We start from the raw sequence: 243,793 nt of genomic DNA on the forward strand, positions 1-243,793 counted from the left end.
TGGTAAATCTTCCTGGCGCTTGTCCATGTACTGGAAGCAATAGCAACAACTAATGTACAGCTCAAATAGAAGCACACGCTGTAGTTCGTTAACGTCATTAGTACTCTGAACAATCGTTCAGACACAGGATGTCCGAGAGCGTTTTACTATACAATGTTAACTTTGCACTGTGTTGAGTATTGAGTATGCAGAAGACTTATGTATTTAGTTCCTGTCCCACGCTGGTCGGATACCCTGTACGGTCGGAAACCTTAACCTCAACAGATGTCATATATGTTTCACTGACCGTTGTACGTACACGTTCCTTGCTTTTTTATTGTTTATTATTATTTTTTTTTTATTTAATAATATATTAGTTAAACTTTTTCAACGTCATAAATTTATATACTTTTTTAATAAACATTTGTCGAATGTGATCAATATTTTAATGTTCGGATTATTTCATAAAAGGATTTCGATTTTTTCGTATTACTACTTTGTTTGATGAATGCAAAGTATTTATTTTTTCAGTTTTAATGGATTAAAATAATTTTTTATCCTCCTGTTTTATTCAGTAAAAAACATCGTCAGATTATGTAATTTAACCGAATACATCCCTGCCAAACGACATTTGTATGTGTGTCTGTTGTGTATGCAACCCCCTATCATAGCACCGGAATGTAGCGATCCTATCGGAAAATCCCGATTCGTTAATACATGACTCGTGGTGGTCAGGTTGTTATATTATATATATATCGATATATGCGAAATATATATTAATAATATATTTTTTTTTATTTATTTGCTTATTTTCCTTCATAAAATCGATTATTTATGTTAAGACACAGGTTTCATTTTTTCCTTTTTTATTTGTAAAAAATTTTTTTTTACTTTTTTCTTACTCTTTATAAATTTTGACTCTTTCTTTTACTCTTTATAAATTCTCACTTTTTTTTGTTACTCTTATTAAATGGATTTGTCTAATCCTTTATTGTTAGTCAGTTTTGTAATAATTATAAAATAAATTAATAGATTCTACTACCGTAATTCATTATTTCAGTATCGTAGCAGATCTTAAAACACAACTATTTTCGATACAAATAAATCGATACTGAAAATACCATTGATTATCCATTTAGAATCGTATATATGATTTTGTTTTGGCCTTGTAGTTACAATTAAGCATACATATAGGAAAAAAACACGATGGTCAAATCAAATGGTAAACAATAAAGGTCGAAGTTAGAAGAAACAATAATGGTCAAAATTAGAAGAATTTTAAATCCTATATTTCCTCCATAGTGACTTATTGTTTTTGAAGCCAACTTCTCTTCTGTTATTGTGTTAAGGAAGGTTAGTTTTGTATTACGATAATTTGTTTCGTAAATTGAATTTAATTTATAAATAATAAATTAATTAATTTAATTTATATTTAAGCTTACAGCTCTCGTATTGAATGAATTTGCATATGGATATTATGAATCTTGATGAAAATGTTGAGTGTGCAATCTTTAAAATATGCCTAATCCAATCGAAACCAAATTTACTTGGGAAGATTTGCTGATATTTTTTCTCTTTTCCTTGATCAGTTTTCATCATCTAAAAAAAAAACATTTTTACACAAGAGATAATCAATTTTGGACACCTAATAATAGTATTCCGAGACACCGCCCACCAGAGTAACCGGTCCGGAGGGCCTAGCTGCGGAGGCGTGCCGTGGGCACGCCCTGCAGCCAGTTTATATATATATATTTATATATATATATATTGTCGCCGAATGACATCGACGGCACGTGGCACTTACTAACCTTATGATGGCCCTGAAAAGGGCCGTTTTTGTCGTCGATTGACTTCTACAGTTCGAATTTCATAACCTTCTAGTGGCCCTGAAGAGAGCCGTTTTTTGTGTTAGCTCTGAGAAGAGCTGTTGGATCCGGAAGAGCTGTTGCTCTCCGGCGAGGTCGAGGAGTTGCAACTCGTCCATTTAAGTCCGACCGGGCTTTCCCTCAGCGGCAGTTGGGTCCCCACTACAGCGTGGCAGTGGTGGCCCCCAGAGCCCCGGGTCAGGCCGGCGTCGGTCATCCTTCGCCAGCGCGCCCGAGGTGGTCTTTCCCGAAACGATCTCACGCTGGGCCGGCTCCTGCGGCTGAGTCCGCCGGCCAGGGCGATTGAAGCCCGGCGAACTGGAGCTGGAAGGTAGCGTCCGTATTCAGCGACTCCCTCGGCGAGCCGGTCAGGCCTGCTGCTCCGGCGGGGATGTTGGCATCCGTCGGGAGGTCCCACGTTGAGCCGGCCAGGGAACTTCTGTCTTCTTCCATCTTCTTCTTATTTTTGGTCTTCTCCAGGTGGTGGTCGACCATGAATTGCAAATTCACTCTCGTGTACGCTCTTTTATTGGAGCCTGAGAGTAGTGGAGCTGCAGCGTCGCTATGATGGAAGAACTGCGCGGTGGGAGTGATGCTTGTATCAGCGCGTCCGTATACTGTGCGTCCCGCTCACATCGTTGTTACCGTTATCGCCCGCCGATATTAAATTAGGCATATATGTGTTAACAATATATATATATATATATATATATATATATACACATACAGATGTCCCACGAAGAAACGGAGAAACTTTCAGAGTATGTTCTACTGGTAAAAATAATGAAATGTTCATATAAACATAGATCTGGATACGTTTAGGTCAACAAACCTTTTTTTTAGGTTTGTTGTACAATAGCTTTGTTAAATGACTAATAAATGCGTAAGATTTAATAGCAAAACTTGTAAAATATTTAATTCTGAGAAAATGAATGTAAATACAGCCAATAAAAATTAAATAAAAACTTTTAAAAATCGATTTTTTTATTGATGTAAAACAGACGAAAAATACACAGAAAGTCGTATTATTTTTTTCGGTGCCTAATAAATATTCTTTTTAAAAACAAAGACGCTCATTACTGAAAATAATTTTTAAAAAAACACGAAATTTATAAAACAATATTTTTGCTGTGCATATTCAATAATTTACACAGGTATAACGAAATAATTACGTAAATAACTAAATTAAAATTTATGTTACTTGAGAAATATTTTACAAATATTTATTGTTTAGTTTGGTAATACTAACAGCTGATCAACAATGAAAACTGTACACTTCGTTAGATCTGTTGTCAAAAATTACGATACGGATAAAGAAGTGTAGTGTTATCATATTGTAGTAAAAAAGAAAAAAAAATGCCGTTTTAATTTCGCTAACGAGGAATATGCCGTTATAATTTTTGTTTATGGATTTTGTAACGGACATTCCGAAGCTACACGACGTGAATATCAGGAGAGATTTCCTGAAAGGCGGATTCCAAATATGAAAACTTTTTCTTCGGTATATCAGCATTTACGAACTAAAGGGTCATTTCCAGCGTTTTCGTTATCTGCTGAACGCCAAGTAAATCATCGTTGAAAGTTTCTCCGTTTCTTCGTGTGACACTCTGTATATAATAGCCGGTTAGAGCTCGCTTCGATCGCCCTTTCTGTTTACCCAGGTGACTCTGCCCCTGGAACTCCCTATGTTAAATGCTCATGCTTGTAAGAATAATAATGATAAATAAAAATTAAAGTCTGTTCAATTTATAAAAAATTATCTGTGTATTGTAATTTATTCAGAGCAACAGTTTGGTCAGTATAGAACCCGAAGCTTTGAATGATCTGAAGAATGCGGGTTTCAATGTAGTCGGCCTCCATTTTAAAAGTAGTAATTATAGCTGGTTATCCTCCTTCATACGGGTAAAAATGTATTATTTTACCCGGTTCTTAGCGTTACCCGACAAACAACACTAAGAGGTGGCTGTTTTTCGTTCCCCATATTTTCATTTTCTTTATTTTATATTTTTTAGTCAAATAACTAGGCAGGTGCAGCCAGCCGCGTCGCACATACAGAAACAGTAACAGTGACTTTGTTGGTTGTCGTCACGCCGTGCAGTGTCTCACCCCTTAAAAAATCAACAAAAAGAACGAAAATAGTTTTCAGATATTTATCTGAAGAGTATTCGCAAGCCCAAATCGAATGAATATCTGGTTTAGTAAAATCGGAAATTGGGAAGAATTGGAATAATTTTCAAAATTTTTTTATCTTTTTTCACCCCTTTCCAGGTCAAATTTCGAAAAATCTATAAATTGGTTTTTATATATTCACATGAAAATTATACACACAAAAATCAAGTTGGTATCTTCATTTATTACTGAGAAATTAAAAAATAGTAAAATTTAATGTCACCTCATTTTAACTTTAAATTAGGAATTTAAAAAAATGCATTCTTAATATTCAATTTATCCTGCAAGATGAACGAGTGTATAAATTTTCATTAATTTATCTTCAATAGTTTTTGCTGGTTGTTGATTATGAATCAGTCAGGACATGTTTTATAGGTACAGATACGAATTGTAGCTATTAAATAACTAGACTAATGCTGATACAGAAGAACTGCGCATGCGCCAAATTCGTATGACCAACAGCTGTGTAGAACGAAGCCTTCTCTTTCGATTGTTGCCACTCCAGTTTTTGTAGACATATTAGTCTGGCTGTAGCCTTTATTTGGATAACATCTGATTTTTTTGTTTTGCTTAAAAAATTATAAGCGTTTTATTAGAGCAAAGGATTGTCGTGAAATTCCGTATGAAACTTGGAAAAACCGTTACTGAAACTTATCTTTTATTAAAAAAAAGTATATGGCAACGAATTTTTATCACGTACACGGGTTTTTGAGTGGTTTAAGTGTTTCCAAAATGGGCGAGAAGACGTTGAAGATGATGTTCGCCCGGGTCGCCCTTCCACGTCAAAAACAGAAAAAATATTGAAAAAATTGGTAATCTGATCATCGGTTAACTATTCTTGTCTTTATTCAAGGTCCTTGCACAACTTTATGAAATAATAAGAAAAAGCGACCCGAATTATGGAAGAAAAAGTAAAGGGTTCTTCATCCTGATGAAGAACCCATGACTTGTTCTTCCACAATGCAGGTCGTTGTCCTGACAACGCACCGGCTCAAACTGCATTGTCTGTCAAAACGTTTCCAGTCAAGTATAACATCCCAGTGTTAGATCATCCGCCTTATTCGCCTGACCTGGCACCATGTGACTTTTATCTGTTCGCCAAGGTCAAATCTGCATTAAAAGGAACAAGATTTCAGACCCGTTAAAGCTGTGAAAGTAAAAGCAGTATGCGTCATGAAAGAGCTCACAGAAGAAGACTTCCAGCAATGTTTTGTACAATGGAAAATTCGCATGGAGCATTGTAGGGATAGAGAGGGATATATTGAAGAGGATAATAACTAAATATGTATAAATTTAAAATAAAATATTTTACAGCATTAGTCTTGTTATTTAATAGCCACACCTCATATGTATGTGTATGTATATATATATATATATATGTAGAAACTTAAAAATTCTTGGTCAGATTAATCTTTCTGTAGAATTTTATAAATTTCAGTTTTTAAAAGAGCCTATTCTTGAATCCAGAAAGAAAACTGCACAAAAGTTTTTTCTGCTCGGAAAAAAAAATTGACTGGTTTTTTGTCAAATAACTCATGTTGTTCATGGTGACTGAATTTCTAAGCTCAGAAGAGAACTTTGATAAAAATCAAACAGTTATATGTACTTATTGTTTTCATGTACAACTGTGTACTATGGAATTTACTTACTCAAAAAGATAGGAAACTACACTATTATCATAAAATAATTATCTGCCCCCATGACTGCACTTGCGCCATGTCTATTCCCGTTTGTATTTTACTTCTAGCTTATTTTTTTTGGAATTCTAATAGCTCCAATTATATTTTAAATCATCTGTAATTATTACATTAATTTTTACTCTTTTTAATTAGTTCTTTGATTCTTCTAGATCTGTTTTAAGGACATTTCTCCTCACGTAATGTATACAAACTAATCATCTTAATTGACTGTCCTAATCTGAATAACTCTAATTAAGTTTCTTTTTATTCATTCTCCTCAAAAAAAATAATTCTTCATTTCTCATATTGTCTACCCACCTAATTTAATCAAACATTTTCATGTTCATATTTCAAATGAATTCAGTCTTTCCTTGTAGGAGCAATATGAATCTCTGTTGATGATGAATTAAGGAAAAGGTTTTTTAAGCGAGTATCAAAAGATGTGTGCTCATTGGAAGCCTAGTTTATTATTAGTTCAAACAAACGGTAACATTTATAGACATTTTATCACTAAAGGAAGGACATGCATTTTTAGACCAGAGATGAAAACTGAGCTAACAGTGTGACCCTCTTAGAAATGTACATTTTTATTAAAACTGAATATTGATTGCTCTTTCTTAGTAGCATACATAAGCATTTCTGAAGTAAACAAGTAATGTGTAAATCAGTAAAATTATTTCCATTAATTTAAATTTGGCTCGCATTGTGAATCTTTCTTTAATCTTAATATCTGGCAACAGCACTTGTTCATTCCTATCAAGGACAAATTATCATTTGCCATGTGGATGATATAGTCAGTATGCTATGAGTCATGAACAATTATATATGTTCATTGCAAGGAGAACATACAAATTGAAATTCAGCTCAGTGACTTGTTGTTTTATGGGTAAAAATCTGTAATTGTGAATTACTTGTAATTTGTGTTGGCAACACAATTATGCATCAAACAAAACATAAGATGGTGCATGATACTCAAGAATAAGTGGACAGATATCCAACAACAATCACCATTAAGGAAGGCCATCAACATTATCCATATTTAATTAAAATTATATATTGTATATTATTATTATTACTGTGTATTAATGCTTTGAGTTCAATGCATTGGTTAAAGTTATTGGTTTGGTTTATAAACATCTATTTTTAAATTCTTAAAAGTAATTGCTGCAACTGTCTAATTATTGCCTAACAATGATTGTCTAACTATTATAGATGAAAAAAGTTTTCTCTGTGTCCACATTTCAACTGCATACAGAAGTAGAAACATAACAGTTTATAATATAAGAACTACTAACCGAAGAAAGAACAAACAGATGTAGAAACAAAATATGGAAATACTAACATAATACGTCACAAAATATTTTAACACTACTTTCTTAAAATTAGGAATGAGTAGATACTAGAAAATTTGATTTTCATGAAATTTCCCTTTCTTTTAAAAAGCAACTGGTCTAGATTTCACACCAGGTTAATGGTTTTTATATTACGCCAAAAAAAAACTAAATTTATTAAGATTTCAAAATGATGTGTACATTTAAAACAAGGTACTTGTAGAAAAGATATTTATACGAAATTTGTTTTTAAACTAGAACGGAAGTACTTAGGAAAATTTAATTAAAAATAGTGAAATGACATTTTAATTAGTGTACTGATGACAAATATACAAATTATTGTCAAAGAAATAACTTTGGAGATTAAATTCAAACAAAAATAAAATAATTAAAAAAAAGTTCAAAAAATAAAAAAATATTAAAATTCTCTGTAATTTGTTATGAAGCAGACCCAATATAAAGAACACATTCTCTTTCACTTTCTTACATGCTAAAAGTAATTTTAACAAATATTTATCTGCTTTAATTATATGATAATTTTGTTTTATCATATTCTTTAAAACTTAATTTTTTACCTACTCAAAAGAGCAGACTTGTTTCTTCCATAATCACCAGTTAAAAAGTTAATTTATTTTTTCTTATTGTTGAGAAACACTGTACTTAATAGTACAATATGAAATTTGTCCAGACTCTGAAAGCATTTAAAATTAAACATTTTTTTTTTTTTTTTTTATTCCATTTTAATACAGCTGTCACATAATTTCAGTGTTGGTTTACTTCAAACATGTGCTGTTATAGTTATTTCACAAGTTAGCCCATAAGACTACCTATTAATAAAAAAAACCATAATCCATAATAGATCTATAATCTATTAAATTCATCCATATCCCTCCCTACTTTCTGTCTGCCCTCCATAGGTTACATAAAGAAACCATCCAAAATTATGTAAGCATAAGATTATGGTTTCTTAAACCCTTACCTCACATGAAATTTTATTAGACTTTAGAAGATCTCTTTTCCAGTTATTACAAAAATTTTAAGAAAAAAGTTAGAAAAGCAAAGATTATTTTTTACAAAAAGTTTTAATTTTTTTATGATTAATTCACCACCATAATAAGCTCTAAAAGCTCTAAGCCTGTGTATGGGAATATGAAATGAAAATTTTTTAGCGTATGAAAAATAATGCCATTCCTGACCAGGATTTGAACCCAGGACCCTCTAGATGAAAGGCCGAGACGTTACCACTTCACTACAGAAATCAGTATTAATTAAGATTTATAATTATAATTATATTAAGTTAGTTCCTTCCATTTATTGTATAAAATTGTATTCTTTAGATTTTTAATTTATTAGTTTAATCTATAAATATTTTCAAAAAGTTATATTTTGTACTATAGTTCTAAAAATAAATAATACAATCGGTAAATTTAATTTTTTTATTTTTTGCTTATTTTTACCTGATTAATAGAATAGAAAAAATAAAGGAAACTGTACATCAGTATATCTGTAGCAGGTTTTTTCTTTTTTATATGATGAGTATACTTTTTAAATAAACAATGTATCTGATCCATAATATTAATATGCTACTAACTAAATGAAGAATACGCCACACTAAATATCAGAAATATTTTGTTAACAAAAATGCATTAAATTTTTTTTTTTTTTAATATTGTAAATTTGGTTTATATTTTTTTCAAGGGTATATATACTTTGCAGAAATTTTTTCGTGAAAACATATTTTTTCATGATTTTTTTTTTTTAACAAAAAAATTGCTCCTATAAAACTATTTAAGAAGTTTAGATTTGTTATTCTATTTTTACCCCAAAAGGAGATAATTAAAAAATTTATACTAGGATACTTCTTTAATAAGATTAAATTAAACCTCTCTTTACATGTAACATGAAACTTTTCCTAATTAGTAGGATAATAGGAATAGGATAATTAATAGGACTGCAAAAGTATTAAAAGAAAGATGTTAATAAAACTCTGTGATAACAAATGGTTTAAAAATTATTAATTTTTTATGTGCTTTATAAAAATACTAGAATTAGTTATAAATTGCAATTATCATTTAATAATAATATTAACATGTTTATAAAAATGTATGTTTATAAAATGTATGTTTATAAAAGTATGTTTATAAAAGTATAAACATACTTTTAAGTTTGATTGTGAATTAGTAATATAAAATTCTAAATTTTAGAATTTTATGTTTTAGCAATAATTAAAATATTTTTACTAATGTTATTATATCCTTGGGTCAGTTGGTTCTAGTTTAACCAAGCGTTCACATATTTCCCAGTATTTCTTTGCTACCGCTGGATCTTGTACACCCTGAGAAAGACCATGTTCCTAAAAAAAAAAATTCAAGATAATATTAAAATTTGTGAACAGTTTTTATCTTACTGATTTTTCAAAAATTAGTTTGGTTTAACAATCTATTTTCCATCTATATTTTATCCTATAAGGATAAAAGTAATAAAATTACGAACAATTTTGATTTTTCTCATCATATTAGTTACACGTTCTAGTAGTAACAGCTAAATAATTGTACCATAGAAAACCATCAGTACCCAATTTTCTTTGTATATTTTGGCATTCTTGAATCCATTTTAAATAATTTAAGAAGAGATTTACATAATGTTGTTATTTATATTATTATATGAATGTAAATTAATGTCTTTGTGTCTCTCATTTTGTGTTTACAGCAATTAATTTGAAAAAATGTAATTTTTATGAACATTTATTATACCTAAAAGTAATACACGAGTATAATAACCTTAATTAAATCCTTCTATCAATGTAATTCTTCAGAAATATGTATTCTTTCATTAACTTTAAAAAAATTGTTACTGTTACATTAATTTTGAACATTTTTATATCTCTGTTCCTTTTATTATTAAAATGCAAAATGAAAGTGCATTGAATTTAACATTAAATTTTTATATTAGTACAATGTTATATTACTTACAACTAACCATGAAACATGTATATAATTGGAACAGTGATTAATACCTATAAGAGATGTGTTTAAACATATATATTTACACTAACATCTCCATTGCAGCTTTGTCTGTGTAATGTGGTTACTTGTGTTTCCTGCCACAGTCAGGTGATGTTTAGCCAGACAGGGCTGTGCTCTCTGGACCTCTTTGTGTTCATTATATTCATGATGGTGAGAGTAATAATGATAAATAAAAATTAAAGCCTGTTCAATTTATAAAAACCATCATTGTAATTTCTTCACAGTAACAGTTTGGTCAGTACACCTAAAACTTAGAATGAACTGAAGAATGCAAGTTCCAAGATAGTCAGCCTCCATCTTAAAAGTAGTAGTTATAGTTGGTTACCCATCCTTCATACAGGTAAAAATGTATTTTGGCCGATTCTTAGTGTCACCTGAAAAACACCCCTAGGAGGTGATCACACTTCGTTTCTCATGTTTTTACCTTTCTTCATACATTTCAAGGTAGAATTTCAAAAATCTAAAATTTGGTTTTTAATATTTAGTTTATAATATCTATTTCTGAATCTAGTTTTTCTTTAAACATGTTAAATGGAGCAATACATTACAATAATGTGTGTAATGTATTGCTCCATTTAACATGTTTGTAAATTTATTAATTTTATGTGCTGAAGGATGACTATTCTTACCTTAAGATGTCTTAAGGAAGATTATTATGCAGTCATATAATAAAACATTTAAAAATCTATAATAATGATAAAGATCCTAATAATTTGTGTGGTATCTATAAAATAACATGCAATGATTGTAAGAAAATTTATATTGGGAAAACTAATAGATAATTTTGGGCAAGGTTTGCAGAAGGCATTTTAGATCTTATAAAAGCAAGTTAAGTTTCTCCAATCTTGTAGACCACTTAATAATCAATAAACAATCAAACACCAATTTGGATACAAATTTAAATATAACAGAAATTGTAAAAGGATATGATAATAATAAATTAAATATTTTGGAAAAATATTATATATACAAGTACAGGCAAAAGTTTAATTTTATTAATATACAGACAGAATTTGATACTGACTTTCTTATCAAAACCGCCTTAGATAACAGAACATTTATATAATTTAAATAAATTCAAATAATATCAGTACAGTACTGTATGTGTGACTAGCCACATAACAATTTTTTTTTACTTTTATGATTACATATTTTTATATGTTTACAATTTTAATGGTTTAAGTTTAATGTGTGATTTTTTAAAAAGAAAAAGTTTTATTAACTAATGATGAGGGAAACCCTCAAAAGTTCTTTTATGAAATAACAATAAGCATAAGTTAAGAAGCATTACTGAATTCTGTACTCTTGGTGGTAAACTGTTTTATATTTTTCTCTTTGATATATATATATATTGTCGCCAAATGGCTTTGACGGTACATGGCGCTTTATAACCTGCTGCTGGTTCCTGCTGCTGAGTCCACCGGCCAGGACAACTGAAGCCCAGTGAGCTGGAGTAGGAAGGTAGCATCCACATCCAACAGCTCCCTCGGCGGGCCGGCCAGGCCTGCACTCCGGCGGGGATGTTGGTATCCGCCAGTAGGTCCCACGTTGAGTCGGCCAGGGAATTTATTATGTCTTCTTCCACCTTCTTCTTCTTCTTAATGGTCTTCTCCAGGCGGTGGTCGACGATGAATTAAAAATTCACTCTCGCACACTCTTTTATTGGAGCTTGAAAGTGTTGGAGCCACAGAGCCGCTATGGTGGGAGAACTGCGCGGCAGAAGTGACGTGTACCAGCGTGTACGTATACTGTGCTTCCGCTGACATCTGAGCTGCTGTTGTTGTTGTCCGCTGATATTAAATTAGGCATATGTGTGATAACAATATATATATATATATCCACAGGACTAAAAATGGAAAGGAAGAAATAAAGGACTAGGTGATGAGAAAGGATGTCTATCCTTTGAAGGAATGACATGAAACAATTCCAATAAAGAAAAACTTTAGTCTTTCTTCATACAGTAGATGTCCAATGCATCCACATTCCCTTGTATATTGAGGCATCTTTACACAGATAAAAGCATTAAGTTACTGATAATGATTTTTTTTGTTGATGAAAAAAATGTATGCGACAAAAAATTTGTTTTCCTCCAAAAATTAAATGTTTCGTGAAGACAGGTACAGAGTTTATAAAGTAACAACTTAGATTATCCTCAGAGAAAAAGTGGTATGTGTAAGTATCCAATTCGATTATTAACTATTCACCTAGAACCCACTGAAGTTTTTATCAACAGGTTAAAATAGAAATAATGTAGTTTCATAAAATCTAAATGTATATTTTCTTAAAGTGATTTTATTATTGAACCAACAACACTGAAAATTTATTCTTATGTTACGTTTAATAGAAAATACATTATATCCTAATTAATATGTTTTCAAATTGTTATTATTGTTCTAAGATCAAATATAACCCATTATTAGAAGTTTACTTTATATTTTTGGCAAACATTTTTGTAATTTAATCCCTGAAGATATAAAAAGATGTGAAAACTATGATACGTTTAATAAATATGTATAAAAACTGTTTATAGACTTAGAAGATATTGATATCTTCTTTAATACTACTGAAGTGTGAGGCATTTATGTTGTATACCACACCTGTTTGTGCAGATAGGCTAAAATTAAAAATTTATAAAGATATTTTGTTGAGGGGCCTTTTCTTGTTAATGGTGACAAGCGGTTACCGTACAATTTCTTGAGAGGCTGTCCTGGTGATTGCTGGATTAAAGCCTGTTGATGTTCTTGCTCTTGAACATCAACAACGATATTTTGCAAAGAAGTTGGGGCAACTTCTACAAGAATTAGGAAATTGAAAATGATGGATTTCAATTGTGACAGACTAGGTGGGATCAGACGGTTGATGGGCGTTACAAGCATGGTCTTTTCCCTGACGTGAGGAATCTGCGGACCACCTCCTGGGTGTTGCCTAATAAGTATATAACTCAGTTTCTTTTGGGCCATCGTGCTTTTAGAGATAGGATGGCTGGTTTCAGCCTGGCTGATTCGGGTCTGTGTCCGTGGTGTGCCATATTAGTTGATGTCTTTCATGTTTAATATGTCTGTCATCGGTATAATGAAAGACGATTAGTGGTAGTGAGGCAGCTTAAGAATATTGGGTCTGTTTTAGATTTAAATCTTAACTGGAAAAGCCGGGCCAAATGGTCAATTGTGTAGAACTTCATGAAATATTTGGTTCTTCAGTGAGTTGCAGAGGGTGTGTAGGATGGGGAGTTCAAGTTACCTGGGTGGTTAAGGACTGCTTGGGTGTACCGTTGTTGCCAAGAGAGACGCTCCCAGTTTTGTTTTTGTTCTGTTACTTCGTGATGTTCATTTTATTTCGTTGGTAGGTCTATAGCTCAAAATTTAAAAATTTATTTCTACTCAGTTCTGTCCATTTGAGTAGTCTGTTTTTGTTTTTCTTTTGTGTTTATGGATAGTACATTCTACACCGATGGAAATGTTATTTGTGGCATTTGCATTGGTGGCATTCTGACGGAGGCCAAGATGTTAACTGACAGATGTTATTCTGTCTGTCGATTCAGAAAATGACCTCCAGTATAGCCCATCAGGGCTAGGTTCAGAGGGGGTGGTGTGGTGACCAGAACTATCACATGGCAAGATCTTCCTCTTTGAGTCAATTGATATGAAGACATAATGGACTTATGCAAGTCATATTATTTAAGATATGTAGACAAAATATAAGTGGTCATTAGAACTGCAGTTACTGTTAAATAGTGAAACATGTGAATGGCTTGTGAATTACCACTGAACATTAACAAAATTAAATTTGTGGTATTAAGTAGACATAGAATCCATGATAATGGATTTCAGTGGTACAAGAATCAAGTTTTACATTTCTGAGATGACAAATTGGGGTTATTCCCAAGAAATAAAAAATAGAAGAACCTAGATCAACTTTCCTGCTAAACAAGAATTTTCTGTACAACTATAATTTAAGTTTTATGTTTGAGATATATAGTATATCTCCTCTGTGCTGCTATATGATGTTGAGTCTTGAGCCTTATCGAGAGCATCAATAAAGAAAATCGAACCTTTGAGATGTGAAGGATTTTAATGATGCACTCAAAAGGCTAGATAATAGCACAAAAATAGCAAAGATTGTTAAGAAGGAAGCTGCACACATGGTGGATCATTCACAGATGTATCAGCTTTCATGTCTCATGGTTGAAGAATTAAAGATGTGGTTTTCTCTTTACTCCAGTCAACTGTAGGCAGTTGTAACTCCTCAGATGGTTGCCAATGCTTGATAACAGACATTATACATAGAGAAGAAAAAGAAAAACTCAACTTCAACATCTTCATTATAATTTTGTTTATGGAAACAGGCTTTACCATCATTTTATTAGGTATCGTCATTTTTATTAAGGCTCACCATTTACACTTGAACTCATATTACCCCACACGTATGTTGTTAGGGTGTGTTTGTTCTACAGTAACCTCCAACAGTATGTCTTCATTGTTATTATTAAAAAAAATAAACACTAATCAGTTATTATTTGAATAAGAATTACATATCTTCTATGCTAGGTGAATCTGAATGTTGATATTTAAACTTACATAAATAAAAATAAGTCTTTTACTGATTTTTTATTTATTTTGATTGATGGATCAAACAAGGTATTTCAAATTGGTGTACATTTGTAATCAGTTGAGCCTCTTATCTATTCAGTCGGACTTGCCCAAGCAGCATATTTACTGCCGAAACCATGATAGAGGCCTTACCACAGATATGAGGATCCACATATTTTTTTTCAGTTCAGTCAATAACTTTAATTTACTTCAGTCAATAACACCTACACACTCTACAGTTTCAGATATAAATCCTTCTACCTCTGTTACTACAACCGCAGTTCACGTGTCAGTTTCCCTAATGATGTCATAGTATTCCCAGAAAATGAGAGACCCATCTATCCACCAAGGAAGCTGTCATTATTGAGTACATAACCCAGTCCAATCATACATGTTTTGTGAAAAGTCGATTGAAAGCAATGTGGAAGAATGAGTTTCTTGGTTATTGCTACATAAAATGTCAGCGCAACTCATCTGCTATGAAGTTGTTGTTAATACTTAAAACACATTTTGTTAACTTATGGATTTCTCATATCATCTGGAAATACTCCAATTTGCCAACAGTTAATTTCTGTTCAATGGTTTACCACATTCTCATTGATTTCATACAAGATATCATTAATTGTTTCTTAGAAAAAAAAACACAAACAGATATTTCATTTCAGTAAACTGTTTTTTTTCTGCCCAGTAGTAATATTCCATAGCAGACACTGAATCACCAAACAAAAAGGAACATAAAACTGTCAATCTTGTTATAATTGTATGTGGTATTTGCTGGTGTAAACTAAAACATCTTGTAGCCTGCAGCCAATTCGTTGAGAAAAATATTAAAATGAAACAGAATTTTTAAACTCAAAAACAAACAGTTTAGTAATGAAATGGAAAAATGAGTCTTGAGCATTAACAGATTAATAAATTCAACCTGTTTTTTCCAAATAGTTTTTACATACAGTTGTTTTATTTTTCACTAAACAGTTCATTCTCATTTGCAAATTTAGGACGGTTAAAAATACTGCAATTACAGATGAATTAGAAGAATAAATTGTGTACGATGTAATTACATATGTTAGGTGTAACCACCAGAAGATGTGTTACAGCCAGATGACCTGATGTGAGGCACTAGCAAAATCCAAATTTCACTCACTACAGTCCATAGAATAACAAGCATTGTAATTATTACAGACACAGGTAAATAAGGGTACAAATTATTTGAATAAAAATGAGACTGAATAATAAAAATAAATAATGGAAAATTGGCTTAAGAAAATTATAATTAAAAAGAGGTTGTTAAGCTCAGTACCCAAAAAAAAAGAATACCTATCATTAAAAGAAATTAATCAATAAAATATATGTTTAATTTGATTAGTTTTAGTTTCAAAAAAATTTACTCTGATGTTTATGTTTCAAAAATGGAATTCCAGTTTTATAAAATTTATTTATTTAAGTTATACATTACCTTACAATCTAGAAAATATTTTCCTGACACTCCATCAAGTTCATCAGATACTGCACAGTGAATCGTAGTCTGAGCTCCTTGAGCTGGACTCTGTAATTGATAGAAAAGTTAATATATTTTTAATTATTTCTGTAGAAATATAGAAAAAACTCTTATATTAACATAACTGTAGTTTTGTTTTAATTTAGGGTACATCTGATTAAGTACATAATTTATTTATTTATTTATACAGAGTCCGGCATATAAATCTGATGATTGTAGTAATTGTTATGTTGGCATCACTGTCAATCAGAAAGTGGGAGTGTTGTACATCGACAGGTCTATTCATGCTATTTCAGTAGCCAGTATGTCGTGGTCGAACGACGAGCGTTTGTGATTGAAGCCTATTTTAAAAATAATGACTGTTATTGAAACACACCGTTTATTTCGCAGACATTTCAATTTAAAACGACATGCGTCTGTTCCTAGTAGGAATACGATATTGTTGTGGGTGAAGAATTTTAGGAACACATTGTCTGCTCTAAAAATGAAACCAACAGGACGAAAATGGACTGTGAGAACGCCTGAAAACATTAACGCTGTAAGGTTAGCTGTTACGCGGTCTACACGACGTTCAGCAGCGAGACATGCTGCTGCGCTTGCCATTTCTGATCGAAGTGTACGACGAATTCTTCATGCCGACCTGAAATTCCATCCGTATAAAATGATGTTAATGCAGCATCTTAATGCAAATGATTGGGCCTCTCGCAAAGCAGCTTGCGAGATCATCCTCGAAAATGTCCACTAGGATGCCATTATTCTTTTAAGTGACGAAGCACATTTTCATCTGTCAGGATTTGTGAATAAACAAAATTACCTTTATTGGGCTTCGCATAACCCATGGCAAATTCTTGAAAAACCACTTCACAGTCAATATGTTACAGTGTGGTGTGCGGTTTCAAAGTTCGGCATAATTGGCCCATATTTTTTTGGGGAGTTAAATCGCAGAGTAACAGTAACATCTCATCGATATGTTAACATGTTGAATGAATTTCTGCGACCGAAACTGAATGACTTTCAAGGACATGAAATTTGGTTTCAACAGGATGGTGCCACCGCCCATACGGCGAGAATTGCAATGGATGTTCTGCGAGAAACCTTTCCTGGACGTTTGATTTCCCGATTTAGCGACATTCCTTGGCCACCGCGTTCACCTGATCTGGCTGTTTGTGCCTTTTTGCTGTTGGGCTATCTACTTTTTTTTCTGTTTTTTTCTATCCACTTTTTTCTTTTTTTCTGTTTTTTTTTTTTTTTTTGAGACTATCTCAAACAAAAAGTCTTCAGTAGTAGATCACAGTCAATTGCAGAACTCAAGGAGAGACCACTCAACGAGAAATTGAAGCAGTTGCACAAGTGATGATTGAGCGAGCAATGTCAAATGAGTGTGTGAGGAGAAATGGAAAACATTTGGACGACATAAAAATCGCATTAAAAAAAATGTCATCAAAATGACATTTAGACGAAAAAATCTATGTAAGTAATTCACTATAAATTGCAAAAATTGATCTTAATTTGATATATTAAATGTTTTAATAGTACGAAACACAGTTTAATTATTATCCCTCAAAAATCGTCAGGTTGATATGCCGGACCCTGTATAAGCATTATACCTTGCATAAAATAACTGAAAACGTTCATACAAACAATTTTTTTTAATTAATTGTTTTTATTTTCATTTTTCAGAAGAAAAAGAAATGCTGTGATACTACATAATTAATGTAAGCTAAACATGTATATGTATGGTTCTACTTGCAAGATAAGCACTACCACTACTTCGTAAATTTTCAATACTGAGTTTTTAAAAATGGTTAGTTTGATTTTGATAGAATTTTATTAAACATTTTATAATGTTTAATCTTTTTTCTGTTTCTCAAGTTGTGACTGTTAAATATGTTGTATCAATCAGTTGTCAAGGGAGTCAAATGGACCTAAAATTTTATACTAAAAATTTTGATATTTGTTTTGTATTATTTTGATGTTAAAAATTTCATTTGGTCAATAATATGCTTCTTAAAAATCTTATAAGAAGTAAGAGTATGATGTTCCTTTCTTGTTTTTGATGATTTGTTGATGATGATAATCTAGAAGTAGTTGTATTAGTCATTTACAAATTTTAGAGTTTATTTAACATTATTATTGATATTGTTTTATTCAAGATTACTGAACTCATGACTTTTACTTACTAATAGTAGAATTTTGTATGTTGTGTTTAATACCATTTTGTGTATGTACAAGTCGTGTGTGATAATTTGTAAAGGCTAATTCTGTTTTGTAGTGCCACTTATTTGACTGTGGCTATATGTTTGTTCAGGTTGCCCAGTCACATATTTAAAGCAGTCGCTGCAATTTAATCTGTAAAAGTGCCTGGGTTGCTCTGTTGATTAATGTGTACTTATTACAGAACCGAATAGAGAAGTTCCTAATTGCAATATCTCCTTCCGTGTCCGTAATCCAACCATCCGTTTCTACTGCCTTGCTGTTGGATTCCGTTATCAATAAGAAGTCTGTAACCGACCTCAACGCTTTCTGCCATATGAGGTCGTGTGCGGCCCTCCACCGTCTACAATTCAGTAGCAGACACCTCATGTCCGGTGTGAAGGGCAGCCCCGGCCTCCGGTCCGGTGTCCTTCGCCATCTTGCAAGTGAGGCAAGTCGCTCTCCTCGCGCATCTTTCTGCTCGGTGACCGCTGTCACCACAGTTAAAAAATAGGCCTCTCCTGCCTGGGGCCGTACACCGGTCCGCGACATGTCCGGTCCCCCAACACCGGAAGCATCTAATACTTTTGCCGCGGCCTTCCACTCGGCAGGAATGCCATCCAAATTGTATGCGGCCGAGGTCTAATAACTTTGCAGCATCTCCGGCGGGAGCAATATCGTTGCCCGCTTCGTTTCGCCGAACGAGGGCCACATGGGCACCACGCGGGGATGGGTGTCTCCTCCTGGCGTTTGCCTTATCGCTTCTTCCACGTCCGCTTCCGTAGTGTCCACGTCTAGGTCTTTAACCAAGCAAACGGTCTGCCTTCCGCTGTATGGGCGCTCTTTCACTGTGGCGTTTCCTAGGCTCGTTCCCAGGCGCCGTACGATGTCCTCTCATCTACTGCCATTGTCTCCTGCCATTGAGACCCAAATCTCTAGGCTGCCCGTCTTCCCTTTCCGTACTGACAGTATGTCTTCTGCCATGTTCGTACATAGGCTAGACTTCACATCTCGTAGAAGACATGCGTATGTGGCGTGGTCCTGCTCACAGCTACCATAGAAGAGGGGGACCGCGAGCGGGTGTTCCTTTCCTCTTCTTTCCAACTAGGTGGAGATCTTGGTTTTCCACGGGGTGTTCCTTCTGCCTTGTCCAAAATTCCAATGTCTTTCCCAGCGTTTCCCTAAATTCTCCGTTGGGGGCACAAAACTGGACCGAACCGGCGGTGCTGGGTTGCAGCCGGTCCAAAACCGTCTTCATCTGCTTACTCATTGCATGTGGGTCTGTGTCCAGCAACGCTACTATCATGGCACTTTGATCTATGTCCCCGTCTTCTGGGTAAACTACCTCAATCGTCCGGGAGTCTTTATATATTGATCCTCCCGGGGCCTCTAAGTCACCGCTTAGTCTCCTCCCTATCGTCGGCGATGCCTCCTGTAACATATCAGTGAACAAGGACTTCTCCCATCTCTCCCTTTGGTCAACGTATACTGTTGTCCCCGTTGTTGGTGGCGGGGGGGCCATCCCGAATAGTAAAGTGTTTGAAAAGGTCTTTCTTTCACGCCTTTGTAATAAGCTGATGTAGCCCCTCTTCGTCACCGTCTTCCAGTAACTGTTGTCTCTCCTCTCCGTGTTCTGGGCGGTTTCACTTTCTGGTGTCTCTTGGTAGTCGGTTTAGGTCGACTTCTCTATTATGTCCTTCTCTTTGCTTCCCGGCTCATTAGTGTCGTGTGCCGCCTTTTTGCCGCGGTCGCGGCAGTGGAACATAGCAGGAGGAGTTCTTCTATTTCCATCATTCGTTCCGTGCTTCTGTTCAGTGGTGACTGAACCGGAGACTGACCCCCCTCCCGTACCTTTCCGTTTTTTAGCTGTCAATCGGGGCATAGTCACCATTCTCCTATTATCAGGGCTGCGTCTCTCCTGGCGGCTCCGTTCCTCCGGTTCAGGGGAGGAAGTCATAGCCCGCTTGTTCGAGGATTCCTGAACGTCCATCCGTGTTTTCCCTTTTATCTGTTCGTCTGGTCTACCTATTGGTCTGTTGTTCGTCTGGCGTCTGCTATGGTGTATGGGTAGTAGGCTGGGCTTTGTCTCGTTTTTGCCTCTCAGGTTTATTATTTGTGGTCCTCAGGGCTTGGTCTAGATCTTGTCTTCTTTCTGTTTGGGTCGCGGTTATTTGTTGTGGTCCGCCAACCACCGTATCTTTAGTGTTAAGGTTCCATTCTTCGTCCCACGAGCATCGACGAAATAACAAACCACCCCGGCAGAGCGCCGCTTACCTGGGCTAGGGCTTCATACAACCGGGTGCGCCCTTGTTCCCGGAGAACACCATTCGTGGCTCACTTTGCAGAGCCATTCACTCCTCCACACGGTTGCTCACACCTTGAGTTCCGTCTGCAAATCATAATGTGTTACGGCATCACAGTGGTGTTGTGCGAGAGGTGTGTATCGTGTTGACATTCATAGAGTTGGTGTAGGTGGTTCTGTTGTGTATGATCTCAGTGAAGTACATGGGTATGGTGTGTCTCTTGACCAAGCACGTGTCATGTGGGGTGTTCGTGGGTGGTGTGCGAAGTTACCTGCACCCTAGTGTATGACAAGGCCGCAGGGGCTCGAGACCATGGGGACGCCACTCCCCAAGGCCTCAACTGAGACCCCCCCTCCAGGGAAAAACTTAAACCTGGAAACACCCAGCCTACACTAGAGGAGAATGGAAATTAGACCACGTCTTTATGGACAAACACCACCACAAGGAGATCTGCAACGTAGAAGTCCTCCAAGGAATAGACACAGTTTCAGATCACTATGTAGTCAAGATTAAAATTAAATTTACTCCCCAAAGAAAGCAACAAAACAAAGCCCCTAAAACTAAAAGAAAAATAGACTCTACCCAACTAATCAAGAATGAAAATTACCAAAAAGCAAGCGAAAAAATAACAGTTACAGATAAACTCAAAAAAACTAGTCAACAACCTTAAACAAATCACAGAAGAATTATCCCCAATAACATCCCACAAAAAACCTCAATGCAGGAACAGTGAATCTGACGAAACAATGGAGAAAAGACATCAAGCATGGCTATTTCACCAAACCCAAAAATCAGAAACATCCTTCCAAAATCTAGTAAAACAAAGAAAAGAAATCACCTGAACCATAAGGAGAATAAAAAGACACACTGAAGTTCATAGAAAAATTCAGTAAAAAACAGTCAATAGACTACTACAAAACCTTCAAAAATCAGCTCCAAAAATACAAACCCCCAACCATACTAATATAGAATGAAAAGGTAAACTGGCCCATAAGAATAAAGAAAGTGAAAATCCTAGCTAAATATTTCAACAAACTCCCATATTGCAAAGAACCAACAGAAATGCTAAACTTCAACACCAACACGCCAATAACAACACCACCAGAAAACATCAACCCTCCCACAGTAAAAGAAGTCTACCAAACATTGGGAGAGATGAAGAATTACAAAGCAGCAGAAGAAGATCATACTTTTGTAGAGGTCTGGAAACATGCAGGAAGATCAGCAAAAATTGCCTTTCACCAACAGCTTGTCAACATCTGGATTAAAGAAGAACTGCCAGAACACTGGACGACAGCCCTCATCCATCCGCTGCACAAAAAAAGGGACAAAACAAATTTTAACAATTACAGGGGAATCTCACTCCTAGACACAACATACAAAATTCTTTGAAGAATTATCCTTAACAGGATCTGTTCAAAACTTGAGAAAGAACTAGCAGAATACCAGGGAGCTTTCAGACCCTGGAGGAGCGAGCTGTCCAGATCAGATCATGAGTCTCAAGCTACAGGAAAAGAAACAGAGACATGGTGATAACATTTGTAGATTTCAAGAAAGCTTATGACTATATTCACAGAATAATCCTTACTAAGAATTCTAAGACATCTCAGACTACATACCAAATTAATAAACATGATAAAACTGACCCTCACAAACACTAAGTCAAAGGTAAAATTCAGAGGCACGCTATCAGAAAAATTTAAGATCAAAACAGGATTATGCCAAGGCGATGGGCTCTCATTTACTAATTCTACAGCGCAGTTGAATAATAATTCAACTGCGCTGTAGTATTAGTAATGAGGGAATAGCTCAAAAAATGCCTCCCAAAGGGAAAGTAAGCAAAAAAGCAAATCAAACTATCTTGGTTTCACTGACGATTTGGCACTGCTAGCAAACGACATCAAGAAAGCTAAATCACAGGTATTATAACTTCAAAACATTGCAATAAAATTGACCTCAAAATATCATTCGAAAAGACACAACATGAACATTTTCAACACTAGAAAGGACACAAAGATCAGGACGTATGAAAAAGTACTGGGAGGACAGCAAGGCCCAAACAGTCCCATTGAATAGACTTGGATAATGGACTGACTAAAGTGATCCTGTGCGGTTATAAAAGATAATAATAATAATTATTATTTTTATGTTTCTTTTCTGTATTTTATATAGCAAGTGTGAGTATTGTAATTAATGTGTGCTAGGTATTTTACTGTGCTTAATTATTCAGTATAATTGTCAACTAAATTATGTATGTGAATAAAACAAGTGATGTAATAAATAAGATAAGACTGCAATTGTGCTGTCTGGAGTGATTGTGGATAAGTTTGTCAGTTATAGTGTGTTTTCTATTTACCATAAAAATGTGATTTTCCCCTCTGTGTACACTGAAGTCTGTTGAGTGCTTTGTCTGTACATTCTACAGTGAACTGTAATGACTTGTAGATAAATATTTACGATGTCTTTTGTTGTCTTTATATAGGAGAATGACATAATCAGAAGAGTGGTGCTAACATAAAATTTTTCAGCGTGTTTTTTTTTTATCACTTTATTAGAATTAAAGTTATTTTAAATATTTCAGTTCAGAGGCTACAAATGGTATAAATCCATTGGTTTATATAAAGCCTATAAGTTTGAGTTTAGTATTTATTGTTTTATCTGATATTGTTTTCTTCATTTTTACCGGAATTATAATTTCATTAGGTAACCTAATTGTACACTGTTTTTCATTGTTTCTTTTATTGTATTGATAATTTCTTGTACAGGTATGTTACAGTATTTACATCTTATAGGTAGTTACAAGATTTTATTTAAGAATAAATTTGAATGGAATTTTTGTAACTTAAGTTTTTCTTTTCATAATTTTAATCCGTGTTTTTTTCTTTACATTATTCTTTCGTCAAAATGGGGAAATTGTATTAACTTCATTTTTGTAACAATTGTTACTCATAGATCTTAGTAATTACATTTTCTTGTTTCTTTTCTTTTAGTCATCTTTGTGAAATGTAATTATTTTTTAGATCTATTTCTAATATCTTTGCTGAGTTTTCTTTATAATTTTCTTTTCTTTTATCTTGCTTAATCAAGTTCTCTCTAATTTTTAAAAAACGTTTTTATTCCACGTTTCCTATAGCTGCATTTTTGTAATAGTTTGGCTTTCATTTTTTTATGAGTAGATAATTAAATACATAATTAGTCATGTTGAAATTCTTGAGATAAAAGTATTTCAGTTTTAAACAACTTAATCAATCTTTCAAAATCATATTAAAAATGTATAATTCAACCAATATTTTATCATATGATATCTAATAAGTGTGAGTAGTTATTTCAGGCAAATGTTATTTTCCTGAAATAACTATTTTCTCGTGACAAATATACTTATTACACAAACATCTTTGCTTGGTATCCATTGTTTGCTTTAAAAAAATGTTCTTTGATACTTTAAAGATAGTAGATTAAATTTTAAAAAAAATTTTTTTATTAAAATAAAATTTTACCTTAAAGAAACCTTTAACAATCACTTTAAGTGGTAGATTAAGTGGGAAAGGTACATTACGCCAGATTCCTGAATCAATCATTCCTGGATGTAAACAGTTAGCTGTAACACCTGAAGAAAATAACATTTTAAATAAAATTCTACCCAGTAAAATTTATATAAATGTAAACAAAGATGAAAATACAAAATCTATTAAGTTTCAGGGCTGGGTGTGTAACACTAATTACATTCATTTTATCAAATGATGGATTTATTTCTTATATATGTATCATGTAATAATTCTTTTAACATGCTAACTGAGGTACTGAATTTCTCCCAAAGTACTGAATTTTGCCAAACTATACTTTCATCCAATTCAGTGATTCAAATCTGCCTAATTAAAAAGTTAAACAACAGATCAATCTAAAAAATTTTTGTCAAACCTAAGAAATTTCCAGAGGAATGTTAAAAGAAATGCTAATCTCCTTGATGGAATTGTAACATTTTAGGCTTCACTCTGAAGATCCAGAGTTTGAATCCTATTTAATCACAGCAGTTTTAAACATCAATAAAATTTTAATTCCATACCTTCATGCTTTAAAGCTTATGTAGTGAATTAATTAATTATCTATAAAAAAAAATTAAAGCAATGATTACCTATCATGTTCTCTTATTCTGAATGGCATAAAATGTTTTGTGAGGGCTAAGAAGAGATAAAAAACAACTTCTGCATCAGAGAGTAAATTTTTTCAAAGATGGATAAAAATATCTAAATCATTTTCATCATCTGTGACCAAGACGGATACCACACTGAAGAGAATAATATAAAGAAATTAAATTTTCTTTTTGTAATTTATACTTTTTAAGATGGTTGATACTCAAGAATAGTATTTATATTTTTTATATTGAGGTAAATAATGAATTTTGTAGCAAATGAAAGATTCTACATTTGTTAGTGATTCAAACTCAGAAGCTTCTAAACACAGAAATGCTACTACTGCAGTATAAAAGATTAGTGTAGGGTGATCATAGTAATATACAAAATAATACCAATGTGATATAGAAATTACATTTACTATAACACTTATATAAAATATGATGTACATATCACATAAATCATATCATCAATTATATAATATATATTTAATATTATATAAAATATAAACCATCAAAACACAGTAAGTAGATAAGTTAAAGTTACTTATTAATTTCCAGTTACTGGTTTCCGCGGTATCCCAGATCTGTACCAGTACTGGCCAGTACTTGTATGTTTACAACACTATTTAAAAATTTGATAATGGAAAATATAATTTTCACAAAAAAAATTTACAAATTTTTAAAAAAGATAAGTTTTAATGTAAAAAAATAAAATTTAATTTAATTTAACTTACCTAATTACTGTGTTTTGGTGGTTTTCATTTTATATAATATTAAATTTTATTAGCATAGTGATCAAAATGAATATTCAAAGAATTATTTATATATAAGTAGAAAAAAAACAAAAAAATATATAATATAATAATATATATTATAATATATATATATATTTTTAAATATAATTATAATAATAATTATATATATAATTTATTTAGGTTAAACTTTTTATAGTTCATTTTTTAATTTTTCTATATTGTATATATATATATATTTATCAAGAAGTACAGTACTGTATGTGTGGCTGACCACAAAATAAAAGATTTTTAATTTTTAAATTACATTTTCAATATTTTGACTACATATTTTTATAGGTTGTAATTTTAATATTTGAATTTAATGTTAGATTTGAGAAAAAAAAAGAAGATTAATTGATGATGAGAGAAATCCTCAAAAGAACTATTAAAAAATAATAAGCATAAGGTAAGAATCTATAAAAATTTTATTATAAAATTCTGTATTCTAAAAATTCTGGTAAACAATTTTTATACTTTTGTCTTTGAGATATTAGTACAGAGAGGAATATGGACAAATAAAATAACAAAAGAATCGTTTTTTCTAAGTTAATTAATATATATATATTTAATATTTGAATTTAATGTGTGATTTGAGAGAAATAAATGAAAGTTTAACTGATGATGATGAGGGAAAACCTCGAAAGCGCTATTAAAAAATAATAAGCATAAGGTAAGAAGCATTATCAAATACTTTTATTCTATTTTATTTTATTAGCTAAGTTAATAAACATATATATATATATATATATATATATATATATAAAAATACCTTTTTATCTTTTTCTACAAAATATTTTAATTGAAGGCATATTTTACACAAATTACAAATTTGTTACTGTAAATTGTAGTTCTTGTATACTTACCAGTTCCTTGTAATTTTTTTGCTAGTTCTAAAGCAAATAATATGTTTGCATATTTTGATACATAGTATAAGTAAGCAGGTAATGTATTTACTGGATTTGGATTATCCAAATTGATGCTAGCAAATCTGTATAACTCTGATGCAACTACTACTATACGGCTTGGAGCTGATCTTTTAAGCAAATCTGGAAAAAAAATCTAATTAATGATGGAAAAATTGTAACTTAAGATTTACCTTCTAATTTTTACATATTTCCTATAAAATCTTAAAAAAGTAAGTTACTGAGGCTTTGTATGTGAAAGACATCATATTTTTAATTAAGCCAACTGCAAAATTTTTTATGGTATTGCTAGCATCTTGCTTAAATTTTAAATGTTTCTTTGAGTTAATTTAAAAAGTGATTTTTATTTCAAGAGATGGAACAAATTTAGGTTATTACTTAAAGCTCGAATCAAGATGGATCTCATTTTTTTTAAGCAAACTATTTACTTTTTGCATGTTTCAGTATTTATTGAAAGTATCTTTATTTATAAAATTTACTTTTTCACTCATTCTTTCATAACATATTTTGTTTGATTATATGTTTAGATTTAAATTAAAGTATTATTTTTAACATAAAACAAAAAACAGTAGACAATTATGTCATCTTTCCACACCTCTTTAGTAAAGAGTATAAATTTGCAGTTTTATTCACTTCATAATGATTTCTTTAAATTAATCATGTTGAGAATGATCTCAGCTTGGAAATTTGACCAAGGCTATACTGAGAAAAAAACAGTTGGGAATGTGCAGGATAATATTTTACCCAGGATTAGATGGAAATCAAGAATGATTTTTGGGAAATCAAGGCTGATGGTTATAGGGAAAATGATTTTTTACACTTTAAAGAATCAGAAGCATATAAAGATCCCTTGTTTTTTCTGCTCTTTTCTAAATTTTTATTTTCTATTAAATCCTTCTAAAATACGTTCCTATTCAAGTACCTAATTATAATTGACAATCCTTTGTTCCTTTCTTAACTAATCTAATATATGTATAGGTAGACAACAATCAACATAAAATGAAAAACATAAACCAAAGTAATAGTTCAAGGATAACAAAACAAAATAAATGTAAATGTAAATAAAATAATAAAGTTGAAATAAAATAATTATTGATGACATTGTCCTTTTGCCAGAAAAAAAGACTCAATTAGAAGTAATGTAGTATGGAATTATTACTTGAAGATATTATGAAAATGTATATATTACACTTAATATTGTTAATATTTATTGTTGAATTTAAATGATTTATTTGTTGGTTTTTGTTACAATAACTGTTGTTTTAATAATAACTGTTTTAGTTAATGTATTATTATAATGGATTGTTTGGTAATTGGCTCATTCATTCTTTAATTTTCATCACTTCATTAGCCTATTTTTGTTTCATTTAATTTTTTGTGTCCATACATTATTTCATTATTGTATCACTTCCTTGTTAAAAAATTATATGTGAATATGCATTTCCAAAATTGTGCAATAAGTAAATAAAAGAAAAGAAATCTGCTCGTACCAAACATAACTTTGAAAGAAGGAAATTCTGTAAAATATTTAAGATAGTGTTTTATTGCAGTGAAACATGTGAAATAAGAAATAGAGATCAAATTTTAAAAATACAGTATTTTCAAATGCGATTTTCAGAAAAATTATGAAAAATAAATGGGTTGATATACTAAACATGAAGAAAGTTAAGATAAACTGGAGAAAACAAAGTTTGAGACAGGATATGATCCAAATGTAAGCAACCATATATAAAATTAAGAAATTTATTTTATCATTTTTTCTGAAGTTAATATTTTATTGTTCATAATTTATTTTAAATATTTGTTAACATTTCCTTTTCTCCTTCATTTTAACTTTGCTGTATACTGATTACTTGAAACATTAAACCAATTAATTTTTTTTCTGATGTAATCTTTGATCTTCATTATTAAAATATACTTTATTTATTAAAATATACAGAATGTTTCATTTTGTCCTAAATGATTATTATTTACTGTTTTAGCGACATTAGGATTAAATAAAAATTTTACATGTGCACGTATTTGTTCTTTATAGGTTAATATTCAGAAGAAAAAAAAATTCAAAAAACAGTTATCGTAATACTGACAAAAATAGTTAAATATTTGAAATTTTTACAGTCATCCAGAAATATTTGACTAAAAAAATGATAAATAAATAAATTATTAGATTAAGAAAAATAAGTATATATTAAATATTGAAGAACTTAAATGAAATCTATATACCTATAAAGAACCAAAAATTATTTGCAATTTTTTTTTTTACTATTTTTCAAATTTAAAAAATTCTACATTTGAATGCAAAATTTTAAATGCTACAAGAATTTATGAGAAACATAAAATAATAATAAAATAATTATTTCTCTTTTTTTTGTAATTACTTTCATTGAATTACTCTAATTATTTTCAAACAGTTTTGACTAATTTCCATGGTGTTACTCTAAAACTCATACTAAGTTTACTTATAGATAATTCAAAGGACTGACTACTTAAAAAACAATTCAAACCTCAGATGACGGTAGTACAAAACAAAAAGGTTTTATTTTTAAAAGTTTTGATGATAATTTTACCTTTTTATATGTTTATTTTGTAAACCCCTTTTTTATCAAAGAAAATGTTTGATTAAGTAAAATAAACTTATTTATTTATGATCGTACAATCTCTTTGAAAAAAAAATATATATATATATTTTTTTTTTTTATTTTGCATAAACCATAATGAAAAATAATTTTGATATTCACTTACCTATCAGTAAGTGAGTTAATAAAAATGGACCAAATTGGTTTGTAGCCATAGTTACTTCAAGGCCATCAGAAGTAGTATTTTTTGAGAATGTATTTGCCACTCCAGCATTGTGAATAAGTACATCTAAACGAGACTCTGCTCTATTAACTTCTTGTGCAAAATTTCTGATCGATGTTAATGAACTTAAATCAAGCTTCATTAATACAACATTCTTATTTTTTGTTTCTTCAATTATTTGTGCTGAAAAAAAGAAAAACTATTGCAGTATAGTAAATTATTATTAGTCACTATAAATAGATATTTCTTATAGTGCAACCTAATTTTAAAGTTATTAATGAATTTTTCATGTTAGTTTTCCTTTCTTTATTTAAACAAATTGAAAATATTTCTTTCATATACTGAATATAACTTGCACTTATAATAGTTAAATATTTAAACCAAATTAAGCTAGTTATTTACTTGTTTGCAGTTTAGTTTTTATATTTATTTATGCAATTTGGGTACCTCAAAGAGATCACCCAGGATTTTGTACCATTTCTTCTTTAACTACAGATAGAGTTGTGTCTGTCTAATTCTGTTTTTTTATTACTTCATAATAATAAGTTGTAATGATGTTATGTTGCATTTTTCAGTATATATACAATATTCAAAATGAGAAATTACATTCAAAATCACTTTATTTTTACAATGATACAAATTCTAACAAAATGATAATAGGCTTACTATCCTAAAGTGCTAAAAAAATTTCTCTATCAACAAATCCAAAGATCAAGTTCCTTAGGAAATTATTGAATATCCTTTTATGTGCATAGTAATCTGCATTGCCTTTGAAGCAAAATAGACATGCAGTCTTTTAAATATCTTGCATAGATAACAACAGTTATTTGCATAACAAAAATTTGTTCTATTTACACTAATATTACCATTAATATCATTTCCATTCCAAATGTAAAATATTTTCAATAACTTATAAACAAATAAATTTCTAACTAATATGAAATTGGACTAAATAAACAAGGAAAATGTATTCTTCAGATGTGGAATTTTAAAAATACTTAAATGATTCTTATTTAAACAGTAATTAAAGGTTTATTATTTGTGTATCAAGAGTTATCTTCTACTTCTCATTTATTTTGTTGAACTATCATGGCTCATGTTTTTAAAATCTGATCAAGTCTGTTTAATTATCTAAAACTATATATTTCTGAACATATATACATATATATATATATATATATATTCAATAATAAATTTATAAAGTAGTTTAATGAGTATAATCAGCATTCTCTTTTATTTTTCTGTGCATTAAAGCTAAATTCATTGATAGTTTAAAAAATTGATAATACTTTTTTTCACTGAATATAGTGATCATAAATTATTCAGTGCATTTTTAGTGTTAAAAATAACAAAGCAATATACTTACATGTATGTTTTATTGTTGAACAGTACATTTCAAACAGTTTTGTTAACAACACTTTCAAACAAGTTCCACATGAGCACCTTTTGTAGCGTGTAAAATATGTAAACGATACTCAATTCATGCCACATATTATGAAGAATATCTGGAGTTATTCCATTGAATGCACCTTCAATTGTTCTCTTTAGTTCATTAATGTTAACAACCTTTGTGTCCATACACCCTGTCTTCAACAAACCCCCAAAGAAAAAAAGTCAAGTGCCATTGCTTCAGGGGATCGAGGTGGTCAGGGAATAGGTATATTATGACCCGTCCAACATTGAGGAGATTGTTCATGTAGGTAGTCCCTAACATGTAAACCCCAGTATAGTGGTTCGCCATCTTGTAGGAAGAAAATGTTGGGTTGCTGATGTTCAATTTGTGATATTGTATACTCCTGTAACATGTGTAGATAACTAGTGCTAGTAACCACTCACTAAAGAAAAATAGTCCAATTACTTCATAAGCAGTCAACACAATCCAAACATTAATTTTCAGGCTATCGTGTTGTGTTTGTCAAATGTTATAAGGGTTCTCAGTACTCAAATCCAATAATAATGACGTTAACATGACCAGAAACATGGAATGTAGCTTCATCGGAAAAGATTTCTTTTTCTTAAAACTCATTGTCTTTGCTCACCTTATCAAAAATGTCCATGGGAAAATTATAACAGCATGATTTATCATCGTATTCAGTTGCATGCACCAACTGAATTTTGTATGCATGAAGTTTTAGACACTTGTGTAGAATGTTCACAATTGTCAATTGCAGTATTCCTAGTTCTAAACTTGTATGATGAGTCGATTTACCCGGGCTTCTTTAAAAAGTTTCTCTTACTCAATTCACAACTTCTTTGGGACAAATTTTGGGTGAAGGGTGGGTGGAAGCCCTGAACAAATCTAAGATAATATTTATTGTATGCATTGTTTATGAAGAGAATTAAAAGCTTCGTTATCAAGCTCATAAAATAATTACAGTTATTATGGTTTTTTGAAGAAAGAAGATATAAAATTAGGAAAATTAGAGCATGACAAGCATTTAATACGCATGCAAAATGTGAAGAAAGAACCACTGCAGCTACCGCTTGTGGAGTTTCAAGACCACATGTTCAAAAATTCCAAAAAGAAAAGCAGGATCTTCTTAAATCTAAATCAGTCATACTCATTCAATACACCAGAAGCGTATAAACAACATTTAAAACCAGTTAGTGGATTAGACAGTTTTTATCAAGACATTGTAAGAACAGTTAACGAGTTTCATGCAAAACATAATGTCCTGCCTAAATTAAATAAATTATGTGAAAAACTTCAAAATAGTATTCAGTTTAAAGGTTCTAGAACTATACTAGCAGCTATCCTGAAAGAGTTAGGGTTTAAACAGTATAAATCTGGTAATAATCAAAGTTTATGAGAATTTAGAATACATAGAATCAAATAAATAATAATTCCTAGTTAAATTTCCTTGATTTTGTATGTTTTATCAACAGAAAAGAGAAATAGAGATTCTAAATTAAACTCAGTTCCAGTGAAGAAAAATTTGTAAAACAGTAAGATGAGAATGTTACAATCAGATACATAACTTGAATAGATCTACCATTTATAATCTAATATTTTGATAAATTATATACCTGAAATGATAAACTACCAAGTGATCAGTTGTTCTTTTGATATCTCTAAAAATTAAAATGGTAATGAGTTATATAAACTTCCCTTATTTAAAAAAAAACTGAATAAAAAGAATTTAATGACTTTTTTGCATAATTTTAAATTATTTTATGGTTGTACTTTTAAAAAACTAAATATATTTTCCATACTTCAGGGAGAATATAAAAAGTAAACTATAAAATATTTCATCTATAATGAATTTTATGTTTTATACAATACAATTAAGTCATTAACTGACTGCATAATATAAACTACACATTTGCTGTAGTCAAAATTAAATGTTGAAATAACAATTAAATACACTGTAACATTAAAAGAATTATCTCATATAATTTAAAATATATAATATAGTATATCTTAAATTATATATAACCAAACAAAAAAGTATATTAAAGATTATTTTTAAAAGAAACATTTTGAACTATATTAACCAACTATAAACAGTATTCTGTTCTAATATTTATTAATATAAAGAAGAAGAAGAAGAGTAATAATTTTTTTATATCTTTACAATATTAAAAAATAATTTAAAGGATTATAAATTACAAATTCTGTGTGGAATAATTATATGCAACAAAGAAAAATAATATAACTGTACCTCAATAAATCATAAAAATAACAAACTAATAATATTCTGACGCTTATTATACCTTTAATTTATCCACTGAAAACTAAGAATTGAATGTAAAAGATTGTTTTAAATTTAATTTTAAACATGGAATATTCCCACAGATTTTATACACAGTTGTAAAGTATAATAATAATGGCATGAAGTACATAAATTCATAATACTAATGATTCTTATTCTTAAGAATACACAGATATTATCTTTCACTCTTAAAAGTTAAATTTTTACTCAGAGGAAATCTGAACAAATCTGAACAATCTAATAAATATACAGGGAGGGCAAAGAAATTACTATGAAAGTCTATCAACAGGAATCTTAAACTTCAGATAGAACTCTGATGAGTTATGTTTTAATATTTTGAATACATAATCACACCATGATTTGAGTCATTTCATAAAATAATGACAATTAGTAAGGCGTTGAAAATTTATTATAAAAAATAATAATAATAATTTTAATGTAGTAAATCAAAAGTTTTTTTTGCACAGTTTACTTACTTTCATGGATTTTATCATAGTTTTCTCAAGCTCTACAGCACAATTACTAGTAGTATTTTCTTTATGGCACCAACATGAGGTGGTTAAATAATCTCTTTAATATGTAACTGAATAATATATATGATCTATATTGTGTTTGTTTATTTAATTTATTGTTTTCATCTAACTCTGTAAATTTTATATGCTCATATGCACTGAGATTTTGTTTTTTTATAAGCTATGTGAAAAATTCCATGTTATTATTGATGTCTACATTAATATCTTGTTTCTATGAGATGATTTGCAAGGCTTGATGTAAAAAAAATTTTTAGCATGTATTTTTTACATGCGGTACCTGTATGTATGTGTTCTTTATAGCTGTGGGTGAATGTGCATCCAGTGTCAAATGTGGTATTTGAGTCACTCCAGTTTAATTTTTCTAAGGTATTTCTGTGGCTCATCATGCTGATCAATAAATTTAACAGTGATGTCTATAAATTTGGTCGAACCAATAAATTCTCAATTCAAAGAGTTACTTTATTGGAGTTTTCTTTATCAAAGCCACTTTTTCTGTGATGTCATTTTATTGTGTATTTTTTATAGCAAAAAAGTGCCATCATTTTGAAAAAATAAGTGAAAAAGTGATTTATCCATATTTTTTTAAGTAATTGTTTCTTCACTTAACTTATTGAACCCAAACATGAAGATGCATAATTATTTTACAATTAAATAAAAAAATTGTCACTTTTGGTGATAACATCAGTGAAATTATCTTTAGACAGGTATCTTTATCTGTAAAATGAAAACAACTAGTATTGTGATATACTTACTTACTTAACATGCACTAACAATGGCTAAAATTATCTTTCTAACCTCTTACTTTGCTGGCTGTTTCTAAGTTTCTACAAGCCATAATCACACGAGCTCCTCTTCTAGCTAGATCCATCACTGTCTCTTTACCAATTCCTGGAAAGAGAGATTAAAACAATTTTTTAACTTATTTACATGATAAGTTCCTTTAATAATTATAAATCAATTAGCTAAATTACTTACTACTTCTCTGGAATTCTAGTTATAATCTGTTACTTAGAAGAAAATGTTGAGTAAAAACCTGATAAGTTTTTCTTACAACCTCAACCTTTGTTTTGATGTTTATCTTCTGTTGTTTTGATGGTTATCATCTTTTTTTCTTTAATAGATTTCCAATAGTTTAATCACAAAAAACTATTTCTATCAGAAGGGATGAACCCCTGTTTGAAAATTTAAAAAAATGTTTCCGTGAAAGTATTTTAACATTCTTTTTGTTTAATTTTTATCCCTTGGAATTTCATTCGTTCTTAATAAATGAATTAACTCTTTTTTTCTAACTGAAACCAAATTGGTGTTCTCTTGTGGATCTCATAGTCTATTAATATGTAAACTACCCTAGTTAAATTATCAAAATTAAATGGGAAAGACTCTGACTGAACAGAAATCTATATAAACAGAAGTTTTGGTGCAGATTATGTTTTTTACATGAAATAAAAATAACAATGGGAGCTCTTAATATCATGTTAGCTGTTAACCTTAACAGGTTATAGTGACAAGCTTATATTTTTACCCTTCTTTTAGCTACAGTGAAATTAGAAAACAGTACTACGTTGGGAGGTAGAAAGTATACACATCTTTATATATATACTATACATATCTTTATGGTTTTCAAGTATGATATTAAAATGATTTTACATTGTGCATACATAAAATTCATAGATCCATAGCAATAACAGGCAGAAATTTATCTTCTTCAATTTAGTTCATCGACCCATTAAAATTAGACATTGACATTATAAAAAAAGTAAATAAAATTTTAACTCAGGTATGTTGAATGTGCTTCTATGAACCCTTTTTTATAATTCATTAGTTATTTGTAATGATTATAATTTATTACGCTTACCCACTGCATAAACGTCACTACTAGTGTACCTTTATTTTTATTTATATTACATATATTGGGAATTTTGCAGACTCATCTGTATTAATGAATTGTAATCATGTTTAATTATAACAATAAATTTAGTTATATTTCACTGTCATCTAACCATGATATTTTACTTGGAATTTTAGCTAATGTGGGATACAAATGCATATTTTTTAATAATTATGGATTTTTTACACTGTGATATTCAGAGTGTTTTCCTTTGTGTACATACATGTGTGTGGAACACACACACATACATTGGCACATGTGCCAGCATATTAAAACAATATTTCTTATAGTCTTGCTCATTTATTGTATTCCCAATGACGTCAATCCTTACCATATAAAATCTCCTCAGACTCATTTCTTTTAATGATTGTTGATACAGAGTACTTAATCATTCTTGTCTTTTTTAGTCATCCTCACTTCCTCTTTTGATAAAAACCCACATTAACACCTTAAGAAATAATGACAGTCATTCATTTGCATTAAGAGACAATGAGATGATTATTTCCTACCTCTTCCCACCAATTTCTTCATCTTTTATTTCCTTCTTTCTCAGGAAAGTAGTAAAAGAGTTGTCCACCATTCTGGTTCTGTCTGGCACTATGCTGATACCCATAGGTAGTATGTAAGGTAACAATTTCTTTACTGGAGTTTAGTAGGGGTACCAACCCTGTTAAACTGTACAAGGGCTCTTTTGTGAGGTTACAAAACAATCAGATTAATAGTTCAGGCGCCTACTAGACAAAGTTTAATCAATCTCATTCCTGTTCCTATTCTATCTACCAATGTTTAACATTGTTAAACAAATCTACAAACAGGATTTGTGAGGTAACTAGAATAGAACTGAAATGAAATAATTGAGCTTTTGATAATAATTATAAGCATGCAATGAAATCAGAGAAAATCAATTTTTTTTGGGGGGGGGATTACTTCATAAATTATTTGCTTTTGCATAAATAATAAAGTAAATCGTAAGAGACAAAAAATAAATTCCAAACCCAAACCTTTTGTGTCATATTCAAATGTATTGCTGAATTTTGTATGCTATCAATTTATAATGATGACAAAATTAAATTTCTACTTCACTTGTGTTTTTTAGTTATATCAAATGCTTTCAATTGCTGTTATGATATAATATATGTAATATAATTATAATATAATATAATAATTATTATATAATATAATATAATATATATATATATATATATATATATATATATATATATATATATATATATATATATATATATATATATATATATATATATATATATATATAATTGGTGAAACTAGCATTGCTGTTTTTCATGACACATTTCAAGATCCAGTTGACATTTTATTTATTTTTTTTTAAATGGGATTGTTTACAAGGAAGTATTTGCATAGGAAGAGATGAAATTACAAACTGTATTTAATTTAAAATGTTAAGTAGATTATAGTATTACTTTATTATAATTAAGTACCAGAATAAAATTATTAAAAATATTAAAACTGCTTTAGTAAGATCCACATTTTACTGGTATCTATTACGTGCAAACCTTATCCAGTAGATACTTAAAAAAATTTCAAAACTAAGCTTTAGATTCATTAAAAAAAAATGCCTTAAAACGGAGGATAAAAAGGATAACTGGTAACTGTAAAGAATATAATAATAAAACCAGTTTATTAATTTGTGTATGAAATCTTAATTATTTTTATACATAAAAGAACGTGTCCTGACTGAATGATTCACCAATACCCAGCAAAAACTATAGAAGATAAATTGATGAAAATTTGAATACATGTTCTTTTTACAGTGTAAATGGACATTAATAAGGATTTTTTGACATTTTGAATCTAAAGGGTTAAAATGAAGTAGCAATGAAATTTACTACTTTTTTTAATTTCTCTGTGACAAATGAAGATAGCAACTTGCTTTTTGTGTGTGTAATCTTCATATGAATATCTAAAAACTAATTTCTAGATTTTTTAAATTCAGAGTTTAAAGGGTTGAAATGGATTTTGACATTTTTTGAAATTCAGTTATCTTTCTGAATTTCTCAGTAACAAATGAAGATATCAGCTTGATTTTTGATGTGTGTAATTTTCATGTAAACATCTAAAATCCAGTTTCAAAATTTTTCAAAATTTGACATTGAAAGGAATGAAGAAAGTTAAAAATATTTGAACAATAATTGCAAATTTTCCTATACTTTTCTGACTACACTAAACAAGATATTCACTAGACTGGTGCTTGCAAATACTTTTAAGATAAATATCTAAAAACCATTTTTGGATTTTATTGAATTTGGTTTTTTAAGGGCTGCGACGGTGTATGGCATGGTGGCTCAACCAGCACAGCCACTAACACTGTTCCTGTAAGTGTGATGCAATTGGCTTTAGTTACTTGACTAAAAACATAAAATTAAAAAATTTTTAAAAAATGAGAAATAAGTATGGTCACCTCCTACTTGTGTTTGTCGGTAATCCTAATAACCGCAACAGAGGATCCTAGCACTCATATGTGAAATAAATAAGTTTGCTATTAAAAAAATATTGCAGATGAAGCCCCATTGATAACACAGGCAAAGCCACGACAGGGGCTAGTATATATATATATATATTAAACATCATTGATATTATTTTTCATATTCAAAAACTTTTATTTGTGATTTAATTTTTGTAGTCATTTTGGTATAGATAAAATAATTATATTTTTTCAGGAAATTATATGAACAAAGAAACATTAAAATATTTTCCTTTGCATGCGAAGAGTTTAGCTTTAAGAAAATTTTATTCAGAACAGCATCAGAGAGATGCATTCATATTTCTCTTTTTTATAATAGATAAATATGCATGAGTTTTGATTCATTTTAAATAAAGTACTAAGGTTTTAAAAGTGTTTATTACTGAAATGTTAGTGTAGTTTGTTTAGAACTGTAAAGATGATTTTGTTCCACCATCACTATAAATTCCATTTGATTCTAAAATTGGCTGGTTATGGATTTATCTTAATTATTTTATTTATTTTCACTAGGCTCTAAATCTTTTTTTGAGTCATCAAGTATGTGATATCATCAGTTTAATATTAGTCTCCATTCCATTCTGAGTTGTACAAACTCAGACTAATTATTACAACCTTCATTCTCGCTACATTTTATATTTATAATCTTTGATTACCTGTACAGTTTTTACTGCCTACATGTCACTTTCTTACCAAATTAGTTAAACCTTTATAACTAGGTTATACAGCCATAATTATGTTATAATATATGGTTAACCAAATTATTTCATCACTTTTAAAAATTTCATCAAAAGTTTCTCTCTTTGCCTATTCATCTTAAGATTTTTTATGCCATACTTTATCAACCTACTTGTACTTCCTAATTTTCCATATCCTCCTGTAACACCATATTTTAAAAGCCTTTCCTTTTTGTTTTTCCTGTTGGCCATTTTTTTTTTTTACCGTAAAACGCTACTCTCCACCAATTGTTTTCAAGAATTTCTATCTTAGATCCATATTTGATACTAGCAGACTTCTGTTCATCATGAAAACTTTCTATCTTGTGCCTGTCTGCCTTTCATCTCTGCTTTATTTCATCCATTCTTTGTAACTTTACCACTTAGACAACAAATTTCTGCAACTTCTGGTATACTGCTATCCCCTTTTAGTGAATAATTTCTTATAAGCTTTTTGTAATATTTCATTATTTTTGTTTTACTCTTATTTAATTTCTCTTTTAGTAATGAAACCATTAAGAATTACTTGACTCATTTCTGGTTTATACCAATAGGATAATATCATCCCCACCATGCTAAAGCAATGAATGTGAAAACTCAACTTTTCAGGAGAGCTAAACAACAGTTTCAATGATAAATTTTAAATAGGAATGCATATTCGTTAAAGTGAAAAGGTTTAAACTAGCTTTCCTAAAAAAGATACACATTGGATAACTTATCATAAGATGCGCAGGACGTTCAGATTGGTCATAAACTGTCAAATCTGCAAAATGTGATTTTTCACATTCGTTACTTTAGCATGTTATGTTGGTATCATCACTTAATCTTAACATTTTTATTGTTTTTCTTTCAACAGTTACTCCCCTCTTAGATTTCTCTCTTGAATTCCTGAATTTTTTCTATGTACAAATTGAAAAGCATGACCAGCAATCAATTTCAGATATATATAAATACATTTCAACTAAACTAATTTTTTCTGAATCTAAAATTTAATAAATTTATATAGAATCTCCTTAATAGTGGCATTAAGTAATTTTATAAATATTTAATGTTATAAATACAAAAATAGCATTAAATTAATTCTTAGAATTTACCTCACTACATGATTACTTACAAATAATAATGAAAATTATTCATGGATACTTATTGAAATATATGTACATTATATACAAACAAGTATGTAATAATGCATGTTTCCAATAAGTTATTTAGCTAATAAAGTTTGCATTAGTCTAAATTCTCATTCAGTATACATTTAAGTACATGTTTAGTTTTTAAATTACGATGTTTATGTTTGTATATAGTAGTTAATGTTTTTTATTTACTGTTAATTATACACTATTTGTAACTAATGTTTTATTTTTCTAATAATTTTAACACAATTAAATCTTTAAAAATACATTTTTGTGCAGTTAAAGCAGAATATTTATGTTTTATTAAACAAACTTCAAAATTGATTGTTTCTTTCATTCGATATGATACAAAAAAACATTTTTTCTAAAAAATATTTTTACTGAAAGATAGATTCTTCTGTATGTATCTTAATGGAGCATTTTTCATAACACTTAGTATTTTGTAGAAAAATTTAATGAAGTATCTATATTGGACTACCTGAAGAGTCTGTAGTGGACTACCTGTTCTTATAGTCAAATTAATCATTTTTATCTTGTTTAATGCATGCTGCATGTAATTTATTATCCCTTGATTTACTGTCTACTCTATTATCTTGCACAATTAATTATGTTTCCACTGTGATAAGTATTATTCATACAAAACAGTAATACTACCTCATGATTACATTTATATAACACATTATATATAATGCATTTAATTAGTATAGAAACCTCAGGTTCAAACACACCCCCAGCATGAGCAACTGTGCTTGAACCTAAGGTTTTTTTTTCACGAGAGCCATCCCCTCTTTCTAGTTAAATTTTCCCCATGAAAGAGTGTATCTACTACAAAAAGCACAGCAAAACATGACTCTGTTTTCTCCAATAACTCAATACATTAAAGATGACTTTGCTTGAACCTAAGGTTTTTTTTCATGAGAGCGACTCCCTCTTTCTAGTTAAATTTTCACCACAAAAGAGTCTAACAATCACAATTCTGTATTACAAAAAAATAAAAATAGATATATAAAAAATAATCAAATAATTTAAAATTTCATGAAATAAACTAATTATGAAGATTGTTTTATTACTTTGCTAGTTAATGGTGAGTAAGCCACCATATTTTCATATATTAATAAACAATAACGGGATTGTATTGGGTTTAAAATTCTCTTCAACTTCAATATTAATTTTTAAATCAATAACACCCATTTTTATAGATTCATCTTGTCGTGAACAATCAATCACATATAATGGATATTTGTTTTTATAATCTGAATATGTGTGTGGTAAATCAGTCAATTTATAATATGATTGTTTAAAATTCACAAACATCTTGTACATCAACATTTGATCCCCCTCTAAATCCTAATAACGTATCGAGGTTTGTCTAATTGTGATGATATTTTTACATTCCAAGTCATCGATTTTGTTTGTGGAACTGTTGGTTTCTGATGAAGTTCCCAGCTTCTAAATTGTATATGCAACTCTTCATTTTTTCTCTCAATTTAGCCAATTCCAATTGATATTGACCCGACACCTTTAAATATGGTACAAGCCATGCAATATTTGTTATTTCTAGTTTAGATTTATGATCTGAAACTGCGACCAGTATTGCGTTCACATCATCACTAGTACGTTTTAATAATAACTCTTGTCTGTTGTTTATAATTATTTTTTTATAGTCTTCAGCGAAACCTAATAACATTGATAATGGTATGTATAAAGTAAAGCCCACGTCATCATCCATATTAATTTTATTTGTCCCATTAACCCAGCTGGCTTGTTCCAACAATAGAATTGAATTATTTGTTATTGAAATCACATTTTTCATAGAGGTCACACCTACGTTTCTCGTGCTGACCACCTCTTGGCCATTTATTTTATAAATTATCTCATCAAATAGAAAGGCACCAGCAAAATTAACTAATTCTGATGTTGTTGATTTTTTATTGTTTTTACCTGCGAGTTCCCACGAATATGTAGACAGCTATCACCCAGAACTGTATACTCACTGGTTGATTTATTCTTATTATAATCTTATCACCTGTTTTAAAGCTATTTTCAAATGGGGTGTGTTTGTGTACTTGTTTATATGTTAATGATTCCTCTGTAGACTTAACTTTTTTAACATTTAAATAATTCATCTTTCAATCTATATAAAAAAATTATTTTTTATTTCAATAATTTATTGGTACTTTTTAATTTCCCCCCCAACAATTTCAAATCCTAGAGATTTTAATTTTTTAATGCTTTCCTCTGTCAATTTATAAGTTTTTTTATCAACCAAAAACTCATCATCATCACTTATATATGGCATTTCTAATAAAAAGAAAAAAATCAAATTGTAATAATTTATTTATTTATTTACATTCTCTCAATACCAATGACATGCTTACTCGTTTGCCACGTAAATTTAATAACTGATCTTTTTCATCGGTCAATTTTATTATTAAATTGTTAATTTCTTTTTCATCTACTGGTACAAATGTAATATAAAATAGATATTCTTCAATCATATCACCAGGATCGATACTTAGTGGGAAATCATACAAAATGCTATCTTATTTCTCGTTTTTATATCCACCCGAAATAATATTACATTTTACACGTATTACATTTACAAGAGCGATATTTATTATTCAATCTGAATGATGTGTTAGATATGGTTTGAAAATTCTTAACCCATAACCCAAGAGACTACCAATACTTGAATCTTATCTGAAAAATCTATCCACACAGTGCTTTTAATTTCACATTGTAACATATTGGTGTTTGCTCGCAAAGTGATAAAGGGGCAATATTCACATTTTCTAGGACTTTTATTATTACCATTCAACATCCTTGATAAACCATTATGTTTGTTTGTCATATTTATTAGAGTATAATGGGAGCGAATTAATTTAACATTAGTTAATAATAACAACCAAACAACACTTTTTCAATTATTATTTACACGTTTTATATATACATTATTAGGATTATTCTTTATTATCTTTGATATAACACAACACATTTACACCAATATTTGGGTTTTGAGCTTCAAATTTATCAATGTCTTTAATACAAACAGGATATTTATTCTATTCCTTTCTTGTTTAAATAATTTTCAAATTGTTTATAGAATGAAACACGATACTTATTTTTATTATTAGGAAACAGATGTGCTAGAATAGACCATAAAAAACATTTTTGTTCATCATTTTGTATATTTATTATAGCGTGTTTATTTAATAAAGTTTTTAGTGTTTATAAATATGTACTATTACCCCCATAAAGTGGATCGAATTCTGATATTGAGAGATCCAATCTTAATATTTTATTCATAACCCAACCGCTGCCAATTTGAATAAATCTTTCAAAAGATTCGTTAACTTTTTCATAGGCTTCTAAATACTGTTCATTCAAGATGCTTGAATTTTCACATTCATTTAAGGCAAATCGAGTGCTACTATCTAAATTAACTTCACAAAAATCACATTTATCAACCACGCATTTTTGTAACTCGACAACAATGACGATATAATATTTAATATTGCCTCTTATATTTTTCAACTTGTAATCTTATAGCGTTAAATACCCTATCTTTCATACCCATTAAAAATTCATAAATATCAAAAAAAATTTATCACTAACATAACACGAGTGTTTTATTAAAGAACCACCTAATGCTTGTTTTGTATTTGATATTTGAATATGTAACATCAATTCAGAAATAGATATTTTTTTATTTAGTTTGTGTTTCAATTCAAAATAATATTCAATTAAATCATCAAAAGCGCTTTCAATAGACAATTTATTTTCCACAAAAAGTTTTATTTTTTCTAATTTGTTTGATTTATAAAGATTTTCTCCATAAGAAATAAATAAATCTTTATTATATTCACAAATTAATTGCATAGTAAATGGATTAGAAGTGTATCTTTTATATAATTGTTTAATATCATCATTTATATTATCTAAAAATGTAATTAAATCATACTTGTCGGACAGATTTTTATAACAAAATACTATTTTACTAGCATTATCAATTCATTCAAAGGTCATGGTTTTTTGCATTCTTATTATATTTAAATAATTTTAATAATCATGTATTATTGATGTCAACATTCACTCTATATATATAGACATGTAAAACATTGGGATTCCCCGCATTAACGTCATTTACTAATCATGTGTTAACATTCACTATATAAATGTAAACATTGAAGATTCCTCAGTTATTTTTATTCTTTTGTAGTTAATGAGTATTGTTTTATGAAGGAAACAGAATTGTGGTTAATACACTCTTTTGTGGTGAAAATTTAACTAGAAAGAGGGAGTCGCTCTCATGAAAAAAACCTTAGGTTCAAGCAAAGTCATCTTTAATGACTTTGATCTTTATTGAATCGATTCAAGCACAATCTTTAATGTATTAATTTATTGAAGAAAAGAGTCGTGTTTTGCTGTGCTTTTTGTAATCGATACACTCTTTCATGGGGAAAATTTAAATAAAAAGAGGAGCTATTTCATGGGGCTCTCGTGAAAAAAAACCTTAGGTTCAAGCACAGTTGCTCATGCTGGGGGTGTTTTTGAACCTGAGGTTTCTATACTACTCATTCATATAACCACCAATTAAAAGTTTGAAGTAAAAAGAAAATATTTTTCATATTAAGTTCATATTTGAACTATTCAAATACAGCAGAGAGTTTGTGGAGGCAATCATATCCTTCCCTACCTGGATTTCCCACTCTAAATAATTTTTTTTAATATCAACAATGGCTGAGAGTGAGTAAAAAAAATTGACATAATACTTATTATCGGGAAAAGAAAGAAGTTCTTGAAAACAGAATAAACAATTTTTAATTAACAACTGCATTACTCTTTTTTCTGTAAATCTTTTTCTCTCATCAAAGACAGCAATATCATTTGGTAATTTATTCATAATTGTGACTACAAAAGATTGCTTACATTCACATTATATTGTTTATGGACCTCTACAAGTCTACTTATTTCATTTTTTGTGTCGTAATTATGAGCAATTACATAATTTTTTAATAAAATCTCTCTCCTCACAATTAATAATGTTTCATAAATAAATAATTAACAAACTGTCACTAATTAAAAGATAGCTTAGATTTCCTATTTTATTATTATCTTACATCTAATGAATTTATTTTATAGCCAAAAAATATCCTAAATTTTTTAGGTGATGATCCCCAAAACAGTATTGGGTATTGTATATGCAAGATTACCAATCTATTACAAACAAATAAGAGCAAACAGAAAAGAACAAATTAGGGCAAAAATATTTGAGCTTATTTTGTTAATTTAATTGAAATGGTCATTTTAGGTGATGTTAAAATCTTTATACCCAAGAGCTTCACTAGTAATAATCTTTTTATAGAATTGTTATCTATCATGACAATATAATTTTCATGTTTACAAAGTTAACTTTTATTATTCTCATTTATTATTAAATTACTCTGAACGAAACGTTTAATTGCTATTCATTTATTTAACATAAACATATGCTATATCCATACACATTCATGTACATGCATATAAAATGGCACAACTGTAATGATTATAGGAAAAAATGTTTTTGTACTCCAAAAATGTTAGCCGTACTCAAGAACAGCAAGTTCCTTATGCTATGCTTACTAAAGAAAGGTTATCTGTTGCCTTCTTCCTTGAATCAAATGTGTGACCGAATATCAGCATCCCATGTTTACCAAAATTCAGGTGATACCTTACTCTCTTCATCACAAGAACTGGTTGAAGAGTGAACACCATTATTCTCAGAAAAAGTAATTCTGATTGGTACCTTTAATTCCCTCAGGTGCTTTATATGTGTCATAACCATAAGAAAGATAGTTTAAAAGAAAATTACTGACCCCTTTCTGTTGTGAAACAGTGATATTATACACTGCTTCATTTCGGAAGGGGAACCGAGTTGAATGTATATTTGTAGAATATATCAGTCTCTAATATATTTACATTAGCAATGGGACTTAGCAGTATTATATCAACTGAATAAAATTTTATTTACCTCTTTTTGATAATTAAATGACACAAACCCATTAAAAATAAACTATCAAAGATGGATTTATCTCACAAGGTTAGATAAATTCATAAATCAGAAAGGAATAAATTTATTGGGAAAGTGGATTATAAAACTACGAAACTGTTTAAAAAATTATGTAGAAGATGTACAAAGAAAACATGTGGAAGAAAATAATTTTGGTAGCTGATAACAGACTTCCTTGGGATAACAGGTAGCTAATGAGACAAATCAAGGTTGAAACCTTTCCCCCTAAAATTAAGTTCAAAGAGATGTTGTGGAACCTTAATTTAAAAAGCAAAAGATATTTTGAAATATGTCGTGAAATTCCTTTGACTATTGGAATAAATATTTAAATTGGTGATTTTGAATGACTGGTTGAAATATATGAAAATACCAAATGTATTTTAACAAGGACAAAATAATTATAGTATTACAATTCCCAAGACAAAAACAATTAATTCTTTTGTAAAAAAGAAAAAACTTGCAATAGGTTGAAAGGACATTTTGCTTAATTTTTTGTCAATTACTGTAATTTATATTTAAAATTGTTGAGAGGCTAGTACTATATACTTAATTTCTAATTAAGTACTATATACTTAATTTGTAATCATGAATGATTATAACTATCTTCAGATTGCATTAGGAGATTGTGTTGCAATACTTAATTGAATCATTTTTCTTTTAATTATTTTTATAATTAACTCCTATAATAAAGAAAGAATAGAGTTCGAAAATAGTTCAGAAACTTTTTCCATTTAATTTACTGTTTTTTAATATTATTAATTTTTTTTTATTAATTTAAATTAAAAATGATTAACAGAAAATTATTATTTTTCTTAAACAGTTTTAATTAATTATTATATTTGAATTGCACTTCTTTTAACATGATCATTTCATTAATGTATAATTTTAACCTATTTTTTCTCACCAAAATATATAAATATTTATTTATTATAATTAATATTTTTTTTTTTTTTTTGTACAAAATAACACTTTTCATACACCAAGTATTTATACTAATATAATGTAATATTTTTTATTTATAATATGTATTCTGTTGGATAATATATTTTTTACGTAATGATCAAATTGATTGCATTTGCCACAAGATCAAGGCATATTGTTTTGCTTTGGAGCATCTAAATCAAATGCATACAATGTAATATTAATGAAACCTTTTATATTCCCATTTAAAATAACTATATAATATTACACCTTAAGTTAATTAAAAAATTAAGATTGAATTTTCAAGATACAAAAATTTTTCATATCTTTTTTTTGTGTTAGTAAGTATGAATTATGTTGACCAACATCAAAAAAATGTTTAATTCTAACATTTCTCTAAACTTATAAGTGCTACCTTTGTTAAGAGAAAGATAATAAGAAAGATAATCTTTATTTTTCTTTATTCCTACTCAATAACAAAATATTCACTTCTATCAGACCAGACAACAGAACTACATGATTATAATCTATTATTTAGGCCTGCTAGAAAGGTTTAAATAATAAATTATTCTTATTTTGAATTGTTTTCTCTCCCACTACAAATTCTTTCAGTATATGTCTAACAATATTAAGTCTGTGGTAAGGATGCCATGACCTATATAGCCAGTGCATCTGTGACATGATCTAGTGAGAGAACTGCTCTGAACTAATCCTGAGATAGGGCTCTTTTATAGGGGCTGTACAGTAAGCAACATAGTGAAAGTGACTGTTGGTTAAAGCTTGGTCTTCTAAATACTCTTAAAACTTTTTATATTGTAATGAGTACATCTAAATAACTCTTAAAAAAAAGTTAATTTTGAAAATGATATTGTAAACTCATAATAAATTTGTTGCATTAGAAAATTTTATTTTTCTTTAAAAAAGAAAATAATTTGTATGAGTAATGTGTGTTTTTTCCTTTCTTTAATATGCAGTTCATTTGAATAAAAAAAATTGTATTTGAGTTTTATTTTTGTGAAGGACAGTGTAAACATAGCTCTGTTAGATTCTATGTTTGCCAGGACAGTATCTGTTGGTAATTACAATTTGACATTGACAAATGTACATGAGACAAACCAAGGAAGTAACAGCATTATAATTTAAACATTACACTTGAGCCTTGGTCTATCTACTGTTTATACCAAAATACAGGAGACATTTAACCAGTATGCCAATTACACCATTAATTTAATGCTATAATTTTTATAATTCTAATTTATTCTCATTTAATTTATGTCAGGTTTACTTAAATTTTCAATTAGATTTATTCTACTGTCTGAATTGATTTTTCGAAGTGTTATACATAATCTCATTTGCAGTAATAATCATTTAATAAAAAGAAATTATTAAAATAAAAATTTTATAATATTGTAATTTATATTTTGAAAGATAATTATTAAATAAGAATTTTGTAATTATTATACATTCACATTAAATCTTAACATATAACTTCTGAACTTTCTTATAAACTAATAACAGTTGATCGACTGATGTCTCACAATATAATAATGATCATGAAAATTACTTAAGGAAATTAATTAAAAGAATTTAAAAGGAAATTTAAAAAAATATCTTGAAAATAATATCATAATGTACATAATTACTTTTCATAAATGCATTCTTACTAACTATAAAACAAAATCATATTTTTTTTTGCAAATTATATCTTTGTACATACAATTTATGTACTACATGTGTTTTGTTCTTAGCCTGAGCTAATTATCACTTTTGATTAAAAAGTTTGATCAAAAACAATATTATTTTATTATAATTACTTTTAAAATTAGTAATTGAAGATAGAATGATCTGTTGTTTTTTTTTTTTTTTTTTTTTTTTTTTTTTTTTTTTTTTTTTTTTATTAACTTTTGAGTAAAAATAATTTTGATTTTTTTTTTTGTTAAGTATTACTAGATTAAATTTAAAAAAAACTTACCAGAATTAGCTCCTGTAACAATAACAGTTTTTCCATTCATTTGTTTTTTAGATTTACAAACACCCAACGTTAAAAATGTAAATATACGTACAATAGTACATATAACAATTATTACTGCTACTAATGCTACTGCTGCTTGACCGTACACTTTTACACCTATCTCAGGACTCCACCACGACATGCCTGAAGCAGTTGATGTATTTAACAATGATGATTAAGCAGCACCTGAAGCATAGAAGATAATAAACATGTAGCTATTTATTTGATAGCTTGCCAACTAAAACTAAACAATGTAACATAATACTTCAACTATCCTTCAACTTAGAATTCCACCTCTAATGTGAAAAGATTCTCCCACCATGGATTCTATGTCTTTCAACCATTCTTTATATTACAGCACTGATAATCACTACATTACATAAGATACTTAGTAAGAACATTACTACATTACTTAGTAAGAACATAATAATTGTAAATATGTTAAAAATTCTGTTAGTGTTAATAATCTGATTTATTTTTTTATTCCTTTCATTAAAATTATCTGTGTAATATTTTTTCTTCTTTCTTATGCTCATTTTTCCTATTTTTTTTCTGAGGTAGGAGGAAGAAATTTGGTAAGATTTTTATTGCTCTTCAAAAATACCAACCTACTAGAAGTAATGTACTTTGGAAATTCATAATTTTATATCTATTCTTATCCTTTTTTTAATCATTAATTAAATAAATTAAATTGATATTTTATTAATTACAAATTGAAAGTTATGAAATAACTAAAATGTAACAAATTAATAAAAACCCCCAACTATGAAAACACATTACTTTTTTTTCTTCAGTCATTTGACTGGTTTGATGCAGCTCTCCAAGATTCTCTGTTTAGTGCTAGTCATTTCATTTCAGTATACCCCCTACATCTATATCCATAACAATCTGTTTTACATATTCCAAATGTTGCCTGCCTGCACAATTTTTTCCTTTTACATGTCCTTCCAATATTAAAGTGACTATTCCAGGATGCCTTAACATCTGGCCTATAAGTATGTCTCTTCTTTTAATTATATTTTTCCAAATACTTCTTTCTTCATCAATTTGCCGCAACAACTCTTCATTTGTCACTTTATCCACCCATCTGATTTTTAACATTCTCCTGAAGCACCACATTTCAAAAGCTTCTAATCTTTTCTTCTCAGGTACTCTGATCGTCCAAGTTTGACTTCCATATAAAGCTACACTCCAATCTTTTCCTGATGTTTAAATTAATTTTTGATGTAAACAAATTATATTTCTGACTGAAGGCTCGTTTCGCTTGTGCTATTCGACATTTTATATCGCTCCTGCTTCGTCCATCTTTAGTAATTCTACTTCCCAAATAACAAAATTCTTCTACCTCCATAATTTTTTCTCCTCCTATTTTCACATTCATTTGTCCATCTTTGTTATTTCTAATACATTTCATTACTTTTGTTTTCTATTTGTTTATTCTCATGCGGTAGTTCTTGTGTAGGACTTCATCTTGCCACTCATTGTTACTTCTAAATCTTTTTTACTCCCAGCTAGAATTACTATATCATCAGCAAATCGTAGCATCTTTATCTTTTCACCTTCTACTATTACTCCAGATCTAAATTGTTCTTTAACATCATTAATTGCTAGTTCTATGAAACAATTAAAAAGTAACAGGGATAGGGAACATCCTTCTCAGACTCCCTTTCTTATTACGGCTTCTTTCTTATGTTCTTCAATTATTACTGTTGCTGTTTGGTTCCTGTAAATGTTAGCAATTGTTCTTCTACCTTTCTACCTCTGTATTTGACCCTAACTTTTTTTTTAATTCTGAACATTTTATTACAATCTACATTATCAAATGTTTTTCTAGGACTATAAATGCCAAGTATATTGGTTTTTTTCTTTAATCTTCCTTCTACTATTAATTTGACCGCTCAAATTGCTTCCCTTGTCCCTATACTTTTCCTGAAACCAAATTGGTCTTCTCCTAACACTTCTTCCACTCGTTTCTCAATTCTTCTGTACAGAATTCTAGTTAAGATTTTTGATGCATGACTACTTAGGCCAATTATTCTATATTCTTCACATTTATCTGCTCCTGCTTTCTTTGATGTCATTACTATAACACTCTTTTTGAAGTCTGACAGAACTTCCCCTTTTTTGTAAATATTACACACCAGTTTGTATAATCTATCAATTGCTTCCTCGCCTGCACTGCACAGTAATTCTACAGGTACTCCGCCTATTCCAGGAGCCTTTCTTTCTTTCTTTTTCCTGTTTAGCCTCCGGTAACTACCATTTAGATAATACTTCAGAGGATGAATGTGGATGATATGTATGAGTGTAAATGAAGTGTAGTCTTGTACATTCTCAGTTCGACCATTCCTGAGATATGTGGTTAATTAAAACCCAACCACCAAAGAACACTGGTATCCACGATCTAGTATTCAAATCCGTGTAAAAATAGCTGTCTTTACTAGGACTTGAACGCTGGAACTCTCGACTTCGAAATCAGCTGATTTGGGAAGACGCGTTCACCACTAGACCAACCCGGTGGGTTTCCAGGAGCCTTTCTGCCATTCAAATCTTTTAATGCTCTCTTAAATTCAGATCTCAGTATTGCTTCTCCCCTTTCATCCTCTTCGACTTCCTCTTTTTTCCCTATAACACCATTTTCTAATTCATTTCCTCCATATAATTCTTCAATATATTCCACCCAACTATTGACTTCTCCTTTCTTATTATAAATCGGTTTACCATCTTTGTTTAACACATTATTAGATTTTAATTTATGTACCCCAAAATTTTCCATAACTTTCCTGTATGCTCTGTCTTTTACCAATGTTCATTTCTCTTTCCACTTCTGAACACTTTTCTTTAATCCACTCTTCTTTCGCTAGTTTTCACTTGCTGTTTATAGTATTTCTTAATTGTCGATAGTTTTTTTTACTTTCTTCATCACTAGCATTCTTATATTTTCTATGGTCATCCATCAGCTGCAATATATCCTCTGAAATCCAAGGTTTTCTACCAGTTCTCTTTGTTCTGCCTAAGTTTGCTTCTGCTGATTTAAGGATATCCTTTTTAACATTCTCCCATTCTTCTTCTACATTTTTTACATTATCTTTTTACTCAGACCTCTTGCAATGTCCTTCTCAAAAGTTTTCTTTACCTCCTCTTCCTCAAGCTTCTCTAAATTCCACTGATTCATTTGACACCTTTTCTTCAGGATTTTATACCCCAATCTACACTTCATTATCACTAAATTATGGTCGCTATCAAAGTCTGCCTGTCTGCTCCAAGGTAAGCTTTGCAGTCGACAAGTTGATTTCTAAATCTGCTTAACCATGATATAATTTATTACCTTATACCTTGCAGTATCACCTGCCTTTTTCCACGTGTATATTCTTCTATTATGATTTTTAAACTGGGTTTTTAATTACTAAATTATACTTAGTGCAAAACTCTGTAAGTCGGTCCCCTCTTTCATTCCTTTTGCCCAGCCTGTATTCACCCACTACATTTCCTGCCTTGCCTTCTCCAATGCTTGTATTCTAATCTCTAACTATTATTAAATTTTCATCCCTTTTATGTGTTTTAATTGTTTCATCAATTTCTTCATATACACACTCTACCTCATCATCATGGGCACTTGTAGGCATATAGATGTTAACAGTTGTCAGTTTAGGTTTTGATTTTATCCTTATTACAATGATTCTTCACTATGGATTTTGAAATACTCTACTCTCTTCCCTATCTTCTTGTTCATTGCAAAACCTACTCCTGCCTGCCCATTATTTGAAACTGAGCCACATTACTATCAATCTTTAAATTAATTATTTCAGTTCATCCACAGAGAGCATTTTATAATAATCAATTTTATTTATTTATTTATTAAGAGTACAATCATTTTCATTATTATGAAAGAAGAGGAGGAGAAAAATTAATTTTCAAGTTACTACAGGGAGTTCACAATTATTAATTAGTTTTTTAAGATGTAATGCTTCACTCATAGGAAATAGATGAGCAGCAGTTTGATTTTTTTTTTTTTTTTTAGTATAGGATTTAGTATATCATATTTATTTACTATAACCCCTTTTTACTTTTTGATTTTTTCAATAACAATTTTTGTAAAATCTTTCTTTGAAAATTTCCCAACAAATCAGTTTAAATTTATTTTAAATTACAAAATGATTTTTAAATTTATAATTTTCTGTTAAAAGTTTTCTGTAATAATTAATTTTTTATTTTAACTTTTATAATTATTTGTCTTTCATAATGCTGTCACATAAAACAAAGTACTAATTTTAATTGTGCAACATTAAAATCTTTGAAAACATAAAACAATAAAATAAAAAGACTTTGATAGTTGAACTGTACTTATTTTTGCCATTAAAAATATGGCATTGGTATATTCTAATTGTTTAATTTTATATTAATTTACCATATTCCATTTTACTTAATAAACAACTTTAAATGTTATTCTACTAATAAATAAATAAAAATCAGCAACCAATATAAAAATCAGTTGCCAGTATTGGTAACTAAAAAATATTAGCTTTTGAGTTGTTTTATTGCAGGTTGGGTATTGCTAGCTATTAATAGTAAGAAATGCAAGAATAGAGTACTTATAAATACTTATAAAATCATAAAGCATTAATAAAATAATTTCAGTTAACAGCTTATGTTTTTATAAATTGAAATAAAACAATAATTTTTCAATATTGTTTTTTTAATTTATTTATTTATTAGCAAAATAATATTGAGATAGCAGATTTAAAGTGTATAAAACTGTGAAAAGAAAAAATCTACATTTTATAAAAGTTATCAAAATAAATAATAAATAAGTTACAAATAAAAAAGTTCACTGAAACATTAATAAAAAATAAATTTACAGTGCAATAGACTTAAATTCAGTGTATATATAATTTTAACTTGAGATCAATCATAGCTCCAGAATGACTGCATTTTAAGGAAAAATTACCTAGAATAAAAAAATCTTAAAATTATACTTCTGAAAATAAATATAACGATGAATAGACAATAAAAATACACACAATTTTTTAGTGGAATTATCGAGTAAAGGATAAAAAATCCTTTGATTCAGATCTCTGCAACTTTTTATCTGGGGAGCATGAGAAGGGGGATTCATCCAAAATCTTTTCAAAGTATTTTATTTGATCCTCAAGAAACAAATTAAAAACAATATTGTAGTTTAGTTTGAGAATATAGTATCTACCACCTGTATTCTGTTTTCTTCAATTATCATATATGCTACTAAGGCATACACTGATTATTGATACCTTCATGAAATCATTAGTCATTTTTCATTTACATGACTGCAAATTTACCTAAATATATTACCGTTTTCTTAGTGTTGTCAAAAAATAACTTAAAACTGACTGATATAAATGAAATCAGTATAATATAATGCAAATATTATTGTTAGGATTAAATTTAATACTGAAAAAATCTTATTTTTTGACTGTGTTTGTTTTTACCCACATGATGGCAGCACTATATAAATAATATTTTGATATTTTCAGCCATATTAAACACAAAATTCAATCTAGCAGCTGAGTAATTTGAAGATATTTTATTGTGAGATTAATTTTGATTGAAAATGACAGAACAAAGGATTTGCATTAAAAATTGAATTAAGTACAATGAAGATGTTAGAGAAGGCTTTTGGCAAGGATATTATGTTGATACCAACCGTTTATGAGGGATACAAATTGTTTCAAGAAGGCTCTGAAGAGGTTGAAGGTGTCAAAATGGTTGGATATCCTAACTCATAGACAACTGATGAAAATATCCAGAAAATAAAGGACACTGTAACCCATTGATCACTATTAAGAGAAATTCCTGAACAGGTAAGAAAAAAAACCTTACTGATGCGGCAGCCTCTTATTCTGTTTAGACACAACACCCTCTAACTTTTTTTCCCACTGTTAAGCAAGAAGAACAGTAATTTGACAGATGAAATAAAGAAAAGTATCTCTAAGTGAACTTACTATACTAAAAAATGCTTTCCACAAATGTTTTGAGGATTGGAGGAAATGCTGGCACAAATATCTCTGAGAAAATGTTTTGAAAAGAAGAATATCAGTATAGAAGAATAAATAAATTCTTTTGAATAAAAATTTTAATTCTTTTTATTTTTTATTATCACACCTCATAGAGCTCAATTTTAATGTTTACTAATCTGCTGCCTTATTTTTAATAATGTACGTATACTGTGTTATTCATTCTTCATTTTAATACTAATGATTTATATTTATTAATTGTGTTTTCAGTTTATTAACAGTTTTTCAACTACTGATAGTAAGTATTAAAAATTAATATAAAATTGCATAAATAAAGTTCCACATACCAACAATTTTAAAATATATTTCCAAGTACTTTCAGAGTTGCTACTCCATCATCAGGGATTTCTTATAAGATGTTAATTCAAAACTATATGTCATATGTATAATTATATTTAAATTAAAATTGTTATGTTCATAATACTCGGTCATCAAGAAATAAAAAATAATTTGTACGTCAATAAGACTGTAACAACATGTCCGTAAGATGTTTACAACTATTATCTTTTACTACTACGACTATTATCTTCTGTTCATAATAGTTGTAAACATCTTACAGACATGACATTACAGTCTTATTGACATACAGATTATTTTTATTCCTTGATGACCAACTATTATGAACATAACAATTTTAATTTAAATATAATTATACATATGACATGAATTTTAAGTTAACACCATATAAGAAATCCCTGATGATGGAGTAGCAACTCTGAAAGTACTTGGAAATACAATTTAAAATTGTTGGTAAGTGGAACTTTAGTTAATACCAATGGTGTCAAAAACTTAGAAAATTAATATAAAATTATTTTTTTTTTTTAATTTTTATTATGTCCTTAGAAATTTTTTTTACATGCATATTTTAACACAAAAGATAAAAAGGATGAAATGATTTGTGGAAAGAATGATAGACCTTCCTTGAATCAAACACATTACAAGCTGATCTAGAATCCAGCAACTAGTCAACTTATTAACCAGTTACCATTATTAGTTGTTATAAGAAACCTAGACAATACTGAAAAGATATAATATGTTAAGAGTTAATTGCTTGTTCCTTTAAACATTGAAACATACAGTATCAGACGATGGTTGATGTATTATCCAAAAAAGTCTGCATGAAATAAATTTTATTCTACAGTAAAAAGCTTTTAATGGTACTGTTGTGATTTGAGCTGAAAATTTGTTTTTTCTTTTATTTTTATTATATTATTATGAATAGTATTTTATCTTTATTCAGATACTTATGTTTAGTCAAATAAAAAAAGTAAACATATTTTATTCAGACCATAACACAATTAATTACTACTTTGTAAATTTTAGGAATTATAAATGTCAAAAAACAAAGAGCTGCTCCAACAACTGCTTTGACATATCAAGGGAAATTATAGAATATCCTTGATTACAGCAGATTTACAAAGTATAAAATATAAATAAAAAAGAGAAGTATTTTACAAATATGTTAATTATTAATATATAAGTATTTATATTAATTTACAATTATATAAATAATATTAAGATATAAATCCTATATTAATATATGAATAAAAATATAACTTTATGAAACAATAGTAATGCAATCATTCATAGGTAATTAAATGTAAAACATTTTAATTGATAAATATTTGAAAAAGTCATATCAAATAGAGTAATATTGTTATGTAAAAAGGAAATCTTTTAATTTTATTTTAAAATCTTTTAGCTCATAAGGTAATTTATAAAAAATGAGTAGAAATTGAAGCACATAAGGCCATTTCTCATAGAAAAAAAATTATGCTTTGTAATGTAAAAGTAATTTTTTTATTAAGTTTGATAAAAATTAATATTTTTATTTTTTTAAAAGTAAATTAACTATGCTTTTCTTTTTTTGACAAACATTGCACATTCATAATAAGTATAAGCACATCAAGATATCAACAAATCAATAAGTTACTTATCAAATCTTATTGAATGATTACAAAAAACTTAATGTAGCTGGATTTCTTTCTGTCAATCTCGATTTTAAATAAATGGAAAGTGAAAGTAAAAAGAATATGTTTCATAAAATGCATAATATTTTAAAGTTTATCTTATTGTATTATTCATATATTGTTAAAGTGGAATGAAAAAAGTTATTTGTTCTTTTCAGAACATTTATTTTTCTAAAATATCATAAAAAGAAAAACATTTAACAGAATTACCTAACTTTCTTCACTAAAAAGTAGACAGCCTAAAATATTAAGGAAAGTGTTTAGGTAGAACATGACATGAGAAATAATCGATCCTCATAAAAAATTATCATATTTATGTTAGAAAATGTGTTCTCAGGATTTCAAGAGACACAAGTCCCTTTTAACTACTTCATCTGGTCTCACCCTTAAATGTGAATAAAATAATATTTAATTCTTCAACAAAGCTAATCTTATATTCATAATCTTTTCATAACATGGTCATTAATATTTATGGGATGTGTCAGGATAATGCAAAGGGTTAGTCTTTTCATGTAGAAAATTGAAGTTTGTTGATAACCAGACCAGTTATATCACTTCTAACTACTGATGTGATCATCATTCTGTTGCTTTTTGTTCTAATTAATCTAACACATCCTGGTCAGGTGATCCAAGGATATTACAAGCTGCTGGTATTCTTACTACACAAAAGAAGGATTAAACAAGGGTTAAACAATGATATTCAGAGATTTTCATCTGGCATGATTTAATAAAATTATTTATCATAGATATTTGTAATCTGATTAATCTTGAACATCATATAATTTCTGTATCCTGAATTTTAAGACCATGTAAAAGCTGTAGGATTTATTGGACGCATTCTTAAAATATTTTATGTTCCATTAACAAAATTTCAAACAAATTTATTATATTTGTTTGTATATATATATATATATATATATATATATATATATATATACATTTGTTTTTTATTAATTATATATCTTGTTATAAGAATAGACACAAAGTGACTTAAATTTCAAAAGCCTACAAAGATTATTTAATTGATATGGATGTCAGTTAATGCTGACCTTTGTGAGAAATAGTCTATGCCTTTTGTTACAAATATTCATATGTCATTAAGAAGCTGTAATTGGGTATAAGCCTGTTATTCCTGGAGTAATAAATAAATACTGTTTCTGAATTTATAAATTAGTACTTTGTATAATTGCAAAGAATATTTCACAAAATTAACTCTGCTTCTAATGAAACAGTTTATGATTGTATTTGATATTGAACATATCATACAATCTCACTGAAGGAAAAGATGGCTCTTTAAGAAGCCTGAAGCTGATCTTAAGAAACACAATTTTTGTTGCGAGATATACCACAGGCACATTAAAAAAAAATCATTCATTAGTAATATGCTTCTGTCTGGGGAAATGTGCCAATCTCTTGAGAGATTGTAGAAAAATGGCACTTGCTTTTTGGAAGGTGCTTTGAAAGGTGCTGAGTTATCTTCTGGATTAGGCTTTTGTTTAGTACTATGTCCCTTTATAAATATATATATAAAATATATATATATATATCTTAATATTATATATATCAAATATATATATCTGAATAGATATATATCAAAATATATAATTCAAAATGTTCATAACCAGTTAGTGAATAAGACAGTTTTGAACAAGACATTCCATAAGCCGAACAGTTAACGAGTTTCACAAGAAAATAATGAATTGCCTTTATTCAATAAATTACACGATGAACTTCAAAAGAATGTTCAATTTAAAGGTTCTAGAATCACACTAGCAGCTATCCTGAAAGAGTTAGGCTTTGTGGTGTAAATCTGATAATAATAGAAAACTTTGCATTGAGAAAAAAGAAATCCGGTGTAAGAGGAAGAGTTAAGCTTTATGGTGTAAAATTGATAATAATAGAAAACTTTTGTCTGAGAAAGAAGACATCCGGTGAAAGAGGATGGATATTTAAGAAAGATTACCGATGGCTGAAAAAAAAATTTTTCGATTGTTTATTTAGACAAATCGTATGTTTTAACATCCTATTTGACTACAAAATTGTGGTCGGATGATAGTGGTGCAGGAGCAAAGTGCCGATAAAGGTGTTTGGTTAATCACAATCTATACTGGAGAATAAATAGGGTTTATTCCGATCGCGTTGTTAAATTGCAAAATTAATTCAAATGCGAGTTCACATATTAGTTATAGACTTACTATCTTGCCCATTAGCTAATTAGTCAAATTTATCTATCACTAGGCTGTTGTGTAATGTTATTCATATCTGATATAAATTAAAGTTTGCCAACTATAACCAGAAAAATTTTTTTTTTTCTTAACTACAGGTATCTCCAAATAATGCTTACTCAAGTTCACACTCTTTCGTACTTTATTGAAATAAGAATTAAACGTTATGTTATTGTAGAAAATAATATAAAGTAAACAATTTTAAAAATATAGATTAAAATTTTTAACATAAGATCTATTTAAATAAAAATGTAAGTGTTCGTTTTTCAAAATCTTAAATCTCCAAAAGTTCTTCACAGATTGCTTTGAAATTTTTATACAACGTTGCATTCGAATACACGCGTGTTTTTATATACCTACTATTTATATCCTTTTTTTCTAACCTCCGGGGCCACCGTTAAGTATTGCTTCAGAGGATGAGATGAATGACAAATAGCGTGTGAAAATGACATGCCTGACCGGGATTCCAACCCGGGACTTCCCGACGGATGAGACGCTACCAGTCGGGCCGCGAAGGCCGGCTACTATTTTTACACCTAAGATGTCACATTTGTGACAGGTAAAAATATGTTTTTTTTAAACAGAGCTATCTGTTGGACGTAAAAGCAACACACGCTATGCTAAATATTTTACCATTTCATTTCAGTGTTTCCGATATGTTTGTCTGCTATAGACTAAAAAACTACAGGACCGATTTACGCGCGGGGAAAAAGGGAAAAGTTAAATTTTGTGAAATTCCGTAATGTTCAGTTTGTTACTGTTTTATCAAACTTTCAATTGTATTCATTTAATCTATATATATGTATATATATATACTCAAATCTAGCAATAGCAAAGCATTGCCGGATCTGCTAGTTACATATAAAATTACATTTATTACTTAATCTAATACCATAAAAATTATGACTAAATTCAAATCGTACACGTATGACCAATGAATTAATTACTTAAATTAATTCATATTATTTAAATCACAAAAATTGATTTATTAAAGTAAAAAACTAAAATAGTAGTATGCAATAAATTTATATAAATATATTATTCATTAATTGACGTAGATCATATTGTACAAATTAATCTATATCAAAATTAAAGTGAATTTATTTCTAAATTTCTTAATTACCATTGTTTTATTTAAAAATATGAGTATTATCTATTCATCAAATATATCTTAATGTAAATTAATTAAAGTTATTAATTAAAATTTTTTTTTTTCAGTATGAAGATTATGTTAATGAATAAAGAACAACTTATGGCACGAGAAATACGTTTGATTTATTCACAGTGTCCATATTTAGAGAACTGAGTTGGTAAGAAATATGTTGCAAAATATTGGTTTTATTTTAATATATTACTAAAAGGAAAGATTGTATTTTATGTACTGGAAGCAATATAAAAAAGAAAGCTATATCAAGTCATTTATGCATTTAGAAAGTTTGATCAGTTAGAATGTAAGCTGTGTGAGACAGGTAAAACAAAATTTATGGATATATATGAGGATTTTTTTACTTACCTATGGGTAAGTGAAAAGAACTTTCACATAGCTAAAAGTATAGTTGATGACAAGAAGGATCCTGTTGAAGAACTAATTAAATATTTTGTGGGACAGTATTATCATATGAATTTGTATCAACTACTCAAAATGGGAAAGAAACTATAAGATAGTTTTGAAGTATGATTATGGAGAACAATAAAAAAAAAAAAAAAAAAAAAAAGAAACAGAAAACGAGATAAATTAATGATAAAAATAGGAGACAGAAGAGTTTGATGAAGAATATAAGGAAGAAGAACACATCTTTGTTGAGACTTAAGCTATGTAGAAACTCTCATCATAGAGGGAAAAGTGAAAGGAAGAGGAGAAAGAAACACAAGGATGCTAACACAGTACAATAGGAAGAAAATAAGCTATCGGGTAGTAAAAGAAGATATTCAGGACTAAAAAAAAGGACATTCAACTGAAATCCACCAAGGATGTATAAAATTCTCAAAACTATTCTGCCAAACTTATTCCTTTCAGTGAATAAAAAGAATAAGTATATATATTCAATGAATGTAAATTAATAAAAAGTGAAATTAATAGAATGTAACATTATCTACAGTAAACATATTTCATTCATTCATTGTATTCTGCCAATGGGAAATGAATTGTATTCTTGCCATGGCTGATCTCCACTTGTTCCTGTCCTGTGCAAGTGTTTTTGTTTCCATATATTTTCCTCTTTTCACAACCCCATCAATCAACTGAAATCTTCTTCTTCCCCTTCCTCTCTTTCCATTCAGCTGCATCTATTAGTAAGCACTTTATTCTCATACAGTGTCCTAGGCAGTTCCTTTTCCTGCTTAAAATGGTATTTAACATATTCCTTTCCTCTTCTACTCTTCTCAACAGCTCCTTATTTGTTACTCTATCCTGCCAACAGATGTTTACCGTTTTACGCCACACCCACATCTCAAATGCCTCAATTCGCCATTTGTCTTCCTTTCTTAAAGTTCATGTTTCTGCACCATGTTTCCTTTTTATTAATTTTCACCCCTAGATTCTCAAAAGCCTTATTTAGGTTGTTAAGCATTTCATTTAAGTTTGTTACACTTTCTACCAGCACCACCATGTCATCAGCAAATCGCATGCATTCTATTCTTCTACCACCTATTACCACCCCTCTTTTACCCTTCAAATCATTGTTGATGATTTCTTCTAGATAAATATTGAATAGTGTAGGTGACATGCAGCATCCTTGTCACACTCCCTTCCTGTTTCTATCTTTTGCATCGTCTCATTTCCTATTCTTACTTTTATTTTGTGGTTCATATACAATTCCTTCATAAGACTACCTTTCCAATCAATTCCTTTCTTTTTCAAAATTATCATTAATTTATCCTATCTTACTTTATCAAAAGCTTTCCCAAGATCTACAAACGCAACATACTCTTCTCTTTTATATACATCTTTCACCAATAATTCGAAGCAGTCGTATGGCATCCCTACTTCTAACTCCCTTCTAAAGCCATATTGTTTTTCTGTAATATTTTCATCCAATTTATTATACAACCTCCTGTTCAGAATTCTTAGTAAGAATTTTGCTGCATGCGAAATTAGACTAATAGTCCGGTGTTCTTCACACTTTCTAACATTGAATTTCTTTGATAATGGCACCATTATTGTATCCAGAAAGTCTGTAGGCTATCAACCCTCATCACATTTTTTATTGCACAGATGTATCAATATCATTACCTCCTCCAGCTTTTCCATCAGCCATCACTTTCATGGCCATAATTACTTAATATTCATGAACTTGTGATCTTCATGAACTTTGTTCTCTTCTTCTATTCCTAGATCTACTCCCTCTGGCTTATCATTCAGTACGTATAAATCCATGATGTACTCTTCCCATATCTTTTTCACTTCATTCAGTTACTATGTCCTTGTTCTTTGACTTCATCTGATGCACTGTACAACTTTTTCCATTTTTCTTGAATACAATTTCTGCAGCTTCTTTGTACATTAGCTCATACCTTCTTTTTCTTGTTTTTCTATCGCAGCACACTTTTCCTGTAACCACTTTTCTCTTACCATCTCAATTTTTGTTCTTAGTTTATTTTTCTTAGTTCTCAATTTTTCTTTCTATAGTTCCTTTTACCTTCCTCTGTCTGAATATTTTTCCATTTTCTCTTTTCATTCATTTTCTCTATCATTTCTTCACTGACACACTCCTTCCGTATTCTTTCTTTGTTCTTAATTTCTACAGTTTCCTCAGCTGCTTCCTTTATACTGTTTTTCATGTTTAACCAATGATCATTCACACTCTCTGGCTCCCCTCCTGTTCTCGTTTTTTCCAGTTCGCTATTTTGCATCTCTTTGTTTCTTAGTTTTTCCAAACCATAAGCACTTAGTTTCTGACCAACTCTTATTTTCTTGAGCTTCGAGTTGATTTCTGCTACTACTAAGTTGTGACCAGAGTTTATATCTGCACCTGGACTAGCTTTTGCATTTTTCATAGTTCTTACAACTTCTTGTATGAGCTTGTAATCAGTTTGATACTTTTCTCCATCCAATCTCGACACCCATGTATATCTCCTTCTTTTATGATTTGCAAACATTGTGTTTCCCACTACCATATCATTTTCCATACAGAATTCAACTAATCTGTTTTCTCTTTTGTTTCTATTACCTAAACCATATCTTTCTATTATCTTGCCTTCTTGTCCTTCACCAACCACAGCATTTTTCCTTTCATTTTCTAGTATATTTTCCAGCTTTCCATAATACTCCTCAACTTCTCCAGTAATTGTGGTGTTGACATATATACTTGAATTATTACAAGATCTTTATCTCTACCTTCTATCCTTATCATCATTAGGTAATCATCAACATATTCCACCTTAATTACTTTTCCTACTGCTTTCTTATTAATACACAAACTCCATTGCTACCACTTCTTTACCACCTGTACAAGTGGAAGTCCCTACTCGACATTTCTCCATTTCCTCCCCATCTCACCTTACTCATTCCAAGTACATATAATTTATTTCTAATCATTTCCTGTTTTTATTTTCAAGCTTACCCTTTTGCATTAGTGTCAATACATTCCATGTTTCTACTCTTATCACATTTCCTGTTTTCTTTTTCATTTTTCCAGCCTTCCCTGCACAATTACCCTTTCCGTGTCCATACCTTATTCTTACTTCTTCATAAGCATGAAACCTTGTTGTATTCCCCTCCTGGAGATCCGAACAAGGGAAACGTATGCCTCCAAAATCTTTTACAAAAAGGTCCATACCATGCCACAGTCAACTAAGGATATAGTTAAGGATCTTTAATGTAGTGGTTTTCCATTGCCTTCTGCATTCCAGTGCCATTTATCTGGTGATTCATCTACCTGAATTAACATATACATTTATCAAAAAAACTAATCTAATAATTTTTATAATACACCAGAAGCTACTTTGCCACTTTATTTTTTACAAATAAAACTATCATACTAATATGTCTACAAGACAATTATTTCATATATTATATTTAATAAAAGGAGACGTTTGAATATAAATCTGATAAATTAAGAAAAGAATAGTGTGTACATATGAAAGAATATTGGTGATCTAACAAACTAAAATTATTGTATTATTCAGTGACTGAATTATCAATTTATATAGATTATAATACAGAAATAGGTAACGTTTTGCTCTAGCTGAATTTGAAAGCATTAAACTTGAGGTAGAGGTTCTGAAATATCTAATACAGAGCATTCAGAAAGTTACTGTGCACTAGAATTATGGAAGTGTAAAGATGAAGTTTTCTTAATTATTACTTTATAGAAACGGATATTACAATAACTGGAATGTCTCGTAAGTATGCTGATGTTGCAGTTTTTAGTTCGTCAATCATGCATGGTTTGTTGTGATACACTGCAGGCCACAAACCTCTCGAGATGATTTGTTCACCAAAGAAATTTTGTAAAAAACTCATTGACCTGTTAGCTATGTGCGCTGTGGCGCCATGTTGTTGGATCAACCATGATTGATTTCCACTTCTGTTAACTGACTAATGAGGTTTGTTAAATCAGAACAGTAATGGCCACTATTAACTGTATTTTAAAAAAAGATTGGACCCATAATACGTATTCTACTTGTACCAACCTAGACTCCAATTTTCCCTTTGTATAATTCATGGGGGTTAGTTGTTGACCACAGTCGTGTCTTTTGTGAATTAATAAACCCTCCCAGATGAAACCGCACTTCTTGTGTAAAAAAGGTAATGTTGAGGATACCTACAGAGTTTTGGTCAATAAAATGTTTAAACCATTGACAATAATTTAGTCTTTTGGCATGATCTGTAGGTTTCAGTACTTGTATAAACATTACTTTGTAGGGTAAAAGTTTCAGTTCTTTTCTTACAGTTTTATCATAACAAGTTTGATATCTTAATGCTATGCTAATGTACACATTGACTTTTATGGACTTTTAGCCATAACATTCGAAATATCAAGCAGCTTCTGTTTGTTTAGTTTAGGTGGTCTTCCACATCGATCAGCGTCTTCAACAGAGCCTGTTACCCGAAATGTTTTGATAAGAGTTTGAACTACATTGCAATGAGGAACAGGAGTTTTTCAAAACTTTTCAGAAAACTTATGCCTCAGTAAGTTCGTATACTTGTCACGTTCACGAAAGATGTGATCAATGAGAAAAATGCGTTCATCTACCGAAAGAACCATTATGTTATTTGCAACTATTGATTCCGAACAACGAAGTGAAATAAAGCACATTCAATCACAATTCAACAATTGATGTCTTAGTTCATCAGTGAACAACGCCCAATGAACCCACAGGGCAACCAACCTAATGCCAAAAACACAGAATGTACCACACGATTCTAAAGCATACTGCACAGCGACTTTCCAAACGCATTGTATGTTGGATGTATTTTATATTACAACAATTTTACGTAACTAATGTGAAAAACTTGACTTATCAAAAAATTTAAACAGTATATTAATGAGATAACTCTGTGAAACCGTAGTGATTAAACAAAATGTAACACTAGATTATGATTGTCAAAAATAATTTTAAATTTCTCACCCAATCGATTAGAGTAGTTACAAAAGTGGCATTGTATATTTCAATCATGTACAATGCGTACAAAAAAAATAAAAGCTTGCTTGCACGAGGCAGACAGTTACTGTGTGTGCAGGACATTATATTACTCTTTTCTCATAGCATTGGGCTCATTCAATTCTGCAATACAGTGTGTATAACTATTTTCATAAATAGCAAAAATTCTTTCCACATTTAGAATTTATTATCATTTTAGCGTACTTATATATATTTCTTACTGTATACAGTACAAAATCAAATAGTTTTATTCTTGTGTTAATAAATAAATTACAGTGTCCAACAATGAAAATGTTTTGAATTCAAAAATAGCTTATTCTTCTTATGTATTTTTATCTCCTGAATTCAAACATCACCATAAAGATGACTGATTAGCTCTTGGTTTGGAGATACAATGACACATATTTACCTGACAATGACATATTTTTACCTGATCTAATTTTTAGTTTGGGAGTAAGTTTGTTTTTGGAGTTGTCACATCTGTTAAATGAAAAAACACAACGTTATCCAGCTATTTGTACATTACAAACATTATTACTGTTGCTGTGACTGAGTTTCATATTGTTTGTGTTGTAATTAGAGCAGAATTTCTGGTTTTCGAGTGCTTTTGAAGTGAAAAATTTGTTAAATCAAAATGCCACAAAAATTTGTAAATTCAGTGAATAAGTTTTCTTACATTTGTGGTAAAATAACATTTTCATCAGAGAAACCCAATCTGACACCTCTAGTGAAGACTGCCTATCAGCATTATTTTGGTATGAAGATAGTGGACCAGGATAAGTCATGGGCTCCACATTTATGTTCCAACTCTTGATCAGTTATACTACGAGAATGGCTAAAAAATAAAAAACGATCTATGGCTTTTACTATGCCTGCTATACATAACTGTATACTGTATACTGTATATATAACTGTATATATTTACATAACTGCTATTTCTGCTTGACTCTACCTATAAAGGCAGTACTGTCAATGAAGAAGAGAACAGTTCAATACCCTAATCTTCCATCTGCTATTCGACCTAGTACACATTCAGATAGTTTATCAGTTCTTATTCCACCCCAAAATTAGAAGCTTGAAGTAGAAAATGAAGACAGTGTGGAAGAAGAAGAACTCATCAAGCCTTCCCATCCCATGACTCTGATTTTGACAAAAAAGATGATAAACCGCACAAACTGAGTCAAGCGGAATTGAGTGATCTCATTCCAAACCTTCATTTGTCAAAGGAGAAGGCAGAACTTCTAGGGTCAAGACTACAGCAATGGAATGCCAAAAGACAATGATCTCATGAAGCCACCACATGATTCTCTTCAGACCCAACCAACTGCCAGGTATTCTTTCATCAATTAAGAACTCTTAGAATGTAACTGTCATTAAAAAAAATGTCAAATGAACTTTCTATGTTGGTATATGTAATTAAAATGTATCGTTTTCTCTTAATCTGTTAAAATAAAATACTTTCACCTATTGTATATCACATAAACTAGATCTAATAAAAATTTTCTTTGTCATATTCATTTTTCTCAACCCAAAATTAGTAGATTTGACTCATGAAGTGAAGGAAACATTAAAATAAAGTTATTTGTTGGGCAGTGTTATCATTAATGATCAGAGATTTAAAATGAAATATGTGTTTGTGACATAATTATAAAAACTTTTATTTTTAATAAATCATTCTGAAGACTTAAAAGATATATAATTATTCTACTTTCTCTTGGCAGAAATCTTTTAAAATAATACATTTCAACATCTATAATGAAGCCTATGTTATTATTTATGTATCAACACAATAGAATATTTTTATTCCCATAATTTTAAATAATACAATTTAATAATACATATTAAAATCAAATTTATTTATTATTTTATAGAGTTATTTAAATTTAGACTATAGTGTACATCACAAAAGAAAAAACGTATCTTTGATGAGTTATATCATAGAAAATCACTTTCTGTGAAAATTAAATTTTATATCATATTAACTTTATCCTTTTCTGAGTTATTTCATAAAGAGATATAATTAAATCATTTACATTTCATAATGTTGTTAAAATACATTCAGTGAAAAATTTCTACCTTCATCAAGATCCCAATTTTTTCCCGAATGTGTACATTTCAATCTGTTCAACTACTGAACAATAAATAAGCAATCCCCGCCCTGAGGCCAGTGAAATTAAGATCATATGTATGACATGTAAATGAGGTTTAGTCTTGTGCAGACTCAGGCCGACCATTCCTAAGGCGTGTTGTTAATTGAATCCCAACTACCAATGATTACCACTAAGCGTTTCGGGAGCAATGTTAGATTACCTGAGAAACACATTGCAATGGTTTTATCCAAATTTAAATTTAGATGGTTACAATCTATTCAGTGAATAATTTTCTGAATTCTATATATACATATATATAAAGAGTAAGTATTTACATTTTTATATATAATTCGTTAACAAATTTATGTGTTGAAGCTGCACTATCGAAAAAATGAGGTGTTTTTTACTTCCTTGTACGAAGCAAAGGAAGTATTGTCGCGAAAAATTTCGGTTTTCATATTTCAACGGAAATAACCATTTTAACCATCCTGAATCCATTTTGACTAGTTTCATCATGACGTCTCTATGTACATCTATTGGTCAGTTGGAGCAGAATAAAAAAAGATCACTGCAATCCATCCATGTATTTTAATTATATATTTAATAATATATATATTTTTGAAATTACAGAATTATGTACACCAATAGTCTGGAAATTGGTATTCAGCCCAATTTTTACTTCCTTATATGAAGTAAAGGAAGTATTGTGATTGTGAAAAATTTCAGTTTTCATATTTCAATGGAAATATACATTTTGACCATCCCTGAATCCATTTTGACTTGTTTTGGGGTGACGTCTGTACGTACATATATATGTATCTCGCATAACTCAAAAACGATTAGCCGTAGGATGTTGACATTTTGGATTTAGGACTGCTGTAACATCTAGTTGTGCACCTCCCTTTTTGATTGCAATAGACTGGACCAAAATCCAAAACAAATTTGATTTTTGACTTTTCCTTAACTACAGTAATAAGCCCTCATTGAGAGCTTTTTAACAATATATAAGTAGTATTTATTTTCAATAGTTCCAGAGTTATAGCCAAATAAGATTTTAATTAATGAAATATTTGGATCAAGGAAAAGCACATCGGTTCGATTTATTAATAATTATTAATCTCGGATTGTAAAAAAATGTTCACGATAAATAATAACAATAAAAATATATATATGAAAAAATATCAGAAGTTATTAATTAAATAAAATTTTATGTACTTTTCATTTTAAAAAAAAATGTGTATATGTAATTTAATAGGAGTACAAGGAAGTCATGTGATGTCTACATCAGATTTTTTGTAATTACGACCTAATTTCTATAGGCTTTTTTTAATAAATTAAAATACTGAAGAGTAATTTTTTAAAAATAACAAAGTTTATTATGATACAGCCCTAAAATGTTTAATTTAAAAGTTCACTTTTTTTTTAATTAAAAAATAAATATTTTTTGTTACCACAGATCGTTGGAGTGGGATGGGTAAATAATTTATATAATAGTTTGAACCCCTATATATGTGTGGAAAATATAGTTGCGAAAAACTCCTATTAACTACTTTTTTGAAGTAAGATACGAGTATAGCTAAACAAAAAAGAGTATATAGTCATTTTTTGGGGAGGGGGTGAATATAAAGTAAAAATGTTTAGCAATTTGTGATCTTGATAAAAAAAAACTTCAACCTTTGTAAGAAAACGTTTTTGCTTAAGTGTCTCAGTTAAGATTTAAATTTTATGTCGGCCAAAACAACCACCTTTTCCAGATTTTGCAAAAGTTTAATACATTTTTTTCCCTGCTAAGACATTATCTGTCTACCAGATTTGAAGAAAATCGGTAAACAGAATCCATAGTTATAAGACAGGCCAACATAGTACATACCCACAATCATCCGTCTGACAAAAATAAATTTTTTGACTTTAGCACTGGAGTAAAGCGTTTTTTTCGCAGATTATTTACAATTTATTTAATTTTTTTTTTATTTGTTAAAAATATATTTTTTTAAATGTCTTCTTAAGGCACAAAAAGTTAAAAAAGACCAATTTTTTAGATTTTTTTTTAATCGATCTACACCTATACTATACGTACTTTCCGATTTATCTGCTCGTATGCTACTTTCCCGTTATAGCTGTAACAGCATATATCGCTACAGCCAGGAAAATAATACATCCTATTAACTGCATGAAAACCAATTTGTTCTCATTGTTCCCAACTAATTTAGATATACTTGAACCAGGGGTTTTCCGGTTCGTGCATTTTTCAATTAATTAGTTACAAATGGCTATTTTTTATAAAATTAAGACATGATGCATTAATTAATTCCGTCCAATGATGCATTTATATGTTTACTAATTTTGACATATTCTCCACATAACTGACTTTTTCAGCCTTGAATTCCTGTATTCGGAACTGAAAAATTTTAATTTACTTCTCCATCTTCTTCAATTTTTTTTTACCGATCTTTGGAAGACATGTTAGGGTATTACTTTCGGTCGCACGGTGGGAGTGTGAGATGAAAATGAGTTTTCTTTACGTTTTGAGGTATGAAGAATACGAAAATACCATTCACTTAAATTGGCGTTTCCTTTTATATTTATAAATTTATATATATTTATTTAGGCCAGAGTACAAAATATGTGGCTCGAAAATCTTCAAAACTACTTCATCAATTTCATATAAATTTAGATATGCTATAATAGTGTATCTGAAGTTGTGCATGTGAAAATTTAATGAAAATTGATTGAATCTCTTGAGTTTACGCTCAGTTTAAGGTCAGAAATATTTGAGCGGGGCAATTTAGAAGAGTGATTCGTTATTTTGAATTGAGAAGTGTATTTTGCGTTGCGTACGCTGACATTTTAGTGAACTTATTGATTTAGTCCTTCAGCTGATTGTTGGTTGATACCTTTGTATAGATACTTATCAAAGGGCTTCCTATAGATGCGCATTACCCACCCAGTGACCTGATTGAAGCTTCCAAATCTTTAATTACCGTAAATGAAGAGCACAACAGAGTTCTCCAGCTTTTTTTGCTTGAAAAAACAAAAAACTGGAACTTTGTTGGTTTTTTTTAGAACAAAACTTTTTTTGTTTGAAAAAAACATTATTTTTGTTTTATTATAATTGTCTTTGAAGCTTAAAAAGTAATCTTTTATAGCACCTTATTTTACTTTTTGATTTATCGTTAATTATATTTTATTCATTATGATTACTAGCTATTCCTTACATTTAGAACTTAATGGTATTTCATTAAAAGGTGGGTACTTTACTTGAATAATTTCACATTACTTTTGAGGTAAAAATAGATAAAGTAGTATTATTATACTTTCGAATTAAGTACTTCTGAAGAGGCCTAAAATCGCAAAATATGTAAAAAAATCTCAGAAAATAGACAAAAGAACTTTTTAGTTATCTATTTGGTAAATTACAATGTTGTAATTTTTATTTTAGTTTTTTTTTGTTTTTTTAATTTTTTTAGCCTCTGGGGCCATCGTTAAATACTGTAACAAGACCGGTATAGCGGACCTGAGTAATGGATTCCTACCAATTACTATGAAAGTAAAAATTAATATAACTGAGAGAATCCAAAAAGGGACAAAAAGGAGAACCCTTTTTGTAAAGAACAGGCCCGTTTTACAATTGTCTTTTGTTATACTGCCCGCTAACACACAACGCACACCTGTTGTACGGTAAGAAGAGACCAGGCTTGGAATGCATGGGAAAAAGCCTCAGTCGATTCTTCTCACGCTTCGAGTCCGCTTCGTTGAGTCCGGTCCTACAGATAAAGAGGCTAACAGTATAAATAGCCTAGTAAGACCAGCTAAAAATGAGTTCGGCGAAGTTCCGCTAACCAGTCTACGAGGCGTTACGACGTCGACCCCGCAATGGCAGTTCTGCGAGGAGTTCAGCGAGGAGAGGCTGCGAGTTGTGTGGAGTCGTGTAAGTTCGGCAGAGAGTTCTGCGAGCCAGTCTAGCGAGACGTACGACAACGGTCCAACATCGAGAGTCACAGGTGTGTGAGTCTGCGAGATGAGTATGCGAGGCGTTAGTCCAGCGAGGAGAGTATCCAGTTCGATACGATTAAGGTAACGCTACGAGTAATTTAGTAATCAAGAAAATACTATCGGTGAGTTACAGTAAAACTATAAATGTATAACCAAAAGAAATAATGCAATAGACTTCATTTATAAACTGTTAAGATAAACAACAAAAGGGATTTGCAAGTGAATTTTATAAGATGTTTGTTAGTGTAAGACAATTGGTTAAAACTAGCGTTTCTTTTGTAAATGGGTCTGAATATTAGTTTTCTATTTATATATCTGGGATAAAATCCGAACGATTATTTATTTTGAACTCTGTCTTATGTGTAATCTGTATTTACTTATTTACTAATGACATTTATCACTATTTGATGTGTAATATCTTAATTATTCTTTGTTGATTACGCTCTGTATTTTTCTGTTTTTATGTCATGCTTACTGTTTTGATTATCTTATGTTTTATGTCATGTAATTATCGTTTACTGCTATTATCCTGACTATTATTGTGGTTGTAATTACTATATTAATATTTGTGTTCATTAAATGTTTTATTATTATCATTATTTTTTTTTTTATGATTATGAACAGATTCATAATTTGCATGTATTATTATATATATGTAAAATTTGCTATTCATTTGTAAGATGGTGGTCTGATTTTCATGCCGCAAGTTCGTTTCTTGAATTATGTATTTTTTTTATTTTTTGTGAATTGTGACTTGAAATTCTAATTATTATTTCCATTGTTGTGAATTTATAATTTATTATTAGTATTGTATTCCGAGTTTTATGTATTTTAAATATTGTTTTTATTTTAATTTATATGTAATTGTTGACTTTAACTACTGTAATGATTTTGTGTAATATTGTGCAACATTCGAAGGTTTCATATAGCTGTTCTGTTGCACGAACAAAGCAAACAAATTATTATTATTATTATTATTATCACCATTGTTATTATTATTAATTTGCCTGGTTGTAATTTGAACATTTTATACCAATAAACTATAATTATATAAATATTATGAATTGTTAACCTCTCAATATCCTGATCGAGCCGTGCGGAACCCACATGCGACAATATATTTCTTTAGAAGATGATATGGAATGACAATTTTGTAGCGTGTGAAAATTCCATGCCTGATCGGGATTCCAACCCGGGACCTCTGGATGTAAGGCCGAGACGCTAGTGTTGTAATACATCATTAGTAAAGTAATTTTATTTTCTTATTAATAAATGACAAACCGAGTGCAAAAATCTATCCCCAAAGTGCGCTTATCCCCTGAATTTAAACAGTGCGCTTAATCAACATAACCGTCCAGTTAATAGTCTAGTTGATAAAACTAATCTTCTTCGGCTCTGGATTTACGATTTTATTTTACGGTACATTAGATGTATTGTGTTCATCGTTCGATGTATGTTAATTGCACTTAATTATGTCATATTTTGTTAACAAAAGTAATTTTTAATTTCTATTTGTAAAAACTATTGAATCCTGTAATACAATCTGAATTTCATTAATTTAACTCTGATTAATTTTTAAAGTTTGAATCCATAAAGTTAATTTTGATCATTTTTAATTCCTTTCATTTTTAACAATCTATTTAGTTAATATTTTCGTATTTATAATCTTATCTGATGTCTTTTAAATAAAAATTAATCGATTAATTTATTAATATTGATGAGAATAATGAAAATTATTATTATTATTACTATTAGTGAGTTAATAAGTAGTTTAAAGCTATATTTATTATTCTCTTATGCTGCTTGACTTCCTTGATAATTAATAAAAATTGTCCTCGAAAAATATAACTACTTTATACAAATAAAGGTTAAATTATGATGTCCTTATAAGACCGTCATTCAAATAAATCAGCGTATTTTTTTTCTATGTACTTTTATTAGCTTAAATTCATTTATTAAAGAGTTGACATATTGATTTGTACTTTTTTTACGTTTTGTCACTGAACAAGGATAATCCTTTACAATCAACTTTTAAAAACATTTTCATGTTTTCAGTGCGCACGCGCGTGATTTTAATTGAAATAAATTCTAAAATGTATACTTAATTGAAGGTAATATAGGTAAAAATAAATTAATATAATTTGATTTTAATATATTGGCTAATTAATACCGTAAGTATCAGATTATTATCCCATTTAGATTCATCTTCATTAAAAAATTATTTTGTCCTTAACATAAGTATATAAACCATTTACTAATAATAATAATAAGTAAGTATATCCGTTTCAAAAACTTCAGAATTAGTGTTAAAATATTTGCTTTCTGGAATCATTCAGAAACATTTCTCACATAAAAAGTGAAAATACGCGTGAATCACGCATCACTAGCGTGAAGTGCCTTCCGCTCTGATATAAATTCATTTTTATCTCAATCTTGAGTATCTTTTTTTTAAATAAAATTGTATGTAATGCAGTACAACGGGGCACATACCAACAAATTATTCATTTCTATCTGGTTTAATTTGTGTGAATGATGATACTGATCTACTTTCACACGTTAAGTAATGCACAATATTGTGCATTAAGTAATGCACAATATTGTTTATTAAGTAATGCACAATATTACTTAACGTGTATTAATTAATACACAATATTAATTAACGTTTTAATTAATCCTTTAATTAAAACGTTAAAATAAATGAGATATAAATAAATTAAAAAGTTAATGAATAAAATTAAAAAAATAATAATGAATTTATTTTAATTTAAAAAAAAAATAAATTACATTAGAAAAAAAACAAGTAAACTTAAATTAGTTACGTGAGATGGTGGTAATTGCATGAATAAACGTATATGCGAAAAGGTTGTAAATAACTAGATATGAGTCATACATCATACCCAAGAACGGTATTTCTGTTCTCTGGATTAACAATTCCTATGCCACAAACAACATACTTGGCTTACTGGGAACGTTAAGAGTAAAGTGTTTTCTCTTTGCCGTCTTCACTTAGCAAGATGTATTGTTCATGTCGGCATGCCAAGTCCAACTCAATATTTACAATTAATAATATATGCAGCTCAGAATATATACACTATAGCTATGCACTATAGCTATGAGTAATAGAGTGGCAAGTAGATGAAATTTTAGAAGCAAAGGCACAGTGGCGCTAGAAACGTCCAAAACATTGATAATTGGCGTATATATATCTCCCAATGTGGCACTTAGTGAATTCACTAGCACCCTTGATACGATACAAGAGCTAATTAGTAACACGGATAAGAAGATCATCATGGTAGGAGATTTCAACAGCAGGCTGGTGGCGGCTGGCGGTCGATGTACGAATAAGAGAGGTAAATTATTAACAGGCTTGATGGAGACCGTTGGCTGCCATTGCGTTAATGATGAGACGCCTACATTCGAGGCCAGGGTACATACCTCTATCCTGGACCTCACCATACTTGACAATAGATGGAGGAGTCAGCAGTGGTATTGGGAGGTGATACCACATGATATAGCTAGCGACCATTACACCACGATGATATCATTGAACGATGTCAGTTTTAAGACGAATGAACAACCCTCGTTGATTAGATTTTCGACGTACCAAATAGAAGTAATTACCAATAGAGTGGCTACAAGACTAGAGGCGGCTGAACATCTTACGCCAGATACTTTGACCAATATTGTTATGCAAGAGATGGATAGAGATCAGGAAACACACGGTCTATTGGTGGACAGGTGAAATAGCGCTCCTTAGACAGACGCTACAAACCAGGAGAAGTGTAATGCAAAGGCTCAGACCCGCGGGTGACTCGAGATATCAGGAGGCAGTTAGCAACTATAAAGAGGCTAGAAGAGCTCTCAATAAAGCTATAAAGAAAGAGAAGAGAATACACTGGTCGAGGTTGTGTGCTGAACTAGACAGTGACCCATGGGGCATGGCTTTTAAAATAGTTACAAAGAGGTTTGGCAGAAGGCTTCCGATACTCTCTAAGGATTGGGTTGAAACACAAGTATCTAGTCTTTCCCGCATATAACTGTTGAGGACCGCAACCCCACTGAATGCGATAGCAGAAGATTTGCCTTATGCGAGTTGCAATGTGCTGGCAGCATGCTTGCGACTAAGAATAGCCCCGGACCGGACCAAATACCAGCTGCATTAATTAAGAATCTCATCAAGAAAGCACCTTGGGAGATACTCGAGGTGGCCAGCTACGGTCTGATTCACAAGACTTTCCCGGAGTGTTGGAAGGAGGCAAAAGTTGTGTTTTTGCCTAAATGCACAAATGATACAGGACAATTGACATATAGACCGTTGAGCCTCCTCAACACGATGGGAAAAGTGGTTGAAAAAATGTTGGCTGGCCGCATAGTGCAGGAGGTGGAAGATGGTGCGAAAATAAGTGCTAATCAGTTTGGTTTTTGGAAAGGCAGGTCAACAGTTCAGGCAATTAGTAAGGTGATTAGTTGGGCTAACGAAACTAGAAGAGGTACTTGGCGGACAAGAAACATTCCTTTGCTTGTCTCTTTAGACGTGAAGAATGCTTTCGGGTCGATTCCGTGGAAACATATTAATGCGGCCATGGTTGAAAAGGGATTTAGCCCGTACTTGAGAAGGCAAGTAGAGGAATACCTCAAAAGTCGCAGCTGTAAAGTCAAGGCGCAAGAGCAAGAGATATCCTTTAGTATGAACGCCGGAGTACCGCAGGGCTCAGTCCTTGGACCACTTTTATGGGTCATTGCCTTTGATGGTGTGCTTCGGCTAACATTTCCTGAGGGTGTACAAATTATTGCATACGCAGATGATCTGGCAATCCTTGTGCAGGCCAGAACGATCGATGAAGTTAAAAACAAGGCAAACGCTGCATTAGAGACAGTTGGTAGATGGCTCATTGATAGGGGATTGCAGCTTTCGACTGAAAAATGTAAATACATTAAATTCACTGGAAAACATGTATTGCAGCCAGTAGATATACGAATTGGAGACTATAATATTGAGGAAGTAACAGTATTAAAATATCTTGGAGTCATCTTACAGAAAAACTGCAGATTTACTGAGCAGGTACTAAGTGTCTGTCAGAGTGCGGAGAAACTGACTAAATGCCTAAATATAATTTTGTCAAAGCAGAGCGCTCCTCGGGCATCAAAAAGAAGAGTTTTAGCGACAACCGTAGTGTCAACAATGATGTATGCCGTGCCGGCATGGAGTTGTGCTCTCACTATTAGCAGAAATAGAGACAGGTTGAAGAGAGCACACAGGGGGATACTACTGGGAGTAGTATCTGCCTATAGAACTGTTTCTTACGAGGCCTTCTGTGTGCTCTCGGAAATGTTGCCGATTGACCTTATCGCCAGATATAAAACTGACAGGTTTTTAGGGAGAGCAGAAAATGAAGTCAGGGAGAACATACATAGAATCTGGCAGGAGAGATTGGCGGAGGCTGGAGTGGCTGGATGGACAAGAACCTTAATTCCAGAATTAACAGGATGGATAAACAGGCGGCATGGAGAAACTGACTATTGGATCACCCAGTTCCTGACGGGACATGGGTGTTTCAATGGTTATCTCCATAAGGTGGGAAGAAGGAATGAACCCACGTGCATGTACTGCGAACAGGACGATGATTCTAAGCATACGTTTTTAGTATGTAATAAATGGATAAGACTAAGACACGACGCGGGTATTCATGGAAAAACGCCGAAGGAAACCATGGATTTCATGCTCAGCAGTAAGGAGAACTGGAGGAAGGTCGCTGATTATATAAAGACAGTACTAAAACAGAAGAATGAAGATGAAAGAAGTATGGGTTTCTAGTATGTTAGGTTGGATGGACAGCCTCAGCGGTGAGAGCCAGCATGCTTAGGTGTGCTGGTTTCAATGATCCGCTGAGGACTCCTTGGGGTGTACTGTACGGACAAGAGAGTATTATGAAAGATCCGGGGGTCGCATCACGACTTGTAGGTATGATGTGGTTCCATAGAGGACATAATAGAGAATAAAAAATCTCAAAAGAGCCACCGGTAGGCCTGACCTGCCATGCCGGTAGGCGGGGAGGGCCTATTAGATTAACGGACACTCCCTGGGTGGCGTAATACCATCAAGTCGGTCCGGCCCAGGGGAGTAGAGAAAAAAAAAAAAAAAAAAGCTCAAGGGGGAGTCATGCGGTTGATGTTCTCTCCCGGTGAGAAATGGACTGCGTGTGCCTAGTATTTTATAAGGCTGGTACAGCAGAAACTAATAGAGGAGGACCGTGAGGAGAACAAGGAAAGGTCGGTTGAGAACGGCAATGGGTGCTAGCCTCATGGGCGAGTGCGGGGGTGTCTTGGCATTGTCGTCACCAATGGCTCCCGCGGGACGCGTTCCTGTTGTCTGAGGCCGGCATAGCTATAGTGTATATATTCTGAGCTGCATATATTATTAATTGTAAATATTGAGTGTAAATAATGTCGGATGTGTTATGTAAATATTGATGTGAATGAGAAGTGTGCCTGTGACGCGGGTGGTGCTGATGTGATGCCTTTACCTCAATTCCAGCACCACCCTGGGTGAGGGAGTGGGTTTTTTGTGGGTCCCACCGCATAGGCGGTGAACCCCACACACCCAGTATGTGCGGACTGCTTGGTGATTGGTTCAGGAAAGTTTTCCCACTTCCTACGGAAAAAAAAAGTTACGTTTTCCAAAATTTATATTCATTGTTGATTTTATAAGTTGCTAACAGATGTTGAAGTGTAACTACATTAGCCTTATTTTTGGATGAAGTTTAGTGGGTTTTTTTTTTTTATTAGTAAGCTTAAAAGCGTTTAAATTACAAAGGTCAAATGTAAAAAAAAAGGTAAAAAAGATTAAAGAAATTAAAATTTAAAAAAAATTAGTTTAGTTTAAAGAAGTTTAATCTAACTTATAAACCCGGTTTTTCTTTTTATCCATTAAGTAGTATTAAAAAAAAACTATCGAAATCAATCCTTTTATTTAAAGGAAGCCTTGAACACCCAAAAAATACGAATAAAATTGACGATTTCAAGACACTACTTAAAAAATATACAAATATCCGCTGCTAAAAATTTAAAGTAAGTAAATAAAATGAATAGTTTAAATTATTAAATTAATTATAATTGTATGTTTTAATTAATATATTTCAAATCTTTAATATTTATTTTTATATTAATCAACAGTTAAAAATAAAAATGAAAAAAATAGTAACTTTCTTTATTTATCAAGGAAATGTCTTTTGTAATGATTATTACAGATTGATTAATGAACGATAAGTCAAACGCAGAACTATTATACATATTTTTAAAAGGTGAAGGTTTATATATGTATACATATTACAAATATATGTCCATAGTTAATTAAATAAGCTAAACTTACAATTTGTATTAAGGTCATGTATTTACAAAAGTTACATTGTTTAATGTAAGTGAATTACTGGATTATGTAATTAATGTTAACTTATTATTTTATTCACCTACATTTTTAATTAATTATGTCTATTTTTTATTTATATATTTGTTATTAATAGTTTACCAGGTGGACCTTAACCTATTTAATTTTAAATTATTCAGTTTATTATTTAATTCTGGGTTAATTAATTAAAAAGTTTACGAAATGTTAATACAAACTTGTGTTGACATATTCTTTAATTTCATATATATTAGAACAAAATATATCTCTGATAAGACGGGTACCTACATTAAAATTACAGTTTTAAATAAGATGTTATAAGTTTATTTTTATAATAAACCTTTGAAACTATATATATATATATATATATATATTTAAAGACTTCAAAATATTAGAATTTAAAATAGTAATAATAAATCAGCAAAAATTATTTGTATTTATGATATTTAAAGTGTTTTCAAGTAAACATTCAAGAAAGTGAATGTGAAAAAACAGAGGTGGTTCGCGTATAGTTACTGTGGAACTGCAGCACCCCCTATTTCCACTTGATATTGATAATATTTAATATAATGAGTCCTTTTTCTTTAATTCTTTCTTTATACTTGTACAATATATAATCCTTAACCTTAATGTCAGTAGTCATCCCCCAGTTTATGAAAAAGGTACAAAAATCTTTGTCTGGAACTGCGTGCTTCACAGTTCCAGCGGCGTGGTGTTTGGCTGTTGTACGCATGCACACATAGGAAGCTGCACGTAAGGCTGCGAGGTAGAGATAGCACTGTCGCTCCCGCAGTGCCGACCCTGGCATGCTGGTAGAAGGTCGTTTTTTTTACTCCGCGTGTGTTATCTAGTTTAGTCGGTGGAAGGAATATGAAAGTGGTTTAATTGTTTTTTCAGTAGTGATCAGAAGATGGCGGAAAGCAAGGACTCTTTGATTGCCAAATTTGTCCAAAAACACGCTGGAAGGGAAAAAGAAAAGGTAATTAGTAAAAACTAATTGTGTATTTGTTTCTGCGTGCATAGAAATTTAAATTAAGCACCACTGGACTATAGTGTTTTTAAACGGACATTTTATTAAGTTTTTGTCTAATAATACTAAAAAATATGATCTGTATTGGCATTTTATTACTTATTCGGTTAAACCGAATATGGTTTTTAAGCAAATTATGCTTAAAAATCGTGTGTTTAAACCGTGTACCATACTCTTGAATATTATAAAGTGTAGAATTAGATTATCCTGCTTCCAGCTAATTCATTTTTATTATTCTTCTTATAATTTATTTATTTTTCTTTCAGTTCTTTTATTTTACAGAAAACCTTAACCGTAGCCTTGAAAAGGCCCAGAAAAAATTTTCTGGAGCAGCACCCCACCAATTTTAGCTACGACCCGCAACTGTAGAAGAAATGAAATAATAAAATATAATGCATATTCTTGCAGTGAATCTTAACACACGGTCGGTTGTATTCCGCTTTCTCGTGCATCGTTTCTTTTTATTTTTTCTGCCGACTTTTCGAAGAAAAATACGACATTTTGAGGTATTAGTAGTACGAAAATACCATTTACTTAAATTGTTAACTTCTATATTTATTTATAAGCCTATGTATAAAATTTTCTGTCTCGAAAATCTTTAAAACACTTGCAATTTCATTGAAATTTAGATAACCTGTAGTAGTGTATATGAAGTTGTGCGTGTGAAAATTTAATGAAAATTGGTTGACCATCCATATTTAATGAAAATTGGTTTTTTAGGCCCATCCATATTTTATTTAGAAAAATAAAACTTAAACATCTAAAAGAGAATATTGTTTTTTTTTTTAAGGAACAAGAATAACCTTCAAAACATTTCTTTCTTAAAATTAAAAAAATAAAAACATTCTTGCACAGTTCTGCCAAAAAGATTCAGTTTTCGTTATTTTATATTGTTTCCTTTTGCCTCGTTCGAACACGTATCCAGTTATCATGACCCTCAAAGCAAATAACGGTACCTGAATACCCCGAACAATACTGCTAATAATAGTTACCACAGATAAAGAAATATCATTGTTCCAACTTGCAGCATCGTAACGAACCACACTTCCAACTTGCCCGGTTCAAATTTTTTCGACCTTAATTTGAGCTTAACCCAAGATCGAATACCACAGTATATCACAGTATACCACAGTATATCTAAATTTTAATGAATCCGATCTAGTAGTTTTGAAGATTTTCGATCCAAAAAATTTTATTAAAAGGTCTGTACATATACATTTTTTAGGAAACTCCCAATTTAAGTGAATGGTATTTTCGTACTTCTCATACTTCAAAACGTAAAGAAAATTCATATTCACCCCCTCACTCCCACCATGCGACCGAAGTAATAGTTTTCTTCAAAAAGTCTTTAAAAAAATAATATTTTTCAATTATTTATTTCTTTACTTTCTTAACTTTTGAAATCGATATCAAATTAGTAAACTGTTGTTTTTAATTTATCACAAACTTCTAAAATCAAAATTTGAAGAAATATTTAAAAAGGGTTTTTTTTCAGTTTTGACAATTTGGTAGATCAGTTTAATTCTCTCTACATTTGTAACAGGATACGAGTATCTCACTTAGATTTCATTGTTAATTAATTTTTTTTTTTTTTTTTAAGTACTGTTCCATGTTTTGCACAAGTTGTAATAAATTTCTTAATTACACTGCACAAGGTAAAGGAGTAAGGAAGAGAAAAAATAAATAAATAAAGCGATGTCTAGTAAGTTTCTTCAAACAGCCTGTACATCATTTACTTAGAAGGTCATTGATATTATGGTACAGTCTCTTCTTTATTTTTATAATTAATTGACTTTTTTAATGGGTGCTTGTCTTATAACGTTTATTATTATAACAAAATAATAATAAACTAATATTAACTAGTACATTAAAAGTTATACATTATAATAATTTAGATTTCACTCTAAATATGACTTCATTATCATAAAATATAACTTTTCAAATTCACATAAATAGTAATGAAAATAAAAGTCTGATTTTTCATAATAATAATAATAAACAAATTTATACCTTGTAGAATTTAAAATGAAATTTATTTTAATAGTATATTTTATACATATTAGATATTTTTATTATTATTATTATTATTATTATTACTACTACAGCACTCAACTATTACTAATAGCCTTAAAAATTTCTAATTTTTGAAAGTAAATAATTGCATTCATATGTTTTCTCATATTCTCTTTTCTTTTTCACATAAAAATATAATTTAATTACTTACATTTTACACACATGCTACAATACCGTGAATTTTAAACGTATTTATTCTACGTTCAGTGTAAGACCAATCTTGTAAAAAAAGCCCAATGGTTTGGTTCATGAATTTTATAATATTCATGAGTATTTATGTGATAGATAATACACATACATGCGATCAATTACTACCAGCTATTATACGAAGCCTACGTAACATTGAGGATGTGTAAAAATCATTACAGTTTATAAAATGTGAGGGTCAATTTTTTCCTCTGAGAAGCTTACATTATACTCGTATAAATGTAAACTTCGGTACTCGTTAATACGGTTCTCATTAGCCAGACAATATACGAAATTTATCAATCAGTGCCCATCTATAACTCATTCGGTTTACAGCATTGTTTCAAGAATAGTTTTTCCATATTCTCTTTTTTGTATATTAAAGATTTCCTTCGTTTTGTTTTTGAAGAAAATCGAAGGTGATCTTTCATTACTGAAATTTATCTTTAAAAAATTAATAAAAACTAAAAAAAAAAACGTTTCTTTGAATAATTAATTTTTAATGCATCTTATATCTATTACACTACTTTAAAATGTTAAAAAAAAATCTTTATTATCAACGCCCAATTCCAGCGGTTTATCAAACAATTTTCAAGCAAACATAATGTGATATCTTTTATCCCTTTCTAGATAACTTTTTAATCAGGATCATGAAAAATAGATTAATTTGCAAAAATTGTCACTGTTTTAGCTTAATCACTATAATCTATTGCCAACTTCCGCGTTGGAAAGGTAGAGTCTCAAACTTTGATCCGGAAAGTTCTGGGATCAAATTTCGGCTTGAAGTGGGATTTTTCATACGCTACAAACTCTCCTTTCAAAATTCACACTTTTCGTTTATTTCAATCAGGACTGGTTGATTTAGAAGTTATTATTTATAATTATTTCGTTTTATAACTCCAAAAAATGTTTAATTTTAAAAAGTATCCATTAAACGATGAATACGAAGTGGAATTTGATTTCTTTTTAATATATAATTTGTGTGTGTGTGTGTGTGTGTGTGTGTGTGTGTGTGTGTGTGTGTGTGTGTGTGTGTGTGTGTGTGTGTGTGTGTGTGTATAGAAAGAATAAATATATAACTCTCTCTTTTTCTGTTTAGCCTCCGGAACCACCGGAAGGTATTACTTCAGAGGATGATATGAATGAATATAAATGAAGTGCAGTCTTGTACAGTCTCAGGTCGACTACTTCTGAGATGTGTGGTTAATTGAAACTCAACCTTCAAAGAACACCAGTATCCACGATCTAGTATTCAAATTCGTATAAAAGTAACTGCCTTTAGTAGGATTTGAACCTTAGAACTCTCGACTTCGAAATCACTTGATTTGCGATAACGAGTTAACCACTAGACCACCCCGGTAGGCTTAATAAAAATATAATTGAGCGTAACAAAGTACACACAATTCGACAATTAACTATAAAGAACAATAAAATTAAATGGTTAAAAAAACAGAGCAAGCAATTGAGTGTTACAAATATCTTGGGAGGTATCACTGGATGCCTCCATTTTACGTCATTACTACTCTGTAAAATTTACTTTTAGTTTCATTGTTCAGGAAACCGATCGTAAATAAAGAAGTATAAAAAAAAAAATTAAAAAAAAAAAATATATATATATATATATACTGACAACGAAGATTGGCAATATAAATGAACTACAAAGAAGAATCTAAGGTGGTGTAATTAATGGAATAACTTCAAATATTCTTCGTAACTTATGGCGTAAAATTGGATTTTACGCGCCACAAACATTGCTCATGTGGAAGTTGTTAATAAAGTGTGTAAGCAAAACTATTTGAAATGCCCTGTTTAACAATAAAACATACTTGCTTTTATATTGCTTTTTACAGCTTTACATATTGCTTATTTTATTTCTTTCATTAACTACTATAATGCGCTAAATAATTTATGATTATCTGTAATATATATATATATATATATATATATATATTGCGAGAAATGTTTCCCTGACTTCTACTCCAAGAGTATCATGGACAATACTGAAAGTCTTCGAACTTAAAGAGTAAATTTGATGGTTTCATCTGGTTTTTGACCTGAAAAGTTGAATAAAACAGGTTCCAGGAAAATGTATACTAATGTTTAAGAAAATTATGTAAAACACAAAACATTGGTCACAAAATATAATTTTTTAGGTTTGATGTGCAATTATTTCATTAAATTACCAGTAAACAAATAAAATGTAACATCAAAATTTGTAGAGAATTTAATTCTGAGAAAATCTATATAAATAACCAACTAAATATGGGGAAGACTTTATGAGATTTGACTCTTATTAAAAACAAAAACAGATCGAAATATATCAGAAAAGTATTGTATTATAATTTTAATCCAAAACAAGAATAATTTCCTTATTTTGGAAGATATCTGAAAACAGATATTTTTATTTATTTATTAATGATAAATAAATAAAAACATATTACAATAATTATTTTAAATGTCCTCCTTCATTTTTTACACAATATTCCGCTCGATTTAAAATTCGCGAAATTTTTCGCAACTCGAGAATGAAGCGTTTCCGGACACATGTTGATACGAACTTTTAACTCAATTTCTACATGTAGAAATTGAGTTAAATGTCCTAAATTATTATATGTCCTAAAATTCTTTCCATTTTTTTTATTATTTTTATTTTTTTAAATAATTTGTACGTTAACATTACTGAAAAGTAAAGTACTGTAAATATCACGTATTAAATAACATTATAGTTGCCCTAGCGAATCTACGAGTTTGTGACGTCACGTGCTGAAATCTCATTATGTAATTATTTTCCAAAACATTATTTTTGCGCATTTATTGTGCAATTATTATTTTTATTTCATTTTTCGACATACAAAAAATACGGACGCCCAAACAATACATTTATGTTGTTGTGTGTTCAATTCTTTCCACTTGAGTTGATTACATGTATAAAAATGCTTAATGACTCAATCTTGTAAACAATAACAATTCCTTAACCAATGACTAATGCTCTAATTGGTGTTATGTACAGGCCTATAAAAATTTATACATGCATTTAGAAATGATGTCTTTCGTCACGATTATATTTAGATCCGTCATTTGTAGTACAGAATGTATATATAAAGAAACAAGCTTTAGTCCAGTTTATATCGTGTTCAATGAAGGTATTCGGATAGCGTTTGTGATGCGGTCATATTAAATTATAATTAATCATTGTTTTTCGCAAATTTGTTGTAATATAATATTTTTTGTTTTATTTTTGTTCATGTGTTATTAGTGCGGTTTGCTAAGGCAGAATTTAAATCGGTAATTAAGAAAAAACTTAGGAGTCAAGCACGTGAAATTATCAATAATATTATAATAATATTTTCATAAAATAAATTCTAAAAGTAGGTAAATTAACTGACGACAAACATATAATTGGTATTCAAAAATGCGAAGAAAGAACTGCTGCTGCTTGTGGGATATCAAGAACACAGGTTCAAAAATTCAGAAGAGAAAAAAAGACATGATTCTTCAATCAACATCCGAATCGTGTTCTTTCAGCACGCTGAAAAAGTATAAACGACGTTCGAAACCTGTTAGTGGACTGGATAGTTTTGATTTAGGTGTAGTTAAAAGAACAGTTAATGAATTTTATTCAAAGAAGAATGAATTACCTACTTAAAAAAAATAAGGCAAGAACTTCAGTCATATATTGATTTTAAAGGCAGTCAATCAATTTTAGCTGTTATTTTGAGAGTTAGGTTTCAAATGGTGTAAAACTGAAAACAACAAAAAACTTTTAATTGAGAAATCCGATATCAAGTGGAAAGAGAAATGAATAATTGCAGGCAACGGCTAAGTACAAACAAAGCAATGCTACAATTGTTTATTTGGATGAAACGTACGTTTTATGTTCGCACTGTTCGACAAAGTCGTGGTCTGATGGTATTGATGAGGGATTACATGTGCTGATTAATAAAGTGACCGTTTAACAGTAATTCATGCTGGAGAAGAAATCGGTTTTATTACGAACGCATTACTAACTTAGAAAGCCAGTTCGAAAAGTGGCGACTACCATGACAATATGAATACAGACAATTTCATAAAATGGACGCGTGAAGAATTGATTCCAAATCTTCCACCAATGTCAGTAATAGTTGCTGATAACGCCTCTTACCACAATACAGCTACTGATAAAGCGCCAAATTCTAACTCCAGAAGAAAATATGTAATCGGCCCAGGAGAAAACTATATTCCGTATAGCTCAAAAATGCTGAAACTACAGTTATATATATGAATTAATAAAGTTACATAAAACTAAAGTACAAAAATATCACTTGGAAGAACTTTTAAAAAAACATGGGCATCGTGTTCTTAGACTCCCACCGTACCATTCTGATTTAAATCCGATCGAGATGGTATGGTCAGCCGTAAAAAGACATGTGGCGAATCATAACAACATTTTCTTTCACAAATGTTGAAAAATTAGCTACGGAGAAAATTAATTCCATGAATGAAGATGACTGGAAACCCTTTTGTGAAAAAATAAAAAATATTGAAAAAGAGTATGAAAAACTGGAACCACTGATATATGAAATGGCAAAAAGTTATATTATACGTGTAGACTCTGATAGTGAAAGTGGAAATAAAAGTGACAGTGATAGTGATTCGTTTAGCGAGGATGGTGAACTTGCTAGAAGTTTGAATTAGATGCATGCAGAAAATTCAAGTAAGCTTCTGTATTATTAAAAATTAATAATTTAGTACGAATAAAGGTTATAATAGAATTAATTACACATTGCTTAAAATTAGTCATTGTAAATATGTTAGTTATTACCGCGTACAATATGATAATAAGTAATACTTCGATTTGATACGCGGAGTTGATGTTTTCAGGCCGAGTAGTAATATGCAGTCTGCTCGTAACGTCACAAGCTTGTACATTGTCTGGGCCAAGTATACACAGCTATTATTAAGTTGTGAATCCTTTTGTGACGTAACACAAGGCGTCAAATGATCAAGTTTTTTTTAATATAGTTAAACCGTGCTGACGTAAAATATTTAATAACATTATTGTCAAAAATCACTTTATCATTATTATTTGAAATAATCATTTTTCTTTTCTATACACAATTTTTATGAGCTTATCAAAACTGTTATAATAAACTGTTCGGTAATTCGTTACGAATTTAATAACCTATACTTATAATAACTAAATATTATAATATTTAATAATAAAATATTATTTTATAATCCTCTGAAAAATGGTTGATAAAAGTAAAATTTTTAAGGCAAGATCAAGAAAAATGATAAATTATTTACTTATAGCTATTATAGAATGTATTTTTACTTTTTTTCATAGTGGGCGTAATGTTGAATAATATTTTTAAAAAAAAGATCTGATGTGACACCATATGACTTCCTTGTACGCCGATTAAATTACATATACACATTTTTTTAAAATGAAAAGTACATAAAATTTTATTTCACTAATAACTTCTGTTTATTCATTTTTTTCTTTTTTTTTTTTTGTTATTGAATTATATTTATTGTAAAAATTTTTACAGTCAGAGGTAAATAATTATTGATAAATCCATACATTTTAATTAAAAAAGTCCAAAATCCAAAAATTTGGATTTTGGACTTTTTCTTAATTGCTTGCAGTAGTAAGCCCTCAATGAGAGCTTTTCAACGATATATCATAAGTGGTACTTATTTTCATTGGTTTCAGAGTTATAGCCAAATAAAATTTTAGTTAATGAAATAATTTATCTTACAAGAGGAAGAGCACATCGATTCGAATCCGACTTCATTTCCTTTTTTTTAAATTTATATATTGATTTATTAATAATCGGCATACAAGGAAGTCTTGTGGTGTCCACATCAGATTTTTTAAGTCAAATTTTGAGTAATGAAATGGAATTTCATAAGTCATTAGAAAAATTATTAAAAAATAAGAAAAAGAAGTTTCTTTGATTTTACTGTTATTATGAAGCGAATTTTTAAGCTTTAAATTTATCGGTAAAGATAATTTTAAGATCATAATGTTTATTTTAAAGAATTTTAAAGACTATAATTTTTATTATATCTTTTAAGGTTTTTCTTGTATGTATACGAACTGTTTAAAATTCAGTTTGGTTGAATATAGATTGATTTCACTATGCACATTGTGTTTTTTTTCTTTAAAAATATAATATTTATTACTACTTAAAATGAAAGTTCTAATTGCCAGTATAAGTTTTAAATGTATAGCGAACGATTTTTTTTTATAACTTCCCATAAAACGTTGTTCTTTTTTTAAGTATATCCTCGTTTTTATTTTGTTCGTTATTTATCTTAAAATAATTTAGAACTTTCTCTATTTTAGAAAAGTAAACTAATACGTAAGAATTATGCAAATAATTATTTATGCGTAATAATAAATAATAAAAAAAAAAAGACGGAAAGAATTTCAGGACACATTCTACAAGTAAAAATAAAGTTAAACGTTCATATGAACATGTTCCTGCGTAATTTTCGAGTTGCAAAAAATTTCAGAAAAAATTAAATCGAGCTGAATATTGTGTAAAAAGTGAAGGAGAACATTTAGAACTCCTTTCTCCAAAAAATATAAAATATTTTCATAATTATTATAAAATTAATATAAAAATTAAAAAATATTCTTAATAAAAGTTTTGATAGTAATATTCTACTCAGACAAAGTACACAAAAGCAATCAATATAAACATATGTAACAGTAATGAAAAAATACTTATAAGAGGGATAAACATCTTCTCTATGAACAAGAACAGCCAAGTTGGAGTCGCGAGGACATTTTTACATTATTCATTATTTAGAAATAATAAAATTATTTATTGCCGAAGTACATGTAGCAAAAATTTAAACAAATTATTATAATGTCAGCTAATCTGGTATAGCGTTGATTTTTTTTCCATAGGTAGTAAAAAAATTATTTTTTAATGCATATATTTATATTTTTTATTAGTTGATTGAGGTTGTCTTTTTAAAAAAGGGTGAACGGAATTATAATGTTTTGTTCTTAAATAAACAGATCCTTTTGGAAAAAACCTATTACTAGGTTTTGGAATATCTCACATTTAGCGTTATCTGATTTATTACGGTAAGAAGGTTCGCCATCAACATTTATAAAATTCTTCATATGACCAATCTCTTATGTAAAAGAAAATATCCTGACTGATTCACTGACTCATAATCAACGTACAACCAAAACTATTATAGGTAGAGACTTTTCAGGGTACCTTCGTATCTTTAAGTAGGTATGCACTAAGAAAGGATTTTGCGAAATTTTGATTTTGATTTTGGTTCAAATCGATAAAAAATTTAATTTTCTGTTAACAGCACTATCTGTTGGACGTAAATGCAACATGCGCTATACTAAATATTTTACGATTCCATTGCAATGTTTCCGATATGTGTGTCCGCTATAGACTAAAAAACTACTGGACCGATTTACGCGCGGTGAAGAAGGGAGAAAGGGAAAAATCGGAAAAGTGAAATAGGGAAAATCGAAAAAGGTAAAAGGAAAGAAGGGGAAAATGTAAAAAATAAAAGGGGAAAATGGGGGAAAGGAAATGGAAAGGGAAAAGATAAAAGAGGAAAGATGAACGGTGAAAGGGAAATGGGGGAAGAGGAAGGGGATTAAATAAATTTAATTAGAATTAAAATTAAATTAAATTTAAAATAAATAAATAATTAAATTAAAATGGAATTCAAAAATGAGAATATGTAAAGCAAATAACTGAAAAAGTCAGATGCAAAAAAATTGGTTGAGATTAAAAGCGTAGGTAAAGCATGGAAATGAAGTAATTCATTATATCTGTCAAATAAATAATATTAATACATAATATTATTCTGTGCGCGCGCAGAGCGACAGAATGAGTGTGTGAGTGCTCCAGAAGAATGCCGTTAAATTTTACAGCTTATTTCTCTGTTTAAAATAATGAAAAAGTTCATAATAAACATGTGTCCGGAGATGGCTTTGTTTTTAAATTAGAAATAACAAAGAATATTACCATGATTTCTGCTTAGCAACAAAATGAACCTATACCGAAATTCATCGAAAACCAACTGGAATCGAAAACCGGAGAAGAATGGTGGAAGGGAAAAATCGAAAAAGGGAAAATGGAAAACAGGGGAAGGGAAAACGGGAAAAGGAAATGGAAAAGAGAAAATAGGAATGGAAAGGGGAAAGGGGAGCAAGGGAATGATAAACGAGAGAATAAGAGGGGAACGGGAGAAAACGGGAAGGGAGAGCGAAGCGAGTCATAACCCTCTGATCGTGACGGGAAGCGCAAGTAACCATAGAGCACGGGCGAAGCCGTGATGGGGATGCTAGATTTGGGATTGTAATAAATTTTTTGTTTATCTTTATTGGACTTTTATATTGAACTATTTTAATTCATTCATATAATGGATTGGTCTATGAAATATTGTTCAATTTTCTTATCTTCCTTTTTTTGTTTTCCTTTGTTTAAGTTTTGGGCAACAATTCATTGTTTTTCTATATTCAAACAATTCATTGTTTGTTTATATTCCTTCAGTATTTTTCATAAAATTTTTGTTTACAGTTTTATCAGGATTTAATGAAAATCTAAATATAATATTGTTGATTTAATATTTTTTTATTTATAAAAATATAAGTTTGCTATTAAAAAAGCATTGCGAGTGAGGCTACATCTATATTGTGGGCGAAGTCGCGACGGGGTACGCTAGTAGATATATAAAATATTGCCAAAATCTTGTAACCTGTATGTAGGTACCAACATCGAACTGTTGTAAGCGACTGACATGAGTTGTAAGTCATTTCTAAAAATGAGGTAGCCATCCTTAAAAATAACAAAACTCCCATGCCTGACTTACTAGGGAAAGTAAGGAGTGAAGTGGTTTCTTGTTGTTTTTTTTCACGGAGTCAAATACACGGTTGTTTATCAGCAGACCAAATTTACGAAAACGTATGAGATATTCAGTCCTAAAAATAACACCTTTATTGACTTCAGGGAATAACACGCCGGGGTGGTCTAGTGGTAAAACTCGTCGTCGTAAATCAGTTGATTTCGAAGTCGAGAGTTCTCAGGTTCGAATCCTAATAAAAGTAGTTGCTTTTATTCAGATTTGAACACTACATCGTGGGTACTGGTGTTATTTGGTGATGGTAGGATTTCAGTTAACTAACCACACGTCTCAGATTGGACTGCACAAGACCAAATTTTGAGAAACAATGAAAATGTTTTTATTGATACTTCCACGTTCGGTAAACACTTCTGTCTGGGACAAAATATTCTTTTAAATATTTTTTTATGTATTTCCATCTTTTACGGGCACTCATTTTTCGAACACAAATACAAAAATTCGAGCAATTTTGTAAATCTAAGCTCTCTTGACTAGACAGTAAAATAAATGGGCAGTTTTTGTGGTTAATTAAATTTTAATCGAAAAGTACTAAAATTCGGATTATTTCAATTGAAATAAACGCGAGTTGAGTAATAATACATCACTAACCTTTATTTTACAAATAAAGGAAAAAAATAATATATTAAGGTTACTTTGATTCCACATATTAATTGCTAAGGGTATTTACAGTTTATAAAAAATTTGTTTTAAAGCGTGTTAAATTCAAAAGAGAAGTTTTTTGAATTAATTTTCACTTTTCTCGTTCAGCATCAGAAAAGACAAAGAAAAAATTGTATTAAAAGCATGTCCCATATTATAAGATCGTTTCACATTATGAAACGTAATTAAGTACGAGTACTATACGTAGTTAAATAAATAATTCTCCGTGCCCTATCCAGTAAAAATTACTTCCTGTACCCCATATCTGAATTTTTCAGTTTTGGCAGTATTTGTATATATGGTGACTAGCACAATATTTATCTCTCTACGAGATAGTTGTACCCAAAAACTATTTTTCTCATTTTTTTAACAATAAAAAACATACTGCGGCTAAAAGAAGTATCTGCTTTTCAGATGCCATAATACTGAGCTTTGGAAATGGAACATTTAAAAACTTTCAGAAAATTTTTAAGTTTTAAAATATTTAAAAAAAAAAAAGTTGTAGAAAAAACTGTTTTACAACCTGTCTTATTTTCTAGTATAAAGGACCGTTTAGAGATATCGATGCTAACTTTTACTATCGATTCTACTGATACCAGTATCAATGGGCTGGCTGAATTTATTTTTTTCTCTTCTCTATAATCTATGATCATCGATCACCATTTTTATTTGTTGCGGACCAATAGGAAGGCTTATAAAACGAAAGTAAAGATCTAAAAATTGTTTAGTAGCAGGTATTTCTATATGTTAGAAGTATGAAAGATTTCATACTTCTTGTTGACCCTCGAAATTATATATTTTTTTTTTTTCATATAGCATTTGAAGGTCAATTTTTATAATGAAATAATCCCTAAAGAATTTTCTTTTATTTTACAGTATTATTACTACTATATGTCTTTATTATTGTTACTTAAAGCAGGTACGGTTCTCAACTTGATAGATGGGCAAGAGGATTTGGATGTCCCAGTTCTCAGTGGGGAAGATAATTTGAAAGAGAGGGGTTTTTATAAAGATTTTCTGAGTTTATTAAAAGTGTTCGAAGAATGACATCTGTCAATTAGGCCTTTCTTTATTTCTAAAAACATGAGGCCGTACAATGTATACTTACAATTAATATTTCCATTTATAAAAAAATTCATGCATTAGTTGCGCTATTAACACGTCACTATTAAGTAAGGTTCATTGTAAATCACATTTTTGTACTTGTAATGGTAGAGTGCATATACAATATACGTTGATCACTCAACGTAACTAATTTGGGAATTCCATGAGTTATGTTTGCCATGAATTTTTAATTCTTTTTTCTTCAATTTTTTAAGAATAAATTACTATAGAATTCTATTCTGTTTAAATTGTTTTTTGTTAAAGCTGTAAATTCGATTTTCAACCGTAGTAGTTATTTTAATTAAAATAAACAGGAATAATCATCGTTACCCAGCCATATTCATAAAAGGAGAGTTGTCTTCCCATCCCTTTTTCGCGACAACGAAAAAAAAGATAAACGAGGCTCCACTGTATTATTTAAAAGTTTTTTATCAATTTCATTTTTTTATTTAATCTTGTTTTTTATTTTTTTAAAATCAAAAATATTAGTTTTTAATGCATCATCAATATTTAAAATGCTAATTCTTTATTTTTTTTAAAAATTACTTCTGGTTTGCTAACGAGTTGATTTTTAAAATACATGCGAAACAAAGAAATTTTTTATGATGTTGATTATTTCAGTCAAGAAATTCTTTAAAACCATTAAATAGATAAAAAATTGCATGCCAGCAAATATCTACCATTAGTTTTTTTTTTTTAAATTTAATTAAGTTTTTAATTACTGTATTTCAATAAAAAAATTCCATTCTGAAGAAACACAGATCTCTACCAAAGTACGCAACGGAAAAACAAAAAAAAATAAAAATAAGTGAAAAAATGTTTTAGTAATATAAATATATATTATAAGAAAAAATTTCACATAAAAGTGGGTCCAGAAACGAACCGTTAGCGAGTTACGGCTAGTGAAAGATTTCGCCTTGTTTTCTAGATAAAAGATGAAATAAAACTATAATGAAATTCTAGGAACCCAAATTAAGGGGGTAAACTTGACTTAAAGTTTTTGACCTGACAAACTGAATGGTTTCAGAACCATATTTCTAATAGTTTTCTTAACATCCGACATAAAACAGAAAAATGTGTTATCTAAAAATACGTTTTTTACGTTTGTAATATAAAAAGCTTTGTTAGATGTGTAATAAATGCGTAAAATTTATTATCAAAACTTGTAGAGAATTTAATTCTGAGAAAATTGATATTTTCATGTCCTCCACTTTACGTCCAATTCAATTAAATATTAATTGTTTTTATATACTGTTCATTCTAGTATTGTATATTAGAATCAAATTAAGTAATAATTTTCTCACAATAATAGACCTAATAATTATGCACAAAATTACAATATCAATTTTCTGCCATAACTCGGCTATTTGTCAACAGACTTTAAAACATAAAATATCATTTTGTACAAAATAAAAGGCTTAATATTTTAGCAAATAACATAAATTTTGATAAAACTAATATTTAGGGAGATATAACGGATTGAAAAATAAAAATGGCCGCCATTTTGTAATTTTCCAAGTTATTTAAGTCCTGACTTTTTACTAATTTTAAAGCTTTATTACCAAGAGGCTTACCAAATTAATGTAATTCGTCTTCCGAACTTGAAATATAAAGTTTTATATAAAAAAAACAAAATGGTGGACAGGGGCAGAACGAAGGAGAAATTGCTATTTTTCCTAGGATACTTATTGTTTTGTTTTACAAGTAGAATCTGAAAAAGTATAGCCAGCTCAACATTTTAGAAATACTGTGTATATAAAAAAAATTTATTTACTAAAGTTTTTTTCTAATTTTTAAAATAAAAATAGCAAGGCACACGAACAGAAACACATTTATTTTAATTAATCAGACAAAACAGTTCGAAAATAACAAAATGTACGGTTTTTTTACATTTTTTAAATATTTTTATTGAAAAATATTTATTAAACGATTAAATAATAATATTTTATGTTAGTTTAAGTCTTATTATATTAAAACTAATCTTAACTTAGAAATTAATGAATTAACCTGAAAATACTTTATAATCTAATTTTTTAACTTTTATTTTCATTTCAACATTTTCTGAAGATGATGGCTTGCCGTTGAAAGTAGAAAACGAAAATAAATAAATATATATATTCATCAGTTTTTTTGCTTAATTATTTTTTGATATCCTGAGTACTTGCATAATCATCGGACCATATTTGTAAACATATTTGTAACTTAATTTTTTTATTCAGTTAAAAACATTGTTCGATTTGAAAATTATATAATTTTTAATAATAATAATAATTGGACTGTGTTTCAATAGGTGTACAAAACTAAAATAACTGGATGGTACACTTTAGCAAACTCATTTCATATACACTTTCACTTTGAACCTACGAAAACAGCTACTTAAAATGGTTGTACTGTTTACCTTTGGAAATTCCAGTAAATTCCCACCCATCAAATTTTTCAAAGTAGACAGAAAATTTAACCGATTTCCTGGTAGTATAAATATTATCGGTAGAAAATGTATTTGAGTTATCCTCATACCTGATCCGACTATCGAAAACTAATTTTCTCACAATTAAAGTTTTATTATCTGAACCACCGTTAAGTATCATGTTGCATCTCATTTACGGGTTTGAAAACCAGTTATAGTATTGAATGAATCATGTAATAATTTATTGTTACCGACGATTTACCAAAACTAACGATACAGCGAAATGGTAAATCACATTTAATTAAACAGTAATGATTACTATATATTTATAAAAATATTCTTTTTTTGTCTCGTTATTAATACAAATTCTTAAATACCCTACTATTTCTTTTATATTTTTCCACAGAACTAATTGTTAGGAAATAACTGATCGCTGACATTAAGATACTAAAGTACTAAGATGTACTTTATTTAACACACAGTTGACAAGCGTTTGAAATCGTACTTTCGAGTGAGACCAGTCAACGTATAAGGACACTCATGGTTCAGTCCGTGTGTATAATAAGAGTGGACTTCAAATCCGCTCATTTAACAATTTTTTACGTCGATTTTATAGGTTTTTTTTTTAAATTAATTTTTATATAAAAATTTCAAAAAATATTTCTTTAAAAATTCCTTTAAAAGTAAAAAAAAAAGATTTTTTCGATATTTCTTTTTTTGAAGTTAGCACTAAGCTGAATATTATTAAGACGATGTCGAAGAATGAAAAGTATTACTTCCAGATTTTTTAAATCTATACTAATTTTTTTTAGTTTTATTTCTTGTTTTATACTGGAGCCGACAAAACTGCTACTTGTACGGAAAAAAGCCGTTCGAAAAAAACGCAAAGGTGACAAGAAATTTGTTTCTTGATTAAAATAAAAAGAACAAAAAAGACGTAAAGAAATCTCGGTCTAGCGTGAACTAAAATTCTCTAGAATACCGAAATATTTTTTACTTTTTACTCAAATTATATGAAACATTTTCTTAATTTCATACGAAAATAACTTAAATGTCACAATAACATTAAGTTACATATATCTTTTCGAAATAATCCAGTAATTATGACAAAAAAAGAAACTATCTTCTAATTGTTTATATAAACAATGTCGATTTTTCCCTTTCAAAAACGTTTTACAATGAGAACACCGCTGAATTTTCTCAACAAAATAAAAAAATATCCAAAATAACAGCCCATTTAACGTAGAAGAGTATATATAGCTTGAACATACAATCAAAAATAAAAAACCGATTCGAATCGAGAACTTCCTCATTTTTTTTAAGCCTGTAAAAGAGTAATTTTTAAAAAATAAATGTATGAACATTTTTTATAAATACTTAAAATTCGAACAGAAACTTATTATTCTACACACCTATAAACATATTAACATTTTATAAAAATCTAATTAACTTTCTTTTTTTTATTTATTTTAAAATTTAAGCTTAAGTAATTTTTTTTAATAATTATGTAAAATAATTGCTGAAAAGTGCTAGAAAAAAAATTATTCTACATAATGAAATGTTATACAATTTATTTAGCCGATTTGAAGTTTAAGAGTATTTTATAATTTTCTAGTTTAATAAAAGGGTGTAATTATACAATAGTTTTTATTTTTTATAACACATTTTTTACTTACAGTTTTATCAGTGTAGGAGATGAAGTTGATTGATATATAAATAACCAATAATGTTTTAAACGATTATTATCGAGATATATTTCGTATTCACTACGATTAACAGGAGATAAAACTACTGATTTACGCCAACGTTGGATCGGTAGCTCAAATGGCTGGTTAGTAATGTTGCTTTGTGATCACCACTAGGAGCAGCGTAGTATTAGACTGACAAGACAGTTTTCTTTCACTTGGAATCGTTCTTTCATATTTTGATGTAAGTGAAAGTTGGTTTGTAAGAAGTGGAATAGAAAGTGAAAGTACTTAGGCAATACTTGTATCGTACTATATTTTTTACTTTGTTTTCATAAGTGTATATGAAATACTCATCAAAATAAGTGCCTATCATTCGTCTGAGAGTACACGTGTTAAGGTCAATTGTTACCTGTTTTTTTTTTATTATTTATCTTAATATATAAAATATATCTGATTACTGTCTATTTTATATAATATTCATATGAGTTAAAAATCCAAACAAACAGAAGAATAAAATTAGTAATTAAATCACTTATTTACAAAAAAAGCGTTTTTACTACCGAAACAAATTAATAAAATTTAACCGAAACAAATTGATAAATACTGTCCTCTCGGTCCTACATCTTATTTATTTCCTGAAAGGGAACCCTCAATTTAAGAAAATAAAAGAAAAAATGCATTTTGTACTCAAGTCTTTCAAATTTCGTTTACTTTAATTCTTGTTCCTCTGAAATCTTTCACTACAATTCATTCAAAGCGATAAAATCACAAAAACTAGTGTAATATTAAAAAGAAGAACCCCGTATTTGAAATCAAGGAGCTTAAAATTAAAATAAAACTTCCTAGAAATGCTGATAGAAATTCTACTTTCATTCGCTGATATGTTTTGATTAAGTTCAAATAAAAAAAAAACACAAAGAAAAGCGGTTTGATATTTTTCTCCCTTTTATTCTAAAATACATCAAGAGCAAGTAGTACAAAAAAAAACTTTTTCATCAAGAACAAACAGCCCAATGACGTTTTTTTATGTGAATATCAGATTTAAATTGTGTAAATAGCTTGGCTTTTTAATATTAGGTTCGTTCTGAGAGATTGGTTAAAATAGATTATTTCGTTCATGCGTACCTCCGTACAAACAGAAAACTAGCAGAAATCGAGATAATGGACTCTAATTGTGATAAACAGAAGCTTTGAAGAAAAAACCTTTCGCTTTAGTTTTACATAAAACATAGAACTAAAATAAGAAAACGAATTTTAGTAACTTATACAGGTAAATTGTAATTATTTATTCAATGCGTAGACAGTGCATTTTTCCTACGAAAAATTATTTTACTTGTCTATCTAACGAAAATGGTAAACCAATAAAATGTTCTATTAAATTCCTAATATCGAAAATAGTTTACCAAATTTTTACAAATGGACTAAAAAGAGAAAATTCAGTATATTTTCTAGATTTCACTTTGAACGAATCGTTTAGCTAACTCGTAAAAATTATGATTTAGTTAGGATATTCAAAATATTACTGCACGAAAATTAAGTAGTAGAATATGATAGTCTACACTTTGCTGCTCTCCCAATAAATGTAGTTATCTAGCTAAAACAATGCCTAAAACCATTCTCAAAATTCAATAAATATAGTGTTAAAATAATTGGACCAGCGAGTCCTGAATTCTGAGAAAACATGATGCATACATACATACATACATACATACATGTATAAAACCATTTTCTGCTTTGCGAATGAAGACTAATTGAGATACCCGTTCTTTGAAAAAAATTAAATAATCTTTTAAGGTTGTGATCATGTTTTTCTTTGCCCTTTTTGAGTATATGAAATCCACTGTAAATCTGTTAATCAATTTGCAATTTTTAGAGTCAAAATAATTAAAAATTCAATCTCTGTACAGATTGTATAAATATGTATCTAATATTAAATTTTTATTCTTCACTAAAAATAATATTTTTTTAATATTTCCAATTCTTTGGGAATATAAACTAAATTGGAAATACAAAACCGCTTATTCCAGTTTAATAATTTTAAAGATAGAAAATCCCATATTTTCATGTAATTTTGCGATAAGCACCTGTTCTGAAGTTTTATTTTCTGTTCAATATTTTTAAAATATCCAGTAGAAATGAGGAAAAAATTGTTTTCCTAACTTTGTTTAAATGTCTCTTGCTTCTCATTTTCCTGTTTCGAATTGTATTCTAAATAATCTCACACGGATACCTAACTCCTACTTCATTTGTCAATCCTCTTCTACTTCCTTTCCTACACTGGCTCCGTCTACCACACATTCATTCTTTGTTGCTGTTGAGTTTAGGAAGCTTACAAATTAACTTCACGTAAGCTACTATTGTAAAAATCATTATAATATGTTTCTATAATGTATTTCTTGTTCAACTTCGCTCATTATTGTGATATTCTCTACGCTTATTGCATGCAAATGTTTATTTTACCTTTTTTCTCATCTTACACTCAGGGATGGATAAGCAAAAAATTCCTTCTTAGCAGTAGCTTTTAATAAAAAAGGATTATCAGTACTAGCTTCAAGTTTTCTAGCTCTTTCTACCTCAGAACCCCATTTTTAATTTAACCTTTTTGGGCTTATTAATAAAAATAATTGTGTCTTACTTTATATTAGAACTCTTCAAATCAAATATGCCAAATTTCAACTTTATTATATTTAGAAAAGGGGAAAATTGCTTTATGGTAATAACGTCATTCTTGTTTAACTATAACAGATAAGTTTGTACAAATTTTCATCAATTTGTAGCGAGTAGGAGAAAAAGCACTTAGAAACAGTTCCAGCATCTAAAATACCAGCAAGGTTTCAAGTTTCAAGTTATCAATTCTTCTCGTCTCAGAAAAAGATTTAATTTAACTCCTTACACGTTACTAATCAAAATACTATCTTCTCCCCTTTCCAAATAATAGATTCCGCTTTGGGAATTTCTTTGCCAAAGTAAGGGTATTTCATAATCATTTTCAGCCTTAAAAGTGTCTAAAAAAAATTGCTTTATAGCTGTAATTATTTCCTAACATACCTGTAAGGTTTTAATTTTCTAGCTTATCAGTGTCTGTAATTATTAAGGTGTTAGGAACTGTTAATCAGAATAATTTTTCATTACCTTTTCTAAATACTCTTTCAGAAACAATTGGGCCAAATTTCATTAGTAACTAGTTAAAATTCTACTGATCCATTAAACATTTATTATAGCCTTCTAATTATTTCTTTTTCTCTTTAATGGTTTTCTTTTTGCACTTGGGATAAAAAATAACAGTATTCAAAGATAGACAAGATTTAATATTTCATCTTATTTTTATTATTTTTTGGTATTGTTTTTTGTATTATTTTTAAAAAATGAAACATTTTTTTATTTTCTTTTTAACAAAATTTTTTTTTTAATAATAATAAATTAATTATATTGATAATTTTATACATTTTACCTTTTTGTATAAAGATAATATTTTTATGACTATTTTGACATGTAAATTAAACATAAAGAAAAGAAACTTAAAACCACATAATACTCATATGTAGTTATATCTCATTTCTGAATGCTGAAGTGTAATTCTGAACTACTTCAAAGTTGTAGTAATTACTTAAAATCTCTTGGACCATTAATTTTTATCACAACCTATATTTTCTATAATCTTTTAAATACTTTTTTTTATTTTTGGAAGAGGATTAAAATAGCATGCAAAGGTTATAACAGAACTGACATGCTAGATATTTTGAGAGTTTATATTTCTGAATGTAATTAGTAAACCAATATTAAAAACTGTTTCTAATTTGGATTTTATAATTTTTTTATAATTTTTGGAACAAATTGATGTTTTCTGGCCAATTTAATGTTGAAATTGATTCCTTACCCATATGCAATGGAATAAAAATTAAAAAAAATAAAACTAAATCAAATTTGTTTTCCTTCAATAAGTAACCACAACTGAGTGGTTAAACATAGTGTTATTCCAAGTCCCCATCACTAAACATATTTATTTAGAAGAAATTAATGTGTTTCTTTAAAAACATATTTTAGAGCCACTTTCAAGGAGGTTCCAGGCTTTTAATATTGAAGCCAGTAATTTTGACTGCATTTTGAACAGTTTAAGATCAAGAACTAGATCATTAAGTTCTACTTAAGTAATTTTGTGAGAAATTCAGTGCTCTCACCTTGGAAATCTGGGTCCTCTTCTACTTCATTACTTTCTTAATAACCATAGCTTTCTTCATCATCAATATTTTCTTCTAAACTCTGTGTTCCTGTTGAACTGGAACATGTAACTCTTTACAGGAAAGCTGAAAAAAGACTAGAATATGTAATATGTAAGGCATCACAGATTTCTTGTGATGCCTTTGATTTTTGCAAAATAAAAATAGTAGTTTTGACCAGTGGTCCTAGAGCTCTATTCATACCACAGAAACAACAAAATACATATGCTGAAGCTTCCCACTTAGTCAGCTGCTTAGTAAAGTTATAAAAGAATTATAGCAGATATGAAAAGCCTGTCCTTATCTAAAAACTGTCCTTATCTAAATTACACCCAAATTAGAGTTCATGTGATTTTTTACTGATGGAGTAATATTTCTTTTTTGAGATTTAAAAGTTCACCACACCAATAGCAAAAATTGTTAGTATGATTTATACAACTATGAAACATTTTTAAATAAACTACTAAAATGCAAAAAAAAATGTATGAAGCACAACAAAAACAATAACTTTCTGCCATCACAAAAAGTAGGACTAGAACAAACGACCAAACTGATGTTATTCATATGAAACCCAAACCAAAACTGATCTTTTGGTCTGGGTTACTCCATAGTTAAAAATATTAATTGAGATGTTTGTATCAATTATATCATTAATAAAGGCTATTAATTAAATCATATTTGTGGTAAACTTATTTTTCCTAGAAGGAATGAGTCACAGTAAGTTGACGTCATTTATGATGTAATATATTGCTTAATGATGTAAGGTACTGCTTCCAATTTATTCCACTCAGCCATTTATAAATATCTTCAGATATTCATATTTCATTACTGATAAAAAAAAAACACTGGTCATAATAAATCTTAAGTCTTAATAGAAAAAATAAGTCATTTTAACAATTTTAATTTTTTATGAGTGCTAATTACAAAAAAAATGAAGCCAGTAAGATTTGATGTCATATTTGGACTTGGCATCAAAAATTATATTAAAACAAGTCTAAATTATCTTCGTAACAAAACACTTGTACACCAGTGTAACTTTTTTGAAAAACATTTTCTATATTTTACATTGAATAAAGATAAATTTCACACTTTTCATTTATCTTTTATAGTAACTATTATATTTAACATTTTTGCAATTTAATCTCAGTGAGAGAATCCTGTTCCTAGTTCTAACAATACAAACTACAAGGAGTGTCCAGAAAGTAACTTATGTTTTGAAATAAAAAGCCAACCAAATAAAAAAAGAAATTTTATTATATAAATTTTAAATGGACAATTTTAAACTATTTTTCTATGTAGTTGTCATTTAAATTGAGGCACTTATCATAACGATGCACAAGCTTTTCAATTCCTTCTCTGTAGAAATCTGCTGCCTTAGATTTTTGGCACTTATCTTGTACAAAACTTGTGATAACCAAGCTTCACCAATACAATTTCATGCATTAAAGTTTTTGAAATTTGGGGGAAGTGAAGTGAGAGTTATGTAATCATAATGCGGCGATTTTCACAAATTTTATCGTTGATTTTTATCATCAGTTAGTCACAAGGCTAGGCAAACCACTGGGATCCTGATCATGAACATTGGTACGGCCATTTTTAAACTGAATGCACCACTGTCTCACTCCACAATCACTCAATATTCCATCTCCATACACCTCACAAAGTTGCCAATGAATTTCAATTGGTTTTTGCTAGTAAAAACCTAATCACTGAATGCACCTCACAACTCGTGGAATTTTCTATTAAAGCATACATTTCAATAATTCACAATGAACAAAGTAGAAAAATCATAGACGGCTCTATCCCTACCCATCTCCGCACTCATATTATAAAGAAAACAAAGAATACATCACACTGACATATATAAATAAGTACTTTGAAAAAATAATATATAAACTTAATAAAATTAGATACAACCTTTGGAGTTTTTTGAACAAAAATAAAAAACAAAGGTAATCACTAATAGAAAACAATTATCAATAAATAACAATTCCCCTAGACTAAATAAAACTGCACTGCACAGTGTTCTACTTCAGACAAACAGGACACAATTTAAAGAAAAATACAAAGAACACATAAAAGCAGTCCATAATAGCATGCAGTCAGCTGTTTACTAACCACCTCATACAAACAAATCATAGAGCCACAAACATTAACACCAACAAAAACCTACATTTTCAACATACATGCACAAAAAAAAAATTGAAAACAATGAAAATTATGAAAAGCCAAATAAACAAGAACAAATAGATTATACAATTTAAATCTAATACATTTTTCAACCACATCTTAATACAGTCATCTTTCTAACTCATGATGTTATTACTCAGCAATAACATCAGTTGATTCCAAAGATACAAGGGTTATTTTTTTTCAAGGTCCAATCGATCAAGAAATTAAAACAACAGTGAAAATAAAAAATTTTTTATTTGTAACAAGTACTTACATAGTTACGCTATTTCTCTACATAGTCGCCACTCCAATTTAGACATTTGTTGTAGCATGGTACCAACTTTCCAATACCCTCATCATAGAATGGAGCTGCCTGTGTTTTCAGCAATTTTTCTACGCTGGTCTGCAGCTTGATGTCTGTGCCAAAATGTTGTCCTCCTAGCCAGCGTTTCATGTGAGCAAAGAGGTGAAAATCAGATGGAGCCAAGTCTGGACTGTATGATGGGTAACCAAACACTTCCCAACAAAAACGCTGCAAGAGCTTCTTTGTTACAGCTTCAGTGTGTGGCCGAGCATTGTCATGGAGAAAGACAATGCCTGATGACAACATTCTTCTCCACTTATTCTGAATTGCCCTTCGTAGACATTGAAGAGTCACGCAGTATGAGGCTGCAGTGATGGTCGTGCCAAGTTCCATGAATTCCACCAACAGAACTCCATTCCGGTCCCAGAACACAGTACCCATACACTTTCTGTTGGAGAAAGTGTACTTGAACTTCTTTGGTTTACTGGGAGAATGAGAATGCATCCACTGTTTGGATTGTTTTTTTGTTTCTTCAGTTTCGAAATGGACCCATGTCTTGTCCCCTGTGATAATTTTGTTCAAAAAATCTTCTCCTTCATTGTGGTAGCGCTGGAGAAACGTTAGGGAGGCGTCCATTCTCATTGTTTTGTGAAGGTCGGACAGTATCTTGGGAATCCATCTCACACACAGTTTGCAGTACTGAAGTCTCTCACTCACAATGGTGTAGAGAGCTGACCTTGAAACTTCAGGAAACGAATTACTCAATACAGAAATTGTGAACCGATGATTTTCTCGAATTGTCTCATCCACTCGCTCAATGAGATCATCGGTTGACACTCACTTCCTTCCATGACCACCTGCATCATGAACATCTGTACGTCCTGCTTTAAAGTTCCTGCACCATTTTCGCACTTTGCTGTCATTCATTGAAGTTTCACCGTACATTTACTTATTCGTCTATGAAATTCAGCTGCATTAGACCCCTCAGCCTAAAGAAATCGAATTACCGTACGCACTTCACACTTGGCAGGAGATGCTATTGTTGTAGACATGTTTAAATGTTAGCTGTGTGTTCAGAACTAAACGAAGTGATGCGGTGTGATTGAAGGCCATACTAGAGATGATGCTGCGAAACACATATGCACAAAGGTTCATCCGATTTTTGCCCAGGTTTTTATTTCGCAACCGATTGGACCTTGAAAAAAAACTCTTGTAACAAACAGCAGTATCAACATCATAAAACAAGAAACTGAATGCATGTTTCTTTCTACTTGTCATTAAATATTAGTTTAATTTTCACTATCAACTATCATATGGATTAAAAAAAAACTACTTTGTTTTTATCAACTAAATTTATTTACCAATACAAAATTGTTTAAATACTACATCTAATACATCTTCTGCTGAAATACTTCCAGTAACTTTGCCTAATTCATTAGCACCTTTTCTTATATGTTGTGCCATAATATCTATTTGATACAATTTTTCATTCTCAGATGTTTTTAAGTACCTTTCTAATGATGATAAACATGCTAATAAATGATATCTATGTCTTTCTTGACTTAAAGCTGGATTTTCCTTTGTTGCACTTCCACATCTGAAATTAACCAGTTTAAAATTATGATTAGATAGTTATGAAGTAATAATATAATACACCTAAATTACATATTTCGAAGCAGTAGTTAATTATGTCTATCTGCCTTTAATATTACATTTTTTTTCTTTTTGAAGCATAATTTTATTTGATAGGATTTGCTTACTAGTAATTTTACAACCATTCAATAGGAAGGAGAGTTGCCACAGGTCATATACTGCTACCTTCCACCAGATTACACCAAACAGCTTATGTATTTATGGTGAAATCTCACAATCTTAACATAAAACTTTCAGGGGTCTGACCTACACAAAAAAGAAAGGGTTCAATGATTAAGAAACTTGTGAAAGGAGAGAAATAATGGTCTACTTAGGAAATAATAATACCACACAAGAAAAACAATCTCACCCAGAAGATAACTTCAAGCCCATCAGGCTGCAGATGCCTATCCCACTCACATTACAAATTTTCAGATATTTTTATTGACAATTAAATGTATGCTATAGCAAAATTTCTTTCTTCCAGAAATTACTATAGAGAGAGTGAATGATCACCACTGCACATTCCTGTATTCTCAATATGAAACTTTTTAGAATTACCCAAAGAAACTCTACAAGATATGCTTTAGTTGGAAGTTTGCATACTAACCTTTTATATTTTATAACTTTCACTATATATTGAGTATAAACATAAAATTTATTCATGGTATTAAAATTACATTTATTTTACAAAAAAAAAAAAAAAAAAAAAAATTCTTTTCATTCAGTTGTGATTATTTCATGTCAGTTTAAATGAATAAAAAAAAGAATTTTTCTCAAATTTTAATAAATTTCAAGTGATTAAATTGTTATTCTGACAAAAACCACAAATAGATATCAACATGCAGTAAAATTGTGCTAAACATGATTAAACTTCATTGATTTGCAGAAAACATATTAAATTAAATAAAATTTTACTACTCTCCAACTTTTATGTTGAGTGTTAATATTTTAGCCTTTCAATTGAAAGATTTCATTTGATATGAACCATGGTCTCAGGCCTGGCAATTTTCATACTCTATAAAATTTCACATCATTTAAGCACATCATCATTTAAAAATTTCACAATACACATAAGCTTTGAGCTTTTATATAATTAATTAATCATATAAAAAAAGACAAAAAACTATTTATTTGCTAATCTACCTTTAATACTAGTAAAATTTGTAAAATTATAAATTTTACATTAAATACATTTGCTATTGTCATCAGAATTCAATCAATACAAATTAATAAAACATAAATAATAATAACATAAAATAATAAGCAATTCACCTATATAAAATAAACTAAATATTATTAATTATAAAAAAAAATAAATACAAAACTGAATATAGACATATAAAACATTCATATCTCATTCAGTATTAAAAACTTACACAAATAAAATACAGTAAATTACGATCTATTCATAGATCATAATCAATACTTTTGGTGTTTCTCTTTTCTCCTGTTTTCACCAAATTTCTTGCTTATTCATCTTTTTTCCTCTTAAAGATATTTTATTTTAGTGTTTTGTTAATACATTTTTAACCTCTAATAAAAATTGCATTATATTTCTACTCAAAACTTGCATTTAAAACAGTTTATTTTCTCTTCTGCTCTCCCCACATCTCATTTTTCTTTCTCTTGCATTATGTTCTATTTTAGGATGGACACACATGTAATCAAATTCCCTGTATTTTCTAATCCTCTGTTCCCTAGTATTACCATCCCTTACGATTCTGTCAATCTTCAGCAAGATTTTCTTTTTAACCTTATTTATAAAACTTTAACTAAATTTATTAAAAAAAACCTGAGTTACGTTTAGCTTCAGCCATTTTGTTTTTACTTCACTCATTAATTTTTTTGGATGATATTCTACTCTCCAAAATATTCCAAGTATTATGCAACCATCAGATTGTAAGGGACATAGTTCACCATCTTTACCAGGACCCCTTAAAATAATAAATAATTAACCTTATGTTCATACAATGGTTTAATGCTGATTTCTCGATCATCTGGTATCAGGTTTGATTCTGAGCAAGGGTTTGACATGCTTTTATTTATAATTTTTTTTTTATTTATTAAAAATTAATATTTATCATGTCAGGGTTAAGAGTAAAAATAAGATTATTAAAAAATATTTATTGGATAATCATCTCATAATTATTTTTTTTTTTTTTATGTACCCCCAAGTGGGGGTGTTGGACTCACACGGGTTTGACTAGATGTTTTCATAAGAGCCTATGTGTGCTCATACCCTACTGACTAAAACTATTTCACCATTCCTCCCCACCCAGGGTCGGATCAGCAGTTAAGCTCAACCCCGAGGTTGCCTTTGAACTCAGGGGATCAAGAGTCCCCGTGCTTCATCACCATCACCCATCTGCTCAAGTGCAGATGAACGATGACACCACAAAGGGCTGTCTTTTCCTCTTTGCTCTCCGGTCAATTCTTCACCAATTGTCTCAGGTCTTTTGTTACATCAATTTGTGTCTTCTAGTAGTGCCTGTCTTGGGTCTCAAAGTGTTTTACTTTATCACCGTTATCTTCTTTTATTTGAACTTAACCTGGTCTACTTTATTATCACCTTTCTCTATTATCTCTAATAATACATGTCTCGATTCACAATCTTCAATCTTCTATTTTGACGTGTTATATATCCAACCTAATGGACCCCTGGAGTCCCCAGCTCCTTATTGAAACCGACACACCTAAGCATGCTGGCCCTCACGACTGGGGCTATCCACCCTTCACTACTCTATTCCTTTTGTTTTAATACCCCGGTAATGAATTTGTACACAGCCAAAAATTTATATGCATCAGTTAACATCATCTGGACTACATTATCTGGATCAATCGAACCTGTGTCACCACAGTGAATGAACGAATTCATTTCATTTCATATATAACATTCAAAGAAAATGTGTTGCGCTGCTTCCCGTTGGTAGCAATAGAGACAAATTGGGCTATCTGCCCTATTCCTTCTAAACAAATATGCCCTGAATGAACCATGACCGATCAGGAACTGGGTGAGCCAGAAACTGAGCTCACCAAATCCCCTCCCAAGCCACGGTCTGATCTCGCCTATAAGCTGACGAGTCCAGTCCCCTTTCTTGGAGGTCCTCCACCTGTTTTACCATTCTATAAGCTCTCGATTAACGTCTTCTCTATTTATCCCCTCAGAAACTTTTATTCTTGCTCTTGCCATCTGTTGTACTGGGGGACCCCAGCAACCACCAATAGAGCCTTGGTGGACACGAAGGAGTATGCTGATGCTACCTTCAAGGCAATTTTCCATTGGACCCCTTCCATATGCCGCCGATTTCTATCAATTTCAGCACCTTATGCCATACTGTTATACCATATAGTAATACCAAGTTTATCACATGTTAGTATAATCGACTAATTGATGCTCTTGGTCCAGTCATTTAATAACACACTCAGGCTTTTGGTAATTTTTTCTGCCTTCGTGCAGGTCTCCGTAACATGGTGAGTAAATGATCTTCGGTGGTCTAACCACATTCCAAGATACTTAACATTTTTTACAAATTGAATGAGGCCTTCTTCACTTCTAATAGAAATATCTCCGATTCTTCTCCTTCCTGTCATCGGTATCATTACTGTTTTGTTATAAGATATACTAAGACCATTCATTTTCATCCATTTGCATACCATATTCAATGCCACATTTGTGGCTGATGTCACATCCTCTTCTTTCCTCGCAGTAACCACTAATGCCAGGTCATCCACAAAAGCCATGGGTTTTACCCCACCTGGATAAGCCAACCTAGAACCTCGTCAAAGATGAGGTTCCAGAGAGTCGGGCCCAAAACCAAGCCCTGAGGGACACTACTCAAGATTGTGAACTTCAGATCACCACGGCCCATATGGTAAACCAATTTCTTCCCTTGGAGGTACCTCTGAATCATTCTTCATATATAATCAGGTATTTTTCTCTCTTTCAATACTCAAAAATAGCTTCCCAACCAAGGGAATTAAATGCGTTATTAACATCTATTAATATAACCACAGGAATGTTGTGCGTCCTCCAAGTTCCTGCTGCAGCAGTATCTACGATAACCATCACCTCTTTCACTGTGTCTGTCAGACTTCCCAGGTGGAAAGCTGTATTGGCTAGGGCTAAAGCCCCCTGTGTCTTCGATATATCCTCATAACCTCGCCTCAAGTAACCTTTCCAACAACTTGCACAGATTGTTTGTCAAACAAATCAGCCTGTAAGAAACAGCACCTTCACAAACTGCTGGTTTTTTTATTAAAATTAACCACAACAGTTTCTACGACTTCGGAATATGTTCACCTGTCAACATGTTATTCATAACTCCGAGGAGGGTAACTGGAGCCTTCTCCATCAACATTCTGACTATCTCTACAGGTATGACATCTGGCCCTGGGCTCTTTTTTAGCTTCAATTTTTACCCGCCGCAATTAATTCGAGCATTGTAAACAGGGATATATCCTAAGCAATAATCTCTTCTCTGATCAGATCTTCATGCTTGGGGAATAGTGTCTTCATAGAGTCTCGTACTTGTTCTTCAGCAGTCACTGGTAGCCGTCGTCCCAATTTGCCCATTACCAATTGATAACCTCGACCCCATAGATCCTTGTCAATATCCTGACACAGATCTTTCCAACACTTACGTTTGGCTAGCTTTATCGTGGCATTATAACCAACACCTGTACTACATTTCCCAACTGGAGTCCCCATTGTCGGGAAGCCTTGTCTGATTTTGGGAATCTTCCCTCTCCATAATAGTCGCTTCGTTCTTAACTTACCAGGTGATCACCTGGTATTACGCCCACGACACCTCACGCTGAATGGTCACATGAGTCCATCTGACTAGAGAGGTCACAAAAATAGACTGTATCTCCCTCCTCAGGAGGATCGTTAACTTCAGTGATTTTCAATATTATTCCTCCAGGCTATCTTCTTTCTAATAGCACATTCAGTTCTTCATCAGACAACTCATTCTTCAACTGATCTTGTATCATGTGTTCCCTAGACAATCCCTCAGTCTGGATAGCCTGTGTTACCATATATAACGGTGGTGACTTCTGGGTAAGCAGATGAATAACCCTTGTATATCCTTGTCAGCTCTTTTCATGGTGAGTTATGTACTTCGTTAACCCAGCCCCCGTGTTCAGTTTCAAGCTGAAGACAAGAAGTCCCAGATGAAACGTTAATTCCACCACAGTACCCACCTACAGGTCTTCTTCCTCTGAAGATAATTGCCTCAGTCTTTTACCCGGACCTTTCTTAGGTTTTGCAGTCGTTTGTTGCTTAGAACCTCCAGCCTCCAATGTCCCTGCAAGTGGCAGTGATCTTCGTCTCTCCATGGTCAAACAGCTAGTCCAATCTTCTTGAAAATGCAAAAAATGGATTCAGGGCCAATTTCCGCATCCACAAAGTACCCACACAATAAAATTAGGAGGGGTCAGGGGGTCGGTAAAATGTATAACCACAAAAATGAGGTCAAAAAGTTTGATGGGAGGGGGGTCCAGATCAATAAAGATCCCAAGGGGTTTGGTTGAAAATGAAATGGGTAGGAAGTTATATTGGGATAAAGGTTTCCCCTTACTACCATGTGACTTAGAATAATATACTCACCAGAAAAACTTCAGAAATTTTCAAACTCCTCTTCTGCAGTAAACAACTGTCCGTCCTGTTGAAAATAGTATGGCTCGAGAATGAGCAACTATAGACCTTATTGCTATTAGCAATAGGTCTATCACAGAAAAACTCAAATAAAATATTTGCCCATTAACCAAAATCACTGAAACTTTTATAACACATCCAATACACTTTTACCAACAGTTCCCCCAATTCACATACCAAAAAAATAACTATAAAATCCCAGTCAGAAAAGCAAAAATAGCGGAGCAGCCAACATCACATCTACCTTACACAAAGTCTCTACTCAATTCAATATTGTAATCTGTTTTAAAGTAATATTACCCAAGTATGAGATAAAATCTATTTCTATTAATAAAAAGATTATGATTTTGGTTATTATTAAATATTGTTATGAATAAAAGTATACTTACATTATCTTCAGTTTGTATGACAGAAGACTTAGAAGTTTTTCAAATCCACTTTCTGTTTTGCAAGATATATTAACTACACTGTTTTTGTATTTTTCACAAATTTCAATAATCTCATCAGTGTTATCTAAAGTATCAGTTTTATTAAATATAATTACACAATGACGATTATCTTCATTGTCTGTTATTTGTCTATCCTTACCATTATTTAAAATAAAAGATAACTCGGATTTTACATTTTGGCAAGATTCTAATAGACTACTCAAATTTAATGTATTTATATAACTTATTATAAATTCCTTAAAATCATCTAGGAAATCATCATTATCATATTTCCACCATTTATTTGATTTGTACCATATATATTGATATGCATCTATTATAATTAATATGAGATCTGCATCTACAGCAGTTGTGCGTGCTCTTGTTATACCTTCTTGTTCAATAATATCTTCAGTTTTATTTCTGAGACCTGCTGTATCAAACAGAGTAATTGGATAGCCACCAATATCTAATGACATTCTGACAATATCTCGGGTTGTGCCTGGTATAGAACTTACTATAGCTGCTTGCTGCTGACCTAATAAAAAAAAAACACAATTACTTCTTTTTGTTAATATTTAAATCTATACAATACATATCATTTGTTCTAAAACATTTTTTTTCATTTTAGTGTCTATTAAAGCAAGATGCAGTCATCATAAAAATATTTTTTTTTAAACAGTTAACTAATAAAATAAAAATGTCCCATTGATTCAATTATTTTTGAGGGATCAGGAGACCTAGCTCTACCTAAAAGGTGCTTCACCATCAGGATTATTATACTATGAAGCAGAAATTAGTCTCATTAGTTGCTCCACAGGCAGCCCCCTTACCAGACAATTCAAATGGTGCACAGGAGGACACATAAGCTATTTTCAAGGTTTCAGTATCCTCAGCATATGGAGGAGGTCAAACCTGTATCCTCAAAATCAATAATGGAGAGTAAAGGATCTATGAAAAGAAGAAAGAGTTGATGATATAAAAGGGTAATCTACCCATCAGTATAGATTGGAATACTCTACCATCTTGCACTTCCCTGATAATTATAAGATCTTTTGTAACTAATTTCATGACTTGAAACTTAAAGTTAATTCTAACCACGCAGTAAAAAAGTCTACAAGACTCCTGAGTTTGAACATCAGGTAATAATATCAGTTTTCTTACAGCTACTAAGGTAAATGTAAGACAGAAGTAGTGGAATTATCCACAGTTGAGAAGTACTTTGATGGAGAAAAAGTATGACTTACACAGCATATTAAATAGACTGCTTTTGCCTACATTTGGTGCACCAACAATTGCTGTCTTGACTCCATTTCTTGTTTTCTCACCCCTCCTTCCGTCATTTAAATGTTTCTAGAACATAAATTTTTTAAGAGACTATAATAATTTTAAAATTAAAACTAAAATAAATTAGATTTCCTATGTCAGATGAAAACTTTGTAGCAAACGTTTAAACCTATCTTCACATAAGTTAATATATTGTCTATTCAGAAGCCTTTACAATGGAATATTAATTACTTAAACCATAAATTAATTCACAAGTAAAGAAAAATCCACAAACAAACAAAAAACACCTTTATGAAGTAATAACATCATACTTCAGTCTAAATGATCATGCATAATGACCAAACACTATTGGATTCTGAGTAATACCAACAAAATATTTATGATTGAAAACCTTTGAAAGTATTGAATGTAAAAATAGGAAGAGAAAAAATTATGGAGATAGAAGAATTTTGTTATTTGGGAAGTAGAATTACTAAAGATGGATGAAGTAGAAGCAATATAAAATGCCAAAGAGCAGTTTCAACTGAAGACAAACCTGCTAGGTTTGCTAAAGATGAATCTGCTAGGTTTCTGAAGTTGAAGGAGTACCTGAGAAGAAAACCTTAGAAGTTTTTGAAATGTGGTGCTATAGGAGAATGTTAAAAATTCAGATGAGTGGATAAAGTGACAAATGAAGAGGTGTTGCAGAAAATTGATGAAGAAAGAAGCATTTGTGAAAATATACTTAAAAGAAGAGACAGACTTATAGGCCACATATTAAGGCATCCTGAAATAGTCGCTTTAATATTGGAGGGCCAGGTAGAAGGGAAAACTTGTGCAGGCAGGCAACATTTGGAATATGTTAAACAAATTGTTAGGGATGTAGAGTGTAGGGGGTATTCCGAAATGAAACAACTGGCACTATATGGGGAATCTTGGAGAGCTGCATCAAACCAGTCAAATTACTGAAGAAAAAAACCTTTGAAGGACACTTTTTTAATTAACTGTTTTGCGTGATGTGGCAGAAATCTCTCTGTATCTAGTCCAATTTTGTTGATCTGAAGCTCAAAGGTATCAAATCCCTTATTCATGTTGCTTATTATATTTCTGAATCACTAGACCAAAATTAATTAGAACCAACAACAGTGTGACCAGGAGGTAGTAACAAGGGACATTTGCACTAAAATACTACTAGTATGACCAGGTATCACCAACTGGAAGGCAAGCATCTACGACACTCTGACATTCATTTATGTAGAAATTCTAACCACAAAGTGATTTTAGTAAAAATAAATCTACACTGTGGCAGTACTACTCTACTCCGAGGAGTAGAGACAGGCTCAGACCACTATGTACTCAAAATTAAAATTAAATCTACTCCCCAAAGAAAGCAATAAAACCAAGCTCCTAAAACTAAAAGCAAAATGGACTCTACCCAACTAATCAAGAATAAAAATTACCAAAAAGCAACCAAAAAAATAACAATCACGGATAAACTTTAAGATCTAGTCAACAACCTTAAACAAACTGCAAAAGAATTAACCCCAACAAAATCCCAAAAAAACATCAATGGTGGAACAATGAATGTGACAAAATAGTGAGGAAAAAACATCAAAGCATGGCAGCTATTTTATCATTTCCAAAAATCAGAAACATCCTTTCAAAATCTAGTAAAACAAAGAAAATAAACCACCCGAACCCTAAGGAGAATAAAAGACAACACCATAAAGACATACTGAAGTCAACAGAAGAAGAAATCAATAAAAAATAGTCAAGAGATCACTACAAAAACCTTAAAAATTCAGCTCCAAAAATACAAACCTCCAAACCTACTAATAAGGAATGAAAATGGTAAACTGGCAAATGGTAAACCATAACAATAAAGACAATGCAGAAATCCTAGCTAAGTATTTCAACAAACTCCTAAATAGCGAAGAACCAACAGACTCCTAAACTTCAATTGCAACACCCAATAACAGCATCATCAGAAAACATCAACCCTCCCGTAATAAAAAAAGTCTACCAAGCACTGGATGAGAAAAATTACAAAGCAGCGAGAGAAGATCAGACTTTTGTACAGATCTGGAAACATGCAGGAAGATCAGCAAAAATTGTCCATCAACAGCTTGTCAACATGTGGATTAAAGAAGAACTATCAGAACACTGGACGACAGCCTGCATTCATCCACTACACAAAAAAAAGGAACAAAGCAGACACTAACAATTACAGGGGAATCTCACTCCTAGACACAACATACAAAATTCTTTCAAGAATCATCCTCAACAGGATCCATCCAACACTTGAGAAAGAACTAGGAGAATACCAGGGAGGTTTCAGACCCCGGAGGAGCTGTCCAGACTAGATTGTGAGTCTCAGCTAATAATGGATTACTACAGGAAAAGAAACACAGACAAGGTGATAACATTTGTAGATTTCAAGAAAGCTTATCACTGCATCCACAGAGAACCCCTACTAAAAATTCTAAGACATCTCAGACTACATACCAAATTAATAAACATGATAAAACTGACCCCACAAACACTAAGTCAAAGGTAAAATTCAGAGACAAGCTCTCGGAACCATTTGAGATCAAAACAGGATTGTACCAAGGTGATGGGCTATCACCGCTATTATTCAACTGTGCTCTAGAAATGGTAAAGAGGGAATGGCTCAAAAAATCCCCCCCAAAAGTAAAAATAGGCTGAAAACTCAAAACAAACAGTCCGGGTCTTGCAGACTTGACATTGCTAGCAAATGACATTGATGAACCTATATCACATATATTAGAACTTCAAAACATTGCAAATAAAACTGGCCTCAGAATATAAGTTGAAAAGACAGAAATTATGACCCAAAAACCAACAAAATTAAAAGAAGTAAACATAAATGGTAATAAAATCAAAATAGTAACCCAATTTAATACTTCGGAGAAATAATAATTACCTAAATGAAAATACCTCGATCCAAATAACAAGAAACAAACTAGCTAAAGCTCAAAAATTAACCTGATACAATACAAAAATGCCTATCAACAACAGTCGCAAAAATAAGACACTACAACACAGTTATAAAATCTGAATCCACTTATGCAGCAGAAACACTATTCTACCTAAATGAACAATCAACTGACAGACAGACAGAATCCAGAAAATCAAAAAAGACGAATCGGAAGAACCTGTATCAATAAAAAGTACCAGAAAGATGGGCAGTGGTGAATTGTACCCAACAAAGTCATGTACAAAGAGTTAGAACCTGTCACTGATACCATGCATAAGAGGAAACTAAGATTCTTTGGACATATAATGAGTATGCAAGATTCAAGACTTTTGAAACAGCTAGTACAGTACAATCTTAACTCATAAAACACAAAGACAGGATGCAGATGGATCAGAGAAACAAGAGAGGATGTGAAAGAAATTGACCTTACAAGACACTACTAGAAGTACACTACAGATAAGATAAAATTAAACAAGAAAATCAAGAACAAAAACATTCACTTCACACTCGCAAGAAAAAACTCACAACATGAACAGCTTCAACACTAGAAAGGGCACAAAGATCAGAAAGTATGAAAAAGTACTGGGAGAACCATAAGGCCCAAACAGTCCCATCGAAGAGACTTGGATAATGGACTGACTAAAGTGATCCTATGCAGTCATAAAAGATAATAATAATAATATTATAATTTAATAAATATAACTTTTACACATTGACATTAATGAGAATGAAACAGGATTGTAAAATAGGGTGACAATGTTAGTTTATTTAAAACTATACATTTTGAAACATTGAACTAAACCAAATTTAATTAATATGATTTATCTAATAATTTTACATGAAAAATAATTTTTTAAACAAAAAACTAAATTAGATTTAATTAATACATTTCTAATCTCTTAAATCTAAACTGTTCTGAGTCTTCAGTGATTTCATTTAACAAAAAGAGACAACAAACATTTTATGTAAATTATTAAATAATTGTATTTCTTAATTTTTTTATTTTCAGTGATAGCGAGTCATTGAAGATAGCCACTAGAGTGACAAAAAATATTTTAGAATATGTTATTAAAAAATATTAAGTTTTGTTCAGTTAGTCATTTGAAAAGTTTTTGTTTTAAATAATTTCCATTATCAACTGCCATGGGCAAATATAAATTGTAACTGAATAATCATTACATTGCTCTTAACAATACTACATTCTATAATTTTCTACTGACAATTAAGGCTGAATCTTAATTTTAATTAAGGCTTAATCTGAAAGTTATCTTTATAGAGTGCATTAAAAATTATCCCATTCAAGTGTTTCAGATTAAAGAAGTATTTATACATACAATTACAATCATATATTTATAAACACAATAACCAGAGATATTTTAAAGAAATAAGTTCTTATTTCAATTAAAAGCATAACTGGTAGATTTATTACCAAGAACCAATATAATTGTAAAAAATAATGCACCCTGTTTAGATTACAAACCCTGGTTAAGTTGAGATTCTAATATCATTGTTATTAGAAATTCTGTTGGTGAAAGTTTATTTTGTAAACAATACAAAAACAATCAATTCTGTAAACAAGCAGATTTAAAATTTATTATTATTCAATCATCTATTGAATTAAATTTCATTTTATTATTCATCAGTTAATAAATATAACCACAGTCTGAATAAATAGAAATTCATAAACACATTAAACATAATTTCAAGATTTTTTTTTTTACCTTTTTTAGATGTATAATTTATTAAACATCTACACATAGAAGAAATTACACACCATATTTTAAAACAATTATCTAGTTTTTTTATTATTTCCAACTGAATCTATGAACAAACAAGACACAATATTTAAACAAAGAGTAAAAAATATTTAAATTTAATTAAATTAATGTTAATCAATACGTTGCATAACAGTACCTTGATTAAAAGAGTTAAATCTGTAAGTATTGTGTTCACTTGATCTAATACATTATCCTCTATGTTTTCTTCTTCACTGAAATCTATAAATGCTTCAATGTGTGCAAGACACTGAAATAAGAAATTAATGTTATTCTTTTTATTTTTTTAAATTTACATATATATTTAATGCCTTTGATTGTTATAGTCATTAGTTACTGTTAATAGCACAACATGTAAATAACTACACCAAACATCATTTAATCTTGGTATTTTATGGAAGCCAATTTATTAAATTTTGCTTAGACCACTGGTATTTAATGCTTAACTTTCACCATTAAATTTCCAGGATACTACCCTCAGAAACATTCCAGTGGAATTTGGAACAATCAAGAATAAGATACACAGTAAACTACCTTACTCAATACCCATTAAAATTAGTATTATTTAATATTAAATATTACAATGCATTCCAGTTAATTACCATAACTACATGGTTTCAAAGAATTATTTAGTTGCCCATACATATAGTACATATCCTGAAGTAATTTTTTTTTTGTTATTTTAAACGTAAATTGTTAAGAGCAATTTTCTTAAATGTTCCTTCTTTCTTGCTTTCTATTTCTTTCCTTACATATTTGATGTTTCCTTACCAGTTTAACATTCTAATAAAAATAAAAGAAAGGAATCTAAATCAGATGTGGTATTTGATAAGGAACCTTTGGCTGGTTGACAGAATGTTATTAAAAGCCCATGTTAGTAAACACTTCTTTAATAGACTATAGATAATGTTAAATTTAATACAGGCTACCATTTCTAAAATATTTTTTTCTAAAAATATTTCTCTTTTGTACATAAAAATCAAATTTTGTATGTCATAAAGTTTTTTTTTTTCAACAACACTGATGAAATAATGTTTTAAAATGTTTTTAATGCTATCATTTTATATCCCAAATTGAGATTTTATTTCAATTTGGTTGGTGTTTTGGCTGACTTAACAATGAGAAAATAATTTATGGAAAGAAGTTTAAATCAACAAAGGATAGTGTTTTGTGTACATTTTGCCATAAAAAATTATAAGCGCTGCATCATGCTATGTCATATTTATGAAAGATACTTTTTTATATATATATTTTTTTTTGTCAAATATAGTATTATTTTATATAATACCTTTTATATAAAAAAATCTGATGTGGTCACCACATGACTTCTTTGTACACCTATTAAATTACATATATACATTTTTTGCTGCACTTCACTTAAACGCATTTAATTTGAAAGTGAGATACGATCCTCCAATTCTTTAATAAAGTAGACAGTTACACAATTGCTAAAATATTAGAATAGAGTAAAAGTCCCTTTATTACTCTTTAAATAAATATATCTTATAGCTATCTAATACTATATTTTTTTAAATTATGATGTAATCATAAACAAAATGAAAACAAAATTGAATAATCAGATGTTTCACCAAATCAAATGTGAACACTTCATGGCTTACTTGTACACCTATTAAAATACATATACACATTTTTATAAAATGAAAAGTGCATAAAATTTGATTTCATTAATATTTCTGATATTTTTTCATTTTTTTTTTTTTTTTATTGTTATTATTGAATATTATTTATTTTAGAATTTTTTTTTTTTACAATCAGAGGTTAATAATTATTAATAAATCAATATATTTAAATTAAAAAAAAAAAAGGTAAAAAAAAGGAGATGAAGTCTGATTTGAACCAATGTGCCTTCCCCTTATAAGAAACAAATATTTCATTAATTAAAATTTTATTTGGCTATAACTCTGAAACCAATGAAAATAAGTACCACTTATGATACATAGTTGAAAAGTTCTCAATGAGGGCTTATTATTGCAGTTAAGAAAAATTACAAAATTCAATTTTTTTTTAATTTTGGGCTTTTTTGGACACTTTTGGTTCAAACGGGAATCAAAATGCAATCAAAAGGGAAGGTCCACAACTAGATATTACAACAGTCCTAAATCCAAAATTTCAACATCCTATGGCTAATCGTTTTTGAGTTATGTGAGATACATATATATGTACGTACAGACGTCACTCCAAAACAAGTCAAAATGTATATTTCCATTGAAATATGAAAATTGAAATTTTTCACAATCACAATACTTCCTTTAGTTCATATAAGGAAGTAAACAGTGGGCTGAATACCAATTTCCAGACTATTGGTGTTCTATTGGATGGATTGCAGTGATCTTTTTTTATTCTGCTCGAACTGACCAATAGATATATATGTCATCAAGTGTCATCAGACTCCAATCTTGAGTCTCCCCTGAGAATTCCTAAAAATATTCTCATTTATTACTTAACTGGAAAACTTTCAGAGGTTATTACTCACAAAAAAAATCACTTTGAAGATCTGTCGATGCTTGATGACATATCTGCAGGCCATTCCGAGCAGAATAAAGAAAAATCAGCTTGATCCATCCTGTAGAATGGCTGGACAGACTAGAAATAGGTTTTAAGCACATATTTTACCTGCTGTAGGAAAGTAAAGAGAAAAACAAGGAGGTTGGGAGTGAGAAGAACTGTAAATGGAATAGGTTTTCAGCCAATTATTTTAAGTATATAATATGAACTGTAATAACTTTGGAGCAAGAAGAGGCCACCATATATTATTTTAAATAATATTATTTTATCATAGTCATCATTTTCAACAAATTTTTCTACAGAATGTTTTGATTAGCAAACTACAATTATATAAAATATCTATTTTTTATAGTTGAAATATATATATTTTTTATTTTTCAACTAAATAATAAACTAATTTTCTAGTGTTTTTTATAATTTTTTTGCATTCAATCACTTCTTAAAGAATTTGTTTTCCTGTTCAATTTACGTGGCCCATATATACAGAGCTGCATGCAAACACACACACACACACACACAAACCGGTATTCATTTATACCATGGCATAAAAAATATACATCAGAAAATTAAGAAATAATCCATTTCTTAAAAATGAATTTACCCAGTCACAACAAAAACATTAATAGTGTGGTATTGGTTAATATCAGGTTTTAAACTACCACCAGCAATAATATTAGTTTGTGCTTCAGTGAAAAGCAGAAATCCCAATATTACTGAAAATGGCCATAACAACTGAACGCATAATGACATAATTCTGTAATTTCAAAAATATATATATTATTAAATATATAATTAAAATACATTTTAAAATATAATTAAATTTAATATATTAAAATATATATATATTTCAAAAATATAAATCTGTTCATCAATTTATCTCTGAACATCACTCCATACAATGAATGAAAAAAATAAACAATTTTCAAATTTATGGTAACAATAAATTATTTACTTGTAATAACATATTCCTCCAACTAGTATATTGATAATGAAGTACTCCTTCCATTTGTAATAAAGCCTGCCGTCTCTGTGCTTCAGTCTCAGCACTAATTAAATCAGCAAGACCCTCAACTTCTGTTAAATCAAACTTGCCAGCATAAAATGCTCTCTTTGTAAATTCACCTGTAAGTTATAATTATTATTTAAAGAAATAATCTCATGTATCATTAAAAATTTTACTGTAGTTTTTTTTTGTAAAAACTATATTAATATAATTTTGAACTACTTTATTTAACAAAGAGCTGAATAACATAAAACAAAATCTTTTTTTTCAGTTAAAGATAAATTACCTTTAAATAGATATTATTCTGAATGAATATCCTGCAAAATCACTTTGTGGTACAATATAAAAGACAATATTATACTGACAGCATTCATTTAAGAAGTATCAAACTCCATTACTAATTGTACAACCAGAAACACTAATAACATAAGAAATAAGATTATTGAATTAACAAACACTATAAGCTGGGACAGTGTGATGTTTGTACCTTTTAGAACTATTCACAGTTTGAGAAAATATATCTTTAAATTTATATTTAAAAAAAATTATTTATTTATCTTTTAAAAAAAAAATATATATATATACATATCAGTTAGCCCTTGCTGATTATGATGAAAGCACTGTTCCAAAACAGTATAAAGAGCAAAACCACAAATGAAGCAGCAATATGGTTGAAATACACAATTTTTTAAATTATTAAACTTAATAGTAAAACAATTCTTTAAACTTAAAGAAAACTATGTGTTCAGAGTAGTATACTGATAAAAGTTTCAGTTTTATATTATTTTGTATGCTATTATTAATAAATAAATTCTATAACAGAATTGTAAGATAAAACTCATCAGTGGTAGAACACATCTTTCAATCCTTAACATCTTCATTAGCCAAAATATTAATATCTAATGAAAAAAAGAAGAAATGGGGTAACCCAATCTCATCAAACAGTTTTTCTTTTATTTACATTAGTTATTAAGACATTACTTTTTTTATATATAAATTAATATCAGAAATCAAAAAGAAGATGGTCTATAGACCAAACAAATTCCTCCATCAAAAAACAATACATTTTTAATTTATTAAAACTAATCTTAAAATCAATAAAATAGAGTGTGTATTATTTAAAAATTGTTTACTATATGCATAGTTATTGTGTAAATTAATAATCTTTCTACTTTGCTGTATTCATGAGTGGTTTTTATTGATTATTATAATACATTTGGTTTTTTTTTAATATCATTATCTAAGTATGAACTGATAAGATCATGCTTAAAAGGCCTTTTCACTTTTTCTGAGTTAAGTGTAGACTTTGCATAGTTTGTAATCTAATCACATAATTTCAGTTACACTTTTTTAATCAAGAGAGATAATATTTTATTTCCCAATCAATTTTCTGTGGATTTGTCCAATTTTGTTTAATTTATAAATTTTAATCCTTTATGAACGACTTAACTTTACACACATGTAGAATCCAATAAAAAATGTTAAAGTGTATTTCCTAATAAAATTTCTTACAAATTCTTTCTTTCTCATAATACTTGTTTAACTGAAATGTCTGGACCAACAGATTTTCAATTACTAACCATTTTCCTAGCATAGTCAAAAAAGATTATTTTTAAAACTTTAAAAATCCAGCTATCAGATCTTTTTTGATTTTTTAAAAATCAAACCATAAAATAAGTTATTAAGTTTTAAATCATCACCTAATAAATTTATTTCTAATACAGAAAGTGGAGGGGCAAGCACCATTATTTACAATCTTAGTTATACATTTATTCTAATGAATACATTTTTCATTTGATTCACACTAGAATATACTACTCTTGACAGTAATGCTGACCAGTGCATGCTACAGTTGAAAGTAAATTTATCAGAGATTGGATAGGCTGATTGAAAAAATAGATACAATTAATTTTTCTTTCACTTTTCAGGTTTATAGTAGATGAAAAGAAATTTTACTCCTGTAATTAAAACACTCCCAGCTACTGTATAATAAAAATCTAAAAGCAGACAAATACTAAAGTAAAATAAACATTTGGCATAAGTGTATATAGGTTTTTATACCTGGTTCTGCTGGTCTACAACCAGGCACCTTGCCAAGTGCTGATAATATGGCTGACACAACTGCTGATCCACCATGTACTTGTAATTCACAACAATCTTCCCCAGTGAAACTTTGTGGTCCTATTAAATCAGTAAAATTGAGATTACAAAACATTATGAGGTATATCATTTTCAAAAACTGTCTCCTTATTCAACTATTGAATAAAGATGGTATATTTACTTTTATTTCATTTAGTCTTTACAACTATATGCTGACTGCCTAATTACAGTTGCTCTTTCTAAAATAGATGAGAAAATTTTGTAGCATGTGAAAAATGCTAGACCACACTGGAATTTAAATGCAGAACCTTCCAGATGAAAGGCAATAAACAGCAATTCTTTGTAATGAATAGAGTGAAGGTGTCATCTTAAAAGTGAATAACTACTTTTACAAATGACTTTTGTACTATTTCAGGGGCCTGTTTTTTTACCTACTTTTCAACTTTTTCCTTCTCATTTCACTTTTTTGGCTATTTTTTTTTTTTTTTTTTAAAGGTTTCAAAAAGAAAGTAGGGAGTAAAATATTGTTTGTTTTATGGAAAACATTTCATCTTTTCACTTTTGATTTACAAAAAGTGAAGCTGCTCTGTTTTTTAAACATTCTTCTGACCTTTCAGAATGTAATTTTCAAATTACATGAAGAGTATGAGAAGCCTATGAGAATTACTGGTGGAATAACTTTGTATTCAATTCTGTTGGTTGTTTTGGTTGAATGTAAACATAGCAAACAAAGTTAAAACAGCTTCTTCAAAAAACAAGATGAACACTAAATTATGGATTTCTAGCAATCATTTGTAAGCTTACGTAACCATTTCCAGTGAAATTTTTAGAAAATTACTATACAACAGGGTCAACAGAAAGTACAAAATAGACTTTGTCAAATAATGAGCATAGTTGAAGACTAAAGATGAAAAGTATTTTCATAGTTAATATTACAAAATAGAATGGAAAAATAATGAACAGATGTCTCCAACTATTCACTTTTAACTGTGCTAATTTTCATAATTACTATTATAAAAAACAGCACAGAAATAAATAATGCAAACTGAAAAGTTAGAATGTTCTTCATATAACTTAAATTTACAAATACATTTAATAAAAAACCAACACATTTTCAAACTTTGCGGAATCAAAAATTAAAAATTGAAAAATACTTTTAAAAAACAGGACCTAAGCCACTTACAATCATTCATGGTTATGACACCTAAAATTAATCTTACAGTGAGAATACATCTTGTAATTCAGTTAGTATTTCAATCTCAAAGGAAACAGAATTCATTAAAGAATTGTCTTAAACTGTAACCTTTTGTTATAAATACACTGATACCTTTTCTCTCATAAGGATTAACTTAATTTATTATTTTGTTAAGCTTAGAAGAAGAAGAGTTAACCTCAATAAATTTCTACAAAATCTATTTCTCATTTTTTATTGCAGAAAACTGATACCAATTACAACAATTTCATAGATAAAATCTTACCTTGAATTTAAACAATTCATAAAATTTACCAGCAAAATATAGAAACAATCCATGGTCAAGAGTTTCTTTTGTATCAGGATCTCTGAATCGTCGTAAAAGAACTTTTCTTGGTTCTGGAGGTTCTTTTAATCCTGCTATTTTTATAGCAACATCATTAGTTTTTGATCCTGATACTCTTATCACTGCAACACCACATTTACCAAATCCTAGAACAAAATACATTTTAGGTCATTTTAAATATTTTACGTTAAAAACAATTAAAATTTTTTATATTTAAATAATACAAAAATAATAATTAAAATTAATATTTTATTCCAATCACCACTAGCAAAAAAAAAAACAAGCAACTTTACTGACAATGAAGTAAAGAATAACTCTGAACAGAATATGGAACTAAATTTTCATGTAGTATTTACGAGCAAGTTGTTATATTGTTTTAAAAACCATATGTTGTCTTGCAGGTTTAATAGACTCACAGTAAATTTAATTAATTTTATAACAAAATATCGGTCAGGCAAGAAAAGACTTACAAAATACAATTACAGGTAGAATCCCTCTGTAATTGAATGGATGGTCCCTTCTACAAACCTTTTTTATTTCATTATCCTTCACAGAACAAAATTTATGGTACTAATCTCAAAAACAATAGATAGAAGTCAAATACTTACATGACAGAGCATTGATTTTTCTTTAAAATAGCAAGATACAAAATCCAGTGATTTCAGTATTTGGGGTATTTCAAACACTACTTATAAATTATTCAATACTGTCTGCTCTAAATAAGATAATAATATATAAAAACATATTATTACATAAAGCCGAGAATGAATACATCATTTTTAATTAACTCTTTTTAATAAGCGACAGCGGTTTCCAGAAAACTAAAGATAATATTGGGGGTATCTTATTTACATTTTTGTCAAATAAGGTGTTTCATTATAATTACTATTACCGTTGGTCATATTTTTGGAGGGGGAATATTCATGAACTACAAATTTGGAATTAAACAACAATAACGAATACAAATTAAATTATTTCAGAATGTTTAAGATATTTACAGCATCCTTTTTGTCAAAACTAATGAAGTTATAGTAAACAAATATCGTACAATACCTCAAGAAAGAATGAAAATTCTTAAAATAGTTCGAACGTTGAACAACAGAGGCGCTACTACATCTGTCAAAGTTTTAGTGAGCTGTATGTAAATTTATAGCAAGTATGATGTTTAACTTACAGGTTAGGAATCTCTGGAGAGCATTTTCCTCTTGGTTATGTTTATCATTTTTCCCAAAAATAAATAATTGCATTCCAATACCATGTTTGACAATTTTAGTTAAGAATACATTACCTGAAGAAAGTGCGAAAATCGTACTGTATTGATGTAATAGTCGAAATGTGGTTGGTACAAAACGTTTAAGTCTTGAACAAACATTATTAAAGTAAACAAGTTTATTATAACGGAAAAGTATCATTTTTTGTTATACTAGTAGCAAAACATGTCTATATTCGAACTTATGAAGTACACGTAGAACTACAGACAGCGCTACGTCTCGGCCTATAAACATGCGTATTCAGGTAATGAGACATGCTATTAAGAAAATTTTTGTTCGATAGTACATAACACCGACTTATGACATAAAGCAAAAAAATTAACATTTACCTCCTTTTTTTATTCTGAGAATTTTTGGTTAATTTAGTGCTGGTTTATTATACATATAAAACCTTGCCATCGTGTCCATACCTACTATTCTAGATCCCACTTTTCCAGATTGGAAAAGAATTATTTTTCTATAATTGGAAATCCAAATTCATTTGCCGTAGTTTCTCTATCCTTAATTGAAAGGGATAGAAGTTCTTGCTTATTTTCCTATCTCTCCGAACGCAGTACATTATGAAAATATGAGCTCATTTTAATCCTTCAAACGTTAAGAATGATTTCTATGTACTTAGAATTTCAGTATACATAGCATTTGTTTGTATATTTGAATGCTTACAAACAGTATCTAAGACCTAAAATAACTACTCAGATGCTGTTAGATGATAATATCTATACTATATTTTATAATTAACGATATTGTAATGAATGTTATTATACCTATAATATAATATTGGCATAATATTATGTTACAATGTTTATATTGAATAATAAATAATATTTTTTTTGTTATTTTTTATTTTATAACGCATTCTGCTGATAAGGAAGAATTGTTATTTGTTTAATGATACAACTTTAGTTGCTTAACATGTTGCTTTCCCTGGCTGCCATTCAGTTCCGGTACGGCATCCCCGTAGTTCATGTTTAATTCTCGCTTGCTACGTTTGTACGTAGTTTGCTAGGTTACAATAATGAAAAGTTATTTTTTCTCTTTAAATAATTATTTAATAATTAAAATATCTACTATTCCATAATTATAATTAGAGTTAGATTTGATCTGGTGTTTATTATTGAAACGGAGGAAACGAAGTAAGTATGAATTCTCTTTCTTTCCATATGACCATGTGTATTCAGTTCATACTTTTACATCTGTGTAAAATTTCAGCGTTATGTTGATTGTGCCTGTTATGATTCGTCCATATCAATTTCAACCCAGTTGTTTTTTAATAACAACAATGAAATTTTCTTCTATTACCGAGTATAACTGTCAGTCCGTAAGAAATCTATCTCTATTGAATTGACATATAAATACTTTTGTTATGAAATAAAGTTTAATATAATAGAAACTGCTTGCTGCCAGTGTGTTGGGTTTATAGTGATTTTATTTGCAGATTGACACAATTTAGACTTTCCATCTTGAATGATCAAAATGGCGATGTTTTGATTTAAATTTACCGGTGATCCTTTGAATTTTTTTATTTCTTGTTAACATTGTGTAACTTTACATTAAAATGTAATTTTGAAATAATCCCAATATTTTGTATATAGATATTTATATATAATGGACTAATTTGGCGCAATATGTGACCTCGTGATTTCTTCCGTATTTGCGTTAGCACGAGTTATTTTCAATCTATTCGAAATGAAAGTAATTTTCCTTTACATCCTATTTAAGTTGTCGAGAATTTTTAGTATTATTTCAGATTGTTTCAGTGCTAAATAACTATTTTTGTATTTACTGTTTTTATCAGCAAATTATGTTTTATGCGGTTGTACTTTATAGTGAATAACTAATAAATTTAAATTAAATGTCATCTCGGATACAACTTTTTGTTGTACCTTATTGTCTTCCCCCAGTTTATCATGAAAAAATTTATTTTCAATCTTGTAGGCTAATTTTACCTTGTTAACTTTTATTTCTATTTTTTACACCATTTTATGAAATTATTTTTTTTAAATGAAACTGACAAGTTGTGTAATGTGATGTTACATTTTTAATATAACTTAAGGTATTTCATCACTTAATGTTATGAATGTAAATTATATTTCTGAACTAGGTAGCACACAATTAAATTTGTTTATTTGTCAGAATTTTAAACCATATTTCTTGGTAAACTTTCTTTGTAACAGATTTTACATTTAAGACTTGCTTTCATGATAAAGTAGCAAACAAATTAGCCTTGCCATAAACTTTATGTTTAGCAATGAATCCATTTCCACCTGTATGGAGTAAAGAGCAAAACTTGTTTATGTGAAAGATGTTTATTCATTAAGAAATTTTCTTCTTTGAAATCAAATTACTGAGCATTTACCCTACATTTTTCACTACCCTGTATTGGTTTCACTATGGTTAGAAAATCTTTGAAGATAGCTTACTCAAAATACATTAAAATAAAAACTAATTCAGAAATCACATTTATTACATTAATTGTATAGATTTTGGTTAAGGAACATTAGGTGCAATATTACTTTGGGATGCTGACTACATGCAGTTTGCTTAGTCTTATAAAATTAATAAAAGTGGATCTTTCAAGATGTACTATATTAACATTCTGATGGTTTTTTAAGTGTAGTTTGTAGTGCAGCACCATTTATAATAATTTCAAGTAATCTTTTATATAATTTCTATCTAAATATTACATATATGTATATATTTTTGCTGCTCGACTTCACAATTGCTGCTCTAGGCATTCCATATGATGATCATATTACTTGAAGATGGTGGTGCTTTCTTGTTGAATGGAATCGATATTGCTAAACTGCCCTAGAGTTTTTAACATAAAAACTTTATGGAACAAGTTAGGATGTAGGTTGAAGACTTAATTTTGGAAAGAGGGAACTGATTATTCAGCTTGTTTCGTGGTAATACAGGTCATATTTGGTGAGTTGTTTTTATAAAATAATTATCTGCATAGGATGTATGTTTCTCTTTGATTTTGAAAACTGGTATTTAATTACCCAATTTACAATGGAGATTTTCATTCTCAATATTAGTTTTATAGATTCTTGATAAATTTTATGTATTATAGTTTATAACTTATAAAGTAATAAAGTAAGTCATTTTCAGAGCTAATTTTTAAGAACTGGTAAAGACATTTTGTATTATTTTTTGGCTGTTATATCCACTGCATGCAATTCATTTTTATTTTATTTATTTTTTTGTAACTTCCTCTTTTTTAGAGGTTTCACATAATTTTAAAAACACTAAATTTTTAACATAAAAAATGTTCATAACTCTTTATGTAACTGGTTTTGATGAGAACGTAACAAAATTACATATTCATTAAGTAGAGACAAACGTAAATATTAGAAATAACCTATCAGTAAGTGAATTTCATGAGAGTTTTTTGTCTGTAACAAAGATATTTCTGTTTGAAACTTTTACAGACATTTATTTTCACATCTTCATTGTCTGTGTAATTTGATTCTATTAAACAATGAAAAATGGCTGTAGAAAAAGTAACTTTATAGTAGTATGGGTTGCAATAGAAATGACGTAGAACTCCCTAGTTCAGTCTTAGTGATTTCAATCAAACCTTGAAAATAATGCACTTTTTATACAATTTTCATAAGAACAAGCCTCTCTGAATTACATTGTTTCCATTTTTCAAGAAACTTGTTACTTAACCACCCGCTCCTTAAAATACAAGCAATTCATGCAACTATTATTAGTAGTGTTGTGTTAGAATTCTGTAGTAAACTTTTATACACTAAACCTGAAATCTTATTGTCAATCCTTCATGAAAAGTGCAACTAAAAACCACTTAGTATTGTTAAATTTAAAGTAGAATTTATGTTTAAAAAGATACAATTTGAGTAGCTGTTTATAAGTAAGAGAAATACCAGCTTGTGTTATTATTTACATCTGCATAATAATAGGTTTATTATTGACTATAAAGCATAGTTTTTGACTATTACCAGCGCTAGGATCAGGGATGAAAACGAGTGTTGTTGGAACTGCTTGCCAACTCATGGTTTTCAGCAGTAACAGCTGTAAATCTATTTCGTTATATTATTATTCTTTAAACATAATCCTTTTGTTGTTTGTATATTACTGCAAATTGCTACTGTGAGCTTCCTCAAATACTAGTTCAATTTTATATATATATTATTACATGTAATTTTTGTCAATGCCTTTTTATCTTAATAAAGTCTAAGCAGTTTTTTTTTAGCAAGTAGATACGATGGGATAATGTTTAACATCAGAATTGCCTAAATTACCAGAAATTAATTATGTAGGTATAGTTAAATTACAAGCAGACACAAGTATTCAACCTTCTCTTTAGAATGGCAGCATCTCTGTATCTCATATAGAAAATTAACAAGGTTAAATATAATCAATCTTGGCCATTTTTCATATGTTGCTAAATTTCTACACCATATTGCTATGCATTGATTTCAATTTTATGTTGAGATGTTTCTCATCACTTAAATACAAAATAAAATAATGTACTAGAGATAAATGTAGTAGTGTAGGTCCAAAAAATAAAGTAGAAAAAATTATTTTTTTTGAAATATTAATCGTGTATCTTAATTGTCAACTATACAGTGCGCATATTAAAATTATTTTTTAATAATTACTTATTACCTTTTTCATTTTTACATTTATTCATTAGCACTTTCATAATTATTACTGCTTTATCAGGTGAGTTTTATGCTTGCATATATATTTATGATTGAAAAACATTAAGTTTTTCATATATTTGAGTAAAAAAAAATTGAAGTAGTTATTTTGATGGGTTCTTCAAATAGGTGGGATTTTTTAACTCATCATGGAAGATTGTCATTTAAACACCTCACAACAGTGATTTTGTGTTAAAGAGAATTACCATGTTGATTTTTAGATAATTCAATAAAAATTACTAATTTTTATTTATCTTTCAAGATCATTCTTAAAATGATTATACTTTAAAGAACATTTAAAATATTTTTGTTACTGTTTATTATTTGATTAAATTTACATTTTTTAATGGTTGGTAGGGATTTTTTTTTTTGAAAAGAATTTTATTCGTGTACAGCATGCACGCTATAAAAGTTACTTTGTTACTTTACAGTAGTGAATAAAAAAAAAAAGTTTATGTATTAAGTTAGTCTTTATAAAAAACATAACTGATATTATTTAAAACTGTAAAGAGTTATGTTTTAGTACAAAGGTTGCAGGAGTAGTGGCTATTAATTTAATAACAGAAAAAAAGATGATTCTTTTCTCAATCCTGCATATGATTTTGAGGAAGTAATAAATTAATTTGATTTTTTAATTTTTGAAAATAAAAATTAATGTATACAGGTAGGACACAAATTCTTATCAGCTGCGTCTTGATTTATTTGTGCAGTTTCAAGTTTTTGTTCTGGTATTAAATGATATGTCTGCTTAAGAAAACTTGAGCTTATATCTGTAACATTTATTCCCTGTCGTTTTCATTTGTTTGAAGTAAATTGTTGAAAATTGTTAAAAAAAGAATTATTGTAATATTGAAGATGGGAAATTCATCATCCAATAGAGACTTGCTTGCTGAAAGGCCAGTTAATGTTTCAGATAAAATTATGTCTGTCAGTTAAATTGTACCTTATTAAATAAATGATTTCAGTTCAAATTTCTACGCATAATGTTTCTTGCTACATTCTATTTATTTTAATATTATGCATTGTTATACTTTTGTGTTTACAGATAGGTCAAATGTCTATCTACAGTACAGGTCGCAAGAGTTTTACCTCGCAGAGGTCCAGTAGAGTATTAAAAACTAAATCGTTAAATACTTTAATGTTATGTGATGATTTGAAAAAATTATTGCAGAATTTTGTTAATCACAAAGAGAGTAAAGTGTATGAAGATCTAGTCTGCAGTATTCGTGACAGTGGTTTAGAGATCAAGGTTTGTTGAGTTTATTAGAAATATAGGAAAAGTATTGTTTAGTGTAATTTTTTAATTTAATCTGTTGTGGTAACTGTACTTAACAATTTTACAGCTCTTACTTGAACAGTAACCGTAACAAAATATTTACATAATGTGAATAAAAGTAATCAAGGAAATAGTGATTTCAAAGTTTTGTCATTAAAAATATAATAAGCAAGTTTTTGATCTGATGCTAGGTATTGTCCTGACATTCAAACACCCTTTTCTTTGTTATTTTAAATTATCATAGCTCCAGCAGATTGTACGACTGTTATGAAAATAATTGTTTACACTAGCACCTTTACAAACATGGAATTGGGTATGAATAGCCAAATACTTGATGTTGAAATTGTTAATGTGTATTTGTACAACACAGTAAATATCTTGTGCGCATACCAAACTATACCCATTCACTGTAGGGAACTTCACTTGATCAAATGTTCATCACCAGTGAAGATTGGCGTTCATAGTGCTGTACATACTCAACAAACTTCTTTATGCCAATTGATTTGTTGATATCCAGTAGTAAGTGATGAGGAACAGTATGTAATTGTTCCCATTTTATATTGCATTGATGATACACTTTTATTTGTACTGTAATCTTATTCTCTCACCAAGAATTTCATGCCATTAAAAGCAAACCAGGAAGATTTATTCTCTTTGTCAGCCCCACATCTCTTTTTACATTCATTTTTTTTCTTAATGAAACAAAGTTAATGGCTTCTATTTTTTCTTTTCAGTTGAATTTCAGGCTGATAACTGACAATGTCATTTTAGCTCGCTTCTCTTCTTCGCTAACTTTTTTGTGCTCATTGTACACATGATACACAGTGAACAATGTTATGAAAACTTGTTTTTTTTTCTCCTTACAGTTCAATTAACAATTAAAAAAACCACTCCATAATAAATTAATGCAACAGTAAATAGATTGTAAAATTAAAGTTTGTATTAAGGAGGGTTTAACTAGGAAGGATGGAACTACATGTAAGATTGAAACAAACACTGAATCACTTGTCCAACAAATAAACCAGCCAACCAATATCCAATTAATGTGACCTGTTTACGTTACCCAAAATCAATGAATATGTTGGCTGTCTCTTGTTAAATCACAATCATCCATCCATGTATAACCAACCAACCAACTCTATTGAAGCTATTGGGATTGTTTTATATATATTGATATATTTATTTAAAAAAAGTATTTCTAATAAAGGGGAAAAGTACGTGTTTCAAGGTTTTTTTTTATTAAGTATAAATAGTTGAAGAGAACTTATAAAACTGTAAATTATATTTTATTATAAATTTTTATCATTTTCCAGGATAAGGATTTAATTAAGCTAATAAAAGAAGCAAGAGGATGTATATCATTACTAGACAGAAATGTTCACCTGTTCGTTAAAGTCCTTCTAGTAAGTGTATTTTAACCTACTTAGATTATTGATTCTATTTAATTACTTTTCAGTTAATGAATCAGATTTTAAATGCGAAGATCATTGAGATGTGTAGAACAGCTATTATTTAACCTGCAGAGGGAACATCCCCTGCTCTTTATATGATAATATATACATATAACTTTGTTACATTTAGTTTGCCAAACTAGGATGTGTTAATTATGTTATTTAACCTGCTGAGGGAACGTCATCATCCCTTGCTCTTGATGTGATAGTGTGAGGGTGAATCAAATATAAACAGTAATTTTTTTTTTTATAAATTTATTGATTGATAATATACACAATTCATACCTTCATTTCTCTATTTAGTCTCCTGCACGGTCTACACATTTTTGCCAATGATTTGGAAGCTTGAGTATTCCTTGTTCATAAAAAGTTTGATGACGAGTCTGCAACTAATTGTGCATGTGCTCCTCGTCTTCATTGTTTTTTAATTGTTCCCCTCCAAGCAATTCTTTCAAGGGCACAAAAAAATAGTCGCAGGGAGACAAATCTGGACTGTAGTGAGAACAGTCAAGGGAAAGTGGTTTCCCATGCCAAAATCAACGCCAGGTCTGATGTGCGACCTGGCGTTGTCATGGAGAAGAATGACATATCTGATGAGCATACCCCGTCTTTTTATGCAACAGACGACGGAACCTCCTGCTCACTCAAGGTTGTGCTGACAACAAACAGAGGAAGAGAGATAGCCAAGCTGGTTCCCCCTATCTACCACACCGTACATTAATCCCTTATTCTGCCATACAGCTCGGAACTACTTGCTGCATAGAATAACAAAATTACTGTTTAAATTTGATTTACCCTCGTATACATATAATTTTGTTACATCTATTTTGCCAAACTAGATGTAACAATAAAGATGACAAACAAACAAACTAGATGTACTAATTAATACAACTAGGTTGTATTAATTAGGATTAATACAACCTGGTTGTTACTGCTATCAAGATGCCACTAATTAAAATTAAACTAGTAATTAAGGTTTAAATCTTAACCTCCCACACAAATTCTAATACTAGTCACTAAATTTTAATGTTACTATTACATTTTGAAATTTATTCTTTTTTCTTTTCATGATTTTTTTTTTACATAAACAAGAAATTTGTTATTTGTGCATTTTAAGATATTAGCTGAATATTTAACATTCATTTTATTTACTAATGCTTAACACCAAATTCTTGGTGTGATGGAAGAATGATGTATAGTTATGTGTTAAATTTTGGAAACAGCAGATTGGCTGGACTATTTAAGTTTGTTGAATATTTGTAAGAGAAAGGGAGAGGTTATTTCCATAGTATGAAGAAATGTAATTTTTAGCCAAGTAACTGAAGAAAAAGATTATATCCTGAAATTTTGCAAATATTACAAGTAAGTTATTATTTTTTTTAGAAAGTGTTAAGGAAGTAAAAAATTAAAACACAATGGGCCATGATTTACGAAGTCTGTAACATAAGCGAGCTGAAGCAGAATCTGTTAATTATTTTTAAAAATTATGGTTAAAATATTTCAGTAGTGGAATCTGATGTTCTAGTGAAACTGGTCTTAATTGGTAATACAATTAGCAACATTCCAGAATCATTTTTCATGAAATTATTTTTTAATGAGTTTATCCATCAATGTGTATACATTTCACTTGAAATTAAAAAAATGCAATCTTTATTGTTGGCTTCAGTGATGCATAAGAAATTTTGTAATTATGTTGTAAAATTTATGAATTTAAGTAATATCATTTTACACCTGAAAAACTGAAGTACACTGAAATAAAGTATATTTCATGTTGTATCATGTATCAAATGCTCAGTTTCTTAACATATCAATCTGTACATTGTAATGTTAGAATAATTCAGTTTAAAAATATATTTAGCTGTAAATAATTTTATTATAACACTTGTGATAATTCAGTAATTTTTTTTATATATACTATAATATATTTTTTTTATATTAGATACAAAAATGGTCCCATCGAAGTCAAGAACTCGCAGAAGAATATGAAGGTTTTCTACTTGATCTATGCTCAGCTCATATTTATCACACTACCTTTGCTATTGATCAGCTTGTCAATTTGTTTAAACCAGGTAGGGGACTTCTTTTTGTTGGAATTTTTTAAGACCTGTTACATTCTCAGCATCTCTTGTATATGCCCATCACTATTAGCTGGGCTCTTACTGCTATTAAATAACAGAATGATATCCATATAATGATCAGTTTATTTCTCTGGGTGATAAAAACATTATATTTTAACTGTAATGTAACTAATAACAATTACTTCTTTTTTTTTTATTTGATTGGTTAAAAAAAAAGACACTTTAGAAAAAATACCTTTGTATTCTATTTTTTAATACATTTTGAAACCATTTGAGAAAATCTGAAAAAAATTGATGAAGAATAAGAAAAGCAAATATTAACAATTAGGTTGTAATCACTGTGAAAGCCTTTATACCTCAGTATCTTTTAGATGTAGGAATCTTTTTACCAAAGTCATGTAAGTATGAATCCATAAGTATGCAACCCTCAGTTCCATAATTATGTACCCCCAGTTTTGGTCAATCCTGGTCCTATTATCATTAAAGGATTCCTTAACAAAATAGTTGCTCATATCTCTTCTTATGTGTTTATATATCTGCTCATTGTGTTTTTGTTTGTATACATTACATTTTCACAAAACAACATAGTTTTTCTCAACATTAAAAGATAAGAAACAGAATCTAATAAGTTTTCAGTACTTTAGTAAAGTGTGAATCACATATTGGATAATAAAGTTATTGCTGACATGCTTGTTTATAACATGTCATATTAGTTTTATTACAGCGATATGCTATAATAGGAGCACTACTTAAGTAAACTGTGTCAGCTAGACTACTGAACTAAAGTTATTTTATAATAACTTTAGTTATAAAAATAACTTAACTTAAAATAAACAAGAAACCATCCTTTTAGCTAAAAGATAATTGAGAGAAACATATAGTAACTTATTGATAATGTAGTCAGTACTATTACCTGCTATCTTATGCTAATCTTTATTGCTTTTCTCATAGTTTGAATTCAGAAAATAAATTAATTAAAAATGGATAAAGCTGATAGTCTAGTAAAATTAAGTGTGAAGATAGAAATTTTACTAATTTTAACATTTAAAAGTCGGTAAAAATATTTACTGCAGAGGGGGTTTTTAACTATTCAAAATCCAGAAGTATTTATTATTTTAAATTCTCAAAACTTAGACTAATTGATTTGAGTGGTTCTATTTAGTCAAAAAAACAAAAACCTTTTTTTCTTTTGAATGTTTTTACTTGCAAAAGAGCGTTTCACATTGTTTTTTTAATATATTCAAAGACTAGGACACAATAAAATTTAGTTAGATCTTCAAACCTCTTTATTTTATAAACATAAAGAAGAAACCATTTAAATGGAAACCAAATTTTTGTTAAAGATAAAAACGTGGAAGAGTCAAAGAAATTTTATAAAAAATACATTTTCAAAAATTCTATAATTGGTATTTTAATTTTTTTAGAAGCATCTCAAAAGTAATGTATTAAAGAATAATAGCATGAGAAAAATTTGAAAGTTGGTTGAATATATTTTATGGGATCATGACAAATTGATTTTTAGCTGTTGTAATATATGTATATGTAGTCAGGAAGTTTGTGTATCACTCTCTTTAGGTGTATACCCCCTCAAAATACTCCCAGATTTCTCTAAAGAGCAAATGAAACTATTACTATAACTACTGTCTTGAGCTTAAGTATGTTTTCTAAATTTTTTTTTTGTTTTTAGCTGAAGAAGATAGTGAATGGGAAGATGGGATGCCAAGTGCAGTTGATGAATTATCATATAAAAGGGTGCATGCTGTATTAAAAAAACTATTGCGTGTTATACCAATGTAAGTACATAATTTATTTATATCTATGTATTTGTGAGATTCATTTACCTATCTTATAAAAAAAAATACTTTAATAGACAACTAGGCTATTTAATAAATTATAGGCTTGTTTTTTATCCTTGTCAGCCTGTAAATAATCTGATTTGAAAATAAAATCTTGGATTCCCATTTCCTTTTTCATCATACCTTCTTCCTTACTGGTATTCCTTGATATATTCATGGGAATTATAGCTGCAATTTTGGTGTCATGCTGGTACCTGCAGTAGCCTTTGGGACAGCCACTTTTAATGAGGCTCGTGGAGTTGTTCTTAAACAGAATTGTCCAGTGGCTGTTACCTGCCTGATTCTACAAAATCCAAACCCTTTTAGACCTCAACCGGTTTTCTTATGGTTACAGGTAAAGCTAGGCTTGATTTCAGAGGAAGCTCTTTGCAATCTTATTTAGTAACATCATTTAAGTATACACACAAATCAGTTTAATGAAGAATGGTGAAATAAAAATATTCTGTTCATGCTGTTCCTCATAAATAAAATGTACTATTACATCACAGATAAACTAGGTGAAAGCCCTTGCTGTTGCAAACTGACTAAATAGAGCAAATTCTGTGTAGTCATACTTGTTTGAAAGAAAACTTATAAAATAGGATTTGATTTAAATAAAAGCTTTTAATGTGTCCTTTTTTATCATGTTTACAGGTCATCAGAAATATTAATGAAGTCATTAGTCAATAATTTCCCTTATTTAAAACGTAGTGCACATGAACATGAGTGTTATTTGCATAATTTGTTAAATATCACTGAATATCAACCCAACTTACGGCGTGATATTTTACATCTTACAGTTACCAGGTATGTAAATTAACATTTTTTAACATTGTGCTTTAAATATTGAAGTTTTTTTAGCGTTTTTTTTTTTAGAAATTTATGAGTGTAATATTATCCACAAAAAAAAAGAAACTGAACTACAGTTTTTTCTTGTCTTGTCTCATTCTAAATGTTGACAGAATAGTGCTTCAACTACTATTGATCACTTTTATGATTAAAAGCACTGAAGTTCTAAAAAAAACTTAAACATTTGATATATTGACAATAATTTACTTTCATCCCCACTGTTAAGCTTTTTTTATACAGGATTCTGTAACTTATAGCATTAAGCTTTGAAAAAAATTTTGGTACACTGTTACACAACTAGAATGTTGAATTTTGTTTTTAGTCTTTTTATCTTATTCCACAAAAATTACAATCTTTTATTTCAAAAAAGCACCTAAATGTGCCAGAATATTTGAAATAATATCATGAAAAACAAATGTACATCTTTTGACACCACTGGTAGAACAGATTATCAAGGATAACTAATATTATTTAAACTTAATGTAACTATATAACTAATTGTAGTTTTATGGAGAAGTAAAACTACATAAAGATGAGAAATTTGTTTTTTCTTTTTATGAGAACACATTAGCATTTTGTTCTAAAAAAAAATATATATATATATATATAGATAAATTAATATGTAATTGTATAATTATGTACAGACTGATGATGCGGGATCATGCGAAAGTCTGTTGTGTTAGTTTTTTTTTTTTTTTTACTGTTTTCGATGGTTAAGTTGTTTTTATTTATATATATATATCATATAGCTTCAAATTTAAGACGCATCTTTTTTTACAGATTAAAGGGTTAAAATGTCAGGTGCATTTTCAGTTCAGGTCTAATGCCATTTGACATAACCGCATAATAGGTGTAAAGCTAAAGTTTTTGAATCTGTACACCAATTCAACATCAAATGGGGACCAGAAAATGTGAAAGAACATTTGTCATTGTGTATAGAATGTACCCAAATTTCTAGAAATATGACTCATCTCAACAGATATCACTGTTGATATCAGTAATATCAATGTTAGTTGACCAGTGAGTCATCGTTTTGAAATTTGTGCATGTGCTCTATGCATGATGACAAATGTTCTTTCACGTTTCCTGTCTAACCTCCATTCGATGTACAGGTGTATGGTATAGAACAGTAGTTGCAAATCTGTGTTGTTGTTTTTTTCATAACCATGTTCTGTTCTAATTATTTGTTGTGTTTTTCTAACCATTTCATCATGGAAAAGCCTTTGTCTGTCTTGGTTAACCAATATTTTGTGAAGTTTTTTTATCTAGGTGTTCATTTCTTACCTGTATTACAATCTGAAATCATTAGGATTTCTGCTGTATGCTAACAGAAATGATTAAAATGCATTATTTTTGTAGTGCAATTTCCAATATCTTAGTGGTTTTTCTGCACTACAACAAACTGTTAGTAATGTTAAATCAATACTTTGTTCATGTCTTCTCACTGGTCTTTTATCTGTATATAATGTAAATAAGGAAATTTAGCTCTCGTACTAATTATATCCATGTAGTTGACCATTTGAACAATTGCTTAAATGAATGCAACATGTGCTTGAAATCATTATTTGACTTGTGTTATTAAAATGACTTGTGATTGTTTTAAAATGGCATAACTGGTTGAATCTTTCAATTTTAGTCTTATGTACCAGTAAACTTATTGAGGTAATTTTGGTAATGCCTAAACTAAATATACATATTCATTAATGTGCCTGACTTTCCATATAAAATTAATTTCATTATTTTTGGTATAACTTAAAAACTTTAAACATAGTATTAACAGTATTTCATTCATCAGCAATGAAAATTTGAAAGCACTGCGTAATAGAATAAAAAACTCGCCAAAGAGATAGGTTTGTCAATATTTAAACTTAAGATAACTCAACCAATTTAACTCAATAAAAAAATTGTTAAAATATTTTAATGCACTAATAACCCCAAATTTGTGCCAGTGATGGGAATAAAATGGAAAGAACCACATCTGATAATACACCAAGAATTTGTTTTTCCATTATTTATAGTCTGGTTTAAAAGTGTGAAATAAGTACATAGCACAGTCAGAAAAATTCTAACATACTTATTGATACTATTATATAAATTAAAATTTTTGTTTTTATAAACTTCGTTTGTAGTTTTCTTACTCATATTTTGCAGTACATGTTTGATATTTATTAAGTAACTATTGAAAATTAGATTAGAAGGTAGAGTTGGGTTTTCCAAATTACTATTTAAATTTTCTCCTTTTTTTCCAGGTTAATAGCATTAGATACCAATGCACCCAGAAAAGAAATAGAACAAATGGATATTGAAATGGATGAAGATATATTTTCACCTGAAGAAATAGAGAGCTGGAAATGTATAAAACATCCTGAAGCACATACATTAGATATTTGTATGGATATCATGTTCAGATATCTTGAAGCTTGTGTTGTAGATAAAAATGGTGTTTTACAATGGGATAGAACAAAATCGTTATTTTTTGATTTATTGTTTGTATTTGAGAATGTTATTTTACCAACATTTGCATTACAGCATGTACAATTTTTATTATTTAAATTTATTAATTTAAAGCCATCTCTTTACAATATGTTTTTACAATTTTTGTGGAACAAAGTAATGAATCCAAGTCTTTCACCTGTCATAAGACAAGCAGCTGTCGGTTACATTGCAAGTCTCTTGTCCAGGGCAAATTTTATTTCATTGGGGTAAGTAACAAATTTATATATATATATAGCAAACTGGTTATGAACTTCAGCATTCAGTTGTAGATAAAACATGTTTTCCAATAATATAAATACTGATGTAATTTAGTTTTAGTACCGAAGGCAAGATTTATTGCCACTTTTTTCATACTTCTGTAAAAGATTTTAAAAAAGTATTTTTTTCTTAAGACCACACTCTCATCTGTGAGAAATCCTTCTTTTAGCTTTGGTGAACTTTAACCATTTTCAATGAAGTTTTTTATTGAATTCAATGGGTGTGAACACTTTTTGTCCCCGATGAGTGATTGTGATTGAGATTGACCTTCTGGTTCACCTGAAAATAGCTGCCAAAAATTAAAATTTTGTAATAATTATTACATAATGTAAGCTATCTTTTTTGTTCAAATACACAATTGTAAGGTGTACGAAAATGCATAAAATATATAAATTTTGTAAATCAGTGTAAGGCCCCAAACTTTTTAATAATTGAAGAGAAAAAATGTCATAAAACCACTAAAACAGATATTAACTTAGTGTATGTAGGACTCCAATAGAAATTATTAAAACCATAAACTCAATTGCACAACTGCAGATTTAAAAAAAAATAATAAATTTAAAATTAGAAGAATGTGTAACTTTTTAATTGTAACATACTGAAAAATAACCAGTGTTGCTTAAGACTTTAAATTATTTTTAATATAATGTGAAATGAAACAATAATACTCAAATGTATTATACAAACACGTAATATGTAATAATATGAAAAACTACAATAATCTTAATTCAGATTATTGTAGTTATGAAATAATTTACTTTACTATAGTAGTTAGAGAAAATAACTTAGAAGTGAATTAATGGGAGAACAGTAGTAACAATAATGTTCATTTGGGAAAGTCTTACTAAATTTTTGCCACTCGCAAATAGAGCACAAGGCTCACTCATGGATAACTGATGATTCAAGACTGATGCACCCTTTTGTGTTTGCTGCGACTGTCAACTAGTGGTGCACCACATCCGTTTGGATTGTCTGTTATGTGACATTACGTCAAAAGTTTAAACTAGGACCTAACACAAAAATATCTCTGAGAACAGTATAGTATATCAATGTTTTCTAATGTATAATGATTTCTTTAGGCTGTGCATCTGGATTCAAACATTTGATTAAAACTTTTATGTTTCTGCCTTTTGACATTTGGCAATTTTATTTTGATGCTAGGTTTTTAATATTGTTTTTATTCTGGTTTTATTTCAAATCTAGCAATCCACATAGGCATTTTCTCAATTGTTTTAACTTTTAAAGTAAATTGAATTTTTAATCATTTACACTGGTAATTTTGTGTCCAGGCGCTGATATCAACACATTGTGCGCCCAGGAAAAAAATTGATTCAGCCCTTCAAGCAAAATGCCTCTCTTGTGAAAATTGACTAGTTTTTTAGAATTCTTATATTGTAAAAAGAAAAAAGATAATTATCCACATTTAAGGTATCGCTCCTTACTTGTAATTGTTTAGGTAATTCAAATTTTCTGAATAAAATTGAGTTGGATGGATTCATCCAATGCATGAAAACGTATTATAACTGCAAATCAACCATACATATGCATGTGCGGTAAAGTTCCTTCCACAAGCAATTCTACAAACCAGGAAAATGTAATTATTGTACTAGGCTTTATGTTATTTGTCTACTTTTTACCTCTAAAGTGGAAATAAGCATGTTTTTAAAAAAATTAATAAATGCTTTTTATGTAAATAACAATTTATGAATTGATTAGATTTTCTGGTTGATTAATGAATTAACTTTTATAAAATTATAACAGTTACGCTATATCGTTGTCTCAGTTAAAATCCAGTAGCTATTAAAAGTCAACGTTATCTGGTATCAAAAACATTTTTAGCAATAGACTGATGCAGTTTGTAATAGTGTGATGATAGCATTTAATCACATTTTTATTTACAAATATCAGTTCATTTATCATATAATAGTAATTGTTTTTTGTTTTTTTTTACAACCCAGCTTATTTCTTACCTGATTTATTTTGTTTTTATTAAGTTTGTTTTTACCAGAAAAGTTAATAATTTTAATCACATGATATATGGGGCAAAATTTAGTAGTACTGTTAAATGAGTAATTAAGGTTGACTTTCAGTAAAGTTACAAGGCTATAATTGATCAAACTAATTCTTAGTGTTGGTAGCCTGGGGATAAGAGAGCTAGAAATCTGATAAATTACACACAAGACTTCGTTGTTTTAGAGCTGTTTCAAATAAAATGTTATGTGTATGGCCAGGTTGTTTACATTTGTGTGGATTCAGGATACCTAATAAATTTTTGAAAAAATTGCCTAGGTACTAAAAGAAGAGGAGTATGGTTTTGGTCAAGGAGCTTATTAATCATGTATTCATTATCAGTATATGTTGTAAATGTAGGATTGTCACTATATATTATAAAATCATATAATCAAAGATTAAGAAATATGTATCAGTGCTTCTGAAATAAACAAGGCTATGCCAGATAGAATATAATTTTAAAAAACTTAATAAATTAAGTTAATAAATTTTTTTTATGTGATAATTAACACAATAAATTTTACTGGTTGTTGCAGAGTATTAAAAGAGGTTATGTTAAATATGGCCATGTGGATTCATAATTATATTGCTAATCAAGATTTAGAACAGGCAAATCCAAATATGTTTATTCATGGAGTTTTCTATAATGTTAGTCAAGCATTGTTTTATTTGGTTGCATTTAGGCATAGAGACTTTGTTGAAACTAAAAAAAGTAAGTATGATGATTTGTATTGTTTATAACTTTGTATTATAATTATGAGTCAACTTTAGCATGGAAAAAACTATAAAGACCCATTTCATTTCTATAACATCAGAATTTTGTCTGACTTTCAGAAAATAGTTTAAAAATTTCTCCTTAATCTGTTTTATGAAGAGTATGTTATTATATACACATTTATAAAATAAATAAGTATCCAAGAAGATCCAAAATTTATTAAAGGTATCACTATTATAAGAAATATATGCCAACAAAATTATTTTGAATTCAATAACAGATACTTATACACACAAAAAAATACCTTACCTACAGGATTTCCACCATCGGAAATTACATCAGAAATGTAGTTACAGGATTTTGAAAGTAAATATGGCTTCACTCATACACATAAAGTTTTAATTTGGACATAGTATGTTGATGTTTTCTTTATATATTACCTGCTAATAAACAATGAACATCTAATAATATTAAACAAATTAAATTCTTATAATAATTGAATGTTAAATTATTTAGATGTCAATTTTGAAATAAACAAGGAACCAAATTGATATATCATCATATAGAAATCCAACATCTAAGAATGTAACAATTAATAAAAAATCAGACCTTTTATCTCATAAAATTAACACATACAGATATGATTAATTGAGCAATCAAATACACACATAATAATAAAAAAACGTTATACAATGAAATATCATAAAATTTCTAGAGATTGAAAATGGATATACAAACATCAATTTCAATTTGATAAACCTTCAGACAGTGCTTGAGGGAGATGGTCTTATAAAGACTGCAACAGACACCAGCACTCGTTAAAACTAATATCCAATTTTCATTATTTACCTTTACTTTTTTTTTTGTTATAAATCCTCTTAAAGCGTTCTCAACCTGGAGGTAGCAGTTGATATTACTGCTGCCTACAACTTTACACTTAAACAATAATGAAATCATTTTATGAAAAAAAAAAAAAATTATAAACATTTTACTTAAATTTATAAGAACACATGTAAAGGAAATACATTAATGAGATTAATCCCATTTAAAAGTTTCTCTTTACATGAATCCATGTTAGAAACATACAAAATCCAATTTTTCCCCTATTTAGTTTTTATTGCAACCATAAACGAATAACCCTTTTCATAGAGGTAAGATGTGGCAAAAAGAATTAATATTTTCATTGCCTCTGTGACTAAATTTCCATATTTGCTTTGACAAGCAAGCCAAATTGTATCTAAATCTTTAGATCTGGACTGTAGTTGTAACTTTTTATTGGCAGACGTTTTATTTCGATGAGGTGGTCATGAATCTCTACCGGTAACATAGCAGCTGCAACATTTTCACTAAATGTGTTCAGTATCCATCTCGTCAATTTTTGATGAGAAATGATTAGAAATCAATTTTTTCTTCCAGGAAATACTTTGCCAACTGAATTTTTAGCTCGCAGAAATGCATCTTCATGCAATCCAAACTGTGGTGAATAATAGTGTCTTCATCTAAATTTTTCTCAGTATAATCTGAAGTGAGTGGAAGCATATCAAGCTTCTTAATGAAAATATTAACTTTGTCATTATTAAAAGTTTTTATCACATCCTTGTGAATTCACATTAACGTCATTTAAGTGTGAAAATACATCAGCTAAGTAAGCCAACAGCAACATATACTTATTCTGTAAAAGCATTGAGAATGGCATTTGTGTATTCTGGAAAAATATTCATCTCAGAATTCCATAAATCGGATTAACACTTTCCCCTGCAATAACCATCTGATGTTTGTTTAGATTTTTTTTGCCCATATCATTGCATAGTTTAGCAAACAGCCTACCGTAATGGTTGACTTTTAATAAAATTAACCATTTTTTACAGTTTTACAAAGAATTTGAGATGTTTTGTGGCAAGAGCATGTCTGTGACTGTAGCAATGTGTCCATTCTGCCCTTTATACAAGACAATCTTTCCACTGTTCTTTCCTGTTATTGCTTTTTTCACAAATCAGTAAATATTTTATTACATTTTTCTAATGTATGTTATAGTTTTTATGTAGTAGTTCATAAAAAAAGATGACCAGTTTACTGATTTGCAAAATATATTTTCTTTGATTGATCTGTCCCTATTCCATTCATATCTGACAAAAAATAACTGAAAAATGTTTGCCACATCTGTCGATTCATCAAATTTAATCCTATAAAATTCCCTTTAACTCACTTGCTGGATTATCTGATTGTGAACATTGGTAGCCATGTCATCAAAGCCTTGATACTGTATGATTAGAAAACAGAATGTTTTGCTTTTTTCACATGTACTAAACACACCATATAAATTGCAGCTATGAGGTTTTCTGTGATTGTATGGGGTTTGGACTTAACTATTCTTAATGCTATGAGATAAGGTGCTTCAAGTCTACTTTTATCAGTATGACTTGATTTACAAATAGAACCTTGTTTATTTTTCAAAGTAAATAATTTTCTTTTGAAAAATTCCAATGGTTTGCTTTTATGATCCAAATGTTTAGTGTCCAAGTGTTGAATTAACATATTGTGGCTTTTCATCTAATGTGGTAAAACTATAATTTAAATAACTCATTGTACAGAGTGGCACACGAAATGATCAAACATTTCTTTTGGCAGTAATTGTTTAGGTTAATAATTGTTTTTTTTATGATTACACAAGTGACAACAGTTCATAAATATTAGTTTCTTCTCTTTCTGAGTGCACTGTTTGTGTTTCATTCCAAGATGGCCAACAACAGAAGATTGACTATTGAAAGCATGTAAAAACTGGGTTGTATTTAATGAAGTGAAAAATATGGTGCTTACACAAAGACGGTTTTATGCACATTTTCAAACTCTGGTCACCCTCATTTAAAAAAACAATAAGTAGACTATGAAAAATTTAATAGTGATAGTTCAGTATTTGAGAGTAAGCGCGAACGGCCTGCCAATGTTCATTCTCCACAGAATGTCAAAGCTGTCACAGCAGCATTTCTGAGGAGCCCAGGCAAATCAACAAGAAAAGCAACAGCACAACTTGGGATTTTTAGGCGACCTGTGCAGCAAATTTTAAAAACTGATTTGCACTTTTATCCATACAAAATAACATGCCTAAATTAACGATTGACAACAAACATCAAAGTATGGCATGGCATTTGTTGAATGGGTTGTGAACCAAGACTCAGGGCCCCAGAGCATTTGTTGAATGGGTTGTGAACCAAGACCCAGAACAATGTTTGGTTTCAGATGCACATTTTCACCTAGACTGGGTTATTAATAAATAAAATGTGCATTTTTGGGCTTCTGAAAGTCCACACGGCTTCACGAAGAGGTGCATGTGCTCCAAGAATTATGGTTTGGGCCACTATCTCAAGTCATGAGGTAATAGGGCCATTTTTTTTTTTTTGAACAGACATGAATGTTACCTAAACATCCTGTGCAGGATAATTTTGTTCCACAGCTTCTTGCAAAAGGGTTTTAGTTAGAAAATGAGTGGTTCATGCAGGATGGAGGCAGACCACACATGTTGTTTTAGACTTTCCTCGTGAAATTTTAACGCAAATGTCGCTTCAAACCAATTTCCTAATCGTTTGCATGTGGACAGAGCTGGCCCCTGAACAGTCATGATTTGAATCTGTGTGTTTTCTTGGGGATTTCTAAAGGAAAAGATTTTGCATAAAAATCGTTCACCCACCACTAAAAAACCAAAATTAATGTTAAAACATGATGGACTCTTAGCAAATTTTTTTTTTGGGGTCTGGAAGCTAAAAAGGTTAATAATCACTGATTTAGATAAAACTAATTCTTACTGAACTACATAAATATGCATTCATAAAAATTATATAATGATAGGAACCTATTCATGCACCCTAGAGCTGGTATACTTTTTAATTTTAACCGTAATAAAAATTTTTGTATAAAATTAATGGTGCATAGGAATGCATTCATTGTTAGTGTAAGTAAATAGTGTATTTGCACAATTTACATTACACCACAGTGAACTTATGTAACTTAGTGTCTTATGTAATTTGGGTACTTGAAGTCACTTATGATAGGAATGCTTTTTATTTTTAAGAAGTGTCTTATTCATTCATAATGTTAAACTTTGGTTTTTTTTTTTCTTCAGATTTAGTGTTCTTACAAAGCTTAAATTTATCAAAAATGGTTACTTGTCACTTAAATCCATTGAGGGTATGCTTACCACAAATAGTAAAAAACTTTGCATCTGTAACTAGAACGTATCAATTGGCTTACTGTTTTACAATTATTGAACATAATGCTCGTAATACCATACCAGTAATATACAGAGATTCTTCTGGAGTTATGACTACATCTGATCAAGCCTATCTTGATACATTTTTTCCATTTGATCCATATCTACTACAAAGGTAAGTTTATTATTATTCTTTTACGTACATATGTATGATATTCATGGATAATTAGTATAACTCATAACAAATGTAATTTTTATTATAAATCTCATAGTCTTCACCCATAATTCCATACATATTTCTAAATCTGCCTAAAAATGAAAACCAGATTGTTTTAAATTGTATTTTTCCTTCTCACAAAGAACGAGTAAAATACTTCTTAAAAAAGATCAAGTAAATGTACTTCGTATGGGTTTCTCAGTATGTAACAGACTAGAAAACCAGATAAACTGAGCTTATTTTCTTTTTTTTATGTAGTTTTTTAATTCATACAGATAGTGACCAAATCAAAAAATCATGAAACTGTTTACTCTTAGTATTGAAAAATATTATTAATCCTTTTAAACTACAGTAGGCTCTCTATAATCCGACACATATCATGCAGCCCTGGTGTCGGATTACTGGAATCACCCTAATTTCAATGGAATAACCAACAGAAATCATTACATACTTTCACATGTATTGACTAATTTGAATAAATGATGTAATTTGGTTAAGAAAATAACAATAATACAACTAATTATGTAACGGAAAAATATTGGTCAATAGTCTTGTTTTTTTGCTTTAATGGACAGTTTAGAATTATTTTTTCGCAAACATTTTAATGTTAAAATATCAGTAGCTGCCACTTCATTTTCTTCAGTCCACTTGATGCACACATTAAATGCACTCAAAACACTTTGGTAACCTACGGTACTATTAGGCAGATTTCATAAGAAAACTACCTATTGTAATGGGTACTATGATTCGACTTCAGAAAATTTTGACATCTTCACGTTTCACATCCCCCAGACCCCAAAACCACCGTCAGTTCAAAAGTTTATATATATGTATATAAAACTACCACAAATCATAAACAAGAATCATCATTGGTCCTAAAAAATTAATATTTTTAAAAACATGATAAATAGAGCAATAAAATACATTAACAATAAACAGGAATTGTATAATGAAATAAATAATATAAAAAAATATAGCTATAAAAAATGGATATCGTATGTCATTGATTGATAATTTATATAAAATACTCTTATACAAATAAAATTTCACTTGATTGATGCATATAATATGAAAAATATAAACCTGATAATTATTTAAACATTTAAAATATTATAATGATAAAAAAGTAAAAACTAAATATGATTCTTCTGGTATTTATAAAATAAAATGCAACAATTGTGAAAACATGTATAGGTAAAACAAATAGATCCTACAAAGATACATTTAATGAACATTTTAGATCATTTAAAGATAAAAAAATAGTTTCTCAAATGTAGCTGACCATTTAATAAGTAATAATCATAATATAGGTAGTTTATATAATAATTTAGAAATAATCGAAAGAGTAAATATTGAACATGAAAATAGTACTAAAAAATTAGAAATTTTAGAAACGTAAATTCAGCCTTATAAATCAGCAAACAGAATTTGATGGAAACATCTTATTAAAATTATGTAGTTGGCATACAAAGATAAGATATTGATAATTTAATAATCTATACTTTTTTATTTTCTTGACTAAGTAATAAATATTTGTCCTGAATTTAAAATTTTTTTATAAAATAAAAGTAAAAAGTAGTATAATTTAATGTGTAAATGTATAAAAATTATTTAAAAAAACATCATTGAAGATGGGCTTAGGCCTGAAAACGTTTTGAACATGAAAAAGTAAAGGTATCACTGATTCTGCAATTTGAATTTTTGAAAATAAAAAATATTGTTATATATGTATAAAAAACTACAAAGCATGTATATATATAAAAAACTACAAAGCAAGCGGAGAAGACCAGCAGAACTCTGGATACGCTCATCAGTTTATTCAGTCAAAAACTTCCCTACATCTGTGCCTCGTGAAAATATGGAATGAAGAAAAACTTCCAGAACACTGGACCACAGCCCTCATTCATCCATTACATAAAAAAGGGGATAAAACTAATCCGGAAAACTACAGAGTCTCTCCTGGATTGCACATACAAAATCCTGTCGAGAATCATATATAACCGATGCAAAGACCAACTTGAACTGGAACTTGGGGAATACCAAGGGGGATTTAGGCCATGGAGAGGTTGCCCGGAGCAAATATCCCTAAAACTTATGACGGACTTGTATAAAAGACGGAAAAAACAACTAATAATCACCTTCGTCGACTTTAAAAGGGCCTATGATTGTATACAGCAACCATCCATGCTGAATATTCTGAGAAACCTGGGCCTTCACCCTAAACTCATAAACATGATAAAATTAACTTTAACCAATACCCAGTCCAGAGTGAAATTCAGAGGTGAACTCTCTCGACCCTTCTACATAAAAACTGGATTGAGGCAAGGAGACAGCCTCTCACCACTCCTTTTCAACTGCGCCCTCGAATTTGTCATGAGAAAATTGTATGAAATAAATCCCAAAAATATAAAAATGGGTACTAAGAAAAACTCCATCACACTAAATTGCCTAGGATTTGCAGATGACCTCGCTCTTTTAGCAAATAATATTTTGCCAAAACACAAATCATGAGCCTTCAAAACCTAGCACAAAAGATAGGAGGGCTTCATATCTCTTTCAAAAAACTGTACTAATGGCCATAGATCCTCTGGTAATAGAGCACATTACGGTAAACAATCAGAAAATTAAAATAGTAAAACAATTTAAATATCTAGGGGAAGTAATAACTTATAATTTAAATGAAAAAGTGACATGGCAAAACAGGACAAATAAAATGATTAAATCCCAAAAATTAACTTGGTCAACATATAACAAAAAATGCCTTTCTGCTAAAACAAAACTTAAACATTATAAAACTCAGCCAGAAGTCACCTACGGAAGCGAGATCCCTTTCAAATCGCTCAGAAAAACCGAATTGATAAAATTCTGAAAATAGAGAGGAGAATTGTCAGAACATGTATCAATAAAAAACACCAAAAAGAAGGCCAATGGTGGATTGTGCCAAATGAGGTGGTGTATCGAGAAATAGAGCCTGTTACTGATACTATGCGGAAAAAAAAGAATCTTTCTTTGGTCATCTCATAAGGACACCGGAAACAAAACTGTCAAGAATATTATTGAAAAGCTCTGGTTCCAAAAGCTAGAAGTAGGATGGATCAAAGAAATTAGAGAAGATATGAAAGAATTGGGAATTTCCCTGACTTGACCTACAGAATAAAACTGGAAAAATTACAAAGCTAAAAGACAAAAGGATTAGATTTAAACAAAAGACAGACAAACGAAGAGGGTGTTTACGGATGAAGAAAAAAGCAAGATCTGAACGGATGAAGAAATACTGGGCAGCTCGGAAGAGTAAAATAACATGCTTTTCTCAGAAAAGATCCAACTAAGATTGACTTAAGCCCATGTTGGCCGTAAAAGCATAATAATATATATATATTTCACTTTCTTGTGAACATGATAACTGCTGTAATTTTGCACCAGTCACTTTCAAATTGATACATAAAATATAATATATTTTAGATATATAAAATCTCAGAATATATAAAATCTCGGTCGAGTTCATTAATGGGCAAAATCAGACCAGGGGGCACCTTTTTTGAAAAAACAAAATATTCGCATATTAAGTAAAATATCACATTTGTTGCTACTATTCTTTGGATAAGGGTCTAAAACTTATCTAAGTAAAATTTTTTTGCCAACCATATTGGCCCATGGGATGGAAAAAATTGGGTTTTGAGACAAAAAATCATACCTCCCAATAGGCACAGTATCGAATTGGTTTAAAGTGTTTGTTAGTCCTCTAAACATTACCTAAATCTTCTGTCTGAAACAATCTTTGATATGACCAACCCTTATGGCAAGGGGATGACCACTGGAATTATAAGATGGGGTTTGTTGTATGCTAAACATGTGAAACTTTTTCACAGGCAACCATTGTCGTATTGAGTAAATTTGAAGTTTTTCTTAAATTTAAGGCAGAAATCTTTTTTATTCCCTACTTAGTTTTGGTGAAGTCTACTTCTGCCTTCCAGGTATCAACATTTCCACTCTCATCATCATCGTCTTTATCCTGATCAAACACATCTTCAATTATCTAGTTCACAATTTTCATTTTCAATTCCGGTCAGCCGTTCATTTATGTCTACTTATGTCAGTCCTTCCAAGTTATTCTGACTGCACAGTTGGCTAGCAACTCACTGATGTCATTTATTTCAGCATCAGGATTGAAATTTGTTTATTTTCCATTGGTTTTTGTGTTTTTCGTATAAATGTAATAGAGGATGAGTTTGCCACAAATTTTTTCAAGAGCACTGTTGTTTTTACAGGAATCTTTGCAAGATCAAATACAACATTTTTTAGAATTAATTTCTTTTCAAACATTTTAAAATAGATTCTTTTGTAATTATTTTAATCGTCTGGATTACTTACATTTTGATCCATCGGCTGAATTATAGCCGTAATTCAGTGGAAGATATAAGACAGGTAAACCCATCTTTACTTCCTAAGTCTTCCCCATTTGGGTGCCTTATACAAAAGTAAATATGCTTTTTCTGGTAATAGAAGGATTTTTTTTACTGATGACACAAACTGCTCATTAAACCACTCAAAAAATACTTAGGATTTTTGGAATTGCTTGTTAGAGGCACTTGCTTATAAAAAGCAATTCCAAGTTGTGTAACACTCTAATTAACATATAACCCACTCTCATTAGCATTATAAACTTGGTCAGAACAAAGATCAAACTCTTAGACTCTATAAATTTTTCTTTTAATGGCTCAATGACAGTAAAATCACAAAGTTTCTTTGTGGTGGTTAGTAAACAGATTCCATAGTGTTTGTCGAACCACCCATCACTTATGGAAATTTCTTTATAGAAAAGCTTAGCCTTAAATCATGATTTTGTCAGAAAGAGGAGTATTTGGAATGTTCCTGGCTAAACCAAGTACAAAGTGCATCTTCCATTAATGGGAACGTGCCAGATTTTAATGTCTTCCAATAACTTTTTCCACTGACATTATTTTTTTCAAATTTTTCTATTTTTACCAGATTTTTATTTTTTGCAACTTTTAAATCATTGCACATCTAATTCAGTACAGTGAATCTGTCACAAATCTTTTTTTGCCATTGTCAATTCTTTTAAGAATTTCCGCTTTTTGAAATAAAACGTAGTGTGATGTGTTGACATTTTTGTAGTTTTGACATCTTCAAAATTAAAAACAAATTTCAGATCCTGGTTAAGATACAGAAAATTGGACACTAGATACGGAAAATTAGACATGTTAAAACAAATACAACTAAACATGGCACATCGTGATACGGAGTTGTGTTGTAAGATATAAGAAGTGTATTGTACTGTACACACACATAACCACAGTCTACTCACCTAAAACATGCTATTCACCACTTGGGTGTGGCATCTTATAGTTTTATCAGTTGTGACAGCATACATAAGTCGGAAGTAAAACAAAAAATAAAAAAAAAAATGAAATCACATGAAAAGTGTCAGATTATCGAGGACTGACTGTTTTCATATTAATTAAGAGAAATCTGTGTTGCTTTATAAGTGAACTAAAATGCAGCCTGATGAATATGATTTAGAGTAATAAAAAAAAAATTTTTTGTGAATAATTTTTTCATATAGCATTGTGTGCGATATATATATATATATATATATAATTTTTTTGTCTTTTAATACAAAACTATACCATAAAAAATATGATTTTAAAAGATAGATGGCCTCAAAATGGTTATATCCTGGTGTGGTATTAATTTTGTTTTAAAAAATAAAAATAATGCTACGTACTGTAGGTAAAAATAATTTTATTATATAGATTGACCAAATATTCCATCTATTTCTTATTTCTTGTCTGGGAAACAAAGTACCCTACATGAAATGCATGAAAACTAGAAGATTGCTGAGATTTAAATGAGGTGCAAAGGTTTGTCTGCACTGTGCTTCTAAAAAAATTAATGCTATAGTTAAACAAATATTGATTGAACTGATCTGTTATTCTTGTTAAAGAATCCCTTGATCTCTAGTTTCATTTTTTACAGAATATTTTTTTTTAATATATATTTGACACACTGAATTTGATCACTTTCCTATGCGTGGTAGAGGATATATATATTCATCAGGAAAGAGCTGTTTGGTAACCCTCTATGGGTCTTCAAGAGATGACTAAAGCCTTTCTATACTTTTCCTTCACACTACCTGTCCAAAGTATGTGTGTGCATTAAATAGACACATATTTATAGGTTGTTTGAATTCTCAAAGAGGATATGCTCCTAGTCCTTCCATGTAAATATCTTCATTTATAACAGATAAATGATAAAGTAAATCTATCGTGTGCTTTTAATTAATTAGATTCTGTATTATTTCAGTTTGTTACATTAAGTTTGTGAATACAATCTAAGTGAATTCAAACAAAACATATATTTGATGCCAAATCTAGCCAGTCTTGATTCTAATTTTAGAAAGCTCAATTAAAATGATGTAATTCTGCAATTTTAATGTAAACCATACAACTGAGTCACTTTTTGTTAAGATTTAATTGGAACTATATCAACTAATGCTATTTATCATTGCAAAATACTACTAAGATATATTCTACGGAATATATTTAATATATATTTATTATATAATATATTTATTATGCAATTCACCATCATAGTCCAATTCCAACATATTCTGTTAAGTGGTTAATTTGAGACAGGAAGCAACATTAATTTAAAATATATACAAAAATGATGCTTTTAATCAAATCAAATTATTTTGAACCTTTCAGTGCAACAAAGCATCAAAAAAAAGTGGTGTAACAGCTCCCAGACTGTTAAAAAATTTTGTGGACATCCTGTGACATTTTTACAGACCTATGAAAACTCAGATTATCTAGTTGATTTTGCCTAACTAGACAAGACTATTTACCTACCTAAAATAAAAATAGACTAAATGTGAAAAAAAAAATTGCATTTTAATCCCAAATAATATGAATATAAGTTTTTTACAGAGTGGTAATTATTGCATTTCACAATTCAAATAAATGCAAGTGATAAGTGTCTATAGATTGTTAATTGGATATACACCAGTGTGATTTTAATTTTATGTAGAATTTGTTTATTTTCAGTCTGGTTGTTGTATTACTATCTTTGGTTTCAGGTCTAACAAATTCATAAAGCCTTTATATCGTATGTATGATGGTCCTTCTGCTGATGATGTTGAAGTTTGTCGTAAATCAGAAGGAGATGATGAAGATGATTTTCTTATGGATCCATCAACATCAGTTTCACCTTCATTTTCATATGGAAGCTCACCAGGATTTAATTTATAAGATATTTTCATTCATTGTTTAACCAGTAAACATAAATATCTCACCAGAAGGAGAAGGCGAAATTGGTTTTCTTATGTCAATATTTGGATTGTGCTTTATTTTTATTTGTTACAATTATATTTTTCTATATGTTGAGTTCCATCTTAATTGTTATTTTTTAAATTGAAGTGTGTTAAATAAGATATTGTTAATTTATTATGTTAAGAGCCATTTAATGTCACCAATCTAGAAATTTTACTTTTGTTTTTCATTATTTTATGTTAAAAACCAATAGGTGTGCGCACCTATGTAAAAATTTTTATCCATATAAAAATTCTGTGTGTACATTAATTCATTTATATTCTTCAAGCATTAATAATGAAATGTATCTGTGATTTTTTGTTATTGTAAATAAGTTGTGTGTAAATGTTTGTAAAATATTAAAGTTTTAAGTTATTTTTATTCATTTATATTTTAATGTGGTTGGTAGTACAAATGTACACAATGCTGATCAATAATTTTATTTATCTTTATAAACTATCAAAAATTGAAAAATATATAATTATAAATTTAATTTATATTTAATATAAATTTATATATTATATAAACTTAAGTATAAAAGTTATACTTAACTTATATAAATTTAAGTATTGAAAAAATAATTAATGTAATTTAATAAGTTGTATTAATAACCTAAAACTTTTTAAATTTTCCTGCATTGATTTTTAAAAAACAAGGTGCATTTTTTTTTTAGTTTTGTGATTATATTATGTTTTGGTATTAATAAATATAGTTTGTGTATAAAAAAATGTATTTATTTTATTAATTAAGTATATTTTTTCAATAAAATATTTGCAAATGTTTGTTTAATTGTTATCTTTGTTTTTATCCTTTCATAACTTGATCCTTAAACGCCCATTAGTGTGCACACAAATGTTGACTCAAGAGAAACTGCATCAACAAATCCTTTTACTCACCTAATTACTGTTTACCCTTTTTACCCAGTCTTTTATTCATTAATTGCTGAATTCATGAGGGGGTTAGGCTCAGGATGTGCTGAAAAGAAACAATTAAGATGTTTGTGATTCTTTTAGGGTTTTTTTTCTTTTAATCTTTTTTTTTTCGAGAATTGGGTTATTTAACAATTTTATCATGATATCCAATAATTTTGTGATTCTTTTAGGGTTGCATAAGTGTTTTAAGTGTGGTCTTGTACAGCCTCAGGTTGACCATTCCTGAGGTGTGTAATTAACTGAACTGGTTTTTTTTTTTTTTTTTTTTTTTTTTTTTTTTTTTTTTTTTTTTTTTTTTTTTTTGAAGCCTATAACTACAAGTACCTCATACATACATACTTATCAAAGGATATATACAAAAGTATGCTTTCTTCAAAAAGTAGATACTTAAAAAGAATCACTGTCACTATGTTATTTACACACAGATAGAAACACTTACAAAATCAAAGTGTACCTTCTCAGGTATATGTAAATTTAACATTTTTTGACAATCAGAAAATTATTCAAATTACTATTTCTACATATGGCAACCCTGTTCAGAACTCTTGTCTGTCTGTAACCCCCTCCCCCTTATAATACAATGCTAATAGATTTGGATTAATATGCATGCAACTGGTTAATTTTATTTTTCAACCCAATCTTCATTGTAATATAGTCTACTAAAACATAAATAATGCAACTAAATTATTATTATTATAATTCTAGTTGTTTCATTACTTTGCCCGCATACTGTTCCAGCCATAACTAATTAAAACCAACCTCATCCAAGTTTACTGGCTGTATTTATTTTTTAAAAAAAATCATTTATTACAATTGATCTATAACAAATAATTTTAATAATATAAAACTTGTTTATACTCTCTCTTTATGTACATCTTTCAGTCTTTATTTATTAGATGTAGGTATCATGTAAGTAAAAGTGTTATAACATTAAAAAATAAATGTCATTAAGCAGAATTCTTTATATACTTTAAGATAAATTTGAAACAACTATAAAAATTTTTATTTCAATTACATAAAGTTATTCATTGAATTATTCTCTCTTTAGTTGTACTTCACATTTTTTGGAGAAAAAATTACAGGGTAATTTTTACATTATGAGGTAAGTAACAAATACAAAATATGATAAACAGCTGAAAGAACCAACCATTCATTTAAATTTTACTTACACTATTACCAGACTTTTATATATTTTTTTTAAATTAGTGTGAAAATTTCAAACAAATGTGTCTAATATTGTTTTTGTAAACATTGCACATGCAGTATAGCTTTCTGTGTATGTGACATAAGTCAGCATGGCAGTATTAATTTAAATTTTGTTTGCTTGGTAAATTTATGCAGTACTAAGAGTTATATTTCAGCAATTAACTTTTTAGAATATTTACTCTGCCTTCAGTAAGTTTTTCCCGTAAAATCTAGTAAACAGAATTTAGAGTTTTTGCATGTAATAAAATTATTGAATTAGTGTTGACAAAAATACATACATACACGTAGGTGACATGGTAAAGTGTATAGCTGTTATTTTTATAAATTATATTTTGCTACAAAAAATTACTTAAAAGAATCAGATTTGGTAAGTAATTACTTTTTTATGTAAAAATCAGTTAATCAATATTTGTATTCAGTATAATACTGAATTATTTATTCAGTCGAGTTAAATTCCTATAAGTCAAACTTTAATTTTTTACATGTTAATTAGTAAAAAAAAAAATAGTTTTATGGAATAACTCTAGTCAAATTCATTATAACTGTTTCAACAAATGCAAGGGTAAAACTGTTTAATGCATTTAAATTTTGTTTGCTTAGCAATAGATTGTCCTCAAACTAGCTGCTGTAATCATTTAAGTTTAAGGTATTCCAAAAAATATTTATTTTTTGTATCATTTAGACTTTTATGAAAAATGCTACTAACAGTTACAACTTTATTTATCCAAATTATAAGAAAACTAAGTAATAGATATTTATTTATATGGATAATATTGTTCAGGACTGATATTTGTTTGGAAAAACGTCAGTTATGTAAACAAGCCAAAGGAGTTAAAAGTTCATATAAGGTTGAGCAGTTTCTGCATAATTTGAATGAATTTACAAGCTTGAATCTGTGATTAATTGAATAATTACTTGCAATAAGATAGCAAAGTGTGGAAAAATTAAATATTTATTTGTGACAATTATATGTTCAGTCAATTTAAAAAAAAATGCTTAATTTATGTTGTTAAATAAAAATAGTGATGTGGTTAGAAACATTGCTTCTGAAGTTAAAAGCTGAACAGAGGTAAATGTAAGTAATGCTGGTAAATGTTATGCATACTAAGTGAAAAGTGCAAAATATGAAAGTAAAAAAAATTTGAAGAAAACTCGGATAACTGCTTTGTAGATGTTCCAACATTATCATATAAATCGTTACGTATTGTATGTACCATTTATAACACAACTTTAGAAAAGTGTGCGAGTAATCTTAATTATTTCCTTTTATTTCAATAAGTTTATTATAATACGTGCTTAAAAATATGCCAGAATTTACTTGCATGTAGTAATTTATGTTATCTTTTTATTACACAGCATTTTTTTTCGCATGTTGTAATCTTATCCCGCTCTCTTTAAAGGTTAGCATAATATTATCGTATGGCTATGCCTACAATATTGCTTGTTCACGTTTTGACAAGGTAAATATAAAACTTACAATTAAACGCTTCCACAAATTTAAATTAAAATCAGGGATCATTTGATCTTACTCATTGGCCAAATTTTACCAATTTTATTTTTGTATTTATTTTATATTGTTACTTTATCTTGTTGCCTCCATTTACGTTGTAATGAAACAATTAAAAAAATATATTATTTTTTTTAATGCAAATCTATTATTTACGGTGAAATTGTTGAATTATTTTTCTAAAAAAAACAATTGAAGAGTACGAAGAACATATTAAGGAGGGAATTTATTACTCTACTTATGTGGGGGCAGCCTGGTTTAATTTGGTTTTCTGTTTTGTGCATTATTGGGCAAAATTCAGGGAAATATTTCTGCTTGATTCTTGATGTGATCTTGTAATTTTACAGTTCATAATTTTTTTACTAAAGAAGTAAATTTATATCAAGCCTTAGTTTTAATATTCTGTAATGTAAGTATCTTATTAGGTAAGGCAGATTTTTTTTTTGTAACCCTAATGATCATACAAATTTACCAACTGTGTAGCCGATACATTTCCAAACAGTTCACTTTATATTTAAAATGTATAATAGCTTTATTCTTGTTTGTAAAATTTTATAAGGTTTGTTATCAGATTTGAGTTTGACTTAGTAGACTACTGTTTTTAATTTATCATTTTGGGTAGTCCAATTTTATCTTGTAATACATCGCCGGCAATGTTATTAACTCATTAAAAAAAAAAAAAACTTAATACGTTTGCTTGATTATCTGACACTGTTAAAAGAATTGAAATAAATTTCTGTTTTCCTATAGAATTGATACCGTGTAATTTATGTACGAGTTCCCGTTTTAGGGTAAATATGGCCGAGTCAGTTTAGCGCAGTTAAAATAGTATTTTTTTGATCGAGAGCTATCTGTGTAAGTAATCTTAATTGATGTAATTGTGTTGTGGCATAATGTGTTTTTTTAATATCAGAATTATGTTTTGTGTGATACTTGGCCTTAAATTAATGCTAACAATGGTTAAAACTAGTTGATAATTATTTTGTGTAAGAAGTAAATTGTTTTATTGCTTAACGTTATTATTACTACGTTTTATTACGTTATTAGTTTTACTAGAATTTGTTTCTTTTAAACATTATATGTAGGTACCCTAATAGCAGCAGCAAATACTGTTTTAAGTTTAACAATTTAAGTAGATGTATTAGGAAAGTAAGTTAGATGTAATGTGTTCCATCTTTGGGAAAAGTTAATGAATTAGGTGTTTGTACCTATTGATCAATGAAAAACATTTATTTAACATTTTAAGTGAGATACATTATGTTGTGAATATTTTTAATGTGAGCATGAATACATTGTGGTTTTTATTGCAGATTAAAACATATCTTAGTATGTATTGAAAAATTTAGGGTCTGTTTGCTGGCTTACTGATTTACGGTTATGGTGATACAACAAACCCTAATATGTAATGTATTCTTTATTTTTACTTTGAAGTGAACAATTCTAATTTCAACCTAGATCCATATTTAATTATGTTTATTTCTTTTATATAACTTTTTTTTGTGATCCTACATAGCATAATTTTGTATGTACTATGTATTTATAAATTGTGAAGTGAAATCTTACTTTAAGAGTTCTGGTTTTTCGTTGGTAGCATATTTCATTATTTTTTATTTACTTTTTTAATATTGTTTTTGTTTTATAGATATTTAAAATATAGTTAACAATGAAGTTTACATCAGGTTTGAAGTGTGTAGTTTGTTTTAAGCATATAGTTTGTCTTTTAATTTTATAATACATAATGCATAATACTTAATTTTAGAGAGGTATATAAAAAAAATGTTTTTAGTTAGTCAAGCGATTTTAGTACTAATTGTACTCTTCTGTGGATGTTATTTAAATTTTGTTTTCCTGCTGAGTATATTATTTCAGTAAACCTAAATTCTCCTTAGTCTTTCAGCCACTGATAAAATACATCTGCACAAATATTTGTGTGCTTACAGTGACCTCTTTCCCAGAAAATGATAATTTTTATTATTGTATTCTTTTGTCATCCATTTAGAATTTAATCTTTTCATTAATCAAGGTAACTTTACTCACAGTTAATTTAATCACTGATAATATGTGTAGTGTTTTTGTTAAATTACATATTTCTACCTGCTTACTCTACTTCTGACAAGTGTGAATTGATGTATTTATTTTATGTTTAAAATATTTTTAATTTTATTGTCAAAAATGTGGGAATTTATTTAACATTATATATCCAAATAGCCACATTGTAATGCACTTGAAATTCAATGTTGTACTCATTTCTTATGTCACTTAATGAGATTGTAATAAGCTTTAACACATTATTCTGAAGATCTATATTATCTAACATAAATTTAATTTGATAGTTTTGCTTACTTTTATAGATATCACTGAAATTATTTATAAATATTACCATTATTAACAAAAAAAATATTAAAACAATTCATGAATTGATTTTATACAACAATTGAATTTGTTGTGCAAAATTTAGAAAAGATCGTGTAAAATCACTGCCTTTTAGATTTTATTTCTTTATTGGATGATTTTTAATAAAAAAATCTAGTATAAATTTTTTAATTATTTAAATGATATAAAGAGCCTTATTTTCTTTACGTTTAATTAAATTTTTAAAATATTTTTTATTCATTTGATTGTTAGATTTAAGTATATTTGAATTTATTTTTTTAAGTGTGTAGTAAGATTATTTAGTTTTATTAATCATATGTTTGAACTAAGTAACGAAAAATATTTAAAACCTAATAACTATTTTGAAATGAAGAAATTGGAAGTAATTATTAGTAAAATATTGATAGTGATTGTTTTTATGTATATTTTTATAATGAATGTCAAGTTGTGTCTACCCAGTTGATAAATATTGCTATAAAAGGTTGTTTATTTACAAACGTGAATGCTAAGAGTTGTTATATTAAGCAGTCTATATATTTATCAAAAGGAAAAATAAATTTATTGACAAGCATGCTGTCTACCATTCTTCATTTTATGTATGTTACAGTCTTTTTTGTATTACATTTTAGTATTCTTGCATATCTATTAAAAGGTGATAATATTTGAATTATAACCTTACGCTATTTGCTGTTTAATTAAACTCATTTTTTTCTTTTATACCAGGAAATGCAGTATGTTTCCTTGTACGTTTTTTTTTATTAATACAAAGCAAACAGTAGGGAAGAGAATTCAAATAGAAATGAGATGTAGTTTTAAAGTGCTGTGGTTATTTCTGCTAGAAAAAGTGCTGTATAAAGTTAGGTATTGTCCTTGCTATCTGAAACCGTTAATGAAAAAAAAAAGGTAGTTTTAGGTTGTAGAAAATGTTGGATGAGTAAGCATAAAAGTTTTATATTATGGATGTTATAGTAGGATATTAATAAAGAGAATAAGCCACATGTTCATTTCAAAAGTTTAAGCTTTGTTAGAAAAAGAAATTACCTGAAGCATCTAAAATGAAATTTATAAAATAGGCATTAAATTGAAGAAAAATGAAATTAGACTATTGTTTACTTAACAGCTTTCTTGCATAATATAATGTGTATACTACAAAAAATTAAATTTTAATTTTACCTGTTTTTTTTTTTTTTAATAATTGACAGAGAAAAATTGAATTGTATAGTTGTAATTAAACATTATATTTTTGTAATTTTACAGTATAAAACTTTAGCTAAAGTAGTTTAGTAAAAGTTTAGTTAATGAAAGAAAACACCTAAGTTTGATTACAAAGATTCTGTTATAATCTTTTGAAAACATTATATATATATTATTAGAAATAAATATATTTTACACATGTATGCCAGTTCATTAAAAGTTATTTATTATACATTTAATTTAAAAAAAATTTTTCATTTAATTTATAATGTTTATTTGTGTCTGACCATATTAAAGGTGTATTGTTTTGGGTACTTATTCATTTTATGGGAACATCATTTAGAATTTTTTAGGACCATTATTTAATATATATATATATAGCCTCTCTTTTCTATTATTTTATTTTCTTATCTAAACAACAGGAAATGATTGTGTTTATATTTTTATAGAAATACTATAAACACAATTTTATGCCCTTTTTTCAAAGATCTGTAGCTGATAAATGTTGCTAAGGTGTATTATTTGGGTAAGAAAAATTAAAAGATATACATTCCTTAAAATTTCTTGATGAAAATATGATGAATATTGATTTTCTGATGACTAAAATAGGCTAACGCTTGTTTAAAAACAATCTCTTAATATTTTTGCTATGGACAGTTGCTACATTTATACAAAATTAAAAATTGAATTTTTTCATCATGTTATCAAATTCTCTTTTTCATTGTCTATAAATATGATTCTTATTTTATGGATAAATGAATTTCTTTTGTGAAATGATTTATTATAATATCAAAGTTATAGATCACTGGAAATCACATATTCAACAAAAAAAAGAAGTAAAAAGTAGGGTTTTATTAAAAATTAAAACGTAAATGACATATTTCTTTTGTTGAATTGAAGTTTCTATAAAATAACATGAACAAGAGTAAATTTACTTATACAAAATTTCAAAGCTAAAACTTGTATGTTTTCTTTTGTAAATCATAGTAAATTTTATTTTTAATACAGACTTTAGGTATGCACCTTTGTAGATTAAAATTGCACTAAAATTTTGCTTCAAAAGGTAAAATATATTTATAGAACCTAGACTTATGAAAACCACATTAGTTATAATACTAGATTGATTTTTTACTATATGTTTGTGTATTATGCCTTAGGGTAACAAGTGATACTTGCTACAGAAATTTATGTAAGGTTATGTTCATGTATTGTTTTATAATCTGTAGGTGCTGTCAAGATTGTAAGGTGTGTTTTTTAACATGAGAAATAAATTATATTTTACACATGTATGCCAATTCATTAAAAGTTATTTATTATACATTTAATTAAAAAAAAATTTTTCATTTAATTTTATTTGTGTCTGACCATAGTAAAGGTGTATTGTTTTGGGTACTTATTCATTTTATGGGAACACCATTTAGAATTTTTTAGGACCATTATTTATATATTATTTTGGTAATTCTGAGCAATTATTCCCCCAACCTCAATTTTCTCCATATTACAGTTTGTTATATTAGAGGTCAACATAAAGACGAAACAAGAGAAAAAATTTGCTGGAACATTACCAATATAATTATAAATATAATCTAACCAAACTTAATCTACGCTTGCTAACCTTGACTAAACGAGTGTAGGTTAAGTTTGGTTATGTTATATTTATACTTTTAGATTTATTTATTATATATATATATATATATTTATTTGGTTATCTCATAACCGAATATGGACAATTGCCCTTTGCGTTATCTTCAACTGCTCATTCATGTTATGTACAAACATTCTGGCAAATTTTTTCTCTTGTTTTGAATTCATGTTGACCTTTAATATAACATATTGCAACATGGAAAAAATTGAGGTTGGGGAATAATCGCTCAGAATTACCCATTATCTTTAATGACTTGTCATGAATTAATTATATTTTAAATCTATTGACAAAATATAATTAACTGTTTATGCTAGCCCAGATATGATTTTGAGTGTTATAAATAAAAACTACAGCTTTTTAACTGCGTAGTATGTAAATTACATTTATTTTGACTTAATACTCACAAATATAAAATTCTGCTTTCTGTGGAAGCTTATAATTACAATGAGCATACCATTTTTTGCAATATGAGTTCTACAATGTTTTTCAAATTGCCATTTTTAGAAAATGGGTAAATTTTATTCATTCAGTACAGTTAAATTACTTTAATCTGTGCTTCTAAACATTATAGATATTAATATCTGGTTGAATGTGCTTCTGATGAGATGAGGAATTAGTCATACTTATTTTGCCCTACTTGTGGCACCTAAGCTTGTTAACCAGCTAATTTGATCATTGATGAGAATTAAACGTGTGTGTGTGTGTGTATTGTATTATAATTAATTTGATATTGATTGTATTTCTCTTAGTGTCAAGAAGGTAACAGTAATTTTCTGGTGTGGTGACAACAGAAATCATGGCTAAAAGACCAGCTGATTGTGAAAGCTCTAGCAGTAGCCCACCGTTAAAACGTGTTCAGTTTGAACCTGTCAGAATTGGTCCTATTTCAACATTAGAGGAAATGGATATTAAAGTTTTACAGTTCCAAAATAAAAAATTGGCACAGGTAAGATTTTATAATACAATACGAAGCTGTTATTTCAGATCTTACTAATCCAGATTGGTTTGGGCCATTTATATGAAATTTATATCAGGAGAAAAATAACAGTAATATAAAAATAACACCTTTTAGTGTACTATTATTAAAAATTGATAATTTTAATGTGATGTGATGTATTAAAATGGAGAGTGTTCATTTTGTTTGGAATCTAGCTGTTTATGTCTTATGAGTTACTTACAGTGTGATATGTATTAACCTGTTATCAGCTATTGAGGATGAAAAGTGACTTATGATCAGTATTATTACGTAATACTAAGTATTAAAAAAAAGTTTTAAGTAAAAACTTATATAGTTAAAAAAAACATAATTGCATTAAAAATATTCTCTAGCTTAATACATTATACTATTTCTGTTTCGAATCTGAAGAATTTGTTTATTTTCTGGACATTTTGTTTTTTTGGTCTACACCTTTTCCTTATCAAATTATTTTTTTTCCTTCCCTTGCACTTTCATGGAGTAGAATATACATTCTGAGTTACAAGGGTGACATAGTAGAAATTAATCGGTCTTGAGAGAAAGAATCCTTTTTCTTTCAAAAAAAAAAAGGTTTTTTCAGACTGATTTTACAGGTATTTTTCATATTTTTAATATTTCTTCTATAATTCAATAATAACCATAAAAACATATGAAAAAATATCAAGTTATTAATGAAATAAAATTTTATATACTTTTCCTATAAAAAAAAATGTGTATATGTAATTTAATAGGCGTACAAGGATGTCCACATCTTTTTTTTTTTTTTCGAGAATTGGGTTATTTAACAATTTTATCATGATATCCAATATCTAGACAGTATTTTTCTCTTTGATTTGAACTTAGGTAAATTAGGTGAGATGTGTGGGTCAGCTTTATGTCACAAATGTATTTTTTTTTAATCTAGACAGTTGCATACAAAAAATAATATATTTTGCTTTACTAATTTATGAATAAATTATGCAGCTATTTCCCTCCTTTTTGACAAGAAATCTAATCTTTATGCACTACATAAAATTTATAAGTCTTTATTTTGATTAGTGCCTGACAGGGATTAAATATTTAAGAGCTCAAAAATTATGTAAAAATTTATGATTTGTTACATGATGTTAATTACAGCAATTACTGATTTAGTTTTGACTGAACATGTAAGATTCAGTTTTGTTGAGATTTTGGTTTGAACTAGTTGTAAGTTATTGGTTGGATCAGTTGAAAAATTTATTAGGATTATTCTATCAGTAAAGAAGGAATATAAGTAATGAAGTATTTAATTAATTTTATAATAATCAATTTTAATAAAATAGAATTTCAGCGATGTATATAACTTAGTTTTGTGCATGTTAATCTATTAATTATGATCCTCTGTACTATTGCAGGTAAGTCATAGTTATTTTGTAATTTAATCATTAAAATTATAATTTATGGAAAAAAAAACAGTTGTCAACGTTCTTTTAAAAAACTTAAAATTGATTTTAGTGATTTTGAACATAGTTCTTAAATTTATTGAATGTATGTGACTATTAGTTAATTAAATGCAAAGATTATTCAGTAGTTATTGGTCATATAATGTATTGCTTTTTTTTTATACAGAGATTGGAACAGAGAAATAGATTAGAAACAGAATTAAGAAATAGAATTGAACAGTTAGAAAAAAGGCAAACTCAAGATGATGCTGTATTAAATGTAGTTAATAGATATTGGAATCAGTTAAATGAGGATATTAGAGTACTTTTACAGAGGTTTGATGCAGAAACTGCTGATGAATCGGAAAATCGAAGTAAGTAACTTGCATACCATTTTTAAAAATTTTTTAGTGTATTACAATTTATTTTCCCCTGTATGATTTTTATAACTTTTGTGCAGTTATGAAAAACTGCTTTATATAAACTGCTACATTGTTACAGATTATCTTCTGACAGAAAGATAATTAAGATAACTCTGATGTTTTTTTTTTTATAAGCAGTATTATAATTTGTAATTGGCTAATTAAACCAAAATATTTTTACTATCACCTAGAAACCTGAGAAAAATCAGAATAAAATAAAGGTCTCAAAACCTTATTGAAAGAAAACGTCCTTGGTGTTAACATTTGCCATGAGTTGTGCTCACCTCACCTTATGCCTTCATTTATCCCTATCCAAAGCCACTGTTCTCTATTTTATAATTCCCATCCACCTTGTTTGGACATTTTTATTTTACCTGTTGTAAATTTTCTTTCATAAAGTTTGGAGAATAACCATCTGTCCAGATAATAATGCCCTGCTCTATCTGTTTCTATTTTGAGATTATACTGTCTATTCAGGATTTAAGCTAGATTGTTTGGTTTTGTCTACCCCTAGGCAAACTGTATCTGAGAAGTCATTATTTAAAATAATTAAGTATAACTAGGTTTGAAATAGTGCTTCTTGCTTCAAAATTACTGGGTAGTATTTGGGCAAATCATATCCCCAGCCAAAGGGTTAAGTAATTAAGTTGATTTGCTGATGATTTGTGAACAGTTTTTAATTTTCTAATTGCCAATAATTCTTATTGAATTTTTATCACCATCAGTTTAATAAATTTAAAAACCATTTTTGTAGAACTAACAAATCAATAAGACAACACTTACAATGGGTACTAGGTTGCGTTTTCAGACTGTTGTAGAGCTTTTTTAGCCATATATAATAAATCTAATGAATTATTTAATAAAGTAATTTGGGCTGAAAGAAATACTAGTAACACTTTTAAGATGAAGTTAGTGTAAAAGATATTGCTTTCTTTCTGTTTGAGATGGCTTCCGTGTATTTCCTTGTACTTGGCTTCAAATTCAAACTTTATGACTGTCAATTACTGTCATTTGGTTCATACCGTCTTTATTGGCTGGTTTTGGTCAACCTTATGAATGTGTATGATATTTTTGTAACACTTTTTCAATTCTGTACTACTATGTTTAAAAATTACTGTACTGTTATGCATATTAGTTATGTTTGAGATTTATTAATCATTCAGGATCATTTGATAATTCAGGTTTGTTTTTAACAGTTACTGCTATATATGAAATGAGGTTACAATTCACCAATGCCACATTAATGTTTTTCTGTTTATTTTGGCTAACTACTTCCATAGGTTCAAATAAAATTTGAATTCCTGAAGTCTACTTTTACAAAATTTTGTAGAATTTTACAGTTATAAGAAGACAGACGTGTCTCAAAATAACTAACATTCTCTAAGTTATACAGTTCAGTCAGTCTTTCTCTGTAGTTTTGGAGATAGCTGTACTGAAAGTCATGTATTTAAAATGGATAGTGAACAGAGTAACTAAACACCATGCAGTCTGTCAAAAAATAACTGCATTTTCAGAAGTATTAGAACAACTGTGTTAAAAAATAGAAAAAAGTTTGATACTGCAGAAATAATGAAACTAACTATGTAAAGTAAATTAAAATTGAAAATTCAAAAATTTATTTATTTACATATCAATTAATATATAGTCATAATTTAGATAATTTTCAGGTTTTTAATAACTTTTTCTGTAAAAAAACAGAAACTAAAACAATCTTAGGAATTACTCATTTTACATAATAAAATGTTATATAAGATGCGACATAAATGAGATAACAATGATTTTCTGCCTCATAACTGGTGTAAAGTACCAAGAAACAAATGTGTTAGATAATGGCAGCAGAGACATATTTTTATGAGTTAACAATTAAGATGTGTAGGCATTATAGTGTTAACTTATATTTCATATATTCTATTTATTCTACTTCTGTATATATAATCACAATTGGTATACTTAATTTTACGTATTCTATTATCATATTTATCAATTTTCTATTTTATTATTATTTTGTAAAAAAGTTTAAAATGTTAACAGGATTTAGAGGTCTGTGTGTTATATCCTCTACTGATTTATATTAAACATTGTTGTTTTTACAAATTATTATAATACTTATGAGAGATATGTCAGTAACTGTTATTATTTTCATTGTATTCTGTTGAAGGTGTGAATGTTGTATTTGTTTCTGTATTTTTTATTAACAAATTATTATTTATTTTTGTATTTATTTTAATTTGTATTTTTTATTTATTTCTGTATTAACAAATTGTATCACCTGCATATTTTTACATAATAGTATTGTGTCTGTGTAATTATATTGTATACTATTTATTATATCATCAGAAGTAGTACTGTTGTATTACTTGTGATTGTGCCAAAATTTATCAAAACTGGTTTAACGAGATGTTCTTTTCTTTTCACTAAACATGCCTATAGAATCAATTATCAATATAAAATTCAGGGTCGCTCAAAACAAAAATTTTTAATATTATATGTATTTTTCTTTATACTATAAAGAAATAGTTGAAGGATCTTTTTTTTTAAATAGTAAAATGGGAGCATATTTTTAGATTATTTTATTTTTAAATGCTTAAATGTAATTTTCACTCAATTATTTAAAAATAATTATTTCTTTATATTTTGTGTAGACTTGCAGCTTGATGGTTTCCACAACATCTGGAATCTGTCTGGATGTACATTTTGAAAATTGGGTGTGAAGGTGAAAACCACATGCAATGATACTGTGATCATAGTTCACTGAAGTTAAGAACACTGAATTACAGCTGCTGTTGCTTTACTGGCTAATGATCACTATGTCACTATTGCTTAAATTGTATTTCTTGAAAACACTTCAAAAGAGTACACATTTTTTATTTATTTTGTCTTCCTCTCCGGGGTTGGGATGTAACAGTTGTCTAAAACGCTGTTTCTTTTTATCCATTTTTTTTTTTAATGCCTTTTATCTACCTAATTATGTTGCCCAACTGTTGGTGGTTATAAATACTACCTGGAGCTCTCCTATGTAGATCTGAGTTTGAGGCAAAAGGGAATTCCTAGTTGATTCTCAAAGTCAAAGTGAAACCTCCGTCATTTATGTAGTCCTAATAGACAGATTTTTATCCTATAGTTCTTATTGTTTTGTAGAGATAATTGTCAGGTGTTATAGTTTACATCATTATACCTTCACATTTGCATGGAGTTTTAATTCGAATAATGCAGAAAGGAATTCCCCGCAGCTATTATTGTGCACATTCTCTACTTTTTATCATTTTATTTCTTTTCTCAGTATTGAAATGTAATTCTGATAACTTTTCTAATTAAAAAATAATTATGATATATAGTATGTTTAATATTAAGTAATAATTGTTTGGTGCATGTTATTAACTTGTCTCTACTTTACTATATTTTTGATAGTTAGATATAAATAACATTTCACTTTGTTCACAATTTGTTTAATTATTATGTTTAAGTAAAAACGGTTTAATTTAAAGATTATTTTGATAATATCTTCCCTCATTTCATGTAGCAATTTGTCAGTTTTTTATGTATTATATTGCCACAAAATTAGTAATTCATTCATCGTATTACTCACTAGATAATTGTGTAATTAGAGTAAATGTTATAACAGAAAAATACATAGGTTGGGAATTGTAAATACAAAGAAGTGCTATTTTTTTATTTATACAAACTCATTCTTAAAATACAAGTTATTTTATTATTATTATTTTCTATGACCGCATAGAATCACTTTAGTCAGTTCATTATCAGAGTCCCTTCGATGGGACTGTTTAGGCCTTGCGCTCCTCCCAGTACTTTTCATCTGTTTCGATCTTTGTACCCTTTCTAGTGTTGAAAATGTTCATTTTGTGAGCTTTTTTCTTGTGAGTGTGAAGCAAGTGTTTTTGTTGTTGATTCTCTTGTTTAATTTTATTTTATCTATGGTGTCTACTGGTGTAAGACCAATTTCCTTCAGATTCTGTCTTATTTCTCTGATCCACGTGCATCCTGTCTTGATGTTCTTTAAGTCGAGATTGTACTGTACTAGCTGTTTCAGACAAGTCTGGAATCTTGCTTCCTCATGATATTTCCAAAGAATCCTAGTCTCCTCTTACGCATGGTATCGGTGATGGGTTCTAACTCTTTGTTCAGTATTTTGTTGGGCATGATCCACCATTACCCATCTTTCTAATAATTTTTATTGATGCAGGTTATTCCAATTTTCTTGAGGCTGTCTGTCTTTGTTTGTTCAGCTGGAAGAGTATTTCTGCTGCATAAGAGGCTTTTGGTTTTATAACTGTGTTGTAGTGTCTTATTTGTGCATTTATTGATAGACATTTTACCAGATTAATTTTTGAGCTTTAGCCAGTTTGTTTCTTCTTATTTGGATCGAGGTTCTTTCATCTAGGTTGTGTGTTACTTAAAAATGTTATTTAAATTGGGTTACTATTTTGATTTTATTACCATTTATGTTTATTTCTTTTAATTTTGTTGGTTTTTGGGTAATAATTTCTGTCTTTTCAAATTATATTCTGAGGCCAGTTTTATTTGCAATTTTTTGAAGTTCTAATATCTGTGATTTAGCTTTGTCAATGTTGTTTGCTAGCAGTGCCAAGTCGTCAGCAAAACCAAGACAGTTTGTTTTGATTTTTCCGCCTATTTTTAGTTTTGGGGGATTTTTTGAGCCATTCCCTCTTTACCATTTCTAGAGCACAGTTGATTAATACCGGTGATAGCCCATCACCTTGGTACAATCCTGTTTTGATTACAAATTGTTCCGAGAGCTTGTCTCTGAATTTTACCTTTGACTTAGTGTTTGTGAGGATCAGTTTTATCATGTTTATTAATTTGGTATGTAGTCTGAGATGTCTTAGAATTTTTAGTAGGGATTCTCTATGATGGCAATGATAAGCTTTCTTGAAATTACAAATGTTATCATCATGTCTGTATTTCTTTTCCTGTTTTAATCCATTATAAGCTTGAGATGCATGATCTGGTCTGGACAGCTCCTCCAGGGTCTGAAACCTCCCTGGTACTCTCCTACTTCTTTCTCAAGTGTTGGACAGATCCTGTTGAGGATGATTCTTGAAAGAATTTTGTATGTTGTGTCTAGGAGTGAGATTCCCCAGTAATTGTTAGGGTCTGTTTTGTGTCCCCTTTTTTGTGTAGCAGATGGATGAAGGCTCTCATTTAGTATTCTGGTAGTTCTTTAATCCAGATGATGGACAAATTTTGCTGATCTTCCTGCATGTTTCCAAATCTCTTATAAAATCTGATCTTCTGCTGCTGCTTTGTTATTCTTCATCTCACCCAGTGCTTGCTTCTTTTATTGTGGAAGGGTTGATGTTTTCTGGGGGTGTTGTGATTGGGATGTTGGTTCTTCACAATTCAGGAATTTGCTGAAATATTCAGCTAGGATTTCCTTGTTGTCTTTATTGTTGTGGGCCAGTTTATAGTTTTCATTCTTTATTGGAATGGTGTTGAGGTTTCATGGAGCTAATTTTTAGGTTTTATAGCAGTCTCTTGACTGTATTTTATTGAATTTTTCATCTGTTGACTTTATGGTGTTGTTTTCTTATTCTCCTTAGCATTCAGGTGGTTTCTTTTCTTTGTTTTACTAGATTTTGGAAGGATCTTTATTTTTTTGGGGTTGATGAAGTAGCCGTGCTTCAATGTCTTTTCTCCACTGTTTCGTCACATTTGTTGTTCTACCATTGATATTTTTTACGGGATTTTATTGGGGCTAATTCTTCTGCGATCTGTTTAAGGTTGTTGACTAGCACTTTGAATTTATCCTTGATTGTTATTTTTTCAATTGCTTTTTGGTAGTTTTCATTCTTGATTAGTTGGGTAGGGTCCATTTTGCTTTTAGTTTTAGGGGGGTTGGTTTTGTTGCTCTCATGGAGTAAATTTAATTTTAATTTTGAATACATAGTGGTTGAGCCAGTTTCTACTTCTTGTAGGATTTTTATGTTGTAGACCTCCTTGTGGTGGTTTTTGTCCATGAAGACATAGTCTAATTTCCATTTTCCTTTAGTGGTAGTCGGGTGTTTCCAGGTTTTAGGTTTTTGAGGTTTCCTCTTGAAATATGTAGAATTCAAGATAGGTAGTAGTTTCTACAAAGATTGACAAATCACTATCCATTTTTGTTTGTTTTCTTTTGGGCGAGCCATTTTCTGATGTCACGGTATCTTTTTTCACTGCCTAGTTGAGCATTGAAGTCTCAGGTTAATTTTTTAACATGGTTTTTAGGGATGTATTTATAGTCAGGTCGAATAGATCCCAGAACTATTCTATGTTTTTCTTTAACGGTTTCTTGGAGATTTATTTTTTTTATTAGTATGTGCTGCTGCATGGGCATTTATTATAGTGTAGTTTTTATTAAGATGCTTTTAGTGCGAGTGTAGAGCTTCTTCGGGATTGTGACTTGAATTCTTGTATGCAGTTCATTTCTTTTGAGGCTGACTAAAAGCCTGTTTCAAACTGTGGGACATTTTTCATCACTCTCTTCCCAGGCATACATTTGTAGAATCTATATCCTTCAGATTCCTTGGCGTCCTGGTTGATGTTTTTATTTCCTGCTGATCCATAATGAGAATTTTGTTGTTTGTTGGTCCATTAGACCAGTTATTATTTTTAATTTATCAGTCTGCATAAGTGAATTTACATTGTGTGTGGAAATGTAGGTGATTTTCTTTGGTTTGATTTTGGATTTTATATTTTTCTTTTTCGTGTGTGTAATGTTGGGGCATTCCAATGTTTCTGAATGCACGTTATCTCGAATGCTGCCTTCTCTGAACTCTGATGTTGCTTGGTTCAGCCGATGGAGTATTTAAAAGACCTTTCATGGTTTACTGTCAAGGGGTCACCTGTGGTGGAACTAGGTTCCAAGTTACAACTCTAGATGTGATCTAATGAGGTGTGATTTGATGATAACTGAAGCTGTGAAGTTTGTTTAGATTCAGTTAACCGGACAATTCTCCTACTTGTTCTGAATATGTCTACCGCAGATCTCGTGGAGGTTCAATCTGATTTTTGTTAAAGTTGTTATTTTGGAGAAAAGTTACAAAGTCTGATCATAAACATTACACTCATAAGTTATTTTATACAGTTGAAGCAATTTTTGTCTTCATTTTTCGAATAATACCTGGGGTTTAGTGAAAATTTAATATGTATATTATTGTTATAATTGGGAAAAATTTTGATGAATGATTCTATGGTTTTTAACAAATAAAAACTTCAATTTTTGAAATGAATAGGTTTTCTGTAATAAGCGTTTTAAATTTTATTTATTTGTGAATAATAATAATGATAAAATTAACTGATAAGTTTTATTTATTTTTAATAATCTATAAGATAGTTTAATTTCTGTTACACTAGATAACTGTAATAACTCTCATGATGCTTTGAAAATGTTTTAATGGATATATTTATAAAATAGTATATTGTAAATGCTGATTAACAACTTACAGAAGTTGAAAAAATGTATTTTTTTAATGAATTTCAGATGAAAGTGAAGCCACAACATCTTTTCTTATGCAATTATCAACATGGGATAAAGAAGAACTTGATGAAAAGTTGGCAAACAGAGTGCAAGTTTCAAAGAGAGCTGTTGCAAAAGTAATACAGGCTTTCGACAGATTAATGCAAAGAAATGAAAAAATAACACTTGCCCTTAAAGGTGGATTAGATGGAGGTACTTATTTGGATTTATATTTTCATATGCACTAGTTAATTGAATTCTAATAATATTAGAATGGTATTGGTACCTTTTAAATGTTTAATGATTTAATCTCAAGATCAGATTGAGAAATCCCAATATTTTAAAGTTTAAAAAGTTTTCCAACTTTTTCTAATGAATAATAAAGTTATAGTGTAAACACATTAAGAACTTTCAGAATGACATGACAATTTTTTAATCTTTTATCCTAATTATATGTTAGTGGAACAAAGTTATTGCAGAAAATTGATGCCATAGTCTTTCAGACTGATTTTATTTCTACCACAATTAAATAAATTAATTTAAATAAGCTTGAAAATTTTTTTTAATATATTATTTCAACATTAAATAATGGCTAATTAATTTACTGTAAATAAATTAACTTAAGAAAACCATTATTTAAATTACAAAGTGATGTCCTTTTTTGTTTTAAAATAATTAAATAAATTAAAATAACAATTATTAACAACATACGACGCTTCCACCATTTTACATAGCTCAGCAGTTGATTTTTTCATTAATTAGTTGCTTTCTTGTACATGACATAGCTGTAGGATTCATAGAATACAGAGTCATGTGATCAATTTGTTCATGTAATGCAACTCTGAAACTGGAATATTTGAAGGATATTCCAGTTTCTGAATTCCAACACTGCTATGAAGAGTGGGATATCCATTTGAAGCATTGCATGGCTTCCCAAGGGAACGATTTCGAAGGTGTAGAGTCCATGTATAAGTGGATTATAAATAAAACATTTTTCTGAATCGGTCTCATTATTTTATTTTACTGACCTCGTGTTTTTTTTCCAAAAATCGATCCTTTTGAGAATCATATTCCCCTGCACTATATAAATTATATTAATCCAATCAACCTAAATACAGAATAATAAAATAAAATAAAATAGGATGACACTTACCATATTCCTTAATTCAAGCAAGAACGCTTTCGCGAGTCCCTTGCATCATCAGTTGCTTTATATAATTTTTCAAATCATTCGTACAAAGTTACACATTAACATTGAAGTTAAAAATCCTGTACTGTACATAAGATTTAAATTTATAATTTACCAAATTAAAACTAAACATCTTAAATTCAAAATTTTTTAAATGTAAATTAAAATTAAAAATTGCATGTACGTAAAAAAAATATGAACGTCATTTAATAAAATTAAAGTCAAAATAGAAATCTATGTAGATTAGCTAGCCAAAGTTATGTGATAGTCTCATAACTTTGAAAAACGGACCACTATTTTTCAACAGTTTCCTTTAGGTCCTCAGGCGATCCTGTCTGGAGAGCCTCCTGTATGGCAGCAAATTCAGAGTTGACAGTCAGGGCACATTAATCCATAGAAGGGTCCCTGTCCCTGTCCCTGAGCTCCTTCAGTGCTGGGGCCATCCCAGTTATCCATTCCCAGACACACAACATCTTTTACTTAAGATCCTTCCGACCTCCCTTCATTGATTATAAAATTGTCCAACTCTTCTAAGTCTTAAAGGATTGTCACCAGATCTGCTCCCGAGCTCTCCTCAGAGCTGTTGTTGGGAGGATGGCATCTATTACTTAGGTTGCAACTACTTCGCAATTGAAATACTACCTCCATTTTGCATTCATTCACTTGGATTCTGTGCCAGCAGACTAAACTCCCTTTTGATGAAGAATAGTTGTTCCTATTTACTCATTCAGGTTGCATTTAAAAAAAAGTATGACAATAAATTTAAATTATTCCTATTAGTGAATTTTTATAATTTACCAGCACAGGAAATATTTTTAACAAAAACTTCCAATAAACAGGAATAGTATTTGGGGGAAAAAATAACATGAGAGTTTGAAAATAATTAATGGGGGTTCCACCTTTCCCCCCCCCCCCCCACCTTTTTGGCAAAGTGTTTTTTTTCTTATTTACTTATAGATCAATTTTGAAAAAATTTCAGTTGATGTAAATTAAAGCAAATACAATTCTTTGAAATATTATAATAAAAATGTTTTAAAACTCTGTCTTTTACTCGAGATTTACTGATGTTTGTAAAACATCACAGTTGAATTTTAGTGTTGATTGGAAGTAAAAACATTGCTTCCTTTTTTCATAAGGTGTCCTAGAAATTTCATGAGTCAGTTATACCATTATTTTATGCTGTAAACCAAAATAAAAATTTAAACAGAGCTAAGCTGACCACTGCTTTTATGATTTTGCATATTATTATACAAATGCAAAAGGAAGGTATTTTGAATTATTGCTGATATCTAGCTGGTCTGAAAAATTTTAATCTTAGTTTTCTTTATGTCTCTTTTTATCTCTTGGATTAAAACTGATGTGTAGTCCAGTGGTCCACCTTCTAATCTACCAATATTCTATTTATCTTGAGTTTTCAATATATAATTGTATGGCAAGTGGAAAACTATAAATTAATTATAGTGTCTCTGGATCTTTTGCTACTGAAGGATTTAAAAGGATTTTTTTTTAATTTTTATTTTATAGAATGAAACATAGAAAGTCATTAAACGATCACTGTTAGAAGTAATGATTTTTGTTCTTCAGTTAAATTGCTAGTGCTTTTTAAATGCACTTGTGTTGCTAACTAAAGCAATTTTGGATTGTATTTAAGTTTATTTCATTTTCAAAAATATAAGAGATGTTTTAAATATTATATTAACAATGCACTGTCTTAATTCATTTTAGCATATGACTACTGTGGAATTAATATATATTTACCCAGTTTATGAATATTATTTATTTAAAATATTTTTGTTATTTGATATAATAGTAATGTGTGTTACTTCAGATATTTTTTAATTAAATTGATAAATTGTTTTGAGAATAACATCATTAATAAATTATGACTAATTTACTCTGAACTGGTAATAAAATTGATACTTTATATGCAATAGGATTTAAGTTACAAATGTTTCAATATTTAACCAGCAATAAATAAATATTTTTAGCACTATTATTGGCAGTCCATAATTATACTACTGTTTGTTGGTAATACTTTCATAGTTTTCTTTTTTTAGCTATATTTGGTGGTATTTATTATTAAACATTTTTATTGTCTCTCAGTAAAATCTAGGACTTTTACTCTAATTCATACATATATAATTTCAAAATACTGATCATTTATTCTGTAAAGATTTTTCAGGGTTTCTAAGTTTTACTCTGGCTAGACTTATGTTTTGCTGTATTTCAGAAGTAATATACTTATTTTTAGCCGAAATGAAAATTAGTTAAAAGCTGGATTTTTATTTATATGTTCTGTTTCCCTAAATAACATACTAAAAATTCTAACAAATTGGATCTGAGCTTTTTATAATAGCACACATCTGTACTATTTTACATTGAAATTATATAATTGCTACTGATTTTTTTCCTTGTATTCTTAACTAGTGTAGTAAATTCCTTGCAAATGCTGTGAATCTTATCTGTTCTGAACCCATTAAACTACTACTGCATCTACAGATCTGTTTTCTCTTTCAACATTACTTCGTTTCCACTGCTTGTGCTCAACTACCCTTTTATCCTTGGATGTTGAACCTGAAATTTGTTAAAAAATCAGGTATATTTATAAAAAAACCTTTTTTTTAATTGTGTATAAAATTTTAAAACTGGAATGTTTATTTTTGTAGCTGGCTGATGCTGTTTAAAATTAAATACTACAAAATTTTATATCTTAAATATTTTTTTTATAGAGAATGGAGATAAATTTTATGTACACAATTATTAATTCATACATGTAATTGCAAATATTAATAATTTATTTTGTAAACAGTTTTCTTCCCTTTTTCAAGTTAAATGTAAAAATAAGAATAAAAAAAATGATGTGTTTAGGGTAAAAAATTAGGTTTTTTGTTTCATATTAATAATTTTGCATTGTAGATTAAAAATAGTTTACAAAGTATGTTTATTTGGCTTAATTTCTGTTAATTAGGTGAAAGTGATATAACTTGCCTTTGATATACATTTGTTTTGCAGCAGATAGTGTGGTTACAAGTACTTTAGGCAAAAAATTAAATTAAATTTCAGCAGAATCTTCTTCCATGTCATTATTTTTTTATTCTATTATTTATGTTGTCTTAAGTCATGAACAGTATGAACAAATGATCAGAAGCCCATTTATAACTATCGTTTGGGTGGAGGTTCTATTGCACTACACTATTCTTCTCTTAGATCATAGTCACTGGATATATCAAATTCAATATCACTGTCAGCTCGTTCTGAATTGGAATCTAATTAAGATAAAATACCATTTTCATAATTGTGTGTGAATTACTAGGTGATGCCATTTCATGTTTAAAAACAAAACAGATGATTCAATTGGTAAACAGCAGCATAACCAGCTTGATTCATTGATAGAAAGTTATTTTATTCAGATGTAACTGCATTGCACTAAATGAATGCAATTGGAAACACATCCTAGCAAGAATTCAAACTGTTGCCATCCCGAACTAGTGTATTTGTCTTTAGGAACAGTTTTTTGAAAATTTAATCCAAGTAAACTGTTTGGTTAACACTATAGTTGGCCTACTGCGACTATACTTGGATTTGGTAGTTAGATGGTTAAAAAAATAGTAGACATATTCAATATTGTTAGGTTCTTCCAAGTTATAGTAAGGATATGACTTTCCTTGAAAAGAAATAATTTTTTTACAAGTAATTTTTCACTTAAACTTATTTGTAGATTTTTTAAATGCTACTTTTTGAAGCAAATCAATACTTTGTTTGTTACTCAACAATTACAGTCTTAATTTACTTACTAAAATACAATAAATCCTTTCAGGTTCAATTATTGACAAGGATCTGGCATATCTTTGTTTACAATTTCAATGCACTTTTCTGTACTGAGCATACAACATGGAAATAAAATGCCTTTCCATATTTTATAAACATTTTGACATTGATCATATAATGTCCCTTTGTAGTTGCAGTTCAACTGAAGTGTCTTGGTCAAAGTAGTAATATAAAGATGTTCTTGTATGTTTTTACTATAATCATTATAAATATTTATATAAACATTTTTTAAAGTCCCTTATTAGTTTGCATTTCAATAAATCATGTTAGTTTCTTTGTTTTCTGTTAAGGATTTTATTTTTTGGATATTTCAATTATTTTTCTTTTTATAGTTCTTAAACTAAAACTTAAAAAAAATAATATTTTGTTATTTCATTAGTATATGCTGTAATAATTTTAGTTAAAAATTATTGTATGCAGTTTGAGGTTAATTTGCAAAAAAAACTCATGCAGATAGGGAATTGGAGTAGTTCAAGGCATAAAAAGGATTTATTGGGTTCATTACAGAGATGCAACAAATTGTTACATACTCGTTCATATTATTTTAATAACATAAAAAAAATTAAGAATTTTTTTTCTTGAAAAGCTCAGTAATATTTTCAGTTATAATAACCAATTATGGATTTCTTGTAAGTTATAGAAAAATATGTTAAATTTAAGTTTCATCTCGTACTTGTGACATTTCTTTGTAAATATTCATAAAGCACTTATTTTTGTTAATTTAAACCTAACATATTTATTAGCACTGTTGTGTTATTGTATATATTTAAATTCTATTAAATAAATCACCTTGTACAGAATATTGAAGTAAGACATATCTTAGCTTGATTTTTCATGAAAGTAAAATAATATTATATGTATAAATTTCTTTTTATGAGTATCACTCAGAAGTTTAACGAATATGTCTTATTTATTAGATGAAGCTCCACCAAATATGGATGAAACTATACGACAAGCTAATATTGAAATACAAGCAGAAAATCGCAATCTTCAGGCATTGAATACATCACTCCATAAGAAATATCACTCTATTTCATTAAAGGTATTTTCATTTTAAATTATTGCATAATCTCTAACAGTTATGTTACTGATTATGCATTATTTTGATTAAATTTTTTAGATAGATTCTTAAACATAAATAAACTGTTATATGAAGCTGCATGACCTAGGTTCTGATATGAGTGAAGGTATAGTTTATTATATTTAGGTTTTGAGTGTTTATGATAGAATAATTTGATTTTTGGGATGAGTTAATGTCACTGACTGGGGCAGTTTTCAATTTATCTGGAAACACTATTATTCTAATAAACTGTTGTTATTCAGATAACCTTGTTATGAGTTAGATCGTCAACTAATAAATAAGTTCACTTGATAACTTGCTGATAACATTTCTTGCTTGTCCTGCTAAAAACCATTAAAATTATTTCATTCCTTGTTACTATTGATTCTTTCACATAGTTGAGTTATATTGAATTGATTGTTATTAAAATAGACATATTAACAGTTATTTTCATCCAGTAAACAGAAAATCAACCAAGTTTGTTTTTGTTAGGGAAAAAGGGAAAACTGAAATCTGAAGCTAGTATTGTAACAAATTATTGCATGCTAACTTGGTTACAAGCTTTTTTAACAATTAAATTGATAGAAATAGCATACTTGGAATACAGCATGTGATGTTTGGTGTGTTTTATGATGAAGTACTCTAACAAATTTTGGTTTTTGTATTTGATGTTTATTAATGCTTAAATAAAATCAGTAGCAGACATCAACAGTAAGGTTCATGAAGCATAAAGCTCATTTGTAGCATATATATGTGTACATAATATTGACAACCTTTTGTGACAAAGTAATTTGGATATATTCTAGTCACAGTTTTGTTTTTAAAGTGTGTCTTTTTCAGCAAAACAGGAGGTTTTTAACTATTAATTTGGCTTAAAAAAAAACTCAGAATTATTATTAGCTATCTAACATTTAATAAAGGCTGCTGAAACTTTATTAAAAATAAATAAATGAAAGACTAATTGCATTATAAGACATCTTGTGAGAACCATTTTGCTTTTTGTAGTTTTAATTGTTTGACTGACATTATTAAATAGCAAAAGTCTAACTGTACTCAGTAAAGAAATCTCCCAATGTATAAAGCCAGTTTTCATGAGCCACTTGAGTTTTTCTCTCGAGTATGTAGTCATTCCTTTCACCATGAAGAATAAGAACAAGTTATAAATTTCTGTTAGAATTTAGTGTTTCAAAAAAAATCCAATTTTAATTACAACTGGTTGTATTTATGTATGTATTTCTTTCTATGACTTTTCAATTGTAATGAAGAAACTGTTACAGATCACAGCAATGGTTTTTCTTTTCTTTTTTTAAAGTTATTTTGAAGTTTAATTTTTTTATTTACTTTAATGTGATATTTATGTACTCTTTCAGAATGAAAGAGTGTATGAATTCAGTATATTTTTTTAACATTGTTATAATCTCATAATTAAATAAGCTGCTACAGTCAAAAGCATTATTACAACTTGGATTTCCTGTTACTTATTATTAAATTGTTAAATGGCTTTAAAAATTTGATCTGGCATGGGTGAAAAATCACGGTATTTTTTTAAAAGTTTTTACTTGCATGTTTATTTATTTTGAAAATTGAGTAGGTCTTTTTCTATTGTATACATTTTTGTCAAGGGAATATTTTTATGGTATTTATTTTAATGTAGTTACTACAAACTAAAAACCTGATTAGATATTATAAAAGATACATATTGTTGTGTGTGGAGAATGCTATAAGCCTCACTTCTTTCTTTTTCCTGTTTAGCTTCTGGTAATTACTGTTCAGATAATACTTCAGAGGATGAATGAGGATGATATGTATGAGTGTAAATAAAGTGTAGTCTTGTACAGTCTTTTTGACCAATCCTGAGATGTGTGCTTAATTGAAACCCAACCACCAAAGAACACCAGTATCCACGATCTAGGATTCAAATCCATGTAAAAATAACTGACTTTACTAGAACTTGAACGCTGGATCTCTCGACTTCCAAATCAGCTGATTTGGGAAGATGTGTTCACCAACCCACTGGGTTGCTATAAGCCTCACTGGAATTCCAATTCACAACCTTCTGATTGAAAGGCAGAGTTCCCATCATTCCATCATTGGAGGTTAATGAAGGATAATTATTTGAAACTGTTAAACTTCAAGAAAATTTAACTGAAAAGTATTTTCCTACTTTTATTGAATAGGCTGGGTTAATGTGTGGTTAACATGAATAAAAGTATTTACCTGTGTACTGGCTGTACTGTGAGCTTAATTAAATGTACATTTTGTTCAATTTCTTCTTTAATAAGTACATTATGATATAGCAAGGATATTTTGTAGTCACATTGTTTGACAGTTATCAATGATCTTGTTAGTTACCTTAATGTAGGAAGATTTTTTTGTTTACTTTTTCTTTAACTCATATTTCATAAAGAACTTTAAAAACTTCCTAAAATAACTTTTCTATTTGCTAGACAATAACTAACCAATAAATAATATCTGACAACATAACAATTAAAATTTGTATATTGTTCACTTTAATAGATGGCAGAACTGCAAGATATAGTGACATGTAAAGAGACAGAAGCAGCCGAGTTGCGCAATCAGATAGATGACCTTCAATATGAGTTATTAAAAATACAATCACGTAATGATAAATTAGAACATCATCTGGCTGAAGCTATTGAAAAAGTTAAAACTTATCAACAGTTACATGGTGATGAGAAAGGACAGAGTAAACCTCCAGTTGCATCTACTGTTTCACAGAAGAAGGTATTTTTTGTTATTTTTATTATTAAAAATTAATATAGAAAACATGTGTTGGAAAATTCATATGAGAGAAATATTTCTCTAGTATATAAACAGAAAATGATGTTACTATACATATTTTATGAAATTAATTGATTTTTATGCAATAAAACATTAAAAATATTTTATTTTATGTTATTAATTAAAGAAGAGTTATTTTTAGAAACTTTCAGTTGGATGCATGTGGAAGTTATATAAATATTTCTTAAATCTTTTAAAAACAGTAGCTAATGAAACTTGAATCTAGTTTAACAATCATTTACACAGCCTTCAAGATTGGCCATCACTGTTGGGTTAACAATAGGGGTTAATTAATCAGTTGCTTTATATAATCTGTTACAGTTTTTCTTATGATCGTAACATATGTAAAACATCCAAATGGATGTTCTCCATTCTTGACTAATGCCAAGTTGCACCAGTCAGAGTTGCTTTCCTTGAATATTCATTTTCAGCAAGTGTCTGTGTTAAACAGATTGAATATGTTGCTTATAGAGAGGGTTGAGTATCACCTGCAATTCAGAGGGCTTGAGATGATAAAACCCCCCTACATTCCTCACTTTCCTTAATAAGCCTGGTGTTTATGCAAATGCGTAAAGTTGTCTTATTCCAATAATGTTTTTGTCATTATTTTATCTGCTGTGGTCGCAATGTTTCATAAAAACAATTTCTAGTTAACCACATTAGTTTTAACTGTTTGTTGTTATCTCTAATTTTAATGTTGTCAAGTTCCTAGCAGTTAAATTTTCTTTGTCTGCGATCACGTCATTTCCTCTACTTGTTCGTATTTCAGCAATTATTTATCAGTCTTACGTAACTCTTTTAATGGTCTGCTTGCGTATAAAATTAATCGTTAAGTTCTTTCTTACTCAAACTTTCCGTTTATGCTAATTTCTTTGTCTTACCAATACCAGCACACTACCTCTTGTTGCCAGCACACACACTTCGGTCTATTGCCTTTTTTGTTTTCCCCTCTTCTCATCACGCCACTATTTCTTCAGTCTTGAAAAGAGTTTCATAGTGTGCGGACCTAGGACTCTGTCACTTCTCTATCTCTACTCTACTTGCAGAGTAGATCAGACATTCACCATGTGCAGTCGACTGTGACTTTTCTCTCTCATAATGTTTAAATACTTTCATCGTATTCATACTCATAAACGTCGTGGTCATTCTCCCCTGCTCTTCTCATCAGCTTTTGTGAATTTTGCAGATTTCTATGTTTCATTTTGCCTCGTTTCTTTGTTAAGTTAATCATCAAATTCAGTATATTACATCTCTGTTGAAAGTGTTTCAATCACTACAAACTGGCAATTCTATTGACGCTGAATCTTCAGCTGCTGATTACATTTTCATTGATGCAAATTCTCTCCAAACTCGTTGCTACATATCTGAGATGCTACGTCTTATTCAACTTCTAATCACAAATTGTTACCTCCACTATTTTTGATTCGCCATTGTAGACTACGCCAAGGATAAACTGTATGTATATGTGCACTTTAATTTTCACGAGTTCATTTTTTACCAATATTCATGTGTTATTAAGGCATGTTCAAATCATTCATTTTTTATTATAGTAAACAGTTACGTTATTAGTAAAATTTGTGAAATATTCAGTTAATTGTAGATTATGCATTTCAATTTCAAGTTTGGGTTAAAAACCATTTCTCTTCACTCAAGTGTAGTCACAACAGGTGGCTTAGATAAGGTTATGTTATTATTGTTCATGTGCAACATATTTTATGTGCTTACTTATTACAATTTGTTTTTATTGTACTTGACTCTATCATTCTATTTAATGTAATTTGTTAAACGCCGAGATTAATTATCTACTCATGAACCGAATTCATATTACTTCTCTTAAATTAATCTAAAGAAAATAACTCCTGATGTGAAGTTACGTTTTTGGACTTCTTTGTAATTTTATATTTTCAAGAAAGCTTATTTACCAAAATGAACTCATTATGTTTACTTATTTCAATTTGATTATTGTTGTATTAACTCTTTTTTATACTGGAAGATTATCGTGGCTTCTTTTTCTACAATAAAGTAGAATTGCTAGTTTTAATTATTTAATGATAAGTTTGTTGTTCATAAATTAGGAAAGGCCAGTGCCAATAATAAGAATTGTTGTAATTTATTTTTCTAAGTTAATGACATTTGTTCATTGCTAATTTTCATTATTACAGAATATGTCAGTAATGCAACAGTTTTCCAGTTACACTATTTTTATTGATGTTATGTTTATAAGTATCTAATTGAAAATAAGGTGTTATATGTTCTCCTGTTTTCAGGCTGCTTCAATTGTATATTTTCAACTATTATTTGAAATATGTATTTTTATGTATTTGTCATGTATTATTATAACTGATATGCTGATATTTCTTGTATAATTCTGTATAGAATTAAGTTGAGAATTGTTTTACTATTTTTGAGAGTGATTTTGTCTATGTCAGGTACCTACAATCATTTTGAAAGATGATATATAATGGATGAAGTTATTATGGCGAGGCTGGGAAATGAGAAAGGTCTGGAGCCGGACAGAATCACGACCAAGGTGCTAGTAGGGTCCCATGGGCAATAGTAGAAATCTTTAATAAGGAATTGGAAGGTGGGATTTTCCCAGCCTGTCTGAAGGAAGGGTGGCTTGTCTTCCTTCCCAAAGGTGGTGCTGATGACATGGCTGGTGGGTTTCAACCGTTGTCTTCTTTAACAACCTGGGTAAAGTAGCTGAGTTTTTGGTGCCAGGAATCATGGAGGAGCTCAACAGTGAAGATGGAATTCATGAAAATCGATATGGTTTCGTGCTAGGCAGATTGGCTATTCAAGCAGTTTCATGAGTTATAGGCTGGGCAAAGGAGGTCACACAAGGCACATGGAGGACAGAGAGTATCCCTGTTATAGTGTTATTAGATGTCTGAAATGCATTTGGGTCTGCCTTGGGATATCATAATGTCTGTTCTGATTAATAAGGGTATTGGTAACTACCGGATAAAACAAGTTGGCAACTATTTAAAAGAGAGATGGATCATGACAGAGACTTTGGAAGGGTGCTTCCGTTTCCAGATGTTTAGGGGGGGTCCCACAGGGTTCTCTGTTGAGATCCCTCCTTTCAGATATTGTCTGACAACGTATTGAGCATTCGGTTGTCGCAGTATATGCAGTGAATTGCTTACGTGGACGATTTAGTCTTATCATTAGTGGAAGGATGGAGAAAAGATCCTGCACAGGTGCAATGCTGTGCTAAATCTGATCCATGAATGGTTGAGAGACCATGCTCTCGAACTTGCACCTGATAAATGTTGATATGTTTCCTTGACAGAGAAATGCAGAGTTGAGCCCATCATGTTGATGGTCGGGAATCGCCACATACATTAAAGCCCTAAGGTGAAGTACCTTGGTGTGACAATTGATAACTCACTACAATTCAGTGAAAATGTTTTGGAGTGCTATGGAAGGGCTGAAAAGACTCTTATGACATTAAGTCATCTGATGACTTCATATGCGGCTCCGTGGGCATCTAAACATCGGACCATTATGTTGGTTATCTCTGCTATTATGTTATATGCCACACCTGTTTGGAAGGATGCAGTTGGTATACAGAGGAACCAATTCAGATGATTCACTGAAGAGCCTTGTTAGGGATAATGGCAGCATATTGGACAGTGTTATATGATATAAGGATATCAGCGGTGATAGCGCTGATGTTAGAATTGAAACACTGAGTATGGCAGGATAGATGGAGCTTGGGAGTTAAGGCTGGATGGATGAGGAGATTGATTTCTGGTTTAAGAGTTTGATATAATAGGAAGTTTAGTAAGATGACACAAATGTTGTCTGGTCATGGTAATTTTGAAGTGCACTTGCATGAAATTGGGAGGAGGGAGTCGCCTGCCTGTATGTATTGTGGCGAGCAGGATTCAGTTAAGCACACTCACTTAGGAATAGATGGATCAATGTTGTTGTGTTGGTATTGCATATCTGGAGCCAGAGGACATAGACCCGCCGTAGTAACTGGAGGAATACTCAAGGGAGATGCTTCGAAGTAAAGACATGGAAGGCAGCAGAAGAGGGTTCTCTAGAGTAGGAGACTGTGGACAGCCTTAATCAGGAGAGCCAACATGCGGAGGCGTGCCGGTTCTGATGATTGATTGGGACTCCAAGGGAGATCAGGTTTGGGATACAATTGAAAAGACCCGGTTTTGGTGAGGGGAACCAGTAATGATGTACCTACCATGCCGGATTAAACTGCTGGTAGGTGGGGAGGCTCATTGGAGTAAAAAGGACATGCTCCTGGGCCGAGCTTTACTTAACTGTTGGTCCAGCCCAGGGGTGTAGGTGTAAGGTACCAACAATCATAATGGTTATTTCACCGCACCATGGTGTACGTGTAGTCTATTTGCTGTGAATATATAATCAATTGTGCACCACCTTCTTTTTACTAAATCATGGATTTTTTTTTCATTTTTAGCGACAGGTTTAGATCAAGATTATTTCTTTTGAAACAATTCTTGATCTATTTTGAAAAATGACATTGATGTAGTGAGGTGTGATAAAAACAATTCTTAAATAGAATATGAATTGTTCTTACAGGCAACACCAATACAGGCAATATACTGCTTAAGTAGAAAGTTTCAATGACTTCTAGTGGTCATTTTTGTAATTAAATATTTGATCATTGTAAATATTACATTCATTATCATATGAAAACAGTTTAGTAAGGCTTTGTTTTATCACCTGATGTTTAACGTGTTAAGTAGTAACCATTTAAATTTTGTTGTTAAAAAGTTTTTCAGTTTTTGCTAGACTCTTGCAACAAAAATGAAATAAAATTTTAGCAATGTTACACTTTTTTTGGCTTTGTTGAAGCATAAGGGCTTTTTTTCAACTTCTATGGGCTATAAAAAAAAGACACATTGACATAACAAAAGATTTTATTACTAAAAGTTGAGTATCTTAACTTATTTTTCTACATAATCGCCAAAATGATTGATGCATTTCTTGTATCATGACACCAGATTTCTAATGCCCTCTTCAAAGAAGTTTTCTGCCAATGAGGTGAGGTATGTCTTGACAGCCTCCTGAAGTTCCTCGTTAGTTACGAAGTGTTGTCCGCCCAACCATGCCTTCAGTTTTCAAAAGAGGTGAAAATCGCTATGTGCTACGTCTGGACTCTACAGTGGATGGTCAAAAAATTCCCCCCTTGAATTGTTTGAGAAGGTCCTTGTCTTGTTGGCACAGTGCAATCGTACATTGTCTTGAATTAAATCCACACCAGACGAGAGCATGCCTCTTCGTTTGTTCTGGATCACTCGGCGGAGGCAATGTAAAATTCACAATAAACTTTCTTTGTTATTGTTGTCCTCTGCTCCATGAAGTCCACAAACAAAGACACCTTCATGGTCCCAAAAAACTGTAGCCATTGTTTTCCTGTTCCTCAGTGTCTGTTTGAACTTTTTCTGCTTGTTTGGAGAAGTGTGCATCCACTGCTTAGACTGTTCTTTGGTTTCTGGATTGTCATACTGGATACTGGTCTCATCACCAGTAACAATAGACCTTAAAAACTCTTTCCCCTTATCATAACGCATGAGAAACATTAAGGGTGATGCAATTCGCTGCGTTTTGTGATCCTTACTCAAAAATTTTGGGACTCAACGTGTACACAGTTTCCAGTATCCTAGGTCTTTAGTCACAGTTGTGTACAGAGAAGACCTTGAAATCTCTGGGATTTCTGCAGAAAGTTCATTTATCATAAACCTCTGTTTGTCATGAAAAAAATCATAAACATGCTCAACCAAGTGTACAGTAGCGATAGAGTTGCATCCTTGCCCATCTTTGTCATGGACGTTCATTCGCCCTTCTTTAAATTTCCTACACCATTCCCGTACACTACCATCACTCATAAAGTTTACACCGTACACTAGGCTTATTCTGGTATGGATTTCAGCAGTGCTACATCCTTCTGGTTGCAGAAAATGTATCGCTCTTCACAACTCACACTTGGCGGGATCATAGTGGCCATGTTCAACTGCTGTAGCTCGGCTCAGACTGATGCAATGGAGCCAGCAATGGCAGAGGTTGTGGGGAGGGTACAATCGCACGATGTGCAGACCTGGCTCCTGTCTATCTCTTGTTTACTTAGATGCATAATCGGTGGTTGAAAAAAAAACTGCCCTCATATAAGTAGATAAACAATCATTTTTTACATTAACCTTTATTGGTGGTATTAATCAGTTATCACAAAACCTTGAATAACATGTCTGGATCTTAATGGGGGTAATGAATTAAATAGAATAAGAAAACAAAATTGAAATTTCAATAAATTAAAGAATGCATTTATATACTGAGATTGATTATTATATCTTATATTGATTATTGTTATTGAATTATTATATCTTTAATCTTATCATATGCCCTTTCTTGCCAGCTAGTTATGTCAATTGAATCACTAATCCTTGTTCACAACAAATCTGTTGCACAGTCAACAGATCAAAGTTTTAATTCAAGAGATTGTCCAGTGTACCAGAATTTTAGCTTAAAATTTTTTAATGTTAATAATGTCATTTTTAATTTTATGATTTCAACTTGCTTGGTTTTTAATTGTTCACATATATTGTTTTCAGGTTGAAGAATTACAAAAAGAATTGGAAGAAATACGAGAGCTTGCCAACAATAGGTTACAAGAACTTGATAAATTACATCAACAACACAGAGATTCTCTTAAGGAAGTGGAAAAATTAAAAATGGATGTCAGTCTTTACCTTTTATTAAAAGATTGTTTGTTCTTTTTAATATTGTGAATTCTATTAATCAAAAGATAATTTACATTAAGTTTAGTCATTTTTTGATCATTTTTGGAAGCAAGCGCTTTGTTCTCTTTAAAATTGAATAATTTAACTACTGGAAAGTTATTATTGAAGATTATTCTTTTAGTTTCAATGTTAAGTAACCATTAATGTGAAGCACCCAAAATATACACACTTTTAATAGTTTCTGCAAAGTTAGAAGTACTGTGCAGTTAACGTGATATTTTTACCAGTTCACATAATAATTTCTATAGTTAGGGATTATAATGAGAAATTTACATTCAAAAGTATTCTATCCCTTTTATTAGGTACTTTTAAGTGCTCATTTAATCAACCTAATACAGCCTTAGAAAATTATAGAGCAAGGGCTTATTTTACTATGGCCTTTGCTTACAAAGGGTACATTACATTTTCTGATTATTCTTGTTATATTATTGCTGCTACAGTCTGTTATTCTTTATCTTGTATCTTATTCACAGCAAACCATCATCATAAAGATGGCACTTATCGTAACTGGTAAAATGAGGACATACCCTGTTAACCCACAAGTAAAATGAGGACATACTCTGTTAATTCCAGTCCATAGCACAGGGATACTCTCTGTAGTTAATAAGATTTATTAGTATTATATCACTTATACTCATTTAAATTTCCATCTGAAATAACATGCAGTTGGTTAGTATTATCAATTTCATTTAATTTCAAAGTAATCTCTTGAGTCTCACAGGTATCATTTCTTCCATTCAAAATACAAAAATTTCTGTGATATAAATAAAACTGTTTTTAACAAAATGACACTGATATCAAAAATGGTAAGTGTAACCCTCGATTTTTATCATATTTGAGGACACACTTTTTATATTATTATTAAGTGAATTTTTTTCTGTTTCTCCATCAGTTAGTTCAAATAATAGTAATTGTAGAATACAAATTTTACCAATCGAATTTATTTTGGTTTTACAAGGTGTGGCTATTAAATAACTAGTAGTTTAATGCTGCTACAGAAGAACTGCGCTTGCACCAAATTTGTACGACTGACAGCTGTCTAGTGTGAAGCCTTCTCTTTTGATTGCTGCCACTCCAGTTTCTGTAGACATATTAGTCTGGCCGTGGCCTTTGGATGACATCTGTTTTTTTATTTTGCTGAAAAAATGAGTATTTTATTAGAGCAAAGAATTGTTGTGAAATTTTGTATGAAACTTGGAAAAACCTCTACTGAAACATAACTTTTATTAAAAGAAGTATATGGCGATGAATGTTTATCACATGCATTCAGTTTTTGTGTGGTTTAAACGTTTCCAAGATGGCTGAGAAGATGTTGAAGATGATCAAAATTCAAAGTGATAGTGATTGTTTTTTTTTCAATATTCACAGGATTGTGTACCTTCACTGAAGGTGACACAATTGTGTTCCTGAAGGTCACACTATTAATCAACATTACTACCTTGAGGTCTGTGAAAAAATAAGAAAAAGACGACCTGAATTGTGGAAGAACAAGTCATTCATCAGGACAATGCATTGGCTCACATTGCATTGTCTGTCAGGATGTTTATAGCCAAGTATAACAACCCAGTGTTAGACCATCCGCCTTATTTACCTGACCTGTTCCCCAAGGTCAAATTTGCATTAAAACAAACAAGAATTCAGAGTGTTGAAGCTGTGAAAGTAAAAGCAGCACGCATCATGAAAGAGCTCGCAGAAGAAGACTTCCAGCACTGTTTAGTACAATGGAAAATTTTCATGGAGCATTGTAGGGATATAGGAGGGGCGTATATTGAAGGGGATAGTTACTAAACATGTATAAATTGAAAATAAAATATTTTACAGCATTAGTCTCGTTATTTAATAGCCACACTTTATATGTAACAAATCTTTGTTGCCGCATTTGCAACACTTTCCTACTGTTTGTGTTTTATTAGCAGTTATAATCTTGTAAACTAATACTTTTATTATTTTTTTTTTAATAAAGTGATGGGAATTAAAAAAATTGTTTCATCTTCAGTTCTTCCATTTATATAAGAGTATTTATTATTAAAACAAGCTGTAGTATATTTTCTTTTAAATTTTATTATTTCAAGTACATATCAAGTTTTTTTTTGAGATCATTCAAAATTCAAAGGTGCCATTAGGTCTATATCTACTTATAATCTACCTACTATATCTACCTTTTTGAGGAAAAAAGAAGGTGGGTTGACTATTGAGTCAAGTGGTTCATCAAATGGGAGAAAAAAACACCATCTAATGAAATTTGAGGTATTTTTGAAAGTATTCTTTATTACTAATCTAAGTGAACTGAAATATAATGTTTTCGTGCTTATTTTTTAATTATTTTTCCAATTTTCATTTCACTTTTAGGTTAGGTCATGTTTAGAACTGTAAACATAGTTTGTTGACTTTGCTGTGTTGTCCAGTTCTGCAGATTCTTACCGGCAAATTATTGACAAACTTCTTGATAACATACTTTTTTATTACAATTTATAAGATACTTACAAATAATTATGTAGAAAACTTAGCTTAAAAACAGAAGTCTTAAAAAGGTATAGAAAATAACCACAAATATTTTATATAAGTAAACTATATACATGTGGATGTATGTAGTGTAGATTGCATTGCACTTCAAAGTTAATTTGATATTAGTAATTATGTTTAAAAACATACTTTTTTAATAGTAAAAATAATACTAGTAAAATAATATAATAATTATTAAAAATTTATTTATTTATTTTTTTTCTGAATTTTTATGGGCATCGACTGCTAAGGTCATTAGCCCTCGTCACAATCTTTAAAAGAAAGTACTATCACCATCTGGGTCGTCATATGTAAGGGTGTAAAGGGCCCTTATATTTTATTTAAAAGCACAAACTACACAAAACATTTAAGACATAAAGACAAGGACAATCACAAAACAATTATGGGGTGTAAAGGGCCCCAATATTAAAATTTGAGATAGGTTCCCAAAAGACCCATTAAATTAAAATTAAAATTAAAACTTATCCTACCATATCTTTCTTTCTTTCTTCTACGAGTCTCATTTATAGTTTAAGCACCCTCGGGGCGACCAGAACCGCCGTTGAGCAGTATATCAGTAGCGCCAGGGTGCCATGGCAGTTGAATCCTTCTTATAAACAGGCTATAGGCATGCACAGCGTACACCCACAGCCTCGCGCCCTCAATCCACCCTTGAGGGTCCCCCATGCCATCATCGGACACACCCCGACTCACTGCTTTTGAATGCAGGTGAGCCAAAATGGCCTAGGCAAGAGGGCTACCTCCCGTCACTATACGTGCCATGTTTCGAGACTCCCTTATATGCATACATTTAAAATTAAAATTAAAATTAAACTTATATATATAAGCTACCGCTTAGAGTTTCTTTTGTCACAGCTTTAAACTTTCATTTTTATAGACTTTTAAGAAGTCCACTGGCCTGTAAAAATGCAACTATATTTTCTTCATTTCCATTATCCAGATCAGCAGTAATATTATTTCTAAAACAGAACCTCTTTCTGAGGTCCTCATATATGGTACACTCTTCTATAAGATGCTTGATTGTCAGTGTTTTATTACAAACACCGCACATTGGTCTCACTTCGCCGGTTAACAAATATAAATTTGTTAATCGCGTATGACCGATTCTAAGTCTGGTCACCACTACTTGTTCACGGCGAGTCAACTTATAGTCGCTTTTCCATTTATAAGGAGAAGATTTTACTGTGTTTAATTTTGTATTTAATCTCCTCCATTCAGCATTCCACTTGTTTTTTACTATGTTTGTTAGACGGTTTTTAACATCTGCCACTCTTACAGGAAATGCATCCAAAACATCGCAGACTGTTGCCATTCTGGCAGCTTCGTCTGCGATTTCATTACCTGTAATACCAGCATGCCCCGGAGTCCATACAAATACGCATCACTGTCCTCGCTGTTTTAGTACGTATAAAATGGACAGGATGTTTGCAATTAGGACATCCTTAATGTTCTTGTTCCGAATTGCGACGAGTGCACTTAATGAATCTGAACATATTAGCACTCTCTCTTCACAATAGTGTTCAGTGTAGCGAAGAGCTTGCTGAATTGCAGTGAGTTCTGCCGTGTAGACACTGGCCACATCTGGCAGTCTCCAAAAGTGGGCTTCTTCATTTACATATATCGAGCATCCAACACCATGTTCGGTTTTAGAACAGTCAGTATAAATTCTAATATGTTCTTCGTAACTACTGACGGTTGCCAAAAATTCCTGCTGGATGATCACTGCTGGTTTCTTTTTTATTTCTCCTTGAGAGAGATCCAAACTTGTATTAACCGCTGGCAAGAGCCATGGCGGTATTTCTCTAGTAGAAATTGCCAATGTATCTGGAATGGCAATTTCATATTTATTTCTTAATTCGTGGTACCTAATTCCGGCTGGTCTGGAATAGGTAGCACGATGTTCGTATAATGCAGCCATGGGATGATTCGTAAACAATTTATTATTTATATGAGCAGGGAAAGCCCATACATTTGCTGCATATCTTAACAAGAGGATCTCTCTTCTATAATGTAGTGGCATAATTCCGGCTTCAGACATCAGACTAGCCGCCGGACTTGTGCGGAAAGCACCTGTTGCGTATCTTATTCCGCTATTATGAACTACGTCTAACTTTCTTAAGTGCGACTTTCTAGCGAATGAATATACGATACATCTGTAGTCTAGTTTAGATTGAACCAATGCTTTATACAATCTCAATAATGTCTCTTTTTCTGAGCCCCAATTTAAGTTCGATAAACATTTTATAATGTTTAGGGCTCTTTTGCATCTATCACTCAAGTCCTGTATATGTAATCCCCATGTAAGGGATTTATCCAATACTAGTCCTAAATACCTTACGCTGTCTTTATATTGTATTGGATTATCGTCAATTGTCAAAGCAGGACTTTGATGAGGAATTCTCTTCCTACAAAAGTGTACACAGCACGTTTTTTCTGGTGAGAATTGGAATCCTGTATTCCTTGCAACTTCATTTAGAGCATTGATCGCTCGTTGCAATTTGTACCTCACCATAGCAGTCTTGTTGCTGGCATATACGATTGCCAGATCATCAACATAGACACTTTTGCTGATTTCTACTGGAATGGCTAATATCAATTTATTAATGGCAATGGTAAACAAGGTACCGCTCAACGGCGAACCTTGCGGTATGCCATTTTCCAAGATTCTTTCACATGAATATTCATTGTTGACGCGTACTTGGAAAGTACGGTCATTCATGTAGTTGCTGAGCAGTATAGGCAGATTGCCACGAATGCCCCATTCATGTATCTGGAGCATTATACCATGACGCCAGGTCATATCAAAAGCCTTCTGAAGATCAAAGAAGACTCCGACACAATGTTTCCTTTTAATAAAGCTGTTATATATAATGTCCTCTAAGCTGATCATTTGATCAGTGGTAGAATGGTATTGCCAAAAACCTGCTTGATACGGTGATATCAGGTTTTCTTTTTCCAAAACCCAGACGAGTCGATTATTAATCATTTTTTCCAATATTTTCCCCATAGCACACGTCAGAGAAATAGGACGGTAGCTATTGGGGTCTGTTAAATTTTTATTTTTCTTTGGTACTGGAACAACATGAGCTTTTTTCCACTGCTGCGGGTACGTTCCATCCCGCCATGTTTTATTATAAAGTTCTAATAATCTACGCTTTGCAGTGGTATTCAGCTGCCTGATCATATTATAGTGGATTTCATACGGACCAGCAGCTGTGTTACCTGATTTTTCCAACGCTTTCGCGAATTCTTCCATTTTAAATGGTACATTATATGAGTAATTATACTCAGTTCTAAAATTTAGTAGACCTTCGAGTTCTTTTTTTGTTCGAAAACCTTCCTCGTAGTTGGCAGTTTTGCTGGCCTTTTCGAAGTGATTGGATAACAGCTCTGCAATTTCATATGGCGTATCTTTTATTTCATCTTCATCTTGAAGGCTAGTTATGGGAGCAAAATCATTACGCCCACAAATCGCCTTCACTTTCCTCCAAACATCTGATGCAGTAGTAGTTTTGTCGATGGATGACACGTATTGCTGCCAGGATCGTTTTTTCGAATCTATCATAAGACGTTTTGCATACGCCCTGTATTTCTTAAAGGCAACAAGATTTTCTATACTAGGACGCTTCTTAAAGGCGTTATACGCCCTTTTCTTTCTTTTTATAGCTTCACTTATTTCATCGTTCCACCATGGAACGGGTTTCTTTGTAAGTTTCCCAGATGTTTTGGGAATATATCTCGATGCCGACTGAATTATTGCATTTGTTATGGCGTCGACATCGTCTCCGATAACTCCAGTTGTTTCTGGGAGTATCGTTCTAGCTGTGAAGCTCGTCCAGTCTGCCTTATCAAATAACCATCTTTTAGAGATTGGATATGTTTTTCTTGTAACATCAGTTACAATTTGCACCGGGAAATGATCGCTTCCATGCAGATCGTCTATGACATGGAAGCTGTACCTCGGTGCTATCGATCCACCTATAAGTGCAAGATCTATACAGGACGTCGATCCATCTCTGGCATTGAAAAAGGTTCCTGATCCGTTGTTTAAAATAATAAATTCTGAATTCATCAGGTACCCTTCCAGTTCTCTTCCAAGGGGATCTACTCGATCCGATCCCCAGATAAAATTATGACCGTTAAAGTCACCCACCAGTAAAACAGGTGGGGGAAGCTTGGAAATTAGTCTTTCTATGTCATCCTTATTCCAATCGTAATTCGGTAAGTATATGCTGCACACAGTGATCTTAAGCAGTCGCTTCATTCTTCATCGCTTCAACGGCGACCGCTTGTAGGTTGGTGTTTAGAACAACCGTTTCGGTGGTAGCTCTAGTCGATGTTAATATAGCTACTCCACCTCTAACTCTTACATTTGGGGGTTGATCTCGCCGAAATATATCGAAACCTTTTAATTTAAAATTTTCATTTCGGCGGAAATGTGTTTCTTGCAGACATATACAAATCGGGTCTACATCATGCACCAAGCGTTGGAGCTCATGGATGTTTGAAAAACATCCATTGATGTTCCATTGTACAATCGACTCGCTAATTTTTAATTAAATTATGACCTTGGTTTTCCTTTCGGCCATCCTTTTTTTCTCTTCTCCATATTGCGAACGGCATCATGTTTGCGGAGAACATCGTCGCCGGTGTAGCTTCCGGTCTCCGAATCGGAGACCACCGAAGCCGCCGACGACGACGGACATGGATCGGCGCCGATTGAGAGGCGGCAACCTGGCCGCTCCCCGACACGGGGGGCGCACCGGTCACCGCCCGTGGAAGGGGGGACACTCGTCCCCCCTGTGAAATTTTTTGTGGCCTGAGGCTTAGAGGCCACTTCAGTTACAGGAGGCTTGGGAGCCTCCATAACAGACTCTGTAGCTGTCACTTTCTTATCTTCAACTAAAATCTCGCTAAGACTGACTTGGATATCAGGTTTAGTGTCCGATTTCTTCTGTGCTGGAGCGACTTTTTGTTTTGCAGATGTGTCTTCAGGAGGCTGTACAATTATTCTTCTTGGCTTAACATGTTCTTTAGTGCTGAGAGGCTTCATTTTGTTTTCGATTATCCTCTCAATTAAGCCAGCCAAGGTAGGTGCGAGTTTGTTGATGATTACACTCTCATCAACAGCAACTGGAGCAGGAGCAGGAACAGCAGCCGCAGCCTGAGCATATGTTGTTGCTCTAGGTCTGCGGGTGTTTACGATCTTTTTTGCTTCAAAGTAGCTGACTTTTTGCAGGGTTTTTACTTCCTGCACAGCCACTTCGTCTTTGTAAACAGGACAGTTCCTGGATCTACAGGAATGCTGTCCTCTGCAGTTTATACAGGTAGGAGGCTCCTTACACGGCTCTCCTTCATGAACTGCATCACCGCACACGCATATTTGCGGCCTCTCACACCTAACAGCGGTGTGTCCAAAACGTTGGCATTTAAAACATCGCATTGGCTGCGGGACAAATGCCCGCACATCCAACCGATGTATGCCCGCTCTTATCTTCTCCAGTAAAGTAGGCCGGTTAAATGTAAGAACATGGGATGCAGAAAGAAGGACTTCGCCATTCCTTCTCATGTTCAACCCCCGACATTCTAATACTCCTTGCGGCGCTAATTCTTCTACAATTTCCTGCTCCGTACAGTTAAGAAGATCCCGACAGACCACAACAACCCTTGAGGCGTTGAGCGTGCTGTGGGGATCAACACGTACAGCGCTAGCTCTCCAATATTCTTTAGTCCTAGAATCTTCTGAGACTGTATATCATTAACAGTCTCTACATGAAGTCCCGTGAAAGTTTTTCTTATTTCTTTAACAGGGCCTCCAGCACATTTGTTTATTTCCCGAGCGATGAGGAAAGGACTCACCTTCGAGAAATTACCTTCTTCCTTCGTGATAACCAAATACTTAGGTTTTGGGATGCTGCTCTTAAAAAAAACTTTCTGCAAGCTTTTTCTAGCCTCAATCTCAATCCTCTTAATCTCCGTACTCTTTCGGCGTTTCGCCTCAGGCGAAACAGCCGGTTCTAAATGAGGTGTTTGCGTGAACACTCTGCCACGTTTAATTGTTCAGTTTCCATGAACAAATAATCCCTTCTGTAGTAAGGCTAGCCGCCGGGGTACACCCCCACTCCAGGGCTAACAACCCTGGAGGTCTGTTCCGGTACTCCGGTGGAACCGGCATATGTCCTGGCAGAGAGCGGATGCGCAGTCTCTGCACTGACTCCAGGCCCCTACACACCGAAGCTTTCAGGGCTCCCATGCTCCGATCATGGGCACCTTAACTACATGCTTGCCATCGCAGGGGGGCATGTGGACGACGAAAGGTCTCAGTTACACCTGCAAATAACTTTGACCGTGGCCGCCACATCGCCAGCTCTAAAGGAGGTATTAATCCAATTCCATAATCGTTAATAATGTCGTATCTGCAGGTGGCCGTAAAGTCCAGTCCTGTAATTGTAAATCGACCGAAAAAAGCATATCCGAGAAACACTCGGAACCCCATTAGCCAGCTATATGTAATGTACTTGAGTACAGCTGTTGCCGCCCTGGACGTGGAACGTAGATGTTGTGTTCCAGACGTGGGGAATATCTACCTCAGGGCTAAAAATTTATTAATAATGTAAATATAATATATTATTATAACTGTAATTATATTATTATTATTATTATTATTATTATAATAATACAATATTTATGTATTAATATTTTATTATTTATTATTATAATTATTATTATTAATTATAATATATAATTTAATAGTAAAATAAATAATTTATTTTTCAGATTCGTCAGTTACCTGAAAGTGTTATTGTAGAAACAACAGAATATAAATGTTTACAATCCCAATTCTCTGTATTATATAATGAATCAATGCAATTAAAAACACAGTTAGATGAAGCTAGATTGCAACTCCAAACTTCAAAGAATGCTCATCTTCGTCAAATTGAAATGATGGAGGTATGTAAATCGGTATGTGAATGGTTAAAGGTTTGCAAGTGTACTTTTTTCCAGAATAACCGGATTTTGTTGTGTTCAGTTTTTAGTTGAAGAAATTACAATAAAATTGTGATTAAATTTTTTTTCATATTCTATATTCAATGTAAACTTTCTTTTACAGTTTTATATTAATGTTTATTTTGTTGTGGAACTTTTTAAAAAAAATTGTATTAAATATAATATGGCACAAGATTATATTTTTTCTTTTTTTTTACAATAAAACGGAAAATGCCTTTTAAAAAAAATTCTGTTATAGCAGAAAAAAATATTAATTACCCTAATTTTTTATTTAAAAATGGAGGATGTCAGTTTAGAATACAAAAAATTAGTGTTTTATGGTAAGAATTTTAAGGCTATACAGTTGTCAAAATACTCATAGGAGTTATAAAACTCCTCTTGATGGATACAGTTATAAAGTACATAAAATGTTAGACAAAACTGAATTCCCTGTGCTTTCTTTTTTCCTGTTTAGCCTCTAGTAATTAACTTTCAGATAATACTTAAGAGGATGAATGAGAATGATATGTATGAATGTAAGTGAAGTGTAGTCTTGTACAGTCTCAGTTCGACCATTCCTGAGATGTGTGGTTAATTGAAACCCAACCACCAGAGAACACCGGGGTCCATGATCTATTATTCAAATCCGTGTAAAAATAACTGACTTGAGCGCTGGAACTGTTTTGACTTCCATATCAGCTGATTTGGGAAGACGTTTTCACAACTAGACCAACCCAGTGGGTTAAATTCCCTGTGCTAGCAGTAGTCAGTTATTTCTTTAAAAAAAAATAAATAAATAACTATTGCACTTTTCCCCTCAAAAAGAAATAATTATAGCCACTATTTTTGGCAGCCATTATTTTGCTCTTTATAAGCACATCCAAAAGAATGTACCACACCATTTCTTTTAAATGCTTTTTGAAGTTTTTTTTTGGGTACTACCCATGTATAAAGTAGATTTTTGTACATGTAAATTTCAGTTATATGTACATTGATTGTTAGTTTTTGTAAATTTTAGCTATCATTCTTTATTTCAATATTGGCTATTTTATATTTCATTAAAAATGTTTTAACAAGATTATTGTTGTGAGAGAGTTAAATTGAAAAAATAGTAATGTTGCACTATTAGAAGTAGGTTTTTTTTAAATATTATATGAGAGTATAAATCTAATTACAGAATTTCAAATTTTATAATTTAAGAGTGAAGAATTAATGGCACAAAAGAAATTAAGAACTGAAGTTATACAGTTGGAAGATCTTCTGGCTCAATTAAGAAAAGAATATGAAATGTTGCGTATTGAATTTGAACAAAATTTAGCTGCTAATGAACAAACAGGACCAATTAACAGAGAAATGAGACATCTTATAACATCTTTACAAAATCACAATCAACAACTTAAAGGAGAAGTTCACCGGTACAAAAGAAAATATAAAGATGCTAATGCAGAAATACCTAAGGTGTGTATTATTAATAATCTTTGTCTTGAATATTTTATGTAAAAATAAACTACTTTAAAATTTCATAACAATAGATGTATGATTATATATGTTTAAAGATCAGAATGACTGATGTAGTTTTTATACATCATTCAATACTTCTCTTGGCAATCATATTTTTAATGGTTAAAACATAGATTTTGCATTGGTTAAAAAATGAACTACAAAAAGTTTCTAGTGATAGAAAGAGAGAGACTATTCATTTTCATGGGATGAATCTTCATATTCATGGCAATGAAATATCATCATACATATGCATGGTGTCTGGTATTCATATTCATGGCAATGAAATATTATATATATTCATGGTGTCTGGTTTCACCAGATGCAATAAAAATGCATTATAGTACAATCCAATTAGAACGAGAGAACTAGAAAAAATGTTTTTTTTTTTTTAATTTCCATGTAACTTGAGTGAGTAGTAAAGAAATCTCTTCATATTTAAAAAATTATTTTTGGACATTTTAAATTAAGTTCATATATTTTTACATACATTGTAATATATAAAAACACCAAACGTTTCTGGTTTAGAATTAAAAAGAGTTTTTAATAAAAATTTAAAAGCAACAAAATTATCATAAAAGCCTTTAGCAAAGCTCTTTTCTTGCCTTTACATGAATGAGCTCATAATTAAAATTCAACTCACATCCATAAATGATATAAGACAATCGATAATATTGTCTAATATGGATTAAAACTCTCTTTTTGCAAATAAAGAAAAAAATAGTTTTTTAATGAAATTCTCTTATTTAAATAAAATAATTGTTTAAATAAATTCAAATTCATAATGAAGCTGCAAGCAATGGTATAACTTACTTCTGTAAGTTATAACTTACAGAATTAAGGGTTACTCAGGATTATTATTTGTGTAAGCAAGAACCAAAATTCTCCTTTATGAAGTAAAGGAAGTACTGTAATCATGAAAAATTTTGGTTTTCAGATTTCAACAGAAATATCCATCCATTTTGACTAGTTTCGGCATGAGACATATGTACATATCTCGCATAACTCAAAAAAGATATTTTGATACTTTGGATTTAGGACTGTTGTAACATCTAGTTGTGTACTTCCCCTTTTGATTACAATTGATTGGACCAAAAGTATCCAAAAGAGCCCAAAATCTAAAGAATTTGGATTTTGGACTTTTTCTTAACTGCAGTAATAAGCCTTCATTGAGAGCTTTTTAACAATATATCATAAGTGGTACTTATTTCCATTGATTCCATAGTTATAGCCAAATAAAACTAATTAATAAAATATTTGGATCTTATAAGAGGAAGGCACATCAGTTCGAATCAGACTTCATCTCTATTTTTTAACTTTTCTTTTCTTAGTTATTAATGAAATAACATTTTATATACTTTTCATTTAAAAAAAATGTGTATATGTAATTTAATAGGTGTACAAGGAAGTCATATGGTGTCTACATCAGATTTTTGTTTAAGCAAAACTCTTTTTTTAATAGTGAAAGAAAAAAAATTGAACAATATCAGAAAGGACATAAGTTTTTTCATACATAAATAAGGCTTTAATTTTGAATACACAGTATTATTGTTCATCTAAGCAAGAATCAAACATTTCCTTTCTCCTTGATTAAACAGAAACATGTATAAATCAGTATGAAAACAAAAGGTGATTGAAAGTAGGAAAGTTATAATGCTTTTACATAGACCAGATGTTAAATCTAATTGTAAACTGAAAATTCATCTTATTTAAACAGAAATTTTTATTTTAAATTATGTCCGTGATAATATATATCACAAACATTTAACATGATAATTTAGGAATTAGAGCTTTATACTCTACAGGAGGTATCTTTGTGGCTCAATTAAAAATGCAACTCCCGTAATTCATTTTTCTCAAAAAAGCAATGTATAAGTAATGTATACATAACATTTTATCTTATACCTTTTTATGAATTCACAAGTATATAAAGATTTCTGTACATGGAAGGTGGCCTGGAGTACTTTTCTTAGTTCTGTATTTGTGGTAATAAATTACATCATCAATTCTATTCATATTTAAAACAACATATTGTTTTAATAAATTAACATTTTCCTACTCTAATGAAATTTTTTTTTTGCTAAATGATTTAAATTTTTACACACTGAACATGTTTCTAACTTATTCTTTTTTTAAGCAAAAAAATGGTAAAGATAGCTCACAAGTTTTACAGTCTTCCATCCTACTTTACTTAATATGTATTTTATTCAGTTACATCACTTTCACTTTGTTGTACTTGGTCATAGATATATACATTGAACAAGATGTTTAATCCCATGTGAAATAATATAGTTGCATAAATAAAAAGCTGAAATGTTGGTAGGGTATACATGGAAAAAAAAGAACCTGTAAGGAAATAGCCTATGTGATCTTTATACAACAATGATTTTTTTATTTAAGTTAGCTGTCATCTTGCTCATGTCGTTTATTGGTATTTTATTTGTTTTAAATTATTATATTATGTTTGTTATTTAGTTAAAAAAAGAAATAGAAGATTTGACTGCTAGACTTGGTCAGCAGCCTGTTCAGGAAAAACAAGAAGGTTCATCTTGTGAATCAAGCAAAGAAGAAGAATCTATCCAGTCAAGTGGTATGATATTAGACAAATGTAAAGAAGAGCCAGGAAATATAAATATCAAAAGAGAGCCTACTGATGAGGAACCTGAGGTATTATGATGAATATTTTGATCACATTATGTTGATTAGGTTGACTAAATTTAATATTAATTTTTTTATATTTTGTTTAATGCATTAAATGCATCTTACTTCAATGTGTATTACAATACACATTGAGGTGATCAGGTCCTCCTAGGCAGTAAATGAGCTGATTTATTTACCAACAAGTTTGTACTTGGCTATCCTTGTTTGAGACTATATGATGTCAGCTATTTAGACATGATTAAAAACAAGTAGAAAGTAAAAAAAGAGTGTTAACAAGCCATGATATATCTATATTTGATATAGAAATTGTCAGTGTAAGATAAGGTAATTGGCAGAAGAAGTCATATTTGAAGATTTTTGATTTATTTTACAGATTTTCTTGTCGTCTGGTGATAGTCCAATGTGTCTACTACATTTTTTTTGTTAGTGTATAATTCATCACATTCTCTTTAATGTTATATATTCATGCAGTTGCTTTCTCGTAAGTTTGCCAAAATTTTGGAATTTTAAAAAGGTGTTGATTATTGTCAGGATTTTAGGTTAACAGGCAATGATGTTCAAGTTTGTTTTTGTATTTAATTAATTTAGTTAATTTGATTAATTTTGCGTTTATTTATTTACTTAACTAAATTTTGTTCAATTAAGATTTCTTAAATATCAATATACTTTATTTTTTAGAATGAGGAACCAGGGAATGGTGAATTAGATAAGGATAAACAGTTAACTCCACCAACAATAAAAAAAGAGAAAGGAGAGGGAGCAGCTGGCACTAATGCTAATGCTACTGCTGCTGCAGGAGCTGGTAAAAGAGGAGAGGTTAAAAAGGAACCGCATAGAGACCAACATCGTAGTAAAGATGCTAAAGCACCTGAATCAGAATTAGTTAGAGATCTTAAAGCACAGTTGAAGTAAGTTTGTTTATAAGGATGAATTTCTTTTCTTTCTGTGCAATAATTAAATAATATATTTCTTCTTTGATTTTATGTGATATTATTGACTTACTAAATAAATGTATTTTATAATTAAAAACGGAGCTAATCATAGGCAACTGAAAGTTGTACAAAATCTCCAGAAAGAAAGTGTTAGAATAGATAGTCAAATCATCAGCTTAACCAGTTCAATTAAGGGCTTTGAATTCTACTGCCATTTTGACTTGTTGCATTAAATATAGTTCATTTACTTCTTTTTTGTAATTGATTGTAGCTAATTAATGAATTTTGTGATGTATAGAGCATATGAATAATGACTGGGATTCAAAGAGCTTTTGTATATGAAAGACAAATTACTATTCTTCCTTCAAAGGTTGGCAGTTTTAAATAATCAGAGGATTATGTGCAGCAGCTTTACTCAATAGGCATTCTAGCCAGTAGTTGGGTCTTTTGTGCAAACTGTCGATAGGCGATCCAGTTCTTGGACAGGTTTATTTGAGGTCAAAAATTAGGTCAATTTAAAAATTATCTACACTTTTATCGTAACACACCTTCAAGATTGTCATACTTCCTTCTGAGCATATGTGCTTAGAGTTGGTACTACTACAATCATGTGTGCAAAATTTTATCCTGATCACGTCATTTGTCTTCCAGCTATTACAGTGTAAACATGTATGCTCCGCTAGCAGTTTGCATCAATGAGAAATGAAGAACAGTGATCAGTGATGTGATTTTGGTCAGAGGGTGTGAAATTCATCATAGACTTTTATTATAATATGGAGATAGTGCTTTATCATGTAAAAGTGCTTGGTTCATGGATTGGGATGTTTAAGAGTGGCTGGACATGCGTGATGCGCTAAGAGGGAGCAGAGCAGGACACCTGTCAGTCTCCACCAAGGACAACACAATTCAGCAAGAAAGTAAGAGATTGTTCTGGTTAATAGGAGAGTTACCATCGATGAGGTAATGTCTTTTCTGAACATCAGTTATAATTCTGCTTATAAATTCATCCATGATGAGCTCGACTTTGATAAAGTCTATTGTCAAAGAAAGTGTTGTGTTGAATTTTGAGTTACTGGGACACCCCCCTACAGCCCAGATCTTGCTTCCTCCAACTTTCATCTGTTTGAGCCACTCAAGGTTGCTTTGCGAGGTCGTCAATTTTCCACATAAGAAAATCTGTGCAAAATAGGATAGGAAGCCGTGCAAAAGTGGCTTAGCAATCAACCAAAAACCTTCTTGGAAGGAATATGCAAGCTTGTGTACCATTTTTTTTTTTTATTTGTGGGCAAAAAATGCCTTGGTGTTATCATCACCTGGATTGTGGACCATTGCACCAAGTGCATTGACAAGGGATGTGACTAGAAAAATGATGTACAAGTTGAATCTCTACCTTTGTGTGTAGATAATTTTTGACTTGTCCTCATATAGGCAGCATTGCCACTTGACCAAGCTTGGCTAAGAATAGAAAACTGTTGCTTCAGGATACTCCTTTTGTATTATCAGCTCTCATTTAGTCAGTATGGATTATAAATTCGAGATTACTGCAAATGGTAAGATATTTGTTTTATTTTTATTTGTAATGAAGTTAAAGCATCATCTGCTAGTTTATCTTTCACAACATTGCAGAGCAGAAATTTTAGAAATTACATATTTTTTTAAAAAATTTAATATTAAACTCAGATTGTTTGTAGAGTCAAAAAGCTGATTGTAGTGATGTACTTCAAATTACTATTATCTTTCATAACTTATAACTTGAAAGTTAATATATATTACTGATATGTAACATCTTTTAAATCTTTCTTAATCAGTATCATCAACAATAAATTGGTTACCAAAAGAAGTATTAAGTAAACAGAATTTGTATACTGTAAGGCACCATTTTATTACTTAATTATCTTCAGTCCTTTGAATTGGCTTTGAATTCATTGGCATTGAATTCAGGCTTTGAATTGTCTTAACAAATTTTTTTAAGTGATGTATCAGTGGGATTTTCTGATTGTGGATATGAAGAACAGAGTTTGACTTTTCTTCATAGGAAGATAGTGACAGTTTACATGATAACAACTGTCACATCCTTTTCTATTACTGTAAGTACTGCATGGATCATTTCTGTTACGGGTAAAAATAGAAGACAGTTAAAATTTACTGGCAGACAAGGTTATTAGTATTGATACAACAAATTTGGTTCTATATAATTTTATTTTAACTTTTGTTGATGGTTAAACTTAGTGGTTCGAAAACCAACCAAAATTCTGAGCAATTCATTGTTAAACATAGGATTTTTAAAGTGGTAGATATTACAGGATAAGAAATGTACCATTTTGGTATTTTACTGTGGATGTTGAGTTAAATTCCCTACTATTGGAATAAAGTAGAAAGATTTAAAAATTCAGTAGTAACTGAAACATTTTCATAAAATAAATTTGTATTAATTTCAAGAATTTGGACTTTGAAAATAAAAAAGTGTGGTGATCAGTGTAAAATTACAAACTTTATAAAGTTAAAAAATTAGTTAATAAACTAAATCAACATCTTCAAACTATGTTGCTAGCAGGGGAAATTATTGTTGTCGAAGTGACAATCCTTCTGAGTCTGTCTAAAAATTAAACAGTTGTTCCCAAGAAGAGCTATAAGTATGGCACAAAAGTTTTCAAAACGTATAATCCTAATGGTTATATTTAAAACTCAATAATTTATGAAGGATAACAACAAAATACAGGATTAACAAGATCCTGGTTAAAAGGATCTTTGTCATTATGTTGTCACAGAATTCTGTGAAAAGTTCTTAGGGAAAGGAAAAACTATAATTACTGATAATTTTGATAAGTTTCCTCCTTAGCAGATGATCTTTTATTGCATGGCATATATATAGTGGGAATGTTTAGATAAATATCACAGAAATATTCCTGAACAAGTAATTTCAAAGAAACATAAAATTGATGATATATATATGGCTAATAAAAATCATTGTGGTGTGCTGCAAAATGTAAAGACAAAAGGTTTAGTGGATCTTCCATGGTTTAGGTTAATAATACAGGTGGATAAAATATAAAAAAATATTGATGTGGTAAAGCTGAAGATTGTATTGTAATACCATCTCCGGCTGGTATGGTAAAGGGACATTGATTTGGCTGACCAGCTAGCTTGTTATGTAACACTCGTATAAAAAAAGCATACATTGGTAATGAAAAGTGGCAACAGACACTCAACTTTTCTTTTTTTTTGTAAATCCCTACTTTGTATATAACATGAAATATGGCTGTTAACACTTTCAAAAGGCTCTGGATGATTACTTGTTAAAATTAAAGCCTGCATGAAGTCCGTCTGAAAGCAGAGATTTCAATTCACAGACCTTGAAATGTAATAAAACACAAACTGGAGAAACTATGGAAAGATGTAGCTGAAACCAGAAAATAAGAAAAATATGCATGACTTATGATAAAATATCAGAAGAGTTAAAATTGCTTTAAACAAAGGAAAAAGAATGGACAACTTAATGTACTGTATGTTCAACAAAACCATCTTTCTACTTAGATTTTTAAGTCATGAGTTATTGTTTTTCTTTTTTTTTATTAAATTAAAATGATTTTTTGAATTAAAACACCATAGTGTGTGTTATTTTATATTTTTACTCTAAAGATAAAACATTAATTATTTGTAATATTTTTTGGAGTATTTTATTGGTACTTTTGTGTATTATTTTTATTAGTAAGAAATTAATAGTTTAACAGACACGTGTGCTAATGAACTTTTAATAGTATCTCGCTGTTTAATAGTAAATCTCAGTTACCAAATTCTAACTGTTGTTTACAAAACGTTTTGTGATTCTTTATTTAGTAAAATGAAAAATTAATATTAACAAAGTGAATGCCAAGTTTTATTTTACATCCCGCTTAAGTAAAATAGAAAATTTAAGAAAAATTACACAAGTAAAAATACTTGTATAACAATGGGATATTCATATAAGTACAAATTCTATCCCTGAATGAAGTAAACTACGATTTATTTTCTTATCTTTTTTAAACTTACGAAAGTCATTCAATGCTAATCCATAGAATTAAGAATATAATATTATAAATATGAGACAATTAATTTGTATGAAAGTTGTTTCCCTGCAACCTATGCAGCGCAAAATCAAAGCACAGTGTTAGCTAGCTGGATACCTAATGGTTCTGGAGAAATATAACAAGTGTTGACTGTTAACATATTAAAAACCTTCTGTATCTAATCTGAATTGAATGTAAAACTTAACAAGTTATTGAGCAAGATAGCCAACATAATAAATGTGAATTTTCTTTTAACTTTGTCTACTTAAATAAATTGCCATGTATAATTAACCATTAATAATATTAGGCTAGGAAAATGTTGAAAGTATTGTATTTATAAATTTAAGTAAACATAAAATGTCAATTATCACATTAATTCAGGTCAGATAATGATAAAATACAGAAGATTTTTATATAATGAACAAGTTTAATATTTAATAAATTAATTTATATATAAATTAAAAATTAAGGTTTAAGGTGTTATAAGAATGGAAACGTTCCTCTTGGCTAATGATAGTCAGTTTTCCTCTCTTATTACTCTTGTTTGGTAGGTAACTTATTATTTACATAATCTCTAAAACACAGGAGTGGATAGGATGAAATTATTTATTTTTTTTTATGATTTATATTTATTTATTCATTGGCTTACATATTGATTCTGTTAGAAAGGCTCTGAATGATCAAAAGGAATTAAAGTTGTTACTTGATATGTACAAAGGCGTAAGTAAGGAGCAAAGAGATAAAGTTCAGTTGATGGCTTCTGAAAAGAAGATACGTGCTGAATTAGAAGATATGAGACAACAGCTAAAGAAAATACAAGTAAGTGTAAAACTAAATTTTTTTAAATTAATTTTAAAACCATTGAGCAATTAATTTCTTGATCTTCTAATGCTGGCCATTTTATTCTCATAAATTGAGTGGGAAGATATTTGTTGGAATATTGTGACTCATGTTGCTTAATCCATTTGGCATTATTTAATTTCAGTCATTCTCAACAAAAGCAGTATTAGAAGTTTAGCGTGTAAAAAGGTAAATGAAGTTGCAGTTTGATACTGTTTGGGTATTAATCCATTTTATTAATTTATCTTTACAAGTATTCAGAATCTTTATTAACCTACATATTTTTTTTTGAAAGTCCTGTTTTGTACAAAATGGCTGAATTGGTTGAGCCTTATTTTTACACTAAGTTGGAGAAAGTTGCAGTATTGCAATGGAGACCTTCCCACTGTAATTGTGGAAATCAAATAGCCAACCTGATAACAATAATAGCAAGGCAGTACAGGAGAGAAAATTTCTAGTGGATATTTTTTAGATATCTGCTAATTGTAAACAGTTGGATGCTCATGGTCCTTATATGTGAAAGCTGTGCATGTTTTTTATTTGATTGAACTTAAGAAACATTTTTATGCAACTAGAGTACAAGCTTCATGAAGTATATTCTTTCTTGGTCTCTGATCCTTCCTTCTATGTTCTGTAGTTGAGATATGCTAAACCAGAAATGGTGGTAGTAAAATTCAACTAACCAGTGCTTGATTCTCTGTGTTCACCAAATTGGATAGTAGATTAAATTTTTTTCTGATTGGTTGCTTGACTATACATAGTGATGTCAGATGTGAATAAATTATTGGCTGACTGTTCAAATACATGTATATATATATATACACACACACACACACACACACACACATGTATATATATGTGCACAAGGGTAGGGTGAAAAATTCTGGGCCTCACACAGAGATGGCATTGGTAAGCTTAATTTCTGAACAGTGTTGCATGATTCCATTTTTCATTAGTTTACTTAAGAGTTCCAAGTCACTGCATCACTATAGTTTAGTATTTACAGTCTGTTGAAGTAGAGAATTAGGGTGTTTTTTGGAAAATGGAAATTTGTGCAGTGATTGAATATTTTTTTCTGAAAAGCTTAATGCAAAGGAAATTAAAAAGGAGCTTGATATGATATTGAGAAACACTTTATCAAATACAAAAGGTAAACACTAGGTCACAGAGTATAAAATGGGTCAAATACACACTAGCAATGAATCACGTAGTAGATGCCCTTCGAAATGACTATGCCAGAAGTGATATAAAGTACATAAAATCATTTTGGTAGATCAAGTTGACAGTGAATGAGTTAGCAGAGTCTGTAGTGACGTCAACAGAACGTGTGCACTATATTTTGCACAAACATTTGAGTATGAACAAGCTGTCGCTAGATGGGTGCTGTATTTGCTCACACCTGACCAAAAATAAAGCTGAAAAAACATTTCAAGCAATTGTCTCAAGCGTCCATGTGGTGCAAACCAGATGAATTTATCTTACATGTGGTGAATATTATGCGACCCTATTGCAGCATGTAAGTGATGAAATTAAAGAAAAGCGTCTGCATTTGACAAAAAAAGTGCTTTACCTTCAAGACAATGCTCCAGCTCACACTTCAGTCGTTGCAATTGCAAAATCAACAAATTACGGTTTGCATTGTTTTCACACCCTTTATATTCACCTATCTAGCTCACAGTGACTATACTTGTTTCTGAACCTAAAAAAATGACTCTGAGGGAAGAGATTTTTGACCAATAATGAAGTTATTGCCGATGTATATGGTAATTTTAAGGATCTTGATAAATCGACATACCGAACTGGCAATAAGAGCTCTTGTGGAATGATGGGATAATTGCATAAACTTATATGGTGACTATGTTAAAAAATAAATCAAAATGTCCCCAGAAAATTGTTGTTTTCTTATCCAGGCTTGAAACTTTTCACCCTACCCTTACATATTATATCCTGTATACACACACATAGTTTATATATATATATATGTGTGTGTGTGTGTGTGTTTATTACATATATCCTATGACTACTACCAACTAAGAGGTGGTACTATCTACTTCAATACACATCTTCAACTCATTTCTGGTCATAATAGTTACTTCAGCTGTTAAAAATAATTTTTTAAATGTAAAAAAAACATATTTGGGAGAGTTTTATTACTGTCTTTTACACTCTCACTAAGTTTAGAAAATCTTATCTTAGCATTTCATTTGGAAAATAACTTTAAAATTTCAAGTCAGTAAATTGGAATATGTGTTGATGGTATTTCCAATTAATTTTTTTTTATAAAAGATAAAACATGTATGACTAACATAATTTTTGTCAAATCCAACGTCTCTTAGTGATGTAACATTCTAACTCCTCAAAATATTTAAAAATAATAAAATGGAATCAGTCTGCTACTTAATATTTCATGATTGTTGTAATGTTAATATTGTTAATACTTTTTTCTGAAAAGCATAATGCAAAGGAAATTTAAAAAGAGCTTGATGTGACATTTCATCAAATGCAATAGTTAACACTAGGTCACAGAGTTTAAAATGGGTCAAACATGCACTAGCAGTGAATTGTCTAGTGGACGCCCTTCTGAAGTGTCCATGCCAGAAATGATGGGAAAAGTGCATAAAATTGTTTTGGCAGATCAAGTGACAGTGAACATATTCAGACACAATACAAATTTACAGAGGCTTTTAACAAAAGTTTTTAGTATTTTAGTTAGTGTGATAATTAATTTTATTAAGATGGCTGGGGCAAGATTTGTGACATATGTCGTAATCTATGTTTTATTCTTGATACTGTGGAATCATAACTTTTTTCAGGATGTTGTTAAACATTAGATATTTGGAAAAGTTATCTTTTATTTGGTGTATTAGTGCATTTTTCTTTCTTTTTTTTTGTAAAGAAGTTCTGTTACTTTTGTGACTAGGAAAGTAAAAGAGAAGAACGTAAAAAATTAGCTGATGAAGATGCGTTGAGAAAAATAAAACATTTAGAAGAACAAGCTTATCAACTTCAAAAACAGGTTGCAACTCATAAACAGGTTGGTATTCTGATCATGGTTGTTACATTGAAACGAAAGGTTCAATATATCTTTTACTGTCTTCAATAATCATTAAATAATAATGTTAAAAATGGATTTTAAATTTTGGGATGATATCATTAATTTTAAAATCGACATGTTTTGTATGTAAAACTTACATACAAAACATGTATGTAAGTTTTACATACATGTTTTGATACATGTGTATGTTTTACATACATGTTTTGATACATGTGTATGTTTTACATACATGTATGTATTGAAAAAGTTTTAAAACTTTTTCAGTGGGTTCTTCACAGGAACTACTTCAGTTTTATATAAATACATAAAATTATGTGAAGATAAAATTTAATTCATTATCTTTTTACTCTTATTGTTATTTGTTGATATTTCATCATAAAATATGTGACTGTTTAATTTTTGAACTGTTAATAATTGTATATTTCCTTTTACATTTCACAATATTACATGGTAAAGTATGTTCACCATGTAAAATATTACTTGATGAAAATATTACATTATTCATCACTATTATCTGGTGATGAATAGTGTAAAGCACATACCTAACCAATCTGAAGTAGAGTTGGATTTGTCAATCATATGTTTAAAGAAACTTTATTGAAATCTATTGCTCTCCTCAGGATTCTGTTACAGGTCATGCTTACTTTCTTTCTCATTTACGTCCTTCAGCTAACCTTTTGTGTTTATTTTACTTAGTTTGTTTTAAAAAAATATTAGCACTTAAATTTTATTTATTGTTTTTTATATTTTCAAGTTAATTTTTTATAAATCAAGCAGATGATTTTAGGATTTTAATCCATCACTCTTCTTTATTACCTTGTATATTATAATCACTTTTGTAAAAACAAGTGACAATCTCTCATAATTAAGAGTAAAAATAATAAGTTAGTTTTAGTTGAAAATGATCATACTAATACTGAAGTATTGACAGGATCAAGAGAATAATCCATTTAATGACTGATATTTTATTCACAGTTTTCTCCTCCAAGTAAATCAAAAATATCTAACCCTAAAGATCAAAGAAAATATGAACGAACCTTTTTTTTTGTTAACATAAATTAGTAGTCATAAAAACTTATTGGTTGTGAAGGCTAAATAACTTTAAAACTGCCTGTTTCTTAGAAGGCCAGTAATGTTTGTGTATAATGTATTCAGTTTACCACAAAATCTGGTTCACATATATTAGTACTTGTACAAGTTTTTGAAAGATTTTCATGTTTATTAATCTTATTATTACTTTTTCATCTTGTCATTATCCATTTTATTTGATTTCAGTTATTAAGTTTGGCAGTATTAAAAAAGTACTAGTGATAATTATTATTGTTTTATTCACAAAAAAATTCCTTTAATGTATTCTTGTCTTGTCTGTAAATTTTTGAAGTTTGAAAACATGTTTTAAATTATCCTTATTGTATAAATATTTGTTCATTTTGATTCCACGTTTATAATTAAAAAACAATCAAACAAGAGGAACAAGCAAGACTCGAAGAATGAGCACTGTATTATAGAAAAATCTATGTAATGTAGCACATTTATATTACTTTTATTTTTAAATATTAAATTCAGTTTTTTAACTGTTATTTATCTTAAGTTATTTATGAAATATCATAATGTGATCAGTATTGTAATGCTGTATATGTAAAAATGGTGTAGGTAAAAAATGTATGTGTAATTAGTGCCAAACTAACTTAAGTTGTGTTAAAAATATATTAATGGATTTTGTAGTTGCAACAATGGTGCATGATTAGTCACACTTTTTTTTTTTTTTTTTAAGTAGTAAGTAAATGTGTATATTGTTGACAAATTTATTTTTAACACTATTTTCTATTGATGATTTCTCAGTACTTTGACTAGTGTTTTATGGCTTTACATGATTTATATCATCATTTTGTACCTTTTAATTTAGAATGCACATGTGGGTGAACAGTCATGTTTACAGATGAACTAATATTTCTTTTTGAAACACAAAAAAAAGTTATGACTTTTGCCCAAAATGAATCAAAACTTTTATTTATGAGTAGAGGATTATATGCCAAGACTTTGGCATTCAGTTAGCATGAGTAATTTATATTTTTGAATGACATTGATGGCAGTTAGTTTGGTTTTTATTTGTTAACAATTTTCAAGTTGTAATCAAGGAAATAAGTGATTTCAATCCATCACTGTTTACATTTACTCTGTCATGTACATTACGATCACTTTTACATTATAATCACAAACCTTCTCTAGAAACAAAGATAAGTTACTTGCTATTGCCTAAAATAAAACCTAAAATTGTCTGTAATTGATTATACACAGATTGTTTTTATATATTATTTAGTTGTCAGAATTCTGATATTCATGATACTAAAGTAAAATAATTATATTACATACATTGAGATTCCCGAATATTAATTCACACTATTTTCGTATGTCTGAATGAAATTCAGTGTTGTATATTGCTTGTTCTTGTTTTTTTTATTCTTTGAAAAAGCCTTCTATTCTTGTATCACTCTAATATTAATATTTAAAGCAGTTGCTTAATTAAAAATATTTCAAATCTTCACTTAACTGTTCAGTAGTAATCTCTTGTATTGTTTTACAGTAAATTTGTATTTATTTGTGTTACAATCTAATGTGTTATTTTATATGCAAATTTTTTTTTCTATTGGCATCTGTTGTGTACATAATCGTAGTTAATGTTGCCTTAAAATCTGTTGTTGATCCTGTAAATAGTTAGAAAACTGAAATTCTTAAAAATGGGATTCTTAATGAAAGAAAAAGCTTTGCTCTGTTGATATAATCCTCAAACACCCTTTATATATTTGATGTGGTTCTATTGAAAAGCACAGTAATCTAAAGCTTAACAAACCTGATAATAAACCTTTTTTCATTTTATGACAAACTGTGAAGAAACAAGGAGTTCCATGTACACATTTAGAATTTATATAAGATTATGAGCTGATCGAGGAGTAGTAAAAAACTGATGTACAGACTTACAATACACTTTAATTCTCCATCAATATAACTAATGAAATAGAACAATTCTGGTTCTTAAAATTATTATTTATAGGAAATTTGAAGGAAGTTATGAATTAAATTATAAATATCAATGCAAAATTTGAAACATCTGTTCTTATTCTAGTAGAAATTATTTTACCAGTCATAAAAAATTTTTTTAAATAACATTGTTAAAGCATAATTTTTAGAAAACAAGGTGTAGGTGTGTGCCTGCGCATATAGGTCCTAAGTTGTTGGAAGTGTTGTATAAGCAACAAATTATCTACAAGGCTTAGGTATTTTATGGCTTTACTGAAATTACTTTATTCAAGTAATTTCATTTTTATCATATGAATTCCTGGCATTACTAAATATACTATGGTATTTTGCAGGTTTCTGTAAAAATAGTTGTGTTTCTCAGATTAGAAATTAATTATATTTTAAGAAACAACTATTTTTACAGAAACCTGCAAAATACTGTAGTGTATTTATCTGCAAGTATTGTTATTATCAGATAGTTATTATTTTATTTTGTTAAAAAAATTATTTTACTTTATTTAATAGACATTAAACTACTTAAGATTTTGTGGTAATTTTGACTTCAGCCATGGAGTCTTTTGTATAATAAAATCTTCAGTCTGACGGTCGCATTATTTTTGAGATGCATATAGATGATCTTCAGAAAAAAAATTTCAAACCTTTTTATGGGTTTTGATGATGAGAATCTAGTTAACCAAATAAGTTACTATGTTTTCATGTTAAAATCTCTTTTCCAGAGCTGATCATTATTTTTAAGCAGTAAATTATGTAGTAATTTTACAAGCTCCAGTTTGTTACAAGGTTCTTTAATTTTATCATCAATCTCTGTGGCGTTACATTTTTTGCCTGTTATTTCATTTCACTAAACATTTTATTGTATTTCATTTTTATATTCATGGTTGGTAAGGATTGTGGAGAGTGTGTATGTGTAGTAAAATTTTGTGTATCTTATCTCTGGCAGGGTGTATGCTGGCAGGAAGAAGAAGCATTACTGAATGAGATGGAAGTTACGGGTCAAGCATTTGAAGATATGCAAGAACAAAATTCAAGATTAATTCAACAACTGCGGGAAAAAGATGATGCTAATTTTAAACTAATGACTGAACGGATAAAATCTAATCAGCTTCATAAACTAGCTAGAGAAGAAAAAGATGTACTTAAGGATCAGGTAATTTTAAAACAAAACAATTTAAATGAAATAAATTTTTACTTCCTTGTATGAAGTAAAGGAAGTATTGTAATACTTCCTTATATTTTGCAATACAAGGAAATATTGCGGAATTACATTGTTTTGCAAAATTTCAGTTTTCACATTTCAAAAGAAATATCTATTTTAACCATCCCTGAATACATTTTTACTAGTTTTGGTGTGACATCTTTACATGTGTATCTCACATAATTCAAAAACGATTAGCCATAAGATGTTGATATTTTGGATTTAGGACTGTTGTAACATCTAGTTGTGCACCTTTCCATTTGATTCTAATCGACGGAACCAAAAGTGTCCAAAAAAGCCCAAAATCCAAAAAATTTGGATTTTCTACTTTTTCTTAATTGCACTATGCACTAATAAGTCCTCATTGAGAGCATTTCAACGAGATATCATAAGTAGTACTTACTTTCATTCGTTCCAGAGTTATAGCAAAATTAAATTTTAATTAATGAAATATTCTGATCTTATATGAGGAAGGCACATCGGTTCAAATTAGATTTCATCTCCTTTTTTTTTTTAGTTTAAATATATTGATTTATTAATAATTATTAACTTATGATTCTAAAAAAAATTTACTATAAATAATTCAATAATAACAATAAAAACAATTATGAAAATATATCTGAAGTTATTAATGAAATAAAATTTTATGTACTTTTCATTTAAAAAAAAATGTTATATGTAATTAATTAGGCATACAAGGAAGTCATGTAGTGTCCACATCAGATTTTTTTAATATAAACATTGTTTATGAATAAGGTTTTACATTTTAATTATTATATTTACTTTTTGATTATAATGCTTAAAAAAGTTTATACATTTATTTGTGCTACTTGTGCTTGTTGCAGTTAAATTAATTAAACATCGATTTTTAATTAAAAAAAACTTGGTAAAATGATATTTGTTTTATAGGAAACTATCAATTCTGAATTTTTATCTAGCAGATAACTTTAGTGTCTGTAAAATCAGAATCATATGATGATAATTCTAATAAAACAGGAATGATATTAGGCACTCAGGTGTAGTGCATTTTAAAATCACATATAATTTAATTCCAAAATTAATTGTTTAATTATTTAATCTGTCTTTATTTATAATTTAATTATGTTCATTCTTCAATTTTTCTTAATAAAAATTTATCATAATGTTTTACAATGGAAATCATTGTTGTGTTTAGTTCATTATTAATTATAAAAAAAAGAATGAAACAAAGTAAAAATTGTTAACCATTGTGGAGATAAATAATGTACAAATCTCAAGTGTAATCTGTATGCAAGTAATTCTGTGGTGACAATGGCTTCTTTTTATGTAAAATACTTGTTGGAAATAATGTGAATATTTTAAAATTTAAAAGTTATTGGGTTTTAGGAATGTACAGTATTATTCTGATTCTAATATTTTTCTTCATTTTTATAATATAATTTGTGATTTTACCATAGGGGACAGTATCTCTACACACTGCACTGTTAAGTTATAAACTAATAAATTTATAAATGTGTTAGTTTATGATTCATTATAATCCTTATAATTATAGTTATTAAATTGCATGCAAGATTATATGGTTATAAGTAAATATATTATCAGAATTGAAAAAAATTATACTCCAAAATTAAAACAAAAAGAGTTTGTTGATCAGTTTTATTGAAACACTAGAGTTTTCAGTCAAGTTGTATTATGTTTTAATACCCACATTAATTTCAAATCTGTAAGCTTTTTGACCTTTTATAAAATTTAATTAATGCATTCTAGACTTCTAATAATACTTTCCATCCTTGGAGATTATTAGTGATGAGAATTTAGCCATACTGTAATTTGTTTGCAATAATGCAACATGTAAAATACTAGAACATCCTATGCTTTGACTTATTCTGTTAATTATGACTTATTGATTAGCTTAGAACCTAGGCACTAAGACGATTTATTAAAAGATATACTGCAGTCCCTATTCTTCAGCATTAAAGATCGGTTGAAACACAGATTCAAAAATGGCAGTGCACTATATTATTGCATGATGCTATTGACATTGAGTGAACACTCCCAGATTTTATATGCTATTTAAAAAACTAATTAATCTGACTGACTTAATGTTGTACCATGTAACAGATGCTTAGTTATCCTGATTAAAATGTACACCTAACCACCACCTTCAAACTTCTGCCAGAAATGTCATCATCATTAATCAAATAATCATCGTCAGTAATCAAACATCATTTAAATCATTATTTTTTCTTAACGAAAAAGTGGTTCTGGAATGATAGTTTTGATTAGATTTAATCTAATAAATCATTCCATAAAAGTTATTTATCATTACTTGCTTTTTAACTTGCTGTTCTGTTTTAGAAACTTTGATGTTTTAATCCTCACAATGCATAAAGATGCATTAAATGTGAAATATCAAGTAATTTTATGTTATAACTGTATTTATGTAAGTGTTAAGCGAGTGATAAAGAATTGGAAATATATTATTGAATTTATTGCAGTAAATGTGAAATTTTTTAATTTCAATAAACAATTTATGATATTTTTAGGATAATTATCTCACCTTTTAAGATAAGAAACAACCAATAAAGAACACAATTGTAATAAAAAGAGTATCCCGGAGCTTCAGTTTGTGCATTTTATCAGTTATTTTTAAAGTCTTTACAGTATTATGAAACTTGATGTAGCATAAAAACAAGGATTTTATCAATAAAATTTTGCTTCTATGAAACCTATTTACATGTGTTTATTGCTAGACTGCAGAAAGATTCATTTAGTATTGTAATTTATAGTTATTATCACTTTTCTCCATGAAATTGTTGTTGTATAGTGCACATTTTTCTCCATACTATACACAAATTTATAATTAGTTTGCAATAATTAAGTTTTTAACTGGTGATTTTTGTTTTTATGGAATAGCTGTAAAAATCTGAACCATTATTGACACTTTTTTTTTAATCTGAAGTAAGCTACTGCTATTTCAGATGAAAGGGAAAAATATAAAGTATAAATCGAAAATAATTTCAGATAACCACACTGTTGTTACTTTATTGAGACTATAAATGTAATAGTTCGTTAATTGTAGTAATAGATTTAAATGTGACTGTCATTATCTAGGTGACTACATTAACCGCACAAGTAGAAGCAACTAATGTTGTTGTGAGAAAATTGGAAGAAAAAGAAAGAATTCTTCAAAATTCTTTGGCTACCGTTGAAAAAGAATTAGCTCTTCGTCAGCAAGCTATGGAAATGCATAAGAGAAAAGCAATAGAATCAGCGCAGTCAGCTGCTGATCTTAAACTTCATTTAGGTTTGTATTTTATACATATTCTCTTGGGTTTGATTTTTATTTATATCCTGATAACATTGAACTAGATGTACAGAGTGGTGCACAAAGTGATCCAACATTTGTTTTAGCAATAATTGTTTAGTTAATGTGTTTTATGTTTGCATAAGTGACAGCAGTTCATGAATAATCATTTCTTCTCTATCTGAGTGTGCTGTTTGTGTATTGTTCCTAGATAGCTGACAAAGGGGAAGACTGACTGTTGAACAGCATGTAAAGACTGTGTTGTTTTTTAATGAAACGAAAAGTATGGTGCATACACAAAGATGGTTTCGTGCACATTTTCAAACTCAGTGGTCGCCCTCATGTAAAACAATACGTAAATTTTACAAAAAAATTTAATAGTGATGGTTCAGTATTTGAGAGTAAGCATGAATGTTCATTCTCCACAGAATGTTGTAGCTGTCAGAGCAGCATAGCTGAGGAGCCCGGGAAAATCAACAAGATAAGCAGCAGCACAACTTAGGATTTCTCAAATTTTAAAAACTGATTTTCATGTGTATCCATATAAAATAATAGTGTTGCCTAAATTAATTGTTAACAACAAACATTAAGTGGCATTCGCTGAATAGGCTGTGAACCGAAACATATTGTTGAACAATGTTTGGTTTTCAGATGAGACATTTTTACATAGACTGCGAACAAAATGTGTGTTTTTGAGCTTCCAAAAATACACATGTGCTTCATGAAAAGGTGCATTATGCTCCAAGAATTACGGTACAGGCTGCTATCTCAAGTCATGGGGTAATGGGCCATTCTTTTTTGAACAGACAGTGAACAGTGAACGTTATTTAAACATGCTGCATAATGATGTTGTTGCTCAATTTCTTGTAAAAGGGTTTCAATTAGAAAATGAATGGGTCATGCAGGATGGAGACAGACCACACACAGCCAATGTTGTTTTAGACTTTCTGCATGAAACTTTTAATACAAATGTCACTTCAAACCGATTTCCTAATTGTTTTGCATGTGGACAGATCTGGTCCCTGAACAGTTCTGATTTGAATCAGTATGATTATTTTCTTTGGGGATTTCTAAAGGAAAGGTTTTGCCTAAACATCCTCATACGGTGATGGAACTGAGAGTGCTGATCATTGAGGCGTGTAAAGAGATAACAAAGGATATGTGCCATCAAATTATTAACAACATAGGGGTTTGTGTTGTAGAAGTTGCTAGATGTGATTGTGGTCATGTTGAACACGTGATAAACAGAATATAATTCCAGATATATAGTAAACGCAGTTTATTCTACTTTTCTGTATTGCGGTTCAAATAAATATTTTTTAACAAAACCAAATATTGAATCATTTTGTGCGCCACCCTGTAGATGTTTGAAAATTGAATATGTTAGAATAAATGTTAAAGTTGAGGAAAATAAAATAGTTTTAATAATAAATGGTTTGCGGGATGAGCTCAACCTACTTTCCTCTATAGGTTGTAAATAGTTGAAAATTAGATCAGATGAATTTATTATATTATAATGCTAATGATTTTTTGGATACTTTTTACTGGTCAAGTTCTGATTTATAACACTTCTGGCCTGATGATCAAGGTCAGTAAAAAGTTGCTAATGTAATCACCTAGCTGCATAAAGTTAACAATTTTTAGAATTTTTTTAAAAATAGTGTGACAAATCCGATCAAGGAATGTAGTAGTATATGTCTCTTATCAGACTATTGGTGTCAGAAGATTTATTTATTATCTAAATACTGCATTTTAATTAATTGTTCAATTTATGTATTTATTAATAAATTTTCAATTATCTTTTCAGTAAACAGAAGTTATCATCAAATGATTTTAAAAGTTCATCGAAGTTGTGTTATTTTTTGTTTTTAATTACCTCCAGTTGGCTGTCAGTATTAGATAGACATAGATGTTATGTTATTAGTTGTTGTTATGTTAGTTATGTTTGCTTCATTATAGTTAAAAAAAATATTTTGGCATCAGATATGTATAAAGCATTTACAAAAAGATTTTTTGAAAATATTTGAAACTTTTTTAAAGTAAATTCAAAAAAAGATTGATTCTGGTAATGTTAATTTGGTTATTAGGAAATCCATAATTTTGAAACATTATTTGCTCATGTAACCTTGCTTTAATATTTCATTTATAATAAAGACACAATGTGTTCTGTATCTTTTGAGTTTTAGTTGCAGGAGATACCGTAACTTCACAAAAAGCTTAAAACATTTGTGTTGTAAGTGGATCTGTCCAATCTCAAATTGTCAACTTTTATACTTTACCATTTTTTTCCTTTTCATGAAGATCCAAGATCTGTTGATTGCAACTTGTAGAGATATGATACACTGTATTGGCTTAGTTGATTTATTGTTTTGAATGAAGTGAATTTATTGTAAACACTTAGTATAATTTTTAAAGTTTATTATGTAGTATACTTGGCAAGTAATGGTCTTTTATATCTTGAAAGGAACCTGGCAATTCTGAGCTTTTTTCCATCAGGTATACTACGTAATACTTTGTAATCAAAAATTATAATAAAAGAAACAAGATGATAGGAAAATGCAGATAGTGAGAAAGCGGTGGTCTACATACAGAGTGCATCAGGTGAAGTCTGACTGAATAGTTTATAGTTCATTTAGAATCAATAACTTGCTTTTCTCTTATATGAAATTGCTCTGATCAATTGCCTAATTGTATGCAGATGAAAACTGCTATCAGGAGTGTCTATTGAACTTTCTTCTGGTTAAAGTATAGTAGTGCTTTCACATTACTATTTCTTTGGGAATAGATTGTCCTGCTTCATCAGCAACCTCTTTTCTTTGGTTCTTTCTCCTCTTCTTCCTCCTCCTCCTCTTCTTCCTCCTCCTCCTCCTCTTCCTCCTCCTCCTCCTCCTCTTCCTCCTCCTCCTCCTTCAGTTCATTGACTGCAAGTCTGATCCTGCTAATTCCGAGAGAAGTGCATTAATGGTGTAATTGGAAAAGGATTCTTGTGTAGCGATTCTGGTCTCTGTTTTCATTTTGGTGACTGAGTTACCGAAATAAAAACTACTAATAGTTCAATTGCCTATTGGGTAAAGCTGGGCTTTTTAATCCTTTCTAAAATAGAAATATCTCCTCTAAGGGACCATGGGATAACAACCCCACCCAAGGAGTGTTTTGTGCTAAAACAAATTGTTTTTCTCCAGATATGCCCAGGAACAGGCTCAGACCTAAATACTGAAGCACACCCTTACCCATTGTTAGGCATGACAAAGTAACCTACTCAATTCAGCAGTGGCTTATGTACAATGTCACTCAAAGAAATTAGATTGAGTTTCTTACCTTATTCGCAAAAGATTATTAAAGTTATTTTAGAGTTAGATCTTTTTTGGATGATAGATTTGGAGTTGGATCAGTACTGCAAACATACATAAAGAATTGTCAAATACATTTCTTTTATTCTAGTCAAGTAAAACAATATTAAAAAATAATAATGAACAATATAAATTAAAACACCATAGTTGGAGATATTAATTAATCACCGACATCTACTTGGTCCATTTAATATATTTCAATGAATATCAAACTTCTTATCAATAAAAAACAAAGTTTAAAAGAGTTTTGAGTCTCATCTTTTCATCTTGTTCTTTGTTTTTTTTTACCAAAAATGGTAGCCTTTTTTCCCAGCAGTCTTACCAGTGTAAGACTGTAAGACTATATTATAAAATATACTGCTATGAAAATAGCTATTTTGAAAAGAATAAAGAATTTATTTTTATTTAGTGGAAGACTAGATTTTGTCACTAACAGGGATGATAATTGTTTGACTCATACTGAAAACAAGTAAATTTCAAAATAATCTTATTAAAAAGTGAATTGGTTTGTGAACTAAGAGTTTGTTTATATAATATACCCAGTCAAAACATTAAATTTTATTATTGTATAATGATTATAAAATTAATACATTATATATAAGGTATGTGAGAAAAGTAATGAGACTGACTTTTTACTTACCAAAGTTTTGATTTTTTTCAACAACAATATTATCCCCTTCAAAGTAGTTCTCTTAAGCAGCTTCACACCGGCGGAGTCGTTGTTCCCACTCCTGGTAGCAGCACTGGAAGGCATCAACTGGTAGAGGGCTTTTAACTGATCAGTCATAGTCTTTTGAATGTTCTCCAGAGTTCCAAAATGACATCTTTTTAAGATATGTTTCAATTTCAGGAAAAGGAAAAAGTCAACAAGGACTCAAAATCAGATGAATAGGGGGGTTGAGGAACTATAGGAATGGCATTTTTAGGTCAAAAATTACCTGATGGAAATGGCTGTGTGACATGGGGCATTGTCATGATGAAGCATCCATTTTCTGCAATGTCTGCATGTGAATCACTCTTTACCTGAGCCTTTCAAGGACACCTTTGTAAAACACTTGGTTGACAGTTTGTCCTGGAGGAACAAATTCTTTATGCACAATACCCCTACTGTCAAAAAAGCAAATCAGCATGGTTTTGATCTTTGGTTTCCTCATTTGACATTTTTTTCGGTCGAGTAGATGATTGAGTGTGTAACTCTTCACTTTGCCGCTTTGTTTCAGGATCGTACTCAAATATCCAGGATTCATCACCTCACCTTTGATCACATGATTGAAGAATTCTTGGTCATTGTCAATCCTGTCAAGATGATCAACCTCCGTTGTGAGGTTTTTCTGCACCAATTTCGCACAAACCTTTTGCATTTCCAAATCGTCTGTCAAAATTTGATGTATGGTGAAAGTGTTTAAATTCAACTATTCATTCATCACCCTTATTGTTGAATGACGGTTTGATCGCACAAGAGCCCTCACATGCTCAACGTTTTCGTCAAATTTTGAAGTTGAAGATCTCCCTGAGCGAAGTTGATCTTCAATGTGTTCTTGGCCTTCCAAAAATGATTTGTGCCAGCGGAAAACTTTGTGCTCTTGATAAGCAATGTATCCCATAGGCCTGTTTCAACTTTTCAAAGGTCACACTCGTGGATTCCCCAAGTTTAACACAAAACTTGATTGCACAACGTTGCTCTAAATTCCAATGCTCCATTTGTACCAATGTACCATTTTCATAACACGAAAATGGTACAAGTTTTTTGTACTAAGCAACAAAGCTGACAGTTGTGTTTTTTCATTTTAGTTCTTTTAAAAATATTTTTAAAAGATATTTTCATCTTCATTTTGAAGTTATTCTTTTTTTCCTCCATTTAACAAAGTAATAGTTGACAAATTAATTCATTAAAAACGTAATAGAATAGTGTTATTTTGTCAAAATTACAAATATTATTCAATAGTTTTATTAAATGTGTGCCAGCTTTGGATGACTAGAGTGCATAAAAAAAGTTTTTTTTATTACTGAACTCTGTTTCCATTTAGTACTTTTTCGTCTAAACCATTGGTTGCCAAAGTGGTCCAGGTAGACCCCTAGGGGTCCACAGGAGACTCGACGGGGGTCTACGTTGGCGTGACAAAAAAATGGGGGTTCACGAAAATTCATCTGGTTTCGATACTGAAGAACTAAAATGTTGGCTTGACTTTGCGTATCAATCTAGGCAGATAATGTTTTGAGAAGCTCAGTGACTGTTACTTGTTAAAACTTGCATATTCCATATTCAGTACAACGAACATGTCAAGACTTGCAAAGCGCCGCTGCCACCGTCCGCAACGCTTGTTTGATAGTTTCCCTCGTCATATCTTGTCGAAAAAAGTTTTAGTGTCGTTACAAACTTTTTATCAAAAAAAAGGAGCAGATTCAATATCACAGAACGGAGAGATTTGTGCTTATTCCTAACAAAACTGAAACCAAATATTGATAATTTGCTTTCAATCCATCAAGTACATCCCTCCCATTAAAATTGTAACTACTTTTTGATTGTCATTGCAGAAATTACATTGCGTTATTAATGTTTAATTTTAATTGTATTACAACAATTTTATTATATTACATTGCAATATGATAACAATAATAATTAATAGTGTAATGATTACATATTTGTATATGCAACACAAAAAATATACTATTTTTCTTTTGCTTTTTACCACTCTGAATGGGAAGTTTTTTAAATAAAATAAGTGAGAATTGTTTTCTTGTGCTGTGAGTAGATGTCAGAAATGTAAAGTTGGATGGAAGCATTTTTTTTGATCGGCCAACTTTACTTTTTTGACATCCACTCACAGCACAGGCAATCAAAAATTAACCAATCAATTCTAACTTTTTTTCTGAAGCTGTTAGTTGGTGGAACTCAGCCGTAACGCAAATTTTCATAGTTAGATCTAATTTTCCGTCGACTGGAAATATGGTAGAAATGTAGCTGCAGGGGGTCCACCGGAACCAGCAAAATTTTGAAATTGGTCTATGAGAAAAAAAAGTTTGGGAACCTCTGGTCTAAACAAAATGAAGAACATAAGATTTTAGAGTACAAGATGCATTTTAATTGATTACTATACTTATCATAATTTCAGATAAATATTTTTATAAAAAAAAACGTTTCAGGCTGTATAAAGTATTTTATCAATATAAAAGAAACCTATATCCATAAAAAAGAAGATAATGCAGTCTATTTAAAAAGGACAGTCATTCCATGTTATGTTGTGATGTATCATAAAAAATTGTAAATAACACGATACATCAGATTCAGATAAAAGTTATTATAATGTGGGGGAAGCTAAACATCGATCTTCGATCTCATATCTCCCTTTAGGTGAAATACAACCTGGGAGTACTAAGATACCATGAAGCAATCATTAGTGGTAATTCTGTAAAACTTGCAAAACTTTTTTATTTATGATACACAAAACAAGATATTTTTATTAACAGCATCATTTTTTTCCCCAGAAAAATATCATGCTCAAATGAAAGAGGCTCAACAAGTTGTAGCTGAAAAAACTAGTGCTCTAGAGGCTGAGGCTTATAAAACTAAACGATTACAGGTATAAATGTTTTTTTTTTCTTTTTGTTATTAGGTAATTGGTGTCATAATTAGTGGTTACATGTTTTTTAAGTAATTAAAATTGTCTTTTATGAATTTTACTTTTTGCTCTCTACTATATAAAATTTTAACATTGTGCAAATAATACGTTATTTCTGTTTATGTACATTGTGCTCTCCATAAAATGTTAAATTATGTTTATAGATTTTTTTTAATTAATTTCTTTTTTGTCAAATTTGATGTCCTCTTGTTAAATTTTTGTATGAATACAATATAAATATGAATCAGATATGTACTACCAACTCTGTACGGTTTAACTTCTGTATTGAAATAAATTACTTTCAAATTTTTTCCTCATTAATGTTGATGATGAACTGTTTTGTGCAGTTACATAAAGATGAACTTTTATTTAAGAGTGTACATGTACTATGCATGTTAAAAAAATCAGGCTCTATGCAACTCAGCCTCAGTTATCAAATTTTTTATTTTTCAAATTCCCTGTTTTTCAAAATAATCCTATCATTACTTGATGTTTTATTGATAAATATTGATTTGATTTTTTTTATTTACTTCCATTCTGAATGGAGTCTATGATTAAAGAAATATTCTATTTTATTTATCACATATTTGCACACTACTCTAGAACTATGTGATTGGCCTGAGATCCTTGAAGAGTGTGGACTTGGATGTGTGAAATCAATATATGCTTATTCAGCATCCTAAACAGTTAAGATGCTAAAAAGTCTTTAAAATAATCATTTAAAAAGATGCATAATACATAATTTAATTTTTACATTAATATAACCTTCATTTAGACTATGATTAGCAGACTTATTGCCTAGCAGTAAAGTGTTATGTACTTAATAATAATAATAAATGTGATAAATAAAGCTGCTCACTTTGAAATGCACAAACTATAATTATTATTATTTCAGATTTGAAATCATCTTGTGGGTTAACATCATGCGCTCTTTCCGCTTCCACTAACCTAGGGTTTCTCCTCATTCCCCGTGCACCATGGTAATAATACAATACTGAGTTGTTCCTTTTCTCTTTACAAGCCCAGGTTTTGTCAACTCATTTTATGTATTCTTAGCAAAATATTTATTGCATTACTCTGGTGCGTAAAGATGCTATTTCATATTTGAAACTTTTTATTGTATGTAAAATATTTCCCTAATTTTCCCACATTTTCAAAAATTTGGAATGTTATGGCTAAATTTAAATATGGACTTTAAAACTGAAAAATGTGTAAAACTTTAGATTAAAAATTTTTTAATAAATTGTAATCTGAAAATCAATACCACCTAAAATAAACTATAAGTCTCCATCTCATAAATCTGTCATATTTTTGTTACTGTCATTTTAAGTTCATTACAATGCATTGTAAGTGGTCATCCCATAATCCGTTTTTATGAAAATGTTGTACTTGAAGGTTTTCTGTGTGTCTAATGCATTTTCTCCAGTCATCTATTGTTATGCCGTTTATGGTATCTTCCAATAATTTTGTATATCATTTATTTGAAATGTACTGTTTTTGGCTGCCATGTCACTTTTATCTGCGCTTGAATTAGCTCAATTGAGTTATGCTAGCAGTTATGCGGCAGTAGTCAAATGAATTCATGCCCCATTCCTGTTGCACTGTTATCAAGCTTGTACTGTATTTTTCTCTGTGTTCATTAACAATAGACAGTAATTTGGGAAATCATGAGCAAAGGAGATTGTGTGGTATTTTCTTCTTTTCTAACCACGAAACAATTTCCACATTTTTGTGTTGGTTAATGGCACTTTCTCTTTAAGCGTAGAATGATAACATTATCTACCACAATAAACACAGCCTTCTTCCAAAGATTGCAACAAATTTATGAACCATTCTCAAAATACATCACTGAAAGTCCTTTGATTGAAAAATGAGGGTGGACAGTAACATAAAACCAACAAAGTTCATAGCAACCAGCATGTCATATAATTAAATAGGATCCTTTCCCAACTGGAATCTTGAGGCCACCACTGCTTGTTGAACTCTGGGATTGCATTCACTTCCTGCATTGCATTAAAAACCTCTGTAATAGTAGCATTAGGTTTGCTATGGACAAGTTCTTTTAAATAATTATATAACCTATAAATCCTTTCTTTTTTTTATTGTTTCCAAAGATGGACTGTTTGCTGCCATTTTAATTTACACAATTAAAATAACGTAACTTTCACAATTCAAGATCAGCCAAGGAAACTGCATGTCCAATTGATATAAAACCATAAAATTTTATTGCAAAGCAAAAGTTGCATATACGATGACAAACATGATGTAACAATGTCTTGAAATAGTAAACATAGACTATTTAAAATAACAATTAAACTGAATAATACAGTGTGTCTAGGAAATCACTGTGCAGTATGCTTTAGAATTATGTGGTGCATTTTGTTGTTTCGGCGTTAGGTTGGTTGCCCTGTGGGTTTGTTGGGCATTGCTCAGTAATAAACCAAGACATCAGTCATTGAGTTGTGATTGAACATGCTTCATTTCGTTCATTTATCAGAATCAGTATTTGTGAGAAACGTTATGGTTCCTTCTGTAAAGGAATGCATTTTTCTCGTTGGAACTCTTCTTTCATGAAGGTGTCAAGTATACTGATTAAGTGAAGCACTAGTTTTCTGAAAAGTTTCCAAATATTCCTGTTTCACCATAATGCAGTTCGAACTCTTTATCAAAAAAGTTTGGCGACAGGCTCTGTTGAAGATGCTGATCGAGATGAAAACCACCTAAACTAAACAAACAGAAGCTGCTTGATATTTCATGGCCAAAAGTCCATCAAAGTCAATGCCTAAGTTAGCACAGAAGCAAGATATTGGACTTGCTACCACACATAAAGCTGTAAGATAAGGACTGAATTTTTTCCCTACAAAGTAATGTGTGTTAAAAAACTGAAACCTACAGATCATGCCAAAAGGCTAAATTATTGTCAGTGGTTTTTTAATGTTTTATTGACTAAAATTCCATAGGTATTCTTAACATTACATTTTTTACAGATGGTTTCATTTGATAGGGTATATAAATTCACCAATTAAAGTGGTCCACAACTAACCCCTATGAATTACAAGAAGTGAAACTTGGAGTCAGGGTCATAAGTAAAATGCTCTTTGGTGGTCCAATATTTTTTGAAAACAGTTAATAGTGATCATTGTTGTGCTCTGCAACAATGGCATATGTATGAGACATTCTAGTACATCAGCTGGTTAAAGTGTTTGAAAACAAATTGATGTTAGAGGAGGTCATTTTCAAACATCTTTTGTAAACTATTCCAGTTATTGTATTCATTCTTATAAAACAATGAAATAAAAATACACAGTAATAATTAAGAAAGTTTCATCATTACACTTCCATTACAGTACACACTGCAACTTTTTGAATGCACTGTATAAATGATAATTATGCCAGTCTTATTTAACAGAAGATTTGCCTCTGTACACGATTGTTATTCAATAGCAATACAAAAAGGAATGAAGTAGTTTGATTGCAAACATATATATTGAAAAACACTTACAATTTTTTTGGAATGAGATACTCATATTATATACATAAAATATCTTAAGTGGGGTTATTGAAAAATTTTATTTCAATTTTTGTGATTTAGTTATCTTCTGAAAATACTGTATTTGCATGTGGGCTTATTAGATTTCTAATGCATAATGATGAATGTGGTGATATACTGGCCATACATGCTGTGCTGCAGAATATGACTGGGGGCAAGATGAGGAAGTCACATGACCTTCATCTGCAACATGATTTCAAATCTATGATAGTATAGAAATCACTGTAAGAAGTTTTTGCTGCTACAGACATTACATCAAGTTGGAATAGTAAAGTATGTTATAAAAAAAAATTGAATACATTGCATATTTTATGGTGTGTTCATAAACATAAAATGACTGTCATTTCATACTAACTGTTCACATTTGTCTTAGGTCTAAATTTTGCACATTTAGGTGTTATAATCTATTCTGGTTTCAAAATAATCTAAAATGCATAATTTAATTTTTTTAGGAAGAAATAGTACAGCTAAGAAGGAAAACTGAAAGAATGAAGAAAATAGAATTAGCTGGAACATTGGATGAAGTTATGATGGAAGAAATAAGAGAATATAAAGAAACACTTACATGTCCATCATGTAAAGTTAAAAGGAAAGATGCTGTTCTTAGTAAATGTTTCCATGTATTCTGTTGGGATTGCCTACGTACGCGTTATGAAACAAGGCAAAGAAAATGTCCAAAATGTAATGCAGCATTTGGTGCAAATGATTATCACAGGCTTTATTTAGGTTCTTAAAATAGTAATAAATAGTAATAATTATAAAAAAATATACTTACACTATTATTATAATCACCAGTTATTCAAGAACTAATAACTACTTTTATTTATTTTAATTATCATTATAATAATAGTTGTATAATTTATTTTATTACTAGATTTTAATTTTATACACTTTTGTTTATATGTTATTAAAAATAATTATAAAAATATTTAGAGTGAAAATATATTGTGGAATTTCTTGGAGTGCACCATTTGATATTCACATACTTTGGAGCATTTGCTTAGAAACTAATTTCTTATAAAATTCTTTTAAAATAAATTCATAAAGTATCCAATAACCAAGTGAAAAGTACTGCTTTTGCAAGTAGGTGAGTTTTCTTCTGGTGCTCATTAAGTATTAACTTTACAGACATTATGTAGAATAATGTATGTAAATTGGTATTGATTAAAACATTAAAATCTAATTTAAAAAATATAAACTTACTTTCTATCATAGTAAATTAGACCATGAAAGAACTTTCATAAACTAAAGTTCCTGAGAAATTCTGTGAACATCTAAAAGTATCTAATAAATACAATATAATTTTTTTTATGTATCTTTGTATGTATTGAAGCATGGACAATTTCAGAGGAATTTTAACATCTTGAAGCATCTAAATTATAGTTTTATAGGGTTTATTGAAGATAAGTTTGATGGTTAAGATTAGATTCTTTGTTTAGTCAGATGAATTGCTTGGAATTAGCTAAAACTGTACAATGATATAAACTTTATGAGAAATTGTGACGGTTATGAAATTTTATATAACATGGAAAAAAATCTTGAAAGAAAAACAGATTTGTAGCTTAAAAACTTCACACAGTTGTATGGGATGTCTACAGAAGCATTACTTTTACCAGCTATCAGTAAAGCCATGCAAATAGATTTATTGTTTAATGATGATGCTGCTAGAGGAAGAGATTGTAATTATTAATAATAAATAGATATTATTTTTATCTGAAGATATTTAGTTCTTTGCTTATTGTTATGTGATAGTTTAATTAAGAATTTTCTCTGTAAGAATGATATTGAAAGAATCTCCTAGAATGTGTATTTTATTAATTCATTATGGGTTCTTCATATTCCAAATTAGTTAAGTTTAACTCTATTTTTAGCTGCCTGAACACTGGTTTTATTAAGTTCATGTCATATTTTCATGTTTATTTTATTTTAATTCTGGACCAAAATATAATTTATAATTTTATTTATTTATTTTTATTCCTTCTGCAGCTTGAAGATAGAATCCTTTATGTATTATTTTTCATTTGTTTTGAAAATACATAACTTTGGATTTATGTTTTCTTATTCAGTTATCCTTTTTTCTAAAAAAAAAGAACCAGCACTTTCAAGTATTTACATATTCTACATTATTATTATTGTTCGGTGTAATATCTTATTTTATTTACATTTATAGTTAAGATTATTGTTAATAATTTTTTAAGCAGTTTAATTCTTTGTACAAGACTATAGTTTAGTGAATATTCTTTCTGGTAAAATTTGAATTTGTTAGACAAATAAAATTGAGTATATTATTAATTTGCATTTTTAATTTGGTTACAATAATTTGATATTAACTTAAACTGCATTGTTTCAAAAGAAGTTTTTGATAAAAATAATCATTTGAAAGGTACTACTACAATAAAATGATTTTGATTTAAAGAAATCCCATCAAAAACTTTTGTAATAATTAATTTTGGCATATTTAATGTATTTTTTGTTGGTTTATTTTAGTGTATGCCATGTGAACTTTTCTATAGTAAAAATATATTTCAGTTATCCACATATTTTTAAAGGCTTATATAATTCATTCCATTTCCATTACTTAAAATGACTAACATTATATTTCATTTATTTTATGGTGATCACTTTAAAATAAACTGAAGTGATTAGATTTGCTGTTGACAGCATTTTTATTACTGTGGATATTATCAGTATTAAAATAATCTTGTTTTCAAAATGTCTAGAAATTGTATGTTAATTTCCAATTTTATATGATAAGCTGCATTAGGATTACAAAAATATAAGGAAAAAAGATAAGGTCTAAATTTTGTTTGTGATCAAGTTTAAAATTTTGCCAAAACAGGCGCTGTTCATTCAGTCTATAATAAATTTATCTTCAGCCTTTTGTAGCTATGCCATGAAGGTATGAAATTTTCATATTAATTTCTCTCTGGATTAATAGCATGGAAAAAATCAATTCAGTGAAAATTAAGTTAATTTTCAGTTTTAAGCTGGAATGTTTTATTCTGAAGATTTATCACTGAATTCCAGCTGTGAGATTTGTTACTAATAAGCTTTTAAAAATTAATAAGTTCAATCATTTTTTTATTTAAAAAAAATAAAACCTTCTTTTATTTGAGGTTAACTGCTTATAATTTTAAGCATGTAAAATGATATTTTCATATTTAATATGTTAACATATGAATAAACACTGTCTGTTCAAAAAAGAATGGCCCTATTACCCCATGACTTCTTGAGACAGCAGCCCATACCATAATTCTTGGAGCATGATACACCTTTTCATGCCTGTATCACAGGTACACAAATTTTTTTCTGATAAAATTTAAAGTGGATGGATTATAATAGATATTGTTCCTTGTAAGTTAACAAACATATGTAGTATATACGTTTATTAAAATGACATACAGGTGGTGTACAAAATGATCCAGCATTTGGTTTTGTTAAAAAATACTTATTTGAATTGCAATACAGAAAAGTAAAATTCAGTGTGTTTACTATATACTTTGGGATTATGTTCTGCTTATCACATGTTCAATATGACCACCATTATGGTGCTAATAACTCAACAACACATATTCTTGTTTATCTCATTTCATGCCTCAATGATCAGCACTTGCAATTCCATCACTGTACAAGGGTGATCAGAGAAAGTCTTTTCCTTTAGAAATCCTCAAAGAAAATAATCTCACTGATTCAAATTAGAACTTTTCAGGGGCCAATTCTGTCCACATGCAGAACGATTAGGAAATCGGTTTGAAATGATACTTGCATTAAAAGTATCATGCAGAAAGTCTAAAACATTAGCTGTGTATGGTCTGGCTCTATCCTGCATAAACCACTCGTTTTTTAATCAAAACCCTTCTGCATGAAGCTGAGGAACAAAATTATAAAGCAGCATGTTTCTAACGTTCACTGTCTGTTCAAAAAAGAATGGCCCTATTACCCCATGACTTCTTGAGACAGCAGCCCATACCCTAATTCTTGGAGCATGATACACCTTTTCATGAAGCACATGTGGATTTTCAGAAGCCCAAAATGCATATTTTCTTTATCAACAACCCTGTCTTGGTGAAAGTGTACCTCATCTGAAAACCAAACATTGTTCAACAATATGTTTTGGTTCACAGCATGTTCACCGAATGCCATTCTTTGATGTTTCTTGTGAACCATTAATTTAGGCAACACTTATTTTATATGGATACAAATGCAAATCAGTTTTTAAAATTTGTTGCACAGATCGCCTTGAAATCCCAAGTTGTGCTCCTGCTTTCCTTGTTGATTTGTCCATGGTCTGACAGTTTCGACATTCTGTGGAGATTGAACATTGGCAGTCTATTAGCGCTTACTCTCAAATTCTGAACCTTTACTATTAAATTTTTTGTAGTTTATGTGTTGTTTTAAATAAGGGTGACCACTGAGTTTGAAAATGTGCATGAAACAGTCTATGCAAGCACCACACTTTTCGTTTCTTTAAAAAACAACACAGTCTTTACACACTGTTCAATGGTTAATCTTTCTTTGTCAGCCATCTTGGAACAATACATATATAGTGCACTGAGAAAGAGAAGAAACTATTATTCATGAACTGACCGTGTAGGGGAAGACACCCACCATGTGACAGTTGTGGTCGCCACACCACCCCCTCTGTACCTAGTCCTTACAGGCTTTACTGGAGGTCACCTTCAAAACCTCAGCAAAAGATGTAAATGCCACATGTGACATTCTTATCAATGTACTACTATCCCAACAAAACACATCTTAGGCTCAAACAAGACTGAGTAAACAAAATAAAGAAAGTAACTTACAATAAAACAAACCAACAACAGAAACTTAGAAACAGAAGAAGAGTGCGGGAAAGCCCAGGCGACCCTAGATGCTCTCATCAATCTTTTCTTTTGCCAAATAGTTATAAAATTCTCAACTATTATCCATTCAGCCTGGTTTTGCCAATTGACACAGAGTTCCAGCACCGACCCAATAATATTGAGCTGAGATATATTCCCCGTGCGTATCAACTTGTATTTTGAACAAACTTACAGAACATGATGTACATCGTCTAATTGTCCGCATTATGGACACATTCCTAAGTTCACCAGACCAAACCTCTGCAGCCTGTCCAGATATTGCGTTGTACTTATTTGGGTGTACCCAAGAGGTGTCCTGAAAACTAACATCAGGAAAAGAGACTATGCATATAATATCTGCTTTTTTCATTTAATTTTATCTGTTTGGGGACTTCTGGTGTATGGCAATTTCCTTCAGATTCTCTCTTATTTCTCTGATCCATCATCATTCTGTCTTTCAGGTTGAGATTGTACTGTACCAGCTGTTTCAAAAGTCTCTAATTTTGCATCCTCATGATGTGTCCAAAGAAATCCTAGTCTCCTCTTACGCATGGTATCAATGATGGGTTCTAACCCTTCGTACATGGTTTTGTTGAGCAAGATCCACCACTGCCCGTCTTTCTGGTACTTTTTGTTAATGCAAGTTCTTCCAATTCTTTTTTCAATTTTCTGGAGTCTGTTGGTCTTTTACATTGTTCATTCAGGTGAAAGAGTGTTTCTACTGCACATGTGACTGTAAACTGCTCTCTCATTCTGGATGTTCACTCTTGGTGTTCTAGTCGGTTATGTGTTAATCTCCAGACCATTGTCTAGACTCCAGTTCTTTTATTCCCAGTATGTTTGCTGCGAATCTAGTTACCTGCTCCCATTCCTTCCTCCTTTCAACATGTGAGCTATTGTATCTTCCGGTTTGAGCCTGTCAAAGTTAAGACTCTTACGAGTAGCGTCCCACCTGATGCATTGGTACATATATGGTTATATGGGTAGATATGGTGGAACCATATGGTTCCACCATATCTACTGAGTCACAATATCTGCAACTAGAGTAGTCTCTCCTCTTAAAATGAAACAATTAAGCTTCAAACTCTCCTTGGCCTGTCAGGAGTTGGGAGAGGAAATAATCCACCTCCCTGAAACTCCTGCACATCCAATTATCAAGTCTCAGAATCATCTGTCTGTTCCATGCTCCTTTTGTGAGTATGTTCCATTCTTCCTGCCATTTGTGTATCAAAGTTGTCCAGGCCTCTGATTTCAAAATACCATTATGGACCCTCCTTAATATCTCTGCCAAGAGTAGCACTGGGGGAATACTGGTAATGACCTCAATTGCTGCTCTAGAGGTAGTACGGTATTCTAAGGTATTCCCCCCCCCCCCATACGGTAGTACGGTATTCCCCTTCTCTGCAGGGAGACCAGCCTTGTTTTCCCTGTTTAGTCTCTGGGAATCACTGTCAGGTATTACTTCAGAGGATGATATGTATGAGTGTAAGTGAAGTGTATTCTTGTACAGCCTCAGGTTGAACATTTCCAAGATGTGGTTAATTGAAACCCAATCACCAAAGAACACGATCTAGTATTCAAATTCGCATAAAAGTAACTGCCTTTACTAGGATTTGAATGTTGGAACTCTCAACTTTGAAATCAGCTGATTTGTGAAGACGCGTTCACCACTAGAACAACCTGGTGGGTCACAGAGATCAACCTATCCATGTTCCTCCTCCTTTCAAGAGCATCCCCCCATGCTGGTACTGCATACATGATTATAGAAGAGACAACAGTCAGAATCAATTGTCTTTTGGAGGTCCATAGGCCCCTTATGTTTATGCATAAGCCTGCTTAGTTTCCCAACGATCTCCTCTTACTTTCAGGCCCAAACGTGGGTATACCCTGTGTTTTGTTCATACTTATAAACATTGTAGTAAATCACACACAGTCTATGATTGAGCCAGGACTGCTAGAGAATGAAGAATTTAGACTTTGGTACTATGTTGAAAATTTTAGAAATTATAACAAAACAATTGTACAAGGGTAGTACCTTGTACATAGCTTAGCACAATTTTCTAATAGTGTTTACATAGTAGCTGCAATTTTTTTTTTACTAAAATTTATTTATATTTTCGGCAAGTTTTTAGTTGGTATTGGCTCGACCAATTGGTGTAGTGTTTGTTTAGAGGGACAATCTTCTAGATCAGCTGATTTCAAACAGTGTCTGGCAATTTTAATTTTGCATTTCATCTATCCCATCTCCCTTATTAAAGTAGATATAACACACATTAGAGATCATAATTTTAAAAATTCATAAATAGACTGTTCATTAATAAAATAAGACTTGTCTCTTTCAAAAAGATTGCTATAAAAAAATTTCTTTTAATAAGGTATAAAAAAATTGGCTAATAATAAGAAATTTTTACTTTTATACAATAGATTTGTATATTGCAAAAAATTTCTAGAATAAGTTCTCAAACATGTTGATTAATATGGGATTGAAAGTGTTAACCATGTTTTATTAGCTTATTATTTTTTTTTAGTTTGCATTCATTTTTCTATATTATAACCATTTTTTTTTCTTGTACTGAAGAAATATAAAATACAGACTATTAAAACCTTCAAACAGTATAAATCTTAATTTTTGGGTGTTGTTTATTATGCCGTACTTATTTTGCCCTCCTAGATTTCAAACGTATACATAGTGCCCTTTTACTGAAAATTTTGCTGAAATTCAATCTTGAGCCAGCATCTCTTCAACCAATGCTGTTGTGGAAGATTTGTTATTTTGTGCGGTAGAAAAATGACTATAAGTGGAAGCCTGTGTACATTACTAGATGATTACTAGTGATTACATTACAACTAGTGATTACTGCAAGAGTTAAATTGTTCTCTGCTCCATACTAACATTCCATAATGTATATAGTCTCAGTAAAATATATTTTTCCTTTTTGAAGAATATTGTAGAATTTCAAAAAGGGTACATAAAGTGTTACGTCTGAAATTTTTTTTATCAGTTCTTAGTAAATGCGCTGTGGTAGTACACACTGATGTTTTGGCTCAAGTTGAGATTAATTTTGATAAAATGATATTGCCTTAAAATGATTTTTGAAAATTCAGATTTTTATTTCTGACTTAACTTCACAATTGCCATGAATATTAGATTCATTTTAAAACTTAACAATATACACATGAATGATAATAAAAAGGTAAAAAAATAATAGGCTGTAGCAGATAATGTCAACAAACTGGTTGACCTTGAAATTGACAAGCGTGTTAAACTTTAGAAGAGAATTTCTTACTGTTGCAGTGCACCATTTACGTAACTTTCTGTTGGTAAGCTGTTTAAACAAAACAGCAGTACTAATAACTTAATTTCACTGAAGATAATTGTTAAAAATGAATATAAGTTTTAGCAGTAATAGAAAGCAGCATTGCTTGTCAATAAACGTTTGTTTATAAAACTGTAAGTTTTAATATCAGAAAGTTAAAATGCTGTTAAATAACAATAAATTATAATTGTTTGCAATAATTTAACAATGTAACATATTAAGTAAATTCAAATATTGTAAAAATAATTTTTTTTTTTTAATTGTAACAGAATAATGCCACTACTCGAAGTAATATACAGTGTGTGTAAATAAACAGATGAAATTGTAGTAAAATAGAATAAATTTACAATTTGTAATAATCACTAGTATTTTACAATCAGCTGATTTTATCATTAACAGACATTTTTTTTAAACTGGGAATTACATATAGTAAAAATGGAAGGATATTGGAGGAGTCATTAATCTCCTATATATAATTGAACCTGGATTTTGTAATCTTTGCAGCTGTTCTCTATTGAAGTGACTATATACATATATATGGAGTGTTTATAAAAACTGTTTCAAAAATTCAGAGGATGGTCCCTCACATCGAATAAAGAAGAACCTTTTATCAACATATGTCCAAAAATGCTTAGTTTACTGGCTATCTACCATCTTGTATTTTTAACATAAAGACTTATTTTCAGGAGTGGTTAATCATATTATTAAGATGAAATTTTATATACTGCTAGGGTACCTAGAGATTTACTTGATTAAAAATAATAAACCTGATCTCTCAGTCTATTTCAAAATGGTGGCCATGTAAATTTTTAGTGGTTGATATCTTTGCAACCACTGGTTTACAAGTATTTAAATGTTATCTTGTAAACATAAAATGTTTTATAATTGTATATATTTTTTTATTTTTATTAATTAATGTAAATAAGACTTCTAGCAACAGCATATACAATTACATGGTAGGCCACTAGTGTGTAATGTGTAATATTTCCTGCCACTGATGACGCAGTCTTCCAAAAAAGATTAAACAGGAAATAATGTGTTCTTAAGAATTTTTTCCTGTTTGAAATAAATTGTTATTAAATCATTACAAATAAATAAGGTAAAATAGAATAAAGAAAGATTTATTTAAAAAACTATAATTTTTTTAGATCATGTTGCTGATTTCAGATAAAATTGATGATCATAAATGATAAGTATTTAGCTAGAACAGTATGTATTCTTGAAATAAATAAAAAGTGCATATGACATGAATTGCATGTTGAATGAAATAGAAATAAATTAAGAGGCAAAATTGCAATTCAATAATTTTGTTAAATCTTGAAAAAGAATGAAAGTGAAAAGTACAGTTTAAGAAGAAAATTGAGCAGAAGCTATTGCTTTGTATGGACATTTAATGAGGATGAGTAAGAACTGTTAAGAAAGTTTGTGAATGAAAACCTGCAGAAAGAAAACTGAGATCATCCAAGAGTTGTAATGGAAGATAAGAGTGTTGTATATTCGTACATCAAGGGAGAGGAAAAAACTTGGAATTTGGTATGAAAAATGACATGTAGTATTATAAACACACACTAAAAATAATTAATCTGTTTGAGAAAATTTTCATAATCTTTTCGCTGTTGTGGTATATGTTCCATTTTTAGAATATATTCCACACTTGTCATGTTAAAAAAATAACTATATTTTTTGATAATATTAACATTGCCATTGGAATTCAGCAATAGACCAACAAGACTATCTACAAGCTAAAATGTAGATAGATGAGTAAAATAGTGAAGTCAAGTTATTTTAATGTACCATATTCTCTTATATTTTAATATATTGAATTAAAAAGCATAAAACTAAGAATTTGTCATATCTATCTAGTGATAATTTAGTATTGGTAGAAACATTCACATCTTCAGCTTAATCACTGGTATTCACATTTTCACAAATCTTACCAGCAGAAGACAAATAAACACAGTTGAAAGAATTACGCTGTGTTTCAACACAGTTGAAGAATTTATTGATAAAATGATTCAGGAGCAAACACAACTTCAATCACATTTATCAGTATCGAAAGAAACAAAAACTATTAAAAATAAAACGGATACTGTTGGGAGAAATTAAAAAAGTAATCAATATGCCATTTATTAACTCTTATATTGAAAAATACGAGAAAATGTCTGGACAGATAAATAGACTAACATAATTGCATCATAATAATCGTTACTATGATAAATTACTCCAAAGGGGAGTCTTATTCATTAAGATTTTTGGGGGTTGGCGTCCCCAAGGGCCTAGCCTCTGTAGTTTTTCTTGCCACAACACGCTGAGCTGCAGAATACTTTACACAGTACACATACTATACACCAAGGACACTACACAGTTTACAATATATACCCTTATACAACATTCTACACCATTTCTTCTTACACATACACTCGATGATGTTGCACACTACGAAGCGCAACCGTAACACTAGGTGGGAACTATCGTGCTGATGGGTGAATGGTCTCTTACGTATTACTAATATGGCCGGTATGCACGTAAGTACGATGTGCCACAAAACCTTGAATACTAGTCGGGGAGTAATTTTTTTGCAGAGACGTTCTGGAGCTGGACGTAACAGAAATAGCTGATGAACTTCGACCCCAAGAAGTAATAGGTGTGAATCGTATCAGAGCGGGTCGGAAGAACCAACGCCATCTCTTATATTTACATTTAATCTTCTGGTACCACCAGAGCGGGTTAAAGTGGGTTACCTGTTGGTTCGGGTGCGATCATTTTTACCGAACCCGCGTCGATGTTTCAAATGCCAAGGTTATGATCACACAAACATATTGCTCGAAGACTGAGATCTGTGCTCAGGAAGGCCTCAATGACACTGACTGCCAGGCGATAAAAATGTGCAAACTTTAATGGTTCGCAGCTCGCTCTCGAGATTGCCCAACTTTTCAAGAAGAAAATGCGACTCTCAGAATCTAAGGAGCAGAAGCTATCTTTTCCGGCTGCACGCAGAGAATACGGGAAAATACTTAATTCACAGAACTTGGTTAAACCATATGTATCTTTTGCTACCGCTGCATCAAAACAAACTCACGAATTTTGGTATTCAACAGTGCGGATCCTGCAATGAGCTGAAAAAACTTGTTCAGGTGTTATCTGATCAGGTCGCTTCACTTACGGCCACTATTTCAGAACTAACAAAAATTAACAAGAAGTCGTTAGTCGCAGTAAGTGAATCCAGTCGCGGGATCCTTCTGAAGGTCCTTGTCCCCAAAGTTTTATCCGTGCGGGTAGGAATAATCACAGCAGGCAGTAAGCCATCTTCTAAGCTCCCTGTCAAGGGAGTCCTCACAATCATCCCATTCATCAAAATCCCCTCGTTTTTTGGAGGATATGGTTAAGGAACTGCCCGAATCTAGGGCATCGAAATTCCGTACCATCAAAACTATGAAGAAGAAAAACCGAATCACATAAACTAATCTTTATCTTCCTGAATTTCTCTATCTGTAACCTCCACTTATGAACATTATTCAGTGGAACGTTAGAGGTCTTCGGTCCCGTTTTGAGGATATTAGAGTGTTGGCGCGCACGTATGAACCACTAATCATCTGCTTCCACCAAGAAATGCATCTCTTACAGCGTGATGCAGTAACGCTCAGAGGCTATTTCTGTGAAAGGAACGGCTGTCTAATAGACAGTAGAGAGAGTGGTGGAGTTGCTATTTTCCTGTGGAATAAGGTGTCGGCTACGAGGATACCATTAGCTACCCTTGTTGCTGTGAAAGTCTCTATACCCTTCAAACTGCGTCTGCAATTTGCATCTCTCGCCGAACTCTTGAGTTCGATGCTCTAGAAATGTCAAATCCCATCGCCGTCATTAATAGGAGACTTCAGTGCCCACCATATTTCCTGGGGGTCATCTTTCTGCTCCTCTCGAGGAAATATGGTAAACAGAGTGAGACAAGACTTCATTCAGTAGACAAAGGTCTACTGAATGATGGATCACATGCATTCATGTCCTTAAATCTGAAGATTATCCAACATCTTGGATCTGGTGCATTATCCAAGGTGTATTATATATGGTTTGGTTGGATCTGATACATTATCCAACATCGACCTTTCCGTGTGCTCGCCGAGTTTATTCCCTCGTCTTAATTGGTCTGTTTGCGATGACTTTCACGGCAGTGATTACAGGCCAATTATTATTGCTTTTAATGTCCTGCGAGGTGATGAGAAGGCCACGGAGATGGATTGTTGAAAAGGCGGATTGGAACGGCCTTCCCATAACAGTACGACGGTGGCGCAGGCGTCCTTAATCAGCTTTCCTCTTTTACGTCCATGATGCTTGAGGCTGCTAAAAGGCACATCCCACAAACATCGGGAAATCAGAGACGTCCGTCTGTTCCTTGGTGGACTGATGTTTGCAAAACCACTATTATCAGACGATGGCAAGCGCTGCGTAAATATAATCGCAGACCCACGTACGAGAATGCAGATTTGTACCGTAAAGCTAGAGCGGTATGTCGTCGGGTATTCTTGGACACTAGGAGGAAGTCATACAGGAAATACGTGGACACCATCTCACGCACTAACGCACTACTCCCTCGTCTGCTGTGTGGATAAAGATCTGTGAAATTTGCGGATCACCATTTCAATCTATTCTCGGGCTTCTTCATGAAGGAGAACTCGCATCATCTGCAGTGGCAGATAATACGTTTTTTTAACCTTCGGATCCACCGTTAGTCATTCTTCAGAGGATGGGATGAATGATTTGTAGCATGTGGGAAAGTGCCATGCCTGACCGGGATTCGAACCCGAGACTTCCGGATGAAAGGCCGAGACGCTACCACTCGCGCCACGGAGGCCGGCAGTAGCAAATTCTTTTCGCTCGGTGTC

General features: G+C 30.1%; 4 protein-coding genes across 8 annotated transcripts; 2 read left to right on the forward strand and 2 right to left on the reverse strand.

Annotated features, from left to right (window-relative positions):
* Positions 1–9,048: 9,048 nt before the first annotated feature.
* On the reverse strand, positions 9,049–97,379 carry LOC142322943 (retinol dehydrogenase 14). Of its 2 annotated transcripts, none has more exons than XM_075362036.1 (8): positions 97,091–97,379; positions 48,706–48,930; positions 34,322–34,414; positions 29,224–29,463; positions 26,422–26,604; positions 24,130–24,239; positions 16,095–16,184; positions 9,049–9,376 (listed from the first exon to the last, which is right to left on the reverse strand). In XM_075362036.1, the coding sequence occupies exons 2-8, from the start codon at positions 48,884–48,886 to the stop codon at positions 9,272–9,274; spliced, it is 1,002 nt and encodes a 333-aa protein (XP_075218151.1). In that variant the 5' UTR covers positions 48,887–48,930; positions 97,091–97,379; the 3' UTR covers positions 9,049–9,271. The 2 variants fall into 2 exon arrangements, with proteins under 2 accessions (XP_075218151.1, XP_075218152.1); XM_075362037.1 differs by lacking the exon at positions 97,091–97,379 and adding an exon at positions 72,751–72,831.
* A 7,749-nt stretch (positions 97,380–105,128) lies between these two features.
* LOC142323905 (5-taurinomethyluridine-[tRNA] synthase subunit GTPB3, mitochondrial) lies at positions 105,129–126,257 on the reverse strand. Its single transcript, XM_075364245.1, has 8 exons — positions 126,009–126,257; positions 124,690–124,866; positions 123,144–123,263; positions 121,032–121,201; positions 117,693–117,803; positions 112,762–112,867; positions 111,476–112,052; positions 105,129–105,392 (listed from the first exon to the last, which is right to left on the reverse strand). Exons 1-8 carry the CDS (start codon positions 126,130–126,132, stop codon positions 105,149–105,151), a joined length of 1,629 nt encoding a protein of 542 aa, XP_075220360.1. The 5' UTR covers positions 126,133–126,257; the 3' UTR covers positions 105,129–105,148.
* A 678-nt stretch (positions 126,258–126,935) lies between these two features.
* Tif-IA (RNA polymerase I-specific transcription initiation factor RRN3 homolog Tif-IA) lies at positions 126,936–156,160 on the forward strand. 2 transcript variants are annotated; one of them, XM_075364244.1, is made up of 11 exons: positions 126,936–127,124; positions 128,723–128,916; positions 131,704–131,907; positions 133,248–133,337; positions 135,325–135,454; positions 137,151–137,256; positions 137,953–138,105; positions 140,397–140,849; positions 143,448–143,623; positions 147,744–148,005; positions 155,147–156,160. In XM_075364244.1, exons 3-11 carry the CDS (start codon positions 131,713–131,715, stop codon positions 155,316–155,318), a joined length of 1,737 nt encoding a protein of 578 aa, XP_075220359.1. In that variant the 5' UTR covers positions 126,936–127,124; positions 128,723–128,916; positions 131,704–131,712; the 3' UTR covers positions 155,319–156,160. The 2 variants fall into 2 exon arrangements, with proteins under 2 accessions (XP_075220359.1, XP_075220358.1); XM_075364243.1 differs by lacking the exon at positions 128,723–128,916.
* A 3,120-nt stretch (positions 156,161–159,280) lies between these two features.
* On the forward strand, positions 159,281–232,473 carry Bre1 (E3 ubiquitin-protein ligase Bre1). 3 transcript variants are annotated; one of them, XM_075364246.1, is made up of 17 exons: positions 159,281–159,432; positions 164,985–165,181; positions 166,799–166,985; positions 174,532–174,720; positions 180,442–180,566; positions 183,102–183,329; positions 189,983–190,108; positions 199,472–199,645; positions 200,882–201,139; positions 203,657–203,848; positions 204,521–204,750; positions 209,486–209,639; positions 212,581–212,694; positions 216,695–216,901; positions 220,043–220,235; positions 227,072–227,166; positions 231,208–232,473. In XM_075364246.1, the coding sequence occupies exons 2-17, from the start codon at positions 165,032–165,034 to the stop codon at positions 231,487–231,489; spliced, it is 2,904 nt and encodes a 967-aa protein (XP_075220361.1). In that variant the 5' UTR covers positions 159,281–159,432; positions 164,985–165,031; the 3' UTR covers positions 231,490–232,473. The 3 variants fall into 3 exon arrangements, with proteins under 3 accessions (XP_075220361.1, XP_075220363.1, XP_075220362.1); XM_075364248.1 differs by having other exon boundaries at positions 165,027–165,181; XM_075364247.1 differs by lacking the exon at positions 159,281–159,432 and adding an exon at positions 159,862–159,878.
* Positions 232,474–243,793: the final 11,320 nt, after the last annotated feature.

This window comes from Lycorma delicatula, chromosome 4 (assembly GCF_047948215.1).
Source record: "Lycorma delicatula isolate Av1 chromosome 4, ASM4794821v1, whole genome shotgun sequence".
Classification (NCBI taxonomy): Eukaryota; Metazoa; Arthropoda; class Insecta; order Hemiptera; family Fulgoridae; genus Lycorma; species Lycorma delicatula.

What these genes read in the sequence shown, in the direction of transcription:
- LOC142322943 (XM_075362036.1), bottom strand. Translation starts at nt 48,886, where the DNA reads ATGTCGTGGTGGAGTCCTGAGATAGGTGTAAAAGTGTACGGTCAAGCA. An exon ending in ATTAACTCACTTACTGATAG is followed by an intron (nt 26,605 to 29,223) that starts GTAAGTGAATAT and finishes TTTTTTTTCCAG; the next exon opens with ATTTGCTTAAAAGATCAGCT. An exon ending in AAAAAAATTACAAGGAACTG is followed by an intron (nt 24,240 to 26,421) that starts GTAAGTATACAA and finishes TATTTTCTTCAG; the next exon opens with GTGTTACAGCTAACTGTTTA.
- LOC142323905 (XM_075364245.1), bottom strand. Translation starts at nt 126,132, where the DNA reads ATGATACTTTTCCGTTATAATAAACTTGTTTACTTTAATAATGTTTGT. An exon ending in GATTTTCGCACTTTCTTCAG is followed by an intron (nt 124,867 to 126,008) that starts GTAATGTATTCT and finishes ATTTTGTTCTAG; the next exon opens with GATTTGGTAAATGTGGTGTT. An exon ending in CAGTCTATTTAATATGCTGT is followed by an intron (nt 112,053 to 112,761) that starts GTAAGTCATACT and finishes TTTTTTTATTAG; the next exon opens with GTCAGCAGCAAGCAGCTATA.
- Tif-IA (XM_075364244.1), top strand. Translation starts at nt 131,713, where the DNA reads ATGTCTATCTACAGTACAGGTCGCAAGAGTTTTACCTCGCAGAGGTCC. An exon ending in ACAGTGGTTTAGAGATCAAG is followed by an intron (nt 131,908 to 133,247) that starts GTTTGTTGAGTT and finishes ATCATTTTCCAG; the next exon opens with GATAAGGATTTAATTAAGCT. An exon ending in GCAAATTTTATTTCATTGGG is followed by an intron (nt 140,850 to 143,447) that starts GTAAGTAACAAA and finishes TGGTTGTTGCAG; the next exon opens with AGTATTAAAAGAGGTTATGT.
- Bre1 (XM_075364246.1), top strand. Translation starts at nt 165,032, where the DNA reads ATGGCTAAAAGACCAGCTGATTGTGAAAGCTCTAGCAGTAGCCCACCG. An exon ending in AAGATGTACTTAAGGATCAG is followed by an intron (nt 216,902 to 220,042) that starts GTAATTTTAAAA and finishes GTCATTATCTAG; the next exon opens with GTGACTACATTAACCGCACA. An exon ending in ATAAAACTAAACGATTACAG is followed by an intron (nt 227,167 to 231,207) that starts GTATAAATGTTT and finishes TAATTTTTTTAG; the next exon opens with GAAGAAATAGTACAGCTAAG.